The following is a 263,304-nucleotide window of genomic DNA, read 5'->3' as shown; positions in this document are numbered from 1 at the left end:
AGGTACATGTATACCTTCATAATTATTCATACATAGTGTATAAGAGAAGAATAATACGTGCTTTGTACTGTATCGTTCTTCACTTGTTTTTTTTTTCAAAGGACAGAGATGCCCTTTGACTCTTAAAACTATGGTTTCGTTCTTATGGCTTGAAGGCTGGCCTGCGATACGAATCTAGTTGAACATTGTACATCTGGATGTACATTGATGCACGGCACTGCTGTAATCGGCGTATATTATAAAAAAAAGGTATGTGGTGTTATATCATGGTTAGTATATATAATACTTATAAGCTTATAGTGTAGTCACATACACTGCGGTTTATCACTTAAGCTAGTGTATTTATACCATACTAGATTTATATATGTCCTTACACAGTCTACTGAACTGTTGCAGTATTTTAGGTAACTCAATAATGATTGAATCTGTATGATCTACCACCAGTTACACTACTTCGAGTACAAGTTTAACGTGTTAATACACTTTCATAATAAATTGATAAATTTTGACCTGTCAATATATCTTACCGTGAATATGTGTCTTAAGTCCCTACATTAAGGTTCAATTTATTAGTAACACACAATCCCGTAAGCATGCCATAGACTTAGGAGAATGATGTGAGAGCTTGTGCGCTTTCTCTTTGATAGTTGCCCGCCATTTTGACTTACAGTAATGCTGAGAATGACGTGAATTATGCGCTCATGTCATTGTTTCTTAAGTAATGACGGTAGTACTCGCATTCTAAAAGTAATGGATGAAACAAGCGTATTCAGCTTAAACTACTACTAATTAAGTTATTAGTAATTTGACTAGTAAATATTTTCACAAAAATATTTCAAATATGACGTAATAATTTAAATGACACAAGTCGTGAATATGTCATTAGACATCATATGTGGTCTGTTTTACAGACCGTAAGTAAAGTCGTTGTTGAACGTTGTAAAAATAATTATTGTTGTGCCTTTAACCCAAAATCTCATTTCCGGGTATCGCATTCGTGTAATCCTATCAAATTTGCCAACTATGTGACGTTTCACGATTTTTTTTAACGCTTTCATCATCAAAACCAATATATTATTAGGTTATTCCTAAGTAAGCGTAAGTATTAACATTGCACAGATTATAAGCTCCATCGTATATCCTGTAGAATAATGTGTAAACATGATATTACATTGAGCAGACACTCAATTATTTTCTCTGTGGGAACTGTCTAGATACAAAGGGGTTCAGTTTCAACTGTTCTTAAATCCCGCTCTGAATCACTTACACTTAACACCTCGTTAGTGTCTCGTATTTTCATCCGTAGTGTTTACATTTAAAATTTTATTCAATACCAAATAAATAGAGTATAAACAAAATATAAATACAAATTTAACTCTCAGCCAACACAAATTATGAGGTTGCGCCATCTCGAGGAATAACTTTAAATCGATAATATTTGTCAAAGACAAAAAGAACGTTTCCGTACAAAAACAAATAAATCTTTTAGGGGTAATTGTAGATATATAGAATAATAACAACTTATAATCCATTTACGTAGGAGCAATTTTGTTGCACTGAATTTTTTTTTTAGAGAGTTTGGAATAACGTATTTTTAGCCACCGAATCGATACCTGGTGGACTTCAGTCAAACATCCTAACCACTAGATTATTTATAGGTTATAAGGTGTGTGGAATTATGGTTGCAAAGGCTTTCAGGCGTTGCTGGGGGATATTGAATCAAGTGTGAAGTACATTATTTAATTAAGTGTCAGACGGGTGAGAGGTGATGCTAACTGAGAGTAAATGGATAAACACTGGTTACTAAACGGTAATTTTATAATACCGGTGACGTACTGAGTTGTAGTTAAGAAGTTATAAGAAGTAAGGGCCAAAAATCAAACCTATACAACTATAATGTTTAATATAGTATTCAAGATACCTACCGACTCTGTAATTGATAAAGATAAATACATTTAAATTTTCTACTTCAAATATACTTTTATCTTAATAAAGTCTCTACAATATAGTTTTTTATATACGGTAAAATCAGGATATATCATCCTACTAAAGTCAAAAATCATTTATTCATATAGGTACACAATGAACACTTATGAACGTTGAAAAAAGAAATATACATTAAATGTTTCTAATTTTACATTTACTGCCAGTTCTCAAAACAAGGGTGTAGAACGGAAGAGAAGAACTGTCAATAAACTCTCCGCCTTTTTTTTAATCGCCAAGTTTTTTTGTTCACACGTTTTTAAAGAGCTGCAACCATTACATCTTCCACATGACATCTTAAGCAATAAATAATAATAAAATAAATTAAAAACAAAGATCAGGATTGTCAAAGATCCTTTATGTTATAAGGGAGTCAAACCGTGTGCACATTTTGTAAATTATGGATCTAATAGCAATACTTGGAGTTAGTTTTTGTTATCGTTCAATTCGGCGGATATTTGAGTAATATAAACATAATGATTTTAGGCCTTCAATAATCTCAATACGAAACGTTCTAAAACGAAATTTACTCTCAATTAAATTTTACAGTTAATAAATAATTTTCTAATTAAAATGTAGGTACGTTAACTGAGTACGACGTCATCTATATAACCAAATAAAACTAAAAAAATCTTCCATTTAATTTGAGCGGTGATAGTTCGCGGTAATAGCTCTGTCAGGTGTTTGAGGAGAGTCGTTTATTTTGCCTCACTGTTTATTTCTGCCTTCGACCTCGACCCCTCTGACAGCTCTAAGCGATGTAGTCTAGACGTTTTATTTGGAGTGAACGTTTTACTATGGTTTTATTTTCGTAGTCGAATACTTATAACGTATATTGTGATTAATCAATTTCGTGACGCCGCCGTCGAATTTTGAGTCCTTAATCCTTATTTGAGAGTATTTCAGTTTTCTAAAGATATTTCGTTCGCCGTACGAGCGAGTGTTAATTGCGCACATACAAAGCAAAGTAAATAGGTGAACTGACATGTTTCGAACGCACGACCTCAGGATTCAGAGGCGCAGCGCAGGCCACGCCAATAACACTTAACACACATGTATAAAAACCTCTCTCTAATTATGCTACTAATTACAACAGCAATTAAAAAATTAAAATTTTAAAGTTTTGCCTTTGTCAATAAGGGAATCCCTTACATTCGTTTCCATACAAAGATGTATCGTTTTATAACATCATACAGTACATTTTTACAAATGTGACAAAGTGATGGTCTCAATAAGGACTATGGTATTAATAAGGTGCCAAGTTTTTATTAGTTTATAACTCCAAGTTGTATTCATTTACATACATTAAATAAAGCTTCTTTAACAGATATTACTTACAGATTTCAATACATTTGATCACGTTATGTCGGTTTAAAAAGTTTGTGTTCTTTTGTCAATGTTAGACAAGATCTAGGTAATTTAAACTACGATTTATATTACATTGACCCAACGAAATGAAACAGTCCAAATCTTAGTCTTTATGTTTAAAGCCGCTATTTTAAATTTAAAATAAGTTCCATGCTAACCAGAAGCACATTGTATTGAAACCGATTTACGCAGTAATCATATTCGATCTCATTCCGATATTGTTCAATTGAGAAAATTACATTAGGCTCAAATACCATTTCTAGAACATTGACTTTGAACACCGCTTGCTTACTTGGAATACACATGATAGGTATTTCTTGTATAATACGCATGCTATAACTCCCGATAATAGCATCATTATTGATCGGTTTTGACAATTGACATTCTGTAAATTTCATATTCTCGCGAATACGTGTCTTCGATCAATTGCAAAGCTGTGTTCAATTCGAGTCGAAATCACCCTACTTTAAATCGTTAGCAAGAAATCTATAGAGTATTTTATCCATGCCCTGACTTAAACCCCCGAATTTTAAGTAGGTACAATATTAAGTACGAGATTTATTTTATAAACATAATATTACATTCTATGTATAGAGATTACAATTGTATTATTCCATTCGAACTATACACTCAATACCAGAAGTATTATCAAGGTAATTCAATCATAATTTTTGGTCATGCACTTACCATAATCGTTGTAAGTGGCCTGCTACCGTCACGCACGCACGTGCTCTTGAAAATGGCATTCCGTATCAAATTGATGGTCATATTGTTCCAAGATATAGGAATTGATTGCCAATATGATTGAAATAGCAGACTTCAAAACATTTTAATACTTTGATTGAGTACCCTTAAAAAGATTGATTTTATGAAATATCTATCTGTCTGACTGTAGTCGAATTAAACCCTAATACAACACAAGTTTTGCATTAAAAGCATCAGGTAGTATTGGAATACTCGGTGTCAACATATTGATTGACGTCTTTCAGTTCCACGACTGGGCATTTTTTGACACGCACCACCACTTTATGGAGCTTTTAAGGCCGGCAACGGACTTATTATTGCAACTGGTGTCCATGAGGGGCAGTCAACGCATATCTTTAAGTGCGCCTTCTCGTTTGCCTCGTGGCCTGTGAAAATATGGTGGTAATTGAAAATGTGTGAATAACATTTGTGATATCTTAACTTAACTAAATTATTATACATTCATAATCACTGAATAATCTTATATACTATATGGTAGCTGAAAGACGACTAAGTGTGTTTATAATAGATTTTATCCTATAATTGCTAAACGTTTCTCATATTTCGATGTCTTATCGTAACTACTGACTTAGCTTTGCTATCGTTATCTGGCCTTGTAAGCTATTAACTTTAACATGCAGGATTAATTCTCCTTATGTTTACATACAAAACAACTTTATGTGTTCAATACTAAGGTTTTGTACAATACCTTAAGATTATTAATATTTGGATAATTGCTAAAAGTAAATTTAACTTCTTCAATAATCTAAATACTACAATTGTTTTCGCATAAAGCCAGGGTCAGATAAGTTAAATTATTGGCTCAAAAGCTAAGTGTGGGCAATTGAGAGGCTAAAAATAAAGTAGACATTTACTGTAAACTAAGCTATTAGAGGCAATAAGTAGCAATTTTCTATCGATATAAAACAGCCTAAGTGGTACATACAATAAAATTTTATTGTACTGTGGATTTCGATTTCAGTCTGTGCTAAAGGCGGTAAAGGCGTCTTGACGTATATCATCTGTCCCGTTTAACAATAAGCAACCATTTGTAACGTGATTTAAAAAAAAACTACTAAGCTAGGATATTATCAGCAATTTAAATGTTATAGCAATCCAAAATTAATATTCTAATAATTTTTCGTTTCTCCTATAATTTACTGATGTTAATAGTTTACAGATAATACAGATTTAACACTCATTATATCCAATAAATAATTAGCATTCCAAAAATAAATAAATAAAACAAACGACTGTTAAAATAAATTTCAAGTATCAAGGCAATGAATCACTAAATACACATACAAAATGCAAATATTAACGCTTAAAAAACAAAAAAACGTCGAGGACTAATGTGTAGATAAGTTTAAATAAAAGGTCTACAAAAATAAATGTCTGTCGACCTCGCAAGTCATTATGAACCGCATTTGCACTCGATACCATCGGCCAAGTGACATAAAATTGTACTACGCTGAGTGGACCACATCGTCCGTCTGTGTGAAGAAATATCTTGGCAACGAATGAGCTAAGGTACTGGATGGGTTTACTATAGTGCGAAATTGGCTATTATTGCGTGTCAAAGATTCGACTTCCAGCTAATCAATATTTAATAGGCTATACAGAAGGCTAATCTGATCACCTAATGATAATATAAATAATAAAACTGGGGCAACAACCCTATATATTAAATGCAGATTGCATCCGTCACTTTGATAATTTCTAAACAAGTAGTTAATCAGCCTTCTGTGCCGGACATATGTGGTAGATTTTGGGGTTTTAAGATTGATCACATATAAATAAAATCCCATGGGTATCCCATAATTCGAACGCATGACGTCAGGGTTGATTTGACTATTAATTAGTAATTACTACCGTAAAATTAAATGGATTACTAAATATATTTAAAATTGTATTTATTATATGTATACTTATGTCGCGTCAGTTACACTCCTGAATTTTTACCGATCTTTGAAGGCTTCTTAATGATTATGGCAACAAAAGAAAGCACTTATATTACTCAGTTTCTAATTAAATTGTGAGTCATGTCCATATACTTTATATCGTGGTCCAAGACATGTTCTAGGGTTGTACGGTGGCTGTAGTTATAGGTCCTGCTGGGTCACGTTTCAGAGACAAAGCCTATGGGTTTATGTCTTAATTAAGGGACCACACCATTACACTCTCGTATGTAGGAATGTCAGCTATTTGAAAGGTAACCTAAATATTGCCGTAAACTTTGCGTTTAACTGTGTTTTTGCAATGTTTATTTTTGTGTTTATTACTTAATCTTACTAAATATTACTTAATTGTGTTAATCTTGAAGATAAAACTGATGTTATTATCAATGCTCTGTTACATTTATTCATCAGACCATTAGAATGGAAAACTATCCTAAGGACTATTTCTTACGTATTTGTTTTAACTGTAACAATATTGTTTTCAGCGTTATACTATTTGAAAAGTTGTTGGTAACAGAGAAACACGGAGTCAATATTTTTTAATAATTATTTTCGGAAATATAAATACATTTTTATTAAAACAGAATCCACAGGGGGCTCGCCTTATGTTAAGTGATATCATCGACACTCTTAATGCTAGAGGGCTCAAAAGTGCGTTGCCGGCCTTTTAGGAATTCGTTCGTAAACACTTATTGGGCGTTCCTCGTAGTAGTGGTGCGCGGCAGAAACTGCTTTATAAAACGCTCCTAAAAAAGATTAGTGCACAAAGTATAGTTCAACACGGTGTACACCTTTTTAGAGTGTTTTTTAAATTATAATATATCCAATAGGATACAACTATCTTCCATAACATAAGTGTTATTTAAGACTAATTTTAATATATAATGAATGCCTAAATAATATAATGCAAAACCGCGTACATAATAATTAGCACCGTTATCAAAATATAATGTAATGAAAGCTCGTAAAGATTACTAAAATATTTATTGCGTGAACATTGCCTTTATTAATAACAATATACAGGCATTATGTCATGATACCGAAGTAATCAAGGTATCAAGTAATCTAGTTGAGATAGGCAATGTCGAAATTGTTAATTAACCGGTGGCACTTAGTGCACTTAAAGGATTTACGACGCCAGCCGTTCGTGTAAACACCGAAATATAATATATTACAGTAACGGGCGGACATTAAACTGTATCATATTTGGTGAAACTGGTTTTATAGGAAATAACTTAATTAGATAAAGTATGTACCAAGCAGGCGCTTGGTACAAATATTTATATGATCGAGATTGTTCCGACGGGAATCTTTTACAAATTTCGTCCATTCATCCTGATGGGGAAAGAACACAATATTTTTAAAAATATATACAATAAATATTAAATTTCAGTTTTCTTTAGTTTAATTTTTTTTAAATATATTTTGTCTATACTGTACTTACTTTTTATCTGTTACATATATATTATTAATCTAATGTAATCTGTTTTGGCTTTCTGTATTGATTAAGTGTTTTGTTTTATAATGTGTATGTTAGCTGTAATTAAGTAATTAAGATTTCGTTCGATCTTTTTTTATGTACCATGTAGATTATTTTTTAAAGTAAGGTATTACAATTGGGCTTCTAACAGTATGGTATGTTATTAAACCAAATGTCTACTAAGTATTAAACCGGCTAATGTATTAAATTATACACTGAATACTGAATTCGCACGATGAATCACTTTGTTTTTGGAACCGTTTTGCCCTGTTAACCTAACTAACCAACCAGTTTTATAGGTCAAAAGGGTAAAGACCTGCTCTCCCGGCAGGTTTCAGTGCGTTGCATTCAGGTGTATCTACGTTTTAATGCAAAGTTCGTAGAAAGATTTTCGCACCTTACTTGACGAAAAATACTTGATAACTCATTAAAATATATTCTGACGTGGAAAACGAAGCAGTTGGTATGAAAAAAATATATCAGTGTTGCTACAGTTTTTGAGTTATAGTTCTTTTGTGCGCGTTAGGGAAAAATGACGAGAGTAAATTTTTACGATGCGCGCGCATACCGTCACTAAAAACCGACACTGTGAAGCATAGTCAACATTTTAAAAAAATGACCATTTCTTTAGTTATGCAGAAATATCTTTTTATATATTTAAATAAACTTTATTTAACTAAATAATGCGTTATAATAAAACGATATATGTATTAAATACCATTATTATATTGTTAGTGTCGTTTTTTCTACAAAATTAAGGATTTTTATCTTGTTACGCCTATCATCGTGTTGTTTTTAGGTCTGGGCCTCTGATTTGTGTATATGTTTCATGATCATTTGTAAATCTATCAGCCTCCTGTGCCTGTCACTCGCCGTCAACTTTTTGGGTCTAAGACAAGCCGGTTTCCTCACCATATTTTCCTTCATCGTTCAAGCTTATAATACGCACATGGAATGAATATCCATTGGTGCCCAGCCGGGGATCGAACCTACGACTCAAGGGATGAGAGGGCTGAGAGCCATCTCTGCTGATTTTATGTAAAAGTTATTTTAAATATTTAAATCGCTTTCCACTAAGTCTCAAAAATTTACAATGAAATCAACAAAAACCTACAAGCAGCTCCAATTATTACGATAACATTCTACCGTGGAACGTGTAATAAAGTTTCTGACTGCCAAGCACATTCACTTCCGACATCAGTAGCTGCCATCACAGTCCTGTCTGGTCGACAATCGCGTCTACCTACGGGAACCGTAAACCGTCGTACCACTACAAACCTATAAAAAAGATCCGAATTGCTTCAAATATCTAAAGCTATGACATGCCCAAATGATATAGTCTATTTTGGCATTGAAAGTGTCCATGGGCGTTATTACTTAACACCAAAAAAAAGTTCAGTCTTGTTTTGGTTCATCAACATTGGCATCATTACTTGTTATCCATTACAGAATTGAGAATGGCTCAGACAAGCGCGTGACTCATGGACTGGACCGAAATAAAGCTACATATTAATTGAGCTACACCTGGGACAATTAATCTGTTATTACCGTCTGTACCTACTGCAATTAACAATAACAATTCGAAATAAATTATATTTGATATATTTGTTATAATAAAATTCTTGTAATTTAATATCGAACATTATTTGTCGCAGAGGTATTTTTTTTCTAATATTAAAATGTATTTTATTAATCAGCTGTCACTCTTTATCACAGCATAAACAAAATTTGTCAGAAAGAGAAGTATGTACATTACTAGTGCATACTGATTTACATGAATAAACTGTTAATATTCGAGTCTAAAGTTTACTTTTACTATTTGTACACAATCTCGCCGTGTTTATACAAAAAAAGATAAATAATTATGTTAGTAATGAAAACTAGTACTATTGATCATGTCATATACTTTCCCTTGTGTAGTCATTAGGTCAACCACTAAGTCACGGAAACAATTACAGATGCGTAGTTTTTTTCTGAAACAGAAGGCAAACGAGCAAGCAGGGTCACTAAAAAGACTTACTGCCGTCCATCGATACCTGCAACGCCAAGAAGTTTATGGGTGTGTTGCTGTTGTAGCTATTAGACATAAACATAACACTTATTACTAACAAAACACACAGAAAAGATAAAAATATAAATAAAAAAGAACCGTACGTATTCAGTATATAATACGTGTGTGCTGTGGTTGTAATTGGCCCTGGCTCAGCATTAAGGTGATGAGCAGAGTTGTTCCACAACGCTGGTCATTCTGCCAGAGACCACAGCAGCTAGTTTGCGCCTCAGTCTCAAAAAAGAATAAGAATTTAATAATACTCATACTTAGCACAAACAAATAATAATACTAGCAGTAAAAGTTAACACTGTAAGTAATGAAGTCTTGTGTAATAATAATAAAATTAAAAATAACAATAATTGTTAAGAGAAAATAGATAAATAAATATTTTTGGGCGGATTTAAAACTATATTTCGGGAGATTTTTGTTAGTAAGTAGATGTATTTTTATAACTGAGACGAAAATTTGATATTATTATTATATTCGTAATCCCAAAATATTCTACATAATATACAAGGTACTACGTACTACGTAACATTCACTTCCCAATGATCTTTGTATATTTTCTACAAATAAATAGAGTAATTTGACAGAAGTGCAACAAATTTACGATGTGTCGAACTGTTTGGTATCGGTTACCGTAACATAAAACTAGGCTTTCGCAGGGTTCATTTATAAACCAGCCTTAGTAAAAGGTACTTATCGTAATAAATTTATAGCCTCATTATAAATAATGTATTGCTTAAAAAGGTCGGCAACGCACTCGCAAGCCTTTTGACAATGGGTGCTTTAATTAAAAACAGACGTGTGAAATCAATACCGTATACAAACATTGACTCATTCATTTAATAATTGCCTTTGTCATTGGCATATGCCATTGATATCAAAAGTCCCAAACTGATTGGATTTCATCCTTAGATGACACTAAGGACGAAAAAATATATACAAATATAGTTAAAAAAACACAATAACCCCTGACCTTTGAAGAACATTTTCAAAACGCCTTTCCTATTCCCCTAGTCGTAAATATGGACTTGGCAATGCATTTAAATAACTTGTTATGAAATTATGACATCGCCACTACAAAGCTCCGAACATTTCCTTTTTAAGTTCCCAACATTAATTTTAACACCTCTTTAGCTAAAATTTATGATGTTTTGTAAGTCATTATACGCTTTGTGTTTATTTTGCAAATATTGAGTGTGTTTATGTTGTAATAATTTATCGCTTCGGGCGGAGTTTTTGTTCAACGTGGATTTATTATGAACGTTTCAATCTGGGCAATCTTTGTTTTTAAGTATAATTTTAAGTCGTATCGGCTTAACAGGTGGTTTGTGAGTATTATTAGAAATGTATGTGTAATGTATTAATTTTAATGAATGAGTTTTGTTACTAGTCTGTACTTTAATTAAAACGGTACAATAATATTTTTTTTAAGAGTCAGAGGTGAAGTGTCATTTTGACATAACTACGATCGAAATAGATTCGACAACGAAGAAGTTAAGATCTTTGACGTGGTCGACGATGCGATGTTTCACAATTTTTTCCAAGCCCACTTGCACTCTTGAATATAAGTTCAGCTCATAAGCATTAGCGCATTACCTCACAATTTTCTTGGGATTCTACAAAAATATGCCACAAAAACCTGTTTTTATTTCATCGAATTTCATTAAATCGAAGGGTTTTATAATGAGTCATAATTATAATGAACTTAATTAGCATGTAACAATACATATAATAACTGTTCTTAGAAAATCTTGATTTTCCTGTTTGTCTGATTTTATTAGGGTTATAGTTAGAAGTGTGTTGCTTTTAATCTACGTAATGGATGACATCATAGTTTCTGAATTGTGAAATGGAAAAACCTTATTTGTAGGTTCTACATTGGGTGGTACAGTTAGTCATCTTATTTTAGTTTTCCCTCTATAAATGGGAAAATCGTTTTCCTAAGATCTTTATCTTACACGAGGCTACAATTACGAGTTTAATAACCAGTAGTTAGTAGTAGGTTTATTATTACTTTCGACATAAAATAAATAAATTCGTAAGTAGATGGTATTATTATACTGTTGTTTACATATTTTATTTTATTAATCTTCTGTTAAAACAGATAACACTATTAATTTATGTAATAAAAGTTTTTTTCTATCTACACTGCTTAGGGATGTGAGGTCTCTGCATCTTTATCGGGCGTCGAGGCAGAAATAAAAATTCCACACATATTACCTACGTCCGTCGTCCACAACTGAGCGTTCTAATGACAGTTTTGGCCGCGCACCATCACTATATGGATCTAGATACCCATTTAAGCATCGACAAACCAAGTCTACTTAGGGTCCTTCAAGAAAAGAGCGTACCAGTTCTTTAAAGGCTGGAAACGCGTTTGTGAGCCTTGGGCCAGAAGGTGGTGGTGTCCATGGTTATCACTTAACATCATATGACCTTCAGGTCCGTTTGCCCCCACTTCTATAAAACTCAATGACACAAAGATTCTCTTAAAGAAACAAAAGATAACAGAAATGGCTATATCCATTTTTTATGTTCGCGCTCATTTTACAGAAAAACAATAGTATCACACCATAGACAAGGTAACATCAGTTACCAATCCTTATTTAAAATGCTTCCAGCAATACCTAAAATGAACATAGAAATCGAATCAGAGCAGTAATCGTAATCAAAGCTGCCGGCGAACAATAACTCGCTTCGAACCCGCTCGCGCAGCCACAGATTAGATTAGCCCATCCTTGTTATAAATAATTACTTATGTATAAACATATTTAAACTTTACTAGATTACGCGTGGGGATACGAAGAAATGCTCTTTAGTATGTGGTAACTGCGTCCGAGAGATTTTTAATATTATTCAGTGGTGCATCTCTTATCTTATTTACATATTTTAAGCCTAGAAACACTTCTAATACTCGACTCTATATTGAGTATTGATTTTGACAAATAAAAGTGTTCTTATATATTCACCATGGACTCACCAGTCACCCACAATACAGTGGTTGTTTCGAGACTATCAACTAGGAAATATCAGGTTATTCTCAGTAAGTGTAAAACATATAGCAGGTGTTCAAATGCGCAAGTAGTAATGCATCTTTAACTCATATCTTTCAAGTGAGATATTTAAGTAAGCATACATTCTTACAAAAAATGGACTCCGTCCGTCAGACCACCAGCACAGTAGCCCACGGTCAAAGGTCTCTGCATATCCAGCAAATAAATATTGTCTACAATAATACTGGTCATTTTTCTGAACATGTCGTTCATGGTATTTATTGAATGCTGCTACCATTGTTGGAGCCTCATTGTTTATTTACATTATGGAACTCTTGGATTATTCAGGACTGTTTTTATGTATTTAAGATTATGTTTAAGTTCAAAATTCGAACAGGGTTTACGCTTATGAAGTTTTGAGATCTTAGCAATCGTGTACTAGTACGAGTCTTATTTAAAAAACCTATTATATTTATTTAAAAAAAACACACACAAATTGAGGCCATTTATGAGCGCCATTTTATAGATAAAAAGCTACAACTCGACCTCTGTATCTCGTACATTGGTACTAATTTGTAACAGAGTAATTGTAAAGTCTAAATTATATTTGTTAAAAGCTACTTTTCAGTTCCAGAAAATAAAGGACTAACAGTTGTATTTTCAATTACGTATTGTATATCAAAATAGCATGAGAGATGATACTTATGTATTGTCATTTATTTTACTACGTATAAAAGCCAGCAACGCTTCCAAAGTGTCAATAAGAAACAGTTTTCCTTAAAACATAGTAACTAAAATATGTAAGTGTAAGTTAACCTTTAACGTGCAAAGGCGCGTTACTATTTATCTTACAGCGGTGACGGGGTGACAAACTGACAGGCGGCGTTCACAAAAGTGTTCCAATCAATTTGTTCTAGATATAAATAATTCATTGCACATCTACTTGTTAGAGGCAATTTTATTTTCTATGTGAGAAATTGTGTGACATAGTTTCATTTATTGTCTACGCATGTAATGAATATTTTTTTGATTACGACAATTTGCCTATTATTACAACGATCATTTTACGGTCATAAGTCGTAACGGCTATATTAAGATCAGAGAAAACATTTTTTAGGTTATAATTTGTGTATTGGATGTCAAGGTAGAATACAAAATACCATCCGTATCACCTCGACGTCCGTCGTTCCACAACTGAGCATTTTCTAAGGCAGTTTTTGCTGCGCACCACCGCTATATGGTACCAGCTGCCAACTGAAGTATTTCCGAACCAATTTCACTTGTGGTTCTTAAAAAAGAGCGTAGTAATGCTTGAAAGGCCGCCAACGCACTTTCGAGCCTTCTTGGCAATGTGAGTGTCCATAGACGGTATGACTTAACATCAGGTTATCCTAATACATTTTTTTTTTTAAGAATAAATATTACTCAACAGAAAAAAACATAGATTACATTAGCAATACTTATATTACACCTCATATACACGTTAAAGCAAAGTAAATAATGTATGTCACGTAGTTATTTTTATATATTAAATATTGCTAAATCCCAACTCCTTGATAAAAACGTAATGAATCTTATTACGTCGTTTTAACAAAAGCTGAAAAATTATCTGTTTCTTTCGGTTGCAATTTGACGGAAAGGGACAAAAGACGAGGTGCAGACGGGTGTTTAATAACAACAGGACATAGAATAGTTGATAGGCATAAAATATTAACTGCGTGATGCTATCCGAAACTTATTTTATGTACTAAACATTTCAGTTTTCATACTTAAAAACTGTATTTTGCCACCAGCTTGTTAAAAATATTTACGTTATATTACAGATTCAAAATAGCCTGGAAGAGCTAGATAATGCTAGTACTCCTATTGTAGAAGGGCACTATTAGGAAAATTACAATCTTATTCCGACGCGTTACGATAAGTGATTTGAAAATTATTATGTAAGATCGTATACAGCTTAACAAGGTACCTCAGTTTTGCCGTTAGGTTTTATAGGAATAAAGCGTTTTTTTATGTCATAGGAGGCAAACGGGTAGGAGGATCACCTGATGTCAAGTGATACCGCCGCCCATGGACACTCATAATGCTAGAAGGCTCGCAAGTGCGTCGCAGGCCTTTCGATAATTGGTACACGGTACACTCATTTCTTGAAGGAGCCTTAGTCGAATTGGTTCGGAAATAATTCGGTATTTATTTAACTCCATATTATTGGATAGGAATAAGAAAAATCACAACCATATTGAATTACTAGAAATGATTTTGATTTTCTGACTACGATACGATAATGAAATTTTTTGTTTGTTAACGTCATAAGATATTTAAGATATGGTTAAAACGCGAACACTTTAGGTAGTATACTAGATTGACAAAATCGTCACAAGTTGACATTTTAATTCGTAGAAATGTAAAATGTATGTGGCCTACGGGAGTACTACTTAGTTAAAAATCTAACTTCTTTAAGGAACATAAAATGGACTATTCTCGCAAACTACGATTGCGAGGCACATGAAGCGTCTAGTTTTGAGAATTTTAACGCTTTATTAATAATCACAATAATTAAATTCTTTTTAAATCAATCTATTAAATAAAAATGTTACATTCTCCTACATAGAACCTTAAGAATGCTCCGCACTTTGAAAATCTTAATAACAGTTAACTTTTTCTCATAAATTAAATAAGCTACACAGTAAAAACATATAAAATAACAAAAGCTCTTAGCATTCTTGTGTTTAGATTAAAAACACATTCCCTATATCATTTCAATATTAGTCCTGTATCGTGGACATGTTTATTGTTCGACTGTCTCAACTCGACTACCGTATTTCAAGGCACTGTGGACGTCCAATAAACAATCAGAACAATACCTTTATACTCATAAACCGAATGGAATTTTACGTATGCAATACAACCTTCGACATACCGAGTAGGACTTGAATAAAAACATTTAAAAAAGGAATGCACTTCTATTTTGGATTTAATTTTGACTTTAGTCACCGTAATGTACTGCCTGTGTTTGGTGGTACTTAGAGTTAAGATCTTCATGTTGTTATACAGACATCATATGCAAGATTTATTATAGGTACCTTATATTAAGTTTGTCTTTTAGCATAAACGTATAAGCGAGTTATCTCTTTACAGTTCTACACAAAAAATTACGTTTCTTGCAGTTTTAGATTTATATTAATATGATTAAATACGTGTTTGCATTTTTATATTTAGGCACAGATTACTAAAAAAGTTTTCTCTGTTTTCATACTAAAAAACAATAGGAACTCGACTGTGCAAGGTATGAAGGAATATGTTTCTGAATAAGAACTTGTAGACTAGGCTTTACCGGCTTAGCTCGGATTTCGACTTAGCACATACCAAAGAAAAGTCTTTAAAAAAACGTATAAAATGCTTAAGAATTTTGTATCAGTATTCCAAAAATGTGCTTTTTCTGTAAGTACCCAGTCAATCCCTAAAGGATTGATTAAGGCGTTTACTTTGACGAAATTGGGTATCCTCTTAACCAATATAAATTGAGCGCGGACTGTGGAGTTTTAGCTTTCATTGTGTATAAAAAAGAGATCAGGTAGGCTGGTTGATTTTAAATACCTACACGCTTGCACCGGATCGTATCAATTTCGGTACACATCGCTATTTGAGATATTTCGGAAGTTCTTTTAAATTCTTTAGAAGCTTTGTTTTGAAAGAAAACACCCATTTACCGGATTGGATTGATTACTTATAATTATTTTAATTTTTTATAAAATAATTATAACTTTATAATAATACAATCCGGTAAAAAAGTGTTTTCATTTAATGTGTAAAAGCTATGTTAACAAAAGACAAAGCTTTATTTTACAAAGTTTTGAACACTAAGCAATAATTAATATAGTCATTTACTATATATTAGTGTTATCATATAATATTAAGAGGTTGCAAAGCTACTAGAATTCCCACGCGATTCTGGGAAACCAGTATGTGTATATAAAAAATCTAAACATACACAACAGGAATACCTTTGTAACTAGTAAACTGTATAATATGTAGAAGTGACTATTTCCTGATCAGATTAACCACATTCTGAAAGGGCCAAATGAAAAAATAGAATCTAATATATGGTAGCGTTTAAGTTTTTCGTTAAATAATTTTTAAAGACATTGGTTAGGTTTTAGTCGGATTTACATTTAAACCATTCAATAAGAAAAAAAGTTACATATTTTCACGGAAATTTAATAATTGATTGTTCCTTGTCACCTTAATGATATAAATTTTTTTAAACAGGTATACGCGGTCATAAATTTGCGTATGATTTTGGTGCTAAAAGTTTTCTCAGGTCTGTCCTAGATATATTTGCGACGAAAATTATTTTCAAATAGTTTTACTGCCAATAGTAGCTTAATGTAAGTATAAATTGTTTATTATTATCGTTTGGTATTTTCTTATGATGTAAATATGACATACCTACTTTATGACAAGTCCGTCGATAGCTGAAGAGCTCACAAAAATTAAGTTACATGCGTAATAAAATAAATTACTTTAAAATAGTTTTATTTATTTAGTAGTCGCGTAAACTAAGCAGAGTGTAGGCAATTTGACAATATTAAAAAAATATTACCTTAACAAAATGTTATTTTTAATCCTGTCTAGCTTCTAAAATTAAAATCAGGCAAAATGTCATCCCACTAGTCAGTAGTCACAATGACGAAATGTCAAGGTTTTTACTTGTTATTTATTCCTAATACCTAGGTAACACTGAAAATGTTTAGAAAATGAAAAACGGTTTAATGTAGAAAGTTGCCATATAAATACTTTTATTGTTTTTTGAAGTATCCTTTCTACACTTCGTCGCATTCGATGGAACCACTGAGAAAAGCAGTGGGCCCATTCTTCCTTAGGGATCTCCTTTATGGCATTTTCGTATACTTTCACCGCATCTTCAGGGCACGAGCCCTCGAAGCGAATACCCCGAATTTTATCTTTAGTTCTTGGGAATAAATCTCTCTGTCTCAGGAGCCAGGTAAGGACTGTATGGCGGATGACTCAATATCTCGACACCTGCCATAGTAAAATATTCAAAAGTCCGTTTTACAGAGTGCGCTGAAGCATTGTCGTGGTGAAGGAGGATCCTGCTTCGAGGGCGCTGCTGTCAATTTTTTTCCAAGACAGCAGGCAAACAGCGATTGACATACCAGTCTGCAGTAACTGTCCTTCCATCACAACAACTGTCGCGATATGACCAAAGACTGAGGCAATCATCTTTTTTTCCTTGACTTCTTCCTTTCTTTACCTTAGTTGGCCAATCCTAAAAAGGATCACCCACTGAGCTGATTGTCTTTTGGTTTCGAGTTCGTAGTAATATATCCAGCTCTCATCATCTGTAACGATGTCAAATATACATATCATACAGCATTTAAGTCACCCCTGTTGAACTTATCTAACATTTGGCGACACCAGTCCATGCGAAGGTGTTCCTGGTCGTCAGTTAAAGCATGGGGAATCCATCTACAACAACAAGCTTCCTGACGCTTAAATGTTCGTGTAATATTTTTTGAACTTGACTCATACCAATGCCTAGGCTTGCCCGTATCTGCTCATAGGTCACTCTCTTATCGTCCCCTAATATGCGTCGCACAGCACTGATGTTATCTTCAGTAGTCGCTGTTAAAGGACGACCCTCACGCGGATCATTATTGACGTCGCTACGTCCACGCTTAAACTCGTTAAACCAATTGTAAATATTGGCTTCATTAAGACATGCTAATCGCAGCCTGTCATAGCTTTGTTGTTGGGTAAGCCCACAACGAAAGTCATAATTAATCACTGACCGAAATTTTTCTAAGTTAAGTTCATTTTCACGTGTAAATAGAGTTTTAGATTTGCCGCCAATTCACAAAAGCAAATGACAAATGAATGCCATACACTACAGAAAACTGTCTCCGAAGAAATTAAACTCCAACCATTATTTACACGCATACATACTACTTTTCGTCGACTAATCTGTGTGCGTTTTATGTCACGTGGTCGACGTATAAAAATCAATATTCATTATATATTTTTTTACATTCAATTTACAAGTTTCACTCCATAATGCCTTTTAAAGACATATGTAGATAACTGTCAATAATACTTTATTTTCCATACTGTCAAATAGCATACTAAAACATTGCTTTCAGTAGTACTATGACCATTCCAGCATTCCTGAAATATCCGATACGCAAGGTTGTTACAATTGACTGCATAGCTATGCGTTTTTGTGACCTAATAAATTTCACGCCACAACGTCGGGTTGTTATACTGGACGTAATTGAGTTGAAATTTAAATAATAAATGCTCGATTAAGTAATTAACTTAACGAGTGATATTTTAGTTTAATTAAATAAAATTAAACTTGCTGGTAACGAGTTATTAAAATATTATTATTTATAGAAATGTTTTAATTGAATAGGGGGCAATCGAGCTTACGCCCAAAAAGGGTAGTCATCGCAGCCCTTGGACACCCATTTTAGTAGTTGTGTTGCCGGCCTTTCAAAAACTGTTGTTAGTATTTTTTAAGAGAAGACTTCCCACCGGGAGTAGATTCCACAGATCGCTAGGTTTATTTGTGTAGTTCTCATATACCAAACACAATATTGCATATATTGAATCTAACCTCGTAAACAAGATTTACAAACGGTTTAAAAATTCAGAATTGAATTTAACGGGTTTGATGAGGTGAGCTTCGTTAGAAAAACTTCAAGCGGTAATTTAATCAAAATCTTAAAATTCGTGAAAATATACAAGTCATTTAAAAAAGATAATTTCCATGAATTTATATTTCAATACGACTCGATACTAAACATACTTCCTAGAACCAAGAAATATTATGTTTAGAAAAAGTTTGTTGTGGTGCGCACAAAAAATTGTTGTCTGCATTTGTGCAAGCTTCCGGAACTTTAAGTTCATTGACATTGATCTATATTTAACAAAAACTCAAATAACTTTAAATTCGTGAAAAATGCCGCACAATCCGGCTTACTATGTTTTGTCTTTATCTTGCTATCTAACTCTGCATAAGTGTAAGTGAGAAAGATTGTGTTCTGTCTGTGAACTAATTCAGTGGGCAGTCTTACGCTGCGAAGCGTGGCATCTATTTGAAGACGAAGGTACAAAAACAGTGTGAATATAGAACATAGAGCTGTCTTGCTCTCGCATTTTTCTAGCTTCAGACGAAGTGTGACGTAATAAAATTATCACTTATCACAATAATGGTTTACCTTATTAGATGCAGTATACAACGCAATAAAACTACGTTTACTTTTTTTTTTTAAACCGTACAACTAAAAAATATAATTTTATATGTACATATATTAATATTCAAAATGATAAAAAATATAAATACACAAGTTACTACATTTAGGACAATATAATCTGGTCGTGAACAATAATACGAGGTTTTACAAAATAAACTAAACAGTAAATGATTTGATGATTAAAAAATCCATAGAAATGTTAACGATTTTACAATTAATGTTATATTAAACTAACAACTACAAGTTGGTCACTAAAGTAGAAAATATTTTTAAAATATGCTTAAATGCTCATTTTATAATACCGCACTTTTAGTAATAAAATAAAGGTTTGTTTTTCATTAATAACCAAAAATAATAATAGGATGAAAATGTACCAGTTGTCACCGTTTTCAGTGTCTAGTTTCTGTGGTCGAGGCTGCACATTGATGAACTTGAAAACTCCTCTCTCCTTACTTTATGTAACGTTGACAAGGGTAAGAAAAAGCACTTTATTTCATATGAACTATTTGTATATACGGCGAGAGTGAGGATATTATATCAACTGCTCCCTGCGTTGAACTCTTTTGTTGGAAAAAGCTTCTATAGCAAAGCTTTATAGAATTTGTAGCTTAAAACCGGTGCTGAAACTCGATATATTAATATAATTTCAATAATATAAATTCAAATATATTTCTAATAGGCTGAAGTCAAATTATTAAATTTGAATTTGACCCACAAGAGCGTAGCAAGAACTCTAACGTAAACTTATTAACTTTCTTTCATGTGAAACTTATGTAATAAGTATATATGTCTATCTATAATTATAAAATTTATAGAAGAAAAAATATATTCAGAAAAAGTTACTTATTTGGTAATAAAAATGAGACGGGCATGATTTTTCATGACAAAGTTTGCTACTATTACATTATATTATTATTTTAACATTATTTTACGGACGCTCCGCATAAGTAATGATAATATATTTTATTAATGTTACAGTTGCTATACCCTTTTATTATATTATATCGAAATGAAAGCCTTAACAAGTAATTTCCTAGAAGCTCGCGATAAATGATCAATATTATTCGTATGGTTCTATGTTGAAGATGTATTAAGAAAAATAACGTTTCAAAATTAGAACAAAGTTAGTCAAGATCATCCTAAGATGCGGGTCCTTTCGTGAGTGTTCAAGATAGAAGGTGAGACGAAAAGCGCGCGAACCAGTGCAGTGCCGATGTTCGTGCGCTCCACACGCGCATGCGCGTATTACTGACAGCGCGCCACTACGACCCGTCAGATCTGTCAAAACAAACGAAAATGGAACGAATTTAAATTTTGTCTTTTTTTAACGCATAAAACTTTAAAGAGGTTGCAGTGCTGTGCTTCAGTGACATTAATTTTTATTTAGTGTTCGGATAGTGCTAAATATTCAGTAAGGTCCAGTTAATTTTGTTTAGTTAGTTTAGTGGTTACAAGGGCGTGAATTTTGACTCGTTAGATGTGTAAATGAACGTGTTGAAATTACTTTTCATAGTTTTGCGTTCATTTAATATACTGGAAAGGAACTTGTTTTAACAGCCTGCCGCTTTTATGGTGAGATTATTTTTATTAAATAAATACTCAATTATTTCTTCAAGAGGATTTTAAAGTAAAAAATAATTTATAACACAGACCAATGTATTGTTACGTAGTATTTTTTTGTATGATGAGAGTATATTGAATACAACCTCGCTGTCAATAACATTTTCTATTATTGCAGCAAATAGTTTAAAATAATGTTTATTTACAATAATCCTGATCTTATAATTATACGAAAATAAATTACGTATACATAAATAAAACATATTGGTTTTACAGAATAGACAAAGTTTCCGCAAAGCATTTTAAATAGATTCAAGAACTTACAACTTTCGTGCAAATAGCATATTCATAATATTTCATTCTCTTTGGCTAGTCATAATGGATTATAATTTGGGGTTCTAGGATTGATTCTCGTAAATATAAAAGCCAAAATGTACTAATGTAACGGTAAGGTAGCCTGGTATTACAATATATATGTGAGTATAATAAAAAAGAAAAAAATCTTTTCCGTTTCCTATTTAAGAATACAACATCAATGACCTCCAATTCTAAAACTACATTTCAATAAAATTAAGCTCAATTCTATTGTGTCTTGAGCAATAAAATGGATAAGTATAATATTCGTCACAATAGCATAATTACCAACCGTATAGAAGATATACAAGGATGATCTATTGAATGGGAATTAAGTTTTTGTACGATACTTATAGGTCAAATGAATGACGCATTCATACTAAAATGTATTTACGCAACGCTTGCATTGAATTAAAAAGTATTCTCTGATATATATTGAAATGCATAAAATCAAATAAGGTCTATTTATATAACAATCAACTAAACTATATAAAGATACTGTTGGATGTAACTTAGAAAAATTGATCAGAGCTGTGACGATAGCGACATGAATCTAGTGAATGCCTCGCCATTAACCGTGTTAATCCAACGACAAACTCAAACCAAAAGTGTAGTGTATGTATTTATAACAGACTTTGTCAATCAAACACTTTAAATTGTTTTGAACTATAAGCTTTTAGTCTTGAAACACCTGAAAGTGATAGGAATAGAAATCAATAGAACGAACCTTCGTTTATTAACATTTTGATAAATTGTGTTGGATTAGAGAAACAGAAATCAGAGGCCAAGACCTAAAAGGTTGCGTTACTTGTTTTTTTTTATTAAATAAGGAAATGAATATATAGGTGAAGTAATTCATAGCTGTTAAATACTGTTACATTTGATTTTTAGATTTTTTGTCTCTTATTTTATCGGTTTATGAAATTCCACAATTTAATATATCGTTTGCTCTCTATTAAATATATTTTTTAAATTTAATAGAAACGCAAACGAGCTATAAAAGGCAGTCGTAGCTCATGGACTATGTTAGATATATCGTTGGTGGCCTTTATAATACCGTTTAAAAATACTTAAACGTTTCAAAGCTTTTCTTAATATAGCTTGACCGAGTATGCATATCCACAAAATAGTTTTAGAACAATAAAATTATTGTTACTAAACGATGTGTTAAAATACACTTATAAACACCTTGATCAAAGCTTATATTTAAATAGATAAGTATCATTATTAGCAAATGGTTCGCTGTTAAAGGGAATTGGAAATTAACACGAAATACCACCTATTGTTAACTAGAACTACATTTAGTTTACAAGATTAATGACAAAGATAACTTACTGTGGTTAAAAATATTCTCTAAGCCTTTTACATTTGCATAGAATACGTTTAACTATCGATTATTGTATTATTAATACATAAATAATACTCGCGTTAAAGAAACATATAATCCTTCTAAATTAATATATACTGTCGTTCAATCTATGTTTAAGTGTATTAGCTTATTATTCTTATTGTATTAAGTAGTGTTATAAGTACAGAACCTTTTTATTTAGACAATTCACAAAGTATTATTTTAATTTTTTGACAAAGCACTCGCTTAAACTGAACTTGTTTTTCTCAGTCAGATAATCACAAATCAGGTAAAGCTTTACATTAAACCAAATGATTTTACTTTTACAGCTACTCTCCATGTTAATAGAAATAAAAAATGCTTTCAATTTGCCTTATGATACGTACATACCTAATAGAAATCCGTGTAAAGTTAAAAGCCATGCCAAACAAAGTCACGAGCAAAAGTGATATGTTAATAAACTTGTAAGCTTCATTAATGTCTACTTTGATTGCCTGTCTGAACTAACGTTTTAAATCTATTAAAAAACCAGTCATCACCTCAGCGTAACAGTTACAAATAGCCGATATCGCCCTGTGACCCCGGTTCCGTAAAACTCAATTAAATTTCTATGGTCCAAATATTCTTACTTGGTGTTAAAACAAGTTTCGTTCTCAATTTATCAATGCTCATTTTCACTACGATTATAAATTATAAAAACTAAAACTGGAAACTACTTATCTCGCACAGATAATAGATGGAAATATACATTAACATTTAAAAGATTGGAATCTGCAACATTTTAACATAGTAAATATTAAGATGGCAACACAGCGATTTCAAAAAGAGAATAGCCGATGAAGTCCGTCCGTAACCGCGGGCAAATATTTAAATTTCAATTCGAACGTCGCATATCAATGGGGAGCCATAAGCCACCGTTTATTTTTTCCTCTTAAAGGCCGTGGCCGCACAGAGACAATAAAGAAAAAGGTAAGGAAAAGACAAAAAAGAAATAAACAGAATCTAGATTCGAAATACTCGCTGATTCGAGGTTGGAAACAAAAGAAGTCGGCTCCCGCCTGACCGAGATCTTGGCGTACGCGGTCGCATCGCATAAATACTTTTTTGTTTTGCTGTTTACCTTTGCATCCAAGTGATTCCTTAGCCGATGCATCACAATAAGACGTATCGTCAGTAGCTATTTTAGAAATAATTACGTAAGAGCAACTTATTCCTATGGTATACACTCAATTAATTCCATAGACTGCCTTCGTTAATTTATGATACAATTACGCGTTCAATGCGAGATTCTTTACTTATAACGTTTCTTCTACATTAACTGGAGTTTATAAAGTGAATTACTTACGCTAAATATATTTAACGATTCCATTGTTTTATATCATTAATTGAATCACTGTTTCTTTCGAATTTAAAAAAAGTGATAGTTATTTACCAACATCATTTTATATATTATAGTGTTATAGCTATTTAGGACAGGTTAGTTCCTGGCGTAACAATTATTGTTTCAGCTTGGTAGAAACAAATGGCTGCTACTGACGTACTCTTCTTAAAGTCCAAGACACAGAAATGTCATATGCCCTACAAAAAAAGGGTGGACAAAACTGAGTTCGGTTCAATTTTTGGCAAACATTCAATAAAAATTATTTATTTAATTTATACAATAATGCCACTTAAAACGTTAAGTTGAGAAAATAACGAAGTGACTTATGTACCATTAGATCATCGAGATGTTTATTTCATGGGAAACCAGGATTCGTTTCCGGGTCAAATATGAGTAATATTTGAACTGATGTAATTTTAATTATATTTAAATAACATGTCGATTTGATTTACTATTATAAATTAAATGTGACGTCAGATATATTCTAGACGTGCTGGATTACTCATAGAAATTAATGAATTATTAATTTTTATTTGTAAATACACATTTTTGCATTTATTTGCGTTTTCTGTGCTTTCCAACCCGCAACAACTTTCGCAATCAAAACTTTTATCAAACTGAAGACATTTGTGCAAAAACAAAATGGCGTTTAATTGTTCCAGAGGTGGTACAAGTAAAGATAGATCAATATAATGTTATAAGGAAAATATTCATCGTTCTGCTTGTCAATTAGTATTAATGGTATTACATCAGCAACACTTCTTAGCTCTTAACTAGCTTTTATAATATTTATGACTGCATTAACTCGTATATAATGTATTGAAACGGTAATAATAGATAAGTATGACGTATATATGGGTTTTCTGATTTCGAATTGCAAAGTGCGCGGTTATATATGGCATTTGGCTTCTCTATATCAACGATAGCCTCGCCACTCTTCTACCGTAAAACTTGTGAGATTCATGTAATACCAAGTCGGAATTATATTCAGTCCTCTCTTAAGGGGCCTTCTCTCTTAAGTTATTGCGTAATTAGCTAATAAAAATTTAAAAAAAAAATGTTTTAAGTATATAGATTAAGTTGGCTTTTGTTTTATATGGCTTTTGTCGAAAATGGCCGGAACTGTTTCGAGAAATAGATGGTACGGCCGTGCCGTTGTTTAGCTCCACTTGGCCGATAGTCAAAGATATTATCTATAGTATGCATAATGCATATATTAGTTGTAGAGTGTCATCATCATCAATCGGAGCTTTTAACCTTATTTGAGTATTTTACGCTGTCTATCCCAAGCCTTTTCCGTCCGATTTCGTACTCCTAAGTTAACGCCTTCGTTAGAGCGAACTTAAAACGAATTTCGTTCCAAATTCAATTGTAATCTATTTGTCTACTGTAATCTAGTTCAATACGCATTGTCACATGACATGACACGTCATGTTATTACGTTCTTTTGACGAGACCCTCACGGCCCAGGTCCTTGGTAACTCTGTCCCGCAGACGCTAGTTGTATGCGTCTAATAATAATTAGATTATTAAAATTTCTTCTTACGGATTAAAGAAAGCCCAATACCGCGCGTTCTTTATTTTCTCACAATGTTAAGATAGGAAAGTTTTAATCCACTCACATTGTTCTTGGCTGTATTGCCACCATAACCTATTAAAGATGTGACCGAAGTCGCTTAAAAAACCCAAAAAATCCGTCACTAGAATTAATAACCGTACCGAAAACACAAGTTTGTCATAGAACTCATCTAAATGTCGATTCAAATTATGATAAGATGAGGAATTAGTTCCGCTGTCGTAATGATTGTACTGAGTACGAAGCATGGATGCGTTCTTTATTGTATTTTAATGTTTTAAACATGCTATGCTCTATTTCATTAGTGATAAGAGTTGTATAGCTGTATTTTACCGCCAAAGACTTTATTCCAATCCATTTAGTCCCATTTGGATTTTTTATAAAAATAGGTAGGATTTTCTTATTTCGTTCTTATGTTACCAACTCAAACTTATATACGTTTGATTTAAGCTCATTAAAATATTCTTAAGCTTTCACAAATTCATATCATCAATACACAAATAGAAATGTGTTCTATATGAATATATTATTGACTATAGTCAAAGTTGTAACAATGGTCCTAATAAAAAAAAACCAAAATCATCACATTTATTTATCTAATCACAGATCGATATTAAAAGTGCTAAATTAGATTTTATGGTAATATATCGAATTTTGATAACTGTAAAAAAATTGGAATGAAAAATGTATTTTTTGTTTAGTTAAACAAAATTGTACTGCCATATCCAAAACAATTTTAGAAGATCCATAATAACATTCAAAATCATAATGGTTTGATGTAGAGCACATTGTGTCTTTAAATAAGCTGTGCTTAACATTTAAACTAGTCTGAAGAATTTTAAAAGAGAATAATATATAAATACAGAGTTTACTATATGTTGTACGTTTATTTATATCATTGCATAACATCTTCATATCTCAAGGCATAAATGATGTAAAAATTCTAACAAACGGCAGTTTTAGTTTTCCTACACAATGTAAGATTATTATTATATTACTACAAGTATTTGGATCGCTAACTAACAACAAAGTTGCAGCATAAAGAACATACTTTACTTAACTATGTGTCACGAATCTACAGTATTGTACAGTCTACGAGCTTCACAATGCTTTTGGAAACTGATGTTTTTATTGACTTATTTAACCCGATTTAATTTTTAATAATAACCCATGTCCAAACCAATTTAATAAACCAGCCAGCACCAAAAAGTGAAAACCAGTAAAGAGGTCGTATAAACACATTAAGATCCTTTTAAAACACCAAAACTCTCAAACAAAGACCACCTGCGTCCTACCACACCTGCTAACTGGCTGTGTTAATGAAAACACCCTGTCCCTTTTGTACGCTAATGTGAGGAAAAATGCCGTAAATATTGATTTATTTAAGGCCATGTAAATTGGTACTGATACCTATTTAAAACTTTAAGATGTTTTTTTTTTATTATATGATTCAGTACCATTACTTTTGCGATGCGTAAAATTGTTTGTTTTATCGCCATTCTCTGTTACTGCATTTGATTCCCGGTGTATTCATATTTTTCTTGGTAAGATGAGCAGTCTTGGACTAGTAGTTCCAGCGCGAGACTCTCATAACTGAGGTCATATATTCGATACCTAGTTGTGTACCAATGTACATTCTGTCTATTTGCGTGTTTAACATAGCTCGAACGGTGAAGGAAAATATCGCGAGGAAACTGGCTTGCCTTAGACCCAATAAGTCGTACAGCGTGTGACAGGCACCGGAGGCTGATCACTTACTTGCCTATTAGATTGGCAATAGGTCATAAAACAGATACAGAAATTTGAGGACCAGACCCAAAAAGGTTGTAGCGATACGGGCTTCTTACCAAATAAAACATGAAAATTTTAGTATCATAAAACCTTTGTATACACTGTTGGGAGTTGAGTTGTTTATTTATTAATTCAGAGAAATTCCTATTCGGAACCAATAATCTATATTTTATTAATATCTATTGTGAGTCTACGATAGTTGTTTCAAATAATACACCAGCAAATTGACTATAGCTTTCGTTTACCACTGATAAACGAAATTAATTAATCCGATAAACATTATCTTTGCGTCCATGTTTGCTATTTCCTCTACGACAATTCAATAACTTCAAATTATAGCACAATTAATTTCAGCACTTGCTTATCAAAAGTCATCGAAGGCTTTTGCGGGATTCAGCTAAATCCATTGTTCAAGCTAACTACCTATAAAAGTCACGGTTGCTTCCATATTGGCATATTGCAAGCCTAACATGGTTCAAACCTTACGACCTTTCACATTTCAACTGTGCGCTATCTCCCTCTTATCGCTCAAGTGGAAGAAGAAGGCGAGATCAGAATACAATATTGGTGTTTTATTCGATTTGTAAGTGCCTAGAATTCAGTATTCCTAGTTTCTCATATTGTTTCTTTAGTGTTGCTTTGTTTTTAAGTGAATATGACATACCTTAGCTGTAGCTTAGTTGATACAGGTTTTCGATGGCAGTTGGGAAGGAATGAGGTAGGAAGAAAGACATTCATTTTAGAATTAATAATGAGGTAATAGTGGGTTTTCCAGATAAATAGAGATTTAGGAAGTTGGCCTAGCTAAAAGGCCTAAAGAGTTAGAACTTAAACTAAAGAATTTTAAATTATCTTTATTTTTTCAATATTTTATACAAGATACAAAGTTACCTACATCATGATCTTCTTTAGAAACTATCATTAGTACTAAAAAAACTGCGATAAAAATTCAATCCATTTAAATTTTTATACAGATGTAATAATTGGTAATAATAGACTTCTAAAACAAAAATGAAAATTCCATTCCATAATTATAAAATTCATCAAAAAGCTTTCACTAAAAGTAAAATGCCTTTTAACAAATAATAAAAATTACACTAAATGTGTCCAATCACCGAGCCAAAGTGGTCGTAATTGGTCTAAATATAAGCCCTTTGCTCCAAAATTATTGACCTGATGAAAACCATAATTTGTGTTAACATACTTGACAGTTTGTTTACGCAATATTAAAACGTATACCAAGTAAATACGTTTCATAATTGCGTGAATTTGTTGGATTAAACTTTTGAACGTAGGTGGTAAATACTATGGATTACAATGTTGTCAATCAACCTTTTATAACATGATTAGAATCTACTTAGGGCCTTATAAGCTCGTAATTTAATCAAAGCGTGAAGAAATATTCAAACATTAGTACTATTAAAAACCTTGAATAAGTACACAATATTTGCTTTACGCGAGACCTACACATTAAAATCGATAGTCTGCTTTTTGTGCCAAATATTAAATATATAATATTTAAATAACATATTTTAACACATTCGAAATATATGTACTAATATGGACTCGAGATTCCGCACTTTTGGGTTGTGCGTAAAGTAATGGCTAGTAAATACAGCTTCTAGAAGTTCAGAAGTTTCCTGGGCACTTCGCAGGCTTTACGGAGTGACCTCATTACTCAGGGGATATCTGATCGTTGGGAAGGCACAGCCACGCATTCAATGACTACTGATTCTTCTGCGCTGTAATATATAAACGAAACTAAAGCTATATAAAAAAGCTTCATTACTTTATAGTTTCGTTTAACACTAGCTAACTCTCCTGAGTATGAAATCATAAGTATATTTGACCACTGTCATATCAAGTCAAGAAGAGATAGAGACGAGAAACTTATCAATGAATATTCGTCTAATATTAGTCTATTTGAGGTAGTAATTCACGTAGATAAGAAAAATATAGGACCGTCTAGACAGTTTCTATAAAAAAGTTTACTTCATTTCACGTACCTACCAAACTACCTACATGTTGTGGATTCAAATAAGGAATTATAAACACAATTTTTTTGTCCCTCCCATGCCCATTTTAGGATTTTTCGTTGCTTCTGATTGGTGTTGGGATAATTACTATCTAAGTAGAATTTTTAGCATACCATATATGGTTTGGTTGACGATTTAGCGCTTGCCATATATGGAGGTTATACGCCCTTTTCCTTATGCAAAAATAGGTATTTTAAATTTGCAATGTCTTTGTTACGGTATTTTCGATGTAAAACAAAGCAAGTTGTAAACTTAAAACTAAATACTAATAAAAACTTTTTCCCACGATAATAATTTCATTACAATCTATAACCAATACAATGTAAGTAGCTACACATGATCAGCCACTGCAGCTCTAGATCCACCGTGTATTATTTACGACGAATTATAATTTTTTTGTTTCCAGGTGTCGAAGTTGAAGCGATCGGGCGTCAGCGCTCGTTAATAATGTTAACAAGCGCGCGGGGACGCCTCACAGAGCGTGCCACTCTCGCACTCATCGGCTAGCCATCATGTTCACAAGGTAACTGTCAAATCTCACGTGTCAAATAATACCAATAAGGTTTTAATACTCAATATTCGTAATACTGTAATTCGTATGACACTCAAATTATTTGAGACTCTCGCATGAATATGAAAATGAATTATATGTATAAATTTAATTTTCCAATGAAACATGTTTTTGGCTTCAAAACATTTGTTGTCTTTAGTTTTTTTAGAAATAAACTTGTCACTTGGTGCGTTCAGAAGTTTGTCTATTTATACTATGAGGTCAGAACTCTGTACCCTGTTTTGAAACAAATTTGGTTCAGAAATAAAAAACGGTTAAAATTTGTACTAAGATTTGATCACATTTCGCTGAAATATACGTATCTACGTAGGTAATACCGGTAATAATTCACGGGATCGTCTAGTTAAATATAAATATGCCCGTATGCGAAACAAATATTTATGGGACACATATAATTTAGGAAAGTCTAGACGTTTTCGTGTTAGTTTATAAACATGTTTTCTTTATGAAAGTGCTTGCAGAACATTGAATCTGAATTATAATCCTAACCCCAAAATATTAAAAGCAAACGCCTAAAATCTGCCATTAAAAAATTCAAAGCAAAATTAAAACAATGGTACAGTTACGGAGTCGTGACAAGTTTTCATGTAATACGCGTTTGATACGTCGAATGTGATTTTCGTGACAAACAGAACACGGTATGGAACCGTTAAGAAGTCCCGAAATTTTTCAATTAGCATACGACACATCAAGGATCTTTTTTTTAGAATACGATAATTGTAAAGACAAATCGGTGACGTAAATTTCATCTAGTGCCAGCGTTGCTATGATATATCAAATATAGTAAAAAGTAAGTTTTTGTTCAGTATAAAAAAAAGAAGTAAGAAAAAAAGTAAGCTTTGTTGTTAACTATGCGTACGCAGCGACGCCACTCTTTTAATCCAGTAATATTACAGATAATTCTTGCTCTTCCAGTATAGAAACCACGTAAACGCGTTTACTCATTGTATTGAGGATTCAAAATAGTTGCTGTTAAATAGCAATTCTATTGTAAACAATATTTCTGATTCCCTGGTATGACTGACATCATATACCTGAAAGTCGAGGATTATGGAACGAAGTCTAAAGCTTTGCAAGGACAAATTTTACTTAAGATGAATTTGTTCACATCAAAATTAGGTAAAGATTCTTGAATATATTAAAGTAACATTTTCTATAGCCAAAGTGGCTAGTGATTTGTATGAATTTCATAAGCGAACTTCAATAACCCGTATGCATATGAGTATATAGAAGAATGAATTTCAGTTTTCACTATATTTTCACCAAGACTTATGTACATAGTTCCATTACAGTGCTAAATACGCTAATTATGACGTTTCCGAAACCATGTGACGTATGAAGTGTTAAATGTATATCAATGTGGTGTAACTCTTGTATTTGTTTTTCGAATTTATATTATTGAAATAAAGTGTTAGGTACATCATTTTAGGAGTAAATTAAATTAACGAAGCATAATTTTCGTCAGATATGTTGTTTTCTTAATTTTGGGTGTAGCGTATGCATACTTTGTTGAATATTTGATAATTGTGATGTGATATAATTGGGTAAAGAATTAATCTCGAATATCCGAACTCACAGTTCAATTTGCCGATTATCCACGACCATCGAGACAACTCTATATGTTAATCTTATATACGCGTTAATGCGATTTTATATGCCATTGGTTGATGCATACAAAATTATCGGAAAATGACAGAAGTTTCAAATAAACATTGTTGCAAACGAATGTATACAGCCAGTCTTTTTATATTCCTTTATCATTTTTCTCTGGCATATCATTCGGCAAATATATTTTGACAACGTCTTAAATATGATGGGCACAAATGCCTGACCAACCTTTGCGTTCCTCACATAACTCATTGTCTCTACTTTTTTTGTTCAAATCGCTCAAAATAACGTAATGCGCGTAAGACCATTATGTTGCTAAGGTCGAGTATCCACTTTAAGCTATAAATTGTGTTATAAAGGTTCCGAGGGCAGAATTTATATATTCGTGGAAATAAATAAATTCTGCCCACGCAACATACTAAGGAAAATATATGCATGCAACAAAAGTTGAATGTATTTATATATATATATATATATAGCTCTCTCATAGCTCTTCAGCCGTTTATGTATCAAAAAAGATGTAGCAAAATACAAAGATAAATATTAAATTTTCTGTCTATGTTCAAATCATAGAGGTATGATATTAACCTGATATTAGAAAACCATATTTTTAAAAAATTATTGATATCTATACTTTTTGTTAAAAAACTACAAAGTTAAAACATACAAACCAGTATAACATAAATTGTATTGGTTGTTTTAAATAATGCTTTCACTGTAATATAGCAACACATATAGACATATTAGAGATTTATAAGTAAGAAAATAATTATTAAAAATAAATCAACTGGACATAAAATATATTTTTTAGTGGTGAGCAATCCTTATGTGGTTTAATGCTAGCTATTTAATGCTACGTATATTAGGCCAAGAATGACTTGCTTTTACAGTGAGTTGGTTAAAAAGTAAAAGGCAGAGCTATTTTACCATAGAATTCCGAAATTATGCTCAACGACCTTTTTAGATAACTGATGCTGGTCGTAGACACATTGACAATTGGTTTTTTATATAAAAGACGAGGTCTATTAACGTTTAGATATTTTTAAAATAGAACATTATTAATCAGAATAATTCAAATAAGGAAGGTATTTTGTATAGATTGTATTTTGTTCTTTGGGCGTCTATAGTCCCATAAATTTAAAAAGAGACTTGCATTTAACGCTCTCAGACTATATTTTACTTGTTTACTTCGTAGAAAAAGATCATATCAGGTTATCATATGTAAAATTAAATGACAGTTGGACCGATTCATTGAAGGAGGCTCTGCGAGGTCGATAAATCTTATATATCGCAATATAAAATAATTTATATACATAGCAACATTTTAACTATTACAAATAGCGTGCAATATATAGATCAATAAAAGCACATTTGATTCTAAAAATAATTTTCTCAGAAGACAATTAAGTTGAATTTATTACTAGATAAGTTAAGCCTTCGGCGATAATATTAATTATTCATTTCATTGTATATTCCTAACGTAACAATATCGTTTACTGTCCACCTTTATTTATCGTTCTAACCTTGTGACACAGAATAAGGCACTCACTGGTGTCTAATAGGGTTACCAGCTAAAAAAAACTTTTTTTGACTTAATATAAACGATATTCCGATATTCAATTCAAGAATATCGATCTAAGGCAATTTTACTATAACATACTAAACTTTTAGACTACAACATAATAAATATTTCAAAGTAATCACAAAAATAAATAATAGCCTATATTCGAGTGCTATTACTTAAGTTACCTTAAGTTGATGTTATTATTATATTTAATACAAGTACACAACCTCCGAGTGAAGGCTTTCAAATTCTTCTACTCGTCTCTCATCTTCGCTACTATTGTCCAATCTTTAACCACTATCTCTTCTTTTTCAAAGTAATAAAAATTAAATAAATTGTTTATAGAAGAATTAGTTGTATTTTTTGCGGAATAAGAAGCTGTGGTAGCATGCGAAATAATATATTTCTTATTTGTCATTTGATTTATTCCCAGAATACTACAAAAAAACCCAATTTAATAATCAAGATCTACGTCAAACTAGAGTGACGTAAAAATATTGACATTAAAAAAAGAATTTAGCACTACTGTCAAATCCCACGACGTGACGTATCTCTTTACACACAGACTACATACAGATTGGTAGATTAATAAAATTTAATACTTAAAACTTATTATTTAATAAGGTTTTAATGTTCGCCTAGCCCTATTCCCCTTTAAAACTAATTATCATTAAATTTATCGATAATAAGCCATTGTAACAATTTATAGATCTGACTTATCGTTTTTTCTGAAACGCGTAAACATTCAAATCAATCCTTGTTGTCATATTATAATTTATCCTTTCAACAAGTAACTCATACATATATTAATAAAGCAGGTAATGTCTCCATATGTGAAAACTTTTGGATCAAATACTTACTTAAAACTATATCTTACTTAAAACAGACAGGCATAAGAATAATAATAATTCGTTTTGACGCAGCAGTTTTTAGGTTTAGCTTACACTCGATCAAAGTTGGTATAGAGAACTACTTACTACAAAGAGATTTTTTTAAATATCGCGTTCTACTTTACGACGTCACCGCCACGGATGTAATTATTCAACATATAAATTGTGTTTAATGTCATTATAGTTGTTAGTACCATTACTGGGCGAGTTTACTTGTCTTTGTAAATCATCGAATTCGCAATTGAATTTGCGTGGTAAGCTTGCTGGTTCAGCTACTAATCCATCAAAACTTTATAAATATATCGAATTTTAGTAATGCGAATTCAATAAAACCTAAAACATTTAATCCAACATACCATACAATAGAAATAAAATTTTACTTACGACCTTTCGCAATCAGACCTTTACCTTCGACACGCTTTATAGAGTATCATCTTACACCGATGTATATCATTGTATCTCCCCTTCAATAACTGTAACATTAAATAAAGCGAGATATAGTTGATTTAATGTGTATACGGATATTGGTGCGCGAATTTATTGCTGGCCCTCGTGGGAATAGCGCCTTACTAGCGCGCAGGCGCCTTTTTACATGGACTTATGAAAGTACATTTGCTCTTTAATCTATTATAGAGTCTTTAAAGTTATTTGCATGTATATAGAACTGTTTGTTTATTAATACAGAGACTAGAGGTTAGAAACTTGAAATGTGATCCATTTAAGACAGTCAACATTTATGATTTTAATTATACATACAGTTAAGTCGACGACATCGTTTAGAACAACATAGCGGTTATTTTTACCAAAATCAAAGGTCCCGGCGGGTAAAATTAGGTACTTAGTAACAACGTCATCGGCTGTTACGACTATCGGTTTTTACGACTAAATATGAGTAGGTTCTTCGATGTCGTATTATATGTTAGTAAATGCGAAACTGGGAATAGATCTTTTGATAATAAAGAACAGGGGTAATTTGAGACTCATCTTATGTGGGCAAATGCATTATTGGCGTAAGATTTGGTTCCGTCTGTTCTTGAAGGACTGTACCTCCCGTACAGCAAATATGTATTGGATTTTGACATAAAGGAATCATTGCACGCGATAAGTCACGTGTCTGAAACCTAGTGTTAGAGTCGAATTGATTCTACTAATAAGGCTAATAAGGCATCGGGACGACACATATATTTAATTTAATTTAAATGGAATTTCATACCTCTATTAAAATATTACAAACCTGCAAAAAACATTATTAATATATACGTATTCCTAGAAGAATTATAGCAGGATACAATCCTTAGACGCTATTATCATTTAACTTTCAACTGTAATTGCAGTAATAAATCAGAATTAATATTGACCTTTATTTATATTCCTGTCAAAGAAAAAACTCGTTATTTTGCGGTTAAAATTAATGCTTAGAAAAGTGGCTTGATGCCAATGTCAATCATATCTGAAAGTGACTTATGTGTGTCTATTAATTGTCACAGTTTAACAATTTGAAGTTGAGTTTTAAATTGACTTTGAACACGTTTCGTTTGTTTTAGTCTGTCTTGTCACGTTGACGTAAGTTTGACATGTTTTGGATTTGCCGCGTGTAAACCAAAGTAGTAACTTACTTTGATAATTCATATTAAAGAGTTTATTTTTTGATTATTTTAAAAATGGATAATAGAAATGCTTAAGTCGTAAATAATCTGAGTAATCATAATATGAGTTATCACGTAGGAAAGAAAATTGCTATTAATTGCTCTGGACGTACCTTTATTATGTAGAGATATGTCACGAGAACAATTAATATTAAGCTATGCTTTTTAGAGAACTGTAAGGATAGATTTGAGTGTCGTTCACAGTCAGTGATACTAACAACAAACTTGTTTCTAAAATTTTGCCCAAGGGTATGCGTAACGATAAAATAAAATTATGGTTAAGTAATCATTTATTTTAATAGGCTTTAAGTTAGTGAAACCCTAGTAGTTTGAATTTTGAAACAACGATCTGAACTCTCTGAAACACAGATACTAAAGAGAGCTGGTTGGCTTCATATGTTTTAACATATAGCATTGGTACTACAAATTATATGTAATTTATTATATGGCAGATGAAGCAGGATCTAAGAGGATAAAATTAAATACTTAAGATGTAAAAAATCCAAGTCATTTTAGCTTCCCATTGTTGTCTTTGTTATTAGTTTATAGTTTTTATATCAAGTATAATTTGTTAATCCTGTAGTCATTACAGTTTTGTATCCAGTTCCTTCACAGATAAATAATACTCAAAATTATTCGGAGTAATGAATAGAACCATTTCATTTCTACCTTTTCTTTGTATATTAGAATAACATATAATTCATCGAAATTTAAATATTATTACATAGATTTGTTTGCACATTATGATAATAAACATGTAACATATATAAAGTATTCTGTAACTGCCTAAAAGTACGCAAGTAAGTGTAATTTTAGTCGTAGCGACATACTCTCGCTTGATGGCATTATGTGGTAAAAAATCGTAAATAAACTAGGACCATGGTATTTACCACTTTATTTAAATGTTTATTTAGTAACTAAAATAAATTGTGGTCATAGTTAAATAATTTATTTTGATGTTAGTTTTTATATATTCCATTGATATAAAATTAAGCAAACATTTAGCGATATAATGCATCTAAACGCTTCCTGATCATCAATTGAAGGTCACTATGACTAATTGAACTTAACAAAAAGCTCGTTCAATGATTCACTGATTGTTATCACAAATATTGAATTGTTGGAATAATGATTACCCACATATTAAATAGAATATAACTGGAATTTTATATAATTAATAAACAAGAATATTTGTATTTAATATCTCAAAAATGGTGGAGAAGATTTTATGGAAAGCTGAATTAGAGTGATTTTTCGTACCTCCATATGTTTTATTGCCTGAACAAAATCTAAATATTTTGAAAACTATTAAATATACCTTTACTTTTAGATATATGTGCTTGTACCAGTTACCACGATGTCCTTCTCCAGTGTCTCTTAAAGCAATGAGAACAACAACTCCGCTAATAAAATTCAATTACACCGATCGCCCTCGAAGCGCATAAATAAAACAATATACAAAGGATTTATATTATAATGAGCGTGAAAAACAATTATAAACCGATCGGCAGTATATAACGATGGTCTTAAACAACGATCAGACACAATGTTCATTAGCTGACAGTTAATTTTAATCCCCGATTAAATAGACTGACAGGAATAATGACCCGCGGGGATTATATCTTGTTGTTGACAGATTTGTAGCGTCTGAATCAAATACTTGTTACTTCGTTGCTGTGAGATTTTATTTTAATTCTCACTAAAGCCTCCGTAAAGGTTGCACACACGATTTAGTTACGTCCATAGCAAAATGTCATATAATTTTTGTAATAATCAATAAATTAAAATGTATGTATATAATACTTAAAGTATTATTTTGGCAGATTTTTGGTACTTGTACAAAACTCCGGATGCTTGTTTTGTTTCTACGAAAAATAAAATGTTTTACGAAGGAAAGAGGAATGAATGCTAGGTAGTTTACCTCTGATCTTAGGAGATCAAATATTAGATTAAACAGACTTATTGCGTAACATCTCTCATACTATCGAAGTTTACAAACGAAGGTAAAAACTAATTTACCTTACCTTATATTTAACTCAATAAAGATTAGTCTTAAAATAAGTTAAGGTCACATAGGCTTACAGGTCAAGTTAAAAAAATGAAGGTTAATGGACCACTAATAACCTGCCTCATTAGAACACTACCACAGTAACCATAGATTGTGTAATACGAGGTCCAATCATAATTTACGTTTAACAAAAGTTTTGTAGGGAATACGTCAGGACGCGACTTAAAAACTTTGTATACGTAGTTTCTAATAAAAAACTCTAGATTAGAATTTAATTTAGATATAATTTCTCAGTCTATGAATTAGTGCTAGGAAACAATGTAATATCTATTTTATTAATCGTCGAAGAAAAACCTACGTTGCTACGGTCGTGAAGTTTTTCAACGCATTTTGTTCATAAAAGGATGTTCGAGTCTAAACAAATGACAACCTTATAATAAAACCTTAAAATATCTCCAGCCTTAACCTGGACTATAAATAACTTTCTTACTATGGTACGATGTCTTTAAAAAAAAAATCTTTATTCCACGTATTAATTCAGTGAATTATTTCAGTTAAATATCGATACTATAAAGTAGTAATCTGAATGTCAGCCATAATTACAGGTAGTTTGAAGTACATTTCAGTTAATAGAAGTCAAGGGCCAGAACTAAATATTTAGATAAATACTTATGTAGATATATAACTGACAAAACAAAGCGGTGAAGTGTAAGGTCGCCGCACTTGCACTTACAATGGCTCTCGTTAGTACGCCGTTTGCGTGCACTAATTATTGCAACACGACCAATGTCAAACACCTTTGCTGATAATTTTCTTTTCATATCATAAGTTTATATGTTGTTAATCTACTTCGTCATTAAAAACTTACTTCAGACGTAATTGAGTTTAGTTACCGAGGAATATCGTATTGTTAATATATATTATTTAACGAAACATTTCCTTATCAATAAATAAACACAATAATTTAGACAGGTTATTTCTGGAAAATTTATATCATAATTATATCTCAGAAAAATATGTTTTAATACTAACATTAAATATGTTTGCGTGGCTTTGAAAGCCAATAAACAAATACTTGTTTACGGTTAACTTAGAATGATATTGAACAACAAGTAATTCTCCTACCCTCAGATTCATAGTTGAGACTTAACTCTAAGTAGTCGCCCGTATGTCATAAACGTGTTATGATTGGCTTACTTAACGCTAAGAGTCGATTCTAATTTTACTCTTAAAGTTTGTGTATCGTTAATTTTTTCGATAATTTGCTATCACTCCACCCGAGCTAAAACTTTCATAAATTCTATCTAAAGCTTTCAACGTGTCTCTAATTTTCGCTTAGATTTCTGGCGTTTTTAGATGTTTAACATGTTGGAAATATTGTTGGTTATTAGAAAATCACGAATATCCAAGACATATATTTACGTGTTTTGCGTGTGATATGAAGAAAATTATCTGCCGCAGGGTGCACTTATCGCACTCAAGCAATTGTGGGCTATCATAATCAAGCTTTTAATGAAAAGTTACAGCCTTAGTGACTTAAGGGCAAGGACGGTACTTTTCCCAATGTACTAGATTTGTACTTACTATGTTTGATTGAATGCACGTTCATCCATGAGAATAAGTTAGCACAGAACGTTTTTCCGTAAATAATACAAAAATGTTTATCGGTTTTTAAAAGTGGTACCTAATACATAGTAGTTAAGGTTCATTTTAAGATTTTTATAACATAATAAAGAATTCCAATAGTGATTCTGGATTTCTTTCTAAAGCCGTGATTTCTAATAATTTCACTATTTACCTCCGTATACCTTGTTCTATAATTAATCCCATTATTTACATTTTTAATAAATGTTATTTATTTCTTCTGTATCACTTGCAGATCTTACGTAATCGATCTGATAACTTCCTAGAGTATTAAAGTTTATAGATCGCTCAGTAGATAGAGGAATGGACCATACGAAGTAATGTGGGTCCGTGTTAGGTTCAAAGATAGCATGTTGCGGTTTATATGCACAGTCTTATAAGCGGTCGAAATGATAAGCAAACGCGTGAAGTTAAAAAAAAATAGTTCAGTTTAATACTTATATGAATAAAGAAAGGCTATGTTATTAGGAGTAGCAAAATTATAAAACACGCAGACACGTACACACGGTTCAAACACAAACACAAAATCATCTAATTGCAAATCGGTTCAGTCCTTAAAGAAGAGTTTAATTACGAGCACACGCACTAAAGAGAGATATTTATATAAAGATTTAAAGCACTGATGTGCCTATGTTTAGCGTTTGTTTCTTACCGTTTCGGGAGGTTTTCCGTGTGAAAATTTAGGCATAATTACAGTCACATAGCTCTCTCTAGTTTAGTGCCTAATATTTGAAATATTAATCAATGTATTTGAATCCGCACTTGTAACATGGACCCTACACAGCGATATTGGAAAATTGTCTAAATTATTGAGTACTCATGTTGGCGTACAGCGTGGGAAAACAGGTGGAGTTTTCACGTAAAATAACAGCTTGTCTCTACCAAACACTACCGTACAGTCGGTATGATAAATCGATAATCATTGGTCATTCTAAGGTACTGTCGACAACAAAACGTTGATTAATACCGTAGACCAAATTGTCTAGTATACAGTAATAATTAGAAGTTATGTCATAGTATAAACATTAATAACTTATATACAAATACGTTTAAACGTTCAGAGAGTCATAGATGGTTTTTTAAACATAGACTAACTAAATAAAACGTCTTTGTTATTATAAAAAAAATTCAGATTCAGATTATTAAAGATAAATCAACGTTAATTATATTAAATTAATGTTATCCTTAAACATCTTTTGACTTAATCTTGTAGATTCGTCTCAAATAAATTTTCTATTTTTAAACAGCTCAGTGATTCAACCAATTACAAAAAAAAATGTAAATACAAGTTTATATCCTTTTTAAAATGATAACAATAATATGATTTTTCTTACATTTAAAAATGATGTCATTCTCGCAAAGTCATGTTAATTGTATCTGCTCGTAATAAAAATATTGTAATGACCTTAACGATAGTCTATTTCAATTATACGAAGGTTGATCGAATTTAGGAAATAAAATGTGCGTAATTGTATATATTCTTAATAAACGGTAATCAGGAAGTTTAGTGTTTTATTAACATAGTCATGATTTTATTTTAGATTTGTTTACGAATTACGTTAATACCTAATCTAGCTCGATAGGCTTAAAATATTTCGCATTTTCTCCAGTTCTTTAATTATTTGTTTTTATGTCATATAAACAGTTCTATTGTAACATATACTTATGTCATAGAATACCTAAATTTCACTCATATCTATTAAAAGTAGGAAGCTGTTCTTCCTCCAGGATCCTCGACCAGTCTTCTACTGACTAACTCGAATGCCTCGTGGCTAAGCTCCAGAAGTTTACTTTATATGGAACACGTTTAGTTTTTACTTTACTTTTCACTACATTCTATACACATTCTATAACTGAAATTTTGTGCATACTGAGTGGTTAATATTTAATAGGTTATTTCGAAACGGTTCACTGTCTAATTTTTAAGGTGTTCGATTGCATTGTTGTTATATGTGACATATTTTTTTTACTTTTCTGCATATCACTCTTCATTCGATTAATGTCCAAGTATTATTTTGATATGTTAATTCTTGATTGCCGCATAGGACATCGAAATCTTTGAGAAAAGTATGTTCTGCGTAGCTTTTAAGTAACTTCAGAAAACAATGTAGATTTTATTGTAATGATGGTTGTCCGTCCATCATAAACGGATATCCATCAAGTTTTATTTTTATAAATTTAAATTTCATACCAGGTCATAGGAATTTTACCGATCGATTCAGAATAAATAAAAAGGGTAATATACGTGTTGCTCTTTAGCTACAAATTACTTCTCATTTTGTTCAGTTTGAGTTAACATATACCTAGAGTAGTTATATGAATACAATGAACACATTATGTTCGTCTAAATTGCCAATATTTTCACACGTCGCAAACACAAAGGAATCGTATAAATATAATCTAGTATCCATTAAAATCAATTTAAATAGTTTATAAATTTCCCATAAATGGTTAAACCTGTTAATATAATTATTCGCATAGCGAATCGGCGAAGTTTTTCGTCGAACTGACAAATTGTATCTACCACATTAAAATTTAGTACTCCGTACTAATATACATAAAAATTTGCATATCGGGTGTCGTGATGTATTATGTGTTGTAAATATGAATAGTAATATATTATTGTTTAAATACAAATAAACAGCATTTCAGATGTTAGAAAACATTCAAATGTGTTGAAAGCCATTTTTAAATTTTAAATAGATGAAACAATAACTCAACTCAATAACTAAAACTTTCTTTCTTTTAGAGGCAAGGAGGTACAGTATATTAAGCACTACTAGTTTGATCACTGACAGTCAACTGAAGAGGGAATCCTGCATTATATTTTAACTGCTGATCGTTATTAGTAAGAATCCTGGATTATTTATAAATGATTCGTTGCCCAAGCGCATTCGACAGTAATTCTTTAATACATATAAAACTACTCGCGTAAATTACAATAGGTTATTGTTATTCATAGGTGTTAAAATGGAAGTATAAACACAATTAAATAAATTTATTTCCCTCAGATTCGACCAAGGCAAATCAACAAAAGGCGCGAGCAAGCTTCGGCGCGACCTCATCAACGCAGAGATCGCCAATCTTCGGGACCTTCTCCCTCTACCACCATCCACTAGGCAGAGGCTATCACAACTACAGCTGATGGCACTAGTTTGTGTGTACGTCAGGAAATCTAATTACTTCCAACAAGGTTTGTTTAGAAAATGCGCTATTGTTTACAATCGTCGTGACCATACACATTTGATTTGATACTATTATTCGATGTGTTTAGGGTATAATATTTATAACTAATTTAGTATCTTTTAGGAAACTTAAATAGATTGTTGTATTGTCTTTTATTAAAATAGATTTTACACATTAAGAAAAACACTTTTTGAACGGATCAAAGCTATGTATTATTATTAAAACTTTTAATTATTTACATAATTCTAAATCACCGTCACCGTGACCACGCACGCTGAAGAGCACGCGAAACGTCGGAAAAAATTTAAAATTTAGAATTATGTAAATAATTATAAGTTTTTAATAATAATACATAGCTTTAATCCGTTCAAAAAGTGTTTTTCTTAAATAGATTGTTACTTAAGCTCACTTATCTCCGATCTAAGTTTGGTTAAAGACGAATATATCGAATTTACAGAATTCGGGCGATATTTCTGATTATGCTCATATTTCTGCATCTACTTTATCTTTTTAGACTAGTAGATGACTTCGGTATCTGCCAGCCCGGATAATTATTGTTGTCAATAGTAATACTATAACCATAGTTGCCAAACTACGACTTTAAAACTTTAATAACGGCTGAAACTCATAAGCAAAAGGTTGTTAATTATAAAATCTAATAAGCCCAACAGATCGACATAGCAATAGAGCAGAGGTTATGTCAGCATTAGCTTATCTTAAGGATATCTGTGTAAAGTATTTCTTGAAATAATCTTGTCTATTATAAACTCATAAATAACTCTTCGACGTCATCGGGTTGTATGTAATTACATGCAGAATGCACGTTTAATTTATAAACCAATATAAGTATTTAACTATATATAACGACGGGTTAGATATACTTACTCGATTTCTATCTCCATGTCTCCCGTTCCAATTATACAATGGTTAAAATTACCTACCTCAGAAAATCAACTATGCAAGAAATAATTTTCCAATTCATAGTTACTGTGAATCAAACAAAGAAGGCTTCTTTATATTTATGATTTAAATTAAAATATTACCGTTTGTGTAAAATGCAACAACCTTTTACGTAAATGATGTTGAGAAATGAGATTACCTTAAACGTCATTAAAACCGAATGAAAATGGTTAGTTTGTAATGTATAAAGTTTTTTTAAACTATTAATGAAAAAATAAATAAATCTCGATTAAACCTATTTGTTATTTAAGGAAGAATACCTTTAATAATAAAAGCTGAGATAGGTCGAAATTTATATTGTATTATTTATAAATATTGACAGAATAACATAGTATGTTAACTAAATGTGGTGCTGACAGCGTTCCGGTGCGTTAGAGATTAATGCCGTCATGGTTGATTATCTTCAAATGTGCCTTCTTGAATGATTCACACAGATTTAATAATCATAATTTATATTAACATTATACATAGTTGAAGTATGAAGTATGAATGTTAATGCTCCTACGAATTTAATTGAATTTGTAATTATAATAAAAATATCTGAAAATCTAAATTGTTTGAGTGAATCATTTTCTAATTTATAGACACACGTCTAACGGTTCAGGTTTGATGTTTGATTTAAATCGGTATATATCAAATTTATTAGACTAAGAATAATTACCAATTACATATAAACAAAGTTGTGATAAATTGGGAATATTGTTAATACTAAACATATTTTTTTTGTAAAACGGGACAAACGGCTAGGAGGCTCATCCAATGGTAAGTTATAACTCCGCCCATGGTAACTGTCAATGCCAACGGGAGAGTGTGTTGCCGATCTTAGCATCCGCTTGGGGTTTTTTTTTAAATATAAAGAACAAGAAATATTAATAAACGATCAATCGACGATATTCCCACGAAACCAACGGCCTTATCAATAAAAAATCACACAAATTAACCTACAAATTTTATTTATACACACGCCTTTCTAACGCATATTTCCTTCAAGCTCAATTTAGCGATTTTCGCAAGGTCGATTATATGAAAAAATATCGAAAACCCAACCTTGAAACGTAATTGATAATCGTTTTACGTAACCAAAACGATTCTCACGATTCCGAAAACAGTTATTCGATTTAAACAGTGGTCGAGTTTGATAGGAAAATTGGGGAAAATTAGCGAGTTGAGGGCTACTAGTTGATGGTTATTGGGACTAATAGTGCCCGGGGGGAGTCACGCCCCCTTTGCACGCCGGCGGCCTCTGGGGGTTCACATCATTTTGCGGTATGTAAAATATGTCGTTAAAAACCAAACGCCTGGGATATAGCTTTAAAGGAAATACACACGCATTTCCGCATTTTTGGCTAAAATGATACAAATAATATTTTTGTTAATTTTCTTGTCTTTTGTAGTTACTGTGCGAGTACATCTACTAAATGTTCTCTTAAAATTAACAGTAGAAATTCGATTAAGTAACTTCATAAAGCAATTGAAAAAATATTTTTAACTGAATATTGGTAAATCTTCAATACATCGAAGATAATTAGAGAGCTGACCCATCAACCCTTTAAGAAATTCCATACAAATAGCTAGTTATTGGCCATAGTACACGATGGTAAGCCTGAAGCCTCGATAAACGGTAGGAGAGCGTGGGAACAGATACCGCATTTGTGATTCAACTGCGCCGTGTTTACTTAAATCAATCAAAGGTTAACCAAAGATATACACTAATTATATATTTTTAGATATACTCTACTCATACTATGCTGAATTGTGGTTAGAAATTGTCATTAAATATGAAACATATGATAACGAAAGCAACGAATCGGAAGTAGTGGGATTTTATTACATTTTTAAATAGTATTAGTAATTACATATAAACAAAGTTGTGATAAATTGGGAATATTGTTAATACTAAACATATTTTAGTTCTTAATCAAAGGGCTACATTTTGTTATGTAACCTAAAGTTAGTATAAGGTTCGATAAAAAGTTAACATAAATCACAATATTAACAACTAACACGTCAAACTTAGTTAAAAATACTCACAACTAGATTCGAACTTGAGTCATACATTTAAACAGCCCTTTGATGAGAGGCAAACAACAATTACTTGGCTCCAATATCGTTCTAAATGCTGAAATTGCGCAAAACCGGCTTCGAATTATCGTTCACGCACCTGAATATTTTCTCAACAATTTTTGCATACCTCTCTGGGAACTATCCTTTCAGTCTAATTGCTGTACCGGATCCATAATATGCATTTTGTATTGCTTCTTTCACTGCATTAATAATAATTGGTGTGGCTTTGATGTTTTTCGGTTTGCGTGTCTTTGTTGTATCTGTTGCTTTGTGATTTATGCCGAAATATTTATTGAACAGAAAGTTCAAATATTCGTTTTTGAACGTTCGTACAGGTACCCATCCTCATAATATAAAGAGATTGATCAAGATTTTTTTTATACAGTACATGCTAAACATTAACTAAACATTATACTTATTAAGGAGTATTTTCTTTTCTAAATACCACTGTTCTACGTAACAAATGTACTACCGATGAACATTGAATATGCTGGTGTATTTATTTATGGGATATAAATCATATATCTTTGTGCGGATCTTGTTATTTAAATGCTAGAAGACAAGATTAATCGCTTACATTCACACAACTAATTTCTACATTTAGCTATCAAGTACTTAACACTAAAATAAAATTCGTATCTGGGTAACATATTTACGTTTTAAAGTAATCTGTAGTTAGCATAGCGTATTGATCAAGTCTCGCTACGATAGGACTTAAGTGATCGTCCCTGATTAATTATATGAACAAGTGGATTTAGTATGTGTACGAGAAGGTCTTTTAAATTCTAAATTCAAATAAGCGAAGTCTTTTTGATTCTTTTACTTTTAGTCTCACTATAAACAAGATTAGTCCTTTATTGTTTCTACAAAAATTTTAAGATTAATATGCTATAAAGCAACTTCGATTATTTCCAATTTTGAAATGACAGTCTTTCATTATTAACAAAAAAATCTTGCCTTGATTCACTTGTCTATTCCTTAGTAATTTGCTATATTATATTCTTATTCACAAGATTGAAGATGGTTTTGCATACCAAAAAAAATACATATATGAAGACCTTTAATTAATGAAAGAATTTTTTTTCACATTCCCTTAACAAAAAATTACCACTGATAACGGAGCACTCACACATCAATACAAAACAGTTTTTTCATTAATTACAATATATCTCATGTCAATCAATGTATTTAAAAAGTACAAACAAGCAAAGTATCGTAATTTATATTATTACAAATTACAACCTCACATTACAGCAATACAGTTATTAAATATAATTGCAAAGTGGCCAACAAGCGTTGCTAATGTTCACACCTTATATGAGGAATGCAAGGAAAAATATGTATAAATATTAACCAATTCTCAATGAACGCCTGGAGAATATACTTAATATATTTTATATGTGTTACAATAGAAACTGGTGAAACTGGGAAGGCTAACACTACTCTTTGAAAGGCTCAAAGAGCAGTCTAAGGTTATTCATAAAACATTCAATGTATTTGAAACTCGGGCGCACAATTTTCTCTTTGTATTTCACAAAGGAAACATGTAATCATACCTATTTGTAAAATGTAAAATATAAAAAAACAAAACCTAAATACGTAGTATTATAAAATGAAAACTAAAAGCCTCTTACTTAATGTATTTATCTCTTATTATAAACTGAACACTTTAAAGTAAAAAATCGTTTAGGTCACCATAAAAGTTGTTTTTTTTTTAATTTTCCAAATAATGAACGTCATATCACAGTCATATAAATTATAAGTCTAGTAATTTTTTGAATTGCGAAGTTCATAGATTCTATAGGCATGTCATGTCAGTCTTAATCGTATTAAGAGCAGTACTAAGCCTTCCTCTTTAGAAACCCTAACCAAGGTCTTTCGCTGCGATCACATAGAATAAAAGATGTACATTGTCTTTTTAAAAAGTAGCATTAAAAACTTCATACTAAACAGATTCGCATCGAAAGCAATAAACATACTTAAATAACCACGCTTACAAAGTTAATCCAATTAGTGCATGTGGCGTTGTGTCACATTTGCATAAATTTGAATTTTAAAACGAGTAGAAAATTACTTAGTTACATACGACAGGTGTAGGTGCATCTAAGTACATGCAACTGTGTAAATTATGGATTACATGTCTAGATTTATTTAAGGTAGGTCCGGATACTGCGCAGGTTAGATTGGACCATGGATTGCCGTGAGAATACGTTATAAATGAAGTTTAATTTTGACGGATGAGTAATAGACTGTTTAGTATTATGAACAAATATCAGTTTGAAAGAGGAGTTGTTTCATCTAAACGGGAAATGAAAGAGACATAAAATGTTTTGTAAATATTGATTTAACAATACCAATAAAGTTACACTAAAGTTCCAAGGATAACAAACCATTCTGGGCTCTAATCTTTGCTCTCACGACATAAAAGCAATAGTTAGGGTTTAACATGGGAGTTAGTGGTATCAAAACAACATAAAAACAGTAAAAACTAAGCATATGTTCTATCAACACAAAATATTTACAACTTAACAAATGCATTTATACAACATTGTATTTTATTTCAAGTTACAAACGCGAAGATATTAGATTTTATACATAAGTCCCTTGTTGACCACTACTGCTGAAAAGCACTCGAAACGTCGAGTTTAGGAACAGATTCATAATGGTTTTTCATATAAGAAATAAAGACTACGTAACGAATTCTGCCTAGTAGACATTTATTATAGTTAGTGTAGACATATCTCAGGCATATCCTTCAATCCGTTATTGGGTCAAATATACTTAGTGGGTCAAGGTTACACACGTCTTAGCTGTACATTACCTACATTACAATTTATTTTGATAATATAACGAGTCTTGAAATCAACTTTGCAACCTTGAATTTGTGATTCTCTCCGCTTAACTTTTAAACGGTAATAGTAAAAATGTTAAAAGTGAGACGGATCTGGATGATCTCATCGTTTTTATATTATTTATAATTATTTAATATATGTAAATAGCCGATCGCGTACTGATATATAACATATGAAAACTATATGGTAATGATGAAAAATTTAACAACTTTAATATTTAATAAAATATCTTACATTTAAATATTCTTATCTTTTAGGAATTTTCTTTAGTATTTTTAGTACGTTCGACAGGCACCTATATTGCACGGCTCCCTAACTATTATTTGTTAGACTCTACGTTTTACGTAATAATGAAATAAAACACTAAAGCTACAGCGTACTTAGCCTTACACTTCATAGATTATTAATCATGTTCGTTGATAATCGATCAGTAGTCCTGCTTAAGCAACTCCGTTGCCGAAACTTAATTAAATTAATTGGCCCCACACAAGCAATTCTAACAACAATTAACTCCCGCGGTAAGGTCGGAAATAATTATTTTCATATCGATTGTGATAATCGATTACGATACGGGATTACGATTGAACAATGACCGATTCGAATCGATGAAAGATGTACTGTGTACTGACATTGTGTTATAAGTATTTGACATGTTTTGATTATCTCAACACGTCGTGCGAATTGTATCTTTTAAATTTTCGACTTATTCTTAAATCTAGGAAGATTTAATACTCCGATAGAGATGAATGTACTTTTTTTGTAATGGTTGCCTGGATGTGATAGCTTGATAGCGATTTTACCGCCCGTATTCTAGTTGTTTAAGTGTGCTATTGCAAGTTTTGAAATGCGTTAGTGATTAGTGAATTAGTGATTTTATGTTATATTCTTTATATAACATAAAATCACTAAATACATACTTCAGTCTGCTTCAAGGTCCAGTGCAGTCCCTAACGATACAAATAATATTTATTAAGAGTAGCAAAAATACAAAAAAATTAAACATGAAACGTTATTTTGTAAAATCTAAATGAAATCATTTAATATATATGTACGATAGGTTCATGAAGATTTATGAGTTTTTTCATAGGGACGGACTCACTATAGAAGTAGAATGAATAGTAATCTTGATACTTCTCATTTGTCATTTCACGGACGCTAGCAATATATACCTAACGGTTATAATATACGTAATCCGATAACTTGATATCGGACTATTAAAGATATATTTCTTAAGCCATATTAATAGACCCTTCAATAAGGTGATAATCACAGCGTAATTTCGGTCATCCGTCATTATACAAGGTTAAATCACTCAATACATCTATTACTTCGACATGACCTTACATACTATACAATTGTTTTATCAAAGAGATTGATCAATGACAGAGGTCACACTATTATGAACGTATGAATAAAAAATATCCCTTTTAATAGTTAATGTGAAATAAGCCGCAGTCAATTTTATCTGCAGATAAGATGTTTAAGAATGCCTTCAGGGTGAAACTGCTTAAAAGTGCTTCTGACTGAATAAAATCTAGTAACAGTTAATACTGAAAAGTTGGAAGTGACTTTTTCATGTTCATAGTTCAAGCCTTGTTTCAGTGGAAATCAGACTCGTGATCATATAAGTGCTAGACGTAGTAAAAACAATTGCTTATAGCACGTAACTCTGTCTGGTTTTCTTGAAGTAACTCAAAATAACAAAATACTTTTTTCTGGAGTTTCTATTATAATTATCGTTACTATAACTTATATCTTTAGACGCCGGCTTTTTCTCTCGGCCTATCCTCTCTGTCTTCTTTGCCTTGACGAGGAATAAGTGATACGTGTATATAATAATCCATAATAACATATTTTTATTGTTATTTTAACTAATTTCTTCAAGAGTATATAATATACTCCGCTGGCGAAGTAACCCAAAGTAAGCCTTGGACTTTGACACTAGAGAACTGTCGCGAGCTACCGCTTGCCAACCGAGAGCCACGTAGGTTTTCCTCCACGGTTTCTAGAGATATCTGGTCATCCCGACAGCGGCTGTTTGCTATACCGAGACATTTCTGTGACACTCAGATCTTCTTCTATTCTCTCAACACGATTAAACGAACGGTTGGGCGGAGGGTTGGTAGCTCCACGTAAGAAAACATTGTTAAAAAACAGTCTATTACATAACCGTGGAATGTTTTTATGATTATATAACAAAGATCTGTTAAGTCTATGTATGCCAATTATATGATTACACTTATGGTAATCTAAAACATGTTCATACTTAAATACATTCAGATTTTATCGTTTACGAATAAACTAGTATTTCAATTAAAAGATAATTCCGTTGATAATTGAATGATGTTTGCAGATTTTTAATTTAGTTACATCATTAGCTAAAATATACCTAGCCTAAATAAAGTAACGGCTCTTTCACATCTTGAATATTTTGCTTGTCACAATTACTTGTAAAAGTGTCAATAAACGAAGAATAAATTACTATCGTGGGGTTTTCGTATTGCCAATCTGTCATTCTAATATTTCCATTCATTCGAATGACTGACGATATGTCATTCGATAAAGTTAAGACTATATTTTAACTGAATTTGCACTTGACTGAGAATTGAGACTGTGTCATTAATGTAACATGTTTATTTCAAATTTACATATTTGGGTTATGGTTTGCTATTCTGACATGTAAACAAACGCATGTGCAGTCGCTAATTTTCTATGGAGTTTAGATTTATGTTATAAAAGTTAATAAGAAACGATAGGTTTCCGACCGCAAGACTATTAATAATTGTATATCAAGTCATAACTGGTTGAACGAGAAGCAATATAATTCTAATAAAAATGAAATAGCGAAGCCCTGAATCAAATTAGGAATGCACCATAGACCAGACGTCTAAAATCTTTGAATTTTTCATTGTTTGAAAACATGACGAATATTTAATTGTGATGGCTCAATCACAGTTTATGAAAAGAAATATAATTTTTGATGTGTGATTAAATCGCAATTTTTATTTGTCGAAGTTCGACAGCCAATTTAGTTTCTAATCATCCATTTGAAGTCAGTGACCGTGATAGAAGTTTCGTAAAATGGTTGTTTATGTCATTCGTGTATCCTTCGTGTATAACCTTGATTAAAGGCACCGTTTAAGGACTCCCTAATAATCTATAGATTTTTTAATTAGAAACATTTATTATAGCATGTTTATATTAAAAAATATAAAAATGAAAGACACGAAGAGACCGAATATAATTGATTATAATATATAATACATTCATATTTTTGACAAATCTAACCATAAGAATCTTTATAAATACACATTTTATAATGCACATGTCGAAATGACATTGTAGTTCTTGTTGCACTAGTTAACGTCTCTCGTAATTAAGCTTTAACACAAGCCTCTGAGTGGGTTTCCGCCTATACGTTTTGAGATCTAAGTCATATATCAGACACGATCGCCGCCCAACTACTATCTAATTTCTAATCTAACTACAACTTAATTAATAGCCACTTGTTGAAATCGATTTTAAACTTGATTTATATATCAAATGACCTGCATCGAATACCGATTAACAAAACTAGAAACTAAGGGTATCGCAAAACGATTTGATAATGTGATTAAATCAAAGAGATTTGAGGATAATATATCTTTGGTTAAAATGCTATGTTATGGTGATGCTATCTATAGTGATATTTCAGTCATTAGTATGCCAGTGTTTTGTGTACACTGATTTATTGGTAATGAATCTTTATTTATTATAAATATTAGCACAAACCGATACCCCAATTTGATGTTAGTGTATAAATTATAGTATTAACAAGCAAATTGTCTTAGATAGGTATCGAAAATTAATATTTGAAATCTAGCTGGCATCATTTAAAATTTGCAATCTCTTGCATATTTTGATAATGAAATATTGACTGGAAAAAATACCTTAAAACAAAAGTACATAAAGATTAAAACTACAACAAAATGATTTGAACCCTAACATAATTTTAAATAGGAAATTCACGTAGCAAAAACTGATCCTTAACTGCAAAACGTACCCAACACTGCTCCCATTGGAGACCACTGCTATAAAATCAATTAACAAAAATAATGAAATTCATCGAGCATTAATTCTATAAATATGTATTTGTTTAATAGATAATTTATACATTTTACAAACGAAACTGAATAAAGCAATTAAAATATAATTTTTATGTTAATTTAACGTCATAATTAATCAACTACCGTTGATTGTAAATGTCATATCCATCATAGGAACAAATCATATATTTTATAGTAGTTGATTGGCATACATAATTGTACATTTAAAAATAAACAAATTACCGGAATATTTTAAACAAATAACGGTTATCATAATCTTTGCAAATGTCAAGGAAAATTCAATAAAATCTCATACACGATTAAAAACGGCTTCCTAAATATTAATAGGCACAGAAACAGTTGAATCTGGTAAATCTAACCCACACAGGTCTTTTCTTCAGACACCATCAAATTTCTCGCCGCGGCGTGTCTTGCTTAACGTTGTGTATCGTAATACTTGCAGCACCAACAAAGCAATGCCTCCCCAAAACATATAATTAACAAAAATATTGCAACGCTAATAAATTTGTGTAAATATTATTACTCACTAATAATACATTTTTACAAGAAGGTTAAACATTTATTTATAATCGGTTTCACGCGTTTTTACTGTTTGCTGAATTAATGGTATTTACATTTAGCCTTTGAGTTTATGCTGTCTGACCTAATGACCCTTGATTAAAAAATGTTTTATGAGGAATGACTCATGTTCATATTATTTCTATCTCACCAATATGTGAGGCGTATTTGTCCATGATAAATATCACTAGGTCGAGCAATGAGCGTACGCAGAATCAAATTAAAATCCTATTTTTAGCCGACTTCAGTCTAGAAGTTTTTAACTAGTACACATTTATTAATTCTTCATATGAGAGTTTACGGACCTGGCTAAATCGCATTGAACCACAACGAAAAGGTAATTATAATACATACGGGAAAGGGCGGTTGTATTTTTAATGTATATATAATGTATGATATACAGCAACCTATGTTCAAGATATATTTTTGGTAAGATACAATGAACACTTATGTACTTAATTAGAAGTGATAACCGCTTGGCTAATAGGCTGTCAAAATCTGACGCCTGACATTGCCTATTTGCGGCAAACCACAATTATCGTTTCACACGGCCGAAATTGGCCAGTCATTTGTTTATGCGTCACATTAGTAGGATTAATAGTATTATTATAAGTTATAATATTATATAGTATTCTTAATCGCCGCCTTAGTATAATTCGAATCCACTGGAAAAAATGTTCAGTTTAGAATGATTATGGACGTAATCTCGAAAATACTCGAAATTCTTGTTATAAATGGAGCATTCCGGTGGTGATAGGATTTTGAAATCGGTCCAATAGAATTTAAGTTTAATCATTAGAAACATGCAAAAATAAAAATATTTATATGTAACTACAGATGTCGTAAGCCCAAAAAAATTTCAAATTTAGAACGAAATTAATCAAAAATTATCATTGACTGCAGCGTTTACTTAGTGGGCTGTTAACCAAATTAATATCTTCAAACGTATTCACTTACGCTAAAACAACGTTTTCTTGACAATCACTTTAATGCTCCATGAAAAGCAAGTAGACCTTTTTATGCAAATCACATTGGCAATTACCAGAAAGAAATGGTTACTTCACGTATCTAAGTTGTAGTCGTGCGATGCCTTTTCGGGTTTTGTTTTAAACAAGTCTATTGTTCGTCAGTTCGTCAGTAATTATGGTTACTGTTAGAAGAATCCTTACCTCCCTAATTATTTTTCCTGGTTTCCAAATACTAGATAACAATTGACGTACCATTCTATTGGAAGAAGTGTTGCGTATAAATGCGATACGTAAATTTTGGGTGTAAACATGCAAGTTTCCTCCCGATGCTAGTCGTTCTCCGTAAAAGCATTTCCCAACTTGAGTTACTGAGTCATCACTACTGTACTAACTCGATTCATTTGGCGTTGACGCGTTTAGCATAATTCTGTTTGTTTCATTGAAGAATCCCAGATATTCAGCTCCAGAATGGAAATGGATTTATCGAACAAGGCAGGTGGCTAGCTAAATTGAGATGTTCGTTAGTCCAGTAATGTTATGTATCTGGACAATCTGTCCGCTTGTTCGCCCACCGTCGATCGTTGGACGCCTCACAGCACCGGTTTTTGAGGCAATTAAATGGCGTGAGGATTGTGACGTCAGTATGTGATTATTATTGATAATTCAAAAATAGAATTTTTGAAATGTAAGGTCAAACTGAAAGAACGAGTTTTTACGCTAAACAGGACAAAGGTACATGGTATGTCAAGGGAAAGGTAAGTTGCTGTAACTTTATTATTTTAAATTGAATAAAAAACACATGAATTTTTTTATTACATGATTTCAAATGAGCACATTGATAGCTGAAGCAAAACGGGCGCATTTCCGGATATACGTCACAAAATTATACATTACATTTTCTATTACATATATGATTGCGAAAGGGCGGATGGGTCACCCAATGGACAGTTGCCGCACACAAAGCGTCACGAGCCTATTGTCAGCCGGCGTAAATTCAGGTGTTCCTTCAAGAAAAAACTTCCCTTAGAATAGGAATTTATAATTATTTTAAGGTACCTCATAAAACCAATTCCATATAAACTCTTATGAAATTTAATCAATAATATCAATTCTTAACGTAACAACACAAGCATTAAATATAAATCTGTCTCTTTTTAACACGCTGCACTAATTGCATTAAATAATGTTTATAGCAAACTATCAAGCTGCTCATAAAACTCATCATATATCGTCCTGGAGATATATTGATTAGTGCTGGAATATCACAGCTATTTTAGAACGGTATGTCACTGTGTCCTGTTCTAAAATAGCAGTGATATTCTTATAGGTATATGGAAGAATGGTTTGCTATTAAAATATCTAATGATAATTTTTGGTTACAGTTGATTGAACACGTAAATCAGACGGAAACATCTGCTCCGTTCTTATTCACTTACACTTTAAACTAAGACAAAAATACAATACTACTAAGACGAGTCAACCAGTAGACACCTCACGGTAGCGTTGCTTTTAAGGATGAAACTAAATCATAGTATTATTTAATATAGAATATAGTTAAAAACTTCAATCTTTAAAAATTAATTGTTACTTAATTACCTTACAAAGACAGACCGTATAAAGGCAATATTTTAAAGTAGAATCACAGCTAATTATCCAGATAGCAGGCCATCCCTAGTCATAGTTATGTCAACGGCATGCTAATAGATGAGTGGTACTTAGAATTGATTAACATTACTCGAATGCGTTTCAAAGCGATAGCCCGCGAGTCCTAATAAATTATAGTAACAATTAAATATGTGTTATTAATAAACATTTAGTAGGTTTTTGTATCACAACTTTTTTATATACTTACAACACACAACTACCTTATGTCATGTTTATCAAGTCCACTTCAAATCTGAGGCTAAGATCTTTCTCTTTTTTCTTTCTCACTTTTTCTCACGCAATACCCAGTTTTAGATACATATTAAATACTAAGACGGTGTTTGATAGTGTAAAGAATAAATAAATATTTTTGTTTCTAATTCTGTTCTATTATTTTTTTATTTTTTTTACGTGATATGGAGACGGCTGTTGGTGACTCTTTGACTCTCATTTTATGCAATTTTTTTGACAAGCCACCTTTATTATTCGAAGACTTAAAAAAAATGTTAGTAATTCGACATATAATTTTTTATTGTTAATTTTTTTATCACTAGTGATTTATAATTATATTGGAGAAATACATATATCCAAGATGACGTTTTCCACTGGAATATATTCTATACCTAATCATCATAGACAATAAACACAGTGAACAAACACGTATAGAGCTTGATATTTAATTGTGCACGTTCATATGTCAATTTATGAAACCGCGTGAGAGCGTCAAAACTAATGTTCTAACATTAGAATCAGTTACAATTCGTGAGGCGATTTATACCGACTTTGAGTAATCGTAGGGACGAGTCAGCTATTATATTTGTATTAAGGATTCATTTGTTCAGTTCTTCAGACTAAAAGGAATACTGGTATTCGCAAAACACGGAGTTGTGTCGGTGAAATCATTAATTAATATCAATGTTGGCATAAAATTTATTCAATAGAGCGAATTTGTTAAAATAACATTCATTTAAAAAATATTTCTTAATACGCGTAATGAAACGCTGGCGTAGGGGAAGAGGTATCACTACAATCTCCTGTATTAATTAGAGAGAGAGAAATATCTTCATAAATATAGTCAGCATTTTATAAGGTTATTTATCTTACTTGATAAAATATAGTTCCGGAATATATGTAAAGCATTTGACGGTAGTTTGATTACCTAATTCGTAAATCGAATCAGAATTATCAACACATTATCATTGAGTACTCATCAGAATACATTTGCAAACCGTAGATTACCTAGCAACTAGATCTTAGCAAACGCTAGGCTTATCAATATTCTGATCCATCCTTAGAAAACCCTTTTAGAAAGTGTAAATCCCCTTATGTAGGCCCATTAGAGTCTGGAATTATTCGATATCTTATCGATATAATCGGGCTCAGCTTATTGTTTATCGTTGTTAGCTTGAGAAAGTATCGATATGGATCGATTATGAACGGCTCGTAAGTGCAGTGACATCGATTTTTTTAACAATGTCAAATTTTGCTGTCAAATGCTACTAAGCACATTGTGAAGTTTAGAACCTGCACGTTGCTTTTGTGTACATTTAAATTAGGAATAGAACATTCTCTATGAATTCGAAATTTTAATTTAGGACTTTTTATCGGACATTAAATAAAAATCATTGTGTAACAGGTATAGAACTACCAATATAATAGATTATTATACCATCTTAAGTAGCTATATAATTATTATTATAATCGAAGGTTGAATACAAACCACAATAATTTCGGATCCGCATTCTAAAGTACTAGGTATTTTTTCTTACTAAATGTAACATTTGTAATTTCGTAATTTTAACATCAGAATTCGTAATGAGCCGGATATAAAAATATTGTATCACTTTTAAAAAAAACTTTATAAAAGAATTGTAACGATCTAAAATAATAAGTAATATAAATGTTTGAATAAAAAATTTTTACTTGGGTGGAATTTAGCAACTTGATGAGACATCAACTAGCATTCTAGAGCAAGAGTTTCTCCTCGGTAGAATACTATCGCGATTCCATTTATTTCTTAGGTAAGTTTCAGTTTAATAGGTAGGGATTACAAATCCCAAGGAAGCATTCTCTTAAACAATAGCTACATTAGCTATATTCAGTCAAACCATCAACCAGGACAAGGCGTCTTAATACGCATACATAATTTAGCTTCTTATTTTCTTTCGTAACTACAAACTTATTCGAAATGCTGACCGAAAATCAAAGGATTGCGTGTTGTATAACTTTAAATACGTTGTACAGAAGTAACAGACTAAACAAGAAATTGGGCCACCTTAAATTATCGATTGTTAGCTTTTGCTTATCAATAATCAACTCCATATATTATTTATGGTCTGAAAGTATTATATATAGTTAATTTATGTGTTGACTGATGATGATAAGATTTCCTTACGGGGAATGTAATCTTTACTTTCTTGTCTTATAAATACAATCGCCTTAGGAAATTTATTGTTTTCAATTCTGCTATAGAAGACCTGGAAATACTAGTATAAAATATTAAACAGTACAGCTGTTAAATATATAATAGAACAATAAATAAAAAAAAGAATAAAACCAATTAATATAAGTATTTGGCGATTAATTACTTTTATCTCGTGTGCTCGCTGTTGATATGGCCCACGCCAAATAGGATCAGTGCGCAGTGCGCAGAGCTTCGGAGGCTGTTGATAACCACAGCACAGTTCAGCGGCTGATCGAAACAACAGTAACATTTGTTACTTGTATATATAATACAAAGAAATAAAACCGACAAGGGAAATTTAAAAAAAATATGTTGGTACGTAATAGTTGTCATGATCTCACTCATACCCTGTAACTTTATATAGTGATATCGGTCCCAATAAAGAGTTTTTGTTACTCTATCCGAAGGTTATATAGAGCTATACTACAACTCACAACCCTCAGCATCGGTATCGCCGTCGCTATTGTAAATTACAGAGTATGGACGCTGATTTTTGTAAGCCCACGGACATTTATATTATTTATTTCACTATAACCGCAAGGTACTAAATCATTACATTTTTCAAATAAACTTTCTGCTAACCCTTTTTCATCTGTGAGTTCCCAGTCCATGTTTATATCTGGTCCTATTGAGCTGAAGTGATTTTTATCATCATATACAATTCTAAATCGCAACGAAACAATAACCAAAACCTATCGGATTATCAATGCTCGTGTTCGCATTTCTAATGCTAGCATTTTCATACACCGAAGAACATTATCTTACTATTAACTGTTTTATAAACGGAATATGTGTGTAATCTAAATGACAATACATATGTCTCTCGGCTTGTACTTTCTATTCAACTGTAAAATGAAGGCACTAATGAGTTGGATGACTTAGTCTGTGGAATTCAAGGTATACGGTTGTCTTTGATATAAACAATCATTATTCCGAATGATTTCTTGTAGTCTGATATAAAGCATAAATACTTTATTTTAAGTATCTTAAACTAAAGTGAAGCTATGGGGTATAATAGATATAATAGAGATGTAATGTCTAAATTTGATTTAAAAAAAAAACTTGTCAAATTGTCAAAAACACAAAATTTAAGGCCGGCAACGCACTCGCGAGGCCTGTCCTGTATGTCCTGACTGACTGTATAATATACGACTTCAAAGAAATAATCTTGAACAGAAATTTAGAAATTGTATAATAGTTCAGAAACAAAAAGTTTTCACATATGAATTACAATACTATTTTACACAATACACATACGTTTATATTTCCGACAATATGTCCAATATACAGTCGGGGAATTAGCCAAATGAAATATATAATTTAAAAAATTGCGACAAACTAATTGTGGTCTAGTGTTTCTATAAAGTCACGTGAATGATTTAAATTATATTAGTTTATAAAAGGATTTAAGAAATTCACTCAAAAATAAACTGCGACTCATATAGAAACTGAACTTACTCACTGTGGTTTTGCCCGTAACTTAAATGTCATAGATTAGTAATGTAGAATTATCACCAAAAAAATTTACAAATTAACATGAAATTTAAGAAAAAAAATCTTTTGTTACAGTTTTCAAACGCTTCGACATCACGCAACAACCAAGTACTGGACAAAATTTTGGCTTCTCAAAGGTAAGACACTGCCGAGGTACCTACGATGTATGAAATGTTTCTCAATACTGAATCTCTTAATTATATATCTCTTTAAGTAAGTTTATAGTTTTATATATTTAATAAATAATTTAATTTAAATTGTATGAAGATACTTAATATGAAAAGTCTATCTTACTGTAGTCTTTATAGAAACAGTACATAATAAATTTCAATAAAGGAATAATAAGACAATTCTCTTGTATAGCATGCAGCTTCTTACAATTTCGTTTCCCACGCCACAATGCAACAAATTATTAATTATCTTCTGTCACTTTCTTTATAGTATAGAGCTTATAAAACAGAAAGAGACAAATGAAAGTTATTTCGATTTAAGTAAACTACACATTAAACAGGCGTGGTTTCTGACAACCTGTTATTAACTTCAGTTTAATTTTGTGTTTTGAGAAAAAAACAATTTCTCCTATAGAACCAATCCGTAAAAATGTATACAGTTTAAATGTAGAACTTAGTTAATTCCGAACAGACTAGACTAGTGCGTAATTGCATTTCGTAAATGTATAATTTAAATTTCGTTCATATATAATGTTATATTAAGCTAATTAAGTCTTAAATAAATGCAAACGTATAATTATTATTAATTAGCATAGACATGTTCTATAGTCTAGACTCTAGACGGACTACGTTTCTAAGTAGGTTGAATCATTTATGTTATCTGGGCATTATGATATTCTTAAATAGTTTTATTTAAGCCATTTTTATTATATTAAGCGTCTAAAGGGAATTTTATGTTTTAAGTATCAACAAATCACTCTCGTAAATTACGAATTGTTTATTAGGACTAAATGCAGAAAACGCAACCGTTTACAATTGAATATCACCGTGAATCTAGTTCTTGTTAAATTGGAATAAATAATAAATTAAATGGTGTTTCATACCGGTGGGTGTTAGTTGTAAAGATCTAACGCACAGTTACGAAACTATGCCCTTTATGTTAACTTGCGCATTGATATATATATATATATATATATATATATATAAAAATTATTTTGTAACTACGCATAAAGGCCTGGGTACTGATTACATTGGTATAGGATATATTTCAGTTTGTACATTTTTGCAGGTACATTTCTGCGTCTGATATTTGATCATTTTGTCAACCGCCGTCTACTTGACACATATCGTCTCTGTGTCTGAAATATTTTTTTTTCGCGCGGTTTCCCTTCGCCGAATGAATTAGATATTTTATGCATATAGAAAGGAAATCTAAAGGTATAGACGGGATTCAATCGCTTGACCTCAGGGTTTAGAACGCTTAACCGAGCGTTTTATTTCTTCATCCACCTGGGCATACAATTTTAATTATGATTAGTATTTTTTTAAATAACCCGCTTAGTAAAAAAATGCACGAGTTAAAATAATGTTCTTAATATTTATAATGTTACAAATTAAAATACACAGTCAAAATTTATATAAAATTTTCTGATTATATCCATGTTATGTATGTATAAAATGTGATTTTGGTTATGATTTTAATTTTTACTTGCATTGAAAGACTATTGACCTATTTATTTATTTCGTATACTACAGTAAACTTAAATTATATATTAAACAAAATAATTTTAATAAGGATATAGCCAAAGATGAAACACATTAAAAGATTCAAAAAACCAATTAATAAATACATTAATCTAAGTAATTCCTAAGTCGGCTGTGTTGTGTGATGGTGTGAAAAGGGTATGTACGTGATAGTGTGTATGTGGGGTGTGCGGATGCAGTTTATTTAGCTCTAGAATTGGATATAATTTTATTAAAGATAAAAATATTTGAAACAAGATAAGACGGTATTATTTTCTTACACACTTGTGGTTTCAAGATCACGCTTTCAACTTTGACAATGTTGAAACCTAACCTTTATTATATCCGCGTTAGGATTAGGTCATAATATATACATTACCATACTATAGCTTCAATGCTTGCACTAAACTGATATTTCTAGTTCACTAAGCTTAACCCCTTGAGTCTCATACATACAGAATGATAGAACTGGTTAATAGATTTTCAGTTCTGTCTAGACATCAATATATGAATTCTTAATAGTATTTATAAACGGTATTTTATTCCGTTATATATTCTCTTGAATTATATATATATATATATATATATAAATAAAAATGAGAAGCATTTCTTTAACAAGAAATACGTATAAATTATATTTGTTTTAAAGTGACTGAAATTTTATAAAACATTTATCACGTAATCCAGAATAGCATTTATCATAATAAAAAATATATAAATAATATTAACGTTAAATTTCAATAGGGCATTGTGGTAGCAGGGAGAAAAAACTATACAGAATACAAGAAGATGAAATTTATTTATAATGTCCACAGTACATCCGTCTATATATCTTGATATAGTGGTACGAGATAGTATGACTTACGTTTTCGTACCAATAGATTTAAGATACAATAGTACGATGACTCACGCATGCAACCAGTTTATAAATTGATATATTTTGTCGACAGGCTCTCAACGGTTTTCTCATGATGATGACGCAGAACGGGAAACTTCTGTACATATCGGATAATGCTGCGGAGTATCTTGGGCATTCTATGGTAAGTTCAATTACATATGTATATTGTATACAATGATTCTGATGAGCGTAGTTGACATTTAACATTAAAAAAACTGTCTGAAAGTATAAGTATCTCCAATATTGTAATAGTATATTGTCATATTATTTCGATGGTATAACGCAAACAATAGCAATTTTGTAATAAAAAGCTAATTTATTAAGGCATATAGCGGCTGTTGATAAATTACTAATTACATTATCATCAGATATATTATATTAATTAAAATAAATATTCTTTCGTATTTTTCACTGTTAACGCTCTCTGTTATCTTAAAACAATCAAAACCGACAATACAATGTGACCTTTCGAAATTTTTAAGATGAAACACGCCGCGAATATCAATACGTGCTATAAGCACAGGAAATAAATAATAGTTAAGTATCAATTTATCAATATCACTACTATAAATCATAATTTGAACACATTGACTTCCTATCATTAGGCTCATCAATGCTTCACGCGGCGAAAACTAAATTATACCTCACAAGTTGTATTTAATTTTACCATTATTTTTATACTGAGATACAGTTAGAAAGCGCGAGAATAATGCACAGAAATTACTATTGCAAACACAACCTAATAATTATTGTACGATATTACTTTAAATCTATTCAATCTATTTATTTTATGATGCTTACCACACCACACTATGTACTTTTTATATTACAAGCTGTCATAAACATGAATGTTACAAAAAAGTAAAAATACATTTAAATATGTACGTATATATTATTTAAAAAACTAGAATTTATTTTGCTTATTACCAGCAAAACAGCGGATAACGTATAAGATACGCACTTAGCAATGCTTTCTTTAAAATTGTTTAACCTACTACCAAATATATCCATCTCCGGATAACAAATGTTTATATTGTAATCGCGAAGAATCCAATTGAGAGGTGCATGAACTCCTAGGTTGGTTTTTGCAGACGGAATTTGGAAAATTCTGGTGCCTTTAAACCTGGAGTATGAATAAGGGACGACAATGTCGAAGTCCTGTTATAGGTAACTGTTCTGTATTTGACCATTTAGCAATTTGTATAAGAACGTAACGCCCGATGGATACCCAAATCTAATAGAAAATGTTAATGTTGAAATTGTGTATTTTTTAAGGTTAAATAACTAACGTGAATAAAAATGCTTTCCCTACTTATTTCGATTCAAAATAAATTCAAATTCACGTAAGACTAAACTTTATAAATATATATGTATAAATTTATACCTTTATAGACCAGTCAGTTGTGATGTTGTGATCTGGTACCTACAGATTGTCACATGTCATCTGATAAAAGTGTCCAATCAATGTTGTATCTGATCTTCATTGAATCGTTACTGTACTGTTGAGCAATACTTTGACTTTTCGATTTAACTGTTATTTGAAATGCTTTGGGTATCCAAGGTTTGAATTGTTCGTGTCAGAAAAAGTAATTTTTATATGACGCAATATATATCGAATGTTCTATAGATTTATCAATCCCAATTCGCTTTACCCTGTAACCCCTAAATGGATCTCACAAAGTTTTGCATTTGTTTCAATATATTAATACACGTTGCAAACGCCATAATGTAATAATAAGATATCTAGGTAAAATATGTAAGTATACCTAGCACGTGGTTCGTTATAACTAAATTTCATATTTAGCATTTTAGCACTTTACAATTGCACTAAATAATCCAGTGAAGCAACCTTGTCCTCATTTTGTCTTTAAGTAGTTTGACGACATGAGCCGTCGATTTTTAGGTCTTGGGATGCCGGGTTCTCACCGAGCAAGTGTTAATCGCGAAAAAATAAATGTCCATTACTACGGATGTGTATCCAACGCACTACCTCAGGGTTGAGAGGCACGGTTAAGCCACTGGGCTAATATTTTTATGTTCTAATCATGATCACCAACTATCTATTAAAAACTTATTTTAAAGTTTTTATCATACAATAGGCTAATATTTTTGTGTTCTTATCATGATCACCAACTATCTATTAAAATCTTATTTTGAAGGTTTTATCATACAATACAGACTCAAGTCAGGCGCATTATACTTTTTTACGTGTTGTGGTAGTGATAGGTATACTGCCTAGAAAAATATACCTATTCCTGAGTACTATGAATCAGCTCGAGTAAGAATTATCAAAAGTGACTTAAGAATCACAGAACAACAAAATTGGCATCAAGCTGAAGTTATTGAAGTCATCAGAATCTCATAACTCAACTATCTCCATTATTCCCACGATCCCGTTCTTATAAGCCGGTAATAATGATCAAAATCGATCATTACTATTCACAACTATAATTTGAATCTATTTGGTCTATATTTAAAGTCCAATTTCTAATGCCATCTTCAGCAAGTATAGGCAATATTTTATTGTTATTCCGCAATTAAGATTAATGATAAGATTTTAGAGTAAGTACTTAATATTGTCTAGTTAAATCCAGAGCAGTGCGGTGTTTAGAGAAGAAAATTAGTGTGTAGGCGGTTTATTGGATAATACTTTAATGATTAGTAATTGTTTTAGCGGTTCTCATACGTTACCGCCTCTATGACTCGGTTGAGCAATGCCTTCCGAGGGTTCCAGATCGTGTCTTTGAAATAAGTCCGCTTTCTCCGTCGAAAACTTCACATATAATGTGTATAAATTAATTATTGTATTGTAATGTGTATGCTTATTTTTCAATTATTGTATAATCTGTACCTGTGTTATAAGTCTTCAGGGATATTATATTTATTGTCAATAAATAATTCAACGGATCTAAGTATTTTTATATTGCTTAATGTATGAATTTAACATGTATATGAAAGACTTCCTAAGGGCATATTTGGTTTTCCTGTATTATTATCCCATCAAGCATACGCCACACACGTAGTCATAAACAATACGCTCACAATTCAATATGCAAGTCGATAATGATAATGCCATGTTTCGTCGCTCACCTATTTATTGATAACCATTAATACACCGACCAATTTGTTTTGAACCCTTGCGTAAGTACTGTTTTCCCCTTATTTGCGATAAAACAGTCGTAAGGAGAGGAGTGAGGAGGATCATCTGACTTTGGTTTTGTCAAATGGCAAGGAAGTGCCTGAGGCTCCGACTGGCCTGTTAAACATTGTATGAGCAAGTGAACAATTGTATTATTATTCAATTCAGAAATAAATCAGAGATATTTGCCCATGTACGATTTCATGTAAAAAAATCTTTGTGTTATTAATCGTCAGCTTGAACTGAATTCAAACAAATTAATGTAAAATTCTTTTATTATTTCTCAGCCTTAGATTTTGATAGTGGTTCGATGGTTGATACACAATATTACTAAATTATATAAAATTAAGGACGTAATAAATAATACATATAATTGGCAATAATCAAAATAAAAATACGTCTAGCATAATACGAGCGAAATATAAAAGCCAGTGAATCAAAATGTGACGATCGGCCGAGTTAAAATATTATAGATGAGACTCATCAGAATTTATGAAAATAAACTATGTATTTTGAACAAGAATATTCGAGTAAGTGATAAAAATAGCTTAGCAAGTAGTAGTAGCTTCCGCAGGTACATTGAACACTTGAAACTATAATTTTGAGGTTTTCTTCAGTTCATTTGCGCTGCGCTGTCCATACAATAAAGTATAGTCTACTATTAGTTAAAAATTTCGTATGTCCGTCTCATTCTCATTCATAGATATTGTTTGTAAGTCCTACTGGGCCTAATCGTTATGATTGGTGAGCAGGCTATAAATCACAATATATTCATTTGTAATACAATTACATATAGATTTCGTTAACGTCATTAATCTGTACTAGAGGCAAGAACATATGTTAACAGAGGCCGTGTTTATATTATGTTAATTATTAACAACTTTGTTTGATTTAAGATTGATGGTAACCGCAGGCTGTGTTTGTTAACTAGACACATTTGTAATAATAATATTGTTGATGTGTCTTCGGCCCATGATGCCCGTTGATGTGTCTTGTATAGAATCTCTGTATACCTTGCATTATATAAACTTCTCAGCCGATTATTACTATTGTAATAATCGGAGTCTTTGTAAGCTAAACTATTGTTGAAAAGAGTGTCCATGGAGTTTCTTGCCAGTTTTTCTCCATGAGACCCACTTTTTGGAACCGTGCAACTAGATATTTCATAAAAGCCTGCAAAGGCCTATTTGAAATAAAAAACTTTTGATTTTGATTTTGCCCCAGATGACCTCTTAGAGTATGATACAGGCTCGAAACTTAGCGCGAATAACGTCTTTCGTATGTATGTATGTTTCGTATGTTTTGAATTTTGTGAGACGTAGCTAACGTTTCCCGTAGAGACTTGTAAGATATATATATGTGGCAGCCAACTAGCCTAATTAGCCGTTCAATTAACAGCCGAGCCGTTGAACTGGCGGCCAGAAAGAGGTTCAGCCACTTGATCAAACAGCTAGGCAAATGACTTGGATCAGTGACGTTTCATTACTTGCTAGGCAAGGCAATTTAAGTTTACTGTTAATTTAAATTTAATTCCACTTTCTGACTGTCTCAAACTTGAAACAAAGCTCCTCAAAATATGGCGTCGGTAAACCACAACTTTGATGGTGTTGTCCAAAGTGGAATGAAAAACAACAAGCACAATGGAAGAGTGTAGTGACAATAATAATGTAATTCGACTTAAGCAATTTTAAAATAAATATTTGTCATGTTTCATCTATCATCATCATCTATCGTATGAATGACGCCAGCCAGTTTATTAAATGCTGTAACAAACGCTACGGCTGAATATCTTTCAGGCCGTTAGTTAAACAGCGCCATTTCGTTAAAAGTCTAGGCTGTTAATTTAACGGCTAATTAAACTAGTTGGCTGCGACATATACATTGAAAAATGTATTACATATTCGGGATTCAAGCGCAAGACAGGGGCTAATATAAGCCTATGTAAGATGATAAAAAGTCAAATAAATATAATCAAATCCATAGATAACTAGTTCATGAAACAATATTCAGTGAAGCAAGACCCCCATGGTTGCGTGGGCGCACAATTATGTCTTAACAGGTGGGTCGCGACAGGGGGCGTGTCTGAATGACGCGCTTCGGGGATCCCACGTGGCTTGTACATAATTTTTTGCAGGAATTACAATGTTATTACCAGCGATAATATTGGTATTCAGACATTAATTTTATACGAACGCTAACGGTTCACATATAATAAAAACATGTAAGATAAAATAACGTTCCACAGATTTATATAGAGACATATAGAGTTTCGGAAAATATGCAGAGTATACGTAAATGAACTTTTAAATTCTGCCCTTTTACTATATATATTTGTGGTATGTTTATTAGATTTTTAATTCAAATTATCTATTTAATTATCTATTTTTGTTTCATGCGGCACTTAAACGCAAGGTGATCACCAAAGCTATAACTAACCTAAACACATTTTTAATACTACACTGTATATGTTGTTTATGCATGACTGTGTGGGCCTGGGTATCCGGAAGCTATATCCAGGATGCTCCCTTCCCTCGGTGAAATAATAAGCGCTGGTTCGGCTGTCGCGTGTCAGTATAATAAAAAAGGAATCCAATAACATTGGATAAAAAGGCAAAAATACTCTTCAAGTGGATACTTGTTTTATTCCTTTATGTTTTTGAAGTCGGTTAAAAGAACCAACTATGATTTAATTAAATGCAGCTAATAAACCCGACCTTAATTGAAATTTGTTTAATGTATAAACAACAAGGATAAAACTGGATTTGAACAACAATTTTATTAACCCTGTCTGACCTCCGGGCAGGTTTGCTCTGAAGAACCTCATAATTATGCTTTACCTTAGATTTATTCCAGTCTTTTGTGCCTTTTTGCTCCCTTGACGTATGTTGCTTTAAAATTTTAACTTAATAGTTAATGCGGATTTATTGCTATGAATTTAATGATTAACGGAACAAAAACGGTGTTTACTTCGGCTAACAAAGAAATTATCTAAACTATATTTCAATTATAAAATATATCATCTATATGATATACACTGTTTCTCGATAAAACTCAAAATAACCATGGAGTATTTTTTGTACCTATAGTGTCTAATACAATGTCTTAGTCTGTGTTTGTGAAGTCTGTGAATTCTTAATTTTTGTCGTTACAACGCTATACGTTGTATCATATTATTCAAGTCACTGTATCACAACATAATGTCATTCAACGGTGTCATTAAAACTTGATAATTTTCTGCAATATGGCATGTAGCTACAGACCGAAGTGTCAGCCCCACAATTAAAATAATACTCTGCGGTTGGGGGCAATGATGAAAATGTTGAAGTAATCTCCGAGTACGCCTTAAAAATAAAAGCGTTTGTGCTAATATTGTGGTTATATAATGAGACATTAGCGCGGTTCCTTTATTAAAATTCTTGGCTTTTTAAATCTACCTCGTACTGCTATTGTGATATTATTGTGTTATAATATATAAGCTTTCAATTCCAGTCAATATAATATAGGAGTAATCATATTATCATATAAATAATTCATTAGGAAACAATAACATAATAAAAAACGCAGTAGGTATATCCTACTCATTATCATAATCCAAAACATAATTGTTTCTAGTTGGTAGCTCACAAGCTGTGACAATATACTACACAATATACACAATATACTATACACATATTCTTAGAGATCATTTTTATTTGCAGGAGGATCTATTAATCCATGGAGACAGTGTATATGATGTGATCAACAAACAGGACCAGCAAGCTGTGAGGACAGAATTGTCAAGAGCGCCATCTGATGGTGAAGATAGGGTATTTCTTTGTCGGATGAATGTCGCCAGGAATGCACGTCGGCAGATGCGATTCGGAGACCAAAAGGTTAGTAGATATAAGACATTTAATTTCGTCCTTATTGGAGAACTGTAGGTGTTAAATTAGAATTTTATTATTTATTAATATATTATTATTAGAATTATTATGAATAAATGATATTCCTGTTTATTACGTTTGTGATGCAACAATTATCTAGGCTACAAAATTAATAACATAGCGCTTAAACCTTTTATCTTAGATGGATATAAAATATTTTAATAGATAAAAGTACTGAAGTTAATTCAAAGTTTGCTCCCTCTATTAGAGCAACGCTGACAGCAATTCCTAGCTAGCACGGTATTTATACAGGGAATTATGTAAATAAACTTGGTAAGTCCAAGTAAGTTTGGTAATTTTCATTTAAAAAAGATAGCAAAGTGATATACACTATACCGTATTTAAACGCGATGTTGCTCCATAATTTATATCTATAACAACCATTCCTTTAAAAACATCGGGGTAAGTTCAATTTCAAAATATATACTTTTGTAAAATTGTGACACGTGTTCACACGCGAATCAGTGGCGGTTTTTGTATGGAGATGTTTTAATAAAACTCTTTTGTTTGAGACTGAGTAACAACATGGTTTAAAATAACTAGCTAACACAAAATTAAGGTTAGAGGTAGAACTAGGTTGCAACGCTAAACAAATGAATTTGGCTTATCTAAGGGTTAATAAAACTGAATGAAACTTATGTTATTGGTCGTTATCAGAAAAGAGAATGTTAAAATACAATTTATAAGTTGGGAAAAACTAAAGGGCTCAATATTGGCTTCAAGTATACGACGGTTGTTTAAATTTGGTTTACGCTTCTAATTATTCTATTTTCTTAGAAATAATATATTACAATAAACTATGAAATAGCAAATTGCATATAGCATGTAATATTACAATCTATATGGAATTATATAAATTGAAACCCCCTTTAAGTGATGAAAACTACACATATAGACAATATTATATAAGTTTTAAATTAATGATTTTCTTGATACTAAGAAATAAAAGTAGCGTATTATGAATAACACTGTGCCTGCATCTCACGGCTAGTCATTATGTTTAAAATATTTTGATAAAAAACAAGTCTACGTGATAATACTGTCATAATGTTGTATTCCAACCGTAAAATATTTTTTTATTGGGTCTAACATACAAAATAATAATATTCCATTCAACAATCTATACTACAATTATAGAATACAGGTATTCTGTTTGATGATAAAATCTAAATTCTTATACAACTAGATTCGCAACTTCTTTGATTGAAAGGCTTAATGTAATTAGATCTAAGAGAAAGCAAGATGCATTAAGTGGCAATTTAATGAAAATCAATCAATATTTATTAAAGTGATCGTAAGACTGAAAACTTAATTAATTTATTATCTATCTTAACATAAATATTACGACGTGAATGCACGGAATGTATTTTAGTCTTTTTAATACAGACAACTAGTAAATATGATAGGATATTAGTAGTAAATAGCATGTATTAAAACTTTTAAAACTAATATTGAATTATTTATCTTAGTTCTTGATCAGAATGAGAAATATATTCGTATAATAAACTTTGATCGTTATTATTATTCAAATATTAAATTTTAATTTAAAAAAACAGGGGCGCTTTTTAGGTCTAGGCCTCAGATTTGTATCTGTTTAATTATTTTTTGGGTATAAGGCAACCCGGTTTCCTCACGATGTTTTCCTTTACCGTTCGAGCGAATGTTAAATGCGCACATAGAAATAGTCCATTGGTGCACAGCCGGGGATCGAACCTACGACCTCAGGGAGGAGAATCGCACATTGCAGCCACTAGGCCAACACTGCTCAATTAAATTTTAATAACCTCATATTATATTTATTCAATTTCATCGGGTTTTATATGAGAAGCAAAGTACCCATAGCAAATTCATTTTAGCGTTCATCTTTATCCAATCAAATATTTACGTAATTATAGCCAACCAAAACCATCAAACATCGATATAAGTAATTTATTTCATAATTCAATGGTGATGGGTCTCAATAAACAACTTTCATAACATTTAAGTGCTCATAAAAATAATCGTGCGAACACATGTCCAAACTATCAATTATCGGTAACTTATTTCAATCACTTGTAAGATAGAACTTCAATAAAACTTTGCTTATATAACACGGCATGAAAGTTGGGAATATAAAAATACATGTTGTTAGTTATTATTAGCGAATAGATGGCGCTAGCACCACTCCTGCTGCCTTATGTATGGCCTTAGTAATTGAAGATATTTTTTTACATATTTCTTTAAATTGTAAAAGTCAATAAAATATTTTTATATTTAATATATTTAGAGAAATCTTTAATAAGCCTTAGCTTTAATCCACATTAACTAGCAAAACTAGGAACTATTTCTATCTAGTATCTAGTATCTAGTACTTCATATCTACCAAAAATCTGTTTACAACCAACAAATATATATTTTTAAATCTTTTCAAAATTTTTGTTTTTTTTTAATGTAAACAATAATAAAACATTTTAATCACGTAAATAAACAAAACAGTATTTACATTTTATACATTATAATCATTATTAATTGTGGTGGTAATTTATTAATAATGTTTTAGCTACTTAAAACTTTATATAAAATAATATATATTTTCTCAGTAAAGACTTTATTTTTAGTGACGTTTAAAATATATACTTAATAATACATAAAAGCAAATCCTGGCGTACAACAACATAGCGGCACTTTTTACGACACTTTCTGCCCCGCACCACCTCTCTGTGGAACCAGCTGCCAGTAGTAGGTACTAGTAGGTATATCAAAACCAATACGGTTAGGGATTTTAAGAACTATTTACCAACACACCCGCTAGCCCCCGGCGTTGCAGGTGTCCATGAGCGCAGGGCGTAGGCCGCTGCGCGATTGCGCCTTGTTCCATAAAAAAATATCACCATTAATATCACTTAAATAATCGACAAATGTATTCGAAATCTTAGTAAATATTCACCTAAATATATATAAAGTACATTTAATTTTTTTTTAATGTACTTTTATTTGTTGTTTTAAACTTAATTATTACCATTACAGCTTAACACTAATTCAATAGAATAGAGAAAAATAAATAAAATAATTATGTCTCAATTTATTATGTTTTTTTTTGTTTATGTTTGTCTATTTACTAAATTCTTTTAAATAGATCTTAAGGAAGCGATGTTTGGTTCAATGTGTACAATAACTGATTTTGGGTCAATATATCTCCTGTAAAGCAAGCGTTTGACAAACACAAGCCATCTCTGCTGGTATAGTATGCAATTAATTTTATTGCACGTGCTTCAAAGACTCTCGCAATATTTGCTATGAGCAAGTATATTTGCAATACATCATAAGGATAGTTTGTTTAAGCACCGTCTATTATGGCACTTCATAATAAATTGACTGAATGTGACTAAAATTTGCTAAATTAAGTGCATTGTTTTTTTTTACCCGCAAGCATAAACTACAAGATTCAGATTAAAATTCTCAACGATAGAAGGCTACATATTTTCTTCTCAAATAAATATTGACTATTTTGTAAAAAGCAAACTTTAATAAGACTTACGAGTATACCTTCATGCTATAAAACAATTTCTTTTATTTTAGATTTTCCGTTTTTGCTCGAACATATTCCAGTGTTAAATTCGATTTTTAATATGTTAGATTTAGGTACAATGAACCTAAAAATTGTATTAACTCGAAAAAATAATTAAACTTGTTTAACACGTTACAATTGTTATCCGTATTTGTAGTAACAGCAGCGTCATTCTGACTTATGTTAGGTCACAATGTCATCACAACAATAAACCACTACAGATAGGGGACCGTACAAGTTAGCATTAAACATGTACAGTTAAAGAGTGCTATTAGCTTAAGCATTTACTTGTATCAGCTGATGAAGTTAAAGTCACTAATGAGGCTTATCTACAGATGACACTGGCGATGGTAAGCCTAGCTGGCTTGTTAGTGGACGTTTGGGACGACTGCCTTGTGTTCCTTTTATTTTGTAATTCGAATGTTTCTTTTGTATGACAAAACGTATTTACGAGTTTATTTTGAGTTGTCTGATGATTATTGATATATTATTTATATTCATCTAGAAGCCACAGTATATTATCCCTCAAGAGGGTAATGCAATAGGCTAATGTGACAGGTAATCCTTTAACATCCAATCTATAACAATGAAGGATACTTCAGTATTCGGGTGTTACTGCAGTATATTTTTTTAAGAATATTGTCCATAAAGTTTGGTTCATGTTGTTAATAGTCTTCGCTGTCAATATTTCGTTCTACCAAATTGTTTTCTTCATTTATCACTTTAGACTCAGTCAGTATAAACAAGCAAAAAATCCTACAACATATCACTAACAAACTTGCAGCAAGTAATATGAAGACTGCACATAACACAGAGTCTAAACTATTCCAAGCATCGTCGTCTATCTTATCATTATGTTTATTATCATTACAAGTATATTGAGTTATATTCTCTCTAAATGGTTTCTGTAGTAATGTATCATTAACGTCTTTAGCAAGGCGATAGAAAACGACTCTGCCAAGCCATTTCGCTAAGTCCTCTCTGCCAATTTGACGCAAGCGATGCGCTAGGAATTCGTGTGTTTTGCTCTGGCTATCTTTTACAATACTCCATTCTAGTAAGAGCTGGATACAAGGTTTTTTGGTTTGTATTATTTTGGTTTTAGTGAACTCATACGTGTTTGTATATAAAGATGGTACCACTTGCAAACATTCGGCTTCCGTTAATGATTTGGCGATAAATGAAAAGTCTGAAGTATTCATATCCATAACACAAAATGACATTGTGAGTAAGAACGGAATAACGAGAACTACAAATTCCATTAATTATTTTGTTTATTTATAAATTTGATAATATTCAATCTTTTTAATACTATGACACGAGAAATGTCATACGTACGAAACCTTTTTGGTTAAAGATAAATAAACTATGTTTCGATTGCTATATTTAAGTGCCTTTTTTTAAATTAAGCCGTACATTACAATGACACCGAATTATAAAGACTTACAAAATCACGATAATCCATCAAATGACACCTTTAAATCAATTACCAACCAAAAAACCCACGTTAGTGTAGCCATCGATCACAGTATCAGAAAATCTGATTTCATTTGCACTCATTAACAATTATGCAACCGAGTGTACACTTTAATACCATCTCTTAAGAGTTAAAATATTGCTGTAATATATCATTGGTTATTAGTAAAAGAATGATCCATTTCTGTATGGCACACAAGTCTAATCGAAGTACATTCCAACACACAAAACATCGCTAACCATCATTATACAATGACAAAAGAAACTTGTGCAACTGCTTCGAATGTACAGTCAGCATGACAATACAATATCTCTTATCGAAACCTGAGATTGAAACGAGCAAGCGGACAAGACAAAATAGACTTTTTTTAATTAAATCAGATAGTACCGATTGGTAATTGAATGATTTTGGTATTGACTTTTTGAACTAGCGGTGTTTTAATAAAGTAACAAAAAATAATGTACGATAGTCATAAAATCATATCTATGCCACACAACTTTCTAAATGAAACACTTAAAACTTATACCGTTTACTTTTATCGAGTGAAAAAATATTTTTCTCTCTAGGAACTACACATTCTTAACCCTACGAAACTTCTAGTCTCTTATTTATTATGAGTTTGAACCCCTGAAATCGAATGAAGTTTGAAATTACTATTGTATATTTATGAACTGTAAGTACTATATACTGTTAACGTTAACTTTAACAGAAACAATAGCACAAAAAATCCGCATTGAACATATCGTTCTAATTTCCGTTGCTATCCATACAGTTTCGTTCAATATACTAATCTTATTCCACATTATAATAACGGCTCGGATCTCTGAGCAAAACATTACTATGCAATACTTTACTGTACTCGTATACCTAACGTTTATGTATCTATTGTATTTTATTTGTATGAAATAGATATTACGATACTATGCTACGTATGTTAAACTACATTTTATTCAAAAGAAGTGAGTTGCTTACACTACTGTATAATTAATATATTTGTTCAATATATAAAGATTCAATGAATACGGATGTAAAATTATTTTCAGACGCTCTGTGACCGTGACCTTAAAAAAGGCCGTTTTCTACTTCATAAAAGTGATATAAGTTGACTAACATAATAAGCATTGAATCCTATAGAATACGGATATAGGAAAGGAGAAATGCTCTAGAAATGTAGTACTGGCTTATGCTTAGGACTCCCTGGACAGCTAAGGAAAGAAACGTGTATATACTAAGACGATTACAGGTTAACAAATCGTCTTTCGACACTTTGTTACCAACGCATTCTGAGTTTTTTAGACATTTAACACGCAAGGATTCAGAAAGTGTAGAAACATTGTCACCTCGAGGCCGGTAAAGGCCCTTAGAGGTCTCACCATCACCACAGTGCAGAAGCTTGCCGAAGTCAGGGGAGAGTGGAGGAAGTTTTGCGGAACCACTAACATGACTGTCTGAAAGGAAGAGTGCGACTGAAGATGAAGAACCTAAAATTAGTATTGAGAATCTTGGAAGATAGTTAGCAAATTCCTTTATGAAAATATCATTATTAAACATTGTAATACTTTATATTAATGAAAGGGGGCAAGTATATGTTACATCTCTTAACTCTTGTATCTATGTTTTATTCTCTTTACGCTTAGCTTATTACGTCTCGAGGTATACCGCTTCGATTGCATTACTCGTCATATTCAATCAAATCATACACGGTTAAACAAAATAAAATTTCACAATCTCACCTTCAAATCGACCTTCGTAATTAAAGAATAATATGGATGCCTCTAATTATATATATTCGGTGTTTTCTAGTGACGAAATCGGCCATTATTTGAATTAATATAGGTACGTGCGGTTCAAGAGTGTACGTAATGAGCAATTTTTATAATCGTGAGAACTTCAAATGATATGTCTCCGATCAATACACGTATTGATATGTAATTAGCTGCGATTTGAAAGCTATTTATGTAATAAACCCGAATGTGGATCTCAATGATATAATTAATCTTAATTGTAGGGTAGATTAACACTTGTGAAAGTGAGTTTTTTTTCATATATATTTTGTCTATAAATGTAATTTAATGTAAAAATACTTAATTTTTTATGTTACATGTATATTGTTAATCTATGTAATCTGTTATGGCTTTCTGTATTGATTAAGTGTTTTAGTTATAATGTGTATGTTAGTTGTAAGATTACTAGTAATTAAACAAATAAATAGAAATTACGATTATTTTAATTTATGGAGATACCTGTTTCGATTCGCGATTTATATTTGAATCGATTTGGAGTTGTCTTCTTTACAATTCATCAATCTTACATCCATGGACGGTATAGTGTATATTCAACCAAAGACAATTAAAGTAAACTTACTGGACTACTTACTATAATTGTCTAGTTTACCTGACTAACAACAGCCCGAACTTTTTGTTACTTTTACATCATCACCTACATGGTTTTCTCGCAATATATATTCCGAGGCACAACGCCTACCGATAAACAAACAAAACATGGTATACGTGTTACTTAATTCACGAATGATGAGTTTTAAGTAAACTTATAATTATTTTAATTGAGAAATTCGTTACGTTGTGAAATCTGGCATAATTACAACATTTAGATTTGCTAGATAGTTTACAGTCGAGTAAGCTAGTTGTAATACTAGTAATAACTATTAAAGCCAGTATGATCATCGTAAACATCTAAAACTCATTACTAAATGGTAAGCTAATAAGATTAATTAAATAGTAACGTTTATAGATCTCGAACTAATCACGAATAAGGGTGTTTCGCAATACATATCAATATTATTTGCATTAATAGTTCATAAGTGTAGGTATTTTTATCCACCTTTTTTGCCACTCACCACCACTTTGTGGAACCAGCTGCTGTCATTTTTTTTAATATATCCGTATTAATTCCCCTAAGGGTTCTTCTAAAAATCACCACGGCGATACTTTAAGTGTCAGAAACGCACTTCTGAGTCCTCTGGCAGTATAAGTATCCAGGGGCAGTGTTATCACTTCACATCAGAAGCTTCAACTGCCCATTTGCACACTTCTTTAAAAAACCCATTTTGTTAGGTTATTTATTGTGTTATTTTGTTTTGCTAACAAAATGTTATTTTAGGTATAACATCTTGGCGTCAAATAACGTTTTATATCAAACATCGCCTCAACAAAACATCTCTATTCAAAACCGTAAAGTAACAATTCGTTCCGAATGCCTCGAAGTGAGGTATCCGATATTGAAAAGCCAAGTTCACACGTCGAAGCGTGCCAGGCTATTTAAATTAAGGCAAAAACAGAGTTGCGTCGTTAGCAAGCAAGAGATGCATTTATTTATGAAATGTAAATTTAACTGTTTGTAATAACAAAACTGCAAGCCTCCGTACTCTATATTAAGATGTATTATTTGCATATTTAAACATATTGAGAATGTGTTGCAATGCGTTTATTTTTCAATATGTTTGTATTTATAACTGAGACGTTCTTGGATACTTCATATAATATTGTTGTTGCGTAATGAAATTTGTTTACGGAATTAGGGGCCGATCATCCTGGTAAGTTTTGTTCGGGAGCCGTGAAACTGGCGATTAAATTATTGAAAGACTTTATAACGAATAAATATTTAAAATTCTTGCAAACTAGACCGGACGTTCACCCTTCGTCAGTGGGCAGTTTACAGTATATTAACATCGTGACGAGCAATGACTCAGCTGCGTGCGACGCGTGCGCAGCCTGCCCGAATTCACACAGACAACACGAACTACGGTGAAGAATTTTAAGCCCTCATATTATTTTCTAGCTACAAAAAATACTATAATCTAAAACCTTCAAATTGAGTTCAAATATTTCTAATTTTAATAGTATAAGCATTTTTTATTTTTATATATTATTTATCATATAGATGATTTAATCGTTCTTCTAGTGCATATCTTCATTATTTTTTCTTATTAATTTCACCTAAATGATGGCATTTTTTTTAATTTTACGTTTAATGATTTGAAAGTTATAAATGCACGATATATCTTAAACAGATTTTAAAATTTTTGTTATATAAGAAAGAATGATAAATTAAATCTTGAATATGCAATAAAAATCAATAGCCTCAAGGTTGAACTTTTTCACTAAACATCATATTTTTTTAAATGCTAACCTTGCCCTTTATATTTCTAAAACCTATCTACCGTTATAAAGGATCTTATAAAAATAATTGACGTAACGACTCGTGACTTGCAGGCGTGACTCTTTTGACCACACTTTTGAATTATTATATTTTATTGTTTTAGCATTGATACGTAAATCACTTTGCTTATGCTTTTGCTATTTACAATTGCATTTATAATTCATATTTCTTGAATATATAGCAACTTTTACATAGATATACAACATTTTGCGTTTTCCATTTTTACACGGTTAAATTGTAACCCAGTTTCTCAATTCACGCGTTTATTTATGTGAGAGAGCAAAAATCCTTGTTTTTGTGTTTTATACATTGGTTACACAAAAAATATTTTGGTCGTTTTTAGGTACCAAAAGACCATTCAGAACCTTTTTAGTCATAACTACATATGATTAATGTTATAACCTATGTGCTCTATGGATACATCATTAATGTCATGTTTTCAATAGACAAATTTAAACTCCACAACTCATAGACAAAATATGCACAGAGTCACCTTAAACTAAAATAGCATGTCTGTATCAATCGGTCAGTTGCAGGTCATTCTGGTCACGACACATTTGGTAGAAAGCTGTGTATTGTCTAGAGCTGGAACTTGATGCAATCATTAAAGTTTAATGACACTAAAAGCTTTATAAGTTACATACATTTAAGAGACAATAAATCAAAGTTTTGTGTACATTTTTGCGAAACAATTTTAAATTAAGCAATTTAATCCAGGACGCCCGTTTGTGTTATCCACTCCACTGTCGACCATATAGGCGGTATATATGACATAGCTTAAACTTTAACTACGTACAATGTGAATAAATGAATATTTACTTATTTAGATAGATAGTCAGTAGTCACTCTTAATGCACTGTAAAATGATATAGTAGAAAACTTTGTCCAATTGCGAACTTATATATCGCGATTTTGTATAAGTGGTATTTATGGATTTACTTTCGTTTAATGAGGCCTTACCTACAGAAACCTGTATAAAGTAAAATAGATGTAATTTAAATGTATCATAATGTTGTAATAATATTTAAGTTCAATATAGGGATTGCTGTCTACTTATTATATAAAATAAATCTACATTTTCGAAATAATTGCTCAATATTTTGTTTGTTGTAATTGTTTTTATTTGTATCAATTTATAACAGTTACAATAATAATTAATGTGTACTTAATAATTACTATTAGTCGACGTTTGATTTGTATCCGGTTTCGGTTGTAGGCGGGCAGCGTTGACGCAAACTTTGTAAAGATAATCTAGACACAATATCTACTATTGAGTGTTAATGATTGTAATTACATGACTCGTACAGTTTTTATAATACTTTTTGTTTAAATAAAAACCATATTCGACTCGGCGAACAGTACAGTGGTGTTATTCAAATTATTTAAGTATACTAAGAGGTATCTTATAGTTCCCAAACAACTTTTTATCAGTTTTATAATATTTGTTTTAGTTAACGCAAAACTTATTTAATGGTGTTAACGTGATTCTTCCCAAGACTGACTGAAAAATCCTGTATGTAGAGATCAGACTTATGTATCTGTTTCGTGATCATTTGATTTTTTAATAAGCAAGTGTGATCAGGTCTGTGCCTGAAACCAAAGTATTTTGGGCCATGTCATGGTGGTTCCCTCACGATATTTTCCTGCATCCTACAAGTGCGTGTTAATTACGCCTATACTCTATAGACAAAAAATCTATTAGTGCGCGCCGGATCGATTCTACGAACTCCGGGATGAGAGCTGCACACTAAAGCCACTAGGCCAAGGTGCTCCAATATTTAGTTCAGTACATGCAAGCACAATAAAAATAAAAGATTTAAGGATAATATATGCAGTATCCCGCAAGTCGGTATGATTAAACAATTAAAATTCTTAGATTTTGCTAATGTGTGAGATAAAATAATGGAAATCATATTCTAAACTTATCCCATTTGTATAAATTCATGCCACAAAATGTTCTAAATCATATTTCTGAAACCAAAATCACTTAACATATAATTTAACACCATTTATTACCAAGTTTAATCATGATTTATTGTTCTTGTGTAAGTTATTATATTAAATAGGAGGAAAATCGTATATTACTAAGTGATGGACAAAAATATTATACGATTATTCAATTTCGATAAAATATTTTTAACGTTTCGGGTACGTTAAAGCCCATCAAACCACGGGTTGACATATATTTCCATTTGTGTTCTCATATCATATTAATGGCTTTTTTATTATGCACTTTCGTAGTAGGTACCCGCAATTTTAATTTATTGTACTGTGTGCACAACATACATAAATGTTAAATAAATTGTAAATTGTTTAACTCTTTTTTTTATAAATTACGAATATAAGAAGAATAAATAAAGTTGTGTATTTGATAAGAATACAGTTTAATAGCTACTAACAACTACACCAGCCGTTCTACAATTGTATAAATCCAAAAATTGTTTGTCGAAAAATATATACCAAGGCCATGTGCAGACGATTACCTCAGTGAGCGGTTGATCTGTGAACTATTGTCTCTTATCTCTCCATTGTTGTTAAAACTTTGAAGAATGTCAAAGCGCCACGCCCTTTGATGTCAATTTTAGGTTAGAGTTGAACGCCGGTTAATAGAAATACCATTCGACACGGGTGACCTTCAGCAGTTATGCAATGTGTCTGTTACTCTATTTAATACGCTTTGATATATCCGGACGTAGTATTAAGTATATTCCTGAAAAATACTAGTAGTGTTTATACGTGATTCAATTGTATGGCACATTTTTACCTACTGAAGCTCTAATAACAGAAAAACTGTATATAATCATTAAGGAACGGAATATAGAGGATTTCCATAATTAAAGACCTATGTTTTTTATAAAAACAATTTGTCTTAGGTTTTAACTTTGATTTATGGCGATGCAATAATCGTTAAGGCTTAGCCATGCGCATCCAAACAAGCACTGGAATGACTTAAATATGATCAGTAAAACATAAAATATAATTTGAATTATGCATGCGATTCTTTAGCCTGACAGTCGTTCGTGGGTTTGGTCTCTGATTTTTCTTTCTATGTGCGCAATTAATACTTGTTCGTACTGCGAAGGAACACAGCTTGATTAAACCGGATATACTAGGCTAACGTATACTAAAAACCGACAACATGTATGGGTAATAAATCAGAATCAGCAGAATATTATCAATAAAACATATGCAGAACTTATGAGGAGTCTATAAAAAGGCCTGTACTAAATTATTATGATTTTAAAGATCACTTAAATGAGATCTCCTTTCTTAGGTAGTTCTAGTCCGCGGCCACTACGTGTCTTACCTACCGCTATGCAGTCGCAACGAGCCCGTGTTCCTAGCGTCGTGCACGCCGCTAGCGATGCCGGAGACGCGCGAGTGCGTAGTCCACGGCGCCACCAACGTCTTCACCACTGTGCACGCCATGGACATGAAGATACTGCATATCGATACCAAGTAAGTTGTACCCAAATATACCGAATTAAGTGACACAATTGCGTTCAATTATAGATAAAACAAAGGTTTACATAAACCAATGCGAACAAAAAGTATATATACGATAAATTTGAATAAATATTCACTTAAATATTAGTTGATAATTAATCTAATTATAATGGTTTTAAGGCTAGGAGGCAATGAAAAACCTTTGGGGCATTCATTGAATGTATGGTGAACATATTTCAATATTTTTTAAGTGCTTTAATGCGTGCGTTAACACTTAATTCTACTACGATTTTTCACTTAAAGTACCACTCTCAGTACTATTTATGTATTATTTTAAATTAATTAATAAAAAGTTTACAGAAATCGGAACAATGAACTTTGCTACCTACAATCTGTTATTAAAGAATTACCTTGAATATATTTTTACAATTACAAACCACTCAAGTAGTGTACGCTAATCTTGAGTTATAAGCATCTTGAAAGCCTAATAACCTTGTTTTTGATGATATCGTTTAATCGCAATGATACTAAGGTCATATATGAAAAGACGGCCATGGAATAACAAAAGACCAAGGGCGGAGCAGGAAAAGAGAATCGTATGTTTCCTAGTTACATAAATAAGAAAAAATGATTGTTTATAAATTTTACATTTTAGAAACGAAAATACTGTATAATTTTTATACGTTTCCACGAGAAATATACACAAATAACGTAACATGTATTTGAAGTTTTAAAATGTAATGGAAAAAAAAGATTTTTTTGAACTTGTTAACTATTATTATAGTAACGGCAAATTAACAGTTTGTTCAATCAATGGTTAGTCGTTCCAAAAATATTAGTGCAAACTATCTTTTATTTCTTCAAATAAACTTCCATGGCTTGTATCTTGTACTATCCGGGTTACTAGATGCATAGCGACTACTGTCCATCATTGCAGATGTATGACGTCTCTATTGAGGTGTTTCATATTCATGTACTGTTCTCAATGGCACGAAATAATAAGAGGAGTTGTGATAATGCAATGGTAATACAGTGGTCCGATGACTTCGTCACTACTCACTCGGAGATCGCATATGTCATGTTGAATCATTGTAAGGAGATGTATTTAAATACGCTTTAAAGGTCTACAAGTTTGATGGAATTTTTTATGGATAAAATATTGGCATAATTCCTTCCTTTTGTATATTGCTTTTTTTATTCAATGCCCGGATTTGCACTGGTGGACTTTCTGTGCGTTTGCATTTTCCAAAGAAGCTGGCACATGTCAAATCCAAAACTCTACATGTGTCAGACAGAAATCAGATCACCTACTTGTCTCTGAAATCAAACTGATCAAACAAACGGATGCAACCTAAGGCCAAGACCTATATAGGGTTGTTAAGCCAATAGTCTTAAAAAGAAAAGGTTTGCAAAAAGTACTTGAAGTCTAAGAAAAATTATTGCTCTAATTATTTTAAGCCCTTTAGCAAAGTAACATTCTAAGAAACAATTTTTAATAATATAGAATTCAAAATCATTATTTAGATAAGATATTGTATTTAATAATAAGTTCTTATGTTTGTTTTGAAAGACGCACTCGTCACCTGCTCAGAAGCGAGCAAACTTTGCATACAATGACAGGCATACAAGCTCTCGAGTGTCTTTAGAAATATAGGCCGTGCGCACAACGGTGTGGATTAGCATTTTAGGCTTAGATATCAGTGTTTACGTTGATTTATTGTTGACTTAGTAGAAAGGGCAAAATAGCGTAATATCTTCGATATTTATTGCGACCGTCTTTGATGACAAATCATACTTTTTAAGTTACTTTCTATTAAATATTTTTATTTAATGGAAATCACTCCATATTTCTTGCGTAATCATTGAAAGTTTTTGATTTGTGAAAGAAATTGATTTTATTTTAATTTAATAGTAATAAAATTTTATCAAATGACCAATATTTTCTTGTTAAATGCAGCTTTATGTCATCAAAGCATATAAATGATCGATTAATCCATGAAAACCAAAACCAATATAATTGATGTAGTAGTATAATTCTTTTAATAATATTACAGATACATCATGAATGAAATTAGAATTTCCGTTAAATTAAAACATTTTTTATGGTTAAGTGTGCTTCATTATGGTGAATTCCTTATAACATTCGCAATACTGTTGATGTATATTCAGCGCATACGTCATAGCGGCCATGTCCATATTTCATTTACAAGTCCTCCTCGTAAAGACAGCTATTAAAATATAAGAATTAACTATCCTTTTCATTTCCCTGTCACTTCTCCGACTATGAGTACGACTAATATTTTGAAGTTTTTAATATTGTTTTAAAATACCATAACAACTGCGTACAAATGCCGGTTTATATAAGTGTAGGATGGAGTTACGAAAGACATGTTTTATATAAAAACAAGAGTGTTCAAAAATGACTCTCCTAGATACTATAATTTATTTTAGAAGGAATTCATACGAAAAATTAGGCCACCATTTCGTTAGCTCATTAGTACAAATTTGACCTACTATAATTAATAAGGAACAAATTATACAACCGTACATCATGGATGTTATCGCGCGCCCTTATAAATTGCATGGCTAATTCAAATGTTGAATACGAAATGAGCTGTATATTGCCAAGTAGAGAGGAATCGGGTATAAATCTATCCAAATAATTGATGAAGCGATTGCTAAATTTACAATTTAAATTTGTGTTTTGATCTAGTGATTACAGCTGGTATCTAGACGTTTTTAGATCTGGTGAATCGATCAGTAAATCACAATTTCTATCTTTCTTGGTCAGTGAATGTCTAGAATACTTATACATAAATAGAAAATACATACAAAAAAGGGCATTTTGCTAACAAAACTACATCGTATAAAATAAAGCTAATATTTAGCTTTACTTGCCATATTCAATGTATTTATTTTGGCACTAACTTTAAAAGTAATCACTCACTGGCTTTACATTGGCTTACACGGAACTATCCAGCCAACCAAGGTTAATTTATTTTCTACCATACAGTTATCAGCACCAGCTACTCTTAGACACCCCATATAAATCCTCCAGATAACAGTAAGCTAAGGGTCGCCCGGTAATAGTGTAAAACGAAACGAAACGATGACTCAATCCGTTCGATTCTGATTGGTTAACAGCACGCGTTACACGTGTTATACGTCATAATATTACCTTTCGTTTTCGACCGTCGTTACTAACCCAATCGAAGGCCATTCATCGGATTGGTTTGGATTTGGAGTAAAAGAAATGAGAGCACTGTAAGTCTATTATGTCAATACATTTCATTTTAAACTGTGTTTATTGGCAAAAATATTATTTCTAATAGAATAATAAATTAAAATTAGTGAACCTTTGACTACTACAACAATAAATCAGAACGTTATCTTTAACACCTTTAAAGTTTAAGCAAATAATACTTAAAATATACAAATAAATTTATTAAATTGTTATTTTATTGCTTATTATTTTCTGGCTGTATTTGTACTAGGTATACTATACGTTAAAATAGCTCACAATTCTGAAGCCTCATGTCGTACAGTCCGTAGAAGTGAGCCTAGGTTCAAATCCTGGCAATACAAAAATGTCAGGCATAGACATGTATTCGCACCATGCCTCATTTAAGGGTTAGGAAACATTAAAATTAAATAAAAATCTGTATTCTTATGTGAAATGCATTTCATATACTAATTAATGGTAATATTAATTGATCCAATACTACTGGTAATAATAAAAAAAAATTCAATCAGTTATTTAAAGTTAAGACTTCGAATAAGTAACATTTAGATTATCATGTGAAAGGAATACATATCAAGTTAAAATGATTCTATAAATCAGTGAGTCGGTAAGAGAAAATTTCGAAAATTTTATTTTTGCGCAGCGCTTTAATAAAATGTGGCATTGCATTTATAAAAATTAATCATTTGCTATTTTATTGTAGTGTTTTGTTTCGATATTTACATTTGCATTCGAGGATTCGATGCATTGAGGTCACGGATGCGACATATTGTAAGATTTATTTGTCTTTCGACAATGCCTCTTGAGGTAATTATACAGAAAACAGCAATACGACAATCTGAATGTCAAGTCCTACCAATAAAAGAATTATTATTTATTAAACGATCTAAGTGCGCACTCGTCTATTACAGAAGTTTTATAACATCAAGAGCTGGACTCTTGTAGTTTTTTGGTAATAGAGTTGTCAAGTTTATCTGGACTTAAAGGGGGTACTGAGAAGGGCAGGGCCGTTTTGAAAGTGACCATTTCGAAAAAAACGTATTTGTGCATAGACTACACTCTTTATTCCATAACTCATATAGGCCGATGTAGAGACGAACTCCAAAACAAGAATATAATATGTATGTGAGCGGGAGAGGAGAATAGGCAACTTTTTTTTACTTAAAAGCGTTTTAATTAAAACACAAAAGAAATAATATCATAACGCGTTAAAGTTTCTAAACCGTTCATAATCGAATTTTAATCATAAATACGATAAATATAATTAAAGTGTACTTGACACGACAAAACAAACATTCGTTTCGGGTCAAAGAATCAATCAATCATACGGGCCTTGTCAGTTGCACAAACTAGTTCCGACTTTTGTAATCGATAGGATTTTTCTATTCATTCATATTTTTTGCATTCATTCTTTAATTGGTATTACAATTCCTGTGGTTTAGTACGTATATTTTAAATTATTAGTTTCAAGTAATCCTCTGTCCAAGCCGCTGTCATCTAGGATCTTACCCAAATGTACTTTACACCATGCGTTACCCACTATCGAAAATAAATGGACATTGGTTACACGTCATATATTTTTTTTATTACCGCGCCGGTGTCAAGGTATTTTTGGGTAAGACCTGAATTAATATTAAAGTAGTTTCTTTTTACTGTAGTCTTCTTTATAAGATTAAGGTTTTGTTTGAAAAAAAACAAGTTCAGAAGTTAATAAATTTTCGTGTGTTATTTGTCCAGTAGTGAATGGCACCTGGGATGGGACCGCAGCGCGCTGCATGGAGTTAGTTGGTACCACCTATTACATCCTGATTGCTGTAAGGAGGCTCAGACAAAGCATAGACTAAGTAAGTTATAGACTTTATTTATATATGAATAAATATTATATGAATGTCACATTAAATTCGACGATTAAAAGGTACGCACCTAAAGTCCTGTTTTTAAAAAAGTATCTAAATTTCGTATTCTTTGCTTATCTTAAGTCACGTGCTGATATTTTTCTTATGACTATGAATTACTTCACGTATGTAAATACGTAATAGTTATATATTATATACAGAACAATTGTTTGATGCCTTTGTATCAGATTTAACTTAACGTACATACGGGTGACGTTAATATGTTCGTGTTAAACAAAAAACATTAAGAACTTTATCGTGCAATATGAGAATGTGAGGCTTAGGGTAGGATTCAGGGAGCAACAAAAAAGAGACTCAGCGCGTTAACAATGACTCCCGTTTCTCAGTAAAGAGGTTAAAATAAGGAAATCAAAAGTATTAGAGCTAAGTATTGCCACTTTGGGCTTACCTAAAGAGCTATTTTCAATTCGAATATTAAATACTTGGTAGAGCTTTGATGTCGTAATAAAAGAATCATCAACGGAATCTAAACAAGGTAAATTTCAGGCACATCAATATAATTACAGTGAATTCCCACGTTATTTTATTACCCTTTAAACAATACTGCAAATGTTACAGTCCGTTCACTTATCAGTTTCATCGGAACAAAACGAAGCTATTAAACCAATTTGTTACAATATTTTCAACCATCCAATTATATTTTATTTAAAGGCCAAGCGAGAGCTGAATAAGATAGATAGCAGGAAATTATTACATTAACTTGGAGTTACGGTGTTGTTTGGTAGTTGTCGTATCGTGTGATAGTGGATTGAGGTAATTTTGTTCATCTCGATTCTTTAACGAAACGAAACCAACCACAACTGTTTGAATATCGTAAAATCATCCACGAAATAAAGACAAAAACATAAATATAATAATAATATATGAATATTATAATAAATACAAAAGGTTTTTGGTGTGAAAAGAGGTTTTGTTAATCTTTAGAACTAGTACTGGATAAAGAACAATATTTCGTTTTCAAACAGTCTTATTACCTTGGATATAAAGTCCCGATTACCACACTTAAGTTATAAATAGAGCATTCAAATATCAAATATTACGTAAAATCAGTACTTTATGAAACAAAGCTAGAAAATCTAGGATTTATTAAAGCTAGTCTACTTATCCTTAAATATCAACTTAAGCCGATGACATTACGTCAATCTGAGGCTCTTAGATTCCCGTTTGATGTTTAGCATTTAACTAATAGTCAGTGATTAATTGTTTGTTTGTGGCCTACATAACTGGCAATTAGAATACCTCAATGATTAATGAACACTTTCCTTGAAATATTGTGTCGTAATCAGAGTTTTGCAAAACTATTTTTTTGACCTGCACATTTAAAAATACTTATTTTGATTTTAAATTACACGTGTTTAACACATTTCACTTGTCATTTGTAAGACAAGATTATAAAAAGATAAATTTCATTGTTTTGTCTGTCTCAATCACCACATACATAGTAAATAAGATGTGAGGTTTTTTTACACATACACGCACTACACTGTGTGTATATAGTGTTGTATTAAGTATTGTCTTTTTATAAAAGCTGACATTGTCCCACGTAACATCAATAGATTATAATAATATGTGTCAACCACGCTAATCTATCGTTTTGCCTCACGTTCTAGAGAAAGTGCACTTGACGAATGCGCGTGAGTTCGCGTGCACGCTCGTCTCTACGTGAGCGATTAAATCGTTGCCAAAGTACAAGTGCGCACGTAATAGATATAACCAAACTTTTAATCTTTATAAAGTAGTAATTTGCAATTCTTAGTAAAAAATATTTACAAATAATATATCAAATTGCACAACTAATAGCATTTATAACAATACATTTATATTAAGGGTTACTGATAATTTAAATAAGGAATACTTAATTTACAAATAAAATTTAAACGAAACATTAGTTTATAGTAATAACCTCACTCTCTGTTACTAAAAATCAATATACCAAACAAAAACACTTTCGTACTCAAAATTACATTTAATCGTATCACAGAGAAAATAAAATGATACAATATTTTTCTATATTTATTAAATACTAATTAGACAAAATAATATAATTAAGTTCAACGAAAGCAGGTCATACATATAACTTGCAAAAGATAAATGCTATTTTGCTATGTAACCGCAATTTCAGCTCGTCAAACAATCTAAAACCAACATTGAAGATTGCACAAATAACTATCTGAGCCCTTATTACTATTACCAACTCCTACGCAGCTCAGGCATCGTTTTAATACAATGACGTATGGTGGAATATGACGTTGAATGAAGTCTAAGATAACTTTGCTGATTTCGATCTCTATAATCTAATAATCCCGAAGGCCTGTGTTACTCTATTTTACTAAACAACCGTAAATTTGTATATATAAAATTATATTCACATAAGTTTATAAATTAAACGCGAATTTGTAATATAATTTTCTTAGCTCGAAGTGTCAAGGATTTTAGCAGTTACCTAAACCTAAAAAAAAGGTTGATATCACTTTCTAATTACATGCTAAAAAGTCTAAATGCACTCTTTTACCTAAAGTACTCTTTTGTTTCTTTCTGTCAAATTGTACTTGAGCTGTGCCAAAAAGAGAGACATTTTTTATTGAAGCACAGCAATTGAAATGAATGAATTGAGTTCATATTTAGTACTTATATAGGCACTGAACAGAAAGCAAAGTATTGTTATAATTAGATTTGACATTATACCGTTATCATTATAATCGTCGCTATCGCGTGTATGAATTTGTATAACCTTAAATCATGAAGCATCCAAGTTTTTAATAACTAATATTTTATTAGGTAATTTAGAATTTCACTGACTAAAATATAGTTGAATATTGTGAGCCTTTTACATAACGCTTAATATAAATTGATCTTAATTAAATCAACGCCTATTAGTGATTTATCGCATTCTTAAATAAATGTCGTACGTTATTAACTAAGTATTACAATCGATAAGTTTACTTATTTCTTGATTATCAATTTATTCCATAAGATATTTGCATATCGGATTTTGTTCTATTAAATAATACTGAGATGATTTCACAATAGAAATATTGCTATTTGTATCGAAGCTTTGCTAATACGTAGGTACTTACAAAACCTACATTTTACGGTTACAATGAGGCCTATTAATATGGGAATTTGTATCTCATCTTGAGTATGGAAAAATGTTGACTCTTGCAGCTAGACTAAAGTTTAGTAAAGGTCTAGAATACACATTGTAGTGTAGTTTGTAGCTTTTTGTAAAAAATTTGACCAAGTCAAAATTCACCTAAAACTGACTTTTTAAACGTCAATACTCTAGAAACAGGATGTAAGTTTATTGAATATTCATGACGTCGAGTATGAGAAGTTTCATATATATATTGTATTAAGAGTGTTGACAAAAACTGTGTAAATTCAAAAGCTAATTCACATGAGAAACTGGTCTTGCACACTGCACTATTTTGCATAAGAAACAGTACCCACCAACTTACGCAAGATTCTATGTATACGGAAGTTCGCAGGTCAGTGTCGCACAAGTACATAAATAAAATACGATTAGAGCGAAGGTCCCATACCCACACGGATGTCCTGTAAAGCAAATAGAACGCATATTTAATTGTGACCTCAGGCAAATCCATATTTATAGCAGGCGAGTTTCTCGCGACAATCTCGTACATTTGAAAACGATACTAATTTGTTGTAAATATATTTGTATTGATAATTTATTATACTGTCTGCAAATTTGTTTAGGATTACGATAGTACGTTGACAGTGTTCTTCAGGGACTTAGCAATGTTATTTAGTAACCAAGTAGTCTTCAACAATTCATAATCATAACGAAATAATACTATTATGCATGGGTTAACTTCATTTAAGTATATCACACAAATAAACAATAACATTCATATTTTCTTCAAAGTTAAATTTTTTTGTTCCTTCTCCTTCTTCCTTCTCTATCTTCCTTTAAATTTCTTCTATACAAACGTTATGGCCAACCTAACCTAACCTAACTTTCGTACTAAATACTAACTGACGTGACACTGATCTTAAATTATCGTGATTCATGTGCACTTTTAATTTTCATATTAGCTTTTTTTAGTTTAGTTCGTTTTTTTGTTCGCGTTCAATTTTATCCTAAAAACTATATGTAATATGTATTTTTGTACTTCTTGCCTGCCTTATCTAATTTAATACATTTTTCTTTTTTCTTCTTACGGTGGTTGCCTGGAAGATAGGCCGCCAGTTGCCCTCCTTTTAATTTAATTTGTTCAATTTTGACATTGTAATGCAACGAAGGGTTAATAAATATCTATATTAAAAGGTTTTATTTAATAAAAAAGTATGCAACTTACTAAATTTCTCTTCGGAATACAGCGACGAAATGCTGCCAGCGTAGGGAATGCAATCCCGACTCGAGATCGTGAATTCGAGATCCCGCGGGATTAGAAATATCAATCCGGCGGGATCCCGAAATTTTCGGGATCTCGTATAGTTTAAAAAAATAATTCACGTGACTGAATACGATGACAACTGCATATTTGTGATAGTGAGGTTAATTAAAATAAAATATTATTTGAAAGAAAACAAAAGCCTTTATCCTTTAATATTACGAACTAAACAGCTAACAATTTTAATTACATGAATATAATCAAAACAAAAGTAGGTATGGCTCAAGGAGATTAAAATTGGTGATTTTGAAAGTAACTTCTAAAAAAAGAGTATCTTCTAAAGTGTCTCAAGAGTGCTATCTGCTAATGCTGCTGATGGACATTAGATGCCGAATGTCCATTGCAATGTACCCTATGTAATGTGCAATGTCGCGTGAAGCGTCCCGAGCGGATGTGTGTAGAATCGCTAACCATTGCAGCCCAATCCCGTCAATCTCGAACGGGATCACGTCATATTATGCTTCGGGATTGATCCCGAAAAATTACACGGGATCTCGCGAGACCGAGATCCCGCGAGATCGGGGTTGCATTCCCTATGCCAGCGTTTACGGTACACTGCCGCAGGTACCGAACTTAACTTTTTTTTTAAATTTTCTATTGATTAATTTTTAATTGTTAATAAGTTGTAAAATCTTAAATATTTGATTCATAGGTTTTGGTTTTAATAAACGAAATTATTACAGATTCATATATTTGAGCTAAGTAAGTTATATAGAAAATATATCATTCAATTAATGTATCCCGTTAAGGTAAGGATAAGTGCAATATTTCATTTAGTCTCCAAGTAACGTGATTTATAGTACAATCATGTAATACAATTTTCATATTTTAATACTAATCAACTATTTGATTTAATTACAGCTTGATTTGAATATTTTGTGTGAAACTGAAATGAACGCGTCACTGTACCTATACGGATGTATGTTATAGTGATATGGGCGATTAGGGGACGATTCTCAAACAGGACTGCGCTCTCATACGTCAAAAATTGACTTTTACCTAGTTCGCGCTAAGTTTCGTTTCTATATCTAAGCATTAGTCTTCAGTGTTACTCTCAGTCTTAGTGGTTGTTAAAACTATGTTTAACAAGCAAGTAGGTATCCATTTCAGGGCCGTCAAAGTCTAGTCAATTGTTACGTTACAGTAATATAATTTTCAAAACTCTGAAACCAAATTAAGTTTTAGCAAGAGCTCTAAGCTATATAACTTTCTGAATGGTTAGCGAAACGTATCGAAAGATTTATATAGATAAATCTTTCTTAGAGAATATAGATATTGCCTGCACTTGGCAATATCTACTAACATATTAATAATAATAAAACTTAGCTTAAAATTTCCTGCATGCTTTCAATTGGGGATACTTTTCTATTAAGTTAAACGTGTGTGCTATACATATTACTTATCTAGTGAAGTGATATCTTAAAGCTGTGTTACTTTAGGTTTCAGCTGCTGTACATGGTCTAAATTAAAAGCTTAACTCACCTCAACGTTTACCTCTGTCCTTCAGTGTTTTGATGTCGGTCAAACTGTAAATGATGGAATTCTTTGTTCTAACTTAACTTTAACATTAAACAATTGTATCATATTTTTCACAACTATAATGTATAATACATGGTAATGAAGAGTCAATAACAAATAAGCTTTATCAACATATGATCGTCAAAAAATTTTGACGAGACACCTGATGTGCCATATTTGGCTGTGCGTCAATGAACGGACCATTTTTGGACTATGTAAATTACTATCACAATATCAGAGTCGAATTATGCAATTTTGTTCATACAAATTTCAGCTTTAGTGCTATGAATATATATTCCATTGTACTACACTGTATAATATCTTCTAAGCTCCCTTTATGGGCAGAAGTATAAGCATTCATAATCGTTTTATTAACTCGTATATTAGAGGCATTCAATTATAACAATTCACACTCAATCTAATATGAATAATCTTAGGCTTATAGTGACAAGCATTTTTTTCTGTTAAACCTTTATTTAGACAAAGATATGAGTCATGCTAGAATTGTTTATAGTGGTATGAGTCGAAATAAGTTATTGTTATTATTTTATTTTATTAGTCAACTAACAGGAATTATAATAAAAAAAAATACAAAAACTTAAGTTATACCTTGAAAGCTAAGAAAGCCTGTATAAAAATAAAGAAGACTTAACATCAAATATGAAAAAGAAATCGAGCTGAAAGACGAAGAGATTAAAAAGTTTAACGTGCTACGTAAACTACGACAAGGAAAGATATATATATATCTATCTCCATCTTATGCCTATCCACCATTCCAAGTCTATTAACACGTGGTATAAACATGTTAAGTTGTTGTTTGTTGTTTTATTTAATTTCGGGACAATTAACATATTAAATTATTAGAGGCTCGCTAATTAACAAAAACTATGCTAAATTATATTATGTTATATATATCATTGCAAAATTGTAGAATATATTCTGTGTGTATGTAAACGAGAAGGTATTAAGTTCAGTGTTTAGAGCCGCCCATGGAATCGCAACACCAAGAGGTTTGTGCGATACCGGCCTCACGCCCGTAAGTCGGAAATACCTGGAATCACATCTGGTTCCAAAAAGTTACAGTGCGTGGCAAGAGCTGACTTAAAATAAAATAATGTTTTTCAGTACACCACTATACTAATTTTAATAAATTCCGTATAAAATAAAACTTACTATGCTAACCGAATATGTCTTTTTAGTAACACAATCAGAGCAAGAAAGATCGTGCATAGCGTTGCTCCGGCTGCAGCGTAGGTGTGGTCAATTCCTCTGGGTCCATGCTGTGCTGCAGCTCAAAGATAATTTGGAGAATTCTCAACGGCCAGTCATTGTATGCACGAATCAAGTATTAAGGTAAGATAACTATATCAATGATTAACACTGTCTTCAAACTCTAGCGCTGCAACAGCGGAACGTAATATGAAATGATATAGTGAAATTGAATAAATTATTTGTAATAAACCCATGCTCACTGTTCTGTTTGTGAATCCTAGAGATAATTTTAAATTCAAAATAAGTATCAGCTATATTAAATGCTTTATTTCGGTAAAGTATCTTTGCTTGTACATTTTTAATTATGTCAATATAAATAAAGGTATACGTGAGCAGTATTGGCCTAGTGGCTTCAGCGTGCCACTTTCATCCCTATGGTCGTAGGTTCGAGCCCCGACTGTGCACCAATGGACTTTATAGGCCCAAACCTGAAAAGGTTGTAGCGCCACAGATTTTTTAATTATTTATTACGTGCCATCGGTAAAACATAAAATATTTTTACAATGAAAACAAATGTCATCGTATCAATACTCTTTGCATTAACTCACTCTATTTGTAATGCTGACCAATATTATTTATTTATTGCATTAAAAAAACACAATACATAAAAAATTATAAGGGCTGCAACGGGCGGCTTCATCGCTAACAAGCGATCTCTTCCAAGCAACCCAAGTAAGAGAAAAACTAAAAGAGAAAAATGACGAGGAAAATGCAAGAAGTGCATAACCAAATGTTATATAAAAAAATAGAACCTTAATCTAAAGTAATACAAAAAAATATTAATAGAAAACTAAAAAGCTAATTTCACGGATTCATTAATGGCAATGAAATACAAAAGAAAAGGAAAAACAAGAATGTTTTTTTTATCAGTAGTATCTATTTGTTTACTTCATTACGCTTCTAATGAAGATGACAAGTGTTATGAAATGTTCTACTTACCTTACGTACACGTATTAATCTTTAATTTTTAATCTCACAATTAATTAATCTCACATATCATGAATAGGTAGTGCTATTTTAATTATGCAATCATAAACTATTACAAAATTCATACACCCTAATTGTATGTAAAGAGTAAACAAGTTGCTAACTATGCAAAACTTAATGGAATATTGAGGAGCGTATATTTCTCGTTTCCCGCCAATTTGCGACTGCTTCCTCTGGACGCATAAATCTTACGGACATGATGTAGGCGGTAGACATGATGACAATTTGCAATCCTCTTTTATACAAGTTTCAATTCAAAAATGCATTAAGTTGAAGCACCCTTATTTCTTGTAAATTTTGATTTATTTAATATGCCATACTTTTTTTTATCAATGGTTACGTGAGTAGTTTATTTTATTAGAATGGAATCCTAATTCCTTCCCATCCTAATGCTAGAAAAAAATCTGCATTTTTTTATCTGCGGTACAAGACTCCGACATACCCCAAATCTCTACGCAATGCTAAGGGAGGAAGCCGCTCGGAAGTGACTGTTAGTCATTAATTCGAACAGCTCTTCGTTGCATAGGTATTGTATTCTTACTTTTTACTTTAATAACACACAACAACAAAATAATCTTAATATTTGCTATTAAGAAGAAAACTGTTACATTAACATACACGTGGCTAATAAGAATATCAGTGTTAAGTGAAAGAATCTCGGACATGTGACAAATGATGCAATTCGGGGGACAGTGTACAGCTTGAAATACCAAACACACCGAGCGGTGTAAGTTATTAGAACTTACATTCGAATTGATCCCTATTTGTCCGAAAACCAGTTTAGATAAGTACACATTTTGTAAGTTAAATATAAAATTATAACATGACATTGACATACAATATTGAATACTGACAATTTAAGAGTTGTTTCTACACAACCTTTTTCATTAAAAATCCACATCTTATTATATGATATAAACAATTTGCTTGACTCTGTACTCCCGTAACCAAAAATTGAAAATCGTTCAGCAAAAATGCTTTATGCATATCGATTAAAATAATGTCTTATAACTCGCACCAAACTCGATATCTAGCCTGCTGATTGTTTGGGTCAAGCGAGCTGTCACCTCGGCTGATATTAATTTAGATTTACTCGGAGGCTCAGTACAAGCGACTAATTCGCTTCTTAGTCACTGCATAATGAGCTAGATAACTAAATTATATAGCTGTCGGTGACATAGCGTGAACTTTGGCGATATTAATTCACCACTCATTACCGAAACAGCGTTGTTCCTACCTAATTGATATTTATTACGGACGCAATTTCATGAATAGCATTTGGGAAATAAGATATAGGGAATTTGACGCATGACAAATTTATATTTAACGTTTCTGAAACAGATGTGTATTTTTATAGTTGATTGAAGATTTGTTCTGTATGTGTCTATGTACATTATTATTCCTACAAGGCCGGACATCCGAACAGTCTGGCATTATCGCCCATCATGTGAGCATCACTTAGCATTAGATAAGCCGCCTATGTGTTTACTCCCTAAATCAAAAACTTAAACCAATAAGTAGTTTGACAACTACTCTAAATTATTCCCACATTGAATTCACGCGTATACAAATTCATAATTATTCAAACCTGTTGAGCCTTTCATAAAACAATGTAATCATTTTCTGCATAAAACAAACTTGATTCAATTCCCTCAAACGAGATATGAAGCGTGTAATTTAACAGAATTAGCTGGTTTTCACGTGTTTTCTTGCTATAAAATATGGTTGGGAATAAAGTTGGCTGATCAGAGGCGGTGCTTGTTAAACACCGTTTCTCACATCACAACAATAGCCCTTTGCGAGCATATTTCAAATCGGATAGCAACATCGCTTGCTCGATCGGCTAGACGCCTCGACTTCATAAATCACCCCCTTACAATATTTATTCGATGTTACTCCTACTACGAACTTTGCCCGTTTTCCAAAAGTATTCAGTATTGAAACATTTTAGGTCATCATTAGAATGGTGCGAAAAGATGAAAACGAATTTCTAAGAAGACCTCGAAAGTTCCCGAATCTTAATTCACCCGATCTTACTGATTAATGGCAGAATAAATATAAAAAAAATACTATAAAGATAATTAATATTTTAATTAATAAAGTCTTATTTGTATAGATGATTCAAGATAATTGCTACAATTACAATATGATATTGCTGGATCTTGTAAAATATACCTTAACATATCGTTCCTCAAGCGAGGACTTGAGTTTGTTTTAAAAGGGGTTCGCAGTCTATTGAAACTACATATAGTTTCAACGAATGCTTTAAAAATAGCACCCCACATATTATTATAATTTTACAGTGATGGGTCTCAAGACTGTTTTACTCAACTTTTTCGTTAGTCGCGACATAATAATGTTTGAGTGACGATGCCTTAAACTAAAGTAATAAACAATATTACAATTCACGAGAGTTTAATTAGGCAATTAAAAAATAACGCTCAGTACACTATTGAAACACAGTCTCGCAATGAAACAAAACGATTTTGATAAAATTTGTGTGGTAGGGGTTCTGTTCGTATTGATATCTTAATAGGGAAGTTTGTGTTAAAATTATGGCAGTAAATTTTTCAGCCAAGTGAAGTATGCGGTTCAAAATTATCTTAGCCCTAATAGGAGGCCAATTATTTATTGGTGTCAGGCAGTATATCCTAAATGTTTAGAAACCATGGATTTTAAAAAGTTTTCTAGTTATATTCCCAGTAATTTTACGTTTTTGTTAACGTTTCTAATTGCTCAATTGAGAAACAAGGTTTATACTTACCACGTAATAACATCTTCAAAATATACATCAGTCACTGTCAGTTAATAAATGTATTAGATTGTAGAGGTCAGTGGAAAACAACGGCACCTATAATAGATTCATATATTTTTAAGAATATTCATAGTAGTAGCTGAAATAGGCTATATTCGTTTTCATGTCTTCCATAATATAACAAATTCAAATTTCAGAAAAGTGTAAAATTCAACTCACACGCACGCATATACTTAAAGGTAAAATTAAAATAAATATTATTTGTTAAATACTAATAATGGCAAAAATTATTACGTGAATACCGTTGCATTTAATATTAAGAAAGGTATATAAGATTTTATTGTTATATTCAGTATATCAAATAATAATATTACTTACGAAAGCATCAAGTCAATTCTTACGAGAAGTCTGCTTAGTTTGACTAAATCATCGCGTACCTGTATTCTTCCGAAGCAATATTAAAAGCATTTATGTACATACTATAAAATTATTAAAAACCTACTAGCCTATCCGATCTAGACTCCATAATCAAACCAACGCCCCAAGATCTCAATTCTCATACAGTACCCATCGAACAAATAATTCCTCAGAAAATTGACCAATTACACGTTAATTCATAATTACCGACCGACGTACGGGCTGTAATCATAATACCTCGTCGGCTGTTTACGATAAATACTATACTGCCTTTACATGGTTTTATCTCAATTACTGGGCTAAACAAAAATGTCTTAACTTGCTGATAATGCCCGTGACTTAGTCTAGAACCTATAGATAAGCCATTTATTTCCTTAAATCGATCTCTCATCAGTTTAATAGATGATTATCTAATCGTGTATATCGGTATCTACCCATTTATAGTTACCGTTTTTATCCGTTTTAATACAGTTTTACCGTGTATCCGAAAGGTGGATATAGAAACCGTGCTCGCTTGTACGTTTTTAACAACATCTCCATACACACCATGTATTTTATACGAAGAAAAGTTTTCACTCGGAGCGCAGCAAATCCCAAACGATAATTTCTTGACATTACGATTTATCCGTTAGTTTAAAGCTTTTCCTACAAATGATTCCATTATAAATTTAATCATTATAATTACTCCATCATAGGTAACCTAAATCAGTACTAGGCAAACACATTAAAGGTACAGGTCTAATGAATCACGTTCTCGAAGGTCAATTTCATTATGCAATGTATGTACTGTTTATCCGTTTACCCTTTGATTCCAGATATCAGTAATTGTAAGAGCGATTTGTCCTCGATGTGAACCTCAGGTTTTATTGATAGTAGTGCTAATTACATAAATGATTTAATATATTATATATAATAGGCCTTGCGGCTAGGCTATCATGGCCATACTAATTTCATGGACGAAAATATAACGGTTAAAGAAGAATTAACCTAAACTAATTATGCCCTACTTCCATTAGTAAGGTTCAATTCGTAGCGCAAAAAAAAATACTTTAATTGCATTCACTTTAGAAATAAATATAACAAAATACAACATTCATTTTCTCGACGCCCATACAATAATGCAGTAGCTAGTGTTTCCAGGACTGTGACATTTCTCTACCTGCATTATTTCTGCAAAGGTCTTCGTATAAGTTAAAAGGTCATATGATCGACTAAACAATATATCAGTAATTAAATATCTTTATCCTAGTATTTTTGGGCATGATGTACGAATATAAACATATTTATTTATACAGTTTAAAACCGTAGAAACTTGCAAAAACCACCTAAAACATTTAAAAATAATAATAATAGATTCGCAATTATTTTTATATACATTATTATTGGAAAATAGTTTCCAATAATAACGTGCCTAGAAATAACTACGTACCTGCAGATAATAAGTGTGAATTTCTTTAGATTTCGCACTACTTAATATAAACATTAAACTTTAGTGGTACCCATTCTCCGATCCAACTAATGGGCAAAACATGTTACAAAGTCGAAATATGCTGATGGTCGAATACCTGTTTCAATAAAAAGCGTACAACGATTTAAACACAATTTCTTTATCTATTATTATAGTGTCAGTTACCCCTCCTGAAGAAACATTTCTTATCACTTTAGGTCTTTTATTTGTTCCACCAATCACTTTATTTAACTCAACATAGGTATTTCTAAAAAATGCAATTTAATTACTTGGCCTATTTATAAGTTTTTTTGGAAACGGTGGCCAACAAAAATTTAATATAAATAATTTTGTTTCTCATTGTCAACAGCGAACAGGAAGCAACAGTGATGAAAGCAAATCCTTGGCTATACCATTACTATGCAGTACAGTCGAAGTTACATTATGGCTTGGCCTATGAAGCAGCGACAAGGATGTATGGCCCTCCACCACCAGACATACAAGTGTATCCGTCAACTATGCAATATGCCCCAACTCCACCAGTCTGCATAAATGGGAGTCAACCAGTTATGATGCCAAACTCAACTCTTCAACCCCATTTGACACACGTACCACCACACTTAGCACCAATTCATTATGCTCATGAAAGAACAGATAACGGACCTGTAGATTACTCTGTCTCTCTCCAAGACAGCAGGTATTGCTTAAAAAAAATCTTCTGTTATTATCATTTTAGCTTATTTGAATTTCACTACCAATAAAAATATATATCAATTTAATTGTAGATTTTTCTTCCAGATTCACGAATATACGAATTGAAGATACAAGGCTACAGCCGAACGTTAAAAAGAAAACCAAGTCGGAAGAGAAGCCAAATACACCTGTTCCTATTATTTCTCCACGATTTGTAAATAGTTCTGGTGGGGATACATTAGTAGCAGTCGCTGGAGCGATTACAAACCGTAGACCTGGTTCAAAAAACTTTACATCCGAAACGGAGATGGTAGATCAATGGAATCCAAGTCCTACTTGGTCGGAATCAGCAGTACAGAAAGTTCCCGATGTCTGTCATCAGGACTTAAGTCCTTATGTCACTACGACACCTCCAACACCATCTGGGACCCCGTCAGCGTATACTCATAATTATAGCCATACTTTTGTCTTTGACTGGTCACCAGAACAATATGTTCCTCACACTAACAATAGATGTAGCACATTAACTTCTGAAAGTTCCTATCAGCAAACTTGGAGAAACGAAAGATCATTTGCAAATACAGAAGGAGTAATTGAAGATAACTGTAGTCCTAATAGATTAAGCTTAACAATGAGAGTTAGCAGGACTCCACCTGAATTACCCACAGAAGGGGAGATATTGAGGAGACAAATCGGTGAGTATACGCAAAATGACAAGAAAGATTTGATCCACATGATTGACTCTCTCGATCGATAGCATCGATTATCGAACATACAGGTTGTTAATTTTTTGCTTTTTAACCGGTTCGATCCCCGGTTCTGTTATTTAACAAAAATTAAGATAGTTCTCTAACCCTTTAAATAATATGGTTCATTTGAATGAAATTTGCTACCCACAGTAAGTAAGAGCAAGAGCAAGTGGTAAGTAAAAACAAAACTCAGGGCATAAAGTAATAACATAAATACTGATACTTTAATGATACAATATTGTTATACCATCATACCTATACAAACCTAGCTTGCATAAACTACTTATACATATATGTATCTAAACCCTAATCCTCAACTAAATTCTTTAAAAAAATGACAACCAGACTAAATTTTTTGTCACCGGTTTATTTATGTTTAGATGCAAATCTTGTATAATAATACCTTTGCCTTTTAATAATAAATATTTTAAGGAATGGAAGGAATTGTGAGGTATATTTAATATTTTCTTTCAGATGAGCCACATGCAGATTCGCCAGAGGCCAAAAAGCCGGCATTATAACACAGCTATCTCTAGATGTCTACAATGCAGATGCATTACTATAAATTTTGTCGCTGACCAATACATTTTTTACTGGTCTAAGTATTTTGTACACATTTTTCATATATTGATTGTTACCTTTACTTCTATTTTGTATAAAAAAATATTATATATATATAGGTAATCTCTGGAACTCTCCTGTGATCTTCGCGTAATTAAGGTGTACAAAATCTAGTTAGTAAATAAATTTAGTAAAAGTTGTAAATTATTTTTACTGAAACTGTACAAAACATGCTACCATCCATTTAAAGTCACAACACATTAAATGTGATGATTTGAACTTGGTATAATATTGTATATAGATTTATCATTGTGCAATTGTTGATTTTTTAGTGACCTAGTAAATAAATAATGTTTTTCTGTACTTAGTATTATTAGATTATATCCGTCCAAGGAAAAATTATACTAAGGTTTTAATTACATACTTTACATTAAATACATACTTTATGTACTTGATATTTTTAAAGCTCTTCAGTGTGTTTTTGATTTTTCGAGTTATACTACCTAAAGAAATTTTTTCTCTCATTTGACGTAAGATGTTTAAAAATGTAACAAACACTTTAGAGGTCTAAAAATTGTTTTTTAAGAAATTATTTCCTCTTAAGTCTCTATTTGTAGATTTGTTTTTTAGACTTATAGTAATTATTATTAAAAAAATATTTAAATTTACCCCTTTGTAATTAAAATGGTTGTGTAAATGTTGTGAAATAAAAAGCGATGAACAAAATATTAGTTCAGAATTTTTTTATGTGAATAGCTAAAAGATAATAAATGAAGTATTGAAATTAATGAAATTTATTTAAAACCCCTTTGTGCACTGCATTGATAATAGGACTTTAATCAAAGAAAACCATAAATCTACATGTAACATTTATTTCTATTGAAGACATCAATTACATTTATTCAGGTCGTAACCACATATTTCGCAAAAGACATAAATCTCTAGCTGCATCTTTTCTACCGTAAGACGTAGTTAATTCATACAATCTTAAAATTATGGCCACGTTAAAATTATCTGGAAGTGCCTTTATTAAAGTTGGAACTATTTCACTAGGCATTTTCTGTAATACAAGTTGTGCTCTTTCTTGACCACACTGAATAATAAAAACCAAAAATTCATAAATAAACCGAGTCTGAGGAGTTACATAACCATTTTTACCAGCCAGTTGTGAAAATGTCTTAAATAACATATCTAAGGATGTTTGCAATGGCTCTTTTATAACAACTCCTGAACTGTGCTCTCTTGAATGATAAACACTTCCATCTGAAGAGTTGTCATTTAGCCGTCGTAATTTATTGGAAGAAATACCCTCTAAATCTTCAGAATCTTCATGTCTGCGTTTTCTTGATTGAGGTTTTGTTGTTATACTCTGATCAAGAGCAGCAAATATACTGTACACACATATCTTTGCAAGTACTGTTGATTGAGGTTCAACTAATTCTTCAATTAATTTGGCATTATACAAGTACTGTGGCAATACATGTTGTAACAAAGCTTCGGTACATTTTTCTATATCCAAATGAAACATTGCCAGAACAATATCTACAGATCTATCAAGTTCTTCTTGATACCTAAACTTAAGAGTCTCCTTAATGAGATTTGTTACAAACCATACATGACCAGCAGTGTTTAATAGACTTTGAACAATGTGTGTTGCATCAATATGTAAGTATCCCCTAACTTTCACATCGTCCCAAACTGTTTGTAGCTGTTCAAGTATTGGTTGATTGGATACAATCAAATGAGAAAGTGTTTTTGTTTTCGGTACAGATGGTGGATGGACATCATGTTGTAACTTTCTTATTATAGAACACATCAAAACTGCTCGCTCCTTAAAATTATCACTCTGTGCCATTTCAACTTCATTTGGAGGACTACATAACTGCTGAATCATGTTCATTGGCTTAATTGTAGCATCTTCATGTACAACATTAATGTATGAGCAGAGCCATACTGAACCACACACTGCAAGAGAAGCCATTTTTTGCCTCATAGAGTCAAGCATTCTCTTTACATCTACAGATGAGATTGAACCTTGCTCCCAAGCAAATAAGACCTCTTTCATAACGCCACTAACATTCATGCACAAATCATGAGGCTTTAAATTAGTATTTTTAAAGTCAAAATCAGAAGCACTCAGATGATGAATAAAGATGTCTACAAGTTGTTGGTCGCATTTCTGCAATATTTGATTTGGACATTTGTATGCACCATTTTGGGGCAAAAACTCTTTAACCCATTTTTCAAAGAAGGAGTCCCCATTTTCATCTAAAACAGCTTCAGCACCATATTCTTGAACAATTGAACAGAGTATCAAAAATGTTATATCAAATACATAGACCCTAGATTGAGAAGCTCCTTTCTCACTTGCAGCAAGTAAAGCAAACTCATTGAACTTTATTAGTCTTGATACAAATAATTTTGATTTTCCTTCAACAGTTGCAACAGACAGGATTGTGTCTAATGTGGTACCCCCTACTATTTGGCATAACATTGAATATAATGAATCTATAATCTTATGGAAATCACCACCCATAGTCTTCAGAATACCAGCTAGAGTAGGTTCAGCTCGTGTGATAAAATTAGGCACAGGTCCCTGAAGCCCAGTTGGCTCTAATTTTTGTAATTTAAGATCCTTAGTCTCACGTTTCTGGTTAAAATAAGATAAGTGACTTTCAGTAACAACATTTAATTTAACTAGAGGTTCCAGGAGGGATATTACACTGTTGCAACTATTCTTAGCATCAACAACATCAAGCAATGGAGTATTTTGTAATAATTTTTCAAAAGCTTCTACAACTTCAACAGAATAGTCTCCATCTTTGCTCTGTGTCCCACATATATTATGCATACATTGTATTATCTGAGGTACTTTTAAAAATGTAAAAGCAGCCCATAAGGCTTGTTTCATGGCATCTTTGCTAGCATCATTCAGTGAAATGAAACATGCTCTTATTAGTTCACTATATACTCTAGATAATGAAAATCCTTTAATTCTCTTTATGATTAAAAGTTGATTTGACAGATATTGTACCTCTGCACTTGGCTTTGCTAACACATTTATAGCAACAATTGCTTGTATACAGTATGTTACAGTTTCAGGTTTGTTATTGAAAGGTGCAATTTTATCAAGAACCATATTACAAATCTTTTGAATAGTATCATGTATTGTAAGAGGTGCTTTAAACTGAGTATTCATCATCATAAATGCTGTAATTTCTTGACATTTCTTAGTAACCTCTGAGTACTCTTCAGGATCATTTTGTTTTGCCAAATAAAACATAGCTATTAAAAAATCTGAATTCATTATAGAATTCAGCAGCAAGGTTGACTTTTCCAAAAGCTCTTGGCTTTGATTAGGGTTTGATGAAGGATATTTACTCAGTGAGTAGTGATACACTTGTAATAGCCACAAAATTATAGAGGATATTGCATTTGATAAAATTTCTTCCTCCATTTTGCTTCGGCAAGTGACATTGTCAATAAAACTTTCCAAAAACTCTAAAAGACTGAGTATGCAGTGAGGTTTGTGAAATGAGTCAAACTTTGCAATTCTTTGAAGTACAGCAGCATATGAAACAATGTGAGATGCAAGAGAATGTTTCAAATACGATATTACTAGCTGATTAGCACCACATCCTACCATAGCCTGCTGTAAAATACAGTCAGCTAGATTGTACAAATCTCCACTTACACCCCTAGGTAGTATTGTCTTAATATTAATCCCCCACTGAATATCAGTCCATCTTTCTCGCCAAGCCTTCAGTATTAAAGCTTTCAGTGAACTTGTTTTACTAGTCATTTTGCTTGCATCCATTGTCACCATTTTTAAAATGTTTTATCAAGAGTTTTTGCATTAATTCAAATAACACTTGCAGAAATACCTGATATATGTTTACGTCATTAATAATAAAAAATTTATTACACTTTCGAGTTTGAAATCCAGAATAGATAAATGTTCAATTGGAAATGTTTTCGCTTATAAGTTTGCATTTAATTTCCTTATATCATACATCACATACAAAAATATTGATAATTATTTTTGTAATGTTAGACTGCTGTCCAGTGACCAGCCCGTCGCATAGCACTTTGACGGACAAATGTCAACCGTGACACTTTACATACAAACTATTATCGAAAAGATTAGTAAATAAAAAGCAGGTATTTCAATTTGCCTAAATATTACTATTATTGTTGTTTTGTGAGTTTCTTATTTTTTTAACATTCTATATATTAATACAGATAGTACAGTAGCTACTAACCAATGATACCAACTCCCTGAATTTTCTTAAAACTTTATCATTTTGTGATTGACTTTCCCACGTAAAAAAGATCCACGGACCACAGTACAGACACACCACGTAACATTATGTAAACAGTTTATGAATTTTAACTAAGAACAGGATAATTATACTTTTAAAAGACATAAAAGACATGAGCATATCAATTATGAAAAATACTATCCCTTTTAGATTAGATAAAATGTAATATGATACTAAAACTGTCGGAAAGTTTCATAAGTCAGGTGTCAAATTCTCGTGTTACTAATTACGATTTGTTTACAAAATAGAAATTTACAAAGCAAAATACTTAAATAACTTAACATGAGTTTTAGAGGCTATAAAGAGAAAATTGAAGACGGCGATGTGGTTATTCTGTATCTAAGTAATAATCTTCACGCCATTGAAGTGTGTACAGAAATTAAAAACAAAAAAGGTGAAATGGTAGAAAATGTTTACCAAACAACGTTTGGTGCTCTCAAAGTAAAAAATTTAATTGGAATTGAGTATGGGAGCAGGGTAAGTATGCTATGGTATATATAAGATAGAAACTTGCTATAATATAAATAACATAACCTCTTGTTATTAATAATTAATATTGTACACATTAGAGTTTAGGTTTGGGAGCTGTTTAGAAATGGGAATTGGTTTTTACTATTATTTCTCATAAATCTATAATTTTACCAAGAGACCAGATTGTTTTACTGGTTTGTCAGTTCTGCTTAGGTTCATTCGGATTCTATTTGCATACAAGTTACAACTAATTAGTTCTTATTATCCATCAATATGATTCACAAAATAAAATTAAAACAAATTGTACAACTATATGCCTTAGACATTATTTACCAAATTTAAAAATTATTTAAATTTATAATTAAAAATATAGTGTATAACTGCAGTATTGCCTCCCATTAGGTAGAATTATCAAAAGGCTGGGGCCATGTTATTCAGCCAACACCAGAGCTTTGGTCACTAACACTTCCGCATCGAACACAAATAATATACACACCAGACATTAGCATGATTCTATTGCAATTAGATTTAGTACCGGGATCTATTGTTGTTGAAGCAGGTTAGTGTCACCATATATCATAAATTAGTCAAATATTTTAATATAAACAAGCTTAAGAAAACATTTGGAAGAACCTTCTAAGTATGTTATTAAAATAATTAATTGATCTTGTCTATACTTGTCTTTATATGTCCATGTTTCTATTTTATTTTTCGAGATCTCACCTATCTCAGTAAAACAAGCTACAAGAAATATGTTGTCCCACTTTAGATATGTTTATCCAAAAAATATACTATTCTGTGTACAATAATTTATTATATACATTTCTACTTATATATTATATTTGACAGGTACTGGCAGTGGATCTTTAACTCATGCTTTAATTAGACGAGTAAAACCGAATGGGCATGTTTATACATTTGACTTCCATGACCACCGTGCTAAACTTGCCCAGGAGGAGTTTGAGTCACATGGCATAGCAGATTATGTAACGGTGATTATCAAAACTTGTACATCTTAAATGTAAATTTAAATTGTGTCTTAAATATAAAATTAAACTTTAATCGCAGCAAAACAATGAATTTTGTTATTTGTTAAAAAAGTAACGTTTTCATGTTATATAAAAAACAAAATTAAACAAAAATTTTGTTTGGAGTAAAATAGTTATTGCCGGTTTTATTGAATAATTACAATGATAGAATATATTAATGATAATCAATAATATAAAAATGAATCGCAAAATGTGTTGGTAAGCGCATAACTCTACAACGCCTGGACCAATTGTACCAATTCTTTTTTTTAAATGTTCGTTGAAGTCTAAGGGTGGTTTTTACGGCGAGAAAAATTCGAATAACGGGAAAACCCTAAAACAGCCCTTTTCTTTTTCAAATACAAACGTTTTGTTAATAAAATGTAGAGTCGATTTGAACTTTATTGCTATTCAATAAAGTTCATATTAAATTACAAGCACTCACTCAAACAAATCGCGTTAAAGAAAGGATTTAATTTTTGAACTTGAGAACCATTACGCTCATGAGAATTTTTGCGCCAACTATAAAATTGGTTATAAAAAACTGCTACATTTCAAATCTTTTTGACAGAACAAAGTCTGTGGGGTCCGCTAGTAAGGGCCAGCTATTTGTAGTGTCGACACTGTTTACGGTCTTTACATATGAAATTGGTGTTTTCTATGGGAGGAACAAAACTAGTTTTTTTTTAAACAGAATATATTTAAAAAATCAAAGTATTTTCATTGCTATCTATGCACTTCACTGATCCCTCTGAAGTGTCTGAAGTGTCTTCATTGATCCCTCTCATAAAAAATCGGATTGGAATCAACAAATTCTTTGAAGGTGGTTTCGACTGCCCCATCAGAGTTAATTTTTTTACCTCGAATCTCCTCTATTTTGGTAGCAGTCTGTTGTGCAGTGTGTGGACTAGCGTTTTCGTGAAGCAGCAATAGCGAGTAACCAGCCTTGGTTGTTTAGCAGCTACCTTTTCCATCATGCAGTTAACTCAGACGTAGTTTGCGTTGGATCCGCTTCGACAATAACCTTCAATTCTTCATTATCAACTTTGGTCTCCGGCCGTCCGCGAGGCATGTTCTGCAGGACGAAATGTCTAAAACAAAAACGTTGAAACCAAAAACGCACTGTGTATTTTTTGCGACACCGCTGCAATAAATAACGCGATATTTTATGTTTTCAATTTTATAAATGGAATGACGCAAAGTAAAAAGCAATAAAACGGGAAAACTAAATGAATCATTGTTTTCGAAAACAAATACACGAATAAATAGCTGTTAATAAAAAATATTAATTTGGAATTCCTAATTTCAATTCCATTACGTCTATAGATAGATTTACCTTAATAATATTAAGATTTCATATATTTGTAAAATCATTATCATTTTTGTTTTTATTATTATTTTGTGTTATATAAAATATGTTTCGCACCCTTGCACTTCTTCACAATTCTTTTTTTACTGTTTGCTTTATTTAAAGTAGCCTGGAAGACATAATATCAATAAGGCCGCACTATGCTTTTTCTAATATTTTTTGATTCGAGTGCAAAAATGTGTAAATAAATAAATAAACAATGCAGGTTACATAGTTCAATTATTGCTTTAAGCAGATTTTTATTTATACAATGTCCTGTTTTCTATAATTTAATAGTACTAAGATTGTGCTGATTTTAGGTCCAACACAGAGATGTGCTAGAAAAAGGATTTAGTGAACAAGTAACTGGACGCGCTGATGCGGTGTTTTTGGACCTACCTAAACCATGGGATGGAGTCCCACATGCTGTGGACGCTATAAAAGCTCAAGGTTTGTTTCATTTTTAAATTTCAATTTTGAAGATGTGAAAGTACAGTTGTTTGGGATGAAAATGAAATAATAATTATGGTGTTAGTTAGAGCAGGAGAAGGTTATTAGGAAATACTTTCATTACTCAATATAAATGATGCAATTTGCTACAATTTAAGTGATTATCATATTCCATACGCCGTTCTCCTCGATACCTTTATGACGCGTCCATTACACATACAAATACAAATTGCAACAAGCCCAGGCATAGATAAGCTATCTACAGGAAACTACAGATCGTTATAAATCGACAGAATCGATTGCGATCTGATCACTCGGTGTCGATTATTCGATCTCTGAGTTATGCGTTCCTATTCATTAGACACGCTTGTTGAACCAGATAACGAATTTTGTATCGATTAATCGATTTGAGTGTCACGCGAGGGTTGTCGAAACATTGATGTAGGTGTTTGTTTAATTTGAATTTCTCCTTTAATTATCGTAAAGTAGAGTCGTGATGCGGCGATTAAGGGACTGTTACGTTGAAAAGTGTGCATTATATTAGACAGTTAGGACTAGTAGCAGTAGTAACCTACTTTAAGAAAATCGGTTTTAATTTTTCTTTAGTAAATGTAATATAAAACACCTTAATTGTATATATTTAATGAAAAGTAATAGAGCAAGATATGGTTGGAATCCTTTTTGGATACTTTAAAACTCAAAATTATTCGATATATCTTAACGGTGACGGTTGCCAATAAACGCATAAAAAATGTTTAATTACACCGAAGATTTTAATATATCATAACTTACCTCCTCCAGTAATATGTAGTCTGTCTCACATTAAAAATCGAATTCTTGACTATATACACTATTGAAAGCATAACAAAATGCTTCCTTTCGTATTTATTCACGGCCCTTAGCAATCCAGGCCATTTAATCTAATTAGAGCCCCATAACTAAGATATACATCGCAGCCACTTACCAAATGACACAATTATCCTTGAAGGCTCTTAAGTCACCTCCTGTCCATTGTCATGACGACATTGAACTTAAACAGCTCGCTTGCTAATTTACCATTTAGATTTGCCGATACAGCAGCAATTGTTTGTTACCTAATATTGAATCTAAATATATTTATTCAATTTTAAAAGTACTTTTACTAGAGTCAAAGTATTGACATTTGATGAATTTATAGAATGTAACATTCACAACAGAAAAAATCGTATAGATCGCATAATCGTGTAGATATACCGTGCGAATTACCTTTTATAATCTTCCTAGTGTATATTTATATCGTGTTTATCTAAAGAGATTAGAGAGAGAGAGATACACCTGTCATTATTTTTTTGTATTCATATCCTCTAAATAAAAATGTGTTTAAGTATGGATTACAATGCTTGCACATTGGGAAGCATTTTAAGTAAAAAATATCTGTGTCGGGATTCGCAGCTCTTTTGTATGTATGTACTATAAGCTTCAAGTAACTATTGAATGTCTTTGCGAGTAAATGAAAGGCTTTGAAGCCTTAACACGATTATTGGTATTAATATATTATTGCATTGGTTTAAGATCATTATAAGCCCATAAAATCAAAGTCACCCACTTGACTCCCACATTCATTGCTTGACTAAACATCTCATTCTATTTGAATGTAAGAACTGAATCTCTGCCGTCATAATAAAAATGTCCAAATGGTCCATTCGTTGCGTATAGAATAACTCAGTATAGGTCATTAGATCGCATCCAATATGGTTCCTTAAATAGTGCCGGTATTTACGTTTCTGCGCGGGAGTCGATTCTGATAGGCGCGTCTTACCTTTCGACTTACAGAAATTAACTACAATTTAAGCGGCCCAAATTTAGGATACAAAAATATTAATTCAAGTAATCTTTCTTATATGAACTGGACCTTCATACACGCTTCTAAAATATTAGGTATAAATTAGCCGTTTTTAGACTTATGTATGTATTGATGTAGAGATGTATGTGCTATATTTTCTAATCAAAATTATTTATAAATCACTCCAAACTCACTAAGCCTACTCTATAATATAAATTTTAGACTTTCATTCAACTATGAATTAGAATAGTACTCCAGTTAATATGTAACTTATACGCACAGTAACTTGAACCGCCTCGATAAAGTACTGAATTATTTATTGCAAATTGCCAATACCAGTGCCTAACAAAATTATAATACTTATGAGTACTTATATATTAACGTTGTAATATTCAATTAAAATTATATAGATATTGATACCAAGACCAAATTTCACATTCCATAAATAAGTCCATGTCGCGCTCATAAGTACCTACTAAGGTACATAAGAAATAATCCAGAACAAATATATCTCCTTGATAAAGAAGTTGCGCGTGTTTAATACTGTCTCCGAAATAAACATTTTTTTTTCTATGTTCGTAGAGCGACTTTGTTAAACCGTAATTGAAGCTTCATGTAAATATTTTACGTATTACTTTTTTAACATTTTTGGTATGTTGTCGCAGTTGTGGTAACTTTTAAGTTAGTTAAATAAATAAATAAACATTCGTAAATGTAATCTCTACTCCAGTTATGTGTAACTACTTTTTGCACGCTTTTACTATCGCAACGAGCATAGACTAACCAAGGCAATATATCTTCTATACGTAATAAAAGTCAACACAATAGTCGTTAAGTATCTACAATCAGCGTATCGAGACGTACATTCGGCCTTTTCTTTTCTATAGCGTTATTTATCGGCCGTCGCTCGTTGTCCAAATATGTCCTATTTATAAATGGTCAGACACAGTGCCTAAGGCAACAATGGCTAACAAATGTATGGACTTTTCTCTTTGTTAATCGGATACTTTGTACAGTTTATATATATGTTCTGTAATATCTGCTCAGTAGAAAATAAGCCTAACATAACTTCTCTGATTTATCAAAAGTAAAACGATGAAATTCATGAATTAAAGTAACTACTTACATTAAATATATAAATCAGGCAGCAATACGCGTGTTAAATCACTGATTCCAGAAAAGCATATTTTTCATGTCAATGCGCACTTTATGGGTGCTAGATGAAACACATTAAGGTACTTTAGTTTTATCTTCCATAACGTCAACGCAAAAACCAAATAGAACTAGGTAATTAAAATAAATTGCGAGCAACAAAGTAAAGTAAACGGTTCCCATTGCACTCAGAGTCTGGGCTCAGAGATTCTCAAAGTAGAATTGTTAGTTAATATTGTATATAATGGTTGTTAATTCCGCGACTTACGTCATGAAAATTAGCTTTATCATCGTGTCAATAAAAACTTTAAATCGAAACTTGGTTTTGGTAATAAATAGAAAATGTATGTACGAGTAGAACTTTGAACGACTTCGAATGTTTTTCTAGTGAAATCATCTATTTTGTACTTTATATACATATACATAACAGAAGTAACAATACGTGTACAGTTTGGCAAATACTGGTTCTAGTAATCGCACCGTTTAGAACACTTACAAATGTCCGAGTGGGGAACATGACATATCAATGAAACTGAGCCCTCTCCCATGGTGGTCTGGACGTAGAACGAACGAAACTCTAATAAGACAGCCCTTTAGCTCAACTGTCGCAGTTAGGACGTTATCTTTTGGTGAGAAATGGCACCTTTTGTTGGACTTTGCGACTGTCCCGACAATTTTTGTCTTATTTGCATAATTTGCTAATGACGACTTAGTGCAGGTATTCTTGAAAGCCTATAAAATTCGTGTGTCTTAAAAGTTTTTAAGGCAGTATAAAATATTTTTACCGAAATTTGTGTAAATTAAGTCCATTTCATAGAGTAAGAACACTATTAATATTGTTAAATACGTATATATTTTATGTCCAATCAAAGGATTTAAGTGTGACCTTAATTTGGCTGAACTTTCCTTGCATAAACGTCCTATAAAATATTCACAAATGAACACTCTCTAGATAGAAAAAACCTTTGTAAAGAGATATTGTTTCTATTCCCCTAAATGGTTGCGCGATGGCAATACGTAACATCATCGTGACTGACAATCGGTGACGTAGCAGTTTCGACAGCTGACAACATTATCGCAAATCCACTCCATGTCATATCGTTCAACAGTTTGACATTTAATCTTTTACAATTATATTACAAAAGAACGCCTGCGCACGTGTAGTTTTGAAATTGATATACGGTTTATTAGTGTTGAGAGACTACTCATATGTCCAATTACTAAGCCGTATATATTATTCAATAGAATCGTCACCTCTTGTATATATATAATAAAAGTAAGTTTTCTTGTTCGGGGCTCAAGTGGACAACGTATTATTAAAGAGATTAACTCGATTTCCGGGTTTGCATTCCAGCTAAATTGTTTCGGGGTTGTGGTTGTACTGACGCTTTTCTTTACAAATAAACAAATGACTGATGTTTGAAATATTAAATATTATATTTTTACCAGCTTCTTGTAAGCTTCGTAAGATCTTTTATAAATGCGCATTTACCGTGACCTCATTAGTCTATAAAATTATTACTGACATATTACAACGTGGATTTTCAATACCGATGTGTTACCAACATAAATAATGTGTATACTAACATTTGGTAATTAGTCTTATATGCTTGGCTTACTTTACTTTATAAAATAGAGATATATCTCAATCAAGCCCTGGAATAAGGTGAGACAAAACAATTATTATCGTTTAATTGGTAGACTGCTCAGCATCATATATTTAAATAAATCAGTGAAACTCAGAAATGTGTCTGGAACGCGGAGACTACGTTGTTGTAATACGCTTCGTTAAACGCTCTTCAGTAAAAATAAATATCACAGAACCGGAATTCGTTCCCCGTAGACATGTAAAAATTTGTACCCTGTGAACTTGAAAACGTAACAAATAGGTAGGAACTATAAAAGCTCTGCCTGTTTGTGTGTACATTTGTGTATTTTGGCTAATAAACCTTTTTTTTACACCTTTTAAACGTTTAAACCTTTGCCCATATCATAAGACTTGGAATAATTTAAAATTCATGACAATTTCCTGATAGAATAGTGTTCACATTAGATACATATCTCAATTAACACATAATATTTTATTATCAAATCCGCCAAAGATAAGATCAAGGAAATATTCAAGTATAGTTCTTTCACTCCCTAACATTCCCTTGATAAAAATCTTATATCCTTGTCTTACCAAATACATGTCACTTATAATAGCTACATGACATGCCCTGTCCCCGTAGGCGCCACACATTAGAAATTATATTTTGATTCTTACGTAGTTGCTAATAAGAGTGGTCGAAATATTAATTACGCTCATAGTCCATATTTATACAGTTTAACGAATCTCAATCAAACGAAAATGATCGCTGTTGCCAACGAATAAGGATTCTTTAAATAAAGCCTGATAGCAATAAGTTTGTATTCACGCACTAAATCAAATAGTAGTCAATTAAGATAAAGCTCAGAGCGACAGCTTTGGACAATAGCGTATGACTAATCTTTTGTATTAATGTATGCAATAGATATACGATTAATCTCGGTTATTAGTAATGAATATTAGGGCCGCATAACATTAAGTTATGTAATGCGGCCAATACCTCTAACTATTCATTTATAGAATCGCCTTTAGAAAGATATTATTTGTAGCAACTGTACATTAGTCAAAACCTTTAAATTTGGAATGTATTAATTCCCATAAAAAGCGCCTTAAAATACATATCCCTGACTATAAATAAAACATAAACCACATGAAATGATCATAGTTCATAATTTAAATAATCTCATATATTCCTTGTATTTTTTAAATTTCTGCAGAGAGGGGACGACATAAGAGGAACATGTCCCGTATAATATAACCTTCATAAAGAAATTGTCATATAGCTGACACACAAGGCTCATCGTCATGAATTTTGTAACTATCCATTAAACTCTATTGATCTTAAATACCAAATTCTCAATAGAATTGCATTTAAAATGTTAATAAATTAAACGTATAAGATTTATTGAAAATATTCTACGCTAAGGTCTAATAGACCAATTTAAGGTAATTAAGTTTAAGCTGTTAATTTAAACACTTAACAGTGATATTAAGAATAATGTATTACTATTATTTTCATTTGCTCCATTTGAGGTGTCAAAATTCTCAAATTTTTCTCAAAGTTTTTATCTTGAGATAAAATAATTTATTACCATAAATTGTTTGTTTCATCTTGTCTGATATGTTTTATTTTAAACTAACTACAAATAATTCAATCCAAAAAATAAGTTTTTTTTAGTCATTGTTCGAGTGACTTAAATTTTATGTAATGAAAACACTTATTATCCAAATTGAACAAAGTATATGACAGTAATAAATTAATATTAAATATATTATAATGCTCAATGCATCTTACTATATCTATTTTTTTGAAGTAGGTAATAATTGTTAACTGTGTTTTGTATATGATTGAATGTGTATATATAATGTAATTATTTAGGTATTGTATTATAAGTAGCTTAGTAAGAATACTGATAAAAAATAAGTATATAATATTATCGCTTTGTAGTATTTCTGAACCAATTAGGGACATTCAAGAAAAGAGCGTACCAATTCAAAAAAAGCCGGCAACGTACTTGCGATTCTTCTGGCAAGGTGAGTGTCCATGGGTGACGGTATTACTTAACCTCAGATGAGCCTACCTGTTTGACCCCAGTTACCCTTGTTTCATTAAAAAATCGGATAATGTATGTTTAATTTGATATCAGTCATAGTGAATTTTCATTATATAGTTTTTCAAATAGCTTAGATTTATATGCGTTGTTTATGCGTGTAATATAATCTTACAACATATTATTTGCCACGCGTTATCACACCATCATACACGTTTGACGAAACTGGGACGCGAATACTATAAATTATAGGAATAAATAATATAATAGTAATTATGTGTAGGTATTAAAATTGATGTATATCAGCATTTACGCAGCTGCAATGAGGTCTTTCGAGTGATTATTGGTTATTCGTGTGTTCATAATGTGGACTTCTGTTCATCAATGCCCTAATAGGTTCTGCCTTAGTGTCAACACATAAGATAATCTTTGTTTAGTTTAAAGCACATCAAATTTTAGGTTCATTGCGATCTTAAACTTTGACGTTTTTTGTATTAAAAAGTATTACTATTGAAAATATAACAAACAGCTAAAATGATTACAAATGAACAGAACCTAAGTAAAAATAATCCTTTTGCTTTTATAGTAGTTAATAAAAAGGCGTTTGAAACCTTTTAAAACCCCGTTTTTGTTTATAGTAATAATTCTTCTTAAGGTAACAAACTTATTGTCCTCATAGCTGCAAAGACTTTAATAGTAGTACATATATTTTGAAGATTCACCTTTGTCTTTTTGGTATAGCATATTCAAAAGATTCAGTTTAAAGATTAACAATGAATATGAAAGAGACTAGGACTAGGTAATAACACTTTATGAGCTTTCAAAATTGAGTTGACAATCGATTTAGAACAGAATAATGTGCGCACAAAATATATTTTGTCACAATAAATGATTGTCATAGATCTATGTTTAACGCCAATCGTTTTTGGGTCACCGATTTATTTGTGATACAGATATGATAATAAATTTATAGTGTTATGCGTATGTATTTATCAATAATTGGATCAAATTCCATATTTATGATTAATTGTTTATGGCGCCCGCCCCTTTCAATATTTTAGGACATCCATTATAGCCGCCATGTGCCTTAAATATTACTTTAGCTTGATTTACAATGACCAAATGTACTATTGTGAAATAGCATATCTACGTTATGTACCTACTGTCTGCAAATGTAAAAACCATACTAAATGTATCTATTTGTCTGTAACAAAAGAGTTCTTAAATAATAATATTTTATTGGTGCTAATATTTCCATGTCCTGAAGTACTCTTTTGTTTCATCAGATTTCACATCTTTTAAAAATTACACATCCAATTTTAATCCTTTATAGGGTTCTTTTTTAATTTTAAACGCTGTCTATATGTCCAGGCACCTATGGGGTGGTTCACCAGCCCCAAACTATACAACAATAATTTGTACTTCAAGTTATCTTATTTTTGAAAATTGTTATATTTATTATTTAAAAAATATAACCTTCAAATTCATGTACTGCTTAAACGCTTCGTTAGATCTTATAGATTTTAGCTCACTATATAAACAAGAATTCAGGGTATTCCGAAGAAGCGATTACATTAAATTGGATTGCCAAGAATGCGACGCATTCACTTTGATTAGAGTTCAACGCGCGTGAAGTTCCTCGATACTTGCTTTGTTAAAACACGAAAAACATTAATTTACTAAGAATAACGATTTTAAAACAGATTTTTTTTAAATGTATTCAGTAATTTTTAACTCGGATATATTTAAAAGATCTTAAACTGTTTTACTGCGAGCTATACCTATTCTAGTATCTCTTGGCATATTCTAAGTTCAAATATTAAAAGTTCACAGCCCAAAGGGAATTTGATGTATAACACGCCCACGCTCTATTAATCAAGACGCAGTTTACGGTCTGTGTTGATAATAAGTAAAGTATAAAATTAAAACAGACGTTAGGCCGCCTTTCTATGACCCCTAGCCTTGACTCGCCGCGCCCTGCGGCTTGCATTCCGGAGCATACGTCACTGCAATGTACATTCAGCATCATAATTTTTATCTGGAAATTTCTCGCCAATGTTTAGTAAATATTTAATTAATGTAGAAATAAATGTTTTTATTTATGCCATAAAATATTATCAGCATTCAAATTTATGCATATCGTAGGTTACATTGCTGTTACTTGATGGTACATTTGTTAGCGGCTGTACATTTCGTGTTATAGAATGTATATTTATTGTTATCGTTTTTGTTTTTGAGTGAGTGATATAGTCTGTTGCAGATTATATTATATTAATATTTGTAGAAAAATATGGATTATTACGCGACAAATCATATAAAATCTTGATAATCCCGGTCGGCGAATGAAGCAGTTCTCACATTGAAATCAAAGCTCTTCTCTCTCTCATCTTTTGGTTTTGATGTCTCCTAAAATATTCTTATATAACATGAAATAAAAAATGGAATAGTAAAAAAATTATACTCAACGTAACTAATTTGCCAATTTCACACGTAGCGCCATCTTGTAATATATATTAAAACGAATCAGTAGAAATGCTGAAAATGACATACATTATCCTATTCCAAACTTAAATAATATTTACAAGCGTAGAAAATTTGTTATCAACAAAATCCTCCCAATATTTTTCATAATTAATTTTGCCATTAGGGTTAGACAGTTTAGGTTCTTGAGTTTATAATTTTTAATACTGAAAACTGGCCGGTAAAAGAAATCACTACCGTAAATATAAATGAGTGTTTCACGTAACCTTGGATTTAATTTGAAGGTGATGAACGTCATCATTGAGGCGCCACTGCTCATTGTTTTATCTTCACCAAAATAACTTTTTAATTTAAGTTCATTAGCTTTGTATTTAGTGATCGGGTTAGGTCACGTTATAATGATTTAGTTTCAATATGGCCCCTAGTGGACTGTAAATGCCTGTCGGCGGCTAATTTATTCCGATTGCTGCTTTATTATTGCTTATGGACCCTTTGCGTGGGAACATTACGACTGTGCTGTTTTTATGTGTGTTTGTCGTAAACTATTAGACATGTAGCACTGAACTAGCCTTATTAGAATTATGTAATCTAAATGCTAATTCATTTAATATTGAAATATTTGTAGAGTTTCTAGACGTCCAATGTGACCGTAACCTCCCTTTATCTGTTTTACAGTTACAGTTTTTTAATGGCAATTGTTTTTCAGTTAATTTTCTAAATGAGTATAAACTATTTGGGAACTGAATTTTATACATCTACTCATTGTAAAATACGATTCATGCAGTATAATATGTATTTCAAACCTGTCCAGATCCTAGATATTCCGCTACATACTTCAGATAGCAACATTTCTTAATTTCGCAGGATGTATAGCAATATATAGAATATATGGTTTAAATCAAATACTTACATATTCTACTAGCGCAGCGTTCTGAACTGAGTCTAGTCCTCCGAAAATAAGTAGAAACGCCTACCTACGAAAACCTTTGCTGCTTGCCAATCGGGCACTTGGAGCTCGCGTAGGTCCTTCTACGGCGTCATTCCAGCACTATTCCGTCGGGTCAGTGGCCGGTCGGACCGAAATAAGCTTTTATAACTCTTGAACGTTACCCCATACTCTCAGGACAACTAATCCAACAGTCTATGGGCTTTAGTTTCACTAATTAAGGTTTGCCTATTAGTCCTAGACCTCGATTTCCTCATTTTTCCTAAGTCTCCAGCTTCCAGCCTCCCTCTTTTTTTTGGCCCAGAATCATCCGCTTCAAAACTTTTCTTTTGGCCTCAGCGTCCAAGTCTTATACATGTACGACAGCATGAATCTTATAACCGCTTTAATATGGAGTTTAGTACTTCTGGTGAACCGATTGGACATGAGGGTTTTGTGAAGAGCTGCACGAAAACGGCTCTTTAAACCTGGAGGTCGATTTTCTTTCTTCATGTGTTTCTGTCCGTTAGCAGTTAGCAATGCACAGGACTTTCGTTTTATTCGGGTTTTATCTTTGTAGCGCTTCATATTATGTTTTATCAGAGTTGATATTAAATTATATCAATAAGGATTTTTCAAATAAATTCCCATTCATAGTTGCTTTGATTACTTTCTCATACCGCAAACACAATACCTAGGGTAATATTTCAAACATATTATGACTATTGTCTATAATATCCGGACTAAATTCCATTTTGAGTAATATAACACCAATAAACATAAGAATGAGGTCACGTGCCCAACGTCGCATAATTACAGGGGCGTATGCCGACGTCACGCGACTAATCAATTGATGTCTTCATCATACGCCCGAGGGCGTTACGCCTGCGCTTGCGCAACTAATATGGGCTTTGTGCTTTCCGCGACTATGGGTTACTATGGCACTATAATTTTATATGCCCTTGCTTATCTTAAATATTTTGGTATTATTTTTTTCTATAATTATTTTATATAAAGTAGTAGGTATTAAAATTATTAATATTTAATACCTACTACTTAGTACCACATGACTTCACTAAAATAATCATAATATTATCTATAGTCCAGCCAATCACTACCTATAATTAAAACTGTAATACCGCAACAAACATTGTTGCGCTATTCGTAACGCCTAAGTAAAATAAAATTCTAAACGCATTTAAACCAATTGAAAAGCACTTAGGGAATCACAGAGAACCAACAAATTGAACAGGATCGGCAATTACACGAGACAATGCGTGCGTGAGAGGCGCCGCACGCAGCTCGCGAATTAGACTCGTTAGGGTGGGGCAATTAGGGGCTCGTTCCCACGGCAGACAGGTGCTCCTTATATCTAACAGGTCGTCGACCTTTGACACCTAAAGTTTAATAATCCGGACAATTCTCGTGTCTAAGCACTAAGACTTTCCCAATGTGTGGACTTCGCCAAAAGTGTACGAAACTCACACTGCCTTCTCAAAGGTTGTGAGGGCGTATCTCAAGAGCGTTAACTTCTAGTAGGTTTTTTAATGACAATTTTTATGTTGTCTTCGCTCAGCACTATAGCAGAAATCTAGCCTAGTAGTTTTATGAATGACTAACTAATAGATAAATTACATTGCTTGATATTAAAAAATAAATCGTATACAAGTATATGCATTTCTAACTCTAATTTTGACTAGACTCTGAATTTTGTGTTGTTAGTGGACACAACTCAGGAATGTCCTAGTATGGGCAGAATTTAACAATAGAGTAAGGTTCCAGTAACAAAGTTTTATTTATTTATAACGAAATAAGTAATATACGTTCAAAGGCAAATCGCGAAATCCAATATGTGACATTTTTAATAAGTTCCTATTAAATTGACGAACGTGTGAATGAGTTTTATCGCCTTTTGCGTTCAATGAATCTCGCATTGATATGTCTTTGATGATTTATACAAACGCTGTGTTAGTTTGTTTAACAGCTAACACTAGTTCTAAGTGTTTAATGTCACCGTAATTTACGACTGTGGCTTCAATTCTCCTAAATTTTCTATGAAGGTGTCGTAATATTGTTTGTATAAACTGAAACTAGTTTCATAACATTTACAGTTTCACTGCGTAACGAAATTACATAAGTTTCATATATAGTGGCAAGACCAGATTACGGTTCGATTTGAAAAAATGTTTCAGATTCTTAAATTATTTCTATCAAAATGTAAGAGGTTATTTTTTTGTTTTATTTAATAACACAGTAGTTGTACGCTACAAATAAAAGATTACTGAGTCAATACGATGGTGACAAACATGCAAACTGGAAGTGTAAGGAAAAATCCAAAGTGGTTAATAGGGAGTCCCATTACATCATCCGAGCGTACAATGTCCACCATTTAAGAGAGAAACATGGCTGCATTGCGTATAAGGAGCGTATTCGCACTAACCAGCTTCTGGATTTTGTTAGGAATATTCACGGGTTAAAATCTTTTATTTTACATGGACTGTCGATGATAGAAGCTAGATAAAGTTATACTAGCAGCACATTGCAGAGTGGTAAATATAAAAACATATGTGGTATCTCGGACATACGATCATAATGACAAAATGTTATGTTAGTTTAAGCTATGTATTGTATAGTCTAGATTGTAATTCATATAGTGTACACTCTTTTGTAGACTTTATAGTTAGATGAAGGTTAGTACTGTATTTATAAGGTTTGTAGGTTAAATATGATTTAATGAATTTATTAATAAAATCTCCGAAGACATTATAATATAATTTTGTCATTGGATAACGTAAGTTCTATAACGTACAATGAAACTATATATGTTTTTGTGTATATGTGTAGTGCCTGTGTACATTTACCAAATACCATCAGTATTGAGTACAATTAAGTAATTTAGACAATGTGTATTATTACTATTAAAAATTACCACCTTTTGCGATTTTTCTCTCGTCTTTGTACTAGAGTAATTTCTTAATAATAAAAAAATATTTGTTAACCAGGTTGTGGAGCCTGCCTTGTACTTTGAACAAACACGTAACGAACTTGCTACGAAGTTGGTTAAAACAAAATACAGGCCTATATATTTCCTCCAGACTGACTGTTGATTTAGATTTAAGTTCGCAGACAGTTATTAGTATGATTTAAAGTCATTTAGGTCAAATTCATGGTTTTAATAAGGGCTCGTATTGATGCTTACAAAAAACGTAAACTAATAAATTATTATATAAATTCAATAATTCTCATTGTGGACGAAAAAATAATGAATCGCTACGATGCTAGGAAGTTTAATAGTTAGATTACGCATAAACACCTAGTAAAATCTTGTAACTTAAAAGTAGAGCCTTGTCTGAATAAAAACAAATGAACCGTCTAAAAACAGACCGTTAAAACGTCCGTGTATATCTTAAGTAAGCAAACTGTTTTAACTTGACACCTTTTAGCCAGTAGCAAAGATTTATATCGCAAACATACAGTTACCAATGAGTTTATCCGTATTCCATGTAAATGTGTAAGCAAAGCACCTGTATTGCATCAACTACCAGATTATCTAAATATTTTAAACATTATTCAGCGTTACGAATTTATTAAGATAATTGTGATTATGCGATATTTATTCGATATGGTTGGAAAGGTCGAATAGGAAATAATGTTATTCTAGTTGTATTTTACATAGTATTGCCGTGGAAGTCATAAAAGATTCCACATTAATGTGCAAAAAATCTCGGCGAAAACAATCAAATCTTCCTATATACGTGATGTTTTGTAAAAAATATATTTATATATTTACAGTTGACTACACATACCAAAAACCAGTGGTGCTACAATATTTAAGGTCCCAGATTTCTGTATCTATTTAGTCATTATTTGTTTTCCTAATAAGCAAGTAGGCAACCTGATACATGCCGCCCACTATTTGGATATAAGGCACGTTTTAATTCAACGAGTGTTAAATGCGCAGATAGAAAATCTATCCGTCCACAGCCGGGGTTCGAACTTACGACATCAGGAATGAGTCACACGCTGAAGTTAATTGGCCAACACTTTTTTAGAAGACATATGAAATCCCTAGTACATCCTGACTCTTCTCAGTTTACCAACAGATTATGAAACTTTCTGTGACTTCGAGGAAATTATTTTTTTATTATACAAGTTATAAACACCTAATAAAATTATATGAGTATTTATAAATACATACATTAAGATTGCTCTGTGTATCGTAGTTATATTCTTTATCAATTTCTCTTGACACTTAACTGGGACGCATTAAGTATTTTAGCCGCTGTTATAGTTACAACTAGATATGTATAATTTGTGTATAAAGACTTCGTATAAATATAAGGATTAATTTAAAATAGAAATCCTTTAAACGATAAAGACTGAAACTGATATTGATGAGAGGCAGCTGATTTCGTGAAATAAATAGCATAGTATTTTATAAAGGTAAGCTGAGATCCGGCTCACCGATTGGCGTACATTCTTGTATCACTTGTAAAATACTTTATTGGCCTATAGTCTTAACACAATAGGTTGGCCTTTATTACATGCTTTATACTGCTATCTTTACACATGTCGTCTCTCGTTTTAAATATATTTTAACAATATTCAAGTTTAAATCTATCTGTGGAATTACAATAGTAATCATGATTTGGTGGATAATGGGCAACCCTTATTTTAAGTTTGTGTTTCTGTGATTCCATAACCGAAAATGCGGCCTTTTGCAAAATGCTATTAATGTAATGACATTACTAAATTTTTAAATTTATATCTCTTTAATATATATACAAGAAGTTAACAAATATATTATTACCAAATATTTAATATAAATTATCTTTATGAATAAACTATTTAAATTTTGCAAATTTTCTTTAGGATGATGTGACAACTTAAATTTCCACAACTGTACCTGTAAAGGCAACATTGTGCGAGAGAGACTGGTGTATCGTTTAATTCGTTTTTTGGATTTATAGCATCGCCTCCCCGTTAGCTTTATCTAAATCGGTGCACTATGGCTGCATCTGCTCGCGTTTAGAAGACACATTTCACACGGACATTTTTTTATATTCAGAACAGAGAGTGGCCTATGTGAGGAATATTTTTAGCCTACAATAATTAATAGAGATACATGGAAAGCCGCTCACGGTACTTATGCGACAATATTCTTTAAACATCCTCAAATAGTACGGCCTCCCGCGGCTCGCTTCACAGTTCTTCCTAATAACACGTTTCTCGAATTTAATCATTTTTACGCAGAAAACTTCCAGGTGAACCCTGAAGCTCTTTAGTACGTTTTACGCGGAGATATTTATGCTATTTCAAAACGCTAGATCATTACGATTACCTGTAGTATATAGGTAAATAGATGTGATAATGGGAACCTAAAGTTAACTGCTGTTATTAATCAATCCGAGTAGATGTACGCCCCCTTAAATTTATTTTACAAAACCAATTTACACAAACCCTTATAACGAAAAGTCATCCACAATAATCCTAACAATACGATAGCCAATAAAGAGTTAATGATACACTGATTAACAATATTCGGGGTAGATAGGCATGAGTTACACGCTGGGCGGGGCGCGATGCTAGATTACTGGGGATTTATGCCAGCCGCCATATTAACTGATACGGACTAAATATCCCATTATTACACGCGAAACAAATAATATCTGCTTCGGATTATGCTTTATTTATTGGTAACGTCTGTTTTTATTTGTTACATATCTTTGTGAACTTTGGAATAACTAACATAAATTTATTTAGTAGGTAAACCTAATAGAAACGGCAGGATTAATATGTAATGAAAAAGACATATATAGAATTATTACAATTTATAGTTTCCACTTCCAACAGTATTGAATTTTGCTTTCAACGTGTGTAATCTAGTAAGTTTTAGAGTGGTGTTACCAAAACAGATACGTAACAATTTACTTGTGATTTCTGGCAAGCCGTGTTATATCTAACATAATAAATAATGTTGCAATTATTTCAATATATAATGCAGTAATGTAATTATGTCGCGTTTGCGTAGATGCTTTATCTATCGTATCACGCATGTCCTTTGTTAAAACGGAATAAAGCCAATTTATAAATTCGTCTGCGACACGAGCATCATTAATTATGTTGCTGGCTGGGTGGCTGAGAAAAACTTACTTCACTCATTTCGCTATCATCACCATCGTTGTCCCATCTCTTTCGCGCATACATCTCTCGCCGAAAGTTATTTCACGCGTAACGACTCTTTATACACGTCATTATTGTTTCAAAATATGCCATGTGTGTGTTAAATAGAGTCCATTTTTAATTAACATATACGTAATATGTTACTTTTATTATTTGACCACATGTTGCCATCCCTCTCGCGGATTCTGTGCGCATGCGTCGCCCGCGTTAATGGTGTTATCTCTACTCTCGAACGCAGCACCTCTCAGTATATTTCTTTATCTTGTCTCTGCTGGCGGTTCCCGAGTTTGTTTTTTATTCATTTGCTAATTTCGAAAATGAGGTTTTGAGATCACATCGCTAGTGATCGTAGATTTAGGCTGTGGCATTAATAAAATTAACGAATGCCCCTTAAATTAATTGAACGCGCCTCCTGGAACCCTTATCCAGGATCAGCCTTCATGGTTTTCTCTTGGAGATATTAAACGAAGTTTCTGAAATATTTTTCTGTATTTCCTCCCACGACTATCGTACAAATACAGTCAAAATCTGTTATAATGACATCGAAGGGACTACTCATATTTGATCGTAAAAACCGATGACGTTGTTACTAAGTACCTAATACTTTTAGCTTTGATTTTGGTCATTTTTTTATAACCGGTATGTTGTTTTAAACGATGTCGGCGTAAACAGTTATGACTGTGCCTACAAATTGTTTCCTAAAGCTAACTTATGACGATTTGATTGATGTTCCATATTTGTTTAGGTTTTTACCTTATATTTATAATATCTATTATTATTAGTTTAATTTTTAACTTTACATGTCTTGTGTCGCACTATGAGCGGCCTTTCCCAAAATAGAGTCCAAGTTCTCTGTGCTTTAGCCTTAACCCTTTAAAATATATCATAAATTTATGTTAAGCAACTATATGACAGCACAATCATCATCCATGGATTGTTTACATTGAATTACCAATGCCTTATGGTATGGTATAATAGAGAGAGCCCTTTGGCGGGGGCGGGTTCGTATACGGCCACCCCGGCGCTAAAACCCCACATGGAGATCAATGTAGCTTTTATAATGCTAATGCTATAAACTTTCGAACAACATCAGTGTAGTTTCAAACGAAATAGCAAAAAAACTATTCAATGTGAAAGTATTTAAGAAAAACACTTTTTGAACGGATTAAAGCTATGTATTATTATTAAAAACTTATAATTATTTACATAATTCTAAATTTTAAATTTTTTCTAACGTTTCGCGTGCTTTTCAGCGTGCGTGGTCACCGTGACACGTGTTTTTCTTAATGTGTAAAAGCTATTTTAACAAAAGACAATACTATTAAAGTATTTTCTTCAGTAATCCTCATTTTATATACATAATATATATTATTCTAAATATCATTTTAAATTGTGGATTTGGATTTTCTACTACAGGCATTTGCGAATTTGGATGAATGCAGCAACTAAAAATGCAACATAAAACCTCCATACCCAATAACAGTTGCGAATGAGCACATTAAAATACAATACGAATGTTGTCAAGGATTTCTAGAACTAAGTTCCATACTTCATAAACGTAGTTTAAATATAAAAAAATATGATGTGTAGTAACATTCTCATTTCGCAAAATATATGTGACTGAACACTTGGAACTACTGTATTTTTTAGAATGCTTGAATATGACCGTTTATAAAACACATATATTGAACATATAATAATAATAATCAATGGCGCTACTTTTTTAGGTCTGGGCCTCAGATTTCTGTATCTGTTTCATGATCATTTGTTAATCGAATAGGCAAGTAGGTGATCAGCCTTCTGTGCCTGACGCCGTCGACTTTTTGGGTCTAAGGCAAGCCGGTTTCCTCACGATGTTTTCTTTCAAAGTTCGAGCTAATGTTAAATGCGCACATGGAAAGAAAATCCATCGAACCTACGAACTCAAGGATGAGAGTCGCATGCTGAAGCCACTAGGCCAACACTGCTCTATATTAAACATAAAAATGACAATAAATTATGTCAGTCTCATTGAAATTCAATGCCGTCAGTCACATTGATTGAAATATAAAAAAGCATGAATTTACGTCAATTTGATTATAATTTTAATGCCAAAATTATAAATTGACATTCTGTGCTGCCTTTGTGATTTTTTTTTTATTCGTTTATATTAATAGTTATGACTCTCCCAACAATAGATAACTGATTTGTTTCCTTTTTGACGTGACTAAATGAGGCAATATCAATTTTAGAAACAAGCTGATTTTTAATAATTTAATGTAATTCTCTCTAAAATAAGCGTTATTCACGTAGCAACTGAGCCACATATAACATAACTGAGCTTATCTCGCGTAGTGGAGAGTCACACGTCAGGACGTCATTCACGATTAAAAAATACTGGGTTCAGATAAGTAACCATAGCTAATGGATTAACAAATACATACTAAACAGACGGTCGAGATAATTATTTTCCAATCAGCTCATCGCCAGAACAATAAGCACGCGCCCGCCTCACTTTTGACATAGATTATTATGAACAGTAACTGTTAAAAACGCTCTCTCGGTAAAAAAAGGCTCATAAAGTCAGTAGGTACTAGATATATTAATTTACGGAAGGAGAGGAGGCTCATCTGACGTTAAGTTATACAGCCGCCCATGGACACTGATGGAGTGGGTTTCTGGCCTTATTCTTGATGGATTCTGGTCTGCTCATATTTTTAGGTCTTGAAATTATTAGCGAACTAATAATATATAATTTCATATTAAATTTAGTTTTAAATTAATACGCACGTGTAAGATCTAATGATTATTAGTTACTGTTAATAAAAAATAGTCCATACTTGGAATACTAGTTAATATTCTGTTCCGGCAGTCTGTATAAAAATTATAGAAATTAGAGTGCAATGCCAATGTCTATATTGTCTACCAAATGTAATTAAACTCCGGTATTACTATACCTATACAGACAGCTTAAAATCAAACTGCTGACTCTTTATCTGTGGCACATGTGATTTCACCATGTTATCTCGTGCTATACATCAATAGTCTGTCCGGCATTGTTAGTGACGGGACTTGGATCTATTGTGATTTGTGGCCTAGTGATGTGCCGTAAGGAATGTTCTATACGTAATTATAATTAGCATATTTTATCCCGTAGAAGTTTTTCTAAATACAAAAAAAAACTTTAAAACTTATTCCAAATATTTATATACCATATACCCTAATTTTTATAAAGTTTAATGTGTACTGGTAACTTATTAAGGAGATGAAATAATTGTATGCAAAATTTGTTATATAGTAGGTTAAGTATAATTTTTAATTTTGTAAATAAAAGTCTTAAAACATCTAGAAAATAGTCAAATTTTCCTAGAGTCGGGAATAAAAACCGCTAGTTTGCGATAGAAACGCTGTTTTAAAATCGATTCTATTGATAGGACATCACTGGGTATTGTTATCGACAATTTAGGATACAAAGCCCTTGTAACGTAACTAAGTGTTACAAAATACAGGATCGGACATTGACCTTTGATTGCGATCGGAACGGGAATCGCGATCGTTACAAATTTCATTGTTGCCTTCGCTTTGGATAGGTTAGCTTGAGAAATCGACACTGACTTCTAGAGATTTTTAAAACATAACCGGTTTTAAGAGCGATTTTATTTACCGAGATATATACGTATATCTCAATAAGTCAGTATTTAAAGTTTACTTAAGAATTTAAATTAAATAACAATTATATAGACATTACTAAAATAATACAATGCAAACATAATAAATTCAGACACCGAACACCTTGTAAGCATATATCAAAGGATGTCTTCACTAATCTGTCAATTAGCCAGCATTCCTGTGACCCGGTCGGAGTCACCTCGGAATGACTTACTGCTATTGTTGAGTTGAATTTATACGAAATTGTTTGAATGTTGTGACAGTTTCGCAAAGGTTTTGTTAAATAAGTTTCCAATTTTGGTTTTGAAATTTAAATTATTCACCCTTTTCCTAACATTATCTGTGGAAGTCTTTCTTAAGCAAATTTTGAAAGATTTTTAACTTATGATGATGAATTCCTGAATCGACTTTGCAGTTAGCATTTTGAAACTACTACAAAGGTTATTATTATGAAACAGCATAAACTAGCTTTATTAAAAAAAAACACAGGTCCTGTCCTAACTGGTGACCAAATCAACAAGAATGCATAACCAATAAAAAATTCACACACGAAAAAACAACCAAGAAATGCATTAGGAAAAACAAATAGTAGAACTTTTGTCAGTTCACTCAAAATTGTAATGAGACTTAATACAATGCGATGAAACATTATAAAAATAGTCTAGGCGTTTATTTGGTGTCACAAATTAGAATGAAATAAATAATCGTAAAATATGTGTTACACAAGTATATAACTGAATAAATTTGATAAGTTAATCAAATGTCAAACATGAGAAATGTATTTCAAAACGAAAGTCAGGTTTATAAATTCGCTTCGCAATGTTAAGATTTGCATTACCGAGATTTTCCTTTACAGTCAATGCAATTAGTCATTGTTCTCCAAATAATCGCAAACCCGACTTGAATATGTAATTAAATCACTTTAATTAATTTTAATGAACAATTAATTGTCGCTTTTCTGTCTAAACTTGTGAGGGAGATAATTTATTGGACTAAAGTAGGTATTGAACTCAGAAATTCTATGTGCTCACCGTTAATTTCTCATTGGAAAACAATTTTAGCAGGAAACGAACCTAAGATTTTAGGTTTTAGCAAATATGAAATGAGGAATAGCCCTTTAATCGATTTACGTTGATGATGCTTACGATACAGAGCTAGATTTAAAAATATCACAATTTGTGAATCACCCCCCGTTGAGCGGCCTCTCTGATTGGCAGAGTGAGTGACGTCCGCTGTCCTTATTGGTCGATAAGATTTGACAGATAACAGCGGCACATTAAAGAATAGTTAAATCCCAAAACGGTATTCTAAAAGTAAAAAGTACTTATTAGAAGTATTCATAAATTTGTGTTATTCCAGATTTATTTTTCTAGATTAACTAAAAAGTCAATTGTATACTTATTTTTATTATAATTTTGTTTCTGAAACAAACCCTTGAACCTTGTTTTCTTCCTTTTTTTAAATGTTATATTTAAATAGCTCTTCATTGCATTATAAAACCTGTAAAATGATAAGAAAACGGATACAGAAATGTAAGGCCCAGACCTAGAGGGCGCCACTACACCAGTGGCACCCTTTAAGTCTGGGCTGGGTCTGGGTCTGGGCTTCTCTTTGTTACTCTCTTATAATGAATTTATTGATTTCAGGTGGACGTTTCTGCTCATTCTCGCCGTGCATCGAGCAGGTCCAGAGAACGTGTGAGGCGCTAACTCAGCATGGTTTCCAGGACATCAGTACCATGGAGGTGCTGCAGACGGAGCTGAAAGTTAGCAGGAGGACAGTGCCTGTGCGGGATTTGACCTTCTTGAAGCACAAGGTATTTAAAAAATAAAGATGTGTAAATGTCCTGCATCGTGAAATGACCTCCTATAATATTAATTGATGTGATTCCCTTGGCGTCAAAATCCGGTATTGTTAAAGGCTATTCCCTCCTAATTATTTGATTAAGAGGCCTCGTTCTCTGCTAATCAGAGAGATGGATGACACTTTATCCTTTGGATTTGCAAACAGAACTTGGCTGTTTTCGTATTAAATTTGACCATATTTTAAGATATCTTACCGATATAAATGCAAGCTATATTAGCTGCCTAAATGATGCTTAGTGACGAGGTTAAAATGTAAAGGCAATTAAGCTGTAATAAACACATTTTAATAGTGATTGACATTAAAAGAAAGCTTACTGAAAGCTTGCGTCATACGTCAGTTGCAGCCTCTGACCCGCCGACTGACACATTAAGTTAGCTTACGACCGATGGATCAGCTAACAAGCCGATAATTGACAGACAGTACTGACGACACAAATTAGTGCATAAAGATACTGATCTACGCTGGATTACAGCTCAGGCCAATTACTGAATGCTTTTGCCTGGCTTTGTTCGTTGATCATCGTTTATCGGGTGATTGTCTAAGTCTAGCTTGCTAGTATGGTTCCTTTATGACAAATAATTTTTAATATTAATTTACGAATTATTAAAAGTTTTTACTGTTGTTCAAATAATAAGCCTTATAGACATAGGCATAAAGGTTGAAATAAGGTATATGAGATATCGGCAATGTATCGGTTTGCGTTCAAAATCGTCACGCGCGCCGTTTGTCGCGCACGGTCACGTTCCCAACGCCGACGGTAGCGAGTAGGGATGGGATGATGTCGATATATTTGACTGTAGTAACGTTATAAATCAACCATAACACTATACTTGATATATAGAGATACTATATATATATATATATATATATAACATTCTCGTTCCCATACTCCTTCGAAACGGCTCGATCGATGCTTATGATGTTTTTATGCATATTTAGTAAGTCTGAGAATCGGCTACTATCTATTTGTCAAACCCCTAAGTGATACGAGGTGTCCACCCCGTTTTTTTTATAATTTTTTTTACCACATTTGTTACTTTTATTTCTGTTATGATACGACTTTCCGTGCACCTAGATATGTTATGAGAATAATTTAAAATTGTACGATTCTTTAGACACAGTAAAACGCACTAAAAAGAAAAAGAAATAATAGTAGTAGTAGTAGTAACTCTCTATATATATAAATCTATATATAGAGTGTACCAATTCTTAAAACTTACCTGCAACGCACTTGCGAAACTTCTGGCAGTGTGAGTGTATATGGGCCTGTAGGTAAGCCTGCTATCCGTTTGCCCCCTGTTCTATAAAAAGATAAACGTTAATTTATGTATTGCCTTTCCTTGATATTATAAAATCGATAACTGTCTCCCAACCCTAAACGCTTGTAAGAGCCGTGGGAAAATCGGGAGGTCTTTTTAAAATCTATCTTATAACCAACAACAGGAGTGCCATATATTAGTAAATTACTAGATTATACTTGAAATTACCACATTAGGGCAGAGGTAACTTTATGGCAGCTTATATTAGAGTATGTTTCGTGATCTTACCCTATATAGAGTGATTTATGTACTAATTATTAGACGGATATTATATATATACAGTTATTTTACGCTTATTCATTATATATATTTGCTTGGATCTTTTGACATATTTTTAGATAATTTTGTCTTTATGTTGTTAAGTTCTTGCTATTTATAATCATTTGTAATATATAAATTTATTAATGTTCTTTATGTATATATAAATATGTACATAGTGTATTTAATAACAACATGTTTTTAAGAGAACTATTAATTACAAATGACTGATCGATGAGGAGTTTTGCATTGCAATCAAAACTGTTCCCAGTTCTATATTATTCATACAAATACAAATATCACAATCGAAAGCATTTATAAATTCATTTGAAGTATTTTCCTATTCTTACTTTTTAGGACATACGAATGATCCTGATCGAAGTACACTAACCTTTTAAGATGACCCAAAATGCCATTCACATAATTAAAACTTATCTCATGATCTATAAAGTTTCGAATATGATTTATGCCTGCGCCGACGCAGCTGCAAGAACAAAGTACATTCCCACATTTATTGAGATGACTGATTGATGGTAACGTGCTCTATTGTACTTGAGCTAAGCCTTTGAAAGCTGAAAAATATAACAAAGTTCTGTCGCTTGATAAATGTTTGTTGAAATAGGGCAAATAAAGTATTCGTTCGTATATATTTAACATAAATGCCTCCAGTGTTTAGGTAGGCCTTTGTAATGTATTTTAAACAACATTTTCGATTGTGAATTTCATCAATCAATTTATGTCCCACAAATTTATGAATAAATAAAAAAATCCGTTGAAATAAACTCTCGTAACAGTATCAGAGTTGTGAAGTTCATTCATTGGTTGTTAAATATATAGCAAAACAGCTCGTTGCTGCAATATTTAACACTTAAGGGGCATAGATAATGTTTACACTCACCTGTTTTATTACAAAACCGTATACTACGACATCGTTTAGAACAACCGGATATATTGACAAAAATCAAAGGTCCCGGCTGAATTCTATGTATTAGGTTCTTAATAACAACATCATTGCCTGTTACGACTATCGGTTTTACGACTAAATATGAGTAGTGCCTTCGATGTCGTTGTAAAAACGACATCGACTGTATATACAGCGAGATTTACCAGGTTTCATTAGTTTTCGCCTTTAGGTTTCGAAGAGAGTTATGGGGATGTTATTGACGTGTTCATATATATACTCGAAAATCGAGTATAGACAAAATCTAGCGAAGTCTGATTTGAAAAACATTTCACCGGTCCGCGGTTTTGAAATGCTAAATGTATATTATTACCATAACCTATTCAATCTCGGTGATACGTTTTAAGTGAAACGAGTGTGTTATCAACGAAGATAACAACAACGAACATTAGACCCGACAAAAAAATGTCAAATGGCACAGCTCTTAAAACAAAAGAAGTGGATTTCTATTTAAGAATTCGGATTCGATTAAGCTTCCGCTATATAAAGCGAAATTCCAAACTAATTTGAACTTGATAACAATACCACTAATTACTCACCATAAATATGCTAAATTCCATATATAATCTTAGAAATAATATTGACCGATAGATAATAAGAGAATTCGGACACAATTAATCGGAAAAGTCATTATGCGTACTCATAAATCTGTTTTGCTTGAAGGTGAAGTAACCGGTCACATAACGATCGCTAGGGTTGAAAATGAGGCATAGAGCATGCCGTTAGAATAAGGCTTCAAACTAATTTTTTTTATATTTAACAACTATTTAAATTTACACACTGTACCTTGACACTCGCACGGGCCAACGTAGAAGAATTACCAACTGTCGCACTTTGTACCTTAACATCGTAAACTAATAATTATAATATTGTTGTAATGAATGGTGGTGGACGGTAAAATTGTGACCAATTTATGTTCCATAGTCACATAATTGATTACATTTTAATCTCTTTAAATAAAAAAAATATATACTTCGATTCAGCAAACACGCTTTCTCTTAAGAAAAACACTTTTTGAACGGATTAAAGCTATGTATTTTTATTAAAAACTTATAATTATTTAGCGTGCGTGATCACCGTGACCGCAAGCACGCGAAACGTCGGAAAAAAAATTAAATTTAGAATTATGTAAATAATTATGTTTTTAATAATAATACATAGCTTTAATCCGTTCAAAAAGTGTTTTTTTTAATGTGTAAAAGCTATTTTAACAAAATACAACGATTTCTCTTGGTAAACTTATATAAATAATGTATGAAATTGACGTTATCCGTTAAAAAACATTTAAAAGTGTACGTGCGTAAATATACTAACCATGTTTCATCGAAACATGCGCGTAAGTACGTTTTCGCACATCCTAGCGAATAGGCTGTTGAAGAGGCGGTCATCATTCGCCAAGTTGTAAGTATTTTAAGTTGAAAAATTCTCTAGAAAAAGGAAAAGTCATGAACTTATTATGATTAGTATTGCATCTAAAACCCAGTATTGGATGTATATCATACATGTTTGGATGTGTCATAATATTTACATTTTGGATTGATAGTTAAACATCCACTATTATGTCTTAACTTAATGCTTATTACAAAGTTGTTAATTAGGGTAGCATTTCTTTACAAGCAATAATCTAAAGGTCCATTTTAGGTATAAAAACAATCACTTAACATGTTTTACAATTTACCTGTTCTGCCTGTAATTTATCTATTGGCTCAACCCTATACCGGCGCGTGCTCCCAACAGATAACATCTTATCATGGATCGAAACGCGATCTGTCGTCAGTCGCTCGCGTGCCCAAACACAGCCACCGCTCAGCTGACCATTCTGATATTACGTCACCGACCATTTCCATATATCTTTTATATGTATGTATCCTTAACTAGCAATTGAGTAGAATAAGTAAGTTAATAGTAGAAGTAGTAGAGTAGAATTCCAATTATTAGTTTTATGGATTAAACTTTCGACTAACTTTTCAGGCTCTTAGCTACGAACAGTTCACTAGCATACTCAGAAAGAAAATAATGAGTCCTTAATTATTCTCGTTAAATGGACAAATTTAGAACGTTTTGATTTGAGCTTCAAATTATCCGTCAAACTTCAGGTTTTACAACAACATAAATTGTCAAATGAACGTGGCCAAGCAAATTAAAATTGTTAATGTCCCCTTGCGAGGCGAGCTCCGTAATGAGAGCGAGCAAACTTATTGCCGTGTAACTCGAAAATCGTAATTTCAAATCTCAGAATGACATCGAGACTGGTCGATCATTTATACTCCTGACTAGATGGGCACGTGGTTCCGTTTGCGAGAATTGTGAATAAACTTGTAATCAAACACATGTTCGATATAAAAGATTCTTCGTCAAATTTTTATGTTTTCCATAAGCATACAATAAAACTCAAGTTGGGATTTGGTCTTTATCGCTCTGACACATCGCATAATAAAACCATTTAAATATATTAAATTTTTATGGGGTATATATTTTATTTACTAAGCACAAAAATAAATACTCGAAAATACAAGTAATGGCTATTTCTATATACCATTTACAATTAAATGTATTATCCATGTAAACACAGACGCCATGTTCATCTTTTATGTATCGCTAATTTCAAAACGCCATTCTCTAGACAGATTGTCAAAGAACAAAGAGATTTAGGACTGTAACACGATCCAACCATATTGTGACGCAACACTTATCGAGTCGGCCATGGCTAAAGGGATGCGCTTGCGCCGTGAAATTACTCGTTACTGTGCGGGAAATTTATGCGCAGCTCCGTTCGAGTTTTAGAACATCTTATGTAAACAAAATATAGTATTGAAATTTTACGTATACTTAATACGTAGAACTTAATACGTGTCTTGTTTTGCTATAATATAAAGGATATTTCCTATAAAATAATTTGCTTTGACCTTTCACTTCAAAGTCTTACTTTACCTCAGAAAAAAATAAAGTACTTTCGTCTCGTTCCGACAAGTTGTGTTTACGCTGTGATGAAAAAGGGCATATGAACAAATTACATAAAAAGGAGAATTAGACTGTTTATTTTTTATGAATAAGAGGACTGTATTGTAACAATAATAATAATAATCTTCCCAAAAATTACATCACTAGACCACAGGTAGAGAACGTACGTAGTTTTGTGAAACCAGAAAAAGCCGTCCTAGTCGTAATTCGTAATTTTAACGCAATTCACAAACATTATATAATCTTCAGATACAGGAAACGTAGAATGTATCAAATAGCCACTTCTTCCTTGTATCTTTTGTGTATCATCTTTTGTTTAGCTGATCAGCCTCACTAAACACTAACACTGAGAATAAAATAAATATAAAAAAAACATACTATAAACGTATATATATAAGTTATAATAAGTTTGTCACACTTATAAATTTTCAAAGTCGCACATAAAGTGATAAATACCAAATATTCAATGGCCTTTATAGGAGTTTGTGGAGGTATTCACAGTTTAATAAAATTGTTCATAGTTCCTGGAAAGTAATGTAATAAATATTTATTTGACTTATCCCGGCGTCGACTCTTGTATACACTGACCTTTAGCAGGACTCCAAACCCACCGTTATTACAACCAACATAAATTCGCTACTTGACAAAATAATAGGGGAGTCGATGGGATGCTATTAACGCCCAGTAAGATATATAGACTTGTCTCAATCAGATACCTTAATACGAATGGTCGTAATAGAAACTCTGATGCTAAGATAATTGAATGAGTCCGGGTTCATGCGGAATTAGTACCTTATGATAACTATTCAAATCACCTAGAACTGTGTTGATACTAAGTTAAAGTCAAAGTCAAAATAACTTTATTTATGTAGCTAAACTTATACAGTTATGAACGTCATAAAAGAAGTTTAATTAATCCTAAATTTACACTTACGACGAGTTCGCAAGTCAAGGGCGTAGAGCGGGCAAGAAGCAGTGGCAAGAAACTTTCCGCCACTTTTTTTAATCGCTAAGTTTTGAGTCATTCACCTATTTTATTTTTATATAAATAATATATCCTATAAATTACATAAATAAAGATTTTTATGATCAACTTTTATAAGTACTCATTTGTCCCGTATTATCACAAAAAGACAAAAAACTACAGTAAAAGAAAAGTTATAGTACCTACTTCTGTTAAAATATTGCAATTGAACTTTTATTTAGTTTTATGATGAAAAAGAATTAAACATTTTTTATGGGAAAGACCATTTTGTCCAATTTTTATCGTAAATTTCATTAATGTTTCATATCATTCAAACATTCTTAAAAGGCCGGCAACGCACTCGCGATCCTTCTGGTATTAAGATTGTACATGGCGCCATCCTGCCCGTTTTCCCCCAGTTATACGATAAAAAATATATAAATGATGAAAACCCATATATAAAGATATTCAGTTGAACGCGTTACATAAACTTAGTTATAATAACAACCCTACATATTAAACAGCCTGTAGAATATCAATTCAAGCGTACAGAATAAAATAACAAATAAAAATACTCAAGACACTGGTTGAAACTAGTACAAAAGCCCTTATAACGGACTTTTAACACCACAAATGAATTATTGAGATGTAAGCTTCGAAATATAAAATCTATTTCACAGCACGCGAACACTATTTTATTCAGTGTTTATTTATTGCGACCAGTAAATGTATATTTTATCGAACCTTCAAGGTAATAATTGTTTGTCGTACATTTATTTCGCCTGTATATTTAATTCTATGACATCTGATATTACAAAAGCCGTCCTAGTTATTTGTTTATTGTGGCAATCAAAGCTATATAATTTTTATTGCTTGACAATAAATCTCATTGAAATTTTAATAGCTGTGGCAAATATATTTTTACTGTGGGAACTTTCTTTTGTATTTAACTTTTTCAGTGTTATTAGTTGAAAGTCAAGTTTATTGTCGTAGGCTTATTACCACATCCAAAATTAAGATTTATTTTTAATAACAGACTCGCATCCCTGAGGTTGTAGGTTCGAATCCCGGCTGTGTTCCAGTAGGCTTTCTATGTGCGCAATTTGCGCATTAACCCTCGATCGGTGAAAAAAAACGTCATGGGGAACCTGGCATCTCTTAGACCAAATGTCGACTGCATGTGTCAAACACAGAAGGCTTATCTACTTGCCTATTAGAAAAAACAAATGATCATGTAAAAGATACAGAAAACCTTAAATTGTAGCACCACTGTTTTTTTTAAATAATATATTTCCAAAGTAAGCAAATTTTGTCGTTAGTAAGCACGTACTGTGATTGAAATTAAAAGGAATTACTATAGAAATTACCACGTTCCATAAAAAAATAATTTCTTATTTTAATTTTATACACTTATTGACACTCGCCGTTAGTTATCATCATGTTTCTTAACATGATTGTGCTAAAATATTTGAATGTAACCCGATACCTTACCAACAATATAAAGCTATGTTGGAATAGGTAAATTCACTGATACATAACCTGCGCCAAGATATGGTTGTAAGGCGACGTGTGGACACTTACAGGCTTTGGAGAAATTTAATGCGAACATTGTAGAGTTAAACGTTGCAGAAACATATTACTAACTCCATATTCAATTTTATATACAAATACAATAAAGAAAGTAATCCAGTCTTTATCTTCTTATATTAGTCAAAGAAAATATTTGAAACCATTCCTTTAATTCAATAAATTTACTTAACTAGAGGAATTCGTAGATTTTATTTTAAGTTATTCGACTGTTTTGTTAATTATACTAAACTGGTATTTTGTTTGTAATTTTGATAAAGATTTTGGTGTATCACGTGGATTCGAGAATGTTTTGATTGATAATAAAATGTTCTCTTTGTATCCAAGACGTGTACGCTAGTGTCTATTTAAATTTTAATTATTAATTATTACTGAAAGCACCTAAGTTTGCGAAACTCCTAGTCACGTTCGATCACAATACGTATGATCCGGATTCAGCATGTTACTATTTCGCAACGCGTAGCCCTTAATGGCTAAATATATATTGAATTCGTGCATCATTTGGCACGTTTGTTTATTTATGCCACTGCTTAGTGAGCGGTTATAGTCAATTTAGCGATCAGATTGCCACGCCGGTGAAATATGGGTAACGCGATGCATATTGTTTCGTTCTTGATGATTTATTTTAGTAACTAGAGCCAATTAAAGAGTTCAAAAATATAATAACAGTATACGTTTTACGTTTGTAGTTCTTTCAGTATAAGTTGTATGAAGTGAGAACATGATACGACTTGGCTTGGCCAGCGATGTGTCCAATAATCATATAATTTCATCTGTATATTGTATTTAGAATTAATGTTGTATTAACTTACCTAATATTTATTTATAAAAATGATACTTATTTCTTATAGATACAATTTTTATATTATTTATTTATACTGCGAATATAATGCGACACTTAAACCTTTTTTATAATTTGTAGTGATACATGAACATTTCTGATACATTTCTAAAGAAACGCATGCGTGAAAAATGAATGAAGATGTTGGATCGTGGTGTATACGTATTGTAGATCCCACATATTCTTAAACTTAATACAGGTTGTATTCAAATTTCTAGCTTTACGACAGCTACGTGGATAGAGTCGTCAGTCGCATGTACGGGATCGCTGTGCAATAAATTAGCACTCGAATGTTCCCACGAGCGAAACCGTATCAAGATGAGCCTCGAACAACGAAAGGAGGACAGCGAAATGCTTTATTTTCTCACTCGATTTATTCCGAGTGACATTCTCTTACGTTTTGTTCGATGTCATTCTAACGAACGTTGCGCTAACACAGTGTTCTTCATTGCTCTAATACAAATACGATGGCTCTTTTGCTTTAAATTGAGATGTTAGGCAAACTGTATCTTTCGTTGTTTGAGTTACAAGAACCAATTGAATTGCGCGATAACTATAATCGCGATTGTCACTTGGTTGTGATTGGATTAGGCAGGCTGTGAACAAATAACGAGATCCGGCTTAGAAATCATTTATTAATAGCCGATTAATAGTTCACGCCCAAAACTACCCTAGTTTTTGATTATGGTTATATTATGGTTTCGAATTATGCAAGGGTAACTTCTTTATTCGGAAACCGAATCTCAGACTAAGTTATAGGTATTAAAACCTAGCTACTACTCTTATGTATAAACGAAAAACTACTAGAATATACAAAATGTACAGTATATTTTTTCTGTTAGTATAATGTTTAGTTTCTATTAATGTATTTATATACATGCTTTCTCATAGAATTTTTAATATTTGGCCTCTATGCCATTCAATATATAAGATTAATTAAAAAATCCAATTATGTCTACAATCTTGAGTTTGAAACACGTGGTTGCGACGGTAACTAATAGTTTTATGATTCTTGCGTAATATTTCACGTGATTTATTATAGGTAATTCAGAAATCTAATTTTTAGTTAAAATGCTTAATGAATTGGTAAATGTAAAACTGATTTTGGTTTGTTTATTTTTAAAGGGTAATATGAAACGAATTGTTTAGTTATTTATAATTTTCAGTGATCATTGTCACGCAAGGAAAAACATCATCAATTTTAATTTACAATAAAATATCATATATTTTATATATTGTTTGTAGTTCCAAAATTTATTTAAAATTACCAAGTAATATAGACGCGTGGCCTGTATTAATTATAATACAACATCCGTAATTGTGATCGATTGGACGTTGGCACGGGCCACAATGGAATTCGTGTCACCGGTCACCAATCACGACACGAGTGACCGGTGACGAATCTATCAGCTGGCTTGTGATAACACAATGCAATGAATGTTTGGACCATTCAATGACTTTGTTCATGTAGTTTAATAAAACGTGTTATTCCTGGATGGTCAAAAGAACTACGATATTAATAATTAAAAAATGATAGATTTATATTTTTTTCGTTAGTCTTCTGTTAGATTTTTAGGCTTTGGTTTTTAACAGACTTCAAGAAAGAGGTTTAATTCGTTGGAAATCATTTTTTTTGTGTGTTATGAGCGTACTCATGATCACGTCATAAATGTCGTGAATCGACACCTCACCAACCTTTGAATCGTTTTGGATATTTTAACTTAACATTTCTTTCGGCTTACCTTTAACATCATTTAGTGCATTTGAATCCGGTTATTAAAAAGAAATTCCAATATCTATAACGTATACATCTATATACAATGGTTACTAAGATACTAATAAAATAAATGTAAAGATATTTAAGGTATAACTTATATTCAATAAATCATAAATAATATTTTGTTAAGTGATAATTACTAATACGGATAAACACTCCCAAAGCTGAGTAATTAGTTAAGAATTTGTTTCAATTCAAGGTTAACAACAAGGTCTGTTTATAATAAATTATATCTTGATTATGTGTTCGATTGTAATAAGAAGACATCAACAGTTGCAATGTTATTTTCTAAGCTACAACAAAGCCTTCAAATGCGACATACTCGTCTGCTTAAAATAAGAAGTGGTTTACCCTCTTCCAAGGTTTATAATACAATTAAATCTGAATCCGACGATCGTCACCAATCAGAACCTTAACTTTGCTGAGGGTCCGCTTGAGAATGTCAACTCAATATGCCTCGGTATGCGAAAGATTGGTTAGCACCCAAGGTATTTCGTACTGGTCATCAGAATCTCATGTATTCTTGTACTCTTAGTGGTGCAAAATGAGAAAGAAATTATATTATCTGTGCTGTAATAACTTGATATAAAATTGTTACAGCTAAATTATATGCTTATCAATATGAGTCACATTGTATGTCCTAACAAATATTTCAGCGCAAATTAGGCCAAGTGTTGGGCAAAGACAATAGTTGGTAAGTGGTTCGGGGTCACGGCAGGTCACGACACAGGCCGCGGGGTCAGCCTGACTATGTGGTCTTTGTACATGCGTAACTAACACAAATATTTGGCTAGTAAACAATCTATTTGCAATATCAAGATCTAGCTAATTTATTTTTATATCCTGTTTGATTTCAATAAATATTTCGGTATGATTATTAGCTGGAATGGCATTACATACCAAGATGGCTTTACGCCGGCGAAATTTTTTTCCACTACATACAGATTCTACAGATTCTAAAATTCGCTACGTACGTATCAAATACAAACTCTTTATTGCTGATAAATAATAGTTATAACACATCAATATCATTTATTTTGGTTCTAAGTCAGTGTGTCCTGTAGACACATAGGCCTCATCCAGCTTCATCCATTCCGATCTGTCCACTCACAGCCGAAGTGGACCAGCTACGTTCCTTATGTCATTTGACCATATTTTGAGCTGTCTTCCACACAAATGATAGCTACGTATTAATAAGTTAGAAATGATAGTTGAAGAATATATTTAAATCAATTTTAAGATATAATATTGTCAAATCAAAGATTATCGAGCAAAATCGACATTAAAGATTAATGGTCTCTTGATTACACCGTTGATTGTTATTTGGACAGCAATGTCATCATATTTCTTAACACTAATCGTATTAGAACTATTGAATACTTCACGATTGCTTCACAGTCTCAATTTGTTTAGAACAATTGCCGAAAATTTATTGTTACGCAAACCATAATGATTTATTCTGCGATCTATTGTTTCTTGTAGTCTCGGGATCACAATTAATGGTATTATTGGCAGGCTGACCCCGATCACGTTTAGATATCTATCGGAGCTTATCTGTGATTATGTATGTCGATGTTGCTTAGGCTGTAGGAATTTTACTCTTGTCGATTCTCACATAACAAGCTATGAAGGCCTGGTAAAGCCTTTTCTCAATGGATAACAAAATTTTACCATACATTTATTTTATTCATGAAAGTCAACCGGATCTCGGTACACTCCTAATCTGGTACACCTGAGAGATTTGCCGAACACGCATTTTCTGAGATCACGGGAAGACGGCATGTATGTGTATATATGAACAATCGTAGAAACGCTACACGATGTTAATGCGTAATATTGGTTTGAAAAATATTAAAGAACAATCTGCCAGAAAAAAAAGGACTTATTATAAAAAGTCATCAATCGTGATTGCACGGTCAAATGCCTTTAGATGAGTCTTTCTCCAAAGAACTACTTTTTGTTGGTTTGTCGCGGTTCATTCATCATGTCGTGACCGATGCCCCCTTCGGGTCACGATCCTGCTACTGGTCACATCGGTATTATTGAAGCTATTTGTCAACGTTTTGCACGCATGATTCCTAATTAGGTGGGTAAAAGTGAGTTTTTTGTGTCTGTTCTTAAAAGTAAAGAATACTGTCTTTTATTAAAATATTTTTACACGTTTAAAGAAAACACTTTTTAACATAAATGAGAATACATAACTTCAATCCGTTGAAAAAGTGTTTTCTTTAAAAGTATAGAATACTGTTTTTATAAATTCAGTATGACTGATTATCTTTACAATTTTGGTTATATTACCTTGTAAGTCTAAAAATAATAAAATATTACGGCTTTATTCAATTTATGACACCTAAATATTACCTTCGCTCTAATTGAAATATATTGCCAATGCCAACTGAACTAAATGAATGAATAAAAAGTAGTAGGAATTCAATTCAGTTAACAAAAGTTAAGTATACAAAAATATTAAAAAACCCTCTCACCAATTGTAGAAAAATATTAATTATAAAGAAAATACATTGACGACGATTGGCCGTAATGAATTAATAAATCATTTGATTATTACAACCGTAACCTTAAGTTCTTCATTGATTAATGGCTATGTGAGAAAATATAACGTGATAACATTTACTTCATTCAAAAGCCAAAAGTTAACGAGTAGGCCTATAAATAAGCGTAAAATTATTATTTATTACGCGTCTACGCAAGAGGACATAAATATAAGTTGAATGTTAAAAGTGCTAATTGCTTTAAAATTAGTTGCAGATTTCTATAACTTAATAACGAAACAAATGAACTTTCATATATCTTCAAATTACTACTATGCAAATATTTTATAGTTTATGTTAGTACATACATGGCGTAGTCGTCAAAAACCTATTTTTTTTATATTCTTAAATTAAATTAAATCGTTTGTAATAAGAAAGTACTTTTATGTTTAGTTCGCCTTAAGTTTGATAGATGGCGCTGCATGTCAGTTAAATCGCGGTATTGTTATGTTTTTCCTACGGGGTAAAGAGTATTGGATAATTCGAAAACATTAACTTTGCGCAGAGGCAATATCGTAACCAATGAGGTTTATCCGAGGTGCGATTATTGCTAGTTGAAAACTTTACCAATACCCCGCCGTGTGGACGTGAAATACCGTCCGCTATGGCAATTTTTGAACGGCCGTTAAGGCCATATAAATGTAATAGAATTATTCAGTTTCTATCTTCTGGCTCTTAAGTTTCATATGATAATTGTTGCTATAATTTACAAGTTTTTTTTTTAACACTTAAAGATTTGATTGTGATCTGATTCTGAAGCCTCTTGGTTTTATTCCCGGTTATTATTATTAATTTAGTATTATTTTAATGAACGTTTTCTTTAATTTACTGGTCGTCACATGAAAAATGCACAGTTTTTATACATGTTAATGTATAACATTTTACTTCAAATATTTTAAATCTATTTTCTTTGCTTACACCTTCTTAGTTCAACTTACGCTTCGTAAAGTATTTTGTCATAAACAAATAGCCGTGACAAAAAGGATTATGTGACGAAACAAGACCACGCGTCGATCCAGATTGAATAATGTCAAAAAGATTTGACATTTACACTCGGTGAAAGTAGAGGCTTATTGAGTGGAATCGATTGATCGACTTATAATCGTATTATCGATCTACGGGGGGTCCGGTCCATAGACTGTTTTGAATAACCGAATTGTGCTCGCTTAATAAAATATATTAGATTTGTTTTTTAATTACTTGTTGCCCCAACAGTCAACTAAATTACGTATGTTTTAAAAGTTCTGTATCAATCCATCAAGTTAAAAAGGTCTCCCTATCTGGAAGTAGTAACCATAAGATTTTTCATATAAGAATTATATAATACACTCAAAGAGTTTACGACGACATTGTTTAGAACATACCGGTTGTTTTGGCCAAAATCAAAGGTCCCGGTGGGTGAAATATTAGGTACTTAATAATAACGTCATCAGTTGTTACGATCGGTTTTTAGGACAAAGTATGAGATCCCTTCGATGTCGTTATAACAGATTTTGACTGTATATAGCATTTTACGATTGCATTTAGGACGTGGTTGCACTTTATAAAATATATCGCTGGATATTAGGTTTTTACATCTACATATACAACTATTCAAAATGATTGATAGCTAACGTTTTAACATGTATTGCATTATAGATATCAATTAATACTAAACATTTAATTGTACTCGTTCATTAATGTATGCGGCGCTTTTATCGCATTAAGTGAATGAGTGGTAAAACAAAAAAGTATGAGTATCCGTCAGACATCTCAACACTTAGAGGTTTGCGTATAGGGTGTCCATCGTTTAAGAAAATGCAGTGACTTTAGTCTTAAGCCGGAAATAGGCCAGCTCTAGTAAAATAATTTAACTCTCGCAGAATCCAGTAGTGTTCACATCAACAGACTACTTACTACTACATCGATAGTCAATTGTAAACATTAAATAAAAAATAAAATAAAAATAGCCTGTATTCAAGTATTTCATAATAAGGATTACATTATGTTTATGTGATTATATTGAATATTAGTATTCGACCTCCGAGAGAGTGAAGGCAATCAAATCCATTTGGAAATCACTTCCATCTTCCAAAATTTCCACGCTATCGCTTTCATTTCATCTTCCCATGTTTCTGGTGGGCTTCCTTCTTCCAATTATAAGCCCGCTAAGTCCTTCTTTTTAATTACTGTAACAAGAAAATATTTTAAAAACTTGATCATCGTCACGCCTCTCTAAGAGAGTTTAATAGAATACAACACAATTTGTTGTAATAAATGCTTTATAAAGCCACAGAGTCCTCACTCCTGAAATAGAGTTCTCACTACCTCAAGTGCCTGAGCTACACATTTGTTATCTAGTGTAAGTTTATGGCAATAAATAATAATAATTTATTTGCCATAATATGGTACAAAAATGTTATGGTGACACAGTCTAAAGTTCGCATATTCTGCCACACAATGGCGTACAAATTTCTCTGAATTTGTCCTCATTATATCTTATATTACTTTATCACGACATCATCATATTTTTAAAATATATTCTAAAGAATAGTATTATTCGATATTTTACGTTTAAAAGCTTTCGAAAGCACTTATGCATTTCTACTATTCTTTATAATATTTAAAGAGTTGTATATAGCAGTGATACAATGTGTGGAAAAATATGATTCATGTATTTAACACGATATTGAAATATTGTCCTTTGATTCAAAGAAGTTTATGATCCCTACCCGGTCGTGATTCATACGCTCTCCTTACTGACAGATGGCGACGTAATGGCGCGATTGATTTACGATACCGACAGTTTTAATAATTGCGTAATCGGTTAAAGCGCGCTTTTACGAGTATACCCTATGCCTAGCACATTAGAACCTTAAGGGTAAAATTCAGAGAATCTAGACATAGTGCTAATAATACCGTATTAGATTTTGACATTTGGAAGTCATTATTAAGAAAAAAACATATAAACATAAACAGAAATACAAATACAATCACTTTAATCAAATTTTACGTTTAGCGCAGCTTTTATTTACTATCACCATTTTCAGTGGACCTATATCTTGACGTGACAACTAAATAAACTGAACAAAAAAAATAAAAAATATTTTTTTTTTAAAAGAAGAATTCGATTAATTCGAATCACAAAAACAAACGAACATAAAACATGGCCATAGTCAATATATATAATATATTTAACTAAATAAACCCTGCCGAATTTGTTTTTTTTAATATACTTAACTGTCATATGCTGCCATATCGAAGCGAAAATATAAACCCCATAATTGTAGTAACTGTATTTTGCAATACATTTTGTTAATTACTTAATTAATAAACACGTGGTATTCAGAAAAATATAAACTAAAACTTTGTACCAAACATGTAGATCATGTAATTTATAAAGCTTCACAGTACGATGAAGGCTGATGATTCTGTGAGAAAAGTGTTACTACGCTTTACATACAACGTGCCAAGTGATTCCTTTTTTTAAATTGGACCGTTGTTTTTACCATACAAATAGAACATCATATGTTCGTTTAACGTGTTATTCCTTTAAAACGAATGATATTAGCAGTTAAATTTAAAATCACAACATTTATTTCTTCTTATAATGCTTGTTTATTAACTCGATATTTAAACCGTTATTGAAGAAAATACGCTTTAAGTAACGTATGTGTGGCCCTAAATATGACCGTTATCAAAAACATGGGATTTGACCGCTACCGCTGCTTTTTACGATATCTTGAATGTTCGTTTATTTATTTCACATTACGAGGGTGAACATCTAAATCCACTGGGCCATATTTATGAGACGTCAGTTTGGACGGGTTACAAGCACAGATAAAAACGGACATTTTGTCGCTTCGCGTTTGGCACTTGTATCATATATTGCAAGATTTTTTTTTAGAATGTCTTAACAATTTATATTATATTTAATAAACCTTGTTAAGACATTATTAATTAAATATAATTTAACATAACATTATATTTAATTTAATTTTACAATAATAAAGTGCTATTTTTATTATATAAACAGTTGACTTTTGTAGTTCTTAATCACTAAATCACGTGTCAATAATTGTTATTAGGAGAAATTATGATTTAAATAGTGTAATTAATAAATATCAAACTTATGTTGAATATTTTAGTAAATACCCTATTAGACGCCATTTCGGCACGGGCCAACGAGAAGTAATTATTTTAAGTGTCAATAAATAATAAAGATGGCCGCGCACTGCTGAGTGCTCGTCCATCTCTCTTATCTCAATTCTTAATGCGCCTCTTTGCTGGTCATTCTTTTTTTAAATTTCGTTTTCTTTTTTCCCATGTCATGTAGCGAAGAGGTTAAATTTTGTGTTGACAGCGTGAAGGTTTTTATGTTTTAATCTGGAGTTTATGTTCATTTCATCTGTGGGGTAGATAGATTAATTGATTTGGTTTTTTATGTTATTGTAGCTATGATCAGATGAATAATAATTTTAAATGGTTTAAGTGTTTTGTAAACGTTTCGCCGGGTTGCTTCAAATTATCCACGATTTAAGGTGCTTTATGAAGTCATAACAATAAATCAACTGTGCAACAACGATTTTGTTGCATTTCCGAAAGACGGACCATCTATCACGTGGCCGGCGCGTTCGGAGTTTGAATAAATTTATGTTACGTAATTGCGGTGTGCGTGCGCGCAAGATGCGCTAGGGATTATGTTGTTTTACCGGCAAACTTGACGTTGCCGTCATTATACTGCACTTACATACTTTGACCCCTTACCTCTATAATAATCAAAGCATCAAAGATAAATAATCTTTAGAAATCAAAACTGAACAAATAGAAGAACTTCTTAACCATATCAACTTAAAAGTTACTGCCACAAATTTACTTGAAAATTTATTATTATTAATTTTCTAACGAAACTATAATATAATATATGAAGGTAATTTACGCTTAACCGCATACAGTTATAAAAAGGGTTAAGCGGTTCTACCGTGAAATAGTTGAGAAAACATAGACGAGGTCAGGCTATAAGTTGCGGTCGCAGCTCAATTGGAGTAATCTTCTCCGACGAGGCATTACTTACGTCTAAAGTAGAGCCTTCAAGTGGTCTAGGTATGTCAGTCTTTTTTAAAGATAATACGAGTTGTAATGAAAATTGTTTAAAACCTTCAGTGCTTTACAATATATAGCTTAAATTCTATGTACGCGATAGGTTAAGCCGTTTCAGTTTTCAAGTAAGCACTTTGACCGGAAAGTTAAATAAATTGAGAAAAAAATGTTTAAATCTCTTAATAGATAAATGTTTTTTAAGTAACTTCATAATAACTCCTACAGAGGAGGATTTGTACAGATAGGATCCCTTTTCCCAACCAAACTTACATTCAAAATGGAAATACTTACTGTACTACATTATTTTTTAATATATTTTTGTTTGTACACAAAAGCTCCTGTTCGATTGATTTGTCCGTTTATTTTAGAAGAACAACAATGTAGATGGGAAAGACTAGAATCAAACTAAGGCAAATATAATATAGTAGTTACACCTAAGATGGTCAGGTTTTGCGCGTTTTCTCTTTGCTTTCTTCCGCGCTTGCACCCGCGGGTGTCGCCGGGAGCCCCGTTACGCCCAAGAGCTTGCGGGGGGTATCTGTTCGCGCCCCGCTCAACGACGGGGCGGTCTTTGTGTTGGGCCTGGAGCGGCACTAGGTCTCGTAGGTGCTGCGGAGCGTCCTCGCTCACGCAGCACTCGCTGGTGTAGATGTTTGTCAGTGGGGCTGGGAAGCCCCCGCGGCGGTGGTAATGGGGGGTGCGGCGCGCGCCGGACTCGCGGTCAGACCACACCGGGTGAGACCCCCGGTAAACCCGAGGGAAGCCCAGCGAGGGACCTGCGGACGAAGTCCATTGAGCGGTTTTGCGCGTGTATGTGTGTTCCAAGTAACGTAGTGAAAACAAAATAGCTTTTTGAGTCTTATGTCACACTTTGTGGATATATTGCGTTTCCTATCAGCTAAAATAGGTTACAATAGTAAGTTATACTTAGGTGTAAAACTGTCACATCTCACGAAGTTGGTCTGAAATTGCACTCAACAGCGTGGCGCCACCGTTTTAATGACAAGGCGCTTGTGTTCTGTCATTTCACGATAACCACCGCTTTGTATTTACCGCTATGACATGAAGAATCTAATTAGAAGACAAACGCCGACGAATTCTTGGCCTAAATAAAGAGCGCCCAGCTAGGCCGACAACGAATACCTAACAAAAACTCGTGTATTAAGGTGTGTTTTTTATTCTTCGACAGAATTAATACTTCATTACTTTAATAATAATTTCTAATATTCAAGCTTTGATTTTTTAACGGTTTCGGAAATTAAATTCACGATTAATTAAAATACAAAGAATCAATACCTAATTATTTTGAGTTGCAATGCACAGACTGACCAACTGAATAGTCGGTAACTGCCTATATGCCTCGTAAAACAGCTGATGCTGAAATGCGTCCAGTGCCTCAATTTCAATGAGACACTTATTAGTTAAGTTTTTAAGCATAATTCCTCCTAAATCTCATAAATTCGTATTTAGAGTGACATTAAAATATAAAGATTGGTGCTTTATATCGTGTAATAAGACTGATTTCAATAAGAGTAAATATACCTAAAGCTACATTAATACGTAAGGGCCCTTAGTTATTACTCGTATAAGGAGACTGAAATTTTAATTCTCTTGCATTTATCCTTTAATGAACTTATTGAAAGTTAAAAGTACCGAAGCTATTGGTGGTAGGTGGCACGTTGTTTATTATAAAATAATAACGGATAGTACGTTGAACAAGTTTATTGGAGGACGAGTATCTAATCCATGACATCGATAATAACTCCACGTGCCCTGACCCCCTTGGTAGTACAATCCTGCGCACAATGTTTCAAATTGGTGAGCTCACGTCACGATATACGAAAATATTCTTGATTCTAGATATAATTTGGATGATCTATGAAAATAAGCTTATTCAAATGAAAAACACAAAATAATGTATTCTATGTAATTCCTCTACCGAATATAACAAGATATAGAATGTTACTAAATACTTCACTTAAATGATATTCTATTGGACGACGTGGTATTTCTATGGATTACGTTTTTATTTGGTTAACAGTGCTCACGTAAGATGCATAAGCAAAGAACAAATTTCAAATTAAGTTGAAAAATATATGATTTCGCTGATAGTCGTACAGGACCTCTACGCCAACAGAACCCGGAGTTCACAGGCAATAAATATCTATACTTTTGTATCGTTAGTTTAAAAACATACATAAATTTTACTTTTATTTTCTATTCACCTGTACGGTACAGTCGAGCACGTATTTGCGAGGCAGGTGCATAATAGTAAACCTGCGATGTTGATCTTACACATTTAGCGTGTCGATATCATCGTACACGCAACCCGCTCTTAATCGCTATGTAATTACAGCATTAGCGAGGCACTAATCTGAGGATTTACGCGGTTATCACAATAACACGCGCTAATCAATCGGCAAATATGTAAACGATCCCTGTTTTTGATAAAGCTATCGATTTATTAGATTGCAGTGCTATATTATATACACTTTATTATTAATATAAGTTTTCGCAAATTTACAACTTCATTTCTTGCTGACGTAACTTACGAAGACGCTAGAAGAAGCTAATGTTAACACGAAGTTCAACATAGAATACATATACATATTCAGTATTTATACCAATGATGAATCATCTTCTTAATCTTAGAAAAATACTTGTAATTTGTAATTATTATCAATTTATTATTTTACTTAATTAATAATTGGCTATTATTACTAATTATCCAATGGCGTGTACGTCCCTCTTTGGCTTCGATTGCATCCATTTATTTTTATCGGCAAGTGGGTAATCGGCCCTATATGTCTGAAACATTTCGTTAAATTTAATAAAAAAATTATTGCTACAGAGCTGTGATACGAACGTACGTCCTCAGGTTTGAGAGTCGCAGACTTTAGCCACTACACTGTTCTTCGTAACTACTAATACTTCTTCGTAATACTAGATGTAAAGAAAATTCATATCAAATTAGTATAAGGATAAATTTATTGTTTAAAATTACGTAGTTAGTTTTAACTCATATTTTAGGCTTTGTATACGTATTAGTTACATTATTTTTTGTTATTCTCAGAGCTGTGACAACCCAGTAGAAGAGAAACCCTCAAGCGACAAAAGCTACGTGGTAGGAGCCTGGCCAGCGACCACGCCCGGGCACACAGGATACTTAACTGTTGCCACACTGCCTCCAGCGTTTCTTAGGCGTAAGTTATCAGGACTTGGAGGCTGAAAATAATACACACGAACTACTTAATAATTGAATCCTAGTTTAATTTCTGTCTTTTACTTTAATTTTGGAAAGAGATACTGTCTTACAGTTGAAAAGATCTTGGCAAAAGCATATCTTTAACTGCTCATTATGATTTAATGGTATTTACGCCATTTAGTAGTTCAATATGTGTCTGTAGCGTTAGATTCTGTTAATTTTTGTGCTTGGTGAGCTATCCACGTCCGATTCATAAATATTTTTTCACTTCGAAGACATATTTTTAAATTGTTTTATCTTTCAGGAAAGTTGCCAGTCACTGAAGCTGAGAATGGTAAAAGTGTATCCACAGAGATTGAGATGAAGAGCGACTCTGACAGCGAAGAAGATAAGTTAGTCGTGGACGAAAGTGTATTATGATTAGTATTATAAATTAATAAATGCTAATCATTGTTATTGACTTTTAATGTATGAAAACAGACCAAATATCTAAAAATATTAAAGCAAGTTCAAGAAGAAAATGAGCTTACAGAATCTGACACAAAAAATCTAAAAATTAGGTTTTCTTATCTGAATCAATGAAACTTTTTGGCTAATGATACGAAACGAAAGCTCGAGATTTCATTATGTTAGACAAGTAGTCCTATAATGTTTTACCATTGATCTAAAACTATTTTCTACAACAGCGCCTCTCTTGCTGCGCCTTTAAAAGAAAAAGCATTATTACAGCTATATATTTATATCGCCTTACCCCTTATATATTATTTTTATAGCGATTGTTTTCATCACTGTGCCTGTCTCCAGAGTCATTAGTGAATTTAAGAAAATCTTGTCCGCTAGCTAAACATAGTGTCCGTTTGCCCAACATACTCCTATTAGAAAGAAGTCAAGACATGAAATAATTTAAAAAAGTAAACAAAAGTTAACCATCACAAATAATACTTAAATAAACGTGCAAGTGGCTTAATAAAACATTTCGTAGATAACTAATGACTAATATAAAAAATTTAATGGACGAACCTGGACAAGTCGTAATAAAACAACGATATTTCTTTTTACAACAAATGCACTCGCGTATTGGTTTGGTTAAACTGTCATAGCATCGCCGGTCGCACATGAAACGAATTAAAAAAATTGCCAAAGCGCTATCTATTAAAGATTAATAAAAGAAACGGTTATTCTTCTTGCCCGAGCTTCCCCTAATTAAGAATGTTGGTTGTTGGTTGTCAGTTGGTTATGTGTTTAGAATATTTCGATAGTTATGGTAAACTTAAACTACCAAGGCGATTAATAAGCAATACAAATTATTTTAATTGGGGTTACGTTTTAAGTAAAACAATTAAAATGTGACATATAAGTAGTATCAAACTATTTCTTTATTAACTACTATTAAGTCTTCCTGGTTGTATCACTTACAGTAAAAATGTAATTATATTTAAGCTTTACCGTGCATTTACGTGAAATTACGAATTATAAATATTAATCTAATAATTTCGAACGAAAATGAACGCGAACGCGACGGCGAGGATGTGAAATAAAAAAACAGCATAGTTCTTATACTTTATTTTTATTATAATTAAAATAAAATAATGAAAAAGCCTCATATGAAAGTAAAAGCCAGAGATTTATGAATTCATATTTTGGCAATCCAATATGTTATCACAGATTTTATTCGTGGTTAAATTGAACCTTTAGAATTTAATCTCCATCACAGTATCTTATTTTGTATGAAATAATGTGAAATCATTCGTTAATATTTTATTAAAGAGCTATGCTCTTCAAGGCTATAATCTAATACGCTATAATATATTCTTAGCCTAAAAATGCATAAATAATTATTACATTAATATATATCTTAATATTAAGTTAAAATGGCTGACAAAATTAATCACACGGTAATAAAGGAGCAATAAAATTAATTTGAATATTATTAAATATATAGTCGTTTTAGTAATGTCTACATACTAAAATCCATCAAAATCCGTCTATCACCAAAATGATATTTACTTAAGTGCTAAAAAAACGTTAATTTTTAACTAAAAAACGTTATTTTTTAAACTAACGTAAAAAACTATGCTTAGCTTTCCTATATTGTAATTATACCTGCTGACAGTGTATTTAACCGTGACCATGCAGATAAGTAAATTAACTTATCTAATTGAAAAATGTGAACAACTGGAATAAAAAAATTCCGTCTACCAAAGCTTGTATGTCGACATTGTCTTAGGAACATTTTATCACTTTTGGTTTATTCAAAAATCTTTCACCACTTATTTTTAGAAAAAGGATTTTTTTGGATATTTTGTTAACTTTTTAGGTCAATAAAAATATTACGGAATTCTAAGTTAAAAATATTGAAACGCATTAGGATCTCAATATTGTACGTGTTGTAACTAACGATTTATTAGCCGTTAAATCACATAAAATTAAATTTTCGTCTTATCTAAAGTCACTGAAGTCCGTCTTGAGTTGTATGGCGGGTTTGTTCGGACGGGACTCGAACAAGGGACGCTGTACAGGGCCAGAATTGCGACTGTTTTGGTTCGCTTTCACTGCGTTTTCTAGTTTCGTGCGAAGTTCAGATGATTGCTGCATTATCGCTTTGAATTCCTGAAAAAAATATTGTTATTTTAATTATGTATGTATGTATTATCTTTTGTTTAATGTATCTTGAACTTTAAGTGAAACAGTCACTTCAACTATGGGCCCACTACAAAATTGTGTCGCTGAGCTGATGTTGGTTAAAGCGATTGTATTCTTAATGTATTGCTTAGTTTTAAAAGCTTAAATATTATTTTCATTCTATCAAAATATTATTATCGTTTGAAAAAAATCACGTCATCCTACTATCTTATATTTCCTTGCGTGCATAATGCATACACGGAAGGCCTTTAATTAGAATCTACCCGCAAGTAATAATACCATACCATATAATCCATTCATTATGCTACAGCCTATACATAGATAGGGTATAATCTAACTTAGATAACAGTAAATTTTAGACAAAGTCGGTTCAGTATTTTTTTAAATATAGACATATATGGATATGAATGTTACCATTATAAATAATATTGACAGGTATTTGAATTTGATTTAATTTACCTAAATAACTTTCTAATAATAAAAAATGAGGGTAGACAGACCTGTGGGTGCTGTGGTCCAATCTTCATAAGCCATTGTAGCGCAAAGTCGTGGAGGGTGCGAACGTGTGCTGGGGCTGCAGAGAGCGCATTCCCCTCGCGCAAATAAGATATCACTATAGGCACTAGTAGCCAAAGCAATTGGACGCCTGTGAATATTGAAACATGTATTATATATCTTTATATGGTGTAAATAACAATTGTTAAACTCTGTGGATTTTCATAGGGCTAAAATGTTAATAAAAATATACTTCATTTTATATTATACAGATACAAAAACGCATTTACTATTGAGAATTTGTAAAAGAAATTGTGGCTTTAGTCGGAAATTAAAACGCTAAACAGAATCGAATCTAAGAAACATGATAAAAAAATAAACGATAAACTATGAAAATTTAAAAATCAGTTTTTTTTGTTTAGTTATCGCTTCTATATATGTTATTAAGAAATTCTACCCTGTGTGTTACTTGTCGAAACTTCTTACCTCTGTGAGGATCATCTTGAGCCGCAAAAAGTTAGAAGAATTATCAATTTTATGATTTCTTATTAAAACTAGATATGTTATATTATTAAGATATAAGATTTCAATAATACGTAATAATATTTGATTTAAGAAAATAACTTTTTCAATCTTTCACACTGTCGTTGAATTAAAAATATATATTTACGGCATTTTACAAAAAGTGGTCTACAATTAGTACGTTATTTTTTACCGTGGTTACCAATAATTTGTATTGAAGTATCGTTACCATGGTTTGTAACGGTTCTAACTTCCGTGTTTTATAATAAGGTTGATTAAGAAACATTTCTAGAAATACTTACGTCCGGCCGTAGGTGCTGCCATCACTAACTCAGTTAGGGCTGACAAGGCGGCAGTGGCAGCCCTCACGTGTGCCGTGTCAGTCGCTTGCGAAGCAGTGGCAGCCCTGGCTACCAGCCGAGCTGCGAGTGCGCGAGCCCACCAAGATACAGTCTGCGCGGGCGCAGAACGAGACCAGATGTCGCGTAGTACTACGCAACATGAGGCAAAGATCTGAAAATTTATTAAAAAAAGATAACGTAGAATTGAATGATATAATTTTCGTATATAGTATTAATAAACCCATTTCATAAACAAACAAAGTATCACGAAAATGTAATCACTCTTCATTACGAAGAAAGTTTTCTTTGATATAAAAAAAAATTAAAAAAAACAAATGGAGAAACCGAAACGTTGTTCTAACAGGTAAGATATTGTTTTCCTCTCAAAATACTAGATGTGCTCTGTGGTTAAACCCACATTAATTACATCGTAGCACGATATTCTATAATATAGTCTAAATCTTTTCTCGATAAATATACTTTTAAATGTAAAAATAATATTTTTTTTTTGTTAACCATATGGTATCGCAAACGTTTTTGTAGATATGTCTTCAATAAAATTGTAGTACAACACTTTGCTCTATTGTCAATAGTTTCCGCAGCGTACACGATATAGGATTTTTATTGGTTGTAAAAGAATTTCAAATCAGTCCTATAGTTCCGCAGCCTAATATTCAACAATCAAATATTTATGAATAATATTAGTATTGATACATAGTTGGAACCAGTTGTAACAATCTCACCTCATTATCCCTGGTATCAAGACAGTGTCTTATATGGTTAATGCAAGGGTAGTGAAGCAATGGCACTGCATCCACTTTAGCCAATAAAACGGCCATCGCTCGAGCGCCGCATACGCTCTCGATACGCTGTTCGCTGTCCTCTGAAACACGTAAAAACTTCGCTAAATTTTAATGTTTAAACCAATTTAAAATGAGTATCGATTTGAATTAAATAAAAACTAGATTTCAGGTTTAACATATGGGGAAAAAAACATTACGACTACATTATTCCAAATTTAATAACCAGCTGCACTTCTTACTAATATAACAAGAAACAATATTAAATTTAAATTAAAAATATAGAAATCCAACAGTTATAAATTATGCTAACCAGACTTTATCGACATTTAATACATATTCGAATATAAGAACTTATCCTGTATTCGAATGAGAATTCTCGACAAGAACAGGTTTCTTGCATCGGCTATCTATGGCGCGTCAGTGTTTAAATTGGGTTATGACGTTTAACGTGCAATTTTAATCGTTTGAATGGTTTGATTGTTATAATGTTATAGTTTCCACCCCACCAACTTCCTTTCTATTAAGATCATTTATACAATAAATAAATAACAAATATTTTATATTAGTAGATAGATAGATAGATACTTATTTACCCTTTAAAACTTCTAGGAACCTATAAGAATATAATGTTCAGACAAACAATTCCTTAAAAAAAGCTATTAAAAGTAGGGCATACACATACACATTTATATAGAACACACATACGGGCAGTAGGCTCACAAGATGTTAAGGGCCATTAGTAAGCCCATGGACTCTTTCAATGCCTACCCTACAAGGGCTCGCGAATGTGTTGCCGGCCTTTAAATTGAAAGCAAAAGTTTACGTACCACATAGGCATATGAGAAACTGATATTTAAACTCACCGGTCTTGACCCGTTCAACCAGCTTCGCAAGCGTGGTCTGCAATAACTGCTCATGAGCCGCGCGTGTATCGTCCGAGACACGCGCGACTCGGCATTCCGCGCCTCGTTGGAGGAGTAACACGCCTGCAGAGCTTAGTGTGGAGTCGCCCTTACTACAACGAAGCACTTCCGTTGCTAGATAAAGGATTGTTGGTAGAAGAGATAGGGCACCTAAAGAATTAAATATATATATATATATATATATGTTCAAATATACTATAATCATAACCAGTAATAGCAGCATTGCTTGATTAGTTTGAATTATCTTTAAGTATAGAAACAACTATCATCCTTATCTGTATAATTCTTTAAAAAATTAACCCTCTTTAAAACACTAATTATTAAAAAAAAAATGTCAAAATAGTCACACTTTTTAGGGACACATCACATTTATCCAAACTTCAAAGTATGTTTACTTAAAAAAGAAGAAAAAACATCAATGACACTACAACCTTTTTAGGTCTGGGCCTAAGATTTATGTATTTATTTCATGATCATTTGTCAATCTAATAGGCAAGTAGGTGATCAGCCTTCTTTTGTGCCTGACGCACGCTGTCCACAGTTTCGGAAGCCACTAGGACAACACTGCCCAAAAACATAATAGATTCACCTCCAATATACGAACTGAACATTTATACGTGCCCTGTATATATCACATTTATACGTAAAATGATGAGAAAATTCTAGAAATTCAAAATATTTATGTAAAAGAGGAATTAATTTAAAAAAAAAACATACCTTGTGGACTTGTCAGGGTAGTCAACTCAGACATGGACACCAAACTTTTCACCAGTAATGTGTCTCCATGAATCCCAAGTCCCTTTCTGACTCCAATGACACCCACTCTTCCCTCTTGCTTCAAAGGACTAAGGTTTGGAAGCCTTCTAACGAGGAAACAAAGACAGACTTCCAAACATGCAAAGACCAAAGACTTCCCCGGTGGCAGGTCTCCTGTTGGTCCACCTTCGCCTAACGTGTGGACCACTTCTAGCACAGATTGAGGAATTTCACCGGCAGCTTCATTCGGAGCTAGTTCTGAATAGGAATGGTAACTTATCATTAATTATGGACCATGCTAATGTTAACGGAGGTTACGATATTTTTACTGAGACACCATTGTCTTAAGTTGTTTTAAGGCTTAAACTCCAGTTGGAACTATGAGTATAACCCGGAGATTTCATTCCCGAAAAATTAATATAATAAAAAAAATAAGTTTTTTAGCTGGTGTATCGAAACGTAAGTGTATTTTATAGTAATAAAATAATATTTTATGTAATATATATACAATGCGCGTGACCAACTAATGAGAAACGTATTTAAAACCCATAAAGCACACAGTTTCTTCAAAGCAATATCAAATGCACAGCGACTTGATACAAAACAAAACATGTGGGATTTTCACACGTAGTAGAAGTGAAACGTTCAAAATCAAAGTTTAATCATTAAACTTTTCTGTAAAACAAATATATATTAGTTATCAATCTTTAGTTTAGTAAAAACTAAAATAATGAAAATTTGAAATTCGATGAAATGAAAAAGCGACAATGAAATCGCTTTAAAATCACGATTCTAAAGAAGTTTCACTTCACAACTCAAAACAAACGTAAATATGAGAAATACCTTTGATTTTCTGTTGCATCTGCTCGTGCAATTGCTCCCTTGCCCCCAATACCACCAATTGCAATACATCAGCGGCCAACAGCAATGCTTCGATGCTCTCTTGGGTGAGACCACTGCGATGGATTATCTGACATAGCTCAATGGCTAGGGCCCTGTTAAATCAACTCTTTTTGTCATTTGTGAACCTTTTTGAAGCTATGTTTGTTTTTCTTCAATGTTTCTGAACCAAAATTGTTAGTGATTTTTATGACTAACGGACAGGTCTACTGCCAAAATTTAAAGGTATATTTTTTGGAAACAAAATTAGGAACCAGTTAAAATAGACTTAGTTCTTAGTATAGTTAAAAGTCAACATTAAATTAACAATAGTTAAAATCATATAGAAAACATATCATATCGATTTTGAAACGAAAGTTTCAGTCATTCCTCAAAGTATTTTAAAAACAACTTTTAAACTATTTAAAAGAGTAACATTACATACGTGACATAAAAGTTCTCAAACGACAAAACTAAAAATCCAAATTCTATATAACAAACCTTTCTTTAAGAAGCCTCGCTCTGTTTTCCGGTGCATCCAGTAAAGTAACCAGCGACAATAGAACTGATTTTGTATTATCCACACTCATATCACGCTGAGCACACAAAGCTTCCATACATATACCTACAAAAACGTAAAATAAAAATATATTATTTTTAAACACCGTCAAAAAATACACCGGACAACTTTTTTTTTTCTTTACACGGCAACTCAGCATCTGAATGTTATTTTTACTTATAAATTAATTTATCAAAATTCCATATAAAATACAAAGACCAATCGTAATGATTGTAGGAACATTTATTGAATCAACAGTCTATGTCACAGTATGAAGAATAAAGTGTTTTTGAGAGAAATCTGTATAAACTAAGCTTTGAATTTGAATAAATAAATTCTTACCAAAGAGCAAATGAAATCTTTCGTCGACTGGTTCGAAAAATTCAAAGTTGCCATTTTCAGTTTTTGTCATTTTGTTATCAACATTGTCGGTCATATCTGTAAATATAATAATAATAATTCGATAAATAAAATGCATTTAAATATAGATAAGTTTACTGCACTTATTTTTGACTAAATGAAAATGAATCTTTGAGTAGATTCTTTCTTCAAAAAAATTTTCTATTTAGGGACCTTTCAAGTATTACGTAACGAATTTTAGGGGTGGGGGGAGGGCGGTTCCCCTCTTGTAAAACGTTACGATGCGGGGCGGGGATTGAATTACGCGTTATTGTTAATATTCTTTTCCACTTTCCAGTAATTTACACCACATAGGCATAAAAAGTAACTGGGTCACGAAACGTTTTACTATTAGATGCAGTAGCGTTACGCCGCGTATCATGTGGGGAGGGGTCAAGAATCTCCAAAAATTGCGTGACGTAATACTTGAACGCTCCCTAAGAGTAAATAAAATTGAGATACAAATTCGTGATAAATTTTATCTATACTATAAAAAAAATCGTCTTACCACTGCGTGAGGGTATATTCTTGAAACTCGCATTATATCTCAAAGCAGCTGCATACAAAAGTGACGGCCACGAAGTCGCGTAATGCGCCCGCGACCCTTCCGCTGTCTCCGCTGAATAAAACGCTCCACCGCCATGTGGCAATTGGGATGCGAACTCTGAAATATTCATAGAAATATCCTCTAAGGTGTTTTGCAGTACTGAATTATCTATCATTTGAATTATTGTGATTGTCATAAATAATAATATTAACAATAAATTTTTTATTATCAAACATTTTAATTATGAATGCCATTCATGGGTAATTACTAATTGTCAATTATTCCCTTAATAATAATAATAATCAATGGCACTACAACCTTTTTAGGTCTGGGCCTCAGATTCTGTAACTGTTTCATGATCATTTGTTAATCGAATAGGCAAGTCTAAGACAAGCCGGTTTCCTCACGATGTTTTCCTTCAACGTTCGAGGCTAATGCTAAATGCGCACATAGAATGAAAATCCATTGGTGGATTTTGCACAGCCGGTGATCGAACCTACGACCTCATGGATGAGAGTCGCATGCTGAAGCCACTAGGCCAACACTGCTCAATTATTCCCTTACATAAGATTATTTAACATGTATATAGAGTAACTCTTGAGTTCCCATATGAGCTTACCCATATCGTTTAATATAATTTATCAGGACAACATAATTTGTCCAAAACCATTATTGTTACACTGGGAATATAAACCAGGACCTCGTATGTTGTGTTGCCGTCTAGTTATATATACCAAAAATATCAGTAAACAAACCTGGCGGCAAACTCAATAAAGCGTGGTCCCTCAACGCAGCCAGCCAATTCTCACTAAGACTCTCCAGCTCCGGTTCAACCAGTTTCAGCAAACTCTCTCCTTTACTCTCAAACTCTCCATATTCGTCATCCTCTTCTATATTAGCGTTGTCTATTTCATTATTGTTCTGCAACACCTGGTTTTTCCACTTCGCGATTTCAGATTGGTTGTTTATAGGCTTCGTATCTAGTTGTTTTACGTAGCTACCGGGCGCACTGTCGTTGCTTACCATTGCTACTATGTATACCTAAAAATTGAACATACTGAAGTCGAAAATAATTAATTATGTACTATGTACTAGAATATCCACCGCTATATGGCCTGTGTTGCGCTCGTAATTAATATCAATTAAGTGTTAAAAGACAACCCTAATTTTCCACGTTTCATAGTTATTTTGATTTTTCATACGTACATAAGATTGAATAAATTAAGATTTATTAAACTTAAACTTTTAAAATTGATAAAACAAATTAAATTAATACCTCAGCCCAAGCTTTTAATATAGAAAGCTTTTCCAACGTGGCCATACTCTCATTGTATATCAATGTGGTATTTCCCTTTTTGTTTAATTTGTCCAAACTGGATACTAGAAGTTGATGAACTCTGAAAACATATTATTAAAAATGAAAAATTGTCACCCCTTTAATAAAAGCAGTTTTAAATTTAGTTTAATTTTTTTTTAGTAAAAACTGACCTGCGTAAATCATTAATATCTCTGGCAACACCGCATCCGATCCAAGCAGAGCATACGTCACAAGCGGCCGCAGTTACGTGCGAGGCCGTGTCACCCGCGAACGCAGGACGTACTGCCGCGCCTACCTGAAACGTGTTTACCGATACAATAATGAAATTTGTATAAATGGCCTTTTCTATTAGGAGAATTAAGAACAGACTTGCGAACTGGTAGTAAATGTAAATTTACAATTAATGTAACTTCTTTTCTGACGTGCATAAGTATACTTGTTCACCTATATGAATAAAGTTATTTTGAGTTTGAGTTAAGTATGGACAAAAATGATTAGAAATTTAGATTTTAAATTTTAAGATTAATTTAGTGTCCAAGACTAGTAAGATTCGTAAATATTGTTGCTACTAATATTTATGTTACTCTAAAAATATAATTTAACACAATTATATAGTTTTTCACTAATAAGTTTCATGCGCATTATAGACTTTTTATTACAAAATGTTCTTGTATATATTTTCGTCTTAGAACGCAAGTACATTTTTAACGTTTCATACGACGCTTTTTAGATATTTTGTTTCAATATCTTTAACGTACCTGTGCCTGATATTGTTCCATAAGCAAGTGACCAGGAAAATCAGGTTCCGGCGCTCGTGCATACTGCTGTATTATCATTTGTAGAGTTTTTAACCCACACAACCTTAGGGCATCAGATTCGCCCGTGGCTCCCACGAACGCCATACGAACCAAGTCCGAAAGGTGAAGGGATAGATAGTCACCTAATAAAAATAAATATAGACAAACAATTATCTAATATTTTTAAACTTCGAATATATCGAAACGTAAAAAAATAACGTCAAATACGATACTGTTTTTTTTTAATATACATATGTATATAGTTTTGTCTTTGGTTAACATAGCTTTTCGCCATTGAAAGAAAACAATTTTTTAACCGGATTAAAGCTATTTGTATTATTATATGTTCTTCTGGTTTGTCTTCAGTCACCGTGACCACGCACGCTGTAAAGCACGCAAAACGTCGGAAAAAATTAAATTTAAAATCATGTAGATAATTATAAGTTTATAATAATACAAATAGCTTTAATCCAGTTAAAAAATTGTTTTCTTACATGTGTATATTTATTAATTACGAAAATAAATAATTTATTACAAAGATAAAATTGATTACCCTTGTTTTTATCAGGAATTAAAAAATATTCAGGACCAAAGAAAATAAAATTACATAAACTTTATATATCTTTGCAAACACTAAGTATAACAAAATTATTAATCAAAAATGTAATACCATTAGGATCCAATCGAAGTCTTTCTTTAGCTTTAACAAGGTCAAAGTGAGAGGCCTCGCCTGTCGCTTCACAAGCTGACATAATCTTTTGAATGCATTCCATTGCGAATACCTGTAATACGACATTTGTAATCACTAAACAGTAATATCTGCCTGTTAAATTTTTTTATATATGTTACCATACAAAAATTATGAATTTAGTTCAAATTGAAAAATCTCTTTCAATGCTTTGGTTACAATTAGGGCTAACTCTAGCTCTTAGGGAAGGAAATTAAACACTCCAATAATGACTTGATTCACTATAATTCACTTCACTGACTTTACATAAACTGTAAAACTTCAAACTTAAACAAAAGAATTGCCCGTGCGCATGTGTCACAACCTCTTTTATAATTTATTATATATACATATCTTACGGTGGTTTACGAATTGTTATATATATATAAGAGTCAAATGAGCAACTATTGCACATAAACACTTGAAGCAAGATGCTTAAGAATATGTTTCATAAAAATGTTTAGAATTTAATAAAATTTATTAAAAAAAGCTTCAATTAACTATTAAGTATATAATTAACTCTAGAATTAAAAGGAATAATTAGTTGTGTTGCGTGAAGAACATAATACCTGTAAAGTCCTTTTTAAAACGATGTATGTTTAGTAATAAATAACATAAGTTACCCAAATAGGACATGTATGTTCCATTTACATGTTGTGACTACAGAATATAATTATTTACAGTTATTTTTAGTCCTAATACAGTACAACATACCCGTGTAGGCCATCGTGGCTGTACGGCGGGATGCGTAGACTCTTCCGATTCCGCGTGGAACTCTGCTTGATCATCATCACCTTCCGCGTCTAGATCTGTATCCAGGTTGTTGCTATCCTCTGAAAGTCCCACATTAACCAGTTTTGTATGAAATTTAAGAAAATCCTTTCTAATAAATCGTTTAGATTCCCTATACAGTATTAAAACATTTGCCATAAAAATTCCGCTTTCGAAAACAAGGAAAATGTCAACCTTAACAATGATGTTTGTTGTCATTATTTTAGCGGTTCCAGGCCTAAAACGCGTAAATCCCTTGAAAATTGGTGCCAATTTTTGAAAAAAATCTTTATACTTATAATATCAATAAACCAAAAACAAGAAAATTTGTGAAGTGAAACGTCTTTATCGGCGTTGGAAAAAAATACCGCCACCGTCATTTTTCTGTTACGCGTCACATTATTCGGTTACGCATCACACTATTCGGTTACGCGTCACATTTTGCGGTTACGCGCGCGAAGCCTTTAATAACAAAAATATACAATAACGATAACAATGATAGTAATAATTCCATTACAATTATAGAAATTCTGTAATAATCTTAGTAGTAATAAAGTAAAATGAAATAATTATATTATTTGTATTAATAGTCTATGATAATAAAAGCCTTTTGTTAAACTTTATCTAATTTAACTTTATTTAACGGGTTTCTGTAAAGCTGCGTGTGCACACTAGTACACGCACACATTTTTTATAAATTCCTGTAGGCCAGTATATACATATTCGTTATGTGTTGACAATGTTACGCCATTATTCGTCTTAGTATGAATTATTATATTAAATGTATAAATATCTATGGAATTTAATATAGTAAATGCATTAAAGTGCAAAGTCTGTCAATTTAGAGGCCTTGGAAGCTTATGGTGACCACAAATTTAAAGCAACTCACCCAGTTTAATGGTAAGTACGCGTTTAGCGAGTGCCAGCCATTCCTTAATGGTCCCATTAGCAGCTGCCGCCAAAAGGCAGCAAGTGAGCGTATCACGGGCGTGTGATAATGCTGTTTCGTCACGCTCTATGTCCAGATAGGCGAATAAGGCACCTGGTAGACCTGTTTCCGTAATTACTACACCTGGAAAAATTTATGATGTTAGTACACGTTTTACAGTAGTAACGACGTAGATCATTTCAAAACCTTTTATACAAAACGTGTTTAACATTTGTATTTTTTTTTATAGAACAATGGGCAAACGTACAGGCCGCTCATCTGATGTTAAGTGATATGGCCATGGACACTCTCAATGCCAGAGGGCTCACGAGTGCGTTGTCGCCCTTTTAAGAATAGGTATGCTCTTTTCTTAAAGGACCCTAAGTCGAATTGGTTCGGAAATACCAGTGGGCAGCTGGTTCCACATAGTGGTAGTGCGCGGAAAAACTGCCTTAAAAACCTCTTAGTTGTGGATTGACAGACGTTGATGATGAAACTCAGCTACAGTTATTAATCCGAACAAGTCCTCTGAACATTCCATGGTAAATGCGGTATAGATACATAGAAAACTGTAATGTCTAGTTCTCTGTAATATTATTAAGTGGACATTTATTTTTAAGAGTATATCAACAAGTCTGTTGTTATAGTCACAAGGACTGCCATAATAACTAAAATTTTACATTGAAAATGTAAAAAAAATGTTCGCCATCTCTCATGAAAAGAACTAATTTAATGTAACTAATTTGTTAAGAAAAGCACTTTGAACGGATTAAAGCTATGTATTACTATTAAAACTTATAATAATAATAATAATACATAGCTTTAATGTAAAAGCTATTTTAACAAAAGACAAAACTAATTTGTTATTATAAAAAATCATCTTTACATAAATGTATATGTATGTTTTTATTCTTTGGCTGGACTGATATTGATGTTGTTTTTGTGGTTAATACAATAATGGTTTAGATTTAGAAATAGATGATTATTTTCTAAAACGTGTGTCCGGGGACGCGTTCGCGAGGCCCTTGGCATTGAGTGTCCATGGGCGGCAGTATTACTTAACATCAGATAAGCCTCTGCCCGTGTGCCCAGTTCTATAAAAAAACAGGAGAGCTTCTGTTGGGACCGCCAGTTAAAAATGAGAATAATTAAAATACTGACCACAATAAGGCTTAGCTGGCACGTGGTCTTTCGCCAGCATCGCGTATTTGCAGACTTCACCGGCCTCCTTCTGAGACAACTGCCGGAGGCAGCATAATGCCGCACGACGAACCGACAGTTCAGGCGAAGATAGGTCACGCTAGAAAATGACATTTAAACTTAATTCGAGATCGTAAATGCTATCATTTGCTGTGATGATTCACATTTGGGAATATTAAGTTCTAGCATATTTTAATTGACAAAACTTTCATACAAAATCATCTCTATATAACTACTCCTGTGAAAACTTTAACAGTAAGACAGTAGTAGCACGCTGATAGTTATTCTCAAGGAAGCATTAAGTGTTTTTTTTAATTCAATTCTGAGAATCAAGTCAATATCTGTAATTACTATCAATAAATAGTTATTAAAATGTGTATATCCTATTAATGATATTTTGTCTTCTTTCCATAATAATATGTTTCAAATTAACAATAGGATTCAAACCCCTGAGGACAAAACTTGTGACCCAAATCAAATGGAGCAATTGTTAATCATTGGATAGGTCTGATGAGTTATCACTGATTAGATCAACAGTTTTCCTCTTGAAAACCCTCCTATTCTGTGAGGTGCCACAGAACACTTACACATAACGCAGGAACCAATGTATGTATGTTAATATGTCTCGGTGCGAACATTTGCAACTGCTGCAAACATCCTGTGGCCTCAGCGCGTGGCCCACCAGAACCCCCGCCACATTCCTGAAGAGCGGCGCACGCGCATATGAATCGGCCTACTGCTGCGCCGCCGCATGCTAGAAATTAAAACAATACACATATGTAGTTAATTATAATAATTTGTATATAAGCTTGAAGATAAAGAACTTTAAATGGATTATTAAATATGTTTGTGTTATAGCCATAATTTATAAAACAAACCTTGCAATTCCGGTCCCAGTACAGTAATGAGTGCAGCCAATAGACGTCCCAAAGCACATCTCAAAGAATCACAAGCGGGAGGCGAATTAAACACCAGACGTAGAGCAGTAGAGACAGTCCATTCTACGTGACTTCGGAACATTGGGCCCGATGCGTCCACTACTACTGAGAGGCCGTGAATGGCCCACACCTGTGAAATCAATCATTAATTATTTAATATTTAATTAAACGAATCCTAGTTATGTATGTTTAAAGAACTTTATTTCTCATTACAAAATTATATATTATTTACATGAGAAACTTAATGTTAGGTATACAAGCGAGATACACGTGCCAATTTTAGTACACCAGATTCACTCTGACATGCATTTTTAATGCCCCCTTGAATCTGTCAAACACGCCAATATTGAGAATTTTAGATGACAACCGATTAAACAGTTGCAAACCCTCATACACAATCGACCTCTTCAAATAATTTGTGCGCGGCTTCGGCAAGATAAGCAAACTCGCTCGACGAGTGTTGCGTGTGGTTGTGTCCTTGATCCTTCTTGTGGATGTGTAGTTAGGTGATAGGAAACATAGATAAAATCTGATATTTTATGGTTTGTATATACAATCTCTAATAAACTGGTTCGGCAAGCGTAAAATATTTATATACCTATAGTTTTTTTCTTAAATTTCGTTTTATACAACAGGGGGCAAACGATCAGGACTTAACATCAGGCTCATTCGATGTTAAGTGATACCGCAGCCCATGGACACTCAATCCCGAAAGGCTGGCGAGTGCGTTATAAACAAGTCTCAACTTTCTTTATATATAAGTCTTTGGGTGGGATTTCAATAATTTTGGGACTTAAAAGCGTATCACTTACTTGAACTTCGATTGCACTAGTATCCTGAGCTAACGCTCTTAATACCGGCAACGCTGCAGCGCTTGATGCCGCACCTCTAGCCCTTTGTACAGCGCCTACAGCAGCTGCAGCTGCCGCCCTAGTTGGGCGGTTAGCGCTTGTCCTCGCTAAAGTAATCACTCGCTCGCTAAGAGCTTGACTCTCCGCTTCGGATATACAGCTGCAAAGGCGTCCAACGCATGAAGCCGCTGCAGCGCGGACTGTTGCACTGTTTGCTGAAAGTCCTGCCTGTAATAAAAGAGGATGTAATCGTTTTTATGGTCTTAACCTTATAGAAATTAAAGCAATTCATTTTGTCTTATAAATTAACAATTATATCTTAATAACTTTTTATTTTGCAGCTCTACTTTGACTATTTTAAGTTTATTTTGCTTTGAAGACGAGGTTATAGAATTACAAGATATACTCACAAATATAAGCTCCGTGCAGGTGTTCTTCACTGGATCTTGCCCTAGCGAGGACTTCATCTCGGCGAGCGTACGTAGAGCGAGCAACATCGCTGTGTATACGTTAATCTGTATCGCCTCTTGACGTGCGCCCTTTGACATTTTGATGCACTCGGCGAAGTGTTCCAGCATTTGTTGCCTAAATTTTTTTAAAACCAATTTTGTCATTGATTATTCAGAATATTGGAGGAAGGAATATCTTATGAGAAAGTGAACTTGAAAGCTTTAATGTGTTTGCTAGAAGCGTGTTCCTAATGAAATGGAAATGCCGCCCAATACAATAGTTTAAGATAACTTCTGCAGTTTAAGATCATTCTTAATAACTTTCAAACTTCAGTGTATCAAAGTCAAAAATCATTTATTCATATAGGTAACACAATTTACACTTAGGAACGTCAAAAAAGAAGATAAATACACATTAAATGCTTCTAATTTACATTTACTGCCAGTTCTCATATCAAGGGCGTAGAACGGAAGAGAAGAACTAGCTATAAACTGTCCGCCACTCTTACAAATCGCCAAGTTTTTTTTCTCACTAAAAAAAGATCTTGAATTCAGGATTTGATCCAAACCATTAAGAAAAAGAAAATCATTAATAAAGTTAAAGTTAAATTAATAAAGTTATCATATTGAAGTACGAAAATATTTAACCTGTGTTTGTTTGCTGCTTTTGAAAATATCTGCGGGAACAAAACAACGGATGCGTCTATAACAGCGACGCCTAGTGGCTGTGCACCTGACAACTTCCTGTACAAACAGCAAGGGTCATGTTCTAGGGCCCCAGAACCGCTGGCACTTAGCCCCGATATCAGCTGAAAAAAAAATTGTTTAAAAAGGATCTCTTAAAAGGAAAATCAATACTAAACATATTTTAAAGGAGAAGACTTATCATTTAGACATTTATGCTTGTTCACGAACGTTATACATTATATAACGAATGTACAAAATAGTAATAAAAAATCTCAGTAAAAGCTTAATTTTACTAAAAATTTATTTCTTACCTGTTCCTCGATGTCAGCATGATCAGTGTCATGAATCCAATTTTCTTCATCAAGTAGGATTGTATCCCGTGGATGCATCGCGTGACGGAGCATACCTTCAAATAAATACATAATTTAATTTTGATGCAAATTCAAGTATAATATAATTAAAATATAGTTTAGTATCACCAATTATCTATATCCTACTTTAAAAAATCCGCTAAACATCTTTGTATACACAAACTGAGACAAAACTGTTTTTTTTACCACCCTTTACGTCAACTTGTAAATATAAGCAACAAAAGCGATACACAAGTTGGTGATCAGCCTGAACCTGACTTAGTCAGGTCGTCGACGTGATAGTGATGGCAATTAAGTAAGCACATAGAAAAATCTATTAAAGCATCAACCGAGGCTAATAGTACAGAATAAAACAAACAATCTCAGGTTTAATTAAGTCCACCAAAACAAATGTTTGGTGAGAAAAGTGAAAATAATAATAACATGTGTTTCTGGATTGTACACTTCAGACAGCACATTTACGTTGTAGAGCGAGGTCGTGTGTGGACGCTTTAATATAGATTTTACCTGTGGCAACATTAGCTCCGCTGGGTTCAGCAAAGCCGGCCAGCTCGGCGGCCAATAATCGCAAAAGGGGCGGGGCTGGTGCTCCCGCGGCTAAGGCACCGCATGCCTGGTATAAGCGGAGGCGTAGAAGAGCAGCAGGGGCTTTGAGCGCACCGCCATAGTTCCGTACTACGCCACCCACACTGTTTGGAAAAAAATACCTCGTATACTAGAACGTTTATTAAACTTATAAGATCGAAAGGGTAGCTGGTATATATATTAAGAAAAACACTTTTTGAACGGATTAAAGCTATGTATTATTATTAAAAACTTATAATTATTTACATAATTCTAATTTTTCCGACGTTTTCCGTGTTCACGGTGACCACGTACGCTGAAATTATAAAATTTAGAAGTATGGAAATAATTATAAGTTTTTAATAATACATAGCTTTAATCCGTTCAAAAAGTGTTTTTCTTAATGTGTAAAAGCTATTTTAACAAAAGACAATACCATGGTATATATATGTCAATAAGATGTGGTTCATCCACTTACTCAAACATGTATATAAAGGCTTAGTATTATTTATTTATGTTGGACATATTTAATAGAAGTACGGGCTTTATAAATGGAGTACCAAAGAGAACTCGTAAGAACATTTACACAACTGAACATTTATATGATCTTCGCGTATGACAACGCACAAAAGCTTCACATACAATTGCGATAACTTATATGCAGGTTCTTTTATTACTCCTTACAAGATAATTCTCGAATGTTAGTATCATACTTTTTTGTATGAAATAATTCAATAAATTTCGACATTTAAAAGAAATAAATTTTTTGTCATAATATTGACTTATATTCATTCCAAATTCTTTTAAATTGTCGATAACCAAAATACTAATACTAATATTTTATAATAAAGGTTTCAATGGTAAAACGTCATTTTGATACGAAAATCGAACTTTGACTTTTGATTTTAAGAAACAAATTTTATAACTTTTAAATACAATAGTAAAAACTTTTTGGTGGCTTGTTTAAAGAAAATTGTATCGAATAGTTTTTATTGACTTTAAGAAGAAAATAAAAGTTTTTAATGTAACACGTACTTGGTGAGTACAGCGATTGCACCATCCATGGGTTGGGTGAGTCGTTTGGCCGTATCATCGTTGTGTACAAGCGACGGGCAGTGAATCAATAAACTGTGAAGTGCTGATAAGGCGCCTGCCCGGCCTTCTAATGTCACCTGAAATTATTAAATCTTCGTAGAAGAGCTGCAGGGTTGTCAGTCATATATAACAATTAACATTGACGCGTACATCAAATCTTTCAATGGTTTATTGGCAACAAATGTCGGTGGGCCAATCATAATAGACATTTAAAAATCCTGGCCCAAAGGCCACAGGTGTCTAAGGTCGAGAAGTTTTATAGTACTAGCGGCGTTATCGTATCGTTCACGCGTTACAGGGTGTGACGTCATCGCAATTATTGTAGTCGTAAATTATCGGTACATATAGTTAAATAAATCTAAATAGTATAGTGATATTTGTACGAGTTTTCTATTACCTGCCAAGTGAAAGCATCTCCTCTGGCCTTTTCAGACTCCAGCTCTTTAGCTGACCTCGGGAAGCTGTTCCTCCACAGCAGTAGCATACGTGGAAGCAAACCGCGTACCACGGGAACACCTGTGTTATGTGTCAATCATAGTTAGATACATTCCATTTCAAAGTCCTTACTAGAGGTTACAACTCCAATAACGTTCCTGATCGCGACGTTTTTGAAAGTTTCGATTTAGTTCTATTATTATATTGACAGCAATATCCGTAGCGCTAATGTCGCAACCTTAAGATGGCGCTGTAAAAAACCTTTGACAACTATTGGAATTTACAAGCAAGAGCTCTAATATTATGTAGACATAAGTAAATTCGTCGAGAAATAAATACAGTCAAACCCGTTTACGACGACATCGTTTAGAACAACATACCCGTTAGTATTGTCTTTTCTTAACATAGCTTTTACACATTAAGAAAACACTTTTTAAACGAATTGAAGCTATGTTATTATAAAACTTATAATTATTTTCATAATTTTAAATTCAAATTTTTCCGACGTTTTGCGTGCCTTACAGCGTGCGTGGTCACGGTTACTGACTGATGAAAATTAAATTATGTAAATAATTATAAGTTTATAATAATAATACATAATAGCTTCAATCTATTTAAAAGTGTTTTCTTAACATAACGGTTATATTGACCAAAATCAGGTCCAGGTTGAATTCTATTGTATTAGGTACTTAATAACAACGTCATCGGCTGTTACGACTATCGGTCGACGAGTAGTCCCTTTGATGTCGTTCTAACAGATTTTGACCGTATATCCTATATTTTATTTTATTCCTATATACAAGCAATTTTAGAATTTATAAAAGTGCTTCAGTAGAATTCAAGTACATACAATCCAATTAAAAAAAACTTCACTGTATAAGTAGGAAAACAAAATAAAAATAACTAAAAAGAAAAAGAGTTTTTTTTTACGGGAATATAATCTCGACTGACTAAACCTGACAATTAAACGATTTTAATACCTAAAGTGCAAATTGCCCCAACAATTAGCCATCCGGCATTAGTCCTAGCCGCAGTCAATCGGCTGCTTTGTCCAGCTGAGCGTAGCAATTGCTCGGCCGCGTTGAACGCGATTTTGCCACGACCGTGAGGTACGCCCAATGGCGAAGATCGAACCGCTCCTAAGATGGCAGCTAGCGCGGCTGAGTAACCTGAAAAATCATTTACGTATTAGCCGTATTAGGCCTGTATTACAAGCCACAATCTAGTTTTGAGCGGTGTCGAAATGATTAGACAAGTTTACACATTTTTATAGTACTACTAGCTGACCTGGCAAACAACATTTTGCCATGTATATTATTTCCAGGAAACATTTTTTAGTTCAAATAACCTATCTACTATAAAACAAAATAGGGGTTTATCGTAGAGGGGTGACAATTAAGGGTTGTATGTATTTTTCTATGCTGTAGATTAAATAATAAAATTTTGAACACCCCTTCACTTAGGGGTTTGAAAGTTAGATAGTAGGTATTCTCAGACTTACTGAATATGCATAAAAAATTCATAAGCATTGGTTAAGCTGTTTTGGAGGAGGAACAAACATTGCGACACGAGAATTATATATATATACAAGATATTAGGGGCAAAAATTTCTGACTTATAAACATATTTAGAAAATATATATTTTTTTATTTTACCAGAAATATGATGGGGCGTAGGCCTAGCAACGTCCAGGGCATCGCAGGCTCTATCTAAGAGCGGAGTTATAAGCGCCGGTAGGGCTTCGCACACACACCGGATAGCGGCTGCAGCGGCTAACCGAGCTGCTACACATGGATGCTCTAGTACCTTTAAAATTAGACATGTTATTTCCTTTCTTGAACAAATATTCCAACACATATCTAAATATCTAGTGTCAAATGCTGTCTAGATCTTTCTCAGAGACGTTTTCTTATTACCTACTTAGTTGAAAGATCAAGTTAGCTAATAAATTTATAATAGTGAGATTATTAATCCGTACAATAGTATTTTTGATTTTACGAAATAAATTAACAGTATAATTACTCAATTGTTTGTATGGTGGGCAAACGGGCAGCAGGCTGATGTTAAGTGAAAGCCAGAATACTTGCAAGTCCGTTGCCGGCTTTTTAACGAACGAACTTTTTAACGAAACGTATTAACGTTTTACAGTACACCTTTGTTGTAGTTTAGAAGAAACCCACTATATTTATGTAATTATATTGTTTAGTTGTCTTATTAATATTTGTACTTGGATTTATCTTGACTGAGACACAAATGCTAAATACACACGTCATAGACAAACTGCAGGATAAATAATATATAAGCTCAACACTTCTGACATGCAATTACTTTTTTGTTTCTTTGAAACTGTTTAACAACATCTAACATTAAAACGTTTTTTCATTAATATGAAAATTACCGTAAACATAGTGTCAATCATCTTCAAAGAGGTATCAGAGACAAGGTTGTGTACTGATGTGCCCAATTGTACTGACAATTCACCCGCCTCTGTGAGGGCGCATACTAATAAATGCTGGCTGAAGAGTGTTTCCTGCAATTGAATATTTATAAGTAAACATTTAAAAATAAACAGAGATTAAACGATTGATTAACTAAACACTAATAACTAAGTGGTAAGAAACCGATTTAAGGTAATAGTATAATTATTTAAATACTGTATATAAAATTTTGTCGATAGGTCAAGCACATTTGATTAGAGAAATAATATTAATTCACCTCACTGGCCAAGTGCGTGTTGACTTATTTAACAGTTACAAAAATAAAACAAACAAATAACTTTAATTAAGAACGGGTGTATCAATTACAAACGATTTCTTTTTAATTTAATAATTTGAAATACCTCATTTTTAAAACACTTCTAATTGTGTTATAAAAATAATAATTCAGTGGCGCTACAACCCAACATTGGTCTTGGCCTGACTCTTCTTCTCTCTCATACTGTTGTAGACCTACTATAGTATGTAGTAGTAGTATAGTTATGAACTGAGGCTTCGGATCATAAATCACGAGAGGTGTTGTGATGTGCGTAAGAATTGTAGATTATTAAAATTAAGGCAAACTTTTTTTGGTGTCAGTTTTCAATTCTCTTAAAACAAAACACGTTGTGATTTACAGCCCGAGCGAGGTGCAGCGTTGCTGGCACCATTAAATTTCTTCAAAACAATGTAAGAAAATATATTCTCCATACGTATTACGTAAGTAATGAGTGTCATAACAAAAAATCTTATATTTATAAAAATACAACAACCCTTACTCATAACGACCAATCAGGAATCAGAGTACTAATGAAGGTCACGATGACGCATAAACCCCGCGTGCGCAGGTAGCTGTGTATCGATAACGAGTTGCAAAGCACTGCCTACTGTCAGTGACATTTTTTATCCGACGGCTCAGTTTAAAATGCGTCGACTATAATATTAAAGTTTTTAATAAGCTCTTGTATTTTAAGCATGCTTTTTTAGAACATAATTTCAAAATAATGACAATATGCCGAAATGTCTGCTTAAGGCAGAGGTAACAAATTCTCGTATACAGTTTCATAACCTTTGTATATTTGTAAAAGCCACGAAATTACTATTATAAAAGAAACAATGTACTAAATAGATTCCAGAACCATCAAATTACACATAATTTTCAAAATACATACTAACCTGATTACAATCCTTTGCATTTTCCGGATTAAAATCAATGCTACTCATTTGTTTGGCGACAATTTGAATGATCTCTTTACACGCGGAGGCTTGAGCTTTCTCACCCAACATTTTCCCGAGTGTGTTTCTTAATATGTAGTTTATGCATTTCCTGAAAGAATTAAGTTATTCTATAGTGTTAGAGCAGTGTTGGTATTTAGCGTGTGCTTCGTCCCATAGATCGTGCTTTCGAATCGCGGCAATGAAGATTCCCATACAAGCATTTTACACTCACACGTATGGTGAAGCCTAAATATCGCGTATGAGACTGAAACCGATTACCTGAACAAAGAAATTACGAAAATTACTTTTTTCAGAACTGTTTTTATATCCTTCTTTTCCATTACAAAGCTTCCATATTAAGCTCTTAGTTGACAAAGTTACCTGTAAATACCGCTTATCTGTACAAAGCATGTGACCATGAACTACCAGGTTTCATACCGAGTAATAAAATTATTTGAATTAATTTAATGAATTAAACATGTCTGCCGCACACCATATAAACTTTAAACAATATTAAAATATAATTAACCTGGAATATACAGCATCAACATGGGAACTGGCTGCTTTGGGATTGGCCACCAAATCGAGTACATGAGCTAAGAATGTACTCATGTTACGCTCGAGCCAAACACCACCCATATTTTGTACGAATATCACATATGCCTAGAAACAATATAATAATATATTAAATTGAAAACCTCTACAACTGAACATCAAATAAACACTTTGACTTAGATACGGACAGATTGGAGAAGTGTTTTAAGTGAAATACATACACAATAATGATAGAAGCAATTATATGATCGGGGCTTTTAAAGAAAACACTTTGTTACCCGATTGAAGCTGTGTATTATAAACTTATAATTATGTGTAACTTAAAACTTGGTCACCGTGACCACGCACGCTGTAAAGCACGCGCAACGTCGGAAAAAAATTAAATTATGTAAAATAATTATAAGTTTATAATAATACATATAGGTTCAATGCGGTAAAAAAGTGTTTTCTTTAAATGTGTAAAGGCTATGTTAATAAAAGTAATAAAAAAAAATATTAAAACAATAAAAGTACCTTTCAGTGAGGTTTTCTAAATATATTTTCTTCCTGCCACAAAAACTATCAGAAAGTATTTTTTTTAATAACGTTAAAATACTTACATGAGTGACACAAACACGAACTTCTCTATTAACGCCTGAACCAGATTTTATAATTTCTCCTTTGAGGAATGAAGTACCTCCCCTTAGAAACGCACCCATCAATAAATTCAACGCTTCTTCTAGCGATATTATATTTTTGGGCAAATCCTTTTTATTTTGTACTAAAATCGCAATAGTAATAGAGTTATTATTTATAATTATGATTTAGCAATTATTACTTAACATAAAAAGATTATATGTAATACCTAATTGCATTCCCACTTTGTTCTTAGTATTAAGATTTGTAGCTTCCCCAGCTTGAGTTGTTGCTACCAAAGCTCCCATTAATTCAGCTACTGCACATCTAAAATTATGATATAAAATATAATTCGTATTTATAGGATACATAATCTTAAACACTAACAATAATTGCTTCAATAAGAATTTAAAAAAAAACTAATCAATGGCGCTACAACGTTTTTAGGTCTGGGCCTCAGATTTTTGTATCTGTTTCATGATCATTTGTCAATCTAATAGGCAAGTAGGTGATCAGCCTTCTGTGCCTGACGCAGGCAGTCGACTTTTTGGGTCTAAGGCAAGCCGGTTTCCTCACGATGTTTTCCTTCACCGTTCGAGCAAATGTTAAATGCACACATAGAAAGAAAGCCCAATGGTGCACAGCCGGGGATCGAACCTACGACCTCAGGGATGAGAGTCGCATGCTGAAGCCACTAGGCCAACACTGCTTAAGATCAATAAGAGTTATTTTCATTTTTTTTATGTACCTAAGCTGGTAATCGCTAGGATGAGCAGCCCGCAAACAAGCAGCAGCGATAGCATCAACATCAGCGGGTGTCAACTTCTGTAGCGGTAACATACTCTTTAATGCATTCGCGGCAGCTGCGCGAACTGGCGTAGACCGCTCGTTTAGTAGCGAAGCACGCGCAGCCCTTGATACTTCTCGTAGTACATTACCTGCTGCAGTTCCCATTCCGACACAAATCTAAAAGTTGTTATTATTATTATTCAATTAAACAAAATATTTATTTATTTGATACCTAATAAGTAAAAAAGGTTGAATATCTGTCTAAATCATTGCTCTTTTAATTATTATTCAAAATTTTAACCTTTGAGACATTCAATGAGTGAAATTATTGTAATTTACATTTGCTATTTATTAAAATAATAATTATTATTAATTATTTGACGAAAAGTTTTAATATTTCTAATCTTATCTGTAGCTGTAATATATTTGAAAGGCATTAATTAATAAGAATTGTGAAATATGTCCGCCAGTTATTTGTATGCAGAGCCCCTGGGTTATATAAAAAGCTTAAATTTGTCATGCCATACATAAGACTTTATCAAACCCATGATTTAAATTATCTTTAAATACTAAGTAACGTTATGGCAAATTATCATTATCATAATGTACAGTTCAGTCACAATTATAACAAAAATATGAACCTACCTTCTCCAATGTAATCATAATTTCGAGTCTAGTTTGAGATTCAGCACTTTTCAGTGACTTCACAAGCGTGGATACAGTCTCCTCATATGATCTTCCCATCATTCGGCCAAGCTTCTCATACATACTGCCTAAACAGCAAATTGCAGCTCTACGCAGAATATTAAAATGAATACACCCAACCTATAACTTTCAGTTCATTGACACTACCCAAAGCACTTATTAATAAATCGTTCATCAATCAAAATACATACTTTACTTAAGGGTTATCAACTAAGAACTATATTCTTAATTACAATTACAGTATGGTAATAACACTGAATTTATAACTTACAGTCTAGTTGGTAAATAAGACGGGGAATCATCCTTGACTTTAATAATATCATTACATTTATTGACAGTGTCAAATAGCAGAAATGTATCACCAACAGAGAATAATGTAGCCAGACATCTTGATAAAACTCTTCGGGCTGGTGCCCCAAGATTCTCTCGGAATAAGTTGAGTAACTGTGCTACCAATTTCTGCTGACAGTTCTTTATATCAGACTGAAATTTGTAATAAAGAAATTAAACTAATGGATTTTCTACTACCTCAATAGTTTTTGTTTCACATTACTTATTGCTGAATAGTTTTTACAGGTGCCTGAGTTATAAATACAAAACCAAAAGGAAAAAAGTTTTTGCTTATTGTAAAAACAATGTTTAATCGTAAAATGTTACAAGTGGTAACTTGACATACAAATTTAATTTGTTCAGTAACCTTACTTGTATCTTAAAGAAATTTTCCCCTTAGAAATCAATTAAAATGTAATTAATCTGTTGCACCTTCCAAAACATCACCCTCATTTGATTTTGTTAAATGATTTTGAATAGCAAAAATGTATTAGCAAAAATGTTGCATATCCATTGTAGTCCCTCTGCCCCACATAAGCAATACCTGCACCCCACTTATGCAATAGCATTATAAAAGTAGAACCAGACCACAGACATCAATAGCTTTGATCAGATATCTCATTATTGGACCTGTCAAATCTTCAAATAAGTGTCTATATTGCAGAAATGAGTTAGGAAAGTTTCATTGAACAACTCCAATGCACCACTGGATGTCTGAGGTTTCCTCATATTTCAAAACTTGCTCTCATCTCAAAGAAAAATATTGCTAGCTCAGCTGCTCATATCTCAAAACACTGTTTATTAAGGCACTAGTATATCGATCTACCACTGTATTTCAAAGTATAAAGAACTTTATTTCTCATTACAAAATTAATGCAAAAGTATGGAATTCCTTACCTTATGTGCTGCAACTAAAACTTTATCCAAAAACCTTAACCATTCAAATATAAAGTGTGGCTTTTTATCATCAGGAAGCTGCTGCAAGGCTGATTCATTGAGTGTTAAGGAATGGGACACTTCCATGATTCTGCAATTAAAATAATAATGTCAGCTTTAAAATAATATAAACTCATGTTTTCTAATCTGGCATATCCTTCGACCTTCGCAACTCCGGCTATACTCAATTAAGGCCGTAACCCGCACATAACATGATCAAATTAGGTGCAGGATGCATTCATACTCATAGTTCACGAACACAAATATATCAATGGCGTCACAGATGAATAAGCTATAGTTAATTAGATGGCAAACACATAATAATATAATTCCAATTAAACTTACGTATTTGCAAAAACCTTTTTCAAGTAAAGAATAAATCACATAGCTCGATAATAATTTCTACAGATGAGGGCTAGTTATGGTATTCAAACTTAAATGTTCTTCTTCGACTCAAAATTTATCAATACAGTATCAATGACTATTTACTATAATTTTACTTATTAAAAAATGTATTAGATAATTTTGTTTCTCAATTTGTTAAACATAACACGAATTACATTTAAAAACACAATTGTGTAATAAAACTTCGTTTCGACACTTTCGAGTTTCCACTTATACGTTTAATAGTTAAAATTACTCAAATTTTCCAAATTGACACCTGACAGTTATAAGTACAGAATAGGGCACAAAAAATTTATGTGTTTTGAAGGGAAACCAGAGTATGTTAGGAGAGTAGAGACCTACCTACCACAGATTAGGAAGAACGCTAAATAATGTATTATTTTTACATATATACTATGACCTATACTTTAGATGTAAATGCCAAATAGTAATTACCAAATGCCATTCTGTAATCTGTTCTAAGTTTTAACTTTTAGTGTGTGATTACTGATTGACGACTTGTTTAAGAGAAAAATCATTAATTTGTGTACTTTTACCTTAAATCTGAATATATAACGTTTACTACTACACTCTAAAATAGCGAAATATTATTTTTCTATAGTGATAATCATAAGTAATTCACAGTAGTCGTTACTTGAATGGTGGCTAACGTTATATTATCCTCTATATTACCTATATCCGCAAACACACAAAAAAGTAATTGTTATAATAAGAGTTTTATTTCAACGAAGTTAAAATTAGTTTTTTTGTGATGCATACTACTATGAGCTCGCAGCAAAGTCCAGCCAACATGCAAACGGTTGTGGACAGAGAAAAGATTTATTCCTGGATATTAGAACTATGCAATCCTGAAACTCGGGAAAATGCACTCTTGGAACTTAGTAAAAAGAGGGAAGTTGTACCAGATTTGGCACCAATGCTATGGCATAGTTTTGGCACTATAGCAGCACTGTTACAGGAAATAACTAACATTTATGTGGCTATGATTCCGGCAACTCTGACAGCACATCAAAGCAATCGAGTTTGTAATGCATTAGCTTTAATGCAGTGTGTTGCATCTCATCCAGAGACAAGGTCAGCTTTTTTACAAGCTCATGTTCCGCTCTTTCTTTATCCTTTTCTTCACACAGTTTCCAAAACTCGCCCTTTTGAATATCTCCGCCTTACCAGTCTCGGAGTAATAGGAGCATTAGTCAAAACAGATGAACAAGAAGTTATAACATTCCTATTAACTACTGAAATTATTCCTTTGTGCTTACGTATTATGGAAAATGGATCAGAATTATCAAAGACAGTAGCTACATTCATCTTACAAAAAATCCTATTAGATGATAGTGGCCTGTGTTATATATGTCAAACATATGATAGATTTTCCCATGTAGCTATGATATTAGGAAAAATGGTATTATCTCTAGCTAAGGATCCATCTGCAAGGCTTCTTAAACATGTTGTCAGATGTTACTTACGCTTATCAGATAATCCTAGAGCTAGGGAAGCTTTGAGACAATGTCTTCCAGATCAATTGCGTGATGCTACATTTACTGCTTGTTTACAAGAAGATAATTCTACTAAGCATTGGCTTGCACAATTAATCAAGAATTTAGAAGCTCAACCAGCACCAGCAAGTCCTGCTCAAGCAAACATGTGAGAATTATCTTTATTCAATTACACCCTCTACAAAACATTTATAGTGTAACTATCTCGTAATAAAATTTATTATTATCACTAAGATAATTTTTTTGGTATTACTAAATTCTATTTAAGTAGTAGGATTACTATTGTTATGATTGTTTGTTGATTCTTATAATTGAAACTATAAAGAAAATCAATAATATAAATGTATTATTCTAATTAATATTAGGTGTATGCTCTTTTAAATTTTGACCTTGTGAAATACAGAATTATTTACAGTTTAGGTAGATAGAAGAATTATTCCACTAAAATGTTACAAATGTGTAACATGTTCGCAATAAATCAGTTAATTATCATTGAAACTATTGTATTTTTTAGGTACAGATCAACATGAATCCAGTAGCATAATATGAAGTTGTAAAATGGACTGTAAAAATTTACAAAAATAAATTTTATAGTTTTGTATTCTTGTTTTATTTCAATATAAATCATTTGTTATTAAAAATCTGGTCCTCGTATTGGAAAGTCTGATAATGCCCATCTATTACCACCAAAATGATTTGCATTTTCTGTTCTGTTACCTGTATGTTTTTTGTGCATAAGAAGTTTATTAAACCCTTTCCCGCTTCCAGTTATAAATGAATCTTGATATGGAATATTAAAAATAATATTATTTTTAGACTTTGATTTCTTCAGTGCTGGTTTTAATAAATGTTGTTTGTCAAAAACTTGTATTCCACAATTTACAGCATCAATGTGATGGGAACATGCTTTATCAGTGTATGAAAAACATTTTGAACTAAGTGTTTGGATAATTTTGTTGTTGCCTTTAAGATTTACCTTTTTTTGTGAGCAATTACAAGGATTTTGATCTCTGCTTCGTACCATTGTTACACAATAATTGTCACATTTTAGTGGACCAGAGATTAAAGTATTTATACCTAAATCAATGAAATGCTTTTTCAATATAGTTTCACGAGATTTCAGAGTATTAATACCAGATTTAGTATTTCCTATAGGCGCAATCTTGTTTACAGCTCGCTTTTTTTCAATACAAACTGAACGTGCAGGCTTTGCTTCATTTTTGCTATTGGTACATTTAATGGACTTTCTAGACATGTTAGACTTGACATTATTAGCAGATGCTTTTAATATTGGCTCAACAATTTCATGACAAAGTTGTTGTGCTACTGTGGGTCTGGGCATTAGGAGGCAGTATAAGGTATATTTGTAGCTTGTAATCTTTCAACACATTGCTGAATTAGAGCATTATCTGGTGCAGCCTTGCATAGATACTATTAATTAGATTCCAAGAATGATTATTGTATAACCCTGCATTTTCTTTTTGGTGTCGTGCTTTATTGCATATGTAATATTAAACTGTATTTTTACTTGACCCGTCTAAAAAATGTTTCATTTAACCACCATTTTGAACACTAATTACTATTACCATAGATGATAGAAGTTAGAAAGCAATGATGCCAACTCCTACAGAATTTTCCTCCTAGAACCAACTTCAAGTAACCCTTACCTCGTAAGTTCTGTTGGACACTCGGTTTAAGAGTTAGTTTCAAATATGCATCGAAAAAACATTATTTTGATCCAGGATTGTAATAGCTTTTTGATATTTTAGTTATAGCCATGTTTGTAGTTCACATATTGTTTAGTTTTTTGGCTGGGTTCTAGGCTTAATATAATTTAATTTCTTAAAGAAACCTCAAATAAATGTACCAACCCCCAGGTCATTGCTTGATAACCCCTAAAATTGGGGGAAAACCCCCCAAGACTTACAATTTATGATTAAATTCAGTAGTAGAATGAAAATGAAATAAGATTTACACAGGACAGAGTGGAATCAGGAAAGCACAAAATCTAATAAATATATAATCAAGTGGGTATCCTCTATACTCTAGCTAAAAGCTGAAATTAAAAATAGAGTGTACTAAATACTAATTTAGTTTTTTAGCCAACAGCCAGCCCCATTTGCTTTGTGGGTCATTTAACAAGATTTTAAAAATCATTTCAGAGTAGTTATTAGTGACTATAAAACCGACACAAAAAGTAATTTTTAATTCTGTTCAATTTTTAAACTTATATTCATATAATTAATTCTGCTTTAATAATTCAAATTAAACATTAATAATTTCATGAACGTCAAGAATTTAGTGTTCATTATGATTCTTAAATCACACATATTATATTGTATTTGTACATTGTCCAAAAATTGTCTCCAACGAAATTAAATCATAATTAAAAAAAAAACTAAATTAAATTCCATGAAAATTGACCGGGGGTTAGACAAGGTGCTTTAACAGTAGTGTACGTAGAAAGTCGAAAGCTAAATTACAACTCGAGTCAACAGTCGGTAGCCTAGACCCAAAAGGCGTGAGCCGGGATGCAATAAGCGACGCCATGACAGTGCTTCGAGAAGACACACACATAAATGCCCATGCTTTAAATACGTGTTACATATTGGACGTTTCATACTAAAGTTTTTTTATGTTTTTAATTTTTTTAATTGCTTTTTTAAACGTTCTCGTAAAGTTATAATGATCAAAACTAGTGTTTATATTTTTTAAGTTAAGAGTTATAGTTTATATTTAAACAATTCAGCAATTAGTACTGGTAAATATTTCTTTCTTTTCCTTCAAGCTATAGTTTTTCTGAATTTCGCACATACTAGTTACTAGGTTCCTTAATTGGAAAAATACATCATTTAACTTGTAAGTTAAAGATACTCTTTTGTTGTAAACTTTATACCATTTAAGTGTATTGCTTATAATCATAAAATAAAATAATAATACATTTTATTTGTATATTTAAAATGTGAAAGCAGCACAAATGAACTTAATTGGAAGTTCTATATGTATTATTGTAAAATTATATTAGAAGCTGATGATATAATACCTACCTATACCTATAGTACCTAATGAAAATTTAACTAATAATTATAATGTAATTGTGAATGGGCAGCGATAAAACTTAATATCTTGTTTATGTGCTGTATAATAAAAATGGTTCAATTCATAAAACCTAACGATACATGTTGTGATGATTTCATAAAATTGTTAACCTACATAACCTATAGAACCCTCAAATTACTAGCGTACGATAGATCCTGGGCCATATGTAAAGTACAAAGGTATAAAGTTTACAACAAATGTTTAACAACGAAGTTACATAATGTATTTTAACAAATTCAAAAATTCAAAATCATTTATTCATATAGGTAACACGATGTACACTCATGAACGTCAACAACAGAAATTTATATAAAATACTTCTAATTTTACTGCCTGTTCTCAAATCAAGGGCGTAGAACGGAAGAGAAGAACTAGCTATAAACTCTGCGCCACCTTTTATAATCGCCAAGTGTTTGTTTTTCACAACGTTTATAAGGAGCTGCAACCATCACACCATGTTCCACATGACATTTTAAGTAATTAATGATGATAAATAAATTGAAAACAAAGATTTGTCTTCTATCAGTAGGAGGCATGCTGAAATAGGAACATGCACTTACATTCTCCAAAAGAAAAATTTTAAATACTTACATGCAATATAAAATGTATATCAATAAAATATGTTCAATACAACTAGTATGTGCGAAATTAAAAAAAACTATAGCTCAAAGGAAAATAAATATAATATTCATTTACCTGTACTCATTTGCTGATATCTTCATATTTTCACATTTATCTGCGTCTCTTAAGCTATCCTCGCATCGATTCCATTCTATTTTTTTAAATATAGACAAGAAATATATAATAACTCTTAACCTAAATAATATCAACTCTAGTTTAGATCATTATAATTTAACAACAATGTTTAAAACTGAAAAAGATAAAATGAAAATTACAATTATTTAATAACATAAAACAAAACGTCCAAAATATAACATGTATTTAAAACGATAGTTATTAAAGATGGCGATAGCGATCCCGAATTATAAAAAACAGCAAATTCGGACGTCGATGCAAAATACAATATACCATCCGTATCACCTCGACCTCCGTCGTTCCACAACTGAGCGTTTTCTAAGGCCGTTTCTGCCACGCACCACCACTATGTGGAACCAGCTGCCCACTGAAGTATTTCCGAACCAATTCGACTTAGGGTTCTTCAAGAAAAGAGCTTACCAATTCTTGAAACGCCGCCTACGCACTTGCGAGCCTTCTGACAATGTGAGTGTCCATGGGCGACATTATTACTTAACATCAGGTGAGCGTCCTGCCCGTTTGCCTCCTATAACATTAAAAAAAAGCTTTTGAGATCACGTAAAAACATGGCGGATAAACTCTATTTTTTCTACTCTACTTAAACAATAATTGGCCGTTGGCCTTAATGTTTGTTTTTTTGTAGCACTGTCATGGCGCGTTTATTGTCCACCTCACGCCTTAGGCTACCAACTGTCAACACGAAAAGTCATTTTCATACAAATTTAGTTTTCGGCTTTCTACATACACTACTGTTAAGGCACCTTGTCTAAGCCCCCAGCTATAGACTCAAGCTAATGCTAGCGCGGCCTGTGGCGCCTCCTCGGTTTAATAATTACTATTTCAATTTGACCAATTTAGTCTGTGACCAGAACTAGTAGTGTATACAGTGTTAATGTTAACTCGTTGCGGTTTGGACTTGATTATTAGCTTAATTTTTACGTGTTGTGATTTTATGACTACTGCAATGTTATAAATTCTAAAATAAACAATGATAACAAAAATATAAAGATATAAAAATATTTCGTAGACGTCTTTCTACAATTCCACTTTCTCTTTGGTCTTAAAAAGAAAAATTTCAAGAAGTTGCGCGCGATTAAAATTTAAAAATGGAATATTTTAATAATTCTTCTGAGACAGACAAGCAGAATTTCTTACCAGCCGAGTTAAGAGAAAAAGATGAATTTGTGAACGGTAGACCAAAATTTAAAGAACCATTCTGGATTTTCGGATATGGTTCTCTCTGCTGGAATCCTGGCTTTGAATATCAGCAATCAGTAACTGGATATGTAAAAGGATTTTCGAGAAGATTTTGGCAGGGGAATACTACACACCGTGGTACGGATTCGAAGGTAAATGGTTTAATCAGATCAATTAACTAGAATACTGGCATGAAATTTAGCTGTTATTTATTTTTTAATAATTAATGAAAGTTCTGCTGTCTCAATAGTTTTCAATATGTTTAGTATTTTTTTAAAAATATAATCTTATTTTCTATCAACTGTTTTCTATAATAAGTCTTTGACTTTGGCTGATGCAATAATTATGCAAGCTTTCACCTTCTTGTTTAATATAATATTTGTTTGAATATAACTCAATCCTAATTACAATGCGTAATGTATAAATTTTTAGTTTAGTATATAGGTATACATATGTAGTAGTTTATTATATAGTGAAACATTACTCCTCATTTGTAATTGTAATTATTTAAGATATTATAACCCTCATTTATATTATAATGTTTGTTATGAAAGTATACATTTCTATACTTTATGTGAATTAATAATTTCAAGTTATTTGAACTATGGTGAACTAGTTTTTTGTATATATGAGTATATTGTTATTTATGATACTTAATAATTCTTTAATAGTCAATACATATTTAAATAAAAGATGTTGAATTAAACTCTTAAGATAAAAAACCTACATATTAGTTTATTATGTATCGTTATAGTTTATGTTGAGCCTAAAGGGGCATTACCATGGACTTAGCTATAATCCATGCTAATGCAGTGCAGTGATTTTTAGAATGAATCTACTGTTTGCCTTTAAGAAACCTGATTACCAAAATAAGTGTTTCTGACCCATGTGTCAAACATGGCATGCCATTCATGGGATACAGCAAATATTTTACTTTTTCTATGCATATGTGTGTCTGTTATATTCCTTAATAACATAAAAGTTATTTAAATCTGAATTATATATTATGACATATTTAGAAAGATATATGTTACATATATTAAAAATAATAGGAAGATGATATAGGCACACTTGCAGAACAACTGTTATTTTTTATGAATAATATGCTATATTTTATTTTCTCTGACTTTAGAAACCAAAAGAGCAAGAGCATGTTTCAAACCAAGCATATAACAGTAGGCAAGATAGTTATTGTTTATAAGAATAATAATACATTTTACGTATGTCATCAAAGTTATATAACTCATATAGTTTGATAACCATGAATTTATTTTGGTACTTGAGTGCCACGCGATGTCTGTTTTATAATTTGTTGATTTTAGAATGTAATTCAATTTTTGTTTTATTTAATTTAATTAAAAAAATCTTTTTACTTACAGCCTGGACGAGTTGCAACATTAGTTGAAGATAAAGAGGTATGTACTTTGCTTATGTCATAAAAGTTATTAATATTTAGTATTATTTAACTTTTATTTAATTGTAAATAGTAGACAGTCATAAAATTTGTCTAAAGAATATCCTACTGTGCTCAAGTAATTATATCATAGTTTTTGTGTCCGTTATGCATTCAATGTCTTATTCAAGTTTAAATATTATATATTTTTAATTAGAACCTACTATTCAGAAAACTCGCTATATCTAATATATTATTATTTCATTTGTAATCGTGTCTAATTATTGTGACTTCATACATTCATTACGAACATTACATCGATTTGTAAGATTCAAATAAAACACGATTATAATTCTATGATTAAAATATTTCAACAATCTTACGGTTATCCAAATGTCAATCATTTCCAAACATCAATCGTTACCGAATCATTAGGCCACAATTCACAGTTTCCTAATAAAACGAAAATTGCCAATTGATCTAAATTTTCATCGGGTAACTATTAAGTTTCGTATATAATTAGCTTAAAGCGGAATTACGTCGCATTTCCTACTTTTTTAACGACCTCATTTTGAGGAAAGATCTTGTGAACGAGGTCACGTTGGTCGCTTCAACAAAACTGGCTGAATAGGTTCGTTAAATACAACTTCAAATTAAAGGGGTTTTTAAAGGCACCTGTAAAACACCGCGTTTATTTCTACGGCTTGTAAGGGTATAAAAAAGGTTTTTTCATCGATACTTAGGTTTATTGGTTCAATTATAATAATTGTATTGGAACTCGCATTGTATTTAATCGGTTTAGGTACAGACTTTAGTAAATATGCTGATAAGGGCATGAGTGTGGATAATGTCGAAATCGCTATGTAGTGTTTACACATTAGGACAATTATTGTTATCAGTCCGAGCACGTGCCTATATTTGTATACTATAATCACTTTAAATGCCTACTATAATTAAGTTATTAAGCTGCTGCGCAATTGACTTAGACGTGAAGCTAATTTGGAAGGCTAACTTATTTTTTTAAACAGATTAATGAAACTGTTAAAAACAAGAACCGTATTAGCTCTTTTACTTATTAATTCGTTCGTGACAAGCTGTCTATAAATAGGTACGATTTTGATATAGATATAATATCATACAAGCATTTATTGACCTCTCCTGATATTACCATTCGAATTCAATACTATACTATACGGGGTAATACAGGATATAAATTTATTGTAAAAATAAATTTAGTTACGTATCGCCATTGTAAATTAAATCGAAGACTTCCGTCGATTTGCGAATTGAAATGTTTCTGAGTCTAAACTCCACGTGATTGTAACTTTACACAACCACTTAGGAATTATCTATGTCGTGTTTCAAATAAGGATATAGATTTTTATTTTTAAAGTGAATTATGAATATCTTAAAAATTACTTTTTTACAGCTGCTACACATGACCAAGTAATTTATAAAATATACGAACCCAGTCGATTTTTACATAGTCCAGCCTATTAAATAATACATTACAAGGCTGATTGCCGTACAGCGTGAGCTCAAATTATTAGTAAACATAATTTCTTTGTTTTAATCCTAAACAAATGGAAAATTATAAGTATTATGTTTATATTCAGTTTAGAAAAAATAAATGTGGTAACTACACAAAAGTGTAGTTACCACATTTATTATTATTATTAGCCCATATAGTATATTGACATCCGTTAAAACAAAGGATCTCTGGCTAATAATAATCCATTATCACTATACAACAAGTGTGCACTGGGTCAGATGTGTCGTATTGAACAATACATAATATTATAATCGTTCTTTGACTCATGCGCAATGTCATGATACAGTCATTGACCTAGTTTCAAAACTCTAAAGCTTCGGATAGTAATGTATAATTTTATTTGTGTATTGTGAGGTATTCCCAAAACCCAGAAGGTGTATGTTTTCTAGTTTTGTTTAACCGATTAACGAGTCGTTATCGCTTTAAAAATAATATATATGTACAAAGAATGTTTGACAAGTGGAAACATTTATTAAGAAGCATAAAATTATATAGTTTAAATCTCTCTATTTATCCTTAACCAAGGTTATTTTACAGCTACGCGTGTAGAATTGCACAGTTTTATCGTACACAGTAAACACTTAGACATTTTCATGACGTTATATTTTTATGTAACAACCATAAGGCGATACAAATTGTGATAACAAGATTATAGAGACGCTACTTAACATCCCTTATATCATGTCGTGAGTGATGATATACACTCACGTTACGCGTGTTTTTATTTGGGTGTTACAATAGTTATATCTAAAGTTCAATTGCAATTAAAAAGAAATAGAAATATAGCGCGCACGCGCGTGCGTGTGTGTGGGCGCGTGCGTGTGTGTATGTTTGGACAAGTGGGTGTGTTACAGAGTAAAAAAAGACCTCATACTATAGATAGGAAACCCAATTTTCTGCAGGCGTCTCTAAATATATGACAACCAAGTTATCATTTCTTATTTCTAAAAAACATCAAATCAAATTTCCCAGCTAAGAACAGAACAGGAAATTCAATTCTTGTTTTTAGTACTTTATTTATGTTTCCCTCCGTTTAAACTTGCCCTGAACTTTCAAAAATATTTCAAGACAATAAAAGCCAAATCGGTCCAGCCATGCTCGAGTTTTGGCGAGATAAACGAATCAGCCAAATATATCCATGTAACGTCCCTCGATTGAACAACGATCTCCATGGGCTTTGGTTGGTTAAGCTTGTCTTCCAAACAATGATACACTACATAGCATTACACCCACTCTCAATAATGACAACAATTGAGTAATAAAGCACTTTTTAAGTTGATAAGTTTAGTAAAAATTGCGCAGCTGTGTACGTACTATTGTCGCTTTATTATCCTAGCCCGCAATAAACTCGACTGTCGGAAATCGTTTTTTTGTTTACAAATTGGGATTGCTTCCACGTGTAGACTGTTGTTGACCATGACTAATAAGTACGAGTTATGGATTATCTGTACGTTTTCCTTCTGTCCATGTAACGTCAACTCTCTGTAACGCTATAAAATGCACAGTCCCTTTATTATTTGGCCCTAAACTTAAATTATATTTTGACTATTAAATAATTAAGTCTTTACTTTGTAACGTCTAATAAATTATCTACTGTTATGTTTTGAGAAAGTTAACACAGGCGTCAAAATCTCGTTGGAATTTTTTACATATCTTATTTAAAATTCGACGGCAATATTTTATTTAAAACAACGCGTTAACAACAAATTAAAAATACGCTATACGATATAAAAAAGTATTCAAGTCTCCCCACGCGTTAAGACTTGATTCATTCTATTTTGTTACTCGCAAATATCTACGCAATATACGTTTACTGCGTAGAAGATTTCTATTACAAAAGTAATCTTGTTATTTCTGCGTATTAGCTTTACAACGAAACATTTCTGTAATATTTTTGGCATTTTTTTTCGTGAAGTTATGAATTTATACAAGGGTTGTTAATTGTTATGTACGTTGAATATATCTATTGAGGAACTCCTTCGTTTTGTCTCGTTAGTTATGTCTAGCAGTTTCCCTGATAGGGTCAAAATGCTGTACAGTTTTAGTTTTTAGCAAATCAAGTATTTCTATTAGTCCTTCTGTTAGTCCTTATCAATCCAGTTTTAACGTAGTCTGCTAAACATTTAAATTCTGCCACTTGCTCTTGCTTGCCTAAATGACAAAACTTAAATTTATCGGTAATATATAGCATAGCATAGATAAGGTCAACGTCCATATGTTATTAAGTACGAAGTGATAAAGTCAATAAATATTTACTACACGAAAATTATTTATAACGTCGTATCGTAATGAACGTCATCGGAATATAGTCATATTTTTCAATATTTTCTATAATATAATATATGGATATAAGGATATATATGGTATGGTATAAGGTATAGTTATAAAAATCCTTATTCTTGGTTCAATTATCGTTTCGAAAATATAAACAAATGCTTAATTTACTAACAACGTTTGTTTTTCGCACTATCATTTTGATGTCACAAGCCAAATGAAATCGCAAACATTGACGTCAAGACAACAATTCTACTTCAGATATGTATCTTATTATCTCACGTATTCTAAAAATTCATTAACATATTTTATTCCGTTGAAACGCTTTGTCATTCCTTATAACAAAATATCAAGAGTACTCTTGTCTGATGACTTTGGTTCTTAGAACTTGCAATTTTCTTATCTTTAGGTCGTTAGGTCATTTAAACAATTCGTTCATGTTCACGGTTCTGACCCAATTAAACATCAATGTTATAATAATTTGACATTAATAACGTGTATAAGGATTTCCAATTCTTATGTACCATAACTACGTTGCATTTTGTTAATTTTCAATGTCCTTGCATTCCTTAAGTAGTATGGTAAGATGGTAAATATTGGAGATGGAGATCTCCTTAAAAACTACTGTACACAACAATTCACAATACACAAAAATAAAATTTTACTGCCGTTTAATCAATGAATGTTTATTGTTTCAGGGTGTCACTTGGGGCAAAGCATTTCTTGTAGCAGCGGATGACCACTCCGCTCTACCATACCTCACAAATAGAGAATGTCAGTTGGGAGGCTACAGAACCTACACGGTACACTTTCATCCGAAGTCCCTATACTTTCCAACAAACCACTCACATACTTCAAATCACCTACATAGTTCAACTTTCCCACATAGTATAAGCCAGAAAGACGCTGTTCTTTATATAGCAGTGCCGGAGAATCGACACTGGCTGGGCGCAGCTCCCCTTCCAGAAATAGCTAAACAAATCTTAGAGTGCCGCGGTGCTTCCGGATCTAATGTTGAATACCTCTTACGTTTAGCTGATTTCATGAGAGAAGAGGTACCTGAAGCGCTAGATGAACATCTTTTCTCATTAGAAAGATTAGTTAGGAAATTCGCATGTGATATGAAGATCTGCCTACAGACTCTAATGGTTGATAATAGAGTTGGCCCAAGTCAAGTGAGAGAAGGACAAAGTCAGGAAGAAGAAAAGGTTTCAAGTCTTCAATTTGCTTCTAGAATTCCTGATAAGAAATTGCGTTGTGTCAACATGTGATTTTGTTTGATTTAATGTTTGAACGTATTTATTGATAAGTATTTTTGCTGCTAAGCTCGAAGCGCTGGTTGCTCGTAGCATATAGATTTTATATAGTAAATTTTCCAACGTACAGCTTTTACTGACACAATCACTTCTCCACGTTCTATCCAAAGGCAATTTGTCTTAAAGTTTTAGTTAACTTAGCATTCCTTAACTCGTCTTCTAGATGTTTTTGGGATTTTGAAGTTTTTGGAAATGTGACAATTAGAGGAAATATTATGACTAAGTTTTTATTATCTACCAAATCAAAATATAGCTTTATTCAAATCGACATTACGACGTTAGTGTAAGTTTTAAGGTAAAAGATGACTACCCCACGCAATGTATAATTAAATCATATTATTTGCGTGTGTGGCGACCATGTTTTCTTTTGAATTGTTTTAGTTGAGCATAGCTGTGTCATCATTAGTTTCATAATATTCATTGTTCCTAGCAATAGTTTGATAATAACATTTGACATATGACATGACAATATTAAATAAAAATGCTTTTCCTATAGAGCAATAATCAATTTCTGATTCAATTGTTTCAACAACAATTACTTAATATATTTTCTACTGTTTATATGTGATATCGCACTTTTTTCTGCGTAATAGAAAATTATTACATATAATTTCAACCAATAAAAACTAATATTTTGACTTGTTGGACACATTATGAACACTATTTTTTAAATAGAAACTTGGATATAAAATTCCGTAACTTTTTTAACCCAAAATAAAATGTTAGAATAGAAATTTTGTGTTAATCATTAAAATATGGTTTGGTATTTATAAAGAGATTTTAGTTATTAGCTATTGTATTAACTAGCTGAAAGCTGGTCTTAATCTTAAGTTTTTTGCTAATTCATCCAATGAGGACAAAGTTCTTAAATCTAGAAAACATTTCAATACAAAGAAGAAATGTAGCCAACATTTGCCCGTTAAATCATTATTTCTCAAAGTTTTGCATGTGTTTTTATGGTATTAATGTTTTCGTATTAAATTAGATCAAAAGTTTAGATCATAATTAACACAATAGTCTCCAAAAGAATTTGCCTAGATTGTAAATGCAAGAATGTCGAAAGTAATTCTACGTCCCTTTGTAAAAAGATGATGTAAAAATTAATTAACTATTGTTACATATTTCATAGTTGTATACTACAGCATCACAACCTCCAATAATATGTCATTTAGCATAAGAATAATTTGAATAGTGAGACAGTGCTAAGCGCTTTGAACACGCTTGACTTTATCTTTTTACTTTTTTTCCTTATTATTAAAACTTGTGATAACTAATATTTGTAACAAAGGAATGTATTTTTATATTGTATTTTGTGTAATAACTATGTAATGTTTGTTTTTTTATCTGTAAGGCGAGGTCAATAATGATAATTTGTGATTAACTCGATTCAAATTTATTATGTATTGAAATTTTGTAAACAAATATATAACGAAATGATCAATTTGAAACTGGTTTTATTTTATTTTCAATGTGCATGAATCAAAAGGAGCAAATATTAAAAGCGAACGCAAGTGCGTTGCGGGTATTTTAAGGTTTCGTCACGATGTTATCCTTCTTACGAGTAAATAGATGTTATGTTTATAGAGTAGACTATAGCCAATAGACTAAGTAAATACATAAATAACATTCATTTTTAAAGAAAGTACCTACGGTTCGTTCATATTTATAAATCATAAGAAAAAGCATGCAACGCAAGCTTTAATAAAATAATATCATCTTAGTAATCACAATTTCAATAATAACAGTTATGATAAGTATTTATAATTATAGTTGTCAAAACTTACGATCTAAACATTGCATCAGTAGTCAGTATAATGGCACCTCGCTTTAGAAATGTGATTACCTTCCCCTTTAAACTTTTACACGGAAGAGATTTGTAGGTGATTAAATAATTTGATGGCCATGATATAAAAAAAAAATACATCACGGTGCTACATGCTGGCTGCAACACCCCAGTTAGATCTCTCTGTAAATAAACGCAAGTTTCTTTTAATGTTTTGAATAATTTTGGATACTCTTTTAGTCTTAACTGATTTATTTATTTATTGTATAAATGATCTTAATATGAAGGAAGGATTCTGAAACATATATATAAACTAGGCACTGTTAAAATAGCAAGTTCGTAAAAAAATAGTCAACAGCTTATAAAAGCTCCAATAACCATAATAGATAGCCAACCCAAATACATTTTTCCTGAGTTATAAAAATTTATTTATTTTATTTTATATATAATGTATGGCTTTTGTAGCATAATCGGTCTCTTCTATAGCATAATCACAGAATAAAAGCACAGCATAGCACACAATCATGATATCCTATGCTGTGTCTTTATTGTCAAGGTTTTGAAGTTAAGGCACTACAAAATACCTAACCAATTTAAAATAAATAAATCTTCAAGCCTCTGCCAGAAGGTAAAAGATGTATTTAATTATGGGAGAATAAATTGACGTGTTACGCTGGGCAAGGTACCTACTTCGTCGATTAGTTCCAATATGGATGCGATGCTAAAATACATATAGTCAAAATGGCGTTAGTTACAAAGTTTATCCGTGTTTATAAACTATTGGGAATTAGCAAAAATTAAAATGTAAACAAAAAAAGTTATTTACCTGTATTTTTTATAATGTTTGCTTTTAAATTATTATAAGAACAGTCTAGAGGCACCGTGTCAAATCTAAGCTTCGTATGTACTTCTTCTGTCTTCTTTCTAAATACATACCTTTCAAGTTTCAATGTATCCAAAACTCGCTGTTTTGTTTAAATGAAACGTATTACTGTTAGTGTAACTCTTTTACTGTTGCTTATTCTAGAAAACTAAAAAGCCATTGTAGTGACCGAAGTATTGATTCTTGGCCAACTTATTTGTTATGAAACAATTTTTTTACAAAGTACTAAATTTTTTGATGTCCCCGGACGTCAACAGTCAGGGCTAGTCGCGCGATGCGCACTACTTCGTGCTTAGCACTTTACATCTAGGAATGTTACTATCTTTTGTGTAAAGATAATAAAACATATGGTTTTTACAATAAGTTTATGACCTGGATGACCCAATTTTATTGTATGATGAAACGTGAATCTATTTTATTTACTACAAAGATACATTTATCATAGCAAGGTATTTAAAATGGCTAATTCTAGGAAATTTGCGCGATACAAATTTAGAAACGCCAAAAGCACCTTTCTCGCTTAAGAATGTTTTCTCGATGTTTTGCATTGTAAATATTTTTTACCTTAAGTCACTTTACGATAAAATATGGGTTGCTATAATAGTTGTAATTTGTTTTAATATCAGTTAATTTAAAAAGATTGATACAATATTTTTGATGTTTTTTCGATTCCGATACATTATGATTTATTTAAATATTTAAACGACACTATTTAATAACTAAAAAGTAAACAGTTGTATCCTATTATTCTCAATTTCTTATCATTTCGACACAAGTGAACTTAGCGATAACTAACACGCCAATTCGCGGCATTGCCGTTTTTGAACGTTGTCGTCTGGTATAAATGAGTTTGGAATGGTGTTAAATTTATCAACAAATTTATCTCCATTTGTTTGTATGGGAATATACCCTACATTTTATTTATTCTAACTTCTATACCCTAGAATTATAAAAAATGCCATAACGGTTTTTCTTCGTTGTCTAGCATAAATTCAATCGTCTGCTTGTTTTGGTTTCCGAGATTATCGGGTGGTCCACGAGACCAGCGACCTTCAGGATTTCATGTTTTTCTCGGTGTTATTGCTCCACAATACACACGATGGTGTATGATGGTGTCCACTTATTCTCCTTCATTACACCAGAGGCCAGAAAAGTAAGTAAGTCAGTGGGTTGTAATAGAGCTTTATATATAAACTGGTAAGTTGGTCATTTAATTACTATGGATTGTTGTTTTAAGCGAAATTATGGTTTTATGCAAAAAGTCTCGTATAACATTACCACCCAATAAATACGTACTTGTAGATTAAAATAATAAATACGTACTTATAAATTAAAATAATAAACAAGTATAGATGTCGTACTGATTTTATTCACAGTCATACAACATAAAATAAATCATACGTATAATATAACCGAACAAATATACAAACAATTTGCAAATAACTCGTTGCCAACACAGTAGACGGTAAATTTCATTTCTCGCAAGACAATAAATATTTTTTGACAATTCGATATTAGCGTTTAGACGAACATCAAACATGCAAACTTAGAATATCTAATATTTACAATACGTTAATATATAGGTGCTATAATTCAAGTATTTACTTACAGTCATCGTGCGTGTTGTAGTAAAGAAAATATTAATTATATAGAAAACGAATAGCTTTCATCGAAATCTTTACGATTAAAAATAAATAGTATCTTGTGAGTTTATGTATCAATATTTGTCAATACTTTGTCTGAATATGTTAAAGGTTCGTATACATCTAAGAGAGTATTGGTCTAACTTAAAAAATACATGATTTTTTTTACCATACGAACTTATTATTAAAAACTTAACGCGTTATGAAGCTTAACGTTCAACAGATATTAAACCACTTAGAACGATATTAAGTAGGACCTTTTTTTACCGATCAGAAGAAAACCGGAGGATTATAATCCAACTACTAAACCTTTTGTTTCATAAGCAACTTAAATTAATAGCATTGCGTTACAAGTACATGATTTACAATTATTTCAAATGTTTCGATATACACCTTAGTTTATATTTTTTGTTGTATATACAGTATTTGTATGTACCACGTTAAGGTAACATAAGGTATACAACTAGGTCATCTTACTTCATGCTATAATATTATATCTGTATTTCTAAAGTTAAAAATAAATTCACAAATAAACTTTAGACTTATATATTTATAACAAAATATTTGACTATACCTACATTATCAAATATTTACACGTGTATCATCTACGAGTACAATCAATCTTAAAGTAATTAAGTACAAAAATAATTTGGTTTAAAAATGCATTACATGATTGTTATTATGACAGACTAGAATAATTATATGTCTGAGTTATTGAAACTAAGTCCAATATACTGTTTAATTTATACTAAACACGTGAATAAGATACTTATTTAAATAAATTGTAGATTGTGCATCCTTGAAATATTTTATTCAAAATAAATAATACAATATTTCAAACGTAGAATTTGTTGAAGGCAATTGACCTTATCACTACTAAATGATCTTCGTCAACAATTATTTGGAAGATTTTATTTTCAAATAGGGCGAATATTTTATTTTTAAAAGATTTGCATTTTCGACAGGATACATTTTTCATAAATACTTTTCTGCACATAAAACAGGAACATATACAAATTGCCGAGATCAAATCGGGCTTGTCGTTGATTAAGGTTCATTTTACGCCCGTATTTAGAAAAAATAGTTAACTAAAGAACATTATTGTTTCATCTTGTATTGTAGTTACGCTAATGAAAAGGCAGAACAGTTAAGAGTAGACTGAGAGTGACTTAGTTTCATAATTAAGGTAAATTGAAGCAACAATTGTAAAAAAGTACGAAAATAGGTTGTGGATTAGTTCATGTACCTTAAACGTAGGATTTGTCACCGAAAATACTTAACGTAACTATAAAATGTAATAAAGATACAACAGACCAACTTTGGTAATATTTACACTAAGCTATATTTACAAGACAATTTTGGTAAATAAATAAATTTAGTAATTATTTCGTATCCGATCAATGAGGTTTGCTGTGCAACCTCAAATCGCGCTAATTGATACATTAGGCCATATTATGAAAATTAAGTTTGAGTTCATAAAAGAGGTGGGCTTTGACTCAATAAGCGTACAAACTATTTTTAATACTGAACTATCTAAATTAACGTTGAAAAGTAAAATTGTGGTAAAAATAACCTCCGTAATCAAAATTTATTTTTAAGACTTATTATCTTTCTAGATATAATAGTCTTTTTCTCTATTAAGACTTGTCAAAATCTACCGATGGTATGTAATATGTAATATTTTTTCTACATTATTCATTTTATATATATAATTTAAGTATATATATTAAACATTTTTATCGAATTCGCAGTAAGAATAATTCACATACATTTAATGTTATTTAATAAATGGAAATTCACTGTCACTTTCATCTCCGGAGCCGTCATAACTGGAAGGTGGAGTGTCAAGCTGTGGAAGTCCCAGGTCTAAATACTCCTGGTTGGCAGTCACCGTCAGGATCTTATCCAAGTCTTCGACCAGTTCAGTGAAAGACGGTCTATCGCCTGGAGAGAACGACCAGCATTCCCGCATCAACATGTATCTGAAAGAATATGGTGTTATAATATAATTATAATAATAATAAAAAAAGATTAATACGTGTTATTAAAATGACGTGTCTCGCAAAAATGTATTCGTAACATCAAAGATAATAAACTAACTTACAAAAATTTCAATGTTATCGATTAAATTTGTAAAACATAGATCTATTGGATGATAATTTCCGTACGATGTTTTTCTTCACCGTAGAAATTAGTCTTCATAATATTATTAATAAGGAAAAAGAGGCTTTATATAAAGTAATATTATGAACGTAATTAATCATTAATATTATCGAAGAAATGCTCAGTGGAGTTTGAACACTGTTTGTTATTAGCCATTTTATTGACAATTATTTTTTATAATATACTCACATTTCCAGACTACAGCATGGTGGCTTTTCCATGCGATGTCCCGCGCTGAGATGCTGGTACATGTACTGCCCCGCCACCGTGGGGTATGGAGTACCCCCGAGGGTCATTATCTCCCAGAGGAGGACACCGAAGGACCAGCTGAAATAACAGGATATTCGTATTATGGAGATTGATTATTTCAAGAACCCAGCTTCATGAAAATTTACGTTTGGAGTCCGGAGGTCAGTATCCGGTAGAATAAATTTTATTTCAGGTTCAAAGATACAGAAACCTATAGGTAAAAGATATTTAGAAATGCCACATAACGAAGTTTTGTATTTCAGATAAATATATAATCTGTATAATAAATATAGGCCGGCTTATTTTTAAGCGGCCTTTTTATTAGATACCTATTCCTTAGAAAATACCCCAATTTCTTTCGAGCGATAAAAAAATAGTGGCTGAAATTGTCTTTAATCTATAGTCCATGCGGAAATTAATGTTTACTATATTTGTTACCAAAAGCATTGTTAGCCTAGTGGCTTCAGTGAGCGACTCCTTGGGTCGTAGGTTCAGTCCCCGTGCAGCAACAGACTTTCTGTCTACGCGCATCTAACTCATCCAAATGAAAATCCAAAAATCTACAAAATGTGACAGAGTGCCTGTTCACCTACTTGTCTATGAAATAATGATGCAATCTAAGGCCAAGACCCATGTAAGGCTGTAGCGCTGTGGATTCTTATTATTAGATTCGTTACTTACACATCAGTCTGCGTAGTAAACACCTTGTGGTACAAGGATTCGGGAGCCATCCATCGCACAGGCAATCTGCCCTCAGTCTTTTTGCGGTAATAGTCGTTACTGTGCACGTCTTTGGCTAAGCCGAAGTCCGCTATCTTTAGCACACAATCGTCAGACACGAGCACATTACGGGCTGCTAGATCACGGTGGATACACTGGAAAGAATTCAAAAATTAAATATTCCATAAGTCTAAGAGAGCGTAATATTTCTTTAGATAATCCCTTTTTAGAAAAGGCAACGTTCTAGACTTTTTTATAGATGCGTATTTGATTTGATAAAACAATTTTTTCTCGCTCAACCTTAGCGATATTGTCGGAAAGTATAGTCGCCGGCAATTCCTTAAGCATTCACTAAAATAATCGTAGTTATAAAGTAATTATTTTAACATCGCTCGCATCGTAAGGAAATCGGCATGTCTTAGAAAAAGTTGACGACATGTGTCAGGCACAGGAGGCTGATTACTTGCGTATTAGATTGAAAAATGATCATGTAACTGGTTCAGAAAAACCTAAAGAGGTTGTAGCGCCACTGATTTATTTTGATTATTTATTGGCAGTTAATTCCTTTATTGGATGGTCCATACTTATGTACAGATATTGGTAAGTATAAACTTTTGTAAAAAAATAATTCTAAAGCAGACTTTTATTGAGTAAAAATTCTCCTATATTATGTATTTGGAAGTTTTCTGTAATAGGACACTTACCCGTCTAGAAGCTAAATACTCCATTCCTCTTGCAACTTGATAAGAGAAGGAGACCAAGTCTTTCTGCGTAAGCGTTTTCTTATCTTTCAGGTCTTCGGTTGGTGATTCATATCTGTGGAATACAAAATTATAAATAAATTGTGGGTACAAAACCTTAAAAAATTCCATAATCTCTACGTAAATATTATTTTAGCACACGTATATCAGCGCAATCTATCCGTAGCGTTAAACAACTCATTACCAATTTATAACAAACGTAAAATGTTAAAGGAAAATTGGAAAACAACAGAGCACTGTCTGTAAGTAGCATTTTGAAACCCAACGCGCATAAGCGCCATCTATCCATAGTATTTAAAATTTAACAAGTAACAGAGCGACATCTACGTGTAGCTGTTATAAATCAAAGGTATGAAAGCAAGATTTAAAAAAAAAATTAAAGTCAGCGCCATCTATATTTTGTTTTCAATATACCTGTTTCCCGGTCGGTGGTTCCTCAAAAACTCTCTTAGATTTCCATTCGGAGCGTATTCCACTATGACGTACAGAGGTCCATCTTGAGTACAGCATCCTAACAAGTTGATGATGTTCACATGCTTTCCTATCATCTTCATCATCTCCATTTCAGACACTAGCGCCATCATTTCAGCGTCTGTGTGACCCTCTGAAAAAATTCAATACATCGTATGCAACTTTCCCTCTTTATAATATGAAAAAAAAATTTTTTTTTAATATATGTATTTGACTTTATTACTTAAAGTCTTACCAGTAACCAGTACCGGTACCTTCTTACCAGTACCAGTCTTACCACTGTAGCCAAAACGCAATTCATGTAAAAAAACGATAAAAAAATTCAAATAGAACCTTTTTCTTATTTAACTGTCTCATTTCATATCTACTATTAACTACATCGAATCTAAAAAATTAGTACTCCAGTATTGCTAGTGTTTTTAGGAGACTAACTAATTAGGTATATATATACATTTAAACGAATGTAGGATAAAATATATTTATATTATATTGAATTGTTTGTAAGTATCTCGTCCTGTACGTTCAAAGTCCGAGTAAGGGCAAGGTGTTTTTAAAACCATTGGTAACGGTTTTTGCTATAAGATTAATTAGTCGCTGAAACTGGTACTCTTTAACGTATTTTTAATTAAAGTAAAAAAATATTTATTTTACAGAATATTACAATCTAAATCACGGTATATTACTTTGAAAACCACCGTGGTTTGTATAAAGTGGAATGTCATTAAAATAATAGGTCACTTATTTTGCATTTATCAATGTCCATCGGGCTACTGCGTAAAACTTGGAATCATAAAACCCCATTCTACAATTAAAGTAAGCCTTACCTTTAAGCATCTTGACAGCGACCACAGCCTGAACACCAGGCTTCAGTATCCCCAAACAATCTGCCTTCACGACCTTCCCAAACTCTCCCTCTCCCAAAACCTTGCCCAATGCCAGTGACTCCCTTGGCACTTCCCAATCTATGTCCACGGGTAACTCGTATTCTGACATCATCATTGCCTCAGTGTTTTTCTGCACTTGAGACAGCTTTTGCTTCTCGATCTTTACTACTGGCATCAGCTGGAATTAACGAGCATTTTAACACGTATATTTAGATCAATTAAAGTTATTTTGTGTTTGCCATTGTATCATGGCTTATTGCATAGGGAATTTGAACGCGAGACCGTTCCCCCCCCCCCTCTTGTCAGCAAAAGTAAGCAAAGCTCTCAAAAATAATAGTACATAAACGTATAAATTTTTTGTAGGAATCCTCAAAAATGCATTTAATTATCAAGCATAGACAATGTGTAATATGTGTAAAAAAGTAAATAAACACTGTTGACGTAATCACTAAATAATATACCCTATACAGCAGACCCTATATAAAATTACACGTGTCACTATATATACATATAAGTACTTACCAAACCCTCCTCAGTAATATTCTGTGTTCCATTCATCAGTGGTTTCTCTACTGTTACTTTCTTCGTCCAATGCGTGACAATCACTGCGCGTGCAGTTTCAATAGCCAGTTGCTTTTTTAACTTCTCCTGTTTTAACTTTTTGAATATCATCACCACGATAATAGCAGCCACGAAGAACATAGCACCGAGTACGGCAGTCAAGATGTTTATTAGTAATGTATGTTTCCCGTGATCCAGTGCTTCCGGTACCGGAAACGCTGAAATTTGAAATTAGAATAATGGCGCGCAAGTTTTGCTCAAATGTGCGATGCAAGTATTTGTTTATGTAAAGTTAGGTGAATTTATTTTAAAAGAGAATATTTTAATCGTCTTAACACTACGTTGTAATGTAAATGTTTTAAATAATCAGTGGTATTAGAACCGTATCTAGTTATCAGATTTCATCCGCTCCTTTTTCTTTTATTATAACATTTGATCTCTTTATTAAGCAAGTAGGTCAGTGACCGACATTTTGTCAGTTTTTGAGATTGAAACGCGGTTTGTACACCGTAAGAGCAGGGCCCTTTTTCTGTAACTTCCAATAGTGATACAGCGATAAACAATAAATCATTGGCACTACGACCCTTTTTAGGTCTGGGCTCAGATTTCAGTATCTGTTTCATGATCATTTGTTAATCTAATAGGCAAGTGATCAGCCTTCTGTGCCTGACGCACGCCGTCGATTTTTTGGATCTAAGGCAAGCCGATTTCCTCACCATGTTTTCCTTCACCGTTCGAGCGAATGTAAAATGCACACATAGAAAGAAAGTCCATTGGTGCACAGCCGGGGATCGAGCTAACACTGCACTACCGACAGCGATCCCGATCTCAATATTCAGTTTGTATCCGTAGTGTTGATATAACAACATTGGGATTAAGAGAACTTCTTTGAACTTGCATACAAAAACGTCAGCATTTGTATCGCTGTCGTTACAGAGTAAGGGCGAGGTGTAATTGCACATAGACAAAGAAAACACATTGGTGCATAACCGAGATTCGAACGGCAGCTCGTATTATTAATTACATATTTATTTAAAATTTAACTTTAACCGCATTATTTGTCACTGTCACTAATCAATATAAATATCGAATGTTTTAAATTCGTGTGTATTCGCCAAGAAGACAATAGTTACTTACAATCAAGAACTGTTAAGTAGCCCTTCGCAGTCGTGTTGCCCAAAGAGTTGAGAGCTACACAGACGTACCACCCCTCGTCTTCTTTCGTAACGTTGTATATTGTCAACTGTTCGGGCAAGTCTTCTGGATTTTCAGTCTGTAAGTAAAATTTTACATCTTTAAGCACGTGATTTTCTATGCTTAAACAATCTTCAATAAACTAGTTGCAAAGGTTACAAAGTATCACCGCTTTGATATCCATCATTTACCGGATCAAGGTCAAATCTATGAAGAACAGTTCAATTCATGCAAAACTCAAGGAGTAGAAACTTATAAACAAACCCAGGTATCATGAAGTGAGGTCTAATATAACAGTGTATCTTCTATAGTCTATAAATCTTAAAACATTAGAATGTTTATCAACTACATGACCATGTTATAAAAGCAAAATTACCTAATACATTTTTCCATTGTTTTTATTAGGGAATCAGCATCCACATATGAATACTATAGATAAAGAAAAAGAAACTTTTAATTCAGGTCTGAGATAATAGAATTATATCAATTAGCGCTCAAACATGCATATATATACTCAACATATACATAAGAAAAGGCAAAAAAGCAATGTTCATGCATAATACAACTTAAATTCTATTTAAATTACGTTTCAATACGAAATTAACTTCGTCCATTAAGAAATACTGTAAACGAAAGAATGCAGAAAAAACAAGCATAAACATGCCATAAAGCACAGATCACACAGAGCACACAACAGTCCCCTCACCATAACAACTCTAGAAACGTCTCTGTACACGACTGGCTCTTTACTGCCAGCATCCGACGTTGAGACATTATAAATATATTCGTGTGTGTTAAAATACATCCAGTAAACAGATGGATGTAGGTCTGAGAGAAATTCGCAACTGAATTTCGCTGTTTGTCCAACAAGTTTCGTTTGATTAACTGCTGCTTGCGTCAACACAGGTTTTGCGTATAGATGCTCTATGGACAAATAAAACCTTTTTAGTTAGAACCCGCAACTCTTTCCGGTTTCCTAGGAAACGAAGGTTTTAGCGGAATCAAATAAAATTTAGAGAATTTGTCAAATACTAACAACAAAAGCATATAGAACAACGATAGGCTGATACTCTATCATTTCGAATCGAGAAACTTCTAAAACACACTATGGCGAAATAAATTTGTAACAAAATTTTCAATCAAGACTTATACAACATTAATAAGTGCATGTGCGTTGTAAAATAAAGTAAAAACGTAATCAGAACAACAATTTAAAGTAATAGACACACGAACCCTGGCTGAATCTTGTCACAAGCCGGCTTAGCAAGAAATTACCTTAAACCCTAAGGATAGATGTTTCTAATACATAACTGCCAGTTAGACCCTACAATCTCCATAGATAATTGATTAAACCCCGATAAGACAAACCTAATCTATTGAGACAGGATCAGCTATAAATTACCTTTATCTCCCGTTCTGTGGAAAATTGTAAATAATTGCCACAACCAGGTAATTTAAAGAGGGTTCTTAAGATTAACCTTTAACCTTATGAGTAAAATGGCCATCACCAATCCTTTACCAGTTAGTTTATGTGAGATAATGAGGTTATTAACATTTGCTGTGATTTTCAGTTTACGGTGCTTTTATAGTAACCTTTTACCTAGGTGAAATTGGCTTTGTACAGAATAAACAAAATAACAACAAGTTGATACGTAATATATATATATATATATATATATAACACATACGATATTGACGGAAGTTTAGGGTTTTGTAAGGGTTTCAATAGGTATACACTGAGATAGAATAGATTTCTATAAATACTAAGCCAATTTCACAAAGCTCTTGTGAGAAACCAAAATTCCACCACCAGAACATAATCAAAGACCTCTATTCGATCTCCGACTGGAGGTGGCGAGTCGCTTGGTCCGACTTCAGCGTCTTTCAATGAAGTGTTAAATGGTCTTATCCAGTACACCAATGGTTCTAAGTCAGATACCGGTGGACACTGGAGCTGTACTGTGTCATTCACAAGAACCGTGATGTTCCCTGGATATCCTTCTTTTATGTAGGGACTTGAAGGATAGCGTTCTACGAGGTAATGCATCTTTATTATATACGTTATCATATTTGTAGTGAGAGTTCTATATTGGTGGTGTGCCCGAGAATTAATTACATATTAATGTATTTTTATATACTTATAAACAAAGTCTTAACCTAATCACAATTCTTTGTAAAAACCTTTAGAAAATTATAAATTAATGTGACCTATGTATTTACAAGTAATTAGATTTTCAAAATATCAGTAATCATGAATAAAATTATAAATGTTGAACGTAAAGATGGTAAGTTTTGTTCTTGCGTTTAATAAAACAGATTGTATATGGAAAATAATATCACAATACCTTGTATATGAAGTGTATAAACATGTTGAATACATCCCAATTCATTGCACACTTTGCAAGTGTAGTTTCCATTATCAGCTTTGGTTAATTCGTCCAACGACATCAACCATTTACCATAAGATGGTTTGAAGTAACTTCTCGATATTGGTGTAACATTATTTTTATACCACGTTATGTTGGGCATAGGATTACCTGTAAAAGTTAACGGCGTCATAAAGTATTTATAACTGGCGGGAGGATATCATTTTCGGTAACACGGGTTAATGCCTTGAACGTGTAAACAAATGTGGATAAATTTTACAGTAGACAATTTACTAGTAAAATTAATATATTTTAATGTCATGATGGGTTATGACGAAAATATATACTTCAATGATTTAACATACTTCAATGATAATACATACATCTGTGCCGGAAGATTGGTTTCGATTGTAAATCGAACTTTAATAACGATTTCAATCATGTTTGTCATCTAATAAATTTAATTTATACTTTTTATATATTTATTATTGCGTAATTTAGATACACTAACGGTTCAGAAAACACCAAAAACCACTAAAGGGTTTAACGTTGGTGCCTGAAGAGGAAACAATATTGGTTACTATGTATACTTATGAAAATTAATAATAAAGTAATAAATAAAATACGCAAGACTTCCAATTCAAATCTTTTGTTTACTGTTAATCTTTTCAGAGTTCTTTCTCAATCGAAAGCAATGTTATTCACAAAGAAACGCTACAGATACCCTGCCCCATTGAAGGGCCACAAAACATTAAATCAGTAGCTCACCTTCAGCAGCGCATTTGAACCGAATCGAACTGCCTGCTGGCTTCATTTCCATATTATACATTTTCAGTGGATGTTTAAACTTCGGCGCGTACTTGGACTTAGTATTATCAACATGACCATAATTTAAATGCTCTTTTTCATTCCTCTCATCAGGATCGTCGTCTTTGGGGTCGTATTCTCTGTGTGTTTCGTCTATGGTGTTGTTTTCGACTAACTGCGCTGAGTGTTGTGATAGTATTTCTGGCATAGGTCGCTGTACATCGTCTGATTGATATTCTAGAAATATATCGATAGTTAGTTATATTATATGGTAATAAACCATAGAACACATATACCTAACATACACCATGTTAGGTATAATGCTATACTAATAATAATCGTTAGAAGCATTAACTTCAAAGTTTTTTTGGACATAATTATAAAGCATCTACGTTATATAATTTATAAAGTTAAGCCGATGTACAATTTCAGGCCATTACGACAGAATCATCACCAAATTTAACTATAAACGACAAGTTCACAAACATTGAGACAGTATTTATAATCATAACATTTCGCCTCGTTGCAAGGCAAGCCGTGGTATTCTGTTTACACATCTGGATGTCCAATAAAGATGCCAATTAAATATAGTATGAAAATAACTGGGGTCGAATTCGAGGTTTGTACGCTTTCATAGGTAGATGTAAAATTTAACATTGAAATAAATGAGTCCACTGCGTCAAATGAATACTCTTCGGTGTAAAAATCCTATTCATAATGACCACATGGAATGGCATTTGAAGGGACTATTAATAAATAATAGTATACTATAGTAAATTAAAGTGTTCCATAATGATGGGTATTAAAACAAGTAAAATAAGCCGTAGGCGAGGTTTTTAATAGAATCAAAGTTTATTGTTAAGACACAAGTTTTACCTGAAATGAAAATGATACAGAGAACAATATGAATACAGTATGAAAACATATGATTAATATTTTAATCTTAGATATATAATATTTTAACCATAGTTACTATTATAATAAAGAAGGAAGTACTTAAATTGTACTATAAAAACTGAACTATTTCTGACCAACCTTCAATATCAGCATCGATTTCGGGTTTATGTTTAATTGTAACACTCATTTCTTTACTTTCATCTTCTTCATTTTGACAAGCGTATACTCCGGCATCTTTAGCGCGAAACCCTTTTATCCTTAACCTGAAATTTCATAGTGAAATACCTTAAAGTATATGTAACGAACATTCGACATTGTTTGAATTCATTTACCTATCTGTAAGGTTTTTCATTTAGCCGAATAATCGGTATATGCTAACTGCGAAGGCAAAAAGCAATGCATTATTATTAAAAGCTACTTCATATACTACATTGTTCAAGTTGTGATCGATTTAAAATATTAACATGATCGACAGTTTGTTTTCTCTACCACAGCTCGCTTAACGTGATTTATCGCTTGTATTTGCAGCATTACCAGAGAAATGCGTAAATATTGATGTAAATTCTAATTCAGATCGATTTAGTCTAATACCATCGATTCTCAGAAGCTAATACCGATCATAAATTGGCTGATTAAACTAGATGTATGGGAGTATCGTAGCCAATTGGTTCTTTTAGAACTGAGTTTATGAGAGCCCCTATATCAATCATTTCCCTCTTCTATTTATAGTAATAATAAGTTTAATTTTGATAAAATATGCAATTTTCTTATATTGCTATTAAAGTCAATTATATATATATAAATATGTACTATGATCAGTGTAACGAATCGATATTTTTATATAAGAGGGCGTAAACGGTTCGAAGCCTCATCTGATGCTAAGTGATGCTGCCGCTTATGGACACTCACACTGCCAGAAGCATCGCAAGTGCGTTGCCGGCCTCTTAAGTTGGTACGCTCTTATCTTGAATTAATAATTGTAATGACCTACCATTGTCTTTGCTGCATAAGCCGGTTTTTTCCCTGATTTTCAATTGGTTTACCGTCAAAGAACCACCGAACTGCTGGCATCTGATTTCTTGGCTTCAGTCCGCAAATAAGTCGAAGTCTCTCATTTGTAGTTGCTTCGACTACTGTATAGTCATCGTCTGAAAAGGGAGTATATTTGAGTATACATGCCGATTTGTTCTTTTTTTCGCCGTTTTACTTATTATATTCACATTAAATTTAATTGAAATCTTTGTTTTTTTTATATTATAATTTATTTACGCAAGTATCACACTCATAATAAAAAATAGTTTAAGATTGTATCAATAAAATTTATTGCTATAAATGTGATTAAATATTCTGTTTATTCAAGTAAATAAACATAATAAATAGTTAGGATAAGTTAACATTCCAATCAAGATGCGTTACATTTAACCCCCGTGGGTTTAAATCAGCCCATGAAAAATAAGCTACAAAAACATATAGTCTTAATGATGTAGTTAATTTGTTGACCATTGATCATTGGGACTTCAAGGTTTTCTTCAAACATATCTATATTATATCTAGAGCAGATAAGCTGCTAAGATACTGTGAGAAGTGGGTAAATAAAGGTTTTAAAATAAAACATAAGTACGTGTTGCACATGGGACTGTTAAGATTTTACGTCTTAAACCATCACGTTCCGAGTTAAGCGTTTTAAATTTCGCAATATTTTCGTGTTTTATGGGCTATCAAGTTAAGTATAATAACCATAAAATTTTAAAGCAAATAAAAGAGATTTTACAAGTATGGGTATCATTCTAATTTATCTTTATTAATTATAACAATGAAGTGAAAAACGCTCAGTCGCTCTACCCAAAATACGTAGACTTTTGTAAATTTTTTCACTAACCTATTCCTAAATTCTGTTAAACGACATTAAATGTCGTACACGTTTATGCTCTACTTAGTTTTTGATAATGGAAAACTTAGATTTTATGACATGACTAAGGGCTGAAGGCAACTAGACACTACACTTTGTACAAGGCCTCGTGGCAAATGTGATAGAACCTTTTAAAATCTTTATACGTATCTATATGTAGATTGTAGGGACTTTGTTAATGTGGATATGTTATAACCACGATAAGACGATTTTTTTTCATCAAAAAAATAAAACTGTTAATCTGTTCTAACAGCATTACATATCATATTTGAACTAAAATTTAAAGAGTTTACTTAAATGTAAAGTCCTAAAAATATAAAAGGACATTTATTTTACGACACCAATTGTAGGCACAATGTTGCATTTCTTTGTTTTGAGAGTGGGTTTGGTTGAAACATTAATGGGCGTCCAGATTTGTGGCCTGTGAAATATTGCCTTCAAACAGTGATGTGCTTTGTTCTGTCGACATCGATGAATTCACTCACTCGATATGACTTTCGCGACCTTTCCCAAGTTCGTTGTACCGTATAAATCTGGGTAAATATTTTGAATTGAGATCATTTCATTGCCAATTTTCGTATGAATAATTTATTTATTACTAACTTAACGAATATAAATTGGTAATCTCCTAAATTATATGATACTTATAGGTAAGTTAATAAGTCGGGTAGGTATCGTAAAATAAACTTCAATTATTTTTTAAATTGTGACCAAAATTTATTTAGATCTAGTTTTCAAACTTCGATAAAAAAAACCTATTTCTTACTCATCACTCTTTGTTTCGCGAACGTTAAAGGTCGCCGTAGTGAGTGCATATGCTCAGCAGATGCAGACCTATGCCCTTGAGCAGTAAAAAAACTTTCTCAAGATTCAATCATTTTTGTTAAATCAATACGTCAACTTGTATCGTGAGAACGACTATGTCTAAGATTAAGATTGATTAATGACGAACAAAAAAGTCAATTTCTTAATGGACATTTAAACAACGTGAAATTTAAGTTCGTATTGCCGTTGTATATATATAGAGGGAGGAAACACAAGTTTGAATAAAATTAAAGAAATGCTCGAGGTTTTCAATTATAAGATGCGAGCATTTTTATACATTATTGTACCCATATTTCATACACTATATGGAATATTCTTATGAGTCCGTCTGTAGCCGTTACTATAGTTGATTTCGTTTACGATATTATAATTTTACCGACTTCGCTGTAGTCGCTAACAACATGAAATATCACAGGATTATAGCTATATTCGATTAATAGAAATGAGGAGAAAAAAATCCATCACAATATCGGTATTCAAATTCAATAAACGGTATATGAATACGATACGTTAGTAGGACTACATACGTCATTAAATTATAGCTTATGAGAGTGTCTCGCAGTCCGATACTCGGTAGTGTGCGACGTGCGCAGTGCGCACTCCGGCTTAGTGATTGGTCATTGGTTGTAGAGCGTGCACTGATAAAATTATAAAGTAATGTTATTTAAATACGCAAGGGAAACTCAAAAGTATAACACTGTGACTTAAATTGAGTAGCTGTGGATTTGATTTATAAGAAATGACAACTGACATTGTCAACTGACAGTTGAGTTAAGTTTGGCCGTGAATACATTTTAAAGGTAAATTTAAAATATAAATAATACATATTTATCAATATGTTATATACGAAGAAGTGTTAATTAACGCCATAAATAGTACTTAAACAATTGAATATACGGTTGAGTATTCTTTATTGTTCACATACTACTTTATCAGAACTGAATGTTTCCGTTTATTAATACATTTACAATTCATTATATGACATATAATACATACCATGTTATGATATATATATTTCTTTACAGATTTCTCTATCTTTAATAAGTAAGCTCTTTAGTAATTATACATAATGTCTGATGAAGATATTGGTCGTGAAAAATGGTCAGCAGAGGAAAGGAACCGAGGTTGGTCTTGTCCTGTTCAGTTTAAATAATCGAATATTATTTTATAAGCTTACCTAACTTCATATTTATTGCAGATAACCTGCATGTATCACCAAGCTGCTCAAGTTTTGAAGTATTAGATCCTCATGATCCCATTATAAGTCGACTTGCTACACAATTGTTTAAAAGGACTAATGATTACCTTCAAGGTGAAGTAACAGCGGGACAGGTATATAAAATACAATGTTTCCTTTTTTATGATTTTATAATAAACACTAAGAGAATAATAAGTATGAATATTTAAGGATCATTATATACTGCTGGAAGAAATTAACAGATTAGCTATAACAAAGTATGCTGATCTTAAAAACCTTACTGTTAACTTGGAAAAAACCCTGAATGAATACAACAAAATGTGTAAGTATGTTTGTTTTTAAGAGTAAAAAGAGTGCTGACTTTCAATCAAAGCTATTAATTCTTATCTGTTCGAATTAAGTTTTTACTGCAAAAAAAAATTGGTATTAAACTTATGTTTTACACCTATATATTTACATTACACTTATTTTCAGATGATACTAGCATTTTACCACTTCTGCAGCAAATTGATGACATTGATTCTCAGGTAACACAATTTGAAGCAAATGCATACCGTTTAGACAGTTACACCAAACAGCTGAAGGCACAATTTGAAGAGCTATGTGAAAAGAGCAAATAATTAAATTTAATTAAATTACAACCACTTTTTTATTACTCCTGAAGTTTGCAAATAATGTAATTGAAAATGATCTAAAGAAATGAGAATTACAGTTCATAGAATAGTTTGCATTTGGAACAACTTTAACAGTAAACGTTAATCAAATCTGTAACCACAAACAACTTGTTATGCAGTCTTCTGTCTAAATACCTTTTGTGTAATAAATCAAAAACATTACTCCCACACAATAATTTGTTAGACCATACTTTTTAAAGTAAATTATGTTTCTTGCACCATTTAATAGATGTCGCCTTGTTAATGTCAAACTGAAAATTAATCATAAAAATTGGAACTGCGTCAGAGTAAAAAACTGTAAGACGTCAAAAAATATAATTTATTACAATAAATTACTGTTCAAATAATAAAAGTGATTCGGCTGTACAAAAATTGGTCTGTAGCTTTTCGTTGACGTGTGCTCAAATATACAAAACAGCAAGCATTCTAAAACTATTACTTGGGCTTCTATTTTATTATTTCAGCTTTTAAGGTATTGGCTAGTTATATATGTATTTAGAAACTATACACTAATATGATACAATAAATTAACAAGACGTATGAAATACGAATCTTTTGTAATTCAACATTTGTATGGGGTTTTGATTGCTTGGCCGTGATCCAGATCGTGGGCGTTTTTAATATCGTAAATGTATACGTAATAAGAGTAATGTATATTTTTATACCAATATAATTTTTTGAAATATTTTAATGGATATATAAAAGGCTCTTATGATTAATTGATTATACTTATTGGAACTGTTTATACTATATTAGTTTTTAGGCGTTACCTCTATATTAATCTGAGACATACGGTAACTATATAAGTTTTTGGCATGTTACATCGCCAGATTTAGCGTGTTGGGAGTTAGTTCGCACCCTGTTGCGCTTGTACTGTTAGAAACAACCTTAAAATGACCTGCGTATTTAATGATATATTTAACGGGCCTTAAGTATAGCTGCCTACATCATAGACGACATATAATCTACGAAGTATATAAATATTAGTTTAATACAGCTTAACTATAGAAACTGTCTAAAATACCGAGTTAATTTTCGATTCTATTTCATTCAAAAATTTTAATATATTAAAGTAATAGATTAAAATAAAGGCATTGAAATTAATAAAAATAGTAAGATTTATCATATCGACAATTAACGTTACTTAAGCCAATGCCAAATGTAATTTAACTATTCGATAATAATATAGAATTTTTGATAGAAGCTTGTTTTGTAGACGTTATGCATGGAATCTATGAAATATGTTATTCGTAACTGGAATTTCTATTATAATTTATAGCTCACTCTGTTCATGATATAGGGTTAACTCAAATTTACAAGAAAATAATCTTTAAATTATACAAAAGATTTATAGAAATAACCATCAGAGATTTAGTAAATATTTACAAGATTCTTGTTTTTATGGATAATATTTATTTAGTTTTATTTTAGTATAGTTATGTACGCTGTCTATGAATATCATACATATCGAATTCAGTTCAGTTGTCAAAACCATGCCGAAAACGTATTAGGGCCGAAAACTCTGGTACGTAAATTTACAGACTATATAATATTTACATATTAGTATTAAATTTAGATTTAAAAATAATAGGTTTGTTTTTATAAAAGAATAAATAGCTTAAATTAAATAATATTTGCAAGTTTAAAAGTATAGAAGGATACTTGTAATGGAATAACCTTTTCCTGTCAGTAGTCATGGGAAGTCATTACCCTGAAGATTGACCCTTGTTTAAGTGAATGTCAATGCTGTAATTAATTATCTTGACGAACATTACGATGCTATAGATCGATTCTTTTATGTCAGTTGTCGACAATCGTTTCTTATTTAAATGTTTATTCTGTACAACTTATATAGCTTTGCACATCACTCATTAGTAGAAACATCATAGTGCGATATTATTGTAATATAGATATAGTAATTACTATAAGCAAACTAAAACGGTTATACTGAAGCGTCAAATATCAATGTCATTTCAAAAATGGATACGGCTGAAACCAAGTGTTCTATCGCCCTTCATTGAAAATACACGCAATTTTAAGTTCAATTCTGTACGCAATACATGTCACTTACGTATAATGTCCCCGGTGAGGTGTCACATGACAGAATCAGTTTTGGCGTATGACATTTAGGAATAGCATCGTTTCCTGCGCGAGCGATGGTGTAATTTTCTGTCATAACTAATATTGAGTTGTGGACGAGCTATTTCTAATTACACGTCTACTTTTTTAGAGGGGAATTTAGTAAAAAATTATTGGGTTGGTTAATTACATGATTGACGTTTAGAGTAATTTCGAGCAACCCTTCATTTTTCAAAGTCAAAGATAAAATAGAGTGCCAAAAGTAGATAAGTAGTATGTTTTTTTAATGGGACAGGAGCTAAACCAGTTCATTTGAATAAAGTGTCACGTCACATGTCCCTAAATCGCGTTAACATAGTTATACTGATCGCTAAGGATATGTACACAACTTCTCGACCTTAGCGGCTGGGGGCCTTCCAGTCACTGGTAAGACTGGTGGAGAATCCTGCATTTGGAGAAAGGCTCCAGTATTATATTAACTTTTAAATAAGAATCAGGCAATATTAGTGATAATTCCTTAGTTTATTTGAAATCTATTTATCAAAATTTCACTTTAAACCATAACGTAAAACATTTCTAACAATTCAAAGAGTCAGTTCAATTTAATATAAATAAAAAAACACTCAATTGAAATATGTTTTGTGAGAAGTGGGAAAAAACTTCAAAAGCGAAATATTTGGGAAGTCATAGCGGTCGAGATGAAAAGAGAATATTTATTTTTAATCACCACTATCCAAGAGACGAGCGGAATATAAAATCAAATGGTAATATTAAAAAGGCGACAACGACACATCCGTTTCCGCCTCGGATTTCGGTTACGTTTCGGTATTCGAAATTTTAAAAGATTAAAATGTACTCGTAGTTTAATATAAGTAACCCGCTTTTACTTACTCTTCTAATATAATATTAAAGCCTCAAAATATTCACTTAAGCTTCGATTTAATCTTGAAAATACAGATTATAATCCTCAGAGTCATTTAATATGGAAACGCTTATTAAAACTTCTCTAACAGATATAAACGCGGATCAATTATTTTTTTTACAAAACTCGGCGTTTCAAGATTCAGAGATAAAAAATGTGTGTGTGTCTCAGCTACGACGCACGATTGGAGTTTACTCCTTACGAACGATAATTATCATATATATCGAATAGAAAAAAAGGGTAAATGAACGCATCTGCTAAAATGATAAGAGAAACAAACATATATCTGTAATTATTCGGATTATTTATATTACTTCAATAAAGCGTATTACATAAAGTATGTTACAAAACAATATAAATAATAATAATAACAATAATAATTGTGTTCAATTTATACAAATCCAATTTTAGAGAGAGAATGAGATGGAATCATTCTTTTACACGTTCAATCCTACATAGATATATATGTTTGTCTCTTTCTACGTAACGCCTCAACTTTTCGTGTTACACTTGATTTTACTCCTCATAAAATTTCCGTACCGGGCCTTATAACTCAAATCGTTTCTTAAGGAGTAAACTCCAATAAAAACCATTTACTTAGTTTATTTCTTTTATTATAATAAAAGTATTGAATTTTTTTTAAAGATTGACATGACTTAAACTCCAAAAACCTTCACAATAGAAACATCTGGAAAACACAGCAAATATAATTCGTTTATTTTAAAATGCTTTTCTAGCTTTTAGGTACTACAATATAGGAAAATAAATTACTGGGGTAGAAAGGAACCTACGGATCATTAAAATCATGCCCTTCCCATTATGAATTATCTTCCTCATATTTCGAGCAAGCAAAAACTACATTATTGATAATTAGCTCAAATATCTTTCTTTTTGTCTAAACTTTGGTATCGTTTTAAATTTAGACGCACGCGCAGTTTCAATTAGTTTGATTTGTGGGAAATCAATTTCACAGAATTGTTGGGGTTAGAACACGTGGGCTGAGTTGCTCATAGAATTACGACTTTGTAACGTAAAGATTGGGCGTAATGAGTACTATGTTTAACATTTTTAATATCTGCTCGCTATAGTACGATTAGAACATAGGGCGATAAGGCTCCATAACCGGGTTTGTTGCCATAGCTGTTACCATTATAAATAGTCAAAAACTAATTTATCCGTCGCTGTCCCAAATAACGGTCAGGAAAGCATTAGTCACGGGCACTTTCCGGGTCATTACCGGATCACGTATCCGGTTATCCGGGTAAATTAAACATCAATGCTGTTATATTTCCGGATATAAATCTAAATTTTAATAAAAGGCAATTCATGATATATTGGTGGATTGTAGTGTTCAAAGTTGCTTTTACAAACATTTCATTTTATTTCACAACACACACTGCGTTTTAATAAAACAGATATAAAGAATATAACTTAAATCAAATAAATAGATTCAGATCACTTAATTACATTGTACAGAAACGTAGTTAAATGTAATTTACAATCAGTAGAATCTTAACATTCAATATGCAAATAGTCTTCTTGCAGGCCATAATTATAAGACTTCGAAACGAACGATACAATACTACAATATACTACATATCTTTATCGAGATAAAGTATAAGATAAAAATAAATCAATGGCGCTACAACCTTTTTTTTAAGTCTGGGCCTCAGATTTCTGTATCTGTTTCATGATCGTTTGTGAATTGAATAGGCAAGTAGGTGATCAGCCTTCTGTGCCTGACACACACAGTCGACTTTTTTGGGTCTAAGGCAAGCGGTTTCCTTACGATGTTTTCCTTCACCGTTCGAGCTAATGTTAAATGCGCACATAGAAAAAAAAACCATTGGTGCACAGCCGGGGATCGGACCTACGACCTCAGGAATGAGAGCCGCACGCTGAAGCTACTAGGCCAACACTGATCCTATAAGATTATATATAATTGAATTTAATAAAAAAATATAAATTAAGCATAACATTAAACCTAATTTCACTAAGAAAATTACTCTTTGTCTCTTTTCATCTTAGTGAAACTACAATTTGTTGGAAAGAGACGTAGTGCTGTTGTTCAAATAAATAAAATATTTATTATTATTTTTTATGAATGTAACACTTCATGTTTTTATTAAACTGAATTTTAGATATGCTTACGAGCTTACATTTAGGGTAACACAGAGTATGAATTCCGTATGTCAAAATACGTTTTTGACATTCACAAGTCACAGTTCTCTCAGAGAAGGTCTCGTTTCTGAATCTTATACAATTATCATCGGAAGCCGCACAGACAAAAACCGTGCAACGAATTAAGCTACGCAACATTTAACAAGGAACATAGTGAATTTACTTGATAATATAATCGAATCATAACCGAATGCAAGGAAAAGCTATTAATAATTTTAATACGTGTTTATACGTCATTATTCACGAGAATCAAACAGATTTTGGCGCGAGTGCGTCACGGGGAACAATGAGATGTTTACGTTTGTTTGTTTGACACATATCCGAGCTACATACTGCAGGTGAATGTGGAATAACGGATAATGGTACTAGAGACTAATTATTTAGATGGGAATTCATTTCTAATGTTTCATTTTCGTCAAGTAGCTATTATGTAATTTGATTTGTCTTATTTTAGTTATTTACACTTCGTTACCAGCATACATAAGTTAAGGCAACGGGCGGCGTTAACGTTAACAAACATTTTCTTCCAAGCCACCCTTGTATGGAAAAATTGAAAAAGAAACACCAACTGAGGGTATATAGCACAGCCGGGGATCAAATCTACGACCTCAGGGATGAGCGTCGTACGCTCAAGCCATTAGGCCAACACTGCTCTAAAAAATGTATTATTATATATTGTATAAATAATCAAAAAAATTACAATAGCGAGGTGAAAACATATATTGCACGTAATAAGACGGTTCATTATTCCTAAACCCATCAAAATATCTGCTACTGAAACACTATTTATTCAGCTATATATACAGTAACCTGTACGATTTCCACGAACCATGCCGCATGCCTAGTAGGGAATAATTGACAGTTCTATTATTTATGTCCAATGCATATAAGCAATACTTGCTTTGCATGACGTATTATGTGTGTTCCTTATAAGTGATGTGTTGAATGCAAACCCGTGTTAGTACAGTTACACTTCGGAGGTCAAATTTGGAGGTACGATTTACGTGATGATAAGTATGACACCTTTTCAAGTCAGTAGGACAGACCCTTCGCCTGTGGTGGTCTAATAGTTGTGTGCTAATTCCATACTAGATTACTACTACTTATTTTTTGTATTATTCTATTGGATCATGAAACTTTTGGGTATAAAATAAGTGGTTTTACAATGTAATAAATAGATAAATTGGTCATTATTAATTTTTGAGGGATTTGTCATGCTTGAATCATGTCAATACATTAGTGGGTTTTGACAGCTCCAACATCTGTCTATATCTGCATCAGTGTGTAATAGCTATGGTTTAGTTTTTTTTTAAATTCCGTTACGAAGCGCTTAAAAAACCTTGATTTTACGGTCAGTTTGTATAAGCTAAAGCATCTATTTCAAAATAAATGTATGCAACATTATCATATATGTAATTACATTTGTTCACTATAAAAGTAGTACTAAAATAAAAAAAAATATACAAACAGCTATGATGGGACATCTGTATAATATCGGAAATAATAGAACTGTCAACTCTTAAGGTACATTTCAAATACGCGAATATTCACAAACGCGTGTAAATGGTGTAGAGTGTAGACTGTAGAGCGTGGCAGATGATATCAAATGCACAGATTAAGAATTTCCGTCTGTACTCCCGCGCAAATGTCTTGGGGATGACTCACATTTAGTTTCATTATCCTGTTTTTATAAAATTCTGAATACATACCAATTGTTGAAATTTGTGATGATTATTGTAACGAGAAATGTTAAAATTATGATCTAGAACGTGCCTCGCGGTGTAAACTGTTTTATTAATAGATGGACAGTACCATACATTAAGCTCCTCGGTGTTCATATACAATATATTTATATATAACTTTTTGAACCTCTAACGTTTAGTTCAAGTGTACAACAGATACATGTATCAGCTGCGGAACTTGTTCAGGTACTAGATTGATAAATCATATGAAAAATTTCAAAAATCCGCTTATACGTTACGCTTACTACAATAATCTGATGTACAGAGGTCTGCTATTTTTTTAATATTGTAGATGTAAGTTAGCTGATTAAAGCGACTGCATAAAAATAGGATACAATTGAAAGTCCAAGAGCATCAAGAGAAAGTCAAAGAGTATTAAATAAATTGACATGACATCATATAATAGCATTAGGATAGCACAGACTACAGATGATTCCACACTTATAAAGCCTTATTCTCTAACGATGGTAAATCAAGTTCTAAGTATATAAAATCAGTGTACCAATAAAAATGTCATAATCACTAAGTCAACATTATTTTTGTCCATGATTCACTGACCTTGTCTCACGAGACGGTTCCCAGACGAAAAACAAGACTAGTCTTAGTCACCCGGCGTCGTTCAAATAGATGGCATTACTCATAAGGTAATGAGGATTTATTAATTAAACCTCATCTTGAAGAGAGCAGTTTTTAGTTTCGAGAAAACTTTTCTATGGACAAAGATAAATTTATTCCTATTCTAGCTTTTTTATTCATATTAAATGTTGACGAAGAAATGATGAAGACGCGATATATCATATTAAGTTTGTTTCTAAATTATAGCTAAACCCAATTCAAGGTAGAGGTCCAAATCTAAAAGAATAATAACTAATTACTTATTTATTTTTCATTATAGTTTAGACATACAACATTTAACCGTGACTACAGGCGCCACTTAAGTGTACAACGTTAAAGAATAAACAGGACAAAAGGCGTTTTGTAGTAGGTAAACAATTTTTATTGTGTGTATTACTAATTGCATGTATCTGCACACTGCACTAAACGTTGTTAGCGTTTTAACTTAAGAATTTATTTTACACTGCAGTACTTAACTTTATAAAACGGAGTAAGTGCGGAAATATATATATATTTAAAATAGATAAGATTTAACAAATGATAGTTTAATGATCTAATAAAAAAATATTCAGTTCGTATTTTATTTAGAACTGGAAGATTACTTTTCACTAACCTCTTAATTGTTATAATTATTTAAAATAAATTGGCACTCTCTATAAATGGGCGTGGCGATAAAATATACTTTATATCGCCACTCTGAATTGTCTATCATTGAGAACACTGGAAAAAGCAAGGATGGGGAGACGCTATAAAGAGGATAGGAGGCACAACTTGTACAAGAAGAGCTAAGATTAGAAAATAATGGAAGCAACTGGAAGCGGCCTATTTGTGGTTGAGCTTGACACGCATCACAAAAACCGGGATATCTGATGTATTACATTAAGTTATGTATGTGGCAGCAATAAAAAACATAAAAATAAATCAACTCTACAACCTTTCTAGATCTGGGCCTCAGATTTCTGTATCTGATTCATGATCATTTGTTAATCTAATAGGCAAGTAGGAGATCATCCTTCTGTGCCTGACACACGCCGTCAACTTTTTGGGTCTAAGGCAACCCGGTTTCCTCACGATATTTTCCTTCACCGTTCGAGCGAATGTTAAATGCGCACATAGAAAGAAAGTCCATTGGTGTACAACCGGGGATCGTACCTACGACCTCAGGGATGAGAGTCGTACGCTGAAGCCAATGCCAACACTGCTAATTAATAAAGGCTTAATAATAATCAAATGCTTAATCAACCCCTGAATACCAGAAAACTTATAAATTATGCCGGAATTATAGTATAATAGCTCAAGGGAAGCTGTGGTAGCCAGTAAGCAAACTATAGCAACAAAGGCATTCGCTGAAAACCACACAATAACAGTTTCTAAACAAATCTAAATATAGTATTTAATAGCTCAAAAGAAAACATTTAGCCACGAAGTATATAGGAGCGCCCTTGAACCGAGTTGGGGTGATAACTAAAATAGAGTTAAAGGTACACACTAATGTAGGAGTTTTCTCTAAATATGTCTTCGATTAGGCTAAAAGGAAATTGTTATTAAACGCAACTTAGAACAAATATTACGATTGAGCGAAAGACTAACTTTTTTGAACAGAAGCCATAGAAATGTAAACACATTTCTGTATTTGCTCATTCTTTAAACAAGAAGAATTTTAAATATATTTACTTAAGGTTGAGTAATATTGTTCACATATATGTATATGCACGTGATAGATGTTATAAGTACATAAACGGACTATGGGTTACTTAGAACGCCAAACTACTCCACCGTTCAGACTCGTCGACCTCAAAAAACAGTTAGTTGTTGTAGACAGGTAAAAAATACGGAACATATTCAAAGTTATTATGCGATTATTTGCGCGTCATGGTGCAATAGAATCCTTTTAAATTGCACTAATATATCATTACTGCACCATTTTGGACCTTATTGTTGTAAGATAGAGTTCAGTGTGCCTTAACATTTCTTAAATTTAGCACAACCACAAGTAAAGCATTATCTAGTAATTGATTTAGTAATGGTTGGTGTAATCTAAATTTTAAACATGTTTTTATATAGCGAAGGTTTGTGCTGTAAGAGAACTGTCGTTATATAGAAGAAACGTTGCAAAGTGTGGACAAACTAAAGCCGAATAATATTGACTTTATAGGAAGTTCGACCTACATTGAATGACGTTACATGGGGCTTACTGTTTTTGAGGTTCTTAATAGATTTAAAGGAAATAATAATATATATTTTTTATAGAACAGGAGGCAAACGGGTAGAAGGCTCACCGCTGCTCATGGACACTCAATGCCAGAGGATTCTTTCTTTTCTTTGGGGTCTCTAAGTCGGATTAGTTCAGAAATACTTCAGAGGGCAGCTGGTTCCACATAGTGATGGTGTGCAGCAAAGACTGCTTTAAAAAACGCTGGGTTGTGGAAAGACAGACGTAGCACCTCTACGTATACTGGTAGAATTCTTTGGATTGGGTTATAATTTTGAATGTATTGTTGAAATTATTGAAATGTAACCATAACATACCTAAACAATATAACCTTGGATTTCATTTTTGTTTTGAGAATTCGGGTATTCTGTGATATTTTTGTTTAGGAAATTCGTAAACAAAAGTTATTGAAGCATTGTCTATTAACTGTCTTGTAACAAGAAGCGAATCGTCTCGTATTTATACGTTTTTACTGTAATCCGAGCAACAACGACATCGGATATCTGTTGTAAAAACAGTTCCGGATACACGTAACATTTTCTTAAGAAAACAGTGAACAATCTTTTTCTTAAAACTTCACGATTACTAGTCATATAACTATATATGGCGTAGAATATTTATTGATAATTCTCATCTTTGTAAAGCATAAAGCAAATGTGTAGATTTTATCATTTAATGATTTATTAAAAGTTATATGTTCATCATCATATCATTCTAAAAAAGACTTGCCATAATGTTCATAACATATGCTTACTCTGAAAATTTTCAACAAATATTATCGATCAATTCTACGCTTATTCTTTAACAATAGAAGGTTGTGTTCGTTTAAAACAGCGTTAACATTAACACACAGAAAAACCTACTCTCCTTTATCAAATTCGGTATAACCCAGATTTTTAATGATACTATTTACCTTATCTTAAAAAAAATCACCTTTGACATTGACTTGAAACGTTTTAAAACTTTTTGTGCAATTTTTTGTGAAACTTGACGCTTCGGTTTTTAAAACATAAATAAAGACGACAAAAACTACAACCCAATAAATCTCTGCTAAATAAGGTTATAGAAATGAATGGATCACCTTCAGATTTGGTATATTTTTTTATATTGTTTAGTAGCTCGTGCTAGCAGTAAAATATAGTTATATATTCTATCAGTAGCTTCTGGGAATTTTTGTATTTCAATAAATGAGTGTGGGTTTTTTATGACAAAACAAATGTGTGTAATATATATACTTTTTATAACTAGACGTTTTTTACGTCTAGTTTTGATAGTATAGATCCTACTTCCTGAATCGCAGTCTGTGTTAACGTCCGTAATAAAATTAATAATAAACAACTGTAAAGCATTCCTGTTCTATCCACACATGTTTGTGAGAAAATTGTGATACAAACAGCGTTTCTTTGAAACACCGCGACTGTTAACTTTGCAAAAACTAATCAGTGGGTAATGCATATCGTAAGATAAGACTAGATAATGGAACTAAAAGTTAATGTCTAACGATAACTATCGAAATATATAAACGTTTTTAGCCGTCACCGAACGGGCGATCTCCGTATTAGGTGAGTACCCTGTGTATATGGTGAGTGTATGTCTGCTTAACAATATGTTACCATACAATTAGTGATGAGATATTACAGGCCCGATAAAAAATAAGGCCGTGCAGGGATAATAACGAATAATTTTAATTACCAAATTTGAAGGTTTTTATACGTGATCCGATGAAAAAAAAAGTTGTGGACGTCTTACATTATAATAAAGCAGAAGTGGCAATGGGGGGGGGGGGGGGGGCGCAGTAAGCAAGTTGCGCAGTTAAAATGTGAACTTTAAATAGTGTAAGGAAAGGACCTAGTAGAAGAGGGAGAAGATGACGCCCCGTCATTGATAGAAGATATAGATGCGTTAGCAGAAAGCCAATGGAGAAAGAGAACCACTCATAGAGAGGTCCGGAAATCTTTACCTGGGAACATCGTGAGGAAACCGGCATTCCGTAAACCTAAAACGTCGACGGCGTTTGTCAGGCACAGGAGGCTGATACAACATCTGAAGCCCAGACCTAAATAGTTTGGCCATGGATTTATTTATTTTAATTTTAAATTGTATATCGTGATCAAAAACTAATAATAAGCATTAAACGGTGTATTTTCACTTCACGACGTTAAAATCATGATAATTAAGAATAAGGGCTAATTAGACTGAGTTCAGTTATAGCTTTAAATAACTCGCCATAAATCCAGACAGATGCTCAAAGACAAATAAGATTTGCAAAAGAAAATCAAGTCAGTATACATCTGGTCACCTGCGCCGAAAATACTTCACGATATGAATATTCCTAGAATAGCAACAGACTGTAAAATGAATGAGACACCATGTGCCTTCAAAAACTGCAATAAATGTGTAGGGTTATCACGTCTAAAGAATAAGAGGTTCTTAGAATATATAGCCGCGAGAAAATCACTTCTCATCTTGTACAGATAACGGCAAACTTCTTGGGCATTAAACAAGGGAGTGAGGGAAAGTTAGCGCAACTGATTTACCAATCACGCGATCGACACGTAACTCTCCCGCCGCCGCGCACTACCGAACCTCCCCAGTGATACCTAAAAATCGTTTCTGCGCAGGCAAGGACATTTGTTCAAGATGTTTGCCGGTATCAATATGAGTCATAAAACTCCAGTAGCAGTAGCGCCGCCCTTTACGGGTTCGGGTCTTGGCCTCAGATCGCATCTGCTTCCTTCATTTTCAACAAACGTAGAAATCTATATATAGATACAGATAATATATATTTCATGCATTTTATAATACGTGATTCATTAAAATTATTTCAACCTCTTACATTTGTAAGTGGTTCACATACACAGATCGAATTTAATGTTTAGGCTATATGCTGATTTCTTGGCGTATTTACTGCTGCTGAATTGAGCTCGTATACCATTGATGTAGAAGAAATTTGTTGAATAATATTTAAAACTACTATATTTAAAAACAAAATTAAGTATTTGCTGCTGGTAACCCTGTCCGTACTTCATAAAGGCGGACGTGGTTCGCAAGAGTACTGAAATTAGGTTTGCGACTTGCAAAAACTACCAACATTTATCAAAAGCGTTGGACAACGTTGACACGAAGTTTCGGCCCATTGCTAATGGTCTTTAGGCTAACCATTTACACCAGATGTATTCTTTGAAGAGATTTTAAAAGCAAAATACATACTTGGGGATGCTTTGCCTTAACGAACCGTAGTAAATTTGGTAACGTATAACGTTGCGTCTGCAACACTCAACTTTATCCTACTTGATAGAAGTTTAATATATAAGTGTACTTGTAAAATTGTAACGTTGAAGAGTTTGTGAAACAAATTCTTTTGTAGTACAACCTATTTTCTTCCTTTTTTAGTTTTTTCTTAGGTGTGGCCTTGTCGGTACAGCTATAAATAAATAAATAAATAGTCTACTTAGTGATGAAATTTGTGCTATATAACATCACGTTACTACTGAATTATCGCGGAAAAGACCAAGATCACAGCTTTCCTTAATCGGACAGTTTGATTATTATTATTTAATTAAAATATACGCACTGTCAAATGTTCTTTCAGTTATACCTTCGTTTATTAAAGCGTGAGTCACTGAAGCATTTCAAGATCGAGGAGAATGCAAAGAAAATGCCAATTTACTATCACAAATATAGCTCGAGGCAATGAACTTTAACTAGCTAATATTTATCGAGATCGACTTCGTTTTTGTCCAGTAATTATCATATTCATATTCTTCTTTGGCTAGTAAAAAACAACACTTTTATATCAAAATATTCTTTAGTTCATAGTTGAGATGTGCGGCTAAAAAATTCGACGGTAAGGAATATTTCATAATCATATCTGAATAAACTAAAATTAAGAGAAAAGTTTGGTAGGTAACGGTAATAATCAATATTTTTATTTAATTTTATTATATATATATATCATAGTAAAAAATAAAAATTAAAACTTTCTTCGTAACGTTAAAGTACACCTGTTAGTTTAAAAAAATGTTTGCGTGTACTAGTGTACACACGTAAGAAGTGAAACTTCTTTATGATCTTATTTTTCGAAAAATTATCTCCTATATCCTAACTTGGTGGAAATTGTTATTTATCATAGACATGAATACAAATAATACAATTATTTCATTTTACCTTATTACTACTAAGATTATTACAGAATTTCATTAATTGTAATATAATTATTACCGTTATTATTCTATATTATTCATTGTTATCGTTATTATATATTTTTGTTATTAATGGCTTCGAATTTCTTCGAATCAACCGTGGTAGGGACAAGAAAACGTGCATCGGAAAAATGTGACGCGTAACCGAAAAATGTGACGGTATTTTTTTCTAACGCCGATAAAGAAGTTTCACTTTTATGAATTTACTATCAGATCATATTTAAAACAATGCTATAATAATCTGAAAACCAAAGGATTTTAAATCAGTTAATAGTTAATCACAACATTAGCTCAGATTGCTGATCACTCAATCCAAGTTAATAAAGCAGAAGTGCAAGAATCTAATATATTAAGTCACCTGACGTGCTTCGTCACACATTTTACTAAGTTAAATATACTTTGCTATATTTTACAAGTAATTTGACGGTTGAAAGCACATTATTATGTGCTGACGCGTAACATCTATCTGATTTATGCGCAATGCTTTAACTTGGCGCAGCAAAATACACTCTAGAAGTCTGAAGAACACTCAAATTCATATCATATTTCAAACTTTTTTTTATTTCTCCCGAATAAGATTAACTTCTAAGGGATCGAAAATTAATTACTTCCGTATTGATATTCTCTCTAGACATACTGTATAATTCACTAAATTTTTATATTTGATTTCTCGGTTTTCTATGTAATGTAATTTAAAAGAATCGCCACTAGTCAAGTATTAACAGGGTCTCAAATGTTATATCTATTCTTAAGTTGCATGCAAGGGCTAAATATATTGCATGTGTCGACGTGCATAAAATGACATATTGGCAGGTGCCTTAATATGAACAGGTGATGGTGATATTTACACGATTCTAAAAATAGCATAGCTATCTTTAAATGTTGTAACTATGTGATGTTTATTGACACATATATTTCATTTTCACATGAAAACTTACTCAATTATACGTTCGACTTACGTTTAGAAGCGTTAATATTTTAATTAATAACAGATTATAGACAAAGAATATATCTGATTAGTTTTGATTTAAGGAAACAGAGAAGTGAAATAACTAAGGAAACCGTTAATTTTTAAAGAACTAAATACAGTTGTTTTTCGTCGGCCGTAATCGAAATATCTAAATTTATATACAGAAAATAATGAAAAAATATTCTTCGTTATTCTCATTTTCTGCACTATACATCATTTTTAATAATGCAAGTACTACAATAATTCATTATTGCTGGCATTGGACACATTAATCTTGCGCAGTCGCATCTCCCAAACAAGCTTTATTGACTAATTGCTTATTTAATCCTGAAGTACACTTGAAAATAAATCTTTAATTTGTCATACATTTTCACGGAAGATGATACTTTATTTCAGGTGCGTAAGAGTCATATTTGTATGGATCACGTTTATGTAAATCAGAGAAAACTTATTTATGGCAAATACAAGGACATTCATAAAATTGTTTGTGATTTGATATATTGCTATTAAATGTTATATTAATTACATCTTAAGACATTGTCGTCTCTTATGTACTAAAATAAGACTTTGATCATACGGGCCGTTCAAGTATTACGTAAGCAGATTTACTGCAATTTAAACCCCCCACTTCTTTTTCTTGTTCGCAAAACTAAGCAAAGCTCTCAAAAATAATAATACATAAACGTATTATTTTTTGTAGGAATCCTCGAAAAAACATTTCGTTTTCACTTTTCAAACAGACAATGTGTAGGTAATATGAGTCAAAAATAAACAATTACTGTTGACGTAATCACCAAATAAGAAAGTCAATCACTTTATTCATATAACCATGTACGCTCATGAACGTCAACTTAGGAACGACCTTTTTGGCTTGTTTCCAGATACGATTGTGCAAAATATTTAATATGAAATGAAGTCCTTGTAGTAAGCCCTATTATTTTTTATTATTTCAGAAATTATTATCAGAACAGAAGAGAAAATAGGGTTACCGAGGCCCATAAATCATGATATTTCCACCTTGAAGATACAAAAGCTCATCACTTAAACTTTTTCTTTAAGTCTTAAAGAAATAAGGTCAAATAAACATCTTGGTATTCGTAATATTAGATAGAAATTTCCTTCTTGACTACAACTTACTATTAAATTATATTGTTAAGGATTTTTTTAAGATATTGCGTAACAACAGTGGCCGAGTCTATTTTCTCAGTTATAAACATTTTATTGTATGACTCTCAGATTGAGCGCGCTATTTATTTTTCTTAACTATAAAATTTTAACGATCTTTTAACACCCTTTTATATAGTTGGTTACTGGTTAACTTGAGTCATGGAATTCATATTTAATTTATTCCAAATTGCCTGTTTTAGTTAAGTAGATAAACAATTTTGCTGTTAAATATAGTAGGAATGTCAGTCTTAGTTATTATTTAGCGAAAGTCCACGTAAAATAAATTATTTTAATATAAATTACCCTACATAAAGTTAAATATAACTTATAGTCGGAGATTTAGTAAATGAGTAAGTTCACATGAATAATAATTGAAGGACAGAGGTAAATGTAAAAAAAGTCATAAAACTCAAAACTACACTTTTATAGGTTGTTCTAAGAACAATAGACTGCGGTAGGCTAATTGGCTGAGAAAGGATTGGCAATAAAAATTTGACATTTACCGCTCGTTTAACAGTGTTGACATATGCAACTGAGTTAATAATGGTATGGAAATGACATTAAGTTCATTGCTACGACTTAATATTACAACTCATATATGTTAAATTTATTGTATATTTGTATAGAAAAGTAAAAGTTTTTTTATTCCATTATTATAATAATTGTGATTAAATTATTATATTAAATAAACATATATTTGCAGTTGAATTAGATATGATTTCAAATGAAATCTATGGTATTAACATAGACACAATTGAATACCAATAGTTGGTATCGACGGAAGTCGGTGTTCTTTACGAGTCCTGGGACAGAGGCGGACGTGGCATCCTAAGAGAATACATCATATCTGGAATCTGTACGTCGTTTGCATGTGCAATTGGGAAGGTCGTGATGATCCAGTCGTGAATACATCCCCTAAGTAAAGCCTCATTCGTATGCGCTCTGTTTTGCACACTGGCTGGTAAAAAAGTTTCCGAAGCGTGGTATATTTTATCTGTGTAAGGTAACAATGTGTAGATAAATTCTGTTAGGTGATGTTCTTTTTTAAACCTTACGTGATAAAATTTGTCTATGGAAACTGGCGAGTTTTAACTATGTTAGTAATTCAAGTAAAAAAAATCTTCTTTTTGTTAATATATATTAATTCACGATTCTATCTGAATTTTATGAAATGTTTAATATTACCTAATGTAATATAAACTTGGACATTCACTTAAATCGCTGTTATCTTGGGATATGGCTACTCACTATTGAATAGAAATTACCTTTAAGAGTAAATTTATTCGATATTTAAGCACAAATTAAATTGTCTATTGTTTCTGACACTATGATCATGTTTTCCATTCTGTACAAGATAATACTACTGACTGATACTGACGTAATTTATTAAATGTATTACAATATTATAATCATTTACAAATAACCTTTAACAATATATTTCTATATTTTTATTAATACATAGATACAAAGAATTATTATGTTACAATGTTTTGTAGCCATTACTCATCAGATTGAATCTGATTTTTTAATCACGTATTTTATAGGTCAGAGAGTTATTCAGAAAGAAGACAGAGCGAACTATGACTCCTATGATAGAAACAAAGATCCAATTATTAATTATTAATTCTTCTTATACATCTCCTGTTTAAGGGTGGCGATCATTATGCCTACTTGTTTTGACTTGTTGCATTTTGAACTGATAATTTGAATAACTGGTGTATAAAGATTTTTTAGCTATGCTCTCATTTTTTAAAGACATAATACTAACAATATTTATCGGAGATCTTAAGTTATTTACGATTTCGCAAAAAGTCCTCAATATTTTATCGCATATTTGTTTAGGACGTTATAACGAACAAACACATGCAGAATCATCAATGCAAATGTTTGTCGAGATAGTGTGTATTTGTCGAGCTCTCGTAAAAGTGACAGTATTGAGCAATAAAATGAAAATAAAATTATACCCCACAAGCAGAGGGACTAGGGATGAATTTAAAATAGTTTTGAACTGCTCTTATGTTTTGTACGCTCCAAGAATAAGATTATATTGACGATCTTAAGTTTATACATATATAATTATTTTAGTTTTCAGTTACTTAAAATATATTTATATGTTACACAAGGAAAATATATTATATTATTTTATCTAATACAATAAAAATAATGATTTATTAAAAATAACTGCAAATTGTATTTCACTGTAAATTTATTTACGTATATAGTTTACATTAGGCATATGAAATATCTACGTAAAACATATTTTATTGAATTATCATGGTGAAGCAATTTGAATAAAGTCAGTTAAAATGAATGTTATTATTGAAATGGCCCTTCCTAGGCCAAGTAGGCGGCATCTAAAATATTTTAATATCTAGTAATACATTGCCAAGAAGATTAACATAAACGAAGCGGATTGGCTCAAACGAGGATTACATATGACGTCCGGTGATGACCAATCAGAGATGATCTCCACCCTCTGAAGTAGGAATGTGATGTAAAGGAAAAGACAGGTCAAGTTTAACTGGTCATTAAAATAATTGTCTATGCATCCGGGCCCTAATGAGGACCAAATGAGAGGGTGAATTTGTCGACAATCGATTTAAATCCGTGAAGTAATAACTTTTTCCGTTGCACAGATTTACGGTCGGGTCTATGGTCATTATTTTTGAAAATGGAATAATTTACGTGCAATAATATGTTCCTTTTCTTTAATAATAATAATAAATGTATTTCTTATCTGTGGTTACATACATAAGTAGTTATTTTTAAATAACTATACATATATATTAACTGATAAAATCTTTTAATATGCCTTTAATTATTAAAGTTTGCTGCAACTAACTTAAATTATTTTACATTTAATATATTAATGGTCATTGTAATAATATTGTACTTATATATTTTTTTGCATATATATCAATAATAAAGACCTATCTTGGTTTACAATACGTCCTTAATTTATCAATTTAAATATTCGCACTGTCACTAAAATTAAAGTAAAGTAACAATGTAGACATTTATTTTACCCGTCACGACTCCGTCATAAAACTCTATTTACAACTACCGCAGTCAAGAAAGTTGCACTTTGCATACAATTGCATTTACATAAATATTATTATGCAATTTAATATCAGTATAATCAGAGACACGCTCACTATCAAAAATGGATTTTGACATTTGTATGCGGATGACGTTTAAAAATTTTAAATTCCGAACGTATTGCAGAAGATTTTCGTTAATATGTCAGACGGATGTTATAGAAATATTTCATTTAGTTATAATACAAATTCAATTGGTGTCCGGTTTAGCTGACAATAGCTTAAGTTTTTTATGCGATTTTAAAATTGGCGACATATTAAAGTTTGATTTAGCACATCCAATATCATGCCACCATATCCGGTGAAGTATGATGTGTATTTATTATTATTTATTTATTTTAAGGAAAGCAAACGAATTACATATAAAAATTACAAAATTTAAAAACACTCCATTACAGGTTTAGATTTTTTATTTAATAAGATAGGATAGTTCCTAGTCGGAGAGGAAAAAAATATCCTGCCATTTGATAAAAAGGTTCTATTTTTTATCCTGACTGAAATAGATTAGAAGAATAAAAAACAAACTTACCTAATACAATATCCCTGGCTGAAACGGCGCATACCAAAGTCACAAAGGCAAATGTGACAGCGATTGGCAGTTCGCGCCAAAACGCAATGGCGGTGCGCTTCATGTTTCACTTAGAAGCTCAACTCGTCTTGTTGGGATCCATTAGCCTCTGAAACAATGAAGTAAACTATTTGAATCCTTTTTCCTTTTACCGTGCTTTAAAGGGCTATTTTTGATTAAATTCCTAGCATATTTGCGCTTTCCGTCTCAGCTTGAACGAAACTCAAAAGTGTATTTACATTGCGGTTGTATATGATATGCGTCGCAATGAAAAATAAAATATATGCATTGTTGATAATATGATTATATTATTATTGTAAAAAAAACGCTTGGATAAAAGTTAGGTAACTAGTTATTATCGAATTATACTATAAAATAACTTTTTTAAATTGTAGTATGTTGCAGTAGCACATAGAACAGTAGCTTATTGTAGCAGAGCCTATTTAAAGTTGACAACAGTCACCAACAGCACTAAATATTTTGCAACATTGTAAACTACCATCTGGCGTAAAACCAAAAATAGATCTACTTATCCAGGCAATAAAACTCGAAACGTAACGAAAACGCACAAGATGTACGGGGTGCGTGAAACGTAATAACCGTCAAAATGCATTCCATTTATTACCGGCTTGAGTTATCGATGTTTACCGAGCCATGATCCAAGAAATTAATAGATTGAATTTCGAAATTCAAATATTTAAAACATAATAATCAAAAATAAAACAGCTTAAGTTATGTATTTGTACCATAGATAGTTTACTATATAATATTTTCTGTAATTACGTAACGTAAAAAGGTAAATGAAAACGTTACATAAAATTCTTCAAATAAAAAACCACTATATTAAATCTTTATTTTTAATATGACCAATAAACGAATTTGGACTTCGTTCGACTAACGCGATGTTAAGCAGAAAGTCCGTGGGATAAGGTATAATATCGCTTGTATATATAACGAGGGCAGATGCAGTACGTGATGTTGTGAGGAAATTTTTAATGCATTTTCTGCATTTGGATAATTTTAGTAATTCAATCGGGAGTTCGTTGCCACCGTATTAAATTAAGCATTAAAATAAACATGTTTTGATTCAGTGACATGTAAGGGGTTGATAATGTGTTTGGGTGATCTGATTCACCACACATGTGTTGGGTGAAAAATAGAAATGTGCTTCAATTGTTTTTATGTTTATCCTCCGTGACTTATTCTCGCTTAAGCTTAAGGCTTAAGAATTAAAATTGCGTAAAATAATTAAAACTTTAATCATAAGAAAACAGTTAAGCACTCTTTTGTGCATGCATACATACCTACAGTACAACAGCCAACTGTTCGAGTAATTTATTTATTCCTTCAACTCTGTGAAACGTTTTACGAGGATAAAAATTTGAAACATAAAAAAAATAGTTCGTTACAGTTCCAGAAAAGCGAAGTCTCTATGGGTACATAGCAAATTGTTCCATATGTTGGTAAGTAGCTGCTAAAAAGAAAAAAAAACTAAATTCGCCGGGGAGTAATAAAAAAAATAGATATCACTGCAAAAATATTATTTAATTGAAGATTTTTTCTAGTTTACGTCCACGACATACGTCCATAAACTAAAAATCATAAAACGTTTTCTCAATAATTTGAATGTATCTATCCACGTGCCCAAGAATCATATATCATAGTCTACTGTGAAGTGGTGAAGGGTTAACCTAATCTATATTTAAATCAAGGTATTTGAGGGTTCGATTACTTTTTTATTGTTTTGTTAACCCTTGAGTGAAAATAGAACTTTCAACGATCCGTTGATTTATTTTCGTTCCGTGTTTTATAATTTGTGGTATAAATAAAGGACGCCTAAATAATTATTTACAAAGTATAGGAGGGCAGATTTGTTCCTATTAATATTTAATATTTGGAAAGGCATGGAGTCAATACATGCCCAGTTTTGTTTTTAAACAAAGATGAAATATTGCGAGGTTATTTTTTATGTAATAAGAGGCAAACAAGCAGTAGGATCATCGATCATATTAAGTGATACCGCACATGGATACTTACATTACCAGAAGGCTCACAAGTGCGTTGCCGGCCTTTCAAGAATTGGTTCGCTCTTTTATTCAAGGACCCTAAGTCGAATTGGTTCGGAAATACTTCAGGGGCAGAGGTTTTAAAATGTATGCAAAAATGTATGTAGCATACATGTAGGACATTTAGTAATAAAATTTTACGAAAAAAACAGAGCGTGTTTAGTGTATTAAGGTATAGAAAAGTGGAGCAATAAATTATTAAACTGGTGACCAATATAATAAACGCAAATAGGAGGAATTTAGAAGGTTGCCCACCTTAAGGAACCACCAGATTAAGGAAACCGCAGGTGGTACATGGCGAAGACTGGCACAGGGTACCTAAATTTGGAGGAAAGGAGAAAATAAATGTATAATAAAAGTATTTTATTATTATTAGTACGCAAAGGACCAAGTTAATTATAGATTTAGTTTTTTTAAGGCAAGGTATTTAAACTCATTTTCATTTATTATTTTTTATTGAATACACAAAGCAGATAAGTTAAATAAACAATTATATAACAAAGTCGCCGTGTTCCGACGCCTCTCGCCAGATGGCGTTTGGGGCTGTTTTTTTATGAATATTAGTAAACCAAGCTTCATGTACTGTTCTTTATACGGAGTGTCTTAATAAAACGTATTAAAATATAAATACTAGTTATATTAATGATTCAACTTTTAATTTTAAAATGCGTTGACGACCTGTTGACTATTCAGATAGATACACCTGTAGAATCACTGCATGATGAGCAGAATAAGTCTTTAAGCGAACTTACTGCCCGTAAAGTCAAACTACAGTCAAAAGTTTTTTATTTTAAATGTTTTCTAGTGAATGCTAAACAAAGAGTAATTATTTTTAAATCAAGTAAAATATATCAGTGATTACTAAAATAAAACATTTACTTTACCTACTTAAAATTCTTATAACGATTCGTGTTCAGATTATTCGATATTTCAATTTATTAATAAACCAAGGTGATATTATACCTCAACCACAAACCACAACCCACAAACGCCTCGCAATTACATCGTTTCAACCACTTTATTTGCATATTATTTTTAGGCCTACGTTTATATTATATATACGTATAGGGCCATTGGTCAAAGGAGACAGAAGGCTCCTTGGACCTCAACTTTCGACTAATATTATTTATTTTGTCAAATTTGTGCACATAGTCCTTTCGTGCTAACTTTTCTTGATAACAGAAATACACGTTTTTGTCTGAGAAATCTATTTCTTAATTATCTCAACGAAATAACAGAAATTTATCTGGCTAAAGATAAAACAAATGCAATGATGTTTAACATAAAAGGGAATTACAGTTAGAAGTTTTAAACAAACCAAAAATAAATTCGCGATCGTAGCTAAGCCAATTAAGTTGTAAACGTAGTCGATATAGCGAAGGCGAATTCTAAAACATCCTGTGTAGCCCGCACGTGCGGTAAACTTCCTGCCTACCTCACTGCACGCTCTCTGACTACGTTTGTTAGGTTTTTGTTGATTTTTCAAAAATGGAACTTACCTTGCTGTTCTTTCGTTTAAATTTTAGAAGTCTATTTAGTATTCTGTGATTTGAATTATAATAGTGTTTGTCCTTGCCTCGGTTAGGTCTGCACGCTCTTTTGGTTACGACATATTTTACGAAAATACTGACCGATTACATTTTATTAAAAAGAAAATGAGACTTTACTAATTACTGGTGTGGTTAACATTGACTACTATCGTAATGAACGAGTTCTCTGCATAAAGTGTTTTTTTTTAAATTACTTTTCTAATGCGAAGTTGACGAAGCTTTTGGAATATAAATGGATGTGATATAACTTTACACATCTGTGTATATTAATGTTAAGAAATGTAGAAATAAAATTTTATTGCATATTTATTCTTTCAAAACTCTTGGATTACCTTGTAAGGTACATACAAGCTTTAGTCAAGTAAAAATAACTTGTATTGTCTGTTCGTCCTTGACCGTAAGTTTGTCTATATTTTATCAGAAATACATGCATTTACGATGTAAAACCCACGCTGAGAATCGACATTAATCTATAGTCCGACACTTTGATTGATTTATTTTTATTCAGCACATAACGTCTTATTCCTCTGACGTAAATTACTATGAAACATTATTTAACAATTTGATAATAGAGAATTTTCCGCAGAAAAGAATACCACGAAATACTGGTTCTGGCATATGAAGACGATTCAGTTTTAACTGGAATAAAATACGCATTTTGGTAACTGGTGCAACTGTAATGACGTCATTAAATGACTGCAATGACTATTTCGCGGGTTTACAGACATCTTAACATAAAATGGCATTTTATATTTCCCTGTTTAAAAGCTTATTCTAGCCACGATGAGGATACTAGAATAAACGTAAGCATTCATCTGTAAAGTCTATAATGTTATAGATAAGTGTTAACAGCGTCAAAAATTATTTTCGCCTATTTATAATGTCGGAATTGTTGCCAATTACTAAAAGCTTTCTTTTTCATAACTCAGCCCACGCCAGACATAAAACATCTATAAATGACACAGGTCCTTTCATTTTATTTTTACATAAGAAGGGTTACTTGAACAAAGTGCTTGTGTTTTGGAGTGGTAAAACACATTGCTACTTAAGAGCTAACTTAGTAGCACCATTTAGATTGACTGATAACTTAAAATAAACCTTAACATGACAGATTGGAGTTTTATTGTAATACAATAATTTATTTGGTTACATAATTTTTATTTACTAACAACAGTCAAAATCTGTTAAAACGACATGGAATGGACTACTCATATTTGGTGGGTAAAAGCGATAGTAGTAATAGCCGATGACGTTATTATCAAGTACTTTATACAATAGAATTCAGCCGGGACCTTTGAAGTTGGTCAATATAACTGATATGTTGTTATAAACGATGTCGTCGTAAACGGTTTTAACTGTAAATATCAACAAAGACAGAATTGTTACTAACTATAACTAAAATAACATATGATTATAATTTGAAATACATTAGTTATTATTATAAATATAATAATAGAGTGGTCTGTAAAAAAAATGGCAACTTAAAGTATGTTTTAAAATAGTTCAGAAATGTTCTACCAGTCTCCAGTATAGATACTATTTAAATATTTATTTAATGTGTAGACTTATTGATTATGTATTGTAAATAACACTGATATATACATTAGATAATACACTAAAATATGATAGTAATTCCACAGCTTACATAAATTAATATAACAAAATCCATAAGTTACTTAACTTAACTTAAAATATAATAACTAAATTATATTATTAAGGGACTCCTTGTACCTGTAGTCAAGATTGCGAAGATACTGGCAGCGATCCCCCTTTGACCAGCTAGACTAATTCTTTGTCTGAGGTAGCTGCCAGCTCTTCGGTCTCCTGTGATGTCGACTAACCTTTTTGCTATTTCCTTAAAAAGCCTTATCACCTTAGAATCAGTCTTAGAACCCCCGGCGGGTTCTAAGACCAGGGGTCTCGACACCGAATGGGATCTTATTGATTTAGATTAAACCTTATAGTACTTTGAATATTAGTAGCAACTTGTAATTTTATAATTATTTTTTTATGATTGAATATACCGTAAAGCTAACCGAGGAATATTATATTTACGACAATATTGTAACTCAATAATATATGGACTTATGATTATTATAATATTTTCTGATACTATTATTTTAAATAAGTCAGGACCCGTATCTACTCTGTAACTGTAATAGTGATACCTAAAGTGATTCCGATGCCAATGAGTTTTTTGTTCCGCGCGATCCCAATGTTGCGACATCAGCGCTACGGATATTAAGAGAACTACACCGAATTGTACTGTCAAAAATACTGTCGCTGTTGGAAGTTAAAGAGTAAAGGCTCTTAGGTCCTATCACTATACAAACATAATCTTTATTTATATCTAATGATTTTTCAGCGCATCCTTCCAACGAAATCTTTACGAGTAGTAAAACTGTAGCAATCCCCGATAAATCTACTTGTTGTTAATTAATGGAGATGTTTGAGCAAACAAATTATGTCTACCAAGAAGCATTGAAATCAAGTTCTTTGAAAACAAATCAGTATTCCTCACTTCTGGATAAGGTAAAGCCAAGAGATTAACATTTTTATCTGATTGTATTTGAACAATGCGTTTTTAAAGTATGTTTATTATATGGTATTATTTAGTTGCGAATGAGGTTTTATAAAGAAAAGTTGCTTTTAAGGTAGCGTTCATAAAACCTTTATTACTCAGGATAAAATCTAAAATATTGAAGTAGTTTTAAAAGTATGATATTTCGAATTCAGTTTATTTCTTTTTTTTATTAGAGCACTCGTTAAGCCATAATAAAATATCAACCTTACGCCGATTCGATTTAACAAACAACAAACGCGATATCTTCTTTGAAGCAAGGACGAAAAGATTTATGACTCAGCATTAATTCGAAAAAGAACTACAAAGAACACTGCATTTACGTATTTCGTACCAATACTAACATTATTGGTCAATTATTTTTACGAATTTCTTTAATTTTAAAGACAACCTATACTCAATGGGTATCGTAAATAGTGACCCTATCCTAGCCAACAACCTTTTAGTTCAGACCTCAGATTCTTTCTCTGTTTTTTCTTAGGAAGTAAGTGATCAGCCATCTGTGCCTGACCAGTGCCGTCGACTTTTTTGGACTAAGGCAAGCCGGTTTCTTCACGATGTTTTAATGCAATGTACGAGCGTGTGTTAAATACACATAATCAGAAAGTTCATTGGTGCACAACCGGGATTCGAACTAAATACCTCAGGGATTCGCACGTTGAAACCACTATTACATGTTATCATTTAACTTGTACAGTATTATTTTAAATGTGTAACAGTCGTTTCGATGATTTCCCTATAATATTTTCATAACTAATAAAAATTGTCGTCATATTAATAAAGTCCTATAAACATGAAAATTTATAGCCAACAAAAAACCGCCAATCTGCCTAATAAACAAGACTTTCCGCCTATACAAGTCTATCGTATCTAATTTTATGTACGCGATCGGTCGAATCTTACACGCAATTCGCTATTTTCGTTCATTGTATATACAAGGAGCGCTTGCACCCACTGTTCTTAAAATCAGCTAGTAAATTAAAAAGTATGACCAGAAAGAATTACCAGAGCACAGGAATCAACACACAGGAAAACGAGACTATCAGAGAATCCTAGACACCTAGAGAATCTCTAGGTGATTTGTCTAAGAAATTATGTTAAAAATCGAGTCAACAATTTAGCCATGAACTTGGTACAATATAATACGGAATTACATGAAAAAATACAATGGAAAGAGCTTATTATTAAGACAAAAAAAACTTTAGTATACAAATAACAAGAATATTTAGGTAAAAAGAGAGTGCACTAGCCCCACACTAGGATTCCTAGTATCGAAGCTAGTCTCTTCATGTTAACAGTACGTAACAAAAATTTCTACATAACACTTACATTTTATAATGAAACTATTGTTGCACAATAAGAATATTTTTTTCAGCATAGGACAGGTTAAGAGTAATAATAATAATTGTAGAAGTTCCAACTTATAAAGGATATAAATCCTTTATGTCTAGTTTTAGTTAGAATTCTTAATAATTCGTTCTTAGTTGCTATGTAAGTAATCTAGCACTATATAGAGATGAACTCTAATGTTATGATTAAAAGAAATCGTTTTACCAAGAGCAACGAACAAAGACAAGAGACCATTTGTAAAGATCGTAACGTATTGTAACTTTTAGCTAAATGCAAACCAAACAATGAAAGTACATAAATAGTAGCTTCTGGCGCGAGTAACTAAATCAACACAAGCACGGCATAAGAAAGACTGCTGTTTTCAATCTGTTCGTGAGTTCTGCAAAATCGTATCCCAAATAACACTATCGAATTATGACCTGATAATAGTCTGACATATATTTAGATTTTACGTGATACCATAAATCTTCATTTTGACGAAACCCGTATTAAAAATGAGCTAAATTTTTGTTCAATTTCGTAAAGTAGACGTGAGAAATAAATAACATAACTCAAAAACAATGATATATCATTCGTATGGAGAAACTTTTTATTCACATTGCATTATAATACACCCTTATTGACTATTGTATGAGTTGCCCTTATAATCATTATCTATTTAAACACCAAAATATACATTTCATATAAAAATCACGTTAAATAGCCATTAATCTGTCAAATAATGAACCTTGTCCTGCCCTATTCAAAGTATACATTGATTCTAAAATCGCTAAACGTGTAGTGATGACCGCTATATTATTATTTTTTATCGACAAAAATATTACTTGTATGTTGTATATGTTCTTGTTGTAAAAAATATTGGTTTTAATAAAATGTATGATTCACGTAACCTCATTTTTGAAGGCGAAATTATGTGTTTACTTTATTTGCGTCTTTCTGTTTTATATTAAATCGTTTAATAGGAAACGAAATCAGTAAGCAGTTTGGCCAATATGTTTACAGCTTATGTGACTTGCTTTTTCGTTATACGGCTATGTGTAAAACAAGCTATTATAATACTTAAACTATGACTTATTATTACTTAATTATAAATATTAGGCATGACATTAGAATAGTTTCATTAAATTAAATCAAATTTAGTAGTAATAGTTTAATTGTAACTGTCACTAGTAATGTGTACGAATTTAATGCAAAATAAAAGGTTGGTAAGCTTTGTGTTCAACAAAATTTTTGTACGAAACCTACAAAAGGAAAAAAGTTTAAAATACAAAGTAAAGGAGAATTTATGAATCAGCAATTAATAGTGAATGTCAATAAATATGCATAAATCCCCGAGTTCTTTGTTAAATTTTATAAACGAAAGCGCCATTCCTTGGCGATGAACCAAATTAGATTTCCAATTACCCCATCTATATATTCACAATCTATTCTAAAATGCATGAAGAACAATAAATGTCAGATTTATCGACAATACTGGAGATTGGGCATCACTAGCGCCGAAAACTTTATTCAATTGAGATTGTCCGTTATGTTACAAAGACGTTATGTTAAGAAGGCAAGACGTGATTTGAATTATATGTCGATATATTTATTAATTTTGTCATGCACTGGTTTATTAATTCCGTGTTCTACGCTTTCCAAGATCTCTTCTACTTAAAGAAGCTTTCGCATACAGGAGCTAATAGATAATTTTGTACATAGCATTTGAAGCTTGCAAAAGAAAATATAACATTTATAAGGAAGCCGCATTTTTTTAAATCGGCTGAAAACTGTTTCGTCAAAATATATATTGCATATTACATGTGTTTCATTTGTTAATAACAGGGCACTAACTCATGTTGACGAAATGCCCCAAGAGGTAATTACAATTTCAATGTGTTTATTTAACCGTAATTTTGTCTGCACTGTAATAAATTGCTTAAGATTAATGTTCCCTAACTTAGGTAGAATATCTGCTATAATATAAGAGTATGAAAGTATATTTGTTATAATTACAATGTTATGTAAATAATTTCGTTAAGTTCACCTCAGATGCAATGAAAAAACTGTTAAATTTGAATGTCCACATCAGAGGATTATTGGTAGTAGTAATGTGATCACTTTAATTTTCTCTGGTTTTGAAGCCATATAAACAAGTTTTTTTTGAACAGGGAGGAAACGGGCAGGAGGCTCATCTGATGTTAAGTGATACTGCCGCCCATGAACACTCTAAATGCCACAGGGCTCGCGAGTGCGTGCCGGCCTTTTAAGAATTTGTACGCTCTTTTCTTGAAGGACCCTAAGTCGAATTGGTTCGGAAATACTTCAGTGGGCAGCTGGTTTCACATACCGGTGGTGCGCGGCAAAAATTGCCTTGAAAAACGCTCAGCCGTGAAACGGGCGTGAGGCGGACGTCGTGCGTTTATCTCACCGAAGCAGTTGCCAAATCTGTTGAAATGCCATGAGCGTTTTTTCATAATCGGCAAAAAATCTCGTTTTCTGACATCTATAATCTATGTCAAGACCCAAGTATTACCATACGATGTATGTTTATATGTTCAGGTCTGCTTCAGCTGCAAAGAACTGTTGAAAAGCATTCATCATATATGAACTTTGTTAAATTGTATTTATCGGGCAGGAGGCAAACTTGTCACTTAAAGATATGGATATGGACACCAGAAGTTTTGCGAGTGCGTTACCGGCCTTTAATCTAGTTGTACGCCCTTCTAGAACAGACAGAACAGACATTCAATTGTTTCTAGCCAGAAGTCACCGGCTTTCTATAGAGTTTCTTAATACATAAATACTTTGCTCTTATTAGAAACTCATCGAAATGTGGGAGTATAACATTAACATCCTTTGTTTAAAAAATAAATTAATCATAACATGCTTTCTTTAAGCCAGACATTACAAATTAGGTTACCATAGTTAGAGGTATTAGAAGCGCGCCAAGATGGATTTTTAAAGGGTTCAGTAGATATAATAATAATCGTGCATATTTTTTTTTGAATCAGGTCCAGATAATTAAATGTGATAAGACAGAATTAATAAATTTAAAAAAAATTCCAGTAGATGGTGAAATGTAGTCAAGAATAGAGTAATGTCAATGATGCATGGGATTTAGATACACGGGAGTCATATTTCGCGCTAAATCGCCTTTATGAATTTTACCATTGCTATATGTTTTTACAAATCTTATTTTAAACAAAAAAAAAACTGCTCAAACGGTATTTAACGTAAGGCTTATTAAATCAGTTGTTAAGTAAGATATTAATCTAGATTAATTACCAACAAGATTAAATACAATATCGCATTTTGGTAGATAATAATTGTCTTCTATAAAAGTACTTCACTTTGCTTTATAGTCAATAGCTTCCGCGTACGCGATATCGGGATTAAGGTTCGATGTTTTCGTACAGATCTCTTACTTTTTTGACAATATTGTATAGCCTATGTTCATCAGGGATAAAATAGAATTTGAATCGTATTTATTTATAAAAGCTTGCCAACGCTTGGCACACTGAATAATAAAATGTAATTTTTAATGTAACTAATCCTTATAGGCAAACATAACATAAACGAAGAGATAATAATAATAACTAAATTATAAAAACTTAACGAACGATCTGTGAAGTTTCTCTCTCTGAAAGTGAGATTGACTATTCAGACCTTGGCCAAAACGCTTTCTTCGGAAATGAGGGACAAATGGAATAACAGGATACCTGGGGTATCTGGAGGGTACACGAAATGTTGGTAAAAAAGATGGGGCAATCATCCTGATTGTTGAAATCGAATATACAATCGTTATATCTGTTAATTTTCGACCATTCTTCAATCACTTCAATGGTTAAAGAATTTCAATCTAACCAGTAATTTTGGAGATATTGAATGCGAACAAATAATAAATTATTTCCTCTTTATTTGTTGTAATTGTATGTATTAGTTATGATGGCACGGATAATTCTTAAAGTCACAAATAGACTAAGACTATCTTATCGGGCCATGATCCATCCAGCATCCTATTAGGTGCAATTATCCTATTGCACGGAACCCGAAAAGCAGTAACAATAGGGGCGGTCGTGGGTGGACCAATATACTAGATTAAATAACAACTACTTGAGTTTGATGGATCTGAACAATGTTTATTTTTGTAAAGCACTCGGTCTAATAGCTTTGTAGGCGATTTGGATTTCAAATTAACTTTCATTCAACTTAAAAGCGAAGTCAAATATTTAGTATCTAAAATCCTCTTTTAATTCCGCACTTTATAAAGAAATGTTAAGAAAATATCTTTCAAATTAAATTAACGTAAATTTATTAGAATATTACTTATGCAATATTGAACTCTTATCATACTTGTCAAGTACGCATAACGTCGACAGTTTTATGAATTCTAACATGACTTTAGATGTTTGATTATCCCGAGTTCCAAGTCCCTTGTACCGGCAAGTTATTGGATTAGACGTCTTTTTCCTACAAAAGTATATGCGCGAACGTTGTGTTAAATCTAGTAAAGTGCCGTGATATAAGTAAACAAAAGATGGTCAGGCATTTTTTTTAAAGTTGCTACTTAGCATTTTGACACCTCAAATTAATTTCTCCTCATGGTAATTAAGTATTCCAACCGTGCTCAAATCTAAAGAATATTCTAAGAACTGCCTCATTCCCATTCTACTCAGACGTTGGGAGCATACAATATAGAGATAAAATCTTATTAAACAATAGTGATATTTCCAACACCTTTTTTGTTTAATTTTCAAGTCGACAGGAAGGCGATAATATCGATTGCGAAATATGGGAAGTAATTTTAAATGTTGTTCACGGTATTTTTATTATTTACTAGGATGAATAATAATAACAAATTATTTTATTTTAAAGTCAAAGACAATGAGTGGCCATTTCATATATTACTAAACATCAGTTGAGCTGCCTGCCCGTTATATAAAAAGTTATGTTTCTATAGCACTTAAGTGTGCATTAAAGTATAAGCTCAAGTTCGTTAAAACACAGTTACAATATATTTCCATTTAAAATACACGATTTGTTGATTTTGCATTCCTGCTACTAGTAAATACCATCTAAGGCCTTAATAACTTGCTACTAAGGCAATACAAAGTTAATATATATATAATAAATAACTAATGCATATACTACAATATCGTGCTGAAACTAATATATTTATTATAATATAATTAACTAGTATATTTTCCTGCACTATAAAGCAATTAGTCTAAAAATTTCAACAGAAAACACTCAGAAAGACAATTTTCCGAAAAATATGCGATCACTGTCCCAATTCCGAATTCAAAACCGTAACATGTCGTCAATCGGATTCTAATGTGACAGGAATTTTCATTCCACACATTTTCAACAAATTCTCGCGTCTGTAAATAATTTTGACAATTATCTGGTATTTCGTATCAATTCTATATATATTAAGTACAAGTTTTAGACATCCCAAATTCAGTAGTCATAGAATTAATAGTTTTAATTTGCCGAGGTGTAAAATAGCATAATTTTTGATAGTGTGTAACAAAATACAATTATGTTTAAACGCTTAACATTTCTTGAGCGTAATATATAATAAGCATAATACTTGTAGCGCTAAAATTAAATCAACAGCGTAATCTCCGATTATTCTGTGAGACAGAAATAAGATACTAAAAAAATATCTGGCTATTCCGCGTAAACAGCTCACATATCTTAAATAAAAAAATATAAAACACTTAGTATCTATCAACAATTCGACATAGTAAATCAAATACTTGTAGCTTTCAACGTGTTCTCTATGGAAAACATGGCCCAATTTTCAATATCGACGCCGTCAATCGAGTACTAATGTGATACATTAGCATTCCTCCTATACAAATTCTCGGATCGTGTAACAAAATTCTTTCTTGTTAATCGAACGGTTAACAGAATGGCGACACGAATTTTAAAAGCCTTTGTGGATTCAGTGAAAGTTACATAGAATTTGTTTTATATGCAGGACCTGGGAACAAGACATAAATAAATTATTTATCGTCTCGTACAAACGTGTGTAACCTATTTGTACATTACCAAAATATTGCTAACATATTAAAACTACACTTAAGACTAATATTTCTATAAATCCAATCTTTCATCTGACACATTAAACAATTTTGATACTTTTATTTAAGCATTTAAATTTTTATTAGAAGAATATCGCTATTAAAGTAAATCAACACACACACAAATAAACCAACAAGATTGGTCTTCTCAAATACGGCTTAACAATTTAGTTTAAACCAGTTCATATTGTAATAATTAAACCTACAATGGTGCAGCAACATCATCGAGGCGACATTTAATTAACAAATTCAATTAACAATGCAGCTAACGCTCAGTACCGGTTGCTAACGGCGTACTCTTATAAGGCGAGCGATTAATATTTACAATGTGTTCGTGTATTGTGTCGATAGATGGGTACATGTGCGAAGAAAAACCTTTCAGATACGCTAATACGTGTAGAAAATATTGAATGTTTACTTAATTCAAACAAATCTGGTTTCGTATACAAATTTTAGGTGATTTTTTGTTGACTGAACTATGTCTGTTTTTTTACGTTCGAATCATTTTAAATTTCTTATGTCTAAGGGTTCCCGCTTCCTTATGTATGTGACATTAAAAGTATCAAGATATGTCAGATACACTATGTCTGCAAATATAATATTTTGTATTTGTTTTTGTAGTTGTGCCTTGGTTTTGAAGGTACATTAGACCTAGCAACTAAAACAAACCCCATGTACCAAGTCGTTGACTTAACAGTACCGGAAGCTTATAATATTCCACTAGCCACCACGAATATAGATGATTGACTGCTATAAGACGCTCTTCAAACATTCCTTGTCCCTTTCACACATAACCAATTAAGGTAAAGTCGAGAGGGATAGAGGTATTCAATAAAATTCACTCCACGTACGAGGAAGCGGGAACGATTTCTGATGTCAGTATAGAAATATTAATCGTGAGCTCACTCAGCGTCAAATGAAGTAAAATTTGAATATTCTATTAACTATCACTGCTATTATCATATCCAAGTAGTGAATTGTTATGTGATTTTTAACCTGTGGTACATAAAATAGAACCAAGAGATATATCTCAATTATATAGCTTCAATTTTAATCATGAGTGCAATATTAATTTTCGCGTACTTTTCTATGTTTTAGATTTGCTTTATTGCTAAATGTTTTATACAGAAAAGTTTTAGAAATATCCTTTTTTCAAATTCGTCAAGTATTGTAAACACCCAAAAAATGTAAACGTGTCTTAACCATTGTAAAAAAACAAACATCATTTGATACAAGAAACGCATTTAGATTACGAATTACAATAATTCATCCGTTTACATAATACCGTCACAGTGAATTATTACTCTTCTTAAACAATAGCCGATTTCAAGAATGCATAATCTGGTGAGCCTTCAATCATTTATATGCCGAACGGCTATTATTCGAAGTTAAAAACATTTTTACATATAAAAAGCTCCTGAATGAAACGCTGGATGTTTTGTAGCATTAATCTTTAAGTCAAAATTGGTGGGTAACTTAGAGATAAAACCTACAGTCTTTTGCATAGCTAATTAAATAATATAATACTTGCCTTATACGTTTAGAGAAACTTTTTATTTTAAATATCTTTCAACTAACACAAGCCATCCTATAAATGTATACGATGGCTTGTATTACTTATATGTTGGTCTTCATTTGCAATACGAAATTAAATCGCTAAGCATGTGATGTCGCTACGAAAATCGTAGTATTTTGTAGTAGGAATACTAATATGTACATTTACATAGCATGTTTTGTAAACCAACTTCCGGCAACTTCAATCGCGACGTAATCACATAGTATCCAAGGAGATGAAAAAAATTATAGTGTGAAAACTTTTTATTGCAAATTTAGCCATGAGTTCTGGCAATGTCAAATGCTCGAGAGTGTGTGTCTTTTGTAAAAGATAATACATATTTTTTGCGTATACAGCTGAGCTACGAGACTGAACTTACTAAGAATACAGTATTTATGACACATTTATGGGGTATATATTTTATATAAAAAAATATGATTAAATTTATATTTAATCATTAAATTTAGTATTGTCTTTTGTTAAAATAGCTTTTACACATTTAGAAAAAACTTTTTAACGGATTTATTGCCCGAAGTTGGTATCGACATCGTCATCTTTTAGTCGTTGGTATTCGGGGCAATAAATACAGATAAAACTACTTTCTCTGCAGCTGTGGCACTTTTGACATTTAACACTTTTTGTCTTCAGTCATCGTGACCACGCACGCTGAAAAACACGCGAAACGTCGGAAAAATTTAAAATTTAGAATTATGTAAATAACTATAAGTTTTAATAATAACACATAGCTTTAATCCGTTCAAAAAGTGTTTTTCTTAATCATTAAATTTGTTATATAAATTTATTTACTGAATTAAGAGCTGTTTATTTTTGTTTAAGGAATTAATAAAAAAGTTCCAAGCATGACAAATATAATAAACATTTTTCCTTACTCAAGAAGTTAGTTAAATATTTATATACGTATTGCCATATATAGCCATTCTATAAGCATTTAATTATTACATACCAATGTCAATAGTTATCTTTTTATTATAAACCTGCCTGACAAATGACGATATTTCAGTTGACCAGTTTAGCTCGTAGGTACTAACATCAAACTTTAGCTTTCAGAAAATGAAATTTTAAATTGTGATTCCGTTTCATTGATTAATATTCTTGATACGTCTTCTATATTACCCCTATTTGTTCATCTACGCCTTACCCAGGGTTAGCCTATCTCTTTCGCACAACTTTCTCACTTACTTCTTGCCGAAAATACTGCCTGCGCTCACATCACACATGTATTTCTAACAGCGTTCTAGCACGAAACCTAGGGTCAGCCTCGTGCTTAAAGGGCTTATTAAGCGGTTCTTGGTAGTGGTTACTTGAACTATGTCAAATACTCGGAAGATGTTTGCTAAAAGACCTGTTTAAGAACGTAAGGATCAAGGTCATTTGTGATATGAGAAGTTGTCATATCTAAAGTTCGCACCAAATCTCGAAAGACAATACGTCTGTCGTCACATTAATTGAAATTTATTGCGTCTCGTACTATCAAATTGAAATTATTTACTGTAAATCAAATTGAACTTTAACACTTGACCTTAGGGTTGAATGTTGTGGTTTGTTTTGACAACTGCCCTCGTAGTGTTGCTACAATTTTTATCGATAGATTTTGAAGTATGTTATAATATTGTTGGATTTTATTATATGTAACCATAGATTAGGTTTATATTTATGGAATTTCACAATAAAGTACCAGTATGGCTTATCCGATATAATTTTATTCTTTATTAACATTCTATATAGTCTTTAACTAACGCGAGTACCAAACAAAAGTAATAGTGTTACTAGATAAAAGTAGACATCAAACTGGAATTTACAACTGATGTTATTACTTAGAAAAGAATTTCCGTTATGGTTACCTTTATCAATCATATTCTTTGTGAATTGTACGAATGGCTAAAATATCGATAACGACTTGATATTGTTAATATTGTCGATGTTAAGAATATGAAAGAATATTAACATCGGTAAGCAACATCCCTAGTGGTACAATCGAAGATAATGCTCCTCTCATGTGATTGATACAATCACTGGCTTTTGTTTTATTGAGTTAGTGTCGTTTGTTTTGATTTAATATTGGTCACGTGTATCGACGATTGTAGAAAAAGTTTATCTTTATCTATCATTGAAGTACTTTAGTAATATTATAGTACATTTTTATAAGAAACAAGATATTGACTAGGTCCCTCGCGCGTAGGTTGAAGGAACTTCGATAAAATCAATCATTATTCGTCTTCAATTTCTTTTTTTTTCATGGAACAGGGGGCAGTCGGACAGGAGGCTCACCTGATTTTAAATGATACCCATGGACACAATGCCATAGGGGTTGTAAGTAGAATGCCGGTGTTTAAGAATTGGTGCGTTTTTTTCTTGAAGGAGCTTTCGACAACTTTGTCTTCTTCAACAATAAGCCACAGTTTTTTCACATTCATTTATCAGTAGTATAATTATAAATACACAAATGTGTAATAGCCTGTTACGTAATCTTTATTACGAAATGGCCTAGTAATGTTTCATTCTACCTAACGCCCTATTAAATCAAATCGATGAATCGTCTTCAAAAATCAAACATGACACGGTAATCCTAAAGACTCATATCGATCCTATGATAACATCGATTTTTACTGACAAAATCAGCTTCCTCTAGTTTGCTTTGTTTAATTTTCTATTTATCTGACAAAAAGTTTTCATGTGAAGACAATATATAATTAATATAAAAACTCATTTCATTTACACGGGTTTTGGTTAGTTACATTATAATTAGGGCTTAATAATTGCGGTTTAATTTGGACGTACTTATTTAATTAATTACAGCTAAATTAACACAATTTTGTTTTATTACTGTATTGCATAATTATTCAATTCGAATTTAATTTTTACTCAGTCACTCAGGAAACAATTTACCTCCATAAAAACGTTTAAAATGTCTTTTAGTGTTTTTGAGATTATAAAGAGCGGGAACATCTATAGGATTAGGGAACAAAAGGTGCATTAACTCGTGATGCGTGCACGCATTAGTGTCCTATGATTACCGTGACACGACCTTTTATGGTCGTTCTACACTCTGTGGACTCCATTAACTTTAAGAAAAATGTTTTAGAATTACACACGTTTTTTGTATGTTGTATGGTATCGGAATTAACATGCATGTTAAATAGTCTGTAGGAGTAATTTTATTTTCAAAATTCTTTAAAATGACTATGCCAACTTCTTTGCTGGGAACAAATACACGACTTCATTCTAAAAATAATTCTGTTTCAGAGTAAAAGTTAAAATCTGTTTTAGGGATTACAATTATTTAACGACGTACCAATTTCGATGACCTTTGGTAGAGAAACGAAGTTAAGATGTTATGCAATGTGCCAGGACAATATAAGTTAAGTATGGACACGTCAATCAATTGATACTCTTATCACTGTCTAGAGGAAGTGCTGACAGCCGGAAATTATTGCATTTTGCATAGAAAATTGAGATATGTGTTGCCAGCCCATTCTTGGCTTCTATTTAGAAGTCTTGATCAACTATGAACCTTCCTGTTTATATTCCAGTTTCCAATTGATAGAAAGATAAAATTATGTTCAAATTAACGATACTCCGGTTGTCATTGTACGTTAATAAATTAATTTAGAATCTGTCTATACTTTTAGAAACATTTAAATATCAGAATTAGCTGTATAGATTACAAATATTCTTAACCTGTACCTATTTATTTTGTTATAATTGTTTGTCCTAATTAGCTTATCGTTCTCTTTGTTTTGGTCAAGTACCATAAAATCACTTTTGTTATTGAGACAAATTGACGAATTATATTTTTAACGTTCATTCTATCAATTTCTTAGAAATTTGTTTTTTTGCTCAATTATCGATATGTTATTTTTGTATCTTCATATCGTAGAGGTTTCCTAATACACATAGCCCTTAGGTGGTCGTACATGGGTTTCCTTTACGGCAAAAGTATTATCTACTAAGGTTATAGAAGCCTGATAAGGGATATCAATCAACGTGATTACTTTCTACTTGGCTTAAAAATTATATAAACTAAACACTTAAGTCTAATCAGCCAATGATGGTCAAGCAAATGTACTATTAAGAAGTACTTCATCGTACTGGGATAATCAGTTAGCTTATACTATTTATTTTAAAATTCAAATTAGTTTTGCGTAAAAACATTAAAGAATGTTTTCCTCATTGAGAGATAGTGTTCGAGGAAGACGACATATAAATAAAATGAATACTTCTACAACTATGTCATAGTCGTATATAGAATGCGAGATGTCGTTGTTGCATACTAAACGAAATTCCTTAAAAGTACATTGTTACATACTTAATGCATATTTTTTTTATATAAAACTGTAAGCCTGATCTAGCTTAACGTATATACCTACATTTTATTATCAAATGTTTTATGTATTAGGCTTATTTTTCGGGTAATCGAACTATATATACTTATATAATCATTGAAACTGCAACTGCTCGGCTTTCATCCGTCAAAGCAAGGCTGATACCAATCATAGTATGGAATAATAAAAAGACGCCGGTAATACAATATTGATGTTCAGTGATATTGATAAACCGTATATAGGATTTATAGCTGTGAGCTGAGGCGGTTACGACTTATTGAAATAAACAAAATTCGTTCTATCAAAATACTTTATGATGAACGAGATTCCACTGAATCAAAAACACAGCGAATAAGTAGTTTTACGACATAATAAACCGTAAAAATACACTTTTCTTATTCAGTCACCCGATTATTTCCTAGAGCCATCAGTGGTTTGGCAGCATTATTTATGTATTTCTTACGTCAGCCATTGCTATATTGCCAAAACATGAATTTTCCACTTAACAAGTACGTATAGATCGTAATCGTTGAGAGGTTTCTTCGCATCGAGATTCGCCGTTGATACTGCAAGTTCGCGAAAAGTTAAATGGTCCAATTAAAAGTCATTGGTTATTAATTGGCAATTTGATTATTTGTTTTTATTGGCTGACATACCGTCTCATTAACTACTATTATTACTACATTACTAATCCAGTTCATGGCACGATTCCTCCCTACATTACACTCAGGTATAGTCCGAGTTTGCATGATAGGTAAGAAAAGAAAAGACAAAATAAAAAATGCTTTATGAAGAAAAATAACTAAGGTAGCAGATGTCACATTAAAAATAAATAAACTTAAGTTGAAATGCAGGCGGGGCATATGGCAAGAGGAACACAAAAATGGAGGCACAAAGTATTAAACTGATGCACAAGGCATAATAAACGCAAAAACGTAAGAGCAATTTAAAAGGTGCTTAGACCAGACTAAGGAAACAGCAGACAAGCAAAGAGTGGCACAGTGCAGACAGAAATGGGATATGTTTCTAAATGTATCTGAAATAGATGGAATATTGCAATAAGGTCGGCACAAGCTAAAAATATTATTCAAAAGGTTGTAAGCAGAATGTATCATTTATTTATATATATCTTACTAGCGAAATAGGTGGCCTAGCCCGCTAGTCAATTAATCGTTTACGTTGTTAAAATCGCTTATAGGTAACAAAACTTCTCTAGACGTTCAGAAACGAGACGAGAATTATGTCATAATTCAAAACATTTCTGATTCTCATACGTCAACGTATGTCAGAATCAGAATTAAGTCCTTTTTCTGAATAAGCCTAAGCTTCGATCACCAAATAGCTATCTATGATGTACCAAGACATTCTACAAAAATATTATTTTATACCAATTAATGCAAGCTGCTCTAAATTATATATAAAAAATAAGTACAATTATGATAGTCATGTCCACAGTTGTAGTTGGTATGTAGTTTACAAAATAAATCATAATAACTGAATGATCAACAGCGCTCGTTAAAACGATCAAAGAGATCCAGAAATATCAGTGAAATTAAAAAACTGAAAACAACATAGATTCCGAGTAAACTATAAACTCAATTCAGTGTGTTAAGCCTGAATAATTTCATTTTTAATGCGAGGTTATTAGAACAAGGAATGCATACTGTATCATTTATAATTTTAGTACTTTTTAATCTTTGTCGATGCATATAAACGTTTACTTAACTATTATATCTGACCTGTTTGATATTATACTGCGTAAAATAATATGTAGCACATAGGAACTTATTGTCAAACCAAAATTAGGGGAATGCAGAAAAATAATACGTAGTACCAATGTATGAAAGTTTGCAATGCGTCATTATTTTTTATTGACTTGTATCTGTTTATAAAAGTTGTACGTAATTGCCTCGATCTTATTATAGGCATAAAATATAAGTATAAAATAAATATATTTGTTTGAGAAATCAACCGAAATTTGTAAATAAATGATTGAAAATAATAACTTAAAACTACTGTTTTCATGAAATAAAAAACTTCTAGATAGACAAATTGTAAATTTTTTGTACTCTATCCCTATGAGTCAAATAGACAAATTCAATAGAACATCTTCATTTGTGACTATTTTTTGCGACAGTTTACCACGTGTTCACTTTTATGCAGTGCCAGGAGGTAAGGAGCAGACAAGGGAAAAATATGGAGACTTCCTTATTTAGGTTTTGTTTTTCTTGCATTTTTTTAATGTTTTAAAGTATGCTTATGTATCTTTGCATTGAGCATTACATTCTTAACAGTAATGTAGTAACATGATAACAAATTTAAGTCGTTATATTCATACCACAAATTCGTCGAAATAATTTTTATACATCATTTTAAATTTCTATTTACTGTCATGTAGATATTTACAAGTATAGGTGTCTAATGTCTATACGTTTCTAAAACAACGTTCAAAAAATTTATACTCAAACACCACTCCACTCACGCACTGTTCCATTAGTGACAAAAACGTATTGTTTGCCACGTGTTATACGTTAGGATACGCAGGATGAATGTTAAGGGACCTTATTCGATTCTCGTCCCAGCCTCTGGCCTTGCTCACCCATACAGAGTAACCACTGTGGCTACCCTTGTTAAGAACGGAATATCGGCAAGATTGTAATCCTAAGGAATGAAAAAATAATCCTACGAACATATCTGCTTTGAATTACAAATTTCTTTAACAAAAAAGTTATATACAAAATCAGTTACACATTAACTTAAATGTATTTTAATATGATCAACTGTATCCGTATATTTGTAGTGTTTAACATATATATATATATATATATCAAACAAATTTCCAGTATTTATAATTTTCTTAACCTACATAGAAATAATTAAAACAAATTTTAAAAGTTTGATCCTTTTTTTGACAGTGTACCTTTAACGCTGGCAGCATTTTCTTGCTGTATTTTCTAGTGTATGTGTTGAAGTAAACTATATGTTTTTGAAAAGAATGGAAGACAACAACAACTTGCCGATAAAAAATTAATAAGAGGTTTTAATTAATTTTGGCATATTGTGGCACAAATAACTAGTAATTAATTTCATATGTTTAAGGTTGGGTTAGGTACTTATGATTTATTATATACAATATAGAAATAGTTATTTATATTAATAATTGTAAAACGGCACCTAGATCATTGTTAAGCGTTCAAAATAATTTTTCATAACTATGTACATAATATACAAGACCAGTTTTGTTAAAGCATTGATAAAAGTACTTTTTTAAATTTTTCGATTAAAATCTTAAATTAGTAAAAATTTAGCAACACTTATATATATGGCTACGTAAATATTACAATGGCAAGATATAAAAGGAAGTAATGAAATTCCCGCCAAATGTCAAAAAACGTGCTGACAAGTAAACATCTGCTTATATGAAATTCTTCAACACCGTCAACTGTTTTTCTAGCTAACTATGAATCATTTTAAATATTTAACTAATTATGTTTTCATACAACCGCCGTTCTATATTTAATTATATCTCAAAATAACTAATCCGCTTACCAACTATAGAAATAACTGGAATTCCGCTCGGCACTGCGCTCTGTTGCAGTCACTATTGTCAATAAATATCACGATCACAGAAAATTCACTAGAAGTCACTCAGCACGATTGAAAACCAAATCGTATTTTTTTCAGGACTCGCGACGCCCTAGCTGCACAACCGCACTCGGCGAAGCTTAATAAAGGACTGAAGAAATGACGGCGCAAGCTTTCAGAACCCTGCGCGTGCGCTCCGTGCTTCTCTTTCCATTCTATGAACACAAAACATCCGTCCCTGTCTAACTGAATGTCTGTGGAAATTAAGAAAACGCAGCGCTCGTGTTACGTAATTCTAGTGATTTATATTGTCGTCTGATTAACGATTTTAATGCTTTCGGTTTGTAATGTTAATGTTCGACATAATTCTCTATTGTAAAGCGATTTCGTTGTAACGTCCAAGGCTTTCAATATAGAAGTTGTATATTGCTTTTACTTGAGTTTATTTTAAGTTTGTTAATGTAAAAATAAATAATGAAAAGGTTCGCTCCAGATGGAACGAGATGATAGACAGCCTAGCCTCTGTCACCTGACGAAAAAACTTTTTTTAGTTTAATTAGTCTTAAAGAATTCAATTATACCAAGTTTTTTTTTAATTTGAAACATTATTATTGTTTATGAGTGAGTTTATGAGTACCAAGGAGTGAAATCTATGCCAAAACTTTTTTCGAATTAAACATCAACAAAAATCGTTATGTTAATATCTAAACCTTTAATTATATTAATAAATGATGTCTTAAGTCCAATTGTATGATTATGTTGTAAGAAACGATAATATTGTTATTCGTGCAAGGAAATGAATTTCCTTTACTTTCGATTCCAAGAATATTTATACGCTTACTACTAATGGTGCATCTCATTTTGTTCCGGCTTCCTTCAATAAAGATGTTTTGTAGAATTATCATTAAGTATATCATAAACTTATCGTTATTACTAACTAGTATTACATCTAGTAACACGAAAAAAAATTGTTTAAGGTCAACTATGAAATGGAATTTAAAGTAAGATAATTTTTACACATATTTTATTAAGCAAAATTTAAAGATAAACTTAACAAAAATAAACTTAAAGATAACAAAAAAAGAATATAGATTTGACGTCCTTTCTTTAAGAATAAAATTAATCAGTGGTGCTACAACTTATTTAGGTCTGGACCTCATATTTCTAAATCTGTTTCATGATTATTTGTTAATCTAATAGGCAAGTAGGTGATCAGCCTTCTGTGCCTGACACACGCCGTCGACTTTTTGGGTCTCTTTCTTTAAGTATAGTGAATAAAATTCCTGATACCTTGTCATTGTTCCTCCAATTTTAGTCGTTTACTTGACTACAAACATGCTTATAAAAATGAATATTGGTTGGAGAAGTTTTCGATTCATTCGATTCGTTTCACATCGGTTATAATAAATTTTAAGTAATACATATTTATTTAAGAAAACACATTAAATTTAAAATTATGTAAATAATTATAAGTTTTTAATAATAATACATAGATTTAATCCGTTTAAAAAGTGTTTTCTTAATGTGTAAAAGCTATTTTAACAAAAGACAATACATATTTATTTATCATATAACTATCCTTTTATTGTCTTCCAAGAGTCCTTTTTAATCGTGATCCACATTTCGTAACATAATGCGATAATGGTAACCCTATGTACATTTAATTTAACAAAATTTCATCTTAAACTATCTACCAATAAGTCTCTACGGTATTTCTACTCAGATCACGGCTTGAGTGACCTTTATCATGTTATTTCAAATTGACCTGGCAATGCTACTTGATAAAACATTTTGTCACTAGATTTAATTAAGTAATCCGTAGGAAACCCCCATATAGAACTGTCTTTTCCTATTCGTATTTATAACACCCCCATATTACAAAGAACCATCTAATGAACAGTGCTAGTCACAGATCATTCATCAATCGTTACCAATCGGTCGTTCGCCACAAATTTGTTTTACCACAAAACTCAAGTATCCGTTTCCTGCACGCCACGTGCCAGTTAGGAAGTGGCATTTTTATGTTTTAAAACGTGGCTTGAGTTAAGACTTTGATTTATACTATAAAGAAAGAATAGACAAATGCCTTATTATAAAGTTATTTGTAATTAAGTGGAACTTGCAACTTTGTTTGTGTCTTAGGTTAACAGCCATATACTTCTGCATTCTGGATACCTACACATATACTTCCATTCTCTCTCGATGGCCAGACCAGTGGATTTTTTTGTGTTTAGCTTCCTACATGATACTGGGGTACCATCTGCATTTAGAAATAAATATTCAAGTCCACTGCTACAGTTCTTTTGCTCAAATTTAATACAAATAGCAATTTAAATTTAATTTAAATAAAAACTCGACACCAATTTCAGTTTTATTATTTTGCTCTATTTATAATATTCATCTATCAATACTTCGAGACTTTTACCGCAATCAAATGTCTTAAGACGAGTAAAGTATTTTCTTATTCTAAAAAATAGCTCAAGTTAGTACACTTACTGTGCGGGCTCTAATCCATGCAAAGCAATGTGATGCCTCATTCCCTTAGATTTATGGCATTTCGTATTCCGTACTTATCTATATGAGAAATAACCAGAAATAGTATTGAGTAAGTCAATATTATTTATATATGCTGTTTTCGTTTGTGTAGAAATACGATACAAAGTCGAAAAGGTTCTTATCTTTTAGATGCAATGTTTTAACGTAGTTAATAAAAACGTCGAAAATATTAAGACAGAAAAAATTACTAGTTTAGAAAGATCCGATCATCTATTTGTCTAAATTATAATGTTTCCATGAAAATGAAAGCGTTTCGAGGGTAATGACCATTGGAAGAACTTATTTACTTATTTACTCCATTGGGCCAGTTTATCTCTATCATTCGATGTAGTGCGGCTTCTTCGGTCACTTGGAGCTCGAGGAAGTCCCTCTCCACGTTTTTCCAGCGATCTAGGCCGGCCGACAGGGTGACGACTAATAGGTTTGTTGCCCCAGATGACTCTCTAGATGGCCAGTCCAGCGGAGCTTTTGAATTTGGCTTCTCCCGTGATGTTATGTTCGAGTAGCATCTACATTACGTACAACGGACCAACTGAACGTCTAAGTGTGGAAACTGAGTCCACAAACCATACCATCTACATTAAGTAATAGTATTACATAAAGACACACACACGTGTGAAACAGTGACAGCGGTATTATTGTGTGTCCAGTTTTGTTGAGTTACCCAGTAAACTTCGAGTGAATCCCAACAGGAAGTGTATTTAGTGCCTTATAAAGGTACTGTGAACCACATATATTGGAGATTCTTTTGACACATCCCGAATTACTGAGTAAACTAGAAAAATCTATTCGACACATTCTATGAATCATTTTTAAAATACCCTCATATTCCTTTGTCCACATAAATAGAAACATTCAAACACGACAGTCAACGTCATTGTTAAATCTGACTTTTGGCAACTGACATCTGACAGCTGCACTATTGCCATACCTAGTAGACCTATTGGCTGGATACAAGGATTTTGGACCAAATTATTATAACATAATCTTTGATTATTCCTACATTAGGATTTGAGTAGAAACCATAATAATGGATTGCCGTAGGTGTTTAAAAAATGCACCTGATACGGAAGGCATCAAATGTACCTCCTGCCTAGCATGGTTGCATTTCTATTGTGCTGAATTGACGGAATTAGACTTTAAGAAAATTTTACCTATGAACAGAATAAAATGGAAGTGTTCTGCATGTAAGACTAAAAGGAAAGCTGCGCCCTCGGCGACCACCTCACCTACATTTCCCACGGGTTCGCCCTTGAATGTGGATACGGAGGCTCTGACTAAATAAATGGACTCAAAATTTGCAAACTTAAGTCAACAGTGGCGTGATGATCTTAACTCTGCTATCTTGGAGGTTTCGCGAACATTCAGGAACGATATAAGCGCCCTAGAAAATCGCATGAGCACATGGGAAGAAAGGGTAGCTCAAGTAGAATCAGCGGCTGTCATGAGCTCCTCTACCCTACCATCCAACTACATAGAAGAAAATGTGTCACTACGTCACGAGCTTGAAACCTTGCGTAACAGGCTCGACCACTTCGATCAAGCCTCTAGAAACTGCAACGTTGAGATTCAAAATGTGCCCGCAAGTAAAGGCGAAAATCTTATGCAGCTCTCTTTTGCACTCAGCAACATTTTAAACGTCGAATTAAAACACTCTGGCATAAAAACTGTACACCGCGTTGCGCCTGGTGTACCTGCGGGTCGCCCAAAAAATATGATACTGCAGTTGACAACTCGCAGAAAACGTGATGATTTTATCGCGGCCGCGCGTGTGCGTGGCACTCTATCAGTTGATCAATTGCTTGGTGGATGGCAGTGTCTGGCGTTACAAACAATAATCGATTCTACGTCAATGAGCACCTTACCCTGAAAAATAAAATACTTTTCAGTAAGGTCAGGCAACTCGCTAAGGAAAAAGGGTACAAGTATGTATGGGTAAAAAACCTTTGTATGTTTGTCAGAAAAACTGATGAAGCTAAAGCCATCCAAGTGCGATCCAATGATGATCTAGCCAAATTAGTATGACTATATTCCCGTTTGTATAGCCTACATATTTTTTATATTGTATTCAAATTTTCTATATTTTTTGTTAGAATCTTGATCTTTAAATATTCTTTAACTGCGGTGTGGAGTGCGAAACTGGATTTTTCTATAATTTTCACCTTGTTTCCTATCTTTCATATTTTTGACTATGGATAATGGCTCAAAATACCTTATCTATTTACTATCAAAACTGTGGAGTCATCAAGAGTAAAATAGATAAACTCAGAAATAGTATTCTTCTTAGCAACTTAGCTTAGTTATTGTTCTGGTTGAGACTTGGTTGGTGGATTCTGTCTTTGATGGAGAGTTGCATTCGGGTGGTTATGATGTATTTCGACGGGACAGAAACCTCCAATTCTCTCGTAAAAAAGGTGGCGGTGGAGTTTTAGTTATGGTGAAAAGAGGAATTAAATCTATCAGATTGACTGAGTTTGAAACCCCGGCCTTGGAGGAAATATACATTCACTTGCCATCTCATGCTGGTCTCCTCCTGACTGCTTGTTACTTTTCTCCCGTTACTCATACCTCTGCATACTTAAAATTCTTTCAAAAACTGCATGATATACACGCACGCAAAATCGAGCGCTAGGATTTTCTAATTACATAATTACAGGTGACTTTAATTTACCGTATCTCATCTGGTCATCCTCTCCAGATACCCTACTACAATCTGCAAATACTGAGTCATCGAAATTGTTGTTGCATACCATGTCTTTTATGAATTTAAAACAAAATAATGTTATCCACAACAACAATGGGCGGCTCCTGGACCTAGTCCCAACAACACTTCCCGGGCGTGTTGATTTCTCTGATGATCCTTTACTTGGTCCTGTTCCTCATCACCCGCCTTTAGATATTCTTAGTACTGTTAATAGGTTAACTGTCATGACATCAGCTACTTTCAATCAAAGAAATTTCTTTAATGCAGATTATGACTTAATAAATAATTCTATCGATAAGGTCGATTGGGTGACATTACTAGCCACGTCCCATTCTGAGGATGCTGTTACCGTCTTCTATTCAAAAATAAATGCAATTATTGCTGCTTGCGTGCCATTCTCTAAACCTAAATCCCGTAAGTATCCAGTTTGGTTTAGCAGAGGGCTGATTAGAGCTCTTAATCGTAAGAAGAAACTCTGGTGTCGCTGGAAGACCTACAAAGGCTTACTCGACTATCAAGAGTTTTCTTTATTAAGAGCACGTGTTAAAAATCTTATGAAACTTTGTTATAATCGCTATATAGAAAGGATTGAACAATCGCTTAAATCTAATATCAAACATTTTTGGAAATACACGTCCACTCTAAAACAAAGTAATTTAGGTTACCCTAAACTAATGAAGTATGGCAGCATTTCATCCGACGATCCCAAACAAATAGTTGAGTTATTTTCAAATTATTTTCAGTCAGTATTTGAACCTCAAACTCACTCGGACGGAGACGCTGTGACAGTTGAAGAGAGCCTTTCCAGTGACTCTCAGATCCTTGTGCATAACTTGTATTTCGAT

The 263,304-nt window shown here is 32.2% G+C and overlaps 8 protein-coding genes and 1 non-coding gene across 13 annotated transcripts; 6 read left to right on the top strand and 3 right to left on the bottom strand.

Annotated features, from left to right (window-relative positions):
- Positions 1–21,060: 21,060 nt before the first annotated feature.
- On the top strand, positions 21,061–102,935 carry LOC123712484. 2 transcript variants are annotated; one of them, XM_045665604.1, is made up of 12 exons: positions 21,061–21,434; positions 30,315–30,431; positions 42,851–43,032; positions 60,211–60,272; positions 62,780–62,869; positions 69,565–69,738; positions 82,267–82,451; positions 87,418–87,524; positions 94,729–94,882; positions 100,778–101,104; positions 101,206–101,795; positions 102,324–102,935. In XM_045665604.1, the coding sequence occupies exons 2-12, from the start codon at positions 30,421–30,423 to the stop codon at positions 102,368–102,370; spliced, it is 1,929 nt and encodes a 642-aa protein (XP_045521560.1). In that variant the 5' UTR covers positions 21,061–21,434; positions 30,315–30,420; the 3' UTR covers positions 102,371–102,935. The 2 variants fall into 2 exon arrangements, with proteins under 2 accessions (XP_045521560.1, XP_045521552.1); XM_045665596.1 differs by having other exon boundaries at positions 101,206–101,878.
- A 331-nt stretch (positions 102,936–103,266) lies between these two features.
- On the bottom strand, positions 103,267–106,833 carry LOC123707828 (mediator of RNA polymerase II transcription subunit 24). The gene has a single exon (XM_045658186.1). It carries the CDS (start codon positions 106,234–106,236, stop codon positions 103,309–103,311), a length of 2,928 nt encoding a protein of 975 aa, XP_045514142.1. The 5' UTR covers positions 106,237–106,833; the 3' UTR covers positions 103,267–103,308.
- Positions 106,520–153,699, top strand: LOC123707838 (tRNA (adenine(58)-N(1))-methyltransferase catalytic subunit TRMT61A). 2 transcript variants are annotated; one of them, XM_045658207.1, is made up of 8 exons: positions 106,520–106,571; positions 107,026–107,209; positions 107,606–107,762; positions 108,053–108,195; positions 109,900–110,029; positions 131,526–131,695; positions 153,115–153,244; positions 153,551–153,699. In XM_045658207.1, the coding sequence occupies exons 2-8, from the start codon at positions 107,132–107,134 to the stop codon at positions 153,664–153,666; spliced, it is 924 nt and encodes a 307-aa protein (XP_045514163.1). In that variant the 5' UTR covers positions 106,520–106,571; positions 107,026–107,131; the 3' UTR covers positions 153,667–153,699. The 2 variants fall into 2 exon arrangements, with proteins under 2 accessions (XP_045514163.1, XP_045514155.1); XM_045658199.1 differs by lacking the exon at positions 106,520–106,571 and having other exon boundaries at positions 106,944–107,209.
- Positions 145,456–145,594, top strand: LOC123716659. Its single transcript, XR_006754589.1, has one exon. It is a non-coding gene; the product is annotated as a U4 spliceosomal RNA (small nuclear RNA).
- Positions 153,700–155,332: 1,633 nt separating the features above from the next.
- Positions 155,333–181,493, bottom strand: LOC123711722 (HEAT repeat-containing protein 5B). Its single transcript, XM_045664485.1, has 39 exons — positions 181,212–181,493; positions 180,828–180,957; positions 179,872–180,083; positions 179,541–179,688; positions 178,855–179,072; positions 178,336–178,433; positions 178,091–178,251; positions 177,466–177,599; positions 176,895–177,045; positions 175,643–175,774; positions 174,900–175,050; positions 174,225–174,413; positions 173,207–173,325; positions 172,750–172,886; positions 171,658–171,839; positions 171,091–171,185; positions 170,741–170,901; positions 170,054–170,228; positions 169,605–169,871; positions 168,733–168,922; positions 168,442–168,608; positions 167,816–167,954; positions 166,616–166,798; positions 165,670–165,788; positions 164,899–165,010; positions 164,190–164,371; positions 163,602–163,726; positions 163,390–163,510; positions 162,869–163,154; positions 162,075–162,230; positions 161,510–161,605; positions 161,110–161,233; positions 160,573–160,724; positions 159,691–159,987; positions 158,914–159,123; positions 157,991–158,130; positions 157,209–157,419; positions 156,390–156,535; positions 155,333–155,856 (listed from the first exon to the last, which is right to left on the bottom strand). Exons 2-39 carry the CDS (start codon positions 180,951–180,953, stop codon positions 155,686–155,688), a joined length of 6,183 nt encoding a protein of 2,060 aa, XP_045520441.1. The 5' UTR covers positions 180,954–180,957; positions 181,212–181,493; the 3' UTR covers positions 155,333–155,685.
- A 236-nt stretch (positions 181,494–181,729) lies between these two features.
- On the top strand, positions 181,730–183,368 carry LOC123711809 (CCR4-NOT transcription complex subunit 9). The gene is made up of 2 exons (XM_045664622.1): positions 181,730–182,915; positions 183,282–183,368. Exons 1-2 carry the CDS (start codon positions 182,023–182,025, stop codon positions 183,295–183,297), a joined length of 909 nt encoding a protein of 302 aa, XP_045520578.1. The 5' UTR covers positions 181,730–182,022; the 3' UTR covers positions 183,298–183,368.
- A 4,104-nt stretch (positions 183,369–187,472) lies between these two features.
- On the top strand, positions 187,473–195,707 carry LOC123710827 (putative glutathione-specific gamma-glutamylcyclotransferase 2). Its single transcript, XM_045663074.1, has 3 exons — positions 187,473–187,971; positions 189,199–189,234; positions 193,737–195,707. Exons 1-3 carry the CDS (start codon positions 187,729–187,731, stop codon positions 194,307–194,309), a joined length of 852 nt encoding a protein of 283 aa, XP_045519030.1. The 5' UTR covers positions 187,473–187,728; the 3' UTR covers positions 194,310–195,707.
- A 4,602-nt stretch (positions 195,708–200,309) lies between these two features.
- Positions 200,310–257,342, bottom strand: LOC123709220 (fibroblast growth factor receptor homolog 1-like). 2 transcript variants are annotated; one of them, XM_045660359.1, is made up of 15 exons: positions 257,164–257,342; positions 234,060–234,207; positions 210,728–210,884; positions 209,875–209,999; positions 208,801–209,076; positions 208,012–208,203; positions 207,495–207,697; positions 205,610–205,745; positions 204,434–204,690; positions 203,852–204,089; positions 202,971–203,160; positions 202,500–202,611; positions 201,757–201,950; positions 201,016–201,153; positions 200,310–200,645 (listed from the first exon to the last, which is right to left on the bottom strand). In XM_045660359.1, the coding sequence occupies exons 2-15, from the start codon at positions 234,160–234,162 to the stop codon at positions 200,441–200,443; spliced, it is 2,526 nt and encodes an 841-aa protein (XP_045516315.1). In that variant the 5' UTR covers positions 234,163–234,207; positions 257,164–257,342; the 3' UTR covers positions 200,310–200,440. The 2 variants fall into 2 exon arrangements, with proteins under 2 accessions (XP_045516315.1, XP_045516305.1); XM_045660349.1 differs by lacking the exon at positions 207,495–207,697 and adding an exon at positions 206,373–206,590.
- On the top strand, positions 213,048–214,309 carry LOC123709232 (biogenesis of lysosome-related organelles complex 1 subunit 2). 2 transcript variants are annotated; one of them, XM_045660372.1, is made up of 5 exons: positions 213,048–213,270; positions 213,496–213,594; positions 213,669–213,802; positions 213,879–213,990; positions 214,143–214,309. In XM_045660372.1, exons 2-5 carry the CDS (start codon positions 213,540–213,542, stop codon positions 214,286–214,288), a joined length of 447 nt encoding a protein of 148 aa, XP_045516328.1. In that variant the 5' UTR covers positions 213,048–213,270; positions 213,496–213,539; the 3' UTR covers positions 214,289–214,309. The 2 variants fall into 2 exon arrangements, with proteins under 2 accessions (XP_045516328.1, XP_045516337.1); XM_045660381.1 differs by having other exon boundaries at positions 213,048–213,368.
- Positions 257,343–263,304: the final 5,962 nt, after the last annotated feature.

This window comes from Pieris brassicae, chromosome 1 (genome assembly GCF_905147105.1).
Source record: "Pieris brassicae chromosome 1, ilPieBrab1.1, whole genome shotgun sequence".
NCBI classification, from domain to species: Eukaryota; Metazoa; Arthropoda; class Insecta; order Lepidoptera; family Pieridae; genus Pieris; species Pieris brassicae.
The sequence above is the reverse complement of the archived record's forward strand: the minus strand, read 5'-3'. Positions and strand labels throughout refer to the sequence as shown.

What these genes read in the sequence shown, in the direction of transcription:
- LOC123712484 (XM_045665596.1), top strand. An exon ending in AGTATCTTGGGCATTCTATG is followed by an intron (nt 62,870 to 69,564) that starts GTAAGTTCAATT and finishes TTTTATTTGCAG; the next exon opens with GAGGATCTATTAATCCATGG. An exon ending in GTCTCTCTCCAAGACAGCAG is followed by an intron (nt 101,105 to 101,205) that starts GTATTGCTTAAA and finishes TTTTTCTTCCAG; the next exon opens with ATTCACGAATATACGAATTG.
- LOC123707828 (XM_045658186.1), bottom strand. Translation starts at nt 106,236, where the DNA reads ATGGTGACAATGGATGCAAGCAAAATGACTAGTAAAACAAGTTCACTG.
- LOC123707838 (XM_045658199.1), top strand. Translation starts at nt 107,015, where the DNA reads ATGAGTTTTAGAGGCTATAAAGAGAAAATTGAAGACGGCGATGTGGTT. An exon ending in GAATTGAGTATGGGAGCAGG is followed by an intron (nt 107,210 to 107,605) that starts GTAAGTATGCTA and finishes GCCTCCCATTAG; the next exon opens with GTAGAATTATCAAAAGGCTG. An exon ending in TGACCTTCTTGAAGCACAAG is followed by an intron (nt 131,696 to 153,114) that starts GTATTTAAAAAA and finishes TGTTATTCTCAG; the next exon opens with AGCTGTGACAACCCAGTAGA.
- LOC123711722 (XM_045664485.1), bottom strand. Translation starts at nt 180,953, where the DNA reads ATGGAAGTGTCCCATTCCTTAACACTCAATGAATCAGCCTTGCAGCAG. An exon ending in TACGCCCCATCATATTTCTG is followed by an intron (nt 174,414 to 174,899) that starts GTAAAATAAAAA and finishes ATGATTTTTCAG; the next exon opens with GTTACTCAGCCGCGCTAGCT. An exon ending in GGCAGCACCTACGGCCGGAC is followed by an intron (nt 156,536 to 157,208) that starts GTAAGTATTTCT and finishes CAATATTCACAG; the next exon opens with GCGTCCAATTGCTTTGGCTA.
- LOC123711809 (XM_045664622.1), top strand. Translation starts at nt 182,023, where the DNA reads ATGCATACTACTATGAGCTCGCAGCAAAGTCCAGCCAACATGCAAACG.
- LOC123710827 (XM_045663074.1), top strand. Translation starts at nt 187,729, where the DNA reads ATGGAATATTTTAATAATTCTTCTGAGACAGACAAGCAGAATTTCTTA. An exon ending in ACCGTGGTACGGATTCGAAG is followed by an intron (nt 187,972 to 189,198) that starts GTAAATGGTTTA and finishes TTTTACTTACAG; the next exon opens with CCTGGACGAGTTGCAACATT. An exon ending in CATTAGTTGAAGATAAAGAG is followed by an intron (nt 189,235 to 193,736) that starts GTATGTACTTTG and finishes TTATTGTTTCAG; the next exon opens with GGTGTCACTTGGGGCAAAGC.
- LOC123709232 (XM_045660372.1), top strand. Translation starts at nt 213,540, where the DNA reads ATGTCTGATGAAGATATTGGTCGTGAAAAATGGTCAGCAGAGGAAAGG. An exon ending in AGCAGAGGAAAGGAACCGAG is followed by an intron (nt 213,595 to 213,668) that starts GTTGGTCTTGTC and finishes TATTTATTGCAG; the next exon opens with ATAACCTGCATGTATCACCA. An exon ending in GAATGAATACAACAAAATGT is followed by an intron (nt 213,991 to 214,142) that starts GTAAGTATGTTT and finishes ACTTATTTTCAG; the next exon opens with ATGATACTAGCATTTTACCA.
- LOC123709220 (XM_045660349.1), bottom strand. Translation starts at nt 234,162, where the DNA reads ATGAAGCGCACCGCCATTGCGTTTTGGCGCGAACTGCCAATCGCTGTC. An exon ending in ATATTACTGAGGAGGGTTTG is followed by an intron (nt 204,090 to 204,433) that starts GTAAGTACTTAT and finishes CGTTAATTCCAG; the next exon opens with CTGATGCCAGTAGTAAAGAT. An exon ending in TTTACTACGCAGACTGATGT is followed by an intron (nt 201,154 to 201,756) that starts GTAAGTAACGAA and finishes CTGTTATTTCAG; the next exon opens with CTGGTCCTTCGGTGTCCTCC.